The sequence below is a fragment of the Sitophilus oryzae genome, unplaced genomic scaffold, assembly GCF_002938485.1.
Source record: "Sitophilus oryzae breed Bouriz unplaced genomic scaffold, Soryzae_2.0 scaffold_1582_pilon_pilon, whole genome shotgun sequence".
Lineage (NCBI taxonomy): Eukaryota > Metazoa > Arthropoda > Insecta > Coleoptera > Curculionidae > Sitophilus > Sitophilus oryzae.
Window position 1 is genome coordinate 3,283,724 of NW_022146261.1, and position 240,119 is coordinate 3,523,842.

General features: G+C 32.3%; 6 protein-coding genes across 9 annotated transcripts; 4 read left to right on the forward strand and 2 right to left on the reverse strand.

The window, feature by feature from the left end:
- Nucleotides 1-17,766: 17,766 nt before the first annotated feature.
- LOC115879624 (dehydrogenase/reductase SDR family protein 7-like) lies at nt 17,767-19,437 on the forward strand. Its single transcript, XM_030896521.1, has 3 exons — nt 17,767-18,163; nt 18,242-18,605; nt 18,656-19,437. Exons 1-3 carry the CDS (start codon nt 18,026-18,028, stop codon nt 19,102-19,104), a joined length of 951 nt encoding a protein of 316 aa, XP_030752381.1. The 5' UTR covers nt 17,767-18,025; the 3' UTR covers nt 19,105-19,437.
- Nucleotides 19,438-36,989: 17,552 nt separating this feature from the next.
- LOC115879605 (aspartate--tRNA ligase, mitochondrial) lies at nt 36,990-126,604 on the reverse strand. The gene is made up of 10 exons (XM_030896499.1): nt 126,370-126,604; nt 126,022-126,294; nt 95,468-95,590; nt 95,172-95,414; nt 64,138-64,286; nt 46,908-47,115; nt 46,538-46,855; nt 46,266-46,484; nt 37,343-37,490; nt 36,990-37,282 (listed from the first exon to the last, which is right to left on the reverse strand). The coding sequence occupies exons 1-10, from the start codon at nt 126,475-126,477 to the stop codon at nt 37,080-37,082; spliced, it is 1,992 nt and encodes a 663-aa protein (XP_030752359.1). The 5' UTR covers nt 126,478-126,604; the 3' UTR covers nt 36,990-37,079.
- A 12,760-nt stretch (nt 126,605-139,364) lies between these two features.
- LOC115879643 (transmembrane protein 11, mitochondrial) lies at nt 139,365-226,282 on the forward strand. The gene is made up of 3 exons (XM_030896540.1): nt 139,365-139,664; nt 219,172-219,392; nt 225,963-226,282. Exons 1-3 carry the CDS (start codon nt 139,645-139,647, stop codon nt 226,247-226,249), a joined length of 528 nt encoding a protein of 175 aa, XP_030752400.1. The 5' UTR covers nt 139,365-139,644; the 3' UTR covers nt 226,250-226,282.
- On the forward strand, nt 150,267-153,527 carry LOC115879642. 4 transcript variants are annotated; one of them, XM_030896536.1, is made up of 5 exons: nt 150,267-150,591; nt 150,703-150,861; nt 151,095-151,154; nt 151,314-151,382; nt 151,441-153,527. In XM_030896536.1, the coding sequence occupies exons 2-5, from the start codon at nt 150,775-150,777 to the stop codon at nt 153,436-153,438; spliced, it is 2,214 nt and encodes a 737-aa protein (XP_030752396.1). In that variant the 5' UTR covers nt 150,267-150,591; nt 150,703-150,774; the 3' UTR covers nt 153,439-153,527. The 4 variants fall into 4 exon arrangements, with proteins under 4 accessions (XP_030752396.1, XP_030752398.1, XP_030752399.1 ...); XM_030896538.1 differs by lacking the exon at nt 150,703-150,861; XM_030896539.1 differs by lacking the exons at nt 150,703-150,861; nt 151,095-151,154.
- LOC115879644 (deoxyuridine 5'-triphosphate nucleotidohydrolase-like) lies at nt 184,618-185,766 on the reverse strand. Its single transcript, XM_030896542.1, has 2 exons — nt 185,235-185,766; nt 184,618-185,171 (listed from the first exon to the last, which is right to left on the reverse strand). The coding sequence occupies exons 1-2, from the start codon at nt 185,473-185,475 to the stop codon at nt 184,969-184,971; spliced, it is 444 nt and encodes a 147-aa protein (XP_030752402.1). The 5' UTR covers nt 185,476-185,766; the 3' UTR covers nt 184,618-184,968.
- Nucleotides 226,283-228,822: 2,540 nt separating the features above from the next.
- LOC115879633 (jerky protein homolog-like) lies at nt 228,823-229,767 on the forward strand. Its single transcript, XM_030896528.1, has one exon. It carries the CDS (start codon nt 228,823-228,825, stop codon nt 229,765-229,767), a length of 945 nt encoding a protein of 314 aa, XP_030752388.1.
- Nucleotides 229,768-240,119: the final 10,352 nt, after the last annotated feature.

Below are 240,119 nucleotides of genomic sequence, written 5' to 3' on the forward strand. Positions count from 1 at the left end.
GTAAGTGACTATATAATATACATACGTGTAGTAAACCGATCATTTATGAAATTCACTTAAAATTAACTTTAAATTATATATTTTTCTTGCATTTTAGCTTTTTATTTATTACTTGTCAAAGATTAGATGTCAAAGAATTTAGATACGTTAATTTGACTTACCTGCTTCAGTAGCGTATCGGATGTTTGTGGTAATAAATACCTATTATAACTTATCTATTTTTATTAGAATTATATATTTTTATAACAATTTTAATAACTACCAACATTTATTCACAACGTAAAATAAAACAACAAATTATTGAGTCTACCCCACGTCTACCCTACATCATAGTTTTAAATTTTTTAAATAAAATTAGAACGACACTGATAAACCGGAATTTAAGTCGGCCATATTTGAGGCCCATCGCGGTGTACCTAAGATTTTTGATATGCTCCTTCCTTAGTCTTCTTATTCAAAGTTCGGCTGCATAGGATGCAGCCACACTATCCTAAAAACGGCGTATCGGCGTAACGGCGTATCGGCGTAACGGCGTAACGACCTTGAATCGATTTCCAGTAATTCTATTGGCTGAAATATTTGACAGATGAATTTGACAGATAAAATTTCTGACAGATGAATTTTTCAGCCAATAGAATTACTGGAAATCCATTCAAGGTCATTACGCCGTTACGCCGATACGCCGTTTTTAGGATAGTGTGGCTGCACCCTCAGAGCAGCTTCGGGTAAGTAAACTAGCACTCAGCAGGGTTCGGAAGTAGTTAATTAAGACGTAATTTACCTGATTAACTACGTGTAGTTTTTCTTCAAAAACTACGTCTTTTCCTGTTCATTAACTACATGAAAACTACGTTAATAAACTATGTATTGATATTATGAATAATTTTCATTTGTATGAGGTGTAATAGAGATAATATGATGTAAATATTATATTTAAAGCCATATTTTTTCTGTTTTCTTAAATACATTATGTGTTTTTAAAGCTTCAACTTATTATAACCTCACCTCAAACCCCTTTGATATTTGAAAGTTACCTACATAGGTTACATAAACTACACCCTCTACATAAACTACATTAACTATATGTAATGTAGTTTATGTAGTTTTTAAAAGTAACATGTAGTTTTCCGAACCAAAAAAAAACACTCAGTCAGTCTCAATAATGCAATAATTTTGGAACCGTCATGTCATACATGGTCGGTTCTGTCTAGTTCGCTCCAGCACTGTGCAAGTGCAACCCTTTGAGCAGTTGCTCGCCCTGAGAGCATTTCATAGAGCATTTGAGTAGAACCGGTGCAGCCCAGTCGAAATCATCATTATGGCGATTTCGACTGGCTGCACTAAGCCGCACTCAATGCGAACTCGAACAGAATTACAATTTCGACTGGTAGCAAGAGCAATGTAAAATTGTGTTCGTCTCGCGTCGCACTGACCCGGTGCGGATTGTTTTTTTGTTCGGCTGCATATCAGAGCAGCTTCGTAAACTAGCACTAGCACCAGGGTTCGGAAGTAGTTAATTAAGACGTAATTTACCTGATTAACTACGTGTAGTTTTTCTTCAAAAACTACGTCTTTTCCTGTTCATTAACTACATGAAAACTACGTTAATAAACTATGTATTGATATTATGAATAATTTTCATTTGTATGAGGTGTAATAGAGATAATATGATGTAAATATTATATTTAAAGCCATATTTTTTTCTGTTTTCTTAAATACATTATGTGTTTTTAAAGCTTCAACTTATTATAACCTCACCTCAAACCCCTTTGATATTTGAAAGTTACCTACATAGGTTACATAAACTACACCCTCTACATAAACTACATTAACTATATGTAATGTAGTTTATGTAGTTTTTAAAAGTAACATGTAGTTTTCCGAACCAAAAAAAAAACACTCAGTCAGTCTCAATAATGCAATAATTTTGGAACCGTCATGTCATACATGGTCGGTTCTGTCTAGTTCGCTCCAGCACTGTGCAAGTGCAACCCTTTGAGCAGTTGCTCGCCCTGAGAGCATTTCATAGAGCATTTGAGTAGAACCGGTGCAGCCCAGTCGAGAAATCATCATTATGGCGATTTCGACTGGCTGCACTAAGCCGCACTCAATGCGAACTCGAACAGAATTACAATTTCGACTGGTAGCAAGAGCAATGTAAAATTGTGTTCGTCTCGCGTCGCACTGACCCGGTGCGGATTGTTTTTTTGTTCGGCTGCATATCAGAGCAGCTTCGTAAACTAGCACTAGCACTCAGTGCAATAATTTTGGAACCGTCATACATGGTCGGATCCGTCGGATCTGTCCAGTTCGCTCCAGCGGCTCCAGCAACTCTTTGAACATTCGAATAGAACCGGTGCAGCCCAGTCGAAATCGTCATTAGTTTACGTTTTAATATAGTTTTAATAAATATGTTGTATCGTCTAGGTACAAGCTAATTGCTGATGCTACGCCATTGGAGAATTTCGCTTGGTGATAAGTGGCCTCATTTTAGCTGCCGTATTACCTGTCGCCAGCCTGTCGCATAGACAAGGAAAGAGAGGGGACAGGCAGGTATGGAGGGCTTGAGGGGCCTTTTAGACTCCATACAGGCAGGGTTCGGAAAACTACATGTTACTTTTAAAAACTACATAAACTACATTACATGTAGTTAATGTAGTTTATGTAGAGGATGTATGTTTATGTAACCTATGTATGTAACTTTCAAATACCAAAGGTTTGAGGTGAGGTTATCATAAGTTGAAGCTTTAAAAACACATAATGTATTTAAGAAAACAGAAGAAATATGGCTTTAAATATAATATTTACATCATATTATCTCTATTACACCTTATACAAAGGAAAATTATTCATAATATCAATACATAGTTTATTAACGTAGTTTTCATGTAGTTAATGAACGGGAAAAGACGTAGTTTTTGAAGAAAAACTACACGTATTTAATCAGTTAAATTACGTCTTACTTAACTACTTCCAAACCCTTGGACAAGTACGGCAGCTGAAAGTGAGGCCACTTGTCACCACTCGAAATTCTCCAATGGCGTAGCATCAGAAATTAGCTTGTACCTAGACGATAAAAAATATTTATTAAAACGTTAACTAATATATCGTTTATTTTTGATTAATGCATATTCAATTTTGTATTTTATAGTCTCACCTTTATAATAGGTACTAGAATATCTAAGCAGATAATGCAAAATTTATTTAACAGTCACAGTGAACTGATCATCAAGACAATTATTTATTTATTAACGTGTGTATAATGTATAATTAAATAAAAAATAATGTAAATATATATGTTTTAAACGTGTATATACATATATACCGTATGATCGAAAAACAACGGCATCCTGTTTGTTTGGAAATGACGATCGATGACATTCCCCATATAATTCTACATATAAATTGACATAAAAACTATATAAAATGACATCGAAAAAAGACTGAGAGAAATGTCATCGACAGTCATTTACAAGCCAACTGTACGCCGTTTTTTTCCGATCATACGGTATAATAATGAATCTAGCCAATCCCTTCACACTTGCCTACGGATTCAATGAATAATGTAATTCTTAATATTTGTTACCTTCGATCATAAGAATATCCTAATTTTCCGCAAAAAAATAAACAATTATTCTAGAAGCTTTGTGTTATTTTATTTATTTATTTTTAAATTTTTATTAATTACTCATTGAATCTATTGTTATACACCTAAACTAGCAAATTTTTTGAAAGGATATTTAAAAAAATATTGTAACAAGTAGCCCACCACAAGTTTGTCCACCCTCATGGTCCACCCCCAGCAAATCTTGCAGGTAAATTTAAGTTTTATGTAACAACTATACATATAGATTTTTTATAACCACAATTTTTCATGTTTTTTTATAGTTTACAATTATTATTTTACATATTTGATAACAATACTTTATACTATAAAAGGGGGAGCCTTAATTTTTATTGTCTTTACAATAAAAATGACTTCAAATAATTTTCGTTCTTTATTCTCCAATTTTGTTTATTATCAATAATAACAACTGATAACAAGATAACAACCATCTACCCATAATTCTTACATGAGTTGCCCAAAGAGTTGCCCAAGTGTGTTTCCAACTTAATTTTGGGCGCTATATTTAAATAATTCTTACAATACATTTTTTTACCTGTCAAATATATAAAAAAATGTTTATTGCAGAAATTGTATTTCTCTGATTATAATACCCAACGCAACTGGAGAAATCCTGACTGAGTAGCATTATTTATAGTTTCAAACATTAATTATAATATAGGATATTGAAAATACTACTTGGAATTAATAAAAATAGTTTGCTTTGGATGTGGTAAAGACATATTAAAAGCATTTTACATATTTTTACTGCTATAATGAAAAAAATGTACATTTTATGACTACATAGCACAAGTTGTGTATCAACTTTTACCTGTAAAATGTAATTCTAGTCATTTTTTTCTCGCTTCAACTTTTGCAGCCATACGCCGAACATCTCACCATACTAAACAACACAGTTTATAAATTTAAAACAAAATAGTATTCACAAAAAAACATAAAAATTCGATTGGTGTCACCTCTAAATCTTGTCACCAAAGTATGGCTGCCGATCAAATTTTGGCCTCGAAAATTTTTCATTGGAGAATATGCGTGTTAGCTGTCCCCTCTCTTTCCTTGTCTAAAGCCGGAGTCTCAGGGTGCAGCCACACTATCCTAAAAACGGCGTATCGGCGTAACGGCGTAATGACCTTGAATCGAGTTCCAGCAATTCTATTGGCTGAAATTTTTGACAGATGTATTTGACAGATAAAATTTCTGACAGATGAATGTTTCAGCCAATAGAATTACTGGAAATATATTCAAGGTCATTACGCCGTTACGCTATTACGCCGTTTTTAGGATAGTGTGGCTGCACCCTCATGCATCCGAAATTCGATGACACGACGATCCGACGGTGCTCCTATTGGCCGAAATATTTTGACACCAATTTTTATCCGATAATTTTAACTAATCGTCCGACGTCGTATAAAGTTAAATTTTGTTTAACTTTTGTACGATATTGTGTGTTTTTTAACCTCACTTTTTTTGAAAACATTTGTTTTTAAAAACAAGTTTAGTGGGAAGTGGGCAATTTCGGGATATTTGGCGAAGAAGTTATTTTTATAAGTGTTTCTCCAATAAAACATGACATGAATCTCTATTCAGTGCAGCAGAAAAATGTCAAAACTGTCAAATTTCGGAACGAACTTTCGGATAACTTCAAATTTCGGATGTCGTACCATCGGATTTCGGATGCATGAGACTCCGGCTTAAGTTTGTCAAGAACCGTTTAAACATGGTTTAAACCAAATACGTTTAAATTACCTATACGGAGGGTACCGCTTAAATTCCTGTCCCGATGTTAAAGGATGGCTATAGAATTTCAATGCATTTCCTACATAAGTCTATCCTTGTGTGGTAGGAGGTTTGACTAAACAAGGATGAACCTATGTCTTGAACCTTTGCTTGAAACCATTCGACTCGATTTTCTGTCCTCCTTCAATACTGGGACATAAATTCTCTCATTGCTCTTATGGGGAGGCCGCGGTATAGGCAATTTAAACGTATTTGGTTTAAACCAATGACTAAGGGTGCAGCCACACTATCCTAAAAACGGCGTATCGGCGTAATGACCTTGAATAGATTTCCAGTAATTCTATTGGCTGAAACATTCATCTGTCAGAAATTTTATCTGTCAAATTCATCTGTCAAAAATTTCAGCCAATAGAATTACTGGAAATCAATTCAAGGTCGTTACGCCGTTACGCCAGCTACGCATAAACACAGGATAGTGTGGCTGCCTCAAAGATAGACTAAAGCTTAGATAAGGAAAGAGAGGGGACAGCTAACACGCATATTCTCCCGTGATCGGTTAGTGAGGCCAAAATTCGATCGGCGGCCATACTTTGGTGACAAGATTTCGAGGTGACACCGAGAGGAGTTTTTTGTGACAACTGTTTTGTTTTAAATTTATAAACTGTATTGTTTAGTATGGTGAGATGTTCAGCGTATGGCTGCAAAGGCCGAAGCGAGAAAAAAGTGGCCGGAATTACATTTCACAGATAAAAATCGATACACAACTTTTGTTATGTGGTCATAAAATGTACATTTTTTCATTATAGCAGTAAAAATATGTAAAATGCTTTTAATATGATTTGTACCACATCCGAACCAAACTATTTTTAATAATTCCAAGTAGTATTTTCAATATCCTTTATTATAATTAATGTTTGAATCTATAAATAATGCTACTCAGCATGGATTTCTCCAGTGGCGTAGGGAATTATAATCAGAGAAATACAATTTCTGCAATAAACATTTGTTTATATATTTTACATGTAAAAAAATGTATAAAGTATTGTTATCAAATATGTAAAATAATTGTAAACTACAAAAAAAATTAAAAATTCTAGTCATAAAAAATCTATATGTATAGTTGTTATATAAAACTTAAATTTACCTGCCAAGATTTGCTGGGGGTAGACAAACTTGTGGTGGGCTACTTGTTACTACATATATTTTTTTAAATATTCTTTCAAAAAATTTGCTAATTTAGGTGTATAATAATAGTCTCAGTGAGTAATTAATAAAAATGTATAATAAAATAACACAAAGCGTCTAGCTTCTAGAGTTGTTTATTTTCTTGTGGAAAATTAGGATATTCTTATGATTGACGGTAAACAAATATTAAAAATTACATTATTCATTGAATCCGTACGCAAGTGTGAAGGGGAATGGCTAGATTCATTATTATACCGTATGGTCGAAAAAAAAACGACGTCCAGTTGGCTTGTAAATGACGATCGACGACATTCCCCATATAATTTTACATATAAAATGACAGCGATCTTCATTTCATAGCTAGCGATCTTCATTTCATAGCTATCGCTGACGCCGTCTTTTTTCGATGTCGTTTTGTATAGTTTTTATGTCATTTTATATGTAGAATTATATGGGGAATATCATCGATCGTAATTTACAAGCCAACTGGACGTCGCTTTTTTTTCGATTATACGGTATAATAATGAATCTAGTCAATTCCCTTCACACTTGCTTACGGATTCAATGAATAATGCAATTTTTAATACTCATTTGTGAAATTGTCATTTCCAAACAAACAAGACGCCGTTTTTTTCGATCATACAGTATATATGTATAAACACGTTTAAAACATATGTTATTACATTATTTTTTATTTAATTATACATTATACACACGTTAATAAATAAATAATTGTCTTGATAATCAGTCCACTGTGACTGTTAAATAAATTTTGCATTATCGACTTAGATATTCTAATATTATAAAGGTGAGACTATAAAATACAAAATTGTATATGCATTGCTCAAAAATGAACGATATATTAGTTTACGTTTTAATAAATATTTTGTACCGTCTAGGTACAAGCTAATTTCTGATGCTACGCCATTGGAGAATCTCGCGTGGTGACAACTTGCCTCACTTTCAGCTGCCGTGTTACCCGTCCCCTCTCTTTCCTTGTCTAAGGACTAAAGAATATAAGGACATGTAACGCCCCTATACGGGCTGCAGCAGAATTTGTGACCTTAAGCGGCCCTCACACGGTCAATAATATTGCCAATATTTTTTATTGTCAATGTTTTATCAATATTTGAAAGGTGGCCTGACACGGTCAATACTAGTAGTGGGAACTATCGAATGAATACTATCGAAACATTCGATAGTTGCAATTCATTCGAATAATTCGATAGCTAATAAGAAAACATTCGTCGAAAACTATTCGAATAAAAATATCGAATGGATGCGTCATCTGCCTTGAAATATATTAATTCGGCAGCAAAAACCATTCATTTATAAAATTCATTCATTTGTAAAATTCATTTATTCGTCAGGATCGATTATAATAAAATATAAACTGGGTTTTAGTTGTCGCCCGGCGACGTAGGTTTCTTTCCTAAAAACCCGACAGCGGTCGGTGGCAATGGTATGAAAAAAGCCGGCATCTTTGATTTTGAGTCAGATAAAGATAAGGACACATTATTTTTTTTATTGAGGTGCAAGTATTTACACAGAAAATACATTATGAACGGCGCTGTTGCCGTATATTCGTATTAGTTGGTATTAGCAAAGAATATTATTCTTTGGTATTATAGTTAGTTAGGGATAGTATGACCTGTGGTATGACTATATATTTTGCATTTTTTTTATTAATATTCTGTTGTTACACTGCAATAATACTTTTTATTTTGGATGTAGGAAAATGATTTTTAATGTTTTTGGCAAAACTGGTTTAATAAATAATAATAACAGTAATAATTTGTTATACCTATTAACACCAAAATTGAAAATCATTTAATATAAACATTTTTTTAAGCAGTAGCAAAATGTAAACAACAAATTAGAAGTCAAAATTATTTATATTAGATCTATTACCTATTTAAAAATAATATAGTCTCTAAATTTTTTGGCAACGTTGGTTTATTAAATAATAATAATTACAGAACTAATTTGTTATATTAACAACAAATTTTAACATCATGAAATATAAACATTTATTAATTTTCTAAGCATGCAGTGTAATAAAAGAAAAATATAAATAAAAAATTAGAAATCAAAATTATATACGTTTATTACTTTTTATTACTTTGTATTAGTATTTAAAAATAATATTTGGTTTTACTGGCATTTACTTTAAAAAATAAATGAAATATTTCTTCGCAAAAATCTACATGTAAGAGAATTAGCATAAACAAAATACAAATATCGTTAACTTTTTTTTTAAATTGGCAAGTGTAAAACTTTAGTCAATCAATTTAATTTTCTCATCCCAAAATTTGAGTTCGATAACCATTTACTTAACCACATTACCACATCTAAAACATCTAAAATACAAATACATATGTATTTTTAAAATTAATTGTAAGTTCACCTCATCTCTCTTAAAAATTGTTACTTCTCAAAATTTCCCATTAAAAAAATAGACCATATACCGTATAAAATTAAATAATTGAAAGACCGGAAAATCACACAAATTTTCGGAAAAATTTTGACCACCTGCACACGTACACAATCGTCAATTTAAAAAAAACACTACTACTTTAGTATTTTAAATATTTTAATAAACGCAAAAATAGCACAGTATTTAGAAGGCAAGTTATAAAAATTTGGAAGAACTAATAATGCACCGACGCAGACAAAAATCAAACGAATACTAAATTTCATTTATCTAAAGCATCGATAGTCGTGGCTTAACGATAACCATTTAGTCGCACGGCGAGGTTGTCACATATGCTTTAGTATACAAATGAATGAATGATTTTATTCGAATGAAACCATTCGATAGTTGAAATCATTCATTCAGTAACCATTCGATAGTCTAATTCATTCGATAGTTCCCATCGCTAGTCAATACATATATCAACCTTAAGTTTTGTGCAGATATTAAGTGTGAATCATTTTGATATATGTAAGTGAGAAAAAATCGAGGAAAAAATTTATAAAAAGGTGTTGGATAAAAAAATAGATATCAAAAAGAAAAAGGGGTTTGGATAACTAAATCTTCTAGAGTACGTTAAGAAACAGAAGGCTGATGATTGCGATCCCAAAACTGGTGAAAACAACGACGGCGATGTTCCGTCTTCCGCCATGGTTACCAATAAACTAGTCAATTCTTGTCAATCATGCGACATAATGATCAATATATTGTCAACAGGGTTCGGAAAAACTACATGTTATTTTTAAAACTACATAAACTACATTACGCCGCCAGTTATTGTAGTTTATGTAAGAAGAGGTGTAGTTTATGTAACCTATGTATGTAACTTTAAAATATCAAAGATTTGAGGTGAGGTTATAATAAGTTGAAGCTTTAAAAACACATAATGTATTTAAGAATACAGAAGAAATATGGCTTTAAATATAATATTTACATCAAATTATCTCTATTACACCTCATACAAAGGAAAATTATTCATAATATCAATACATAGTTTATTAACGTAGTTTTCATGTAGTTAATGAACGGGAAAAGACGTAGTTTTTTAAGAAAAACTACACGTAGTTAATCAGGTAAATTACGCTTAATTAACTACTTCCGAACCCCGATTGTCAATACGACTAGCTCCGCCTTTATTATTGTCGAGTATTTTCAGGGTCCCGAAAATCCATCAATAAGAGAACAACGGCATATTTGGGTCGAGTCGGCCTACAAACACGTAAACGTTTACGTACGCATGCGCATTTCTTATTTTTTATTTTTATAGCACGTAAAAGATTCTTTACGTCTACGTATACGTGCCAGCAGCGGCCGACTTGACCGTATGCCGTTGTTCTCTAATATATTGAAAGTATTAAAATATGTATTGCTCAAACGCTCAATAATATTGTCAATAATCCAAAATATTGACAATATTATTGATCGTGTGAGGGCCGCTTAGATGCCTTTTTCTTTTGGTGGCAAACAATGAGTCATCAGCTGGTCACCAATAACAATTTTAGAAATGTTTAATAGTTTGTGTAGTGAACTTTGTATAAACTTTATTACAATGCTGATTAGTTGTTCAGCTTTTCAGCTTTCAAATGTAAGCAGCAGTGAAAAAGAAAGAGCCAGGAGTTACGTTCATAGGTAAATAAACAGTCCGCTCCCTTTTTAACGTTTTCTTATTGAATTCGATAATTATTTTCATATTATTAGGTAGCCGTATGATCGAATAAAAACGGCGTCAGTTGTCTTGGAAATGACGATCGATGACATTTCCCATAATTTTACATATAAAATGACAGCGATCTTCATTTCATAGCCATCGTTGACGCCGTTTTTATTCGATCATACGGGTACTTGATGTGTGCTATACGTCTATACTAGTTTTGCATCTTTTGTTAACATTTTAATACGTTTTTTTCTTAATTAATTAGTATGATACCTACACTATAGGGGTAGTCAAAACATCTATCAAAATATAAATATAAATATCTCTTCAACTAGATAAGTTAAGAAAAAAAATATGGTCACGGCAAAGAGTAGATAAGACAAAGAGACGACAGTGAACAAAGAAGTCGAATTTCGCGAGAGAGACGCAGATATATTAAAATTTAAAGGTCCCATGAAGTCCCATTTTGTCTGTTGCCAAGTATATTTCTTTGAAAAATAAACAAGATTATCTGAAAATAAATTAATAATATAAGAAGGATATAAGTAACGTATGTTAATACGGATATGTAAATTTTTAGTTTAGGTTGGTTTAGGTTCTTTTTTCGCAATGTACTGATAATATCAAAGAAACAGAATGACTAAGTTGATCGATTTCAAAGATAAACAGATAAAATCTCAAAATCTGACAACGGCGTATTTTATTTAATCTAACCTATGATTTTAGGACGCTAATCAGCTTTGCTAAACAGGCTTAAACATAAACAAATCTGATTAGTTGTTTTCTTGCATTTCTGCCTTTTTAAAGTGTGTTTTAAGAGTTTTTCGATATATTATCGTTTTGAGAGTTTTTAAGGTTTAATTTTAGTATCGTTTTTGTTGCGTACCAATTTGTAATTATTGTTAAATATGAATACTGAACAGGACACGAGTAGAGCAGGAAAAGACGAGATGGTGGCAATGTGTGTGCTTATAAAGACTGCAAAAATAGGTCTTATTTTTCGACAAACATAATATTTCACTCTTTTCCAAAGGATCCTGAAAAGTATTTTTATAGAAATATACTATATAATTATGTTATTAAACTAAATGTAATCCATAGATCAAAGACATGGTTAGAAGCTTGTAATATATGTTTACAAAAAAATTGAGCAACTCTATTTTTTTGTACATAAACTCCACATTGTGATATTACACTTGTTCAAGTCCATATGTAAAAAAAATACAAGTAAATAAAACATTTTTTACAAATCGACTTGGTCACTTTATCTTGTTTACCAACGATATACAAAATATTACTTTTATTATCTTTATTCCCCGACAAACATGTTTCTAATTATAATGTATTTTATATAATATTTAGAAAACTCATTTTTTTTTCGTTTCTATTTATTTCTTTACCCATACAGTAACTATTTATAAGCTATACAGGCAAGTTTTAATAATAGTCTATTTCAAATTTCCCGCGAAAAAATTACGAAAATTTAAAGGGACAAGCGAGACGAGGTCACTCTCCCCACACTCAAACATGAAAGGTACCGCGCGAACTGTCGTCTCTTGTCTTATCTACTCTTGGTCACGGCACTGTTCGGTGCCATGGTAACAATTTCCTCTCCGGTGTTATTTGTCCTTGAATTCTTTATGGTTTAAACTTGGTTTAAACCACAAAACACATACACAAGGAGAAGTGCGAGCGCCTTGCTAAATATTGGAAAGTGAAATTGACGTTTAAATTTGACACTGTTGACAAGTCTACTGCTACTAGCGCCCCCAATATCGCTTGTAGGAACTACGGACTAGATTGTCACGCATGGCGGGAAGTTTAAAAAAATAAAAAATTTTAATTCTTCATTTATTTTTAATTATGACATAGATAAAAACACAAAAAATACACCATTTTTTAAAAATATGTTTAATATCAATATCAAATATACAACAGAAATTAATTTCACCACAATAAATTAATAAAATTAAAAAATAATGTTACAAGTAGATCAAGAGACAAAATTAATTATAACAAAACTGAAAAAAATGGCGTCATAGATGGCTTAGAAATGACGATATATATCATAATTTTGAAAGTAAAATTATATAGGAAATGTCATCGATCATCATTTTGAAGCCAACTGGACGATTATTTCAAACATACAAGCTGAGTTCGTTCATAGTGCTCTGAGAAATCTAGATAAACAAAGAATAATAAATTAAAAGTATTCCAGGGAAAAAGAGAGGAAAAACCTGTATCGTCTCTGATATCTGTCAGGGTTTTGTTGAAAGTGTCATCTTTTTGCTCGAAGTTTTCAGGTCGATTAAAAAGATGACATTTACAACAATACTTTGCCGTAACTTTCACAAATATCAGAGAGAGAGTACAGGTATTGCCTCTCTTTTCCTCTGGGATGCTTTATATCTGTTGTTCTTTGTTTATCTATATTTCTCAGAGCATAATGCCGAACACGACTACAGTATATAATAATTTCAATATCCTAAGTGGAAAGAAAAAAGATCACCTTTCTGTTTTGTGCTATGATCCCTTTCTTCCGATGGCTCATCTCGTTGATATTTAGGAAGGTATCCATAAAATATATATTTTACTATCGGTCCTGGGATGAAAAAATATAAAATTCAATTTGATTTGATGATCCTTTTCTGTCACCTAAATCAGGAGAATGACAATGAGCATGTTAAGATGAAAAAAATATATTTATCAAGACTTACCTACACGTTAGTCCGAGGAGTTTTCTCAAAAACCTATATTTGCCTAAATAATTTATGTATTAAATTTGCAAAGCAAACTGCAGCGTGTAAACAAAAGAAATAAAATGGCGACAAGTCAACGTCAACGACCCGACAAGGAGAAAAGTGGTGTTCGAATAACAAATTATGGGTCACCAAAAATTGTTTTTGTCTCCTTTCAACGCACACTTTAGAAAGAAAAAGCGATGAACTGTAATACTGAAAGAACGTCAAGGTTTTATCTGTCACCCTTGTCAATAATTTATCGGTAAGTGTGAAGATCTTGTGAAAATCGTTTAGTCAGTTTTCAAAACTTATCAGTTCTCCCATAAGAAGTAAAACATCCAATTCGGTTTAAAACCAGGTTTAAACCAGAAATAGAAGGGATAGAGAATGAGCGTCACCATGCCCAAAAGTGCTCAAACTGCTAAGCCATATTCCAGGCCTCAAAAGCCATTTTGTATATAGTGTAATCTATAATCAAATATCAATTTGCTGTTTCAACCATACGGGGGGCAATTAAATTAAAGAAATTTAATACTTATTAATGCTAGTTAACATTAATATGATTTATTTAATTATCAGTTTCAAAACTGCGTACAATATTGGTATATAATACACTAAATATACGAATATTCTGACAAAAGACGCTACGGACAGATGACCTTTTCGTCGTAAAACACTCGAAATGATATTAAATAAGTATTTACAATATTTCATGTTTACTTGTACTGAATTACGCGTTTCAATTTAAAATTTTTGCAAATTTGGTAAAAATTGTTCTAAACAACTTTTTGTTCAAGTTGTATATTCATAAAAAACATTTGGTTCATAATTATTTTTGATGATTACCTACCTTGTATTTTTAATATAAACCTAGAAAAAATATGTTTTTGTTTTATTTTTTTTATTCGTCCCTTCAAATTATGTTTCAAAAACTGTTACATAACATGTCCTCTAACAAATATTTTCATAATACATAAACATCATTGATTTTATTAAGGGTATTATTATTAGTATTTATCCTGGTTTTTGTCGACAATAAAAACTCAATCTTGTAATAGAACATCAATTTTATATTTCGTAAAATTATTTTGATACAAATTCGATTTGTCAAAATTCAAGTCATTAATATATTGATAAACAACCCAAATTATTCCTAAATATTTTATTATAAACAAAAACTGTTACCGGTAAGTTTGTAAAACACATTATGGTTTGTCGTAATACTAGAAAAAATCATTTATTTTTTGCACAAAAGAAGCTTGTCGATCCTTATTTGTCCATAACAAAATTCTGTATGTACATATACCTAATTTATTATTAAGAAAATTAGATTATATGATCTCAGAATTTTAAGAAATTTTTTTTTAAGATAAAATAGTTTCTTCTCAACTGTAATATTGTCAACTTTGGCCTGTATTTTATCTATTTAAAAACATGGGATTGACAATCCCCTTACTAAAATACATACTGGAAGGTACCGATTAAGTTTCATTGCATCAAATACCTTTACTATAAATCCTGGCTCACAACTCACAATTTAAGGCCATTGCAAAATGCTTTTGAACTTCATCATAGATTTTACAAGAATAAAAGTGTAATATTGAAACAAAGTAACACTGTAAGCTTCATGACTAATAGTCTCATTTTTAACACTCTTTAAATATCATCTCGTTAACAATTATGAATATTATATGATTTTTCTCAGTGATTTGTGGCACAGATACAAATTAATATATGCCCCATAACAGTTTTTAAATAAGAAACTTCTGCTACAGATTTAATTTTCTTATTGGCATAATACCCTTTCTTTCTATATAAATCTTGCCATTTTTCCAGTCCAATGTTCCTTGTTTTTACAGTTGTAGGAATACTAAAAATGTTGACTATAGAACTCGATACTATGTTTGAAAAAGCCTTCATACCTGTAACTGTGCATAAATCTAATTAACTGAATTCTCCTCCTCTTGACACTCTGAACACAGCCGCTGCTAATGTTAGAAATATTTAGCACAAAACTACAACTACCTACAACAAACTTTACAATAAAAATGTTAAATTTTCGCTGTTCGATTAAAATACCCTATCTTATGTTTTCTTTTCCTCCAAATAATCTTCTTGTCAAGTAAGGACCAATCTTATTTGATATATTTCTGGTCACTTGAACTTGTGCTTTCATGGACACTATAAGAGTGCACTGTTTTACAGAACCACGAACATTGATTCCAAGTATCTTCTTCCTCCACACGTAATAAAAACATCCTCTTTAAATGGCCACATCATACACTTATTTTTGACCATTCCCAATTACAATCACGATTTTTACAAATCGCCTTTAGGAAAGTTAAAAATAAACAGTTTTGAATCATCTGTAAACACGATTATGTTGTATAAACTTACACATGAAAACTAATCATTATTCCCGGCGTATTAGCTTTCTAGAATGACTATGAATATACAACAGGCCTTTTTGAATTAGTGTTTAGAATAATTGAGATAATAATAAATTTTACTAGATAACACAAACGAAAAAACAAAAACAAACAGATGTCAATTAAAGAGGGGAAGTGACAGCGAGACCTGGAAGATGTCTGCCATCTTGCCGTCGACAAAATTTGATGCGCACCTGTCGAAGCTCATTCTCCCACTTCCATATCTCTGGTTTAAAACAAACTGCCGGCCTGTGCGCTGTGCGCTGTGCACCATTTTAGAGTTTAGAGGCAGTGTTACCAACCTGGATTTATTCATATACGAGTTATTTTTTACAGGTTTCAGAAGCTCACATAATTTGCATAACATTCACCTGGATATTTAACTGAGATGTCTTCACTCGGAAGAAGCTTGGTCGATGTTTTAGTTGACTTTCTAACCTCATTTTATTTTGCTTTATTATTTATAACACATCATGGAGTTGAGTCAGGTTGGAACACAACCACGCGCATAATAGTAATCCAACAGAATTTGTGCCTGAACACTGCTTGAGAACAAATTGTCCATATCCGGGTGAAAGAGCAGCGTAGCGCATGGAGCAGTTAGCCTTTCTACGGCACAGAAATAGATTGCCGAGCAATAGGGAACCCTGAGTATATTTGTAAAAAGTAATACGTATATGGATTTTATCCCTAAATTTGGGGAGAAAAAATCTATATGGGGATTTTTTTAGGGAGTAAAATTTTTTGGGGATATTTTTCATATACGTATTATTTACAAATATACTCAGGGTTCCCTATTTAACCCATATACGTATTACTTTTTACAAATATACTCAGGGTTCCCTATTTAACCCCGTGTGCAATTTCTGTGCCGTAAGAAAAAGACAACATAACCCAGCTCCATATTAAAACTGCATAAGTCTATTTCACCCGGATATGGATTGAACTGCGATTGCGCCAAACTCCGATTGATTGTTGTTTTAGTTCTGTTTGGATTACTTTATTTTGTGCGCGTAAAAAGAGTGATTTTGTTTAGTTTATTGCTCCAACTATTTTTTTTATTTTTCCAACTCCATGATAATGTGTTATAAATAATAAAAATATAAATAAAATTGAAGGTTAGGGGAAATGTCAGTCAACCACTTCCCTTTAAAAACATCGACCAATGAAAACTTCTTCAGGTGAGGCATGCTCAGTTAAATGAATATCCGGGTGAAATAGACTTATGCAGAATTCCATATTGTTCTTTCACTGTTTGGGCTTCACTTTTCGGAGATTAGATTAGGCTGAGTATATTTGTAAAAAGTAATACGTATATGATATTTTTAGGGATAAAATTTCAATGGAATTTTACCGCTACCAAAGAGGACTTTGAAAGAGGACACCGCTACTGCTATTTTTGAAAACTAATAGGAAAGTATAAATAAAACAAAATAATTTATTTATTTTAATCACCGAATCTTGGATAACAGCTGTGGGGATTTTAGTTGTGGGGATTTTTAGTTGATAGAATTTCAATGCATTTCCTACATAAGTCTATCCTTGGTTTGTAGGAGGTTTGACTAAACAAGGATTGACCTATGTCTTGAAACCATTCGACTCGATTTTCTGTCCTGTTTCAATACTGGGACGTAAATCCTCTCATTGCTCTTATGGGGAGGCCGTCGTATATTTTATTTAAACGTATTTGGTTTGATATTGCTTTCTTTGCTTTCTTTGCTTTAATGGAAAGTTTCGAACAGTTGGCTACGTTGCTGTGATCAGACGTTTCAAGGTCAATCACTTAAAACACAACAAATTGTTTATTTATTCTTATTTATATTTTTAGGGTTTTCTCAGGATATTTTTTTAGGTTTTTAGGGATATTTTGGGGATTTTTGATGCGAGCGTTTTAGATTTTTAGGGAGATAAATTTTTGAATGTTGGGAACACTGTTTAGAGGCCATAAGTGGGCGTGCTTGTGCTTTGTACCTTGTACTCTGCTTGTACCATGTTTTGTTTGTGATGTTTTGTGCTTTGTACTTGGACAAAGCCACCGAAATGCACTTAATCTAGAAAACAAGACACTCTTAATATTTACTCTGCTATTTATAAATAATATAGAGAAAGTATATTATATTATATACTTTGTACTATCTTTCTCTGTGATAAATAACACAAAAAAAGAACAAACTTTAAGATATAATGAATGCCCTTCGCGATATTTTATCAAATTTTAGTATCTTTGCACCTTTAAGTTTAGCTGTAACAATTCCATGGATCGTATTTAAGATACTTGGTAGAACTTGGCTAAAGAAGAGCTACAACACTTTGAATGGGAAGGTAAAAATATTGTATTATAGCATAATAATAAATTGCTCTAAAAAATCTATTTTATTTTTTTTACTTAATATTATATAGGTAATTGTTATAACAGGAGCTAGTTCAGGATTGGGAGAAGCACTGGCCCATGAGTTTTATCGCTATGGTGCACAAGTAGTACTTTGTGCCAGAAGGAGACAAGAGTTAGAAAGAGTTCGATCAGATTTATTACATACACATTGTAAAGATACAACACATCCCCCTATTATTATTCCTTTAAACTTAAATAATTTTGACCAACTTAAAGAATGTGTTGAGAAAATACTTACAATTACTTCTAGGATTGACATTTTAATAAATTGTGGAGGGATATCACATAGAGGTACTGTATGTGATACAACATTAGATGTTTATCAAAGAATTATGTCTGTAAATTATATTGGCACTTTAGCCTTAACCAAAGGTAACATTTGTAATTAAACATTTTGAATGAAATTAATGAAAACATTTTAGCTGTTCTATCAGATATGGTAAGAAAGAAATCTGGACATATAGTATTCATTAGTTCTGTCCAAGGTTTAGTAGCACTGCCAGAAAGATCTGCTTACAGTGCTTCAAAACATGCATTACAGGCATTTGCTGACAGTTTAAGAGCAGAAATAGCTTCAAAAGATATTTCAGTTACTGTCATAAGTCCAGGCTATATTAAGACTAGTCTTTCGTTAAATGCTTTAACAAGCAATGGAGACCCTCATGGAATAATGGATGTTACTACAGAATCTGGATATAGTCCTGAATATGCAGCAAAAAAAATTGTAACAGCAGTAGTTCAAAAGAAAAAGGAAATTATATTGAGCAGTTTGTTGCCTCGCTTAGCAGTTTTTATCAGAAAATATTTACCATTTCTTTACTTTTACATTATGAATAAAAGAGCACAAAAAAAAACAAATTTAACATCTTAGTAATTAGATTTATAAGTAATTGTTTTTGTTTATGGTTTTGTGTTAAAATGGACATTTTTAAAATAGTAATAATACATTATTTAGATGAGAGTTTTAAAAGTTGTATCTAGTTCAAACGGGGTACAGTGTATAGATATTTAATTAGTATTTTTATATTTGGGCCACTTTTCATGTGAGGTGATATGTTCAATGTTGAAGTTCTGATAAATGCTATGTTGTTTAAATATTCTGATCGTTCTGATCTATGTAATATTTTACCTATTTTTTCAATGCTTCTGAGTGAATGAAATACATTGATTCAAATAAATAGAATCAAGATGTTTGTTAAAATAGTAATAGTATATTATTTAGAGTAACATCAAATAGTATAATCAGTAAATGAAAATGGTATTTTTACTAATGTAAATTTAAAAATAATAAATGAAAATTTTTGCATGTTTAGAAAAATGTCTAGAATGAAAAACAGAAGCGCGTTTTGGTGATGGTCCACTTTAGGTACGTCGTCAATCTTGAAGTTATTGATGTGATTTTGATATTAATATATTCTACAATTAATGTTTTAACGTTTTAAGTACGGATCGTACGGATACTCGGCTAAATGTTCGAGATTTCTGCAATAAAATTATTTATTTTTTGAGGTTAGAATATAGCTTTCTTTATTAAGTTTAATAAGAGTGACAAGGAAGACGCAGATATAGGTTTATTCCGTTTATTTGTCTTTTGCTCGCGTCTGGCGGTAGCAATGTTGAAAATCGGGATTTTGTTTTATTCCTATTAATTTTGAAAAATAGCGGTAGCGATATTAAGCTGATAAGAATAGATATTATATTTTGATCTGTGTTAAACGTTGAGAAGAGGATCACAATAGAGAACAATGGCATACGGTCGAGTCGGCCGCTGCTGGCAGGTAGACGTAGACGTAAAGAATCTTTTACGTGTATAAAAAATAAAAATATAAGAAATGCGCATGCGTACGTAAACGTTTACGTGTTTGTAGGCCGACTCAACCGTATGCCGTTGTTCTCTAATGGTAAAAACATCCGCCGTAACTGAATTTTGATTGCATTGGTTACACCATTTTTTTGGGAGGTTGTTTTTGGTGTTATTTATGGACGATCCGCACTTCTTTCTTTAGAAAATGTCATTATAAGTGTTCCTCTTCTCAGTTCTGTATATAGAAAATTTTAAAATTTTGACGTACCTAAAGTCTACCAGACCCCATTGCCACACACTAAAAACACGGTATGTCGCTATTGGTAGGAAAAATAATTTTTAGAGGTTACTAGTTTATTTCGTTGCCTCTTTGGGTTGCCTGTGATATGCATATACAGGGTGTTTCCTAATTAATCTAAAACATAAAAAATCGTTAGAAAACGAATTAAGGCGGGCTCTTAATAAGTATATGGTAATGGCACGGCATATAAATCACACTGCAGGCTAACTGGCTTTGGCGGGAACGCTACGCGCATATCCTCGCGCACGCCGCCATTTGCGTTTCCATCAACAGAAAGTAACCAGTGTCGTAGTTTTTTCAGCGACAACACACAGTTACGGCAGATTCGAGTCAGTAGCGTGCGGCTTAATTTATTTTGATTTTTTTTGAGTGATATATTTTATTTTTGTTGTTTTATTTTTATTTATTATGTGATATATTTGGTTTTTTTAGTTTTATTTTCGTTTCTTATGTAATATAGTTGTCAATAGGGGTTTCCATTGGTGGCGTAGAGGTACAGGCTCTCGTCTACCAATCTCAAGGTAGTGGGTTCGAATCCCATACCCGGCATTTCATCAGCCGACAATTTTTATTAAAATAAAAATAGTTTGGGTACCTAGGTCGACTCAGCCTTAAATGAGTACTTGGGATTCACAATCCTGAGGTAATAATAGGCGGTTGAAGCGTAGTGCTAGCCACATTACCTTCCTTTGTATACCGAACGGCTCTAGTATGTGGCAAGCTGTACCTTGCTACACCCAAGGCGTCAAACGCTATATACGGGAGCTATTATTATTATTATGTAATATAATTTTTTTTTTTTTTTGTTTTGGTAGTTTTATTTTTGTTGTTCAATAAAAGTTTATTTCTGTTTCCTAGAGATCCTATTAGGTATGTATATATGGCATTATGTATATATGTATATATGTGATTAATTATTTTAACATATTTTAGTTGTGAAAAAAAAACAGTAGTATACATATTAGGACAATCAGCTAAATAGGAAGATCTAATTAAAAATCTTAACAAACTTTAATATTAGTAAGATTTAATGTTAAATATTTAGTAAAATAAAATTTAATGTTGTATCTAGAATCTAGACATTAAAAATTAAATTTAAAAATCATTATATTATTCATTTAAATATAATTATAAAAATAAATAAAATGAGTATATCGAAAATAAGTTAACAATACATTTTTAGGGCAAGAACATGGGCAATTGCAGCTAATAGAGAAGACTTGATTGAAGATATAAATAAGGCCCACAAAAGGTACAGGTTGTGTTCTGTTCACTTTGAATTTAAAATGTTTACTAATTCACTTTGTAACCGTATAAAATACAATGGTTTGGTTTCTCAAAAAAAATTGTGGATTTATTAATTTGTGAAATTTGAATATTAATAAAATTTGCTACGCCCATTGATGGGTATAATTTGTACGTAGCCTCTTCATATTGTTCAATAAATATTTTATTGGTATTTCTTTAATTCTTGTTTGTAACTCCTGGCATGTTTTTGTTAGTTGCATGTTTTTTAATTTTAATTGTCTATTCCCTACAGTGAAATATTTAATTGATTTTTCCATTTTTACTTTTCGAGAAGTATGCGCGGTTAACGATTCATTTGTTTGGACAAAAGTATTGTAAATAAAATTCAGTTTCAGTCAATTACAGTTTTTTTTTAATGTAATAAAAAATGTTAGAAAACAAGCTTGTAATCCTGTAATTGACATAATTGTTATGTAATATATTCCATTTAAATGTAATATATTACTTCACAATTAAAAAAATGTAAATTTAAAAAATATATTTAAAATATATACTGGCATTAATTGAATTTTTTTGAGTGCGAACAAACACGAGAGGCGCTTTATTATTTACTTTCATTTCTTAACATGACAGACGAAGTTCTAAAGGGGGATGTTTTGTGGTTACCTTGTTTAATTCTGCTTATACATATATTTCATTCTGTGATTGCAGTTTTCTGCTACCTTAAGATTTCTCTATTCTTACACCTAATTAATATGATAGGATATGCAAAATTAAGATATTTTAACATTTATTTTCCAGACAAAGCATAATATAGTATTAAGATTAAGACATAACAAATATTATAAGAAAGATCTTAATATAAATCACAAACTAACTAAATCTAATTTGGTCTTATATAAACACAGGTATAAAACTAATAACTGTGCTAATAAGATCAGAACTCAACCTTCACCATATTGTCAAGATATGGCATTATAGAAAACAAGAAATTACAGTAGATTAAGAAAAGAATATCAAAGTACACGATATTAAATACTGTAATGTATTCTACGACACAAACCATCTCCCTTCTAAAGAGAAAAAGATAAAACATAAAGATTATATTTTAGTCTTATCACCACACTCTTCGATAAAATATATGTCTAAAATTGCTATAATCCACTAACTTGATATTTTTAAGAAATTTTGATACAAACGTTATAATAAAAGTATATTATATTAGTAACATTATAGGTAAAATCACAGTAAAATGTTACCTCTATCTCCCATTGACGTGTATTGTTCTATAACAGAGTTCTATAAGACTCGTCATGGTAGTACTTCAATTAATATATCAATACATATAATCAAAACTATTGTTGCCTGTAAATAACTAGAAATTAAATAACTTGAAAGAAATAAAATAATTCTAATAAGTTTAAAACCATTAAGAAAATATCCGTAAAAGATAATTTTTAATTCTAATGTAAATATATAAATAAATGTTATTATTATTACAATTTTATATATCATTTCTTAATTTTGGATATCAAGATAAATCTGAAATTATAAAATTAATAAAATTATAGAATTTGTATTATTATTGATTAACACTCAAAAAAAAATTTCAACTGTTAATAATTTGAAAAGAAACTGCAATTTGGCAACAACGACCATGTGCGCTTGCGTAGTATCGATGATCAAATGCAGCAAATATGGGCTTCAAGGTCAGCCACCGGATCCACACCTTTACCAAGTATATTTATTTTTTTCTCGACAACCGTTTGATGAACAAGAAAAACTCAAAAGATCAATTTTGTTGAAAAAGGATGGCCAGTCAAGAAAAAAAAAATGTTTTTTCTTTAATAAGCAGTGGTGTGTCATTTATGTTAAGCAAAAAAATCGATTTTTTTTAATTTTTAACACCCTGTAGATCAGAAAGGAAGTACTTTAGAACCAGTGGTTATATAAAAATTGTTTTAAGAACACATGAGGAATCACACCATAATTTTTTTAGACTAATTCGAAAACACCCTGTATATTGTCAACTTGACAATGACTGCTGAAAAATAAAAAAATACCTTTTCAGTGAAAAAAGCCTGATTTTCGCAGGAAAAATTTTGATTTCTATTCAATTTGGGCCTGCGTTTGCAAATAATTGTTTGTTTTTTAATTTTCTATCTATCTAAATTTTAAATATCATAGTCAGAAATAGTTTTATTATTTATTAACTGTAAAAATGGTGTTTTCTTGTTGTGTTGCATCTTGCAAAGAAACTAACAAAACTGCAAAAATGTACGTGTTTCCAAAAGGCGATAAGGTATGTATCTTGTTTGATTTTTTTTCGTTCGCTTTAAAATCTATATATCTCGGTCTATTCATTAGACAGCCAGTCGACTTACGATCATTTACATGAAACTCTTATGTTTTATTAAAGTTACTCTGATATACTAATATAGCAGTGTAAAAAATAAATCCTTTGAATTCAAATATAAACATAAAAAACATTTGCAGCAGAAAAGGCGAAGGCGCTGGGTTAAACGTAGTCTCCACTAAAAACACGGAGGGGCGCTTTGACCCAAAATTTTGCTATTAAGTTTCATATCTATCGTAATAGTAGATTATTTTCTTTTATCTATGACCAGACCCGCACGTTTTCATGTAACTGAATCAAGAACTGAATACAGTTCACCAGTTCAAAGAGGGTATACAGAGTGTAGATATTTATTAGTACGAGTATTTGCCCCCCAGGGGCTTGGATGGTTCTTTTTAACATCCCAAGTACGGGGGCTGACGGTCCCGGGGTACCCGAGTGATGTTTGTGATGTCCTATTTGTGCTGTCCCAAAGCTTCCTACTGTCCATATATGTATGAAGATTTTATATATATATATTCCATATATATATAAAAGAAGGAATGTTTACAAAAAGCCTATCTATTTTCAGTCACGTTGCAAATAGCCTAATCAGAATTAGGCATATTACACAATGACGATATTTTCTGTACACTTCTGCAAAAAGACTGCCTGTTTTCAGTTATTTTACAAAACGCCAAATCGAGAATCGATACCAGGCAGATTAAAAAATGATTAAAGTTTAGTCAGCTATGAGCATAAGCATATTGAATAATTTACGCTTTAATAATTTTTTTTATTTACCTATACAGAAACAATAATTATTTATGTCAAAATTATATTATGTTTAGACGAAAACAACTTGAATCCTATTTCATAAATCTTAATTATAAATAACATGATTTTAAATACAAAACATATTAAAACCTTAATATTAATATCTCATTTAATTATTATACTCTGTAATGCGATTCTGTGTACAGGGCTGCTTCTTTGTGGAACTTTGCTTTCTTTTAGAAAAAAATAAATTTAGATCTTTATAATAATCATCCTCAACCATACTCTATTTAACAGAATTATCACTTTTTGAGCCATTATTTTCAAATTTTGAAAAAGAAGTTCAAGAAATGTCGTTGGATAAATTTAGGTTAGTTAGCTAGATACCAATCCCGCGTAAAATGATTTGTGCAATCTGACTATAGTCTTCATTAGGCATTTTGCAAAGCGACTGAAAACAGATAGGCTCTTTGTAAAATATTCCTTCCTTTGTTAAAAATGCCGGTGTTTTATAATGTCTAATATGCCTAGTCTTTTTGCAAAATGCCGAGTTATTCGATACGCCTGCGACATATACAGGGTGAGTCTTAAATAAATGGAAATATTTTCAGGGGTGGTATATATTTCGACCTCAGGAACACGTCTATGAGTTTTTTTTCGCTAAAAAAAGATGTTGAAAAGCGTGCATTTCCTTTTAAATTTCCCTGTATATTTTTCGAAAACTTTTTAGAACTGCCTATTCACCGCAAATTTTGCCACGGTATAATTCCAATCTCAGATATTACCATAGTTCCGGCTCCACTCTATGGTTACGACACTAAAAGGGATGCAAATACAGAAATAAAGCCGCTGGTTCTCAAAATTTTTCCAAAAAAAATTTTTTTTTTAAATTTTCAAACTTAAATAACTTGGTTATTTTGGACTTATCTGACAAATGGTAAAGAGAAAATATGTTTCTTTTATCTAAATCTACCAGCCCTGAAAATATTTGCACTTATTTAAAACTCACCCTGTATACAGGGTTGTTCACCACACGACACGGAGTATTGTAGCTAAACGATTAGATTTTTACAAATTGTAAGTTTGGGGTTCGTTGAAGGACTATTAGAGCTACAATTTAAAAATATTTTTACAAAATACAGAGTGTCCCAAATAAATAAAAAATATCAAAGTTGTATTTTTTTAAATGGAACACCCTGTATATTATTACATTTTTAGTTTCTACGATTAAAATAAAGGTAAATTTGATTAAGGTTTATTATACTTAAACCTTACCGTTTTTGAAATATTTTCAATCTTGTGAAATTGCAGTAAAAATTTTAAAGGTTCATTTCTCCAAGGGTATCAATGTTTTTAATACTAAATGTTCTAAATATTTAATGAAGTTTATTTATTGATCAGTTATTGTGTTGCAATAATAAAAATAATACTACCTTATACAGAGTGTCTAAAAATATATTTTAAATAATTATTAGCTTCAAACGGCAATAACTTCTTTAATTTAAATGGAATGCCCTGTATATTTTAGGAGAATCAGATGCACAATTAAATTGTCTATCAAATTGTATTATTTCTTATAATTTAGACCTAATTTATCAATATATCTATGGAATATTGACATTTTAGATTGTTTTTAATTATAATATAACACCATTATTTCCGCCCATATACTAATTAATGGCATACTTAATTGTGTTCGTTAATAAATTATTATAAATAAATGTGGATTTTTGAGTCAGAAATCAATATAATAATAAGTTATCAAATTAAAGTCTTTGTTGTTATAAATAAGCATTTATTAAAAAATGAAATATCATTTTTAAGGTGTTACTTTTATCACACTGTCTAATGCCCATACAAAATTCAGTTTTTAGTATTTGGAGCAATTATTATTAATCAACGCAAACAGACAGTTAATGTAGTTTGAATACTGGAATCATATTAATTGGTCCTCTTTAACAAATATTTAAACAGTTTTTTATTTTTAATGAAATAAACGAATTATATCGACAATATTAGTATCTGTACTCTTTAAAATTTGGTACATCTTTAAAAATAATCTAAAATGTCAATAGTCCATGGGTATATTGATAAATAAGTTCTAAATTACAAGAAAATGCATTTTCTACGGAAACTTAAAGAGATAGGTAAAAAATGGTATAATATAATTTGATAGACAATTAAATTGTGCATCTGATTCTCGTAAAATATACAGGGTGTTCCATTTAAATTAAACAAGTTATTGCCGTTTGAAGCTGATAATTATTTAAAATAAATTTTTAGACACTCTGTATAAGGTAGTATTATTTTTATTATTGCAACACAATAACTGATCAGTAAATAAACTTAAGTGAATATTTAGTATTAAAAACTTTAATACCCTTGGAGAAATGAAGCCTTAAAATTTTTACTGCAATTTCACAAAATTGAAAATATTTCAAAAACGGTAAGGTTTAAGTATAATAAATCTTAATCAAATTTACCTTTATTTTAATCGTAGAAACTAAAAATGTAATAATATACAGGGTGTTCCATTTAAAAAATACAACTTTGACATTTTTTACTTATTTGGGACACTCTGTATCTTGTAAAATTATTTTTAAATTGTACCTCTAATAGTCCTTCATCGAACCCAAGACTTACAATTTGTAAAAATCTCATCGTTTAGCTACAATACTCCGTGTCGTATGTGGTGAACAACCCTGTATATATGTAGGGTTACCAAAACCAGATGTCCGGATTTATACTACGTCCGGGTCTGATTTTTCACAAATATCTGGATTTTAATGTTCCATTAAGAAATAACATAATGCATAATAATAAACTAGTTTCAAAAAATGTACATAGTTATTTAAAAAATCATAGGTAAGTTCAGTAGTGTAAATTCATTGTTTTACTTCACACTCAGCACAAGAATTAATTCTGAAAAGTAATGTATATATAGGGTGTTAATAAGTGAACCCACTACCTTCAGATTGGTAGACGAGAGCCTGTACCTCTACGCCACCGGGCACCTATTCAGAGATATTAATAAATGAATAAAAAATATATATTTTTCAACCTTCCTTAAAAAAATTATTACAAATGCAAGAACTGTCCTGAAATCAAAACTATATTAGGTATTTACTTTAGATGGTCTATACTTAACTTTGCTATAAATAACGTAATCTTAAATAATACAGGGTGTTCAAAATTCTACGCTAAATTTAATAAAATAGAAGATAATTTTTCTGTTTTTTTTTAAATGGAACACCTTGTATATTATTTTTTTATTAGACGGAGAATTAAAAAATGAACATTTTTTGTATTTAAAGTATTTCAAAATTTTTAATTGTTTCGCACGGTAAAATACGAGAGAAAAATCATTGGGTGGCTTTGATAAAAATTTACTGTGGAAAATGCCATATGAAATATAAAACCGCGAATATCTGCAAAACCGTTTAAAATTTTGAAATACTCTAAATACAAGAAAGTTCATTTTTTAATTTTCCATCATGTTCCGTTTAAAAAAAACGAAGAAAAATTATTTTATATTTTAGAAAGTTTGGCGTAGAATTTTGAACATCCTGTATGATTTACGATTACCATATTTATAGCAAAGTAAGTACAGACCATCTAAAGTAAATACCTAATATAGTTTTGATTTCAGGACAGTTCTTGTATTTTTAATATTTTTCCTTTAAAGGCTGAAAAATATATATTTTTTATTTATTTATTAACATCTCTGAAACTATGGAAATATATTTACTCATATCTTAGGATTATGTAAAGGGATCTGAAAGGAAGCCAAACATGCAATAATATACAGGGTGTTCCATTTAAAAAAAAATCATCCCGATCCACTCACTTTTTTGAGCCCATGATGCATCAGCTTAATAATTCAAGTTTTCTTTCTCTTCCTTTAACTGGGTTTAAAAGATCCCGGACTGTGTCTCAAAAAGATATACAAACTATCCCTAAAGATTTCGATAAATACTTTGATTTTGATATAAAATGCACCGATGGTTCCTTATCTTCTGTTTCTCCCTTTGTGATCCATAGACCAATCACTAGTTTTCTTGGCGAAGTAGAGTTTATTAAAAAGATAAAAGACGGTTTCCTTTTAGTTATAGAGTTTCGAGTTATAATCAATCTAACTTAATACCTTGTTTTAAAAAGCTTCATGAATTTGAGATATCCGTTCCACCTCATAATTCTTAAATTTTTGCAAAGGAATTATTTCTAGCATTGATCTACTAAATTCTGGAAAACATTTTTGGAAAATCTTGAGCCAAAAGACTTGTGTCCAAAAAAGACGGCAAACTTACCCCTACACCGAGCCTAAGAGCGCTTTCCCACACACCGGCAAAATCGGTACCGGTGCCGGAGCTGAAATCGATTGCAATATAAATAAATTAGCTCCTTCACATATACTCCGATCCGGTAAAATAGTCGTGGTCAGGCAAATACAATAAGGATTATTTACAACAGTCAACAATTTTGCCGGTGTGTGTGTGTAAGCGCTCTAATTGTTATTTCTAGAAAATCGTCTCTTCCTGACAGAATTAGAGCAGGATATTTATCTCGCCGAGTTAGACCATATATTCGAAACCCTTTACGGTGTTTTAACTGCCAGACGTTCGGGCATATCTCGGCCGAATGTAACTCAAACTATGATATCGTGTGCAATTCAGTGTGAGCTGGATGAAAATTCCACTCTACTCATAAACCTCAAGTTTCTCCACCAAACCATTTTCTCTCTATCTTTTCTTCTCACCTCAATACCGAAACCCTTCATTTAAATCTCGTTCAACTTCCTCTTCAATTTCTCCCCAACTTAGATAAATAACATAACACGTACATAACTGCCCAACGAGTCTCGGACCAATATAGAGTTATCAGAAGAAACAGCTTATTGACCGAAACTGAAATAAATAACATAAAAGAAGAAATAAGACACCTAATTGAAGGAAGCATTGCAAACCTTAACCATGAATTACACATTGAAGTACAGCTCCAAATTGCAAACGCTATGTACGCTAGCCATGAACATTGAAGTACACCTCCAATCACCTGAACCAACAAATGACATCCAAGATAGAGATACAAAGAAAAAATCGCCCGCTAAAAATAATGAACTTGCTCATGACTTCAATACTAACTTACAAAAATATTCTGGTAGAGATCCTTGCCTGAGACCACCATTAACTAAATTAAAATTTAATGTGTAATGTAATGCAAGTGCAATTTAATGTATTGCAGCTAATACAATGAATCTTAATGTCATTAACGACTCTAGTATAATCACAGAACAGATACAAATATAATCATCATTTTTTGGACTTCCACTTATACAGGGTGTTTCAAAAAACATGTGCTATCTTTCGTGGAGAGATTCCTCACGTAAAAATAAAATTTATTTTTCATATCAATATAGGTCCGATTCTGCTTTGTTTCGTAGCTACAGTGTTAAAGTTTTAATATTTTTTCGATTTATTATAATTTTCTTCCAAGTGCTTTTAGCAATTCGAATGAAATTTTGAGGGTAAAGTTACTATAAATGCTGACATATTTTAAAGCTAAAAAAGTGTCGACATATTCACCAGGGACGTGCATATGGGTTATTACTGGAATATTTTTCTAAAAAAAAAACATGTACGCCACTGACTTTTTTTTTCTCTTGTTAGCGAAATAGTGTAAGCAGTTTAATGCCGATTAAAAGTTGTCTCTTGATATTTTGTCGACTTCGGCCTCCTTCATGAGATAAACGCAATTTTATTAATTTGCCTTGATCCAAGTCTAATAGTAACCTTTAAAAAAAATAATATAATTAATTTGCGAAACTTTTAAATAAGTACTCATTTTATTCCTCATCAAAAAATATGGAAAAAAATTCCTATAAACATCCCATATAACACAACACAATCCTATAGATATCTTGAGGATATCCACCAAGGATATAGTAAATATCTTAGGGATATCCAAAAACCAGAGGGGGATATTTATGGGATATCCAGATGGGACAAAAAAAGTAATCTTCAAGACATCCCTAGGCAAACCTTTTACGATTATTTGGGATATTTATAGGATAATACAAGGATGATGTTGGGAGCATTATAGAATATTTTTAGGACATTATATGAGGACTGTTATTTGACAATACTTACTTCATCCTTAGTTTATAGTAAAAACGTTGTCAATTTAGTTTATTCGCCACATTTTGACGTTATTGATTGGATATTTTTATTAACAGCTCTAAAATATACCTACATATTATGTAAATGAATTTTGGGTCAAAATTTAGAAGTTTATTTGTATGAGTTAAGAGCTTTCAATTTATACTGTACCATCGAAAAAAAACGGCGTTTAGTTGGCTTGAAAATTACGATCGATGACATTTCCCATATAATTTTACATACAAAATAACAGCAATCTTTATTTCCAAGCCACCTCTGACGCCGTTTTTTTCGATCGTATGGTATTATACCAGATTATACTACCCTTTATGAAGTCTAGCAGCAACAGTTTACAGCAAAGTTAGCACACAGGGGATACAGGTATAATTTTTAACACCACACCTTCCAGAAACTCACAATTTAAACACAAAAATAGGATTCCCGTTCGAATAGATCAAACACGAAAATGGGTTCAGGGAAAGCAATCGCTTTTCAACAAATTTTCACCTATAATTTTGTTACAAATTTTTCATTGTGAGACCCTGAGTCGTTCGTCGTTTTTCGACATTAGTTGAGGTTTGGTTGAGGTTAGGATAGAACTTCTGCTAGAAAACATATACGTATTACTTTTTACAAATATACTCAGCCTAATCTCCAAAAAGTGAAGTCCAAACAGTGAAAGAACAATATGGAATTCTCCATAAGTCTATTTCACCCGGATATTCATTTAACTGAGCATGCCTCACCTGAAGAAGTTTTCATTGGTCGATGTTTTTAAAGGGAAGTGGTTGACTGACATTTCCCCTAACCTTCAATTTTATTTATATTTTTATTATTTATAACACATTATCATGGAGCTGGAAAAATATCAAAAAATAGTTGGAAACAATAAACTAAACAAAATCACTCTTTTTACGCGCAAAAAAAAAAGTAATCCAAACAGAACTAAAACAACAATCAATCGGAGTTTGGCGCAATCGCAGTTCAATCCATATCCGGGTGAAATAGACTTATGCAGTTTTAATATGGAGCTGGGTTATGTTGTTTTTTTCTTACGGCACAGAAATTGCACACGGGGTTAAATAGGGAACCCTGAGTATATTTGTAAAAAGTAATACGTATATGCTAGAAAAAGGCTAGAACTACGAGTATAAGAAAAAACTAAGTTAAACTCAACCAGTTTTGTTAGTTTCAGTCATTCTTAAGCCCATTCAACATCGACTAACGACCGAATTCACCTCGAATTTCATTAAATCGAAGAACTGAATAATACACGATACAAAAACAAACAACTGTCGAGATGGATTGTGGGAAATTTTTACTGGGAGTGTCCAAGCTCCTAAATATCCAGATTATCCAGAAGATACCAAGTTGCCTTTACGTAATATATACCTATCTGTATGGTTTATTGCATTTTATGTAATATAAAAAGTAGTAAATTATTTATTTTTCCTAAATATCTAGACCATATTGTTAGGATATTTTATTATCATGAGCATGTTTGGATATCTCAGCTGGATCTACATTAGATATACGACAGAGATATCCACAGGATATTCTATTCTGAGACATCTACAGGATTTCAGGATGTCTAGAGGATATCCTATAGATATCTTTATAGGATGATCTTGTAGTGGGACATTCCGACATTCTATGGATATCCTGCAGATATTGTGTATTATATGGGATGGGTATGGAAATGCATAGCTTTAGAGTACAGGATGTTAAAACATTTTAAAATTAGGTTTTTTGTAATTATCTTAAATATCATTATTTTTTTATTTGAAATAGTAATACTATTTAATAATAAATTAGGTAAAATGTATAATTTATTAATTTTAATTTTATTAATTGTGATTAATAAAATTGCGTTTATCTCAATAAGGAGGCCTAATTCGACAAAATATCAAGAGATAACTTTTAATTGACATTAAGCGGCCTACACAATTTTGATATCAAAAGAAAAAAAATCAGTGGCGCACGTTTTTTTTTGAAAAATATTCCGGTGATAACCCATATGCACGTCCCTGATGAATTTATCGACACTTTTTTAGCATTAAAATATGTAGCATTTATAGTAACTTTTACCCTCAAAATTTCATTTGAATCACTAAAATTAATAATAGAAAATTATAATAAATCGAAAGATTATTAAGACTTTAACACCCTGCAGCTACGAAACAAAGCAGAATCGGACCTATGTTCATATGAAAAATAAATCTTATTTTTACGTGAGAAATTTCCCCACGGGAGATGGCACATGTTTTTTGAGACACCCTGTAGACCTAAGCACGAACATGGCGCCCATCATGATAATTTCTGCGCACCTTCAAGCTCATTCTTCTATCTCTACCGGGTACGTTTCAAAACTGGCTCACCCCTATAACTTTTTTATTTTATGAGATAAAAAAAACGAGATTTGCCGTGTTAGCATATGATTTAAATTAGGATTGAGTGACGGTATTCAATTGCTTTTGGTCGCTTCCTATTTCACCGGAAATGACTACAACTTCTGATTTTTAAATAGCACCCTCGGCATATTTTTGCTTTATTCGATAGAAAATGACACTCTAAATAGAATGACATAATATCATATGTCAACTTTTGACGTTTTCACCTATGGTTTATATGAAATTGTAACATACGGTTCAAACGACAATATGACTCCGAAATACCAAGTGTGTGGTACCAAATTATTTGTAAAAAATGCTTTTTCCAAATATGCTAATGACCCACTCTGGTTACATTTGAAAAAATAATATATGATTAAAAATACGATTTGTGCATCTTTTAACCAGCCAGGACAAGACAAGAAGAACATCATCTTTTTTTCCAAGGCTCCTACTATAATAATTAGTGTTTTTAACACAGCTAGATTGAAATTTAAAATTCGATTTTTTAAGCGAAAATGTCAAAAGTCGACTTATGATGTCATTCTAATTCAGAATATAATTTTCTATCGAATAAAGTAAAAATATACCGAGGGTGCCATTTAAAGTTGTAGACATTTCCGGTGAAACAGAAAGTGTTCTAATATATAGTTTCACCATATTGAATTTCAATATGTCAATCAATCCTAATTTATGTCATATATAGTCTGTCCAACGAGAAGATCCTTGACAGTGATAGATGTGTCTGTCATTTTAATTTCAAAGTAGTTTATTTTATTTTACAAAGAAATAAGTTGGTACAACTGGAACGCATAGCAGGAAATTTTGATACAAAATATTGTGAAAAAAACGGTATAAAACTGAAAAAATGTAATCGAGTTATTTAATTTAATAAAAAACGGTATGTGTTAATCAGTGGCGGATTAAGGGGGGCGGGGCGGAAGGGGCGGACCGCCCCGGGCCCCGTCTTTTAGGGGGCCTCCGAATCTAAATAAGTAATTTTTTATTCAACTGGCAAACAAGGCCAATATTGTGTTCAGTAGTTATAAAGCAGTTTGTAAACAGTATAAATGGAAGCAGATATTTACTTAATTATCAATTATCAGGTCCTAATAATTGTGAATGGCATTTTCTATTTAGGAAATTAAATCAAGGGATAATTTTCTTTGTTTAAAATATCGAATAATTATTATTTTTTATATATTTTGAAACTGAATTTATTTATTTTAGCTTTTAAGTTACTTTTCAATGGTTTCATTATTTATTTTTACTGAATAAACATTTTACATTACAACCAATGCACAGCATAACTTATATTCTAGCTTCATTTTCCTATAGTATAACGGGGGCCACGGGCGTGAGACAGCGAAGGGGCCCCTCGGATCTTGCAGGACTTACATAATCGCGATATTTTGTTGCGGTATTTCCCTGGAAGCATTTTAAAGAAAAAAATATTTAAAATTTTTGGACGAAAAAAACTACCTGTCAAAAAAATTTGTACAGCCTAAGTCAAATTTAGTGATTATCACAGCCCCTGTGACATAAAGAAAAGACATGTGGCTATCTATTTCAAAAAAAAAAAAATTGTTCAAATGTCTAATAGGAATAGGAAGCCCACTTTTTTTATTTCACTAGTGAAAAGGTTTTCCAATTCGTTACGTTTTAACTAGACATATTCCGCCTATACCTAAAATAAATCGTTTTTAAGTTATTTAAGATTTAGTTTGAAAACGTATATATTTTGTTTGATTTTATATAGCTTCCTTTGACATTAAGTGTCAAACAGTCAGACAATTCATTTCCATCTGTCAGAAAATGAATTTTTTGAATTTCCTATATTATAACTACTGCCTGCTTAAAAGTTTAAAAAGTGTATTTATATAAATATATTTCGTATTTTTAGCTTGAAAATGATGATCGATAATATACTGTTATAGGCATAAGTATAGTCAAAAAGTAACACATTTTAAAAACGAATTTTTTTTTGATTGCCATTTGAAAAAAAAAATGATTTATGATAATTTTTTAATCGCTCAATTCCATGACACCTGCGGCCATTATTATATGACATTCGGACAATTTAATTTTTGACATAGATAGCCACATGTCTTCTTTTTATGGTTATTATATGACATTCGGACAATTTAATTTTTGACATAGATAGCCACATGTCTTCTTTTTATGGTACAGTGGCTGTGGCAATCACTAAATTTGACGTTTAAGCTATATACATATTTTTGACAGGCAGTTTTTTCCTCCAAAAATTATAAATATTTTTTTTTCTCAAAAACAGTTAACGTTAGGTATAGAGTGTATCAAAATTCATAAAATTTTACAGATAATTTAAGCATGTAATAAAAAATGGAGTCACCCATTTAAAATAAGAAAGTTGCTGTCAACTTCCGGTACTACCGAAAGTGCCGCCATATTGAAAATACTTTTAATCGATAGATCTCATTGTGAAACAATGATATGCACAAAATCTCATATCTAGATATTGTAGTTCTCTAGAAACTTCTAACGCAGGCTTAGCCTGGGACATCCTGTATAAATACTTGAATTTTGTCAACCATTATACATACGTTGTTCAATGTTTACAAAATGTGCATTAGAAGTACATCATTATCTAAACAGACCGGGGGCCACATTTACCTTCGCCGCTCCGGGCCTCCGACAGTCTTAGTCCGCCACTGGTGTTAATACAAAACAAACAAGAACAAGACACCACATACCAAAAAAATATAAAAAAGAACTATTTCTTACTTTCAAGCTTTATGAAACTTTCCGCATTTATGAGAGATTATATTTATCAATATAACTTATGTACAAATACAAATTTGTAATATTCCGCAGCAATAAATAAAACAACATAAATAAAACAAACTATTTTATTATTAATAACACTGACCAAATTTTATAGGTACCTTAAAGGTTGATTAATTAACTTTAATCTTAATTTTTTAAACCAGTATCTTTGGCATTATTTTTCTTGTGCAGTACTAAAATCCATTATTTACGTATCGTGTGATGTCGATATTTTACAGCTACTCCAGTCTTTAGTATGTGTTAAGTATGGTCCTTCTACTATATTCGAGATGCACTTATCTACGACGAGATGGTATACGAACTTTAATGATGGTAACTTTATTGGTGTATAAGACTTTTTGGCCTGGGCAGCGAGTATTAACCATAAACTGTGCTCTGGGTCTACAGTTAATTTTCGTTCGATTTTTCCTCCACTTGACTTCAAAAGACACAAAACACACGTAATAACACGAATCAAAATGCATCATCTTCCAAAACGCAGGGTATTTAACAAAACTGACAAAAGTTGACACAAAATTATAACCTCTAATTTGGCAAGACTTTGACAAGCGTCAAAAATCTAAAGACGAGTTCATACGCATCGGCGTCCGTTTGTCGTTCATCGTTCCGTCAAACCAATAAAATTGAAATACGATCTGTCATTTTTGAAATAAACCAATAAAACTGGTTAAAAACAACAAGAGACGACGTATGACGGATTTATATTTAAACCCATCCATAGTTAACTTAAAAATTATTAGAAACTTTTTTTTAGTAAAATAAATAAACATCATCGTCTGTCGAAATCTTACCTGAGAAAAAAAAACAGAGTATACTAGCATACCAAATCTCGTTTTTTTATCTGAAAAAATAAAAAAGTTATATTGGTAAGCCACTTTTGAATCGCACCCGGTATATTTCTGCGCACTACGAAGTGGGTAGGTTACACTAGTTTATTGATATATGTAAATTTATAATTCTATTTATGTACATCATACACAACATTATAAACAATAAAATAATCATATAAACTACAGTTTTTTAGTGTTGGTTCTAATGTGATACATATTCAAAATTTCATCAGATACTTCAGATGGTGCAAAGCTAACTGGGTCTCTTCCTTCTACTGTCTTAGGAAAAGCAATAACATCTCTAATACTAGGTGTATTTAATAAAATGGACAAAAATCTGTCAAGTCCTAGAGCTATTCCACCGTGTGGAGGGCAGCCAGAACCTATAAAAATTAGTCATCTATTATATAAACCACTTTTTTAGTTATCTATCTCAATTATACCAAGCATTTCAAGAATATGTTGTAGGGATTCTCTTTTAATATGAAGCATATCAAGGATTTCTTCTTGAACCATTGGATCATGAATACGAATAGAACCACCACCAATCTCGTTTCCGTTCAGAATTAAATCATATGCTAGTCCTCTAACCTAATAAAAAATAAAATATTCCAATTAAAAAATGTTTCTAATTTTGAGTAATTTACTTCATCAGTTTTGAATTTACCATCTCTATAATATTTATCGTATTATATAAATTCAAAGTGACTAAACAGCAGTAATTTAGAAAAACTTTTGATAACATACCTACCTAATTAAAAAAAACAATATTAGTAGACATATTGTTGTAAATTTATATAAATTCAAAAAAACTACATATCAGATGGTAAAAATTAGTCAATTGTTTAAAATATTTGTGGCGCAAATGTACTGTTAGGTTAGGTTAGGTTAGGACAGTTTGGTTAGGGCTGTTTAGACTCTCAGATAATTTGCGCAATTTTTTTTATATAACGGATGCAGCTTAAAGCCGGAGTCTCATGCATCCGAAATCCGATGGTACGACATCCGAAATTTGAAGTTATCGTGTGAAATAAAAAAGCCTGTCACATACATCCGAAAGTTCGTTCCGAAATTTGACAGTTTTGCCATTTTTTGCTGCGCTGAATAGAGATTCATGTCATGTTTTATTGGAGAAACACTTATAAAATAACTTCCTCGCCAAATATCCCGAAATGGCCCACTTCCCACTAAACTTGTTTTTAAAAACAAATGTTTTCAAAAAAGTGAAACACACGATATCGTACAAAAGTTAAACAAAATTTAACTTTATACGACGTCGGATGATTAGTTAAAATTATCGGATAAAAATTGTTGTCAAAATATTTCGACCAATAGGAGCACCGTCGGATCGTCGTGTCATCGGATTTCGGATGCATGAGACTCCGGCTTAAAGCTTTATTTTCATCCGTTATCCGACGATACGATATTAATTTTATTGGTTGAATTTAAATATTCCTATTGGTTATAAAATTACGCAGTTTTTAGATTTATTGCCATTTTCATGTCTCCGTTTATCGGATATATATACCTTAGTGTCTTTGTGTGTTTTATATTTTCATTTCCATAACGATTTCGCTGTTTTACTTATATTTTTATTAAGGTTACATTAAATTTGTCAAAAATGTGTCAAAACGTCCGTTATCGTACGAAAACGGAACCGTAAAATAACCATTGAACTTTAAATGAAATTAAAACTTGGCCCAAAAAGTTATACAGGGTGCGACAAAATTAATACTCAACATTGGTCACATTTAAAAGCAAGTTACCCTTTTATTTTAAATGGAACACCCAGTATATTATTCCGATATTCAATGGGGAGTTCAAGTCTCATCAAAATACTAGCAAGGTTGCTTACCTCTCAAACAAAGATTTTCCTAGATATTTTCATTTTTATGAATTAGTATCAGTAGATCTTTATTATTTGGTAAAATCCAGGTGGTTGTGATATGTCTGACGTTACTTCAACATAGATGTCAAATTAGTTCAACTTAAACAACTAGTTATCAATTTGTGTCAGTTAAAACCAAAAAGGGTAGGAACAAGACAAGGATTGGCGTAAAAACCTGGATATCTCACTACAATGCACTATTAATTGAAAGTAGGCCAGAGGACATAAGGCTCAGTCAGGGACGCGCCGTCAATATGGGCAAGGTCGTGCGGCGCACGACGGCGCCAAAGCCCTAAAGGCGCCTGCGGTCACTGACTTTAAAAATTAATAAAACCATTTTTTGGAACTTATCAATAAATTAACATAAAATTTAAGTAAAACTTTGATCTATGAACGCCAGTGGTGAAAATATATTATCCACCAATGTCGAGCGCCGCGCCGCACGGTGGGGTATTAGCATGAAAAAGGTGATCGAAATTCGAAAAAGCAAATGTGTTCAAGATTCCCCAAAAAAAGATAAATGATAAGTTAAATCATCTCTGCCATGAATGGCGTTGCTATGGGTGTGTTTAGTTGCATTCATTTGTTTCAACGAAACGTCAAAGTTGTTACTTCTCACAGATAAGAGGTAAATGGCTAAATTTTATGTTTAAAATTATAAATTGTTGTTGTTCGTGTGCTCTTTTTACGTTTATATTATTGTTTTGATTGAAAATGGCTCAGCAAGCTGCAGGTATGTATTCTACAAAAACGTATTATTTATTTTGATATTCTCTATACTAACGGTTTTTTTTGCAACTAAAAGTTAAGGGTTCAGAAAATTTGATTAAATTTGTGACATTTTTATTATACTTAGAGATTTAGTTGCGCATTTCGAAGAATTTAGCATATTGTCTATATACGTTTTACTTAGTAAACATTGGACTTTCATACAGTAAAATAAAATACTGCGACTTTTTGCGACTTTGCTGATAAAGTAAAACATTCTTGGTTTCCTCTAATTTGCCAATCAGTGATATACTAATGCGAGGTGTAAACCGCGATGGCATTGTTGTGTACAAAGCGATCGCATTAGTGCCATTAGCAGTATAGCACAATTTGGCATTAGTAGCGACTTTAGTGGTATGGGCATTGCTCGCGGATCAGTCGTAGCATTAGTAGTAGTAGTTGCGATATTACTACTGGCACTGACCGTGGAAACACTGGAACAGTGATTTTTCTTTCTTTTTTTAGAATCGACGAATTATCCTTTATTTTGTTCATATTATTTCCTCTTTAATTGAAAATAGCAATAATTTATATAAGGTCTACATAAAAAAATTTCGATCAACTATCAGTGTCAAATACCCCACTGTGCGCCGCGCCGCGCCGCTGGTCGTTGGAAATTTTGGCTTAATATTATAATATTGGAGAAAGGAAAGCCTACCCTTATTTCGCACGACGGCGCGGCGCCGAAAAAACTTGGTGCGTCCCTGGGCTCAGCCAATATAGAAGAACATCTAGAAACAAAACTAAATATATCTCAGTGGAAGGAGTAAAAAAAGAACTTAATAAGATGAAAACTAAAAGATCTCCAGGTACAGGTAATATCCCAGCTGAGCTACTAAAATGCGGGGGTTACGCTATGATCGAACGCTTGGTAGCCCTTATGAATAAATGCCTAGCCAAAGATTGCCAAACCAATCAACAGAATACCCCAAGAACGGAAAATGTCTCATTCAAATCCATATTCAAAAAGCGGAATCGGAGAGACCCTGAATGGTACAGAGGACTAAGTGTCAATTGTACGGTGGGTAGGTTGTTTAGTAACATTCTACAATCCAAACTGTGAGCAAATATTGGCCATAAAATTGGATAGGACCAAAGTGGATTTAGACCGGGCAGATCTTGTGTGGATAACCTTTTCATACTTTAGCAGCTTCTGGAAAAAAACAAATATTCGTAGAAGTAGAAGTTTTATTACAGTTAGGGGTTGGAACCTTTGGTGTTACACAGTAAAATAAAACACTAAATTACCACAATACACCAAAACACTTTTACACTGGACCCACGTTTCGCTAGCCATGTTAGCATCATCAGCTGGATGTTTGAATTCATTGTGGTGGGATCAGCATTTCTCTCTTAGAACCAAAAAAGGCTGGGACAAATCTTGGTTGAATCTGTGGTGTGCTATGGTTGTGAAGTATGGGCTCTAACAGCCAAAATGAAACAGAGGCTTACAGCAGTCGAAATGGACAGAAGGAGCGCAGGCGTATCGAAAATGGACCGGAGTCAAATCAGAGGTCTGAAGTGATTTGGTCATCTTGTAAGAATGCCGGAAGATCGATGGCCGAAACGTCTTTTTGGTTGGAGTCCTCCATAAAGAAGAAGGCGTGGTAGACCAAGTAGGTCGTGGAATAACGCAATTAGGCAAGCGATGGCTTCCAGAGAGCTGAAAGAACAGGATGCATTTGATAGAGAGGTTTGGCGAAGGCGAACGGGAAAGCAGCAGTAGCTGTATTTTTGATTAATAGACAACCAAAGTCTAATCAAATCCCGTATATATACATATACAGGTTTGTTCACCACATACGACACGGAGTATTGTAGCTAAACGATGAGAATTTTACAAATTGTAAGTTTGGGGTTCGTTGAAGGACTATTAGAGCTACAATTTAAACATATTTTTACAAGATACAGAGTGTCCCAAATAAGTTAAAAATATTATAGTTGTATTTTTTAAATGGAACACCCTGTAAATTATTCTATTTTTGGATTCTATGATTAAAATAAAAATAAGGTAAATTTGATTAGGGTTTATCACACTTAAACCTTACCGTTTTTGAAATATTTTCAATTTTATGAAATTGCAGTAAAATTTTAAGGCTTCATTTCTCTAAAGGTATCAAAGTTTTTAATACTAAATATTTACTGAAGATTATTTATTGATCAGATATTGTGTTGCAATAATAAAAATTTTACTACCTTATACAGAGTGTCCAAAAATTTATATTAAATAATTACTAGCTTTAAACGGCAATAACTTGTTTTTAATGGAACACCCTATATATTTTACGTGAATCAGATACACAATGTAATTGTCTATCAAATTGAATTATACCATTTTTTACCCATTTCTTCAAGTTTTCGTAGAAAATGCATTTTCTTATAATTTAGACCTCATTTATCACTATACCCATGAAATATTGATATTTTAGATTATTTTTAAAGTAGTAACAAATTTTCAAAGAGTACAGATACTACTATAGTCGATATAGTTTCATTAAAAATTAAAAAAAAAAAACTGTTTAAATATTGTTTGTTAAAAAGGACCAATTAATATGATCCCAGTATTCAAACTACATTAATTGACTGTTTACGTTGATTAATAAAAATTGCCCCAAATACTAAAAAACTGAATTTTGTGTCTGTATTAGACAGTGTGGTAAAAAGTAACACTTTTTAAATTTTATTTTAATTTTTGACGAATGCTTGTTTATAAAAACAGAGACGTTTATTTTCATAACTTATTTTTATATTGATTTCTGAGCCAAATTCACATTTATTTAAAATACTTTATTAATTAAAACAATTTAAAAGTATGTAAATAACTAATTTTTGGTCGGAAATAATGGTGGTATAGGTATATTTAATTGGTCTCTTTCACAAAGATTTAAATATTTTTTTTTGTATACCAATGGGCTTGCAATACATTTTGTACATATATGTTGCTTTAAAAAAATCTGAAATAACCGATAAATTAGGTCTAAATTATAAGAAAATGCATTTTCTACGAAAACTCGAAGAGATGGGTAAAAAATTGTATAATACAATTTGATAGACAATTACATTGTGCATCTGATTCACGTAAAATATATAGGGTGTTCCATTTAAATTAAACAAGTTATTGCCGTTTAAAGCTAGTAATTATTTAATATAAATTTTTGGACACTCTGTATAAGGTGGTAAAATTTTTATTATTGCAATCGTAGAATCCAAAAATAGAATAATATACAGGGTGTTTCATTTAAAAAATACAACTATAATATTTTTTACTTATTTGGGACACTCTGTATATTGTACAAATATTTTTAAATTGTAGCTCTAATAGTCCTTCAACGAACCCAAAACTTACAATTTGTAAAAATCTAATCGTCTAGCTACAATACTCCGTTTCGTATGTGGCGAACAACCCTGTATATAAAATTAAAAAAAATCCTCAGTAATTTGCCGAAAATGGAAACTTTTCCTACATCAGACAGAATTGATATGAGTCTATTAGTTGGGGCCTGCAGTGTGCATTCACCAATTAACAGAATACTTAAATGCTCCTGATTTATCTAGTCTGGACAGTGTTTTCAAAACTCGACCAACTATTCTCGACAACAAGAAAGAAATTATTGTGGCTGCTTTTCGAAGTAGAATTTCACATACGCCTCTTAACAAGAAAATATCTTTTGAAAAGAGTATCATTTTATGCAGTGAACAGGAATGGAAGCATTTTGAGTCATTTCACTTCATCTAGCTAATTGTCACATAATTATAGGATTATATCTAGTTTTCATTCTGTAATAATTAAAATATGTTTTAAACGTGTATCTTTTTATTACCGTTGAATATTTTACTTTGCATCCATTAATTATTATTATTAATTTTTGTTAAAGATATATCACAGCCACCTATACTTATCTAATAATATAGATCTGTATTATGTGGCAGAGTAACTTGCTTTTAAAAGTTACCAATGATCAATATTAATTTTGTCTCACCCTGTATAACTTTATGGATTAAATTTTAATTTGATTTAAAGTACAATAGTTATTTTAACTACATAATAGGCTATACCGTGTAAATTTAAATTTAGGTAGCGTTTATCGGAATTAAATTTGTTCCTCATTTTTAGAAATTGTTAAATATGTCAAAAACCTTACACATATTTCTCTAATGAAACTCGTCTTAATTTTTCTCCTAGAATCCGAAAATCAATTAATATATAGAGTGTTCCATTACAAAAAACACAACTTTGATGAGTAACTTTTATTGGGGACATTCTGTGTAATTCTCTATATTTTTAGAAAATGCTGTAAATCAACCTACATATGCTCACAACATTTCATTTCAATACAAACTGTATTTCTCCTTACAGCCTCCGCGTCGTATGAGAGACGCGACCTGCATATAAAAAATTGGCGCCGGGAGGCACGTATAGCCGCCCATACTAAAATATGTTAATAAAAAGTTGGTAGGCAGTTCTTTTAGTTTCAAACTAAAGGTATTTTTCTAAGTGTGCGAACACAGTCCGAGTACCTATTCTTGACATCGTTCGCAACTTTCCGTATACGCATCACGTGTATTGTTATAAACAGGGTATCCCAAAAATAAGTGCAAGTATTTTAAGGGGTGGTAGATCTCGAAAATCTCGATAAAAGAAACATATTTTCTCATTATCGTTTTTCAAATAAGTCGAAAATAACGGAGTTACTTTACTTTGAAAATTTCCACAAAAAATTATTTTTTGCTAAAATTTTGAGAACCATTGGATCTTCTTTGGATTTTCTTTCTTGTAACTTTAATCTACTACCTATGTTGCCATATTATCAAGAAATTGTTTTCTTTAAATAAAAACTAAAAAAAATTCCAAAAAAATTTTCAAAAAATTCCGAATTTTCAAAAAAAATTATTTAAAAAAAACTCATTGGCGTGTTTCTGGGGTTGAACTATACTACCAGTTAAATTAAAATACTTGCACTGATTTCTGGGACACCCTGTATATGGGTAAATCGTAGCGCCGCGCCGCCTCACGCTATAACCTTGAAAAATTAAAGCGTGTTATCAAATCGGCTAGTTCACAGTGAAAGCAGGCAGATGGCAGGCAGGCACCGTCAACCAGCGTTCGTCGGCGTTCTCGCTTTTACCGGAACGAAAATTTATTTATTTCTGCTTTTGCACGCGCCGACGGCGCACAGAGGGTATTAAGAACTAAAAGTTGGCCAAAATTATGTTTTATGATTTTTTTGCTTTTTTGCTAGTAATATTAATTATTAATTAGAGGAGAGGTTGCTAATATGGAACCCCATTTTGTTTTTTCTACACAATATTTTTTCCTCTACTCTGAAACCCTTTCCACCGATCAAATAGGGCCATTCTGTGCAAAACCAAGCAATTGGATGAGGATGCTAGAATAAGAAAGTAATTTGTATATTATAGACGATATTTGATCGAGGATGGGTGTTATAGGGTAAAGACTATTTCTTTTAAGAATCTATTTAAATCATTGTTTTTTTTTGGCAGTGGCAAATATTGGCAAGATTTTTGTACATATTCCAAAGCTGGAGACTTTAAGCATTGAACGGATACTAATTTCCATGCGGAATATTGCCGAATAGTCTTACACCTTATAAAAATGCCTCTGATTTTTTAAATATAAAACATTATAAAGAAATAGAATAGAAGAAAACGTTTCAAAATAAAAATATGACATAAAACAGGACTTGTCAGCTGGCTCTGTATCCATGATGACAGTTATTATAAACAATTTGCAAAAAAAGCACTACAAACAATTCCACTATTTTATAATCTTAGAAATATTCAGAATACACTCAAGATAATTCATACTTATAATTGAAATATATTATTTATTTGATAGTCAACTTACGACTTAAAAAAAGCTAATAAATGCGCTTACATTTAGTATTTATAGATTTGTATTCAGTTAAGATAAAAAATGAAAATAAAAATATTTCATTTTTGGCCAGGTTTATAGACCAAATATCCCTATGTGCGGCGCCGGCGCGGCGGGAGCGGCGTTTGAATATGGTTAGGTTAGGTTAGGTTAGTTAATCAGGTAAATTTCCTCTTAAATAACTACTTCCGAACCCTGCTCGCATCTCCGAAAAAGCCATATAACAATACACGGCATATACGCAAAGTTACGCATCACGTGTATTGTTATATGGCTTTTTCGGAGATGCGAGATGTGAGCGATATGTGGTCAAGAATAGGTCCCCAGAGACGGCGCTGGTTGCCGGAAAGCAGAAACCTGCCTCCACTATGTTCGTACCCTAATTTTGGTCCGCGGTTATTTCCCCTATCCGCCACCTGGGATCGCGTCCAATGGGAGTTTGGAGTTCTCCACACGGATTTTCTCAAAAACGGACTACGGAAACACGGAATATCTCAAAAACTGCGACTTTGACTGATTTTGATGTTATTACAAATTTTCTTGCAAATATTATTCCTAATCTTAAATTGAAAACCGCGTTTCGCTAGCTACTGTAATTCTTTTCCAAACCAAACCAAACCAGACCCAAATAACTCATTTTGAGTGAAATTAAAAAAACTTTTTTTTTGCTGATCTTAATAGCCTACCATACCTGTTGGTATGATCGGCTAAAAATATTTTACGATATTGCCTGCGGCAGGCAACGCTTTTTTACCAACATTATATGCACGCCACTGCAGACTATGTACCTTTACTTGTTATTTTTGTAAATACTTACTTTCAGGGGATTATGTTTTAAAAACTGAATATCTTCCGGGTGAGGAGCGGTAAAAGGGTGATGAACGGACTCTAATTGTCCACTTTCTTTATTCAGTTCAAACAGCGGAAAATTCAAAACCCATAAAAAATAAAATCCTTTCTTACGTAAATTTCTGATTTCTAATTCATTCTCCAAAAAATTTATATATTCCAATCTAATTTTTCCTAGTAAAGTTCTCTAAAAGTAAATATATAAGTTAAATGACAAACTAAATATAAAAATATACCAACTGCTTCATTCTTTAGTCCATATGTTACAAATGCTATACAATTGTCATCAATGTTGTATTTATCGATTATTCTAATTGCTTCATAATTTGTAAACAACTTACTCATCTTCTCGGGCCATTCTTTCCTTATTATTTTGCTTTGAATTAGTTTTGCTTCTGAAAACTGACTAGCAATTCTTTTATTATTCTCGACGAGTTGCTTAGGCAAAATATAGGGTTTACTTGAACTATTCTGATTAAATATTAATATATAAGCTCCAAAGTCATGCGTATTATTTAGTTTAGAATTGTCCTTTAAAATATCCGTGCAGTTCTGAAGCTTAAATTATATTTGAAATATTATATTGTGTTTATAATACTGCTAAAAATACTTTATAATCAACTGTAATGTCTGGTTTATCACTTCCATAATTTTCTAAGGCCTCTTCATAATCAATTTTTGGAAATTCTGTTGGAATATTATTACAAAAGCCTGATAGTGAATAAGTCAATAATTCCTCTATAAGTTTAATAACGCCATTAACATCTGTAAATGACAGTTCTATATCTAACTGTGTAAATTCTGGTTGTCTGTCGGGTCTAAAAAATATACATAAATTAATTAAATTTTCGAAATACGAAAAAGAAATACTGTTGTTTGTCGTTATTAAGTGAACCAACGCCTCATAACGACCACTCACACGACCTGTATCTGAGTCTAGAGATCAGCAAGAACTCAATCCGCAAGAAGATTTTAAAATCGCAATTGGCTCTCAGAAAACTACGATTGCGATTCTTCCATTTGCGAGTTTCAATTTAGGCAACCATTACTATAGCTGCGCAGTGGCGGACTAAGGGGGGGCGGAAGGGGCGGTCCGCCCCGGGCCGTCTTTTAGGGGGCCACCAAATCTTAGTAAGTTTTTTTTAATCAACTGGCAAACAAGGCTAATATGTGTTCAGTAGTAATGAAGAGGTTTGTAGGTGGACTATGCAAACCATACGTATACGCCAACTATAAACAGTATAAATGGAAGCAGATATTTACTTAATTATCAATTATCAGGCCCCAGTAATTATTGTCAATGGCATTTTTTATTTAGGAAATGAAATAAAGGGATAATTTTCTTTACAGTTGAGGGTTGGAACCTTTGGTGTTACACAGCAAAATAAAAACACTAAATCACCACAATACACCAAAACGCTTTTTAAAAACAGTTTATAATCATCTGCTGATGATGCTAACATGGTTAGCGAAACGCGCGTCCAGTGTAAAAGTAAAAGTGTTTTGGTGTATTATGGTGATTTATAATTTTCTTTGTTTAAAATATCGAATAATTATTATTTTTTATATATTTTGAGATTGAATTTATTTATTTTAGCTTTTAAGTTATTTTTTAATGGTTTCATTATTTATTTTTACTAAATAGACATTTGAAATTACAATCAATGCACAGCATAACTTGTATTCTAGCTTCTTTACCGATGATGAGCAGTGAAGTTTTTAGTTTAACGGGGGCCACGGGCCTGAGAAAGCGAAGGGGCCCCTCGGATCTTGGAGGACTTACAAAATCGCGATATTTTGTCGCGCTATTTCCCTGGAACGGTAGCGAAAGTAACGCGGTTTATATGTGGAACCGGTATTTTCATCACTTTGTCATTATAAGTTGCCATTAAATACATGCGAACATTCCGCTCGGGGATGGTAGTATATGGCTCGTCAGCAAAATTATGTTCAATACTTTAATACCTCTGATTTATTACAGTTGGGATTGGAACCTTTGGTGTTACAATAGCAAAATAAAACACTAATTCACCACAATACACCAAAACACTTTACTTTTGCACTTACTTGTTTTATTACATCAAATTGCATCATTTTTCAATTTAAAAATATTATTATAAGCTTTAAAAAATTGATGTTATCGTTTTTCTGCAGCCTTTTTAGAGCTGGGGCCCTTAATACTCCTGGGGCCAGGGCCCATCAGGTCATTTAAACTTTTTGGACGAAAAAAACTACCTGTCAAAAAAATTTGTACAGACTAAAAGTCAAAAATTTAGTGATTATCACAGCCACTGTGACATAAAGAAAAGATATGTGGCTATCTATTTCAAAACTTAAATTGTTCAAATGTCATATAATAATGGCGGTAGCTGTGATGGAATTGAGCGATTAAAAAATTATCATAAATATTTCTTTTCAAATGGAAACCCACTTTTTTTATTTCACTGGTGAAAAGGTTTTTCAATTCGTTACGTTTTAACTAGACCTATTCCTATACCTAAAATAAATCGTTTTTAAATTATTTAAGAATTAGTTTGAAAACGTATATTTTTTTGATTTTATCTAGCTTCCTTTGGCATTAAGTGTCAAACAGTCAGACAATTTATTGAAAGTAATAAATTTATTTAGTCATGGGCTCCTGGTTAAAATCAAGAAAAATATACGCTTTAAAGCTAGATATTAAATAACTTAAAAACGATTAATTTTAGGTACGGGAACATGTATAGTCAAAAAGTAACAAATTTTAAAAATGAAAGTAACGAAAGCCTTTTCACGACTGAAATATAAAAAGTGAATTTCCATTTGAAAAAAAAATGATTTATGATAATTTTTTAATCGCTCAATTCCATGACACCTGCGGCCATTATTATATGACATTCGGACAATTTAATTTTTGACATAGATAGCCACATGTCTGCTCTTTATAATACAGTGGCTGTCGCAATCACTAAATTTGACTTTTAGGCTATATAAATATTTTTGTCAGGCAGTTTTTTTCCTCCAAAAATTATAAATATTTTTTTTCTCAAAAACGGTTAACGTTAGGTTAGAGTGTTTAATAACAAAATTCATAAAAATTTACAGAGAATTTAAGTAAGTAATAAAAAATGCGGTCACCCATTTGAAATAAGAAAGTTGCTGTCAACTTTCGGTACTTCCGAAAGTGCCGCCATGTTGAAAATATTTTAATCGATAGATCTCGTTGTGAAACAATGATATGCACAAAATCTCGGATCTAGATATTGTAGTTCTCTAGAAACTTCTAATGCAGGCTCAGCCTGGGACACCCTGTATAAATAGTTCAATTTTGTCACCCATTATACATAAGTCATTCAATTTTTACAAAATGTGCATTAGAAGTATATCATTATCTGAACAGACCGGGGGCTACATTCAGCTTCGCCGCCCCGGGTCCCCGACAGGCTTAGTCCACCCCTGTAGCTGCGATTTGCGATTTTGCTACGATTGTGATTTTGTAAACTGGGACCGTGATTTCTATCTGCGAGTTTGAATTTTTAGGTGTTGCGTTTTGAGATATTATTGCAAATGTAATTTTGTGGTCTATTGAAGCATTTTATAGTAAACTGCGATTGAATTTTCTCTGATATTATTTATTTATAGAGAAGGCATTATTTTTTAGGGCTACGATCATAATGTGTGTTTCTCAAGTTTTCTCAAGCGTTTCCCTATAACTTTTTCATTTTTTCTGATAAAAAAAAAACGAGATTTGGTATGTTAGTATATGATATAAATTAGGATTGATTGACGATTGACGGTATTCAGTTGTTTTTAGTCACTTCCTGTTTCACCAGAAATGACTACAACTTTTGATTTTTAAATGACACCCTCGGTATTTTTTTTGTTTATTCGATAGAAAATGCGTCACTCTGAATAGAATGGCATATCATACGGCGACTTTTGACAATTTGGCTTTGTATTTAAATCATATTCTAAGTTTCAATCTAGAATGTCATAGCTATGTTAAAAACACTAATTTTAATCAAGATGCCTTGGAAAAATAGATTCGATCGTCAATGGGCTCTTTCACAAAAAATAAAATATCCAATTCAAGGACAAAATCTGAAATAGAAGACTATTTTAAGTATATTTATCCAAAAAAAATCGTTCCATGACATTGAATATTTTTTTATAGGCCCTCAAAATTGCTTTAATTTGAAATAATTTTAAAGCGCCAATTGGTGACGTATGAAAAATACGCCGAATCACACTGCAGAACCGTGCTCGTGCGCCAGCCAACAACTGGCAACATTGCGATTTGATTTGACCAGCACCACCTCAACTCAAGGCTAATCAACATGATATGGGAAGGCAAATATGGCGGCGAAGGCAGCGCATTATTAAATTGTTTACCTTTAACCTGAAAAGCCGGTAGTGGTTTCTACCTTTAACCTGAAAAGCCGGTAGTGGTTTCTCGTTCCGATTGCATACCAGAAATAATTAATTATCTCTAGTTTGTTGTGCTTCTGCAACACGTTTGTTTAGTTCTTAGTGTTTAAGCTAAGCCTCTGTTCATAAATAAGCCTCAAAAATAACAGTGTAATAAAAATCCAAACCAGACATTCTATTATTAATTATTTTAAGGTAAGAACTAGAAGTATTTATCAAGAGAACTAGAAGTATTTTAAATGAGTAAAAAGCCTTCACCGCCAGTCTGCATAGTACTTTATAATGGTTACTTACAATAATCAAAAGATAGGTATTAAAGGGTAGGTATTAACATTTTATTGTAGCATACTTTTTACATGCTCTGTTCCAAATTGTCACGAGAATTATAGAAGGGGTCCCAAGGTTTCTGCTTTTATATTCCCCAAAATGACGAGCTTCGTAAAAATGGTTGACAGCTATTAAAAGAGATAATTTCACTCCTACTAGTAGTTCTCGGAGGTAATAAATAAGCTCAAAAAAAGGGCCAAAGGCCAAAGCCTCTGTTACCCTAGTGAGGATGTAGTTATGGCTACTTACACTTACCTCACTTTAAGTAAAATATTGGAAGAATAATCAAGCTTTTTACATCAAAAGATCACAGAAAGATATTGACAACATAGACATTTGAAAATATAAATGGCCTGGATGTAAGTTTTTTAGGTCACAATTGCCCCTCACATACTTCAGAATTTATTATTAAATCCATCTTGTTCAGAATATCCAATATTTTATTGAAGAACTATGCACAAAAAAGGAATGACGTCTTTACCACAAAGACAATGCCCTATGTAAAGAGAAAGAGTAAAGAAAACTAAGCTAAGCGTTAAGTTTTACTTACGAACCCCCAAAAGGGTATTTAGTCTTTTTTCTATATAAAATCTTGAAACACATATTATATTTTTTAGTTATCCTCACCTATTATAGGTTAAATTTATTCCCATTTGTGTAATGCTGCAAAACATAAGAAAAATATTCCATATTTTTTGACTCAAGCCAGTGTAGTTTGTAATTCAAAGAGCATTTACCAAGGCTTTTATTTACCAAGACAAGTAACTTCCTCTACTGTCCACAATAGTATAATATATTTATCAAACGTGCAGTAAATTCTAAAGTATGGTAGGTAAGTGTTTGCAATTGAATATTTAGTTTATATTGCTATTTTCTGTCATATATTTCTTTTTCCGATGATTTTGAACACCCTATATATGCTACCTCAAGTTTGAATATTTTAACACTACCTATCTATTTTCTGAGAAAGCAGACCTTTAACAACTGATGTTTTCATAAAAGTAATAATACAAAAAATTCCATACTTATGTGGAGAGCTTTAGACTCCCTGTATATTAAAAAATTAGTGAAATATTACGTAATCTAACCCGACATTTGTGTGAAAAATGTCTATTTGGAAATAAAACAGGTTTTAAAATACGCGCCAAATAAAGCACTTCTATCTCCGCCATATTGGAAAAGGTTGAATGGCTTTGTGTGGAGGTGGTGGTGGGTCAGCATGGTGGCCCGGCCGTGTTGCCGCTTTTGAACATGCCAGGTGTGACGTATTAAAAATAAAGTGCGGATTTTTATTCTGGGCTTTTTTGTTTTTATTTATTTTCTTAAGAACGACTTCAAATTTTTCGAAAGTGAGATAGCAGAAAATTGTAGAATTAATTGCTTTATTCAATTATGCTAATTCCAAAATATAGTGAAAGAGCCCATTGTTTTTCGCGTCTTGTCCTGGCCAGTTAAAAAGATGCCCAAATCGTATTTTTAATCATATCTCAATTTTTTCAAATGGAACGAGGGTGGCTCATTGGCATATTTTTTTAGAAAGAGCGTTTTTTAAGAATAATTTGGTTTGAAAAATATTAAAATCGCAATCCCAGTTTCAATTGCGATTGGAGAATCGCAGTTTTGCTCATCTTTATCTGGGTCTATCCTTTTATTGGGGGGACTGTCATGCATTGATTCTTCCAAAAACGACAAAGAATACTATGAATATCTTGCGCCAAAACACAAGAGGGGGTGTAAATTTAAACATTTTCAATGCTAATATCTCAAAAATAAAATACTTGGAAAATTGTAACTTGGCTCAAATATTATACAAGTTGAGAGAACTAGAATCACCATACTTTTAGTCAAGGAGTAAGTCACCCACTCCCCATCCCAAGTTTAAATTTTCAAATGACATCGCCCTTTTAGTCATACTTTAAATGAAAACTCTCATTGAGTAGTATCCATCTGAACAAGATTTTTTTATTTAATACAGGGTACTACAAAAATTATAATTCAAGTAAAACAAATTTAATTTATTAAAATGTTACGTTATTTGATTATATGTTTAAAACGCATTCCGTTTTATACTACACAAAAGTATAATCTATTTTCAAATTCCGTTCTGACATAGTAAAAAATAAATTAAGATTTTTTAATTTGGGTTATGATTTTTGTTATCCCCTATATTGGTTTTTATCAAAACCCTGAGACTGTATGATGAGTAATAAATCAAGAAAAGGAGACAATATCGTCTATATTAAATGAAACAAAATATTCTTCTGCAGATGGATAGGACTCAATGAGAGGCTTCATTTGAAGGATCACTAAAAGGGTGATGACCTAGGGGAGGGGCACCTAGGGGGTGACTCGCTCTTTGACTGAAGTATGGAGGTTCTAGTTCTCCATACATTATACAGGGTGGCGCACCTCATTCGCCTCGGTTGATTATACGGAAACGGAAAGATGTAGAAACAAAATATTTTATGGGTATATGTGGGGAGACAATGTGCACAATTTAAAATTAGTTTGAAATATACAGGGTGTTTCAGAACTAAGATCCATACCAAAGTTATATTTTTTCTTATGGAACACCCGGTATTTTATTTCATTTTTGGATTCTTGGGCTCAAAAAAGGCAATTATTATAATGGTTAAATATGTTTAAAATCTTTAGTTTTTGAGATATTTAAATTTGCATGCTACAATAGAACAGACTATTAACACCCTGTACATTGCTTTTCAGAATTAATTCTTATGCTGAGGTTTAAAAGGTGAAATAAACTGCCGAAAAATTGATTGGTTCCTTAAATTTATACAGGGCTATCAAAAGTTACTGATCTATTTTAAGGATATATTTTATAGAAAAACTTCGTTAATTCAAATGCAACACCCTGTATTTTTTTAAATAAATTGAAGCAGATTGAAATGCTCTTTCAAACTATAGTAGGGTTTCCTATACCTATCTAGCTCAGATTTTGAATAAAAAGCGATTTTTAAATAAAATTGCAATCAAGATGGCTGGTGTCACCATGGCAATTTTCTAGTGACAGTTAGTAACTATTTTCAAAGTCGACATTAGTTTATGGACATTATTATTTATAATTTATAACAGTTTACTTAAATTAGTTTACAATAGCCTACAATAGTTTAATAAGTAAGTATTCATTATTTTATCAAGAAAAATAAAGCAGTATCTGCTGGAGGAACGAATAGATATGTTACTAGTGATATTATTTTGTGAGGAAAATTGCTTCTTGGTCTCAAGGGCTTATGCTTAAAGATATCCAAATAGGAATCTTCCTGATAAGCATTTCTTTGAAAAACTACTTGTCCTATTTCGCAGAGCTGGCTGGTGGTTTATAAAAAAACTATTAGGCAGAAATCTGTCATTGGAAGTGAAGAAAATGAATTTTCCGTAATTGGCTCTTTTATAAAAAAAATCCATATATCTCTACAAGTTATCGTAAAATAATTCAAAGAACTGCTTCTTCGTTTTTCTTGATAGAATAATAAACACATATTTAATAAATATTATTTATTAAACTATTGTAGGTATATTAAATAAAAGTAAACTGATACAAATTTAAATAAGTCCATGAACTAATTTCGATTTTGAAAATAACTACTAACTGTCACTAGAAACTTGCCATGGCGGCACTAGCCATCTTGATTACAATTTGATTAAAAAATCGCCTTTTTTTCAAAATCTGGGCCAGATAGGTATAGGAAACCCTAATATAGTTTGAAAGAGCATTTAACTCTGCTTCGACTTATTTAAAAAAATACATAGTGTTGCATTTGAAATAACGAAGTTTTTTTGTAAAAAAAATATTAAAATAGACCAGCAATTTTTGATACCCCTGTATACCTTTAAGGAAGGAATAACATTTTTCTGTAAAGTTTATTTCTCTACTTTTAAACTCAGCACAAAAACTAATTCTGAAAAGTAATGTACAGGGTGTTAATAATCTATTCTATTTAGCATGCAAATTTAAATATCTTTAAATATCTCAAAAACCAAATATTTTAAACATATTTAACCCTTATAATAAATACCTTTTTTTGGACCCAAGAATCCTGGACCCAGACCCTGTATACATAACATTTATGCCAAATTACACTTTTCCAACTATTTTATTTTTTGATATATTTACGCCCTATACAGGGTTGTTCACCACATACGACACGGAGTATTGTAGCTAAACGATTAGATTTTTACAAATTGTAAGTTTTGGGTTCGTTGAAGGACTATTAGAGCTACAATTTAAAAATATTTTACATGATACAGAGTGTCCCAAATAAATAAAAAATATCAAAGTTGTATTTTTTTAAATGGAACATCCTGTATAATATTACATTTTTAGTTTCTACGACTAAAATAAAGGTAAATTTGATAAAGGTTTATTACACTTAAACCTTACCGCCCTTGAAATATTTTCAATTTTGTGAAATTGCAGTCAAAATTTTAAGGCTTCATTTCTCCAAGGGTATCAAAGTTTTTAATATTAAATATTTACTGAAGTTTATTTATTGATCAGTTATTGTGTTGCAATGATAAAAATTATACTACCTTATACAGAGTGTCTAAAATTTTATTTTAAATAATTACTAGCTTTAAACGGCAATAACTTGTTTAATTTAAATGAAACACCCTGTATAAATATACAGGTTGTCTTAAAAAAATTCTCATAAAATTATGAGAATCAGATGCACAATTTAATTGTCTATCAAATTGTTTTATACCATTTTTTCCTATAGCTTCAAGTTTCCGTAGAAAATGCATTTTCTTGTAATTTTAAATTCATTTATCAATATATCCATGGAAGACTGACATTTTAGATTATTTTTAAAGGTGTACCAAATTTTTAAAGAGTACAGATACTAATATTCTCGATATACTTTGTTTATTTCATTAAAAAATAAATAAAACTGTTTAAATATTTGTTAAAAAGGACTAATTAAAATGATTTCAGTATTCAAACTACATTAATTGACTGTTTGCGTTGATTAATAATAATTGCTCCAAAAACTAAAAAACTGAATTTTTTATGTGTATTAGACAGTGTGGTAAAAAGTACACACACCTTAAAAATGATATTTCATTTTTTGACAAATGCTTATTTGTAACAACAAAGACATTCATTTTATAACTTATTATTATATTGATTTCTGATTCAAATCCACATTTATTTTGAATAATTTATTCACGAACATAATTAAGTATATAATTAATTAATATTTGGGTGGAAATAATGGTGGTATATTTAATTAATGGTATACTTTTTTATGAAGATTTAAATAGTTTTCTTTTTGCATACAAATGGGCTAGCAATATTATTATTTTGTTAAAAACAATAATATTACTAGCCTGTACATTTTGTACATTTGTTGCTTTAAAAACAATCTAAAATGTCAATATTCCATGGGTATATTGATAAATGAGATCTAAATTATAAGAAAATGCATTATCTACGAAAACTTGAAGGGATAGGTAAAAAGTGGTATAATACAATTTGATAGACAATTAAATTATGCATCTGATTTTCAATATACAGGGCGTTCTATTAATTAAACAAGTGTACCGTTGCTGAAAGTAATTATTTAAATAAGACACTCTGGGCTATCATTTTATTATTGCAACATCTTTGATTATCGTCATAATATTTAGTATTAAAACTTTGATACCACTGAAGAAGCAATTTTTACTGCAATTTCACAAAATTGAAAATATTTCAAAAACGGTAAGGTTTAAGTGTGATAAACCTTAATAAAATTTACCTTTATTTCAATCGTAGAATCTAAAAATAGAATAATATACAGGGTGTTCCATTTAAAAAATTACAACTATAGCATTTTTTACTTATTTGGGACACTCTGCATCTTCTAAAATTATTTCAAAATTGTAGCTCTAATAGTCCTTCAACGAACCCAAAACTTAAAGTTTATAAAAATCTAATCGTTTAGCTACAATACTCCGTATCGTATGTGGTGAACAACCCTGTATACACTCAGATGCAAAAAAACGCAACGGAATTTTTTTTCATTAAGTTTAAAATGTTTCTTTTTTATTTTTAGCCCTATTTCCTTATTTTTTTAGAAAACTGTATATAAAAATATCAACTTTTATTCGTAAACTCAATTTATTTTACACTTTAGTATTTGACTTATTATACAGGGTTAACCGAAGACCGAAGAGCTGTTTTTTACTCTATCTTTAAAACATCCTGTGCGATAATTTCGTGAGCTAATTTTCTTAAAACATTACTTTTCGGTCAGAATCATGTCTCCTAAATATTTTATTTTTTGACTCATGTTAACACATGCCTTGGTTAATTTTTAGGAACAAAATGAACTTGTCACAAACATTTTGCAATTTTTTCAATTATCGTAACTGTTTGATGTTATTCTTTATAATAACGAGGTGGCTTTGGTGATTATTATTGTGTACGATTGAATAAGGTTCTTAGTGTCGAAGATTGTGCAAAAGTCATTGATCTTGTGGAAATGGCTAAAATTATGAATATTCGCTTGGTTCTTGAAGATGAATTGGAAAACATAACACAATATATTTGCAGCCTCATTAGCAATATGAGCCGACGCGACGTCTACAGAGAGCTATAGTAGCCGGGGGAGGCAATACAAAGTATTAGAGTATCTTTTAAAAATTTTTTGTTTGTACACTTAGTTATTACAGTTATTTTTTTAAGGATGTACTTAAACAGCCGTTAAACGGCAGCCTACTAAAATGCCGTTAATAGATATTGTGACGTCGTTCATGTCGGCCGAAAGTAATGCCTAGCCATAAGCATATTGCAAGAGCAACTGTGGCTCCGTGGCTGAGGCTATCGGTTCGTGAGCGAATGGTCCGGGGTTCAAATCTCACGCTGACCAACACTTTTTTATACTTTTTTTTGCTTATAGCGTGATCTTATTGCAATTGTTTCACTCTTTTTGGTTGGATTGGTTTAGTTATTTGGCGGGTTTGTTAGCGTGGTTATTTGGAGGGTGTTAATTCATTGGTTAGTTGGTTATTTGGTGGGGTTGGTTGGTTTTTACTAATTTATATTTGTTTTCAATTTTTTTTATCAGTGTCAAGGTTAGTTGCGTTGGTTAAGTTGGTTATTTGGTGGGGTGGATAGCTTTGGTTAGTCCTTATATAATTCCTATATTTCATAAAGCCGTCAAGTGCGTCACATCAACGACGTCATACCTACTAACGGCATTTTAGTAAGCTACCGTTTAACGGCAGTTTAAGTACAGCCTTTTTTTAATATCCTTAGTTCTGTTAGTGTTACTAATATTTATTAAAACCAAGCCTGTATCGTTACTTTTTAGCCGTTTTTAAATTTTAATATAGAGTTCTCATATCATATCTCATCTCAATATCAGTGTAGGTGTTACGGGTAATACGCGAAATTAGTTAACTCGCGAATTATCCGGTTAAATCGCGAATTATTTAAATGCAATGGATAAAACCCGAATATGTGTTAGTTTCACATATTATTCACCGCAAACAGGTTAAAATGTGAATTACCCAAGACCAACCATATAAAACGTTTATTGTGTTTAATACTGTATCTTTTGTCAACAAGGGCAGCAATATACCTACATAATCGAAAAAAAACGGTGTTAAAGACGGCTGGAAAATGACAATCGATGATAATTTCGTCGACGTTACTTACTAAAAATTGACATAAAACTTGGCAAAAACTAACACTTAGTACAGGAAGATTAAAAAAGGATACAATGTTTTAAGACGCACGAATCTATTTCGTAAAAATAATTTTTTCTTGAACTTCAAACTACACCATTTAAAAATCATTTTTAATTAATATAAAAATAAATTACAATCTTCTTAAGGCCAACTGGCAGTAACCGCCATTGAAAATTACAGAACAGTACGGGTCAAGTAAATTACGTCTATGGTTTGACCTCGCGAAAATTATTATCGATTGACATTTCACAGCCGTCTTTGACACCGTTGACGTGTTGCCTAGTGCGTACGCATTACATGTAATAAAATGGAAAAACATACGCACAGATCTTCATGACGTGGAGTGGCATGGAGTGACGTGGAGTGGCGTGTCGTGTTGGCTAATGGGGTCCCAGCATAAACAAGATGCGTTTCAATGAATGAAGTCTTTTTTAAAATCGCATTTACAAAAAGTGATAAAATCAGTTATTTAAGCTGTGATGATTATAAGAATATAAGGACATCATTGAATGTGTTAAGCAGGCAAAAAACACAGCCTCTAAAAAATATGTTATGTAATTCAAGCCTATTGTTTTAATAAGCAGTATGTGATTGAAGTAGGTATACATCTGCCTGATTTTTGTTTTATTTTTAAGACAAAAAAATTGCTACACTGAAGACCGACAAAAATTTGTTAGTTGAATGTGATATTAATGCTTGTTTAACATATTATCTGGCTAATTCGCGAAATAGCCAAATGTTAGTAGATATAACCAATCATAATGTATAATTCGCGTTCTAACCGGATAATCTGCGAATATTTTTAAAATATATTTGTTTCTTTAAGCAAGTCCACGGCCACACAGAAAGCATTTTTTTGCGTGTGTTACAACTAAAACAAAATAACAGGGTTATATAGAGTGGCCCCATCAAAACCGTGTAGCATTCGGCGTGTCTCGCAAAAAACGCAAATGAAAACAAATCAGTTTGTTTTCTGTAGCGTCTTTAGCAATTTCTAAGATGAGACCCCATCATAGGGTCATAGGCGGACGGTATATTTAATAATACAATAAAAATGAATTAAATATTATGCATTTTTTTCATTTTAGGGTATTATCTAAAAATATTTTTACAGAGAACATCTACTGTTTAGGAAGATTCTATTAAATTCAAAAATTTGATGGAAATGATTGAAAAAGTGTAGTTTGAAATGTTGAAAAAGTAATAAATTAAAAGAATATTTTCTTACGCGTAAAAAATAGTTTTTATGCGTAAAAAGTGTTTTTTTTGCGTAAAAAAGGTCTTTTAAGAGAGACAAATAGTTTTTGACACGTAAAAAATAGTTTAAGTATAACATAGTTTTTTACACGTAAAAATATATTTTTTAGTAAAAAAGTTTTTTTACCAGAAACAATTTTTTTACACGTATAAAATATTTTTTTTGCGTAAGAAAGGTTTTTTAACAGAAACAATAAGTTTTTGACGCGTAAAAAAATAGCTTTTTACGTGTAACAATTATATTTTTACACGTAACAAATAGTTTTATACGCCTAAAAAGTAGTTTTCGGCCAGTAACAAATAGTTTTATACGCGTAAAAAATTATTTTTTACGTCTAAGTTTTATTCGCGTAAAATTTGTATTAAAATATCAATATTTTGGATAAATACGTGGACTGCGCACAAATACACGTCGCGTCACTACGTCTTTATAAGCCGTTATCACTTTTCGTTACCACTAGTTCGTGTTAGGGCCGTCTCGCTAGCTCGTATGTCACGGCCTTGAATTTTTACTCCCAGCGCGCGTAAATAAGTTTCACTTCAAAAAAACTCATAAATAATGTCCTAAAATTGCGCTAGCAACTAGTTATATTAGTCTATTATATAATTATAATTATTTATTATATTATAATTATAACAAGTAGGTAACCACAAAACTAAAACATAAAAAATCTATACACAAATAAACTAAAATTCGTAGAATAAATGGCAAATAATAATTATTATTTTTACACACTCCACTGGCACTAGCAGTAGTTTGTGTTTGTCGCCGAATATATGCCCCGGCCCGTCCACGATTCAATCCCAGCATATCTTTTATCTTCGTCTCTTCAACGCTAACCGCGCCGATCTCGCCTATCTCTTTCTCATAGGATTGATTGTTGAACGGGCCGGGAATCCATGAGCTTGCGACGTTACTAATTGCTGATCTGCAAATCGCAAAAAACGCTTCAAACGGTAAGATCGCAAAAAGCGCTTGACACGCAAAAAACGCTGTCTGTGTGGCCGTGGGCTTAACCGATTGTGTTGCTTAATTCGCGTTTCAACCGGATAATTCGCGAATTAACTAATTTCGCGTATTACTCGTAACATTGATATGACATTACGACAATAGTCACCAAATGATATTATGATATAGTCACGTCGTGATATTAAAAAATAACATCATAAAGTAATGATAGTTGAAAAAATTGCAAATTGTTGGTGGCAAGTTCATTTCGCTCTAAAAAATTAACCAAGGCATGTGTTGATATGAGTCAAAAAACAAAATGCTTAGGAGACAGGTTTCTGATAGGAAAATAATGTTTTAGGAAAAGTTATTCACGAAATTATTGCACAGGGTGTTTTAAAATTAGGGTAAAAAACAACCCTTGACTTAACCCTGTATAATACGCCAAACACTAAAGTTTATAAAAAACTGATAATAGATATTGAGTGATTTTTAAAATATTTTTTTTGTACATTTAAAGCTTATCAGAAATATAAGACAATATATTGCGGAGTAAATTCAGTAATGAGTAAAATCTAAATGTTGTATTTCTGTTCATTATTTCAAATGAAACACTGTATTTTATGACATAAATGAACATAATTTTTATCTACCTTTATGTTTTGATAAATAATTTTCATATCCAAAATCGATTTTTGTTCAAAATTTTTCATTCTACAGGGTGATTTACGGCGATGGTAGATGGTAGGTTAAGCGTTTATAGAAAACCGGTGATGGTCAAATCTTTCTTATTTTAAATTCAACCCTATATGAATTATAAGTAAAATATTATAAAAAATCAAAGCAATTCGAAAAATTTTGGTTTGGTTACATTATATACCAGAGATATTTGATATGATTATTTTCTCAAATAACTCGAAATCTGTTAGAGATATCGGAAAACGGTTTTCGACAGTCAATTCTACATAAAATGAACTATCTGTGAGCATATTTTAGTTGCGATCTGAGAGATTTCGGTTTTTGACAAAATCGACAGGGAGGTGCCGAGGAATTTTTTCGAAAAATTTTGGAAAATTGATTTTGCTTATTTCGTAATATGTTGTAGCCCTGAATGTGTACTTTACAAAAACGGTATCGTTTTTGAGATTCACACCTTTTGTTCCAGAGATATTTGTTGTTAAAAAAAAGCAATTTGATCCTCTGCGAATTTGAGGTTGGTGATTTTATGCCTATTAATTATTGCTCCCTCTTGTCAATGCTCCAATGCCCTTCGCATGATTTATTCAGTATATATACAGAGTTAAATAAGTGCAAATATTTTCAAGGCTCGATAAAAGGAACATATTTTGCCTTTACCGTTTTTCAAATAACTCCAAAACAACCGAATTATTTTAGTCTGAAAATTAAAAAACAAATGATTTTTTGGTTAAATTTTGAGAACCACTGGATCTTTTTTGAGTTTTCTTTCTTGTAAATTTAATCTACTACTTATGCTACCATATTATCAAGATATTATGTTTCTTAACTTAGAATTAAAAAAAAATTCAAAATTTTTTCGAAAATTCCCAATTTTCAATTTTTTTTTCGCGCAAAAAACTTCATAGACGTATTTCTGGGGACGAAATTTACAACCCCTAAAAATAGTTGCACTTATTTGAGACTCACCCTGTATGTTGAATAATTGAGGAGACAGTATGCACCCCTGCATAACACCACAGGTGGGCTGAAAGTCTTCTGATGGTAATTCTACTTTTGGTATTTATACTGAGAGACTGGATTAATGAAATCAAATGAAGAGGCCCCTTTGTCTAAGAACTATCCATAGTTTTGACCATTCCACTTTGTCAAAACTTTTTCGATAGTCTATGAAAGAAAAATAGAGCGAGCGGATTGTTAAATTCTCAGACTTTTTCGATAATCTGACAGACATTTAACATTTGTTTACGGGTTCCTTCACCTTCGTAAATCCTGCTTGTCCTGGAGTGTACTTGCCCAGCGCATTCATCATATTCAGTAATATAAACGTAATATAATATTTATGATAAATATACAAATCATCCCGTTACAGGAGGAATTTGGGGTTGAATACTTCTTGTTTTCAACAGTTCTTGCATTTGAATTTTAAAAATATTCAATTCGTGATTTCAGCAACACTTATTTAAGATCCTGTATATGTCAATTTTACACGTTTTGCTTTTTGTCTCGAAAACTATTGTAGGTACCTTAGTACAGGGTGTCCCATTTTGGTTGAAATCATACAGTATCTAAAAATATTCTTTTTGTAGAATAACAGACTACGCCACTGTGTTACATTCTACGTAAAAAGTTCTACAATAAACAGTTTTCACTTTCTCGATACCTTTAACAATAACAGAGATACAGGGGGTGTCCCAAATGGCAAAATTTTCAGAGACGCAGTTCGTAAGACCCTGTAGCTCAGAAACGAAGAGGAATATGAAAATTTTGTTTACAGGATCTTTCGTTTGACAAAAAAGTGGCACATGTTTGTGCAAACCGCACCCTACTATCTTCACGAATAACGGAGATACCGTATGATTTCAGTCAAAATGGGACACCCTGTACATATAAAAGAAAACTTATGAGATATGATGAATAATTTCCAAAAATGTAATAACATACCGGGTGTTCCATTTGAAATAACAAACATGCTACCACTTTTCAAAATATGTGGCAACATGTAACGCTGAAAATATTTTAGATATATGGAACAGGTGTCTTATGTAAAAATTCAAAGTTTCAGAAAAATCATCGGTTCTCCATAAACGTCTAACCACCGCACCGACCTAAATGAATGCCATCGTTCCAAGGCCGCAAACTCAACGAGTTTTTAAGTTTTCTTTTTATGTAAATTTCACATGTTGATGTTAATTTTTATTTATAATTATCTATTCTATGATTTGGTAAAGATTAATGTTTGCTGAAGTTAACTGTGTTAATTAGTCGCTCCGTTGTCTAAGTTTCAAAAATTTATAAAAATATTTAACCAAAACGTATGCTGACTTGATTCATCTATAAGGGCAAGCGCAAGTAGGAGAGTATTAACGACATCGCCTTGAACGGCAAATTATTAAAGTTCTTAAGGCTACTGCGAAAGATAAGATTTACACTAATATCTGACGTATGATCCTGCCCGAAGATAATATCATATATTAACCTTAATTAGCTTTATTTTGTGTATACCTACCTAGAACCCTCGTCTCGATAACATTTAGCAATTTGAAAATATCTGTCTAATGCACCTGCCATTAACATTTGTTTGAATTGTTGGGGACTTTGAGTTAATGAATAAAATTTACCTAAAAACCTCGTTGGTACAATAAATTCCTGGGCACCCTAAAATTTCAATTAGTTCCATCTATTACAAGAGCAAATAAATTAATTTTAATATTTCAGATTTAGTAGTTAGTCCAAATATTGGCTCCCGTGTTAGTTTTATAGCTAAGAAGTCGACTCAGTAAACAGAGTACCCAACAAATTTCTTACAGTGTGTAAAAACCTCCTTAACAATAACAAGTCAAGAGTGTCACCATCACGGATCACTGAGCAATCCCCTTCTAACCAATACAGGAGTTAGGCAGGGATGTGTCTTAGCGCCTCTCCTATTCAACATATTCATGGCAGCACTCTCCATTATAGTGGACAGGAAAGAGGAACGGACATTAGATACAGACACGACGGCGCGCGGCGGTCTGTTCAACATAAAAAAACTCAGGGCAAAAACATGTACAAAATTCATCACAGAACTTCAATACTCTGATGACTGTGCTCTAATTGCAAAAACGTTACAGCAATTACAAGAACTGCTGAACACATATACCTGGGCATATAAGGCTTTGGGCCTTAAGCTGAACATCAATAAAACTAAAATCATGGGCACTCACCCACTTGATATTTTGGTTTAAACATAATTTTAATAGAACTGATAGCTGTTTTTCATGTTTTTCCGTTACTTCTGCTGGTTTCATTCCAATTGTTCTATGTTTTTTATTGTTATAAGTGCCCACAATGTTTTTCAAAACATTTAATCATTTGTAGATCTCCTTCATATTGAACACTTTCCACATCATGCCTTTTAACGTTCTATTAACTCGTTCAACGATCGAAGCCTTTTTTCACTATATACCACATAGTGGAAAACTTTATATTTCTGCATTAACTTTTGCACTTCTTTACCAGTAAATTAACCGCCTGAATCAGTACAGATTTTGAAAACATTTTCAAGATTTTCAGCTACTTTTTCTTTTTCTGTATTCCTTTATGTCTACTAAATCAGCTTGCATTAAATCTAATAGATTTTATAATAACTTTTCTACGCTTAAAGTTAACTTTTGTTGGTTTATGAATTTCATTAACAATTTGTCTTTTTGCTTCGCTAGCAAACATTTTATTCAATAATATCCGCTTCTCGTGGTTCTTCAATGATGAAAACAATTTCGTTCCCTGCGATAACCAAATGCGATAAAAATCAGGGTCATCAAAATCGATTCTTTTACTGCCAATTGAAAACTTTTCAATGTATCATATTATTAACTTGAAATTCTCTGCCAGATTTGTCACTGGTTACAACGATCGTTTACAAATTTTTTATACAGGGTTCTAGAGTTTTCTACGATGTTCTCTATGGGTATCTCGGAAACTACTGGAGATAGAGAGTCGGTTAAATGGGGAAAGAATTGCAGTTTTGTGGGGTCAAAAATATGCGTCTTTCAGATTTTTGAAAAAGTTCATGGCTTACTAGATATTGCGAAAAAAAAACAAATTTCGGCTATTTTAAAAATTGTACCTAATTCCATTATAATCTATTTTAGACAAAAAGTGTTCAGATAAAAGTTGTAGATAATCACATCCTTAATGAGATTGTGTACTCCTTTTCTTTCTAAAGCCTGTCATTTTTGACATGACACAAACATATGTTTTTTTAAATGGAAACCATAGTTGGCCATGACTTCATAAAAACCGCATTTTTTTAAGCTTTTCAGCGTTTATAAGCTATATGTTTATTTCGAAAAATTACTGAGTTATAGCCAATTAATATCTTTCTTGACTAATTTCACTTAGTTGGCATGTTATTCTTATTCTCTTATGATTTATAACTTATAAAAAGACAGAATATTTTATTAAACGGTTCTTTACAATTTCCATTACACAAACTAAAACTTAATCTGCCATTATTTTGAGTACATAAATGCATCTTTTTAAAACTGAATTACCTACTAGCTTTTCTCACAGAACGACTGGTTGACTTTATTAATATTTTCCCGTACCGCCTCTTCGAGCGCCTCTCTTAATTTATAAGTTCTTTTGTAAACCTTATTAACCATACCGCATAAAACAAATCTAAAATGGATAGGCCAGGTGATCGAGGAGGCCCATGCAATTCTTCCTATCCCTGAGTTTGCATAATTATGATATAAATAATTTTTAGCATTTCTTTCATTATGGGGGAGGGGTGTCTTAATCAAAATCACTCTATTGATGCGCGAGTCTCTAAATTTAACTTTTCTAACATGTCTTGAAAATCGTTCTCTAAAAAGCGTAAGTAACCACCGGTCAACGTATTCTCGAAAATGTATGGCCAAGAAAAGTTGAACCAATAAACCTACACACTTTTAATGATTTTAAAAATTACAATACATATTTACAATTTTTGTTTATTTTAATTTACAAAGTTTGCATGTGACAGTTTTGACATTTCTGAGGGCAACGACGATTGAACGATTGAAAAAACATAGATTATATCGCTGAGAAGCATAAAAAATGTTGCTTTTTATGTCTTTTTAAGTCATGGCCAACTATGGTTTCCATTTAAAAAAAAACATATGTTTGTGTCATATGTCAAAAATGAGAGGCTTTAGAAAAACACGGAGAACACAATCTCATTAAGGATGTGATTATCTACAACTTTTATCTGAAAACTTTTTGTCTGAAATAGATTATAATGGAATTAGGGACAACTTTTAAAACAACCGAAATTTGTTTATAAGAAACATCTAGTAAGCCATGAACTTTTTTCAAAAATCTAAAAGGCGCATATTTATGACCCTACAAAATTGCAATTCTTTCCCCATTTAACCGACTCTCTATCTCCAGTAATTTCCGATATTCCCATGGAGAACGTCGTAGAAAACTCAATCTGTATATTTAGTGGTAAAGAATGATACTGATTGTCTTATTTAATTCCTTTTCATATTTTTGTTGCTTTCGAATCTCATCTTCGTCCATTTCCTGTTCCACACACTTGACAATTAATTTACGCAAGATGTACGGTTGCTGCTGCACCCTCTCTGAAAAATTTAGTTTTCTCTTCTGTATGCGTGGCACACTTATAGATGCATTTCCTGGTACTACTCCTCTTGAGGTATTTTGTATGGGAGTTGAAGATATAGTAATAATTGGTTCAGAGACTATGGATTTTCCTTCGTCATCATCATCATCAGACACTTCGCTGGAATAATCGTCATTTTCTTGTCTACCAATCTTCCTCTTCTTCGCATTTTCCTGTTTAACATCTACGCGTGCAAATGGAGTCTGTTGCTGTTGTTGTTGATGATGATGCACTAGCCCCGTGGTTGCACTAGGTTCCAATATATTTTCAATTTGTTGTAGATGCTTTGTTATTGGTTGAAATAGATTTTCATGCACTGTTTGTCCATGTTTCAATATAGATATTTAACTTTTTTTAATTTCCCTTCTCTTGTTAATTAACTTTTGCTTAATAGCTTTTCCTTGTGTGGGAGGAGGAGACAGTTTCTAGGCAATGTTTTGTATGAAAATAATGTTTAGTTTTAAATTTGTACGTACGTATATATAACTATCGACACAATATCGATAACGATAACCGCTAAGGAAATCATTGGGATGTTCTAAATGACCTAATCATTGTGTTGGTTTTCCCAGTTGGACGGCCCCGTTATAACATATCTCATAGTTGACGGTAATAAAATACTGTGCTTAACTGGTTCGTCTGTAGTAACATCATGATTCTTCCCCTAGGAGATGCAAGACCTTGTCGTTGGTGGGGAAGCTCCTGGTCAGGTGCCGGGGGGAACCCCCCCTAGCACTTGGCTTGGTCTAAGAAGCATCTCACTCATCGTCTTGTCCCTGACTGTAGTGTCGTGGCCAGGGAATTGCACCAAGACATATAACGATACCGGGCGGGGCTACGGACAGCCTCAACATTGGGGCATTGTATTTTACCCCTTACTTCTACATGCGGGGCTCTGTAGAAGTGGACCGACAGAACACTATGAGATCTGGTAATAATAGTAATAAAAACATCACCGGTGAAGCTGTGGGGAAACCCCCTAGCGACACTGGGAACAGTAACAATGAAAGTTCCAAGGGGCCAAACCCAAAGAGAACTACAGGAGAGGTGGTTGGCACTTGCGTGAGACCATCCTCCGCAAGTCGCATACAAGCTACCACCTCCTCCAAGGGTCGGGAGCCTACCTCCTACCTCTAAACCCAACAGGCGACACAAGCTACCGTTTCGTCTACCCGGCCTGGGTCGTAGCTCCTCGACTGTGAGGGACACGGGTCTCCGTAGGAAGTCCTGGGACTGTATGATGAGTTATAACTCAAGAAAGGGGGACACAATAGATCTCTAAGGTCGCAGAGATTAATCCCCCTCCCACTTATTCTAAATTCTAACATCATGATTATCAACTTTTAACAGTGGCGGCTCGTCAGGGTAGGCGGCGCTTAACCTAAGATTTTGGCAGAATTTAAGCGATTTATTACATTAAATTATTTACTATTAATGTTGCCAATACATAAAAATACTGTTAATACACGGAAGTGTGTTTTAATAATCAATATTATTTTAATATTTGAGGTCTTGTATATTAACGATATTAACAAACATATTCAATATCGCTGGTGTACGCTGACTGTGCCGTTGCGTTAAAAAACAAAATAATTTTGACCGTTGGAGTGCCTTTGTTCGGTGATTTCTACATCGCCTACTATCAAAGTCGATGCACGACGTACGGCAGTCTTCTGTCTCTGGCTAAACCAAACCAAACTCATCGTGCGGTAGCGACGCGACCTAAGTCGGGGTTGTATCATATTAAGGCGGGGCTTAGGTGAAATCTCCGGTCGCCTTCGCATGAAGTCGTGGAGGCTCGGTAGGCTCGGTAGGCTTAGATGTTAAGGGGATATTCCGGATATTTCATAAGGAGATATATCACATTTCGTTAAGGGGATATTTCATATGATTCATTATACGTAGCATTTAAAACTTTTATATGAAAATTCAAAAAAACGTTTAAATCGAATTGGAAACATTTTTCGGGCTTGTCCGAGATTATTAAAAATGACATAACCGGTTCTATTTCAGAACACGCCACAAAAATAAAATAATCCGGAATAAAAAAGCGCGTTATTTTATTCGGTGCAAGAAGACGATACAACATATTATATTACAGAAAAGTATTTGTGCTATTTCAATTCGATTATGTTAATAAAAGCGGCTAAGTCAATTATCTTTGCGAATTTTATTTTATGAAATATTAGATAACATTGTTATGCATTTACAAATAAGGTTTGCAGATGACTCGTATGTCTCAATTATTTTTATTTATCTCTTGCGGATCCGAAATTTAAAGAATCCTATAAAAAATTTCCAACGCTTTTAACAACTGATTTAACAAACTTGTTATAACAATGTGATTTAACAAACTAAAAATGTTATTGATCAACATAAATTAATGAATAAATTGCAGGTATTAATAATAGATATAGTCTATAAAATGAATAACTTTGAATTTTGACCGTTATTTTTTACCAACATGGCAAATATAAAATCCCTCAGTCAAAAAAGTTACTGATATTCTTTAAATTGAGTGCCTGAACGAATCAGATAGGTAACTCTTTTTACTTTCGTGAAATAGAAAAGGAAAATAATAAAACAAGTGACAGTTCTTCCTCTTCTTGCAAAAATCAACACGAAATGGCATAATTGTCAAAAGTAAAATGTCATCAGCTTTTGACATTTCTAAATATCAGACCAATGCCGTCTCTAATAGAACAGCCTCGGAGCGAGATTTATGACGTCACGCTAATTAGATACGGATTAATAAATATGTTGTAGAATACATGGAAAACATAATTATTCCTCGTATTTCTGGTTTGTATTTGAAAAATGATATAGTTTACATGAAATATACATAATATACAGTTAATAAATATAATATATATACCTATTTATAGTAATAAATACTTTGGCAAATAAACTATGAACCATACAAATGCAACAAATGTTTTACAATATACAAATAATGAATAGGTACATAATGGGTAAAATGTAAAATATATTTTAAATTTTGGGGTTTGAAAATCGATCTAATTTAACAAAAAACATTCAATATATACTAATAGTGATGTATTATTATTTGCATTCACAAAATTTATATGTACATATATTTTGCAAGTATCAATGTTCGAAAAATTATATTTGCAAATAATACAATATCATAGAAAAATCTAAAAAGATCTTTTCACAGCTCTTCAACAATCTGATTATTTTACTGATATAATAATAAATAACTTTTCTTTATTAAGAGACCGACTCGTCAATTTAATATATAAAATATAATTATTCTTTCTTTCAATACTACCAATTTTTAAGTTTGCGTAAATAAATAAAAATAAAATAAAATTCTAAAATGATGTACTCCATAGTAAGAGATAAAACAAATAATAGATAAAATAGATTAATAAAAACTATACTTGTACATTATGTCAATCATTATGTCATTACGTTGAATGCTGTTATTTTTGCTTTAGTTTTGTCCTAAATATTTTTGAGCTATGTTTTCTATTTTTGAGCTTGTATCTCTTTAATGTGGTGGCTCGTGGTGTATAGCTTAACGATATAAATAAGCTTTTTGTGTTATTTCCTTGTACCATATCTAAAACAAAACAAAAAAAAACAATAAGAACCGTGGTGGTGGTGGTAGTGGTGCAAAATACGTTTTTCTCCAACTTGTATACTTGAAATCAATAGAAGAAAATGTGTTTTTTAAATCTTGGTTTAATTTTTACGAGATCCTTAACTTATACTTTAAATGTTATTTCTCTAAATACAAAAAAGAAAAATAAATGGTACTTACTGAAATAATTGGTTCATGACCTCTACAGCATATTTCATTGTAAAGTTAATTTTATCTTGAATCAGCACTACTATTGTTGTGGGTGTTGATGCCATGGTTGGTGTTATACACTTTACTGAGGTGTTGAGCTGCAGAGCAGTTTGTTTAAATATTAGTTGTGGAGGCTAATAAATTGCGGAAATAATAAAAATGCGCAAATACGTTTCACCGATAATATTTATAATTATGTTAAAATGGTGCCGTGTGCATCTTGTTGTTCGCCTTTGACGCAAATTATTTTTACCAATAATTGCCTACAATAATATTACATTATCATTATTCCAATTAACAAAATAAAATAGCATTTGATGTAAACAGCTTGTTTTTGATTTGTGGAATTGGAGGCGGAAAAATGCATATACGTTTCATCGCTAATAACTATAATTATATTAAAATGGTGCCGTGTGCATCTTGTTGTTCGCCTTTGACGCAAATTGTGTTTTTATAAATAATTGCATACATTGATATTACATTATCATTATTGGGTTGGTTAGGTTAGGTGACTTAATAAATCAAATATAATTTTACCAAGCGAAAATAAGAATTCTCCGTTTTCAAAATTATTCAAATAAAATATATTTGTAATTTACGCAGACATTGAATGTAATCTTGTCAAATATACAGGGTGACGCCTCTCATACGACGCGGAGGCTTCAAGAAGAATATAATCCGCTCATAATTCTTGTAATTTAAATTATAAAAATTCTTATACAGTATCCGTAATATTTCACAATTTATCTGGTTACGATAGTAATTTCCTGATTATGGCCCTTTATACTGAAATCGCTGGAGTTATTAATTTGTTACCCGTAAATAAAAAAAAAATATATATACTTGTCGTTAAGTAGCGGTAAGATATTAAGTCCCGCATCGCGAGATAGCGGGATGCGTGCAATGGTAGTACTTTCGTACCACCGAGGCACAACTATCGATAGTAAATAAAGGCTTTTTTCGGCTAGCCCAAAATATATAATGGAAAATAAATTTCTTGCAATTTTTAGGTATATAATAAAATTATATAAGAGTTTCTTGCCTTGAACTGCTAATATAGAAACTAATTCCACGCTGTGTTCGTCATAATGTGGATCAGTTTTGTGGAAATACCCAAGCTCACCTGATGATGGGGTAGGGCCCCGAAACCGGTAGTGAGAGCAGGTTGATCCACATTATGACGAACACAGCGTGGAATTAATTTCTCTTGCAGTTTTTAGGTATATAATAAAATTATATAAGAGTTTCTTGCCATGAACTGCTAATATAGAAATTAATTCCAAGCTGTGTTCGTCATAATGTGGATCAACCTGCTCTCACTACCGGTTTCAGGTTGGAGAGCAGGTTGATCCATATATATATATATATATATATATATATATATATATATATATATATATATATATATATATATATATATATATATATATATATATATATATATATATATATATATATATATATATATATATATATATCATTTACAAAATACATAGAGGACAAATATATCAATTTTAGATTTCTGGATTCGTATAGATTTATGGCTAGTAGTTTAGAAAAATTATCCTCTTATTTGAATAATGATCAAAAAGTTGTAACCAGAAAAAATTACACTAACGAAACACAATTTAATTTAGTTATTCGGAAGGGAGTGTTCCCTATGATTATATTGACTGTTGGAAAAAATTACAAGAACAATGTTTCCACCCCTAAAAAAATGTTATAGTAAAAGCAATGAATCGAGTATATCACAAAAGGATTATGAACACGCGTGTAATGTGTGGAAAATTTTAAATATACCTAACATCATGGAACATGCTGAATTATATCTAAAAACGGATGTGTTACTGTTGGTAGATATATTCGAAAACTTTAGAAAAGTATGTTTAGATATTAATAAACTTGATAGTTTACATTATTATACAGCCCCTGGTCTTGCATTTGATAGCATCCTAAAAATTATTGAAGTTGAGTTAGAACGTTTTACTGATGTTGATATTCTTTTATTTATTAAAAAAAGAATAAGAGGTATAATAATAGGCATTTCAGAGTTGTTCTCTACCTACAGAAAATGTTCAATGAATATCGGAAATAGATATATACAATAAAAATATTTTAAATTAACCTGATGATAGTCGGTACGGATATATTTTAAAAGTAGATATTTACCATCCGAAAGAATTGTTTAATCTTCATAAAGATCTACAACTATGTCCTGAACACTTAGTGCCACCAACTTCATCACCTCTTACACCCAATTTATTGACAACGCTCTACGATCAAAAATGTACAGGGTGGGTCAAATTGGACGCTTTTAAAGGGAAACACCCTTTTCTATAGGAGATAGACGAAAACTAATATCGGTTAGGTTGTTAGAACTAGAACATGAAGATAAAAGTTTTATAAAGAAATAAAAGTTTTATAGCTTATATTTTTTCAAAGAACAAATTACACGCTTACCTATTTTTAAAGTGTTTACAAATTTAGTAAATATGCACTTAGGATATTATTATGTTATTTAAATAAAATAAAAATAGGTTAAGTAGTTGTTATTCCTTTTTTTGATAGAGAAAACATTTTTATTTTCCAAAACATATGTTAAAAAATCCCTGAAATGTAACGCCACTGGAAAAAATCTGACTTGGGATAACGGAATGTTGAAATGTCCTTGCCTTAAAAGGAAGTAAACTGCTCGCCCCGCTGTATTTCCCCTACATGCTTGCGTAGAATTTGATTGTAAATCGTAGTAAACTGATTCGCTCTGGCGTGCCCATTGTAACCGAATATAACCGAACGTAATGAATCTCTGAGGTGGCAGTATTTGTCCCAAAAGTCAAAAATACCAAAAACCGAACGTCACTTCGGGTATGTTCGGTAGTCCTCAAAATTCGTATTTTGGGAATTTCGGTCCGACTGGTTAACGTATTAAATCTGTCAACGCCGCATACTTTTCAATCTTGTTTTGTTTTTGAATTTGACAGGATTAACCTCAGAAAAAGTTTAAAATTATAATTTTTATAAACACTGACGAATAATGTTATGAATAATGTAAAAGAACTGATATAAAATAATCCGTAAATCTTTACAAACGAAGCATAAACAAAATGATAGTGATAGCAACACGATTATTTTTGATTTGAATATCGTCTACAAAGGTTGAAATCTCTGGTATATATCTAGATAATAGGTATTCAAACAAAATCTGTAAAACGATTAACAATTTTTAGAAAACATTAAGCCATCCATAAATTCCTGAAAATAAATTAGCAGTGATTTTCAGAAAAAAATGTTCTTTCGGGTATGTGATATTGTTTTAATTTCAAGAACTATATGTAGCTAGCTTACAAAAATTGATTCTTCGGGAAACAGCACGGGCATGTATTAGGCATAATAAGTAATTGTAATAATATTACCAAAAATGAGATGGTTTAAGAGTGAAAACTTTAAGGTTAAAGAAATTTTAAACTTAAAGGAAAACAGGAAAACTGATAACTAAGTACCATTAAACTGACAAAGTAAACTAGTATTTTATTATGAATCTATTCAGTATAACATTGTGTATTTTACGAAATGTATTTCTTTTAAATTACAGCTATACGCATAATACAAAAACAATTTATCATCTTTAAAACCATAAGGCATAGCCATAGGGTATATGATATGAGATAGGTAGGTACATGGTAGGTACAATATGATTAAAAAAAACGGCGTCAGCGATGGCTATGAAATGAAGATCAATGTCTTTTATATGTAAAATTATATAGGGAATGTCATGGATCCTCATTTCCAAGCCAACAGGACGGCGTTTTTTTTGATCATGAGACATAAGTGTCAGTTTTGCTAGACCACAGACCTTTATATTATACTTCTAGCACAAGGACATATCGGCAAGCCTTAGGTTGGTGTTTACATGTCTAGGCGTGAATTGCTATGGTGATCTGGTCGGAGATAGAAAAATATAAAATATTTATTACATAACCACACTTAATCTGATGATTTCCTATGCATTCAATACCAAGTTCAATACATCTTATTGTAATAAGAATATTGACCACACTCTTCATATACATGAAAATCGGCACCAATATACCAATGTTCCTATAAAGGCATTTATTTTTGTTTTGCTATTTATAACCTCGTTAACTCATTTATTTTGTAGATTTATTGAATATTAAGCTCTAGTATAAAAAAAACCTGTTTAGACACAACTTGGGTATTTTCGAATACTTTATTTAGAAGATCTTGTCAGGACAATGATATAAGATTACAGAAAAATATCTGACGTAGGAAAAATGTATAAAGTATTTCATATTTTTATATAAGTGAGTAAAGCTTTGTATAAAATAAATATAATTCATAAACACACTTCTGTAAGGATTCGAAGAATTTAAAAGATGAAAAATATTCAGGATACCCTTCGGGAACAATTTAGAATGATACAGTGTAAACTACAGTAAATCTTGATATAATAAATTTATTGTTTTCAGAAACAAAACCCATTACTTACTTATTCTACCATATATAAATAGTACCTGGTAAAAAAACTTGTGTATTATACTATCAATAACATGTACTTATTCTATGTAATAAATATGTTTTTAAATTTGTATATTTTTGTGTTATTATATTTTTGGATTAAAATTTTGAATCAGTTCTCAATCATTCTTAATATATTTTTAAAAAAGAACATAAATACTTGAAAGGAAATATTATTAAGTTAGTATGTCAAAATAGTAAGTAAACAGATATTTTTAGAAAACATGTATACTTAATTCGAAAAATTGGTAAAATTTCATATATCTTTCAAATTAGAAATTATATCTGAATTAATTTTTACTTCTAATAAAAACAAATAATATTAAAAAATTAATTTATAAAGTGAGTTTAGTTGTCGGTTCAGTTATAAAAAAGTTCTCCAAATTGTAAAGAAAAAAAATGTATTGCTTTTAAATTTAAAAATTATATGCAAATTAGATTAAACTACGAGTTAAACAATATAGATAATCAAAAAGTTCTTTGATAAAATTTGCTTTTTATGATGTCAGATCATTTCTATGAAAACTGCACTAGACAGAATACATTAGATTTTTACTTATAAATTTTTATTAACAACATTGACTAATAAACTTTGTCCATTTTAATATAAGGGGTCACAAAATATCCTCCTTGGAATCTTTTTATTTTATATTTACATAAAATAAATATCATACACTCATTTATCCGATATAGAAAATGTTAATCGCTTCTTGAAAATGCGAAAATATTGACAACCCGACAACGCTGTTTTTAAGTTTAGCACTCTAATTATATTCTGTACACTGCAAAATCCCTAAAACAGTAGGGTACATGTTGAAAGTTGGCATTGTTGCAAATTGCGTTTAGAATGCTCCACATTTATCACGTGATGACTGGGTCACGTTTAAATGTAAATAATGACCCTGTGCAATCAATAAACCAAAATTCAAAATCACGTCACCCTGTAAAACAACCACCTCCACCACCAAGCGGAAGAAAACCCTTACATCATCAGTGCGAACTTTGCGGTAACATAACATAACGTGCTATTTTTGCAAAAAAAACATTCAATTATTGAATGTGAGGATTTTCTACGTTTGAATACAAAAGATCGGTCCATCGAGGCAAGAAAAGGTAATTTATGTACAAATTGTTTAAGGTCAAACCACAAATTCGCTGAATGTGTATCTTCAGGTTGTCGAATTTGTCAGTTATGCCATCATACATTATTACATTTACCTAAATCGCCATCTTAACAAGATCCACCCATCACTATGGCAAATCACTGCGCATCGTTATCAAAAACATAGGTCTTATTATCTACTGCAATCGTGCTAGTTAAAGATGTCTAGAAGATGTTAAGAGCTAGTTAAACGTGTCGTAGCCAATTGCCTTAGGTTTATAAACAATTCACGTAACAAAAATAATAAAATCAAAGGCCTTTTATCAGTTGACGAACTTATCAAGTCTCATAATTTAATCGTCAGATTAATTCAACAAAGCGCATTTCCCGAAGAGTATCAAGCTCTTAAGAATTTGCAAGCCATAAACAAAACGAGCAGGTTGTATAATCTTGACCCATTTATCGACGAAAATGATTTAGTCAGAATAGGCGGCAGATTGCGTTGCAGAATAGGCGGCAGATTCATCGTTGAGTTTTGACCGAAAGTTTCCATTAACACTTCCGTCAAAACACCATGTAACTCGACTCCTTATCGAAAAAGAACACATTTCTTTATTGCATGCCGGCATATCTCAAACGTTAGCTTCACTTCGAACACAATATTGGCCTCTCAGAGCGAAAAATGAGATTAAAAAGGTGATCAATTCTTGTATCATGTGTTTTCGCGCTAGACCAATTTTAGCTGCTCATAAAATGGGTGATTTGCCTAGAGACAGAATTACACCATGTAGACCTTTTTTAAAAGTGGGCTTAGATTATTTGGATCCCATAAATCTGAAACTAGGAGGTAAACGAAGTACCAAAACATCAAAAGCTTGGGTTGCAATTTTTGTTTGCCTAACAACGAAAGCTATATAATACCGTATGATCGAGAAAAAACGGCGTCAAAGGCGGCTGGGGAATGACTATCGATGCTATTTTTGACGAGATAGAACTCTAGACGTCAGTTACTGAGAACTGGCATAAAATTTGTCAAAAATTAATACCTTATATAGAAAAACCAGAAAAGAATAGAAAGTTTCCAGATACACATATCTATTTCCAAAAAATTGTTTTTTCAAATGTTTCGATCTGCACCAGTTCTACTCAATAAAAAATCGATATTAAATCATCCTTAATGCAGTAAACGCCTTTAAAAATATTTACATAAAATAAATATCATACACTCATTTGTCTGATAGAAATGTTAATCGCTTCTTGAAGAAATGCGAAAAATATTGACAACCCGACAACGCTGTTTTTAAGTTTAGAAGCACTAATTATATTCCCAGCCACTGCAAAAATCCCTAAAACAGTAGAGATTTACATGTTGAAAGTTGGCATTGTTACCAAATTGGTGCTTAGAATGCTCCACATTTATCACGTGATGACCGGGTCACGTTTAAATATGTAAATAATGACTTGTGCCATCAATAAAACCAAAATTCAAAATCACGTCACCCTGTAAAACAACCACCTCCACCACCAAGCGGAAGAAAACCCTTACATCATCAGTGCGAACTTTGCGGTAACATAACATAACGTGCTATTTTTGCAAAAAAACATTCAATTATTGAATGTGAGGATTTTCTACGTTTGAATATAAAAAGATCGGTCCATCGAGGCAAGAAAACGTAATTTATGTACAAATTGTTTAAGGACAAACCACAAATTCGCTGAATGTGTATCTTCAGGTTGTCGAATTTGTCAGTTATGCCATCATAGTGTTGCGGGCCGGTGTGGACTCGACCTAACCTCACAATATGGCCCGCCCTCGGATGACCTTAACATCGCATAGACACCGCAATGATTCATTCGTTCGAGAAGAATCGAGTTCCACTGGAATGGACTAGTACATACGAGAACATTCGAAAGCCTTCTCTATGCGCCTAACGATCTATGGACTATTCTAGATTTCTTTTGCTGTAGGTATAAAAGCCGGCGGCAGTGGCCTAGAGAGGGCAGTTATAAATATACCAGTGCAGTTGACGCGCAAAAATTCAAAATAAATTCTTAGTTATAAATCGTTTGTAAATAGTTCTATAAGTCTTTTATCGTTATTGTTTTTGTAAATTAGTGTTAAATAAATAGTGTTTAAATAAATTGTGACTTTCTATCCACACGGAACCGACGAAAAACGTAACAATTGGTGTCAAGTGTGGCGTGTGTGATAGACTAGAAAAATAAAAAGACTGAAAATGGCTTCGAAAAAATTGTTGAAAGACTTGAAGTGTCGGAATTAAAAAGCGTTCTGGAAGAGAGGGAATGCGAAACAGATGGAAAGAAAAGCATTTTGCAAGCTAGACTAAGAGACGTTTTGGTGGAGGAAGGTGAGGATCCTGACACATTTTGCTTTGAGTTGGAAGGTGACCTTGACTCGTGCCTACAAAAATTAGACGACAACTTGAACAATTTGAATAGTAAAATAATTGACTTGGAATTTAATTTAGAAGAGAAAATCAGTGATAAAATTATGGAAAATTCCCAGGATTTAATCAATACATTAGAAGATAAGATCATCGAAAATTCTAAAGATATACAGGCCAGCTTTAATAATAAAATAGTAATTTTGGAAGAAAGTTTTAACAATAAAATAACAGAGATTGAGAGGAAGATGTAAATAGAAAAATCGAAATTTTTAAAACAAGAAATAGCAAAGGCAAATTCACCAAAATGTCAAGAAACATCGGAGGCACCGAAACTAGTCGAAAATAAGTATATCTCAAAGTCAGTTATTAAGCCTCCACAGTTTGACGGAAAGACCGCTTGGGCCAATTATTTTTGCCAGTTTGAGGCCGTTGCGAGAGCGAACGGATGGACAATCGCTGAAAAGGCTACCGCTTTGACTGTCGCACTGCGAGGAGATGCGACTGATATTCTGCAGACATTGTCACCATCGGAACAGGGAGATTATCAGCAATTGGTACGACATTTAGAAATGAGGTACGGCCAAGCTCATTTGGAACATGTCATTCCCAGCTAAAAAATCGCATTCAAAAGTCAAATGAGTCTCTGCAGGAGTTTGAAGCCGACGTAGCCCGCCTCGTTCGCCTTGCGTACCCTGCTACGCCAGAGAATGTTATGGAGCGGTTGGCAGTACAGGCATTCTCCGACGACTTACGTGACAACGAGACAAGACAAGCACTTCTCCTAGCCCACCCAACGCACTTGGTGGATGCTTTAGCACGTGCCCTAGAATTTGAGGCCGCGAAACAAAGTTCTCGGTCTTTAGGAAGAGTACGGGCCATCGACGAATGTTCTGACGAATCCGTGGAAGGGATTATTCGGAAGATAATGGACCAGTACATGGGCAAGAGGCACCGATTCATTTCTGGAACTGCGGACAGGTGGGACACGTGCGAAGCCGTTGTAAGAGAGAAGAACGAAGAACCGGCTTCGTCGAGGTCGGAAAACTACTAAGGGTCGAAATGAAGGGGCACACGTCGACCTGTACCCAACATGCCCCAACGAAAACTGATCAAGTCGCCTCGCTAAAACACAAATTCAACAGCATTTTTTGTGGATGGTTTTGTTGATGGAGAGTTCCGGACCATGCTGTTGGATACAGGTGCGACGAAAACTATCATCAGACCGGACATTCTTAAAACATTGAAGAAGGTTAAAAACAACACAATGGCGACTACGTACAGCTACAGGAAGCTCCGCTCTCATCCATGGAGAGGTAGATCTTAATTTTGTTATCGGAAGCACCTGTTTTAATCATCGAGTGTTAGTAGCAGACATCGAAGATGAACTTATTCTCGGAATGGACATCATGACCACTAGAGGTTTTGAGCTAAACCTCAAACAAGGAATTTTGAAAATAAATGAAGAAGAAGTGGTTCTGCATCGAAAATGTGAGGAGACGCTTCGCGTGGTGGTAGCAGAAGATGTTTCGATCCCTGAGCGCTGTGAGATATTTTTGGATGGTTGCCTAGAAGGTAAAATGAATAATGGGAGTATTATTCTGTTGGAGCCAAGGAACCATGACAGCGAAATAGGACGAGGGATCGCTGTTGGAAAAGCCCTGCTACGAGCGAAGAAAACTGTACCGGTGAGAGTAATGAACACGAATTATTATTCTGTATCCTTGAAGAAGGGAACCCTCTTAGGGTACTGTTGTTCGGTCTCCTCAGTCGTTCGAAGCGTGGAAGCCTCCAAAGTTTCGACTTCAAAAATTCCGGACAAAATGGTGAAGGAGTTAGTAAACGTTAAAGGATTATCTCCCGAAAATAGAAGAAAATTGAGAAACCTGATAATCAAGTATCAAGATGTGTTTGATAAAGGAGAAGCAGGACAGAGAGGTCGTACCAATTTAGTACAACACAAAATTGATACCGGAGATGCACGACCAATCAAACAAAATCCGAGAAGACTTCCGCTCGCCAAACGTGAAGAAGCTGATAAAATCCTTCGAGAAATGAAAGAAGAGGGTGTCATCGAACCATCTAACAGCCCGTGGACATCGCCGGTAGTACTAGTAAAGAAGAAAGACGGTACCACCAGGTTCTGTGTTGATTATCGGCAGCTCAATAATGTTACCAAGAAGGATAGTTATCCCCTGCCGAGGATAGACGATACTCTAGACACGCTGGCGGGGTCAACGATATTCTCTACGTTAGATCTGAAGAGTGGATATTGGCAAGTCGACATGGCGCCGAAAGACAGAGAGAAGACAGCGTTCTCGGTGGGCTCCGGACTGTGGCAATTTACCGTCATGCCTTTTGGATTGTGCAACGCGCCAGCTACCTTTGAGAGACTAATGGAGTCTGTGTTAAAGGGACTATCCTGGACTACCTGTTAGTGTACCTGGATGACATCATAGTGGTTGGGAAATCCTTTGACGATCATTTGAAGAATTTGGAAGAAGTTTTCAAGCGACTAGGGAGCTCTGGTTTGAAACTTAGCCCCAAGAAATGTCATCTGTGTCAAGAAAAGGTACACTACTTGGGCCATGTAGTCTCCTCCCAAGGAGTTGCGGTAGATCCACAGAAGACCAAGACAGTGGAAGAGTGGCCGATACCTAAAGATAAACATGAACTACGAAGCTTTTTGGGACTATGCACATACTATCGCCGCTATGTACAGGGTTTTGCCACCATCGCAAAACCATTGACCAGACTTACCGAAGGCGAGAGGCGTTTCTCTTGGGACTCAGATTCTGACGAGGCATTCCGAAAATTGAAGAAGGCCCTGACTAGTGCGCCCATACTTAGCTACCCTCTTGGCAACGGAAACTTTATATTGGATACCGACGCTAGCAATGTTGCGTTAGGCGCTGTTCTGTCTCAGATCCAGGATGGTCAAGAAAAAGTCATTGGTTATTTTAGTAAGACCTTGTCAAAACCGGAAAGGAACTACTGTGTAACCAGACGAGAATTACTAGCAGTAGTTAAAGCAGTGGAACACTTCTACAAGTATCTCTATGGAAGAAAGTTCTTGTTAAGAACAGACCATGCTGCTTTGAAATGGCTGTTCAATTTAAGAATCCCTGAAGGGCAGGTAGCTAGATGGATTGAACGATTACAAGAATTTGACTTCGACACAGAACATCGAGCTGGGGCAATTCATCGGAATGCCGACGCACTTTCCAGAAGACCTTGCGCTAAGGACTGTAAGCATTGTTCCCGAGCTGAAGAGAAAGAAGTGAAACTCCTAAGAACAACTGTGGTTAATGATAGTTGGCAACCCGAAGATCTTGCAAATGACCAAACCAGTGACCCAGAATTAGGTTTAGTAATTAACTGGAAAAACACAGGCCAAAGACCAACGTGGGAAGAAGTTTGCAGATATTCGCCGAACGTAAAGTCGTACTGGGCCCAGTGGAATTCCTTGGTAATAGATAACGGACTACTTCGCCGTGTGATCGAGAGACCGGAGGGACAAGAAGAGAGAAGGCAGATCGTCATTCCAAAGAAGAGGGTCCCAGAAGTCTTGGAGGAAGTTCACAATGGAACCAGCGGAGGACATCTTGGTGTTACCAAGACACTTGGCAAGCTGCGTGAACGGTTCTACTGGGTGAACTGCAAAGAAGATGTGAGGGCCTGGTGTAAGAAATGTGACATTTGCGCAGCCATTAATGGGCCACAAAAGCGTGGTAAAGCCCCTATGCGCCAGTACAATGTTGGTAGTCCCTTCGAACGAATAGCGATCGACGTGGCTGGTCCTTTCCGGAGACGAACGATGGCAACAAATACATTGTGGTAGTAATGGATTACTTCAGCAAATGGGTCGAGGCCTACGCGTTGCCAAATCAAGAAGCGTCCACGATTGCTGATGCCCTTGTTAAAGAATGGATCTGCAGGTTTGGTGTTCCCATGGAGCTTCATTCAGATCAGGGAAGAAACTTTGAGTCCAATCTGTTCCAAGGCGTCTGTGAAGTCCTGAACATCCGCAAGACCAGGACGACTGCTCTACATCCACAATCCGATGGGATGGTTGAACGCATGAACAGAACTATCAACCGTTATCTGGCCAAAGTAGTCTCTGACCACCAAAGAGACTGGGACAAATTTCTTCACCTGTTCCTGTTGGCCTACCGTTCATCCGTCCAAGAATCTACAGGGCAAACTCCAGCCAGCATCGTTATGGGACGGGAAGTGCGCCTACCCTGTGATCTGAAATTTGGTTGCCGACCGGGAGAAGAAGTCGCCGGAGAAGATTATGTCCACACACTACGTCAAAGGATGGACGACATTCATCAGAGAGTCCGCCTAAATATTCAAAGTGCTAGTGACCGAATGAAGGAACACTACGACATTCAAGCTGAGCATGGAGGATACCAACCAGGGAAGTTGGTGTGGCTATATAACCCGCAGAGACGTCGTGGGTTATCTCCGAAGCTACAATCCTCGTGGGAAGGGCCATACGAAGTCATGGATAGAATTAATGACGTCGTATACCGTATCAGAAAATTGCCAAAAGGAAAACCGAGGGTAGTCCATTTCAACCGTTTGAGCCCCTACCAAGGCGAAATAGAAGATCGTGCTGGGACCGTGAGAACCTGCAGCTTTGATCCCCCTGATTCGGAGATGTCCTTTGACGATTTCATGGCCCGATACAACAGCAGTGAGAAGGCTCGCTATGGTGTAACCAAAGAAGATCAACGAGACCTCTTTTCCGTGCCTCCTGATTATTCGCTCGCTCATTGTGTGGCTCGAGATTTGCGGATGTCCAGAGGAATCGCTGCGACGTTCAATGAGAAGTTTGGGCGTGTCGGAGAACTACGCCGACAGGATCCAGAGGTTGGAAGCGTCTTGAGGCTAACCGACAATGCACATGGTCAAGCAAGGCACATCTTCTACCTGGTCACCAAGGAATGGTCCCCGAGTAAGCCGACTTATCTCAATCTATGGAAGACCCTGATTGAACTGAGAGAAGCCCTGCTAAACAACAACATTGCACGATTAGCCATTCCGAAGCTGGCGTGTGGACTCGATGGTTTGAGTTGGCGTACAATCCGGAACATGATTGAAGTCTTGTTCAGATTTACGGGAATCGAGATCCTCGTTTGCTGCTACAACCCAAAGCTGAGATCGGGAGAGAAAACTGTAGACTGCTATTTCTACCAGACTTCGCAATGTACCAGGGGCCAGCTTTGCAAATACCTTCATTCACCGTATAATCTCGGGACGAGCATGTGCCTAAGAAGGGGCAGTGTTGCGGGCCGGTGTGGACTCGACCTAACCTCACAATATGGCCCGCCCTCGGATGACCTTAACATCGCATAGACACCGCAATGATTCATTCGTTCGAGAAGAATCGAGTTCCACTGGAATGGACTAGTACATACGAGAACATTCGAAAACCTTCTCTACGCACCTAACGATCTATGGACTATTCTAGAGTTCTTTACCTGTCGGTATAAAAGCCGGCGGCGGTGGCCTACAGGGGCAGTTATAAATATACCAGTGCAGTTGACGCGCTAAAATTCAAAATAAATTCTTAGTTATAAATCGTTTGTAAATAGTTCTATAAGTCTTTTATCGTTATTGTTTTTGTTAATTAGTGTTAAATAAATAGTGTTTAAATAAATTGTGACTTTCTATCCACACGGAACCGACGAAAAACGTAACAATACATTATTACATTTACCTAAATCGCCATCTTAACAAGATCCACCCATAACTATGGCAAATCACTGCGCATCGTTATCAAAAACACAGGTCTTATTATCTACTGAAATCGTGCTAGTTAAAGATGCCTTTGGCAATTTTCAGAAGTGTCGCTGTATATTGGATGCCGGCTCTCAAGTAAGCATTTTATTGAAGTCAATGTGTGATCTATTAAATTTAAAACCGAAAAAGGCAAATTTAACTATAACAAGCATAAATGATACGCGCAGTAACACAGTAAAAACGACCAACATAACTTTGCGATCCTTAAACCACCCCTTTGAAACCTCAATCGAATGTTGTATTTTGAGTAACGTGACAGCAACAGACTCCGAGATAAAGATCCTGAAACAGCGGAGCACATAATATGTCGTTGCGAGGCTCTGGATCGCAAGCAACACTTTTTATTTGGAAAAGCTAGGCTAGAACCGGGGGAACTATGCTCCCATCCTATTAAGGACCTGCATAAGCTAGTGCAGGGCACAGGGATAGGAGAATGGGTGCAGATATAGAAAGGGGACAAATACACTAGGCCTCACAGGTCGCAGTGTTTCCGGCAAAGGACGGCCCCTTGTTATAAAAAAAACGCGACATCAAATCTACCAACGGAATCCTTTGATAAAAGTGATCTACAAATCCTAGAAAACATCCCAGAAGTTTAGCGGATCCTAATTTCAACGAGAACGCACCCGTTGACTTTTTATTAAGCGCGGAAATATTTTGGAACCATTTGTGTATTGGAAGAATAAAATTACGTAGCCCTAACTTATACCTACCAAAAACTTTATTGGGTTGGGTAGCTGGTGGTACTTATATCGAAAACGAAAACAGTAAAATTGCAACTTCCAATTTAGCGGTTAAAAATAAAAACGAAATCTTATCTAATTTAATTGGAACGTTTTTGGATTCAAGAAGAAATAGACGCCACCGCACAAAATAACTGGTCGGTGGAAGAATTCGTTTGCGAAGAACATTTTAAAAATACATATCGGCGCGACCAAAATGGACGCTTTATTATCGAACTCCCGTTTAAACAACAGTCGGTTAATCTCGGTGATTCATCACAAACGGCAATGCGTAGGTTCATTTCTCTTGAAAGGAAGTTCAAAGAAGATGACGATTATTAATAAATTTATTGCAGCTATAGACGAGTTATTGATGAAAGATTATCTAGAGGAAGTATCCATTTCAAATATCGGTGATGAAAACGTGTTTTACCTACCGCATTCGGGTGTTTTTAAAAGCGACCGCGAAAATTAAAAAATTCGCATAGTATATGACGGATCGTCAAAATCCAGCAACGGACCAAGTCTTAATGATAACCTAATAACAGGGTCTAACTTACAAAACAATTCATTTGCTATTTATTGATATTCCGAGTCCATCAAATAATAATATCCTGCGATATGGAAATAAAGGAAAATAAAGTATCAACTTATTTTTTGGAGAGTCAATGAAAACGAGCCAATTAAGGTATTTCGTCTTAAAAGACTTGTTTTCGGGTTAACAAATTCCCCCTATTCAGCGATTCGGTGTGCCAAGCAATTGGCATTAGAGGCACAAAACGAATATCCACACGCAGCTCAAGTAATAGAACGCGATCGTTTTACCGATGATATATTAACGGGAGCAGCTAACGTAGAAAAAGTTGTTCAGCTACGCGAACAACTGACAGAGATTTTAAACCGCGGAGGTTTTAGTTTAGTCAAGTGGAACAGTAATATTCCAGAAGCTATAGTGTCCGACCAATCGGTAGTCAACGCATCGGAAAAAAGGTTTGGTTTGGTTTATCCTCGGTCATACAGACAAAGCGAAAGGTCTAGGTCTTTGGTGGGATCCATCAAAAGACTACCTTAGCTACCGTCTTCAAATACAACCGGTTAACGTCACTTTAACTAAGCGCATGATTTTAAGCGCAATCGCAAAAATTTACGACCCACTAGGCCTTATATTTCCTATCGTAACCAAAGCTAAACTCCTAATGCAAGTCATATGGACTTTGAAGCTGGATTGGGATGATCCAGTTCTCCCATTAATATTCAAAATGCATGGACAAAGTTTATCGACGAACTCGAATTTCTAAATAACATAACTATTCCTAGAAAAATAATTCCTGAAATAAATTCAACCATTGATCTTATAGTATTTTGTGACGCATCACTTAATGCTTATGGTGCTACAGTGTACCTTAGAACAAATGTTGGAAACAATAAATTTCATTCAAACTTGCTGACCAGTAAATAACGCGTTAGCCCCATCAAAACCGTCTCTTCCACGATTGGAGCTTTGTGCCGCGTTACTAGGAGCTAAGTTAATGAACGCTGTTAGTCGAGAATTAGACATAAATAATGTTAACAAAACGTCAAAACATTTCTTTACTGATTCGATGATAGTTCTGCATTATTTAAATGCAAACGCCAATGCGTGGCAAGTATACGTCGCAAACCGAGTATCAAAAATTCAAAATATCACTGACATTAAAGACTGGTATCACGTCGAAAGCAAAGATAACCCTGCCGACTTGGTATATCGCGGCGCATACGCTAAACAAATAAATTCGCCCTTATATTGGAACGGCCCAATTTTTTTAGAAAAAGAGGACGCAAATTGGCCAATAAACAAATTTCAACCTACAATTGAAACGTGCTCTCTTCCCAAAAAACGTAAAGTGGTTCTTGCAGCCACACTAATTCCTGAATTTTCTTTGTTGACAAAATATTCGTCATTTTCCAAGTTAAAACGTGTCGTAGCCTATTGCCTTAGGTTTATAAACAATTCACGCAACAAAAATAATAAAATCAAAGGCCTTTTATCAGTTGACGAACTTATCAAGTCTCATAATTTAATCGTCAGATTAATTCAACAAAGCGCATTTCCCGAAGAGTATCAAGCTCTTAAGAATTTGCAAGCCATAAACAAAACGAGCAGGTTGTATAATCTTGACCCATTTATCGACGAAAATGATTTAGTCAGAATAGGCGGCAGGCGGCAGATTGCGTTGCAGAATAGGCGGCAGATTCATCGTTGAGTTTTGACCGAAAGTTTCCATTAACACTTCCGTCAAAACACCATGTAACTCGACTCCTTATCGAAAAAGAACACATTTCTTTATTGCATGCCGGCATATCTCAAACGTTAGCTTCACTTCGAACACAATATTGGCCTCTCAGAGCGAAAAATGAGATTAAAAAGGTGATCAATTCTTGTATCATGTGTTTTCGCCCCAGACCAATTTTAGCTGCTCAAAAATGGGTAGATTTTCTACATTTAGTATACATTTTAATTAAAATTTAATTTTTTTGAAGATCTTTAAAGTGAAAAGAAGAAGAATTTTAATTAACTAAAAAAATCAAAATAAAGTTAATTAACTTTGAACAGAGTTCGACCTCGTCAAAAATAGCATCGATAGTCATTCCCCAGCCGCCTTTGACGCCGTTTTTTCTCGATCATACGGTATATACATTTCGAGATAGTGAGCGATTTAACCTCAGATTGTTTTATAAGATTTATTTCAAGGCGAGGAAAAGTTTTTCATGTTTATTGCGCTAATGCTAAAACTTTTATTGGGAGAAAAAGACAATTAGATAACACCTTTTTAAAATTCGTTAACGAAATTCAAGACGAATTAAATTGTTATTCTTTAGAGGAAAATATAATGTGGAAATTTATCCCATCGCGTTCTCCAAATTTTGGCGGTCTTTGGGAAAAATTAGTTTAATCTGTAAAACATCATTTTAAATGAGCAGTAGTTAACGTTAATTTAATCTTTGAAGAAGCGCTTACACTTCTGTCCCAAATCGAAGCCGTCGTAGATTCTCGCCCGTTGACACCGATCTCCAACGACCCGCTGGATCTAAGGGTACTGACTCCAGCCCATTTCCTTATTGGGGAAAGTTTCAACGATTTTCCGGCACATACGTACACCGATGTTCCAGAAGCCAGACTAAGTCGATGGGAGAGGATCCAGAAGATAAAACAACATTTCTGGAAGCGCTGGAGTTTAGAAGTTTTATCTCAGCTTTAGCCAAAACCAAAATGGTGCCAAGCAGTCCCTGAAATTCACGTTGGTACCTTGGTACTCATTTCGGAGTTGCCTTCTATGATGCGGAAAGCAGGCGGTAACGAAAAGGTTTTTCCTGATCCAGATGGTCTCATCCGAGTAGCCACTATTCGCACCAGTAACGGATTGTATACAAGGTCCATTCGTAAATTAACTGTTCTACCAATCAACAAGTGTGACAGTGAGTAATGTGAAAAAAGCGCTTTCTTGTGAAAGGTGCGCGAAAGAACTAAAAGTGTGTTTGTTTATTGTCATTTTTATATTATTCTTACAAATTCAAATCACATTGTTATCATAGCTTTAAGTTTCTCTGATTTATTTATACTTTTTTGTTTGAAATATTGTTTTTTTTCTTTTACAACTTATATTTTACCCACACGTATTGTATTTGTATAATTATTGATCTTTAATCATTATGGATATGCATCAATTTTTTTTTTAAGATACTGTTTGACCCAATGTGTCGGAAAAGGCGGAGGAAATGTAGAAATGTACATCAAAGCGCGCCACTGTTGACTATGGTTGTTGTTTAGTCTCAAAAAGGATGAAATTTGCATTTTTTTATCGACATGCTCGCACTGTTAATCGAATGACTTTTTAAGAAAGAGAGATCTCGGCAAACCAGCGACGAGAGAACTTCGTCGCCCGGTTTTCTCTTTTTTTTAATAATCATTCTCCTCCCCGTTGTGTATTTTAAAAAATAGTAACATGTAAAGCAGTATGACTTATCATTCAATTAATAAAATCATTCAATTCAAGTCTTGCCAGTTTTTTCTTCGAGTTAAGGAAAGAAGCGCGCATATTATTAATTTAAAAAAATATATACTTAAACCATTAAATTCTACGGAAAAAAGTTGAAAATGTTTTCACACAAATACAAAATTTTCCATAGCAAAAAAGTTACAGCGATTTGTTAAAAATGTACATTATTGAAAAACACCCCGTAACTCATAAACGGTAACAGATATCGATGTGCGGTTTTCACCATCAGGTTTTTGATGAAAATTGAGCTCCAGACACCAATATTAGTTTTCGTCGTATCTTCTGTAGAGAAGGGTGTTTCCCTTAAAAGCGTCGAATTTGATCCTCCTTGTACATAATTCACTATAAAAACTTATTAAAATTGGAAAGAAATCATAGATGTTTAATATTTCAACAGTCATTTTGGTTGAAAAATATATCGATCTAAATACGGAATTAAGAAAGAAAAGTAAAAATGAACATGAAAAGATTTTTTTTCAAACTAATGAATAACGCAGTATTTGGTAAAACTATTGAGAATGTAAAAAAATACCGAGATGTTAAGTTGGTTGGCAAATGGTTGGGAAAATTTGGAGCAAACTATTATATTTCTCAACCTAATTTTCACAGTTGTGTAATGTTTTCCAAAGATATGATTCTACTTGAAAAGACAAGATTAAAAGTAAATTTCAATAAACCCATTTATGTTGGCACGTCTATACTTGATATTTCTAAAACCCTCTTGTATGATTTCCATTATAACTATATTAAACCAAAATTTAATTCAAACGCTCAATTGTCGTATACAGATACAGATAGTCTAATATACCAGTTGATGATATTTATACATATATAAAAGAAGATATATACACTTGTTTGATACCTCAGATTACCCATCCGATAATGTATATAAAATTCCACAAAAAAATAAAAGAAAGTGTTAGGTCTTATGAAAGATGAAAATAGTGGAAAGATAATGAAAGAGTTTATTGGATTACGATAAAGTGTATTGTTTTACTTTACAAACAACAAATAAAGATAAAACAAAATGTTATTATGAATGCGTATTTAACAACAGCATATTTGAAGTCTCAAAAAATTATATCAGATCTGAAAAACATAATGTATTTACCATTGCACACCTAACCTAACTAAAACAGCTCTTTGCCCATACGATGATAAAAGGATTGTTAATTTAAAGGATTGTAAGTGTTTCTTGCCTTGAACTGCTAATATAGAAATTAATACCAAACTGTGTTCGTCATAATGTGGATCAACCTGCTTTCACTACCGGTTTCGTCCCTACCCCATCATCAGGTGAGCCTTGGATCGATTCCACGAAATGACGAACACAACGCAGAGTATGTAAATACGACTTGTCGTTAAGTAGCGGTAAGATATTAAGTTCCGCATCGCGAGATAGCGGCCTGCGTGCAATGGTAGTATTTCGTACCACCGAGGCACAACTATCGATAGTAAATAATTGCTTTTTTCGGCTAGCACAAAATATATAATGGAAAATAAATTTCTTCCAGTTTTTAGGTATACAGGGTTGTTCATCACATACGACACGGAGTTTAGCTACAATACTCCTGATGAGATTTTTACAAATCGTAAGTTTTGGTGTCGTTGAAGGACTATTAGAGCTACAATTTAAAAATATTTTTACAAGATACAGAGTGTCCCAAATAAAAAAAATATCAAAGTTGTATTTTTTAAATGGAACACCCTGTATATCATTACATTTTTAGTTTCTACGATTAAAATAAAGGTAAATTTGAAATATTTTCAATTTTGTGAAATTGCAGTAAAAATTTAAAGGCTTCATTTCTCCAAGGGTATCAAAGTTTTTAATACTAAATATTTACTGAAGTTTATTTATTGATCAGTTATTGTGTTGCAATAATAAAAATAATACTACCTTATACAGAGTGTTTAAAAATTTATTTTAAATAATGATTAGCTTTAAACGGCAATAACTTGTTTAATTTAAACGGAACACCCTGTATATTTTATGAGAATCAGATGCACAATTTAATTGTCTATCAAATTGTATTATGCTATTTTTTACCTACATATCTCTTTAAGTTTCCGTAGAAAATGCATTTTCTTGTAATTTAGTATATTAATTATTTATTATTTTTAGTATATTATCAATATACCTATGGAATACTGACATTTTAGATTATTTTTAAAGATGTACGAAATTTTTAAAGAGTACAGATACTAATATTGTCGATATAATACGTTTATTTCATTAAAATATAAAAAAAGCTATTTAAATATTTGTTAAAGAGGACACCAATTAATATGATTCCAGTATTCAAACTACATTAAGTGCCTGTTTGCGTTGATTAATAACAATTGCCCCAAATACTAAATGTATTAGACAGTGTGGTAAAAAGTAACACCTTAAAAATGATATTTAATTTTTTAATAAATGCTTATTTATAACAGAGACGTTCATTTTCATAACTTATTATTATATTGATTTCTGATTCAAATCCACATTTGTTTAGAATAATTTATTAACGAACACAATTAAGTATGTAATTAATTAGTATTTAGGCGGAAATAATGGTGTTATATTTAATTAATGGTATACTCTTATAAATATTTAAATAGTTTTCTTTTTGCCTACAAATGGGCTAGTAATATTACCGTTTTGCTAAAAGCGATAATATTACTAGCCCGTACATTTTGTACATTTGTTGCTTTAAAACAATTTAAAATGTCAATATTCCATGGGTATATTGATAAATGAGGTCTAAATTATAAGAAAATGCATTTTCTACGAAAACTTGAAGGAATAGGTAAAAAATGGTATAATACAATTTGATAGACAATTAAATTGTGCATCTGATTCGCCTAAAAAAGAGAGAGAGAGATACAAGGCGTTCCATTAAATTAAAGAAGTTATTGGCGTTTCGAGCTAGAAATTATTTAAAATAATTTTTTAGACACTCTGTATGAGGTAGTATTATTTTTATTATTGCAATACAATAACTGATTAATAAATAAATTTCAGTAAATATTTATTATTAAAAACTTTGATACCCTTGGAGAAATGAAGTCGTAAAATTTTTACTGCAATTTCACAAATTTGAAAATATTTCAAAAACGGTAAGGTTTAAGTGTAATAAAACTTAATCAAATTTACCTTTATTTTAGTCGTAGAAACTAAAAATGTAATAATACACAGGGTGTTCCATTTAAAAAATACAACTTTGATATTTTTTATTTATTTGGGACACTCTGTATCTTGTAAAAATATTTTTAAATTGTAGCTCTAATAGTTCTTCAACGAACCCAAAACTTATAATTTGTGAAAATCTAATCGTTTAGCTACAATACTACGTGTCGTATGTGGTGAACAACCCTGTATAATAAAATTATATAAGTGTCTTGCCTTGAACTGCTAATATAGAAATCAATTCCACACTGTGTTCGTCATAATGTGGATCAACCTGCTCTCACTACCGGTTTCGGGGCCCTACCCCCTCATCAGATGAGCTTGGGTCGATTTCACAAAATGACGAACACAGCGCAGAGTATGTAAATACTAGTGATGGGAATAATCGAATTATTTTTACCATCGAATAATTAGTAACAATTCACATTTCACAATCGAATTAATAATTCGAATTATTTAGTAGAATTATAAATTTAACCTAAAAATAAATTCGTCCCAGCTAGTGCTCGTCTAGGGGCTATTTTAAACAAATCTGAATCATTGCCGTACCTATATTCTATCATTGAATAAAGAATAATAAAAAAATATTCTTTATTCAATGTATTCTATTAGCTGTGCCGAAGCCGTTTAATAAATTAAACGATAATTTATAGTTTTAAACTTAAAAGTGCCGAGTTTATGATTGTTATTGTTATGGCCTTTTATAAACATTTAAATTCCTATTGAACACCTCCTCTCCAAAATAAAAGCTTCTTCTAAAACGATATAAGTATGTCCTTGTTTACGTGCGGTTCGTATTTCTTTTTATTTTATCAGTGGCAATCAATAATTATTTAGATAAAAGAAGAAAATTAATTTTACTGTTCGGCAGGTGTTAGGCGAAATTTGGGTGAGATGGAAATGAACCAAATAATAGTAGTATTCTTTCGTTCTGAACGAAATGAAAATTTTCACTTAAACTGATTTATTCCTACGTGGTATAGGAAATAACAATGATTTCTGGATTTTTCTATATCGGGTCGTTCCTTTCTTTGTCGATTCCCTTTATAAATCAGTTTAAGTGAAAATGTTCAGTTCGTTTAGAACGAAAGAATACTACTAATTACTAATATTCGTCATAAGAGGCATATAAGAGGTTATGTTTTATGTTCATTTGTAATTCGGTTACCACAGATATAAAATACTACTAATTTTTATCTCGATTATATCGAAAAAGATAATCGAATTAGTTAGTTTTAATTTACTATCGAATTAGTCGAATTATTTAATTCGAATTTTCCCAACGCAAGTAAATACGACTTGTCGTAAAGTAGCGGTAAGATATTAAGTAAGTAGATATAAGTCATATTTTCTTCTCCCTTACAACTATTTAAAAAATACAGCGTACTACTGCGTTTTTCGTCCCCCTCTAGCATTTCTTGATGATTTTGATTTAAATGAATGATATAATTTGTTTGTTTTAAGTTTTTTTAAGTACTGTGCTATGATGTAATACAATTTGATATTGACAAAATTATAGATTGACAAAAGTATGTAGGAATTTGTCTGGTTTCGCATTACTACCTGTTCAGATAAAATTTAAAAATTGAGGTGAGTTTTCTTAATTAGTTAAAATCGGCTTGTCCAAAATTGTTCAAACTTGACATGTGTATTCGGCATATGCAGACCTTTAAAAAACTATTTACGACCTCGCCATAAAATCAACAAGGGAGCCAATATTTGGACAGTTCAAAATTTGCAGGGGATTTTCTGTTTTCAACGACAATGCACCACCTGGCATAATCTGTGTTGAAAGGAAGTAGGGGCGCTATTCTGTACAATCGTCGGTATCGGCAAGTTACCGACAGCTATCGGTACGTACGGCCAATGAGCGTCGTGTTGATTGTTGTTGTCATAGTTACCGATCGGCCCTATGACAGATATCGCAAATTTGTACCGACGACTCTCGGTATTTCTACCGTGAGGTTGACAAGGGCACGGTAGAGATACCGATTTTCGTCGGTACAAATTTGCGATATCTGCCATAGGACCGATCGGTAACTATGACAACAACAATTAACACATTTTTACTATATACAAATATGTATCGAGAGCTGTCGTAACTTACCGATACCGACGATTGTCGATGCCGTGTACAGAATAGCGCCCCAGGTATTGATTTTTATATTGGATTTAACGACAATAATTCTAAATAAATTAATATTAAAATATTAGTATTTTATTATTGTTTTTGTAAGTTGTTAGTTGTGTTCAATAATTATTATTTAAAATTATTTTATGTTAAAACTTACCCCTGGTGTTGCTTTGAATAATACAGGCGTTTCCACATCAACAAAATGATTATGAATTAGAAATTCTCTCATTCTCATTAGTAACTTAGACCTAACCCTTAAATTCCTTTGCATCTCAGGAAATCTGATATCTAAGTACCTATACTGCATCCTTAATGATTCCTTTGCTTTCTGAAACTCTCTTATATAAAATGGAAGATTATTATTGGCTCTATTTACTAAAACGTAACTTTCGACTTCAACCTAAAATTGTTATACATAATAAAGGTTATATTATAGAAAAATATCAATATTACTTCTATTTCACCAGTTTTTTGATTTTTGTTAATCATGGACAAAGGTCGAGGTACAACTTTACCCTTTACTTGCAATATCGATTCATAAGGTACTTTTTCAAATAACGTGTCATTATTACTTTCCTAAAAAAGAAATACTATGATAGGATACGCAAATGACACTCTGTGTCCGTAGGAAATATAATAACTTGATAATTGCAGTGAGAAATATACAGGGTGTCCCAGAAATAAGTGCAAGTATTTTAACTGGTAGTATACTTCAACCCCAGAAACACGCCTATGAGGTTTTTTTCGCGAAATTTTTTTTTAAATTCGAAATTTTTTGAAAAACTTTTTTGGAATTTTTTTTAGTTTTTAGTTAAAAAGCATAATTTCTAGATAATATGGCAACATAGGTATTAGATTAAATTTACAAGAAAGAAAATCCAGAAAAAATCCAGTGGATCTCAAAATGTTAGCAAAAAATCATTTTTTTGGAAATTTTCAAAGTAAAATAACTCCGTTATTTTGGAGTTCTTTGAAAAACGATAAAGAGAAAATATGTTTCTTTTAACGAGATCTACCACCCCTTAAAATACTTGCACTTATTTCTGGGACGCCCTGTAAATACAAAATACTTAATATCCATATATTTTAAGTATTTTTTATTAACAATTATACAGGATGGACTGAACTGTATTCGGGAAACGTTGGCAGCATAATAATAAGTAAAAAAGTTGGAATAAATATATATGTCCTAAAATGCTTAGTTTTGGAGATACAGGGTGTAGAAGTTTCATTTTTATTACGATTTTTTTCCAAATAATTTCTGAACTAACGTCGACATTTGGATGAAAATTGGCGTCTGGGAGTTTTTTGATACAAGGAATTTGATTTTGATGTTAATATGACTCCTACTTGTAGAGGGCGCCACCTACATATTTATCAAGCGGTTAGAAGATTTTTTTTTTGTCGAGGGTCGAACCCAGTACCACAGATTAGGTATACTATATGTATACAGATAAAAATCTTATCCCTAATTCGTGGTACGAAAATTGTTTTTTATGACGATGTGCAAACGAGTAAAATTTCCTGTGCGCAAAAATAAACTCGCGTAAAATAACAATAAACAGCGTAACAGAGATATATGGCTAAACCGAATAGCGTGCATGGACGTTAATAAGGCCAGGTGTTATTTCCTTTACGTGAGGTGGTATTAACTCTCTTCATTTATAGTTATCGGATCGGAAAGAATCCTAGTTATATATATACCTATTCTGTTCGCGTCCGCTATTTAAACTTAAACTAACTTTGAATTTAAAACTTTGAAATTGTTTTGTTTACTAGGTATTTTAAAACTAAAGGGCTAAAGTGCTTATTTCCAGTGCTTTATTGTTCAACGTCTTCCAGTGGGTTTAGGGCAACAAGCAACAAATTCTCTTAGAAGGGCTAAGTCGTCATCTGCTGTAAACCTAAGCCTCTTTATAGGTTCTTTAATATTGGAAGAGGTGGAATCCATATTTTAGGGCCATATTTATTTAATTAAAACTAATCCCAGCTACTTAAACATCAAATTATCTAATAAAACTAAAGCAATAATTCAAAACAATTCACATAACCTAAAATAAAAGATCTCGCCGGCCGGCCCCGGTTGTCAAATACCCGCACATGCCCATTTAAGCAATTTTTTTAAGCGTTATTTAGAAATAGCGCTTGGTGTAATTCGATCCGCAAATTACGTCAGGCGGTAACGTTATTAGCGGGTGTTGCATTAAAAATTGACTCGCGCATATCGTAACCATGATAAGCTACGCGTAAATACTGCATGACGCTATTCGGTTTTGCGATATCTCTCTAATAACTGTGCCGGTCAGGCGCTGTGCACAATTTTAGAGGCCATAAGTGGGCGTGCTATGTGCGCAAACTAGTAACCTAACTAGTGCCCGATTCCGAAAATTGGAACCACGAAAAACAATAAAAGAAAAAACAAAGTTTATAATCTGTATAATCTGTGCCAGTACGATCCCATCTCTCGCACCGCAGATCGACACACTACTGCTTGCGCTACGGTCGACCACAAAAAGCCGGTCGAAAAGTGCTCTGCAGTTAGACAATTCTATTAAGAAGACGCTCGCTCGTTAGATATGTAAAAACACGCTTTATAAACCGACATTTTTATTGCCCTGTAGCTTCTTAGTTTCAGTTTGATAATAATAAATAAATAAAAACGCTTTATTGTACAAAAAACAAAATAGCTTCATCGACAAAGCATTTACAAAACAAACAAAAGCACAAAAAATATACTGTTACGTTTTTCGTCGGTTCCGTGTGGATAGAAAGTCACAATTTATTTAAACACTATTTATTTAACACTAATTAACAAAAACAATAACGATTAAAAGACTTAAAGAACTATTTATAACTTATTTACAATTTTTCTAATTATTTATCTAACAGAAATTTATTTTCAATTAGTGCGGCGATTGTAACTGTACGCGTCGATCGGTTATTTATCTCTATCTCTCTTAGGCCTCGGCGTCTGCTTATATAGGAGAGAAACAGACAATCCAGATTTGTCTAGTAAATTCTTATTCGTTCTTAGAACGTGGCATTGCTGGGCGTATGAGTCATAGGCGAGTGGCCAGGCCTAAGGCTGAGTTCACACGGCACGGGTCTGCAACACTGCCCCCTTCTTAGGTACATGCTCTAGGTCGCGAGATGTACACGGTGAATGAAGGTATTTGCAAAGCTGACCCCTGGTACATTGAGAAGTCTGGTAGAAAAAACAGTCTACAGTTTTCTCGCCCGATCTCAGCTTTGGGTTATAGCAGCAAACGAGGATCTCGATTCCCGTAAATCTAAACAAGACTTCAATCATGTTCCGGATTGTACGCCAACTCAAACCATCGAGTCCACACGCCAGCTTCGGAATGGCTAATCGTGTAATGTTGTTGTTTAGCAGGGTTCAGGGAGTAATGTTGTTGTTTAGCTTCTCTCAGTTCAATAAGTGTCTTCCATAGATTGAGATATGTCGGCTTACTCGGGGACCATTCCTTGGTGACCAGGTAGAAGATGTGTCTTGCTTGACCATGTGCATTATCGGTTAGCCTCAAGACGCTTCCAACCTCTGGATCCTGTCGGCGTAGTTCTCCGACACGCCCAAACTTCTCATTGAACGTCGCAGCGATTCCTCTGGACATCCGCAAATCTCGGGCCACACAGTGAGCGAGCGAATAATCAGGAGGCACGGAAAAGAGGTCTCGTTGTTCTTCTTTGGTTACACCATAGTGAGTCTTCTCACTGCTGTTGTATCGGGCCATGAAATCGTCAAAGGACATCTCCGAATCAGGGGGATCAAAGCTGCAGGTTCTCGCGGTTCCAGCACGATCTTCTATTTCGCCTTGGTAGGGGCTCAAACGGTTGAAATGGACTACCCTCGGTTTTCCTTTTGGCAATTTTCTGATACGGTATACGACGTCATTAATCCTATCCATGACTTCGTATGGCCCTTCCCACGAGGATTGTAGCTTCGGAGATAACCCACGACGTCTCTGCGGGTTGTATAGCCACACCAAATTCCCTGGTTGGTATCCCCCATGCTCAGCTTGAATGTCGTAGTGCTCCTTCATTCGGTCACTAGCGCTTTGAATATTTAGGCGGACTCGCTGATGGATGTCGTCCATTCTTTGACGTAGTGTATGGACATAATCTTCTCCAGCGACATCTTCTCCCGGTCGGCAACCAAACTTCAGATCACAAGGTAGGCGTACTTCCCGTCCCATAATACCTAAAGATAAACATGAACTACGAAGCTTTTTGGGACTATGCACATACTATCGCCGCTATGTACAGGGTTTCGCCACCATCGCAAAACCATTGACCAGACTTACCGAAGGCGAGAGGCGTTTCTCTTGGGACTCCCTTCCGAAAATCGAAGAAGGCCCTGACTAGTGCGCCCATACTAAGCTATCCTCTTGGCAACGGAAACTTTATATTGGATACCGACGCTAGCAATATTGGGTTAGGCGCTGTTCTGTCTCAGATCCAGGATGGTCAAGAAAAAGTAATTGGTTATTTGTCTTAGACCTTGTCGAAACCGGAAAGGAACTACTGTGTAACCAGACGAGAATTACTAGCAGTAGTTAAAGCAGTGGAACACTTCTACAAGTAAGGGTGATGATTCTGTGGATCTACCGCAACTCCTTGGGAGGAGACTACATGGCCCAAGTAGTGTACCTTTTCTTGACACAGATGACATTTCTTGGGGCTAAGTTTCAAACCAGAGCTCCCTAGACGCTTGAAAACTTCTTCCAAATTCTTCAGATGATCGTCAAAGGATTTCCCAACCACTATGTCATCCAGGTACACTAAACAGGTAGTCCAGGATAGTCCCTTTAACACAGACTCCATTAGTCTCTCAAAGGTAGCTGGCGCGTTGCACAATCCAAAACTGTTAAAACCGACCCTAAAACCGTTAGAATTGCTTTAGCTTATGGACCAAAACGTGATTCACTTTTTAGGTTATGTTGTGGTGAATAGGGACATTAGCAAAATTAGACATGACTCGTTTTTATACGCCAAAAGGGAAAAAACTGTATCACCATTATGACCCCGAAAAAATTAAAAGGGCTCTTAAAGACATAACAGTTCGTAAAATATTTTACCGTCACACAGAAAAGTTGCATGGTATGGTATTCCTAGGTCAGTTTTATGTCGGCACAAGAAAGGAAATGTGAAGAAGAAAGAAGGAGGTCAGACAGTTCTAAATAGTGAAGAAGAGGATTTGCTAATTAGAAACATTAACACATGTTCTGATTGGGGATATCCAATCGATAGTTATGACCTAAGATTGATTGTCAAAAATTATTTAATCTTATGTTTTTAATACAAAAAAAAATCATAATAAATAATTTTTATGATAGAACATAATATATTTTTTTTCTATTATGTTGTCCCTTTTCCCCCAGGCTGTGTCTAAATAAGAATAAAGGTCGTAAAGACAAACTATCAAAAGAAGATCTTATTAAGTTCTATAACTTGGGAAGGCGATATCACAACAATGATGAAGGACCTAAAAGATGCAATACAGTAAAACTTCGATAGTTCGAACACATATCGGAACAGCGACCGCCGAATTAATGAAGTAGGAATATATTTATAATGTTATTGTTTCCAGTTAGTAGCTCTTTTCAAAATCGGAATTAGTTTATGGACTTATTCAAATTTATACCAGTTTACTTTTATTTAATTTACCTAAAATAGTTTAATAAATAATATTTATTAAATATGTATTTATTATTCTATCAAGAAAAACGAAGAAGTACCGTAAAACGATGTGAATTGGGACATACAGGTGAATCGGGACAAAACTTTTTTTTTTAATTCTTTATTAACTTTATTAAAAAAGTCGTTGAAACCGTAACCACTCGTCAAGTTGTGTCTAAAACATGTGCTTTACGTGTGACGCCACTGAATTTGCTGTCAAACTTAAATTTGACGGTTGACATAATCTAAATTCTGTTAGTCGAAAATCAGCTGTTTTCGTGCTCTGAGAGTGTTGGTTGTAACAAGTGGAAAATGTAAGTAAAGTAATACGATATTGGCTTTAATTAGACTTAAAATAGACCTCTGCCGAAATGTAATGTCATTTTCGCTTAACGTTAAACAATTATTTAAAAAATATATTTTAACCAATCAGGCACTTTTTAGGTTATGTTGTGGTGAATAGGGACATTAGCAAAATTAGACATGACTCGTTTTTATACGCCAAAAGGGAAAAAACTGTATCACCATTATGACCCCGAAAAAATTAAAAGGGCTCTTAAAGACATAACAGTTCGTAAAATATTTTACCGTCACACAGAAAAGTTGCATGGTATTCCTAGGTCAGTTTTATGTCGGCACAAGAAAGGAAATGTGAAGAAAGAAGGAGGTCAGACAGTTCTAAATAGTGAAGAAGAGGATTTGCTAATTAGAAACATTAACACATGTTCTGATTGGGGATATCCAATCGATAGTTATGACCTAAGATTGATTGTCAAAAATTATTTAATCTTATGTTTTTAATACAAAAAAAAATCATAATAAATAATTTTTATGATAGAACATAATATATTTTTTTTCTATTATGTTGTCCCTTTTCCCCCAGGCTGTGTCTAAATAAGAATACGTACTGAAAAACAATGTTGTCCCTAATCACCACATTTCCAGGGGTATAGGGACAAGACGGTTTAAAAAAAAAACGCATTTTTTTTTTCTTTTTTTAATTGCGCTATTTGGAAATGAAAAGTACACAACAGGTTCGATATTTTGGCCTCTACAGAAACCAAAAATAAATTAAATAGTAAAGCAGGAATGTCTTCGTAAAGTCCACGGAGTGTCCCGATTCACCTCATTTTACGGTAGTTCTTTGATTTATTTTACGATGACTTGTAGATATATGGATTTTCTATAAAAGAGCCAATTGCGGCAAATTCATTTTCTTCACTTCCAACGATAAGTTTCTGCCTAATAGGTAACGATTTTTAAATAAAATGGCAATCAAGATGGTCGGTGTCGCCATGGCAATTTTCTAGTGACAGACAGTAACTATTTTCAAAATCGACATTAGTTTATGGACATTAATATTTATAATTTATATAAATATATAACAGTTTACTTGAATGTACCTACGTATTATATTTATAACAGTAAATGTATTATGTAAACTAATGTATTATATTTATAACAGTTTACTTAAATGTACCTACAATAGTTTAATAAGTAAGTATTCATTATTTTGTCAAGAAAAATAAAGCAGTATATGCTGGCGGAACGGAATAGTGATTTTATTTTGAGGAAAATTGCTTCTTGGCCTCAAGGGCTTATGCCCAAATATACTCAAATAGGAATCTCCCTGATAAGCGTTCCTTTGAAAAACCACTCGTCCTATTTCGCAAAGCTGGTAGTGTGGTTTCTGGCAATTGGGTCTTTTATAGAAAATCCATATATCTACAAGTCATCGTAAAATAAATCAAAGAACTACTTCTTCGTTTTTCTTGATAGAATAATAAATACATATTTTTTATAAAACTATGTAGGTAAATTAAATAAAAAAAAATAAACTTGTATAAATTTAAATAAGTCCATAAACTAATTTCGATTTTGAAAATAGCTACTAACTGTCACTAGAAACTTGCCATGACGACACTAGCTCTCTTGGTTGCCATTTTACTGAAAAATTGCTTTTTATTCAAAATCTGAGCTGGCTTCCTATACGCCTCAAACCAAATCCTAATATAGTTTGAAAGAGCAGTTGAATCTGCTTTGATTTATTTAAAAAAATACAGGGTGTTGTATTTGAAATAACGAAATTTTTATGTAAAATAAATATTTAAAATAGACCAGCAATTATTGATACCCCTGTATACATTAACGGAAGCAATCAAATTTTTCGGTAAAGTTTATTTATTTCTATGGCTTAAAAGTTAGAACAAGAATTAATTCTAAAAAGTAATATACACGGTACTCGCAATTTTTTTGCTTAAACAACCTAACAGCGCTTTCAGATGGATCCGCGCGGACGGTCCGCTCCATCTGAAAGCACTGTAACCTAACCTAACCAAATTTTTATTTATGCGAATCCTTTCGACTGATAAAGTACCAAATTCGAAGGGAGTTATATCTGACCAGCACCAATCACTGTTGTATACTTTTATAGAATTTTCATATTTATTTGTTAATTCAATTATCTTTTATTAGCTAAAATTTTATCTAATAAACAATTTCTGAATTCATCTCAGAATAAAATTAGAGCTACTTGGCAGCTGGTTGCAAATATTACTAACAAGAATAAAATTAAAAATGCCTTACTTTTGGAGATATTCTTTACTAAATAAACTAATCGAAAAAAGTTAAGGATATTGTGTTTTCGCTAGGAAGATTTTTTTTCAGAAAAAATGTATTATAACTATTAATACCTATGTCGTTTGTGTTTAAAAAAATACTGTTTGTAAACATAAAAAATTGTACCCAAACGAATAAAAAGCATTATCATCAAAAATGTACATTTAATTTTTGTTTAGAATAGAACTTGTTTGTGTGTTGCTAAGAGGCAGTTTGCGATATTGTGATTATTCTGTCATCGACAATATGAACAGACGTCATTTAACAATAGAGGAAGCAAATCAAGCCATTGAGTTGATTCTTGGCGGTGCGCGGCAGATCGTTGTGGCTGGTCGATTTAAAGTCATCTAAAGTGTAGGTAATTTCTAGGCTTAAAAACCGATTTAATGAGACTGCATCTGTCATGGGAGGGTCTACCAAGGTCGACAAAAGCTAGGGAGGACCGAAGCTTACTGAGAGGAGCTAGGATGGATCCTGCAAGAAACTACACATTGCTCAGCCAGAACCTTTTGGCTGCCAGCAGAGTACGTATTACCCCTCGGAGACGGTCTTAAATCGATTAAAAAAGCAGGTTTACATTGCTATATGCCTATACCCTCCGTTGACCGCGAGAGTTGAGGTCATAAAGCTCAACGTTTGCTCTTTATATAAAAATAAAAAAATCGAGAAAGACGATCAGTTTACAAAGGCAAATTATAACTCGAGTTATTGAAGATGGTTGGTCTATAAGAAGAGCCGCAACCCATTTTGGGGTTAAGAAAAATACGATAAATTGCTGGAAGAAACGTTGGATTGATCATAACACTACAAAGAGGAAACATGAACAGGACCAAGAAAAGTAAGTTCGAACGAAGAAGATGAGGCTCTACTCAACGAAGTAGAGCACAATCCATTTTCAATATGTGCAGAAGCTTCTAGCGCAAGCGGGTTTCCAGGATCTCGTCAAACCGCTCAGAGTGATAAAAAAATCAAATTTGAAATGTAGTGTTGCAGTGAAAAAACCTCTATTAACTGATGAGCAAAAACAAGCCAGGGTAATTTTTGCAGTAAATCATCTTTTAAATGAAGAAGATTTTTGGGAGCGGGTTATTTTTTCGGACGAAAAAGTGTTTCAATCAACATCCGATAAGAGAAGAATTTTGGTATACCGTCCACCCAATTCAAGATTTAACCCTGAATACACCCATAACATCAAAAGAGCAGGACATTTTGCAGTAAATATCTGGGGTTGGTTTGGTGCCAGGGGCTTAGATGTTTGTTGGAGGATCGAAGGACGTTTCAACAACGAAAGATACATAGAAATTTTGGAAAATGTTATGCTCCCTTCTGTTAGGACTCTCTATGAAGACAACAATTTTGTCTTTCAACAAGACAACTGTCCGGTCCAATACTGCTATTGCCGTTAACACCTTGTTTAGAAACAACAACAATGAAACATTGCCTTGGCCTTCCAACAGCCCCGACCTAAATCCGATGGAAAATGTTTGGGGTCGTATAACTAAAATTATATACAAACGAAACTGGACACCGAGAAATCCCGAGAAACTAGATGTAGCAATTCATAGAGCTCTGGATGAATTGTCGGAAGATCAACAATATTTTCGAGATTTAAGTTTTTCAATGCCAAGACGACTCCAGAGAGAGCTTGTTTTGGAAACCAATGGGGAACCCATTAAATATTAGGATAAACCTATTTTTTTATTACAGTTTAAGGCATTATTTTATTGATCCTGTTCCTTGTTTCCTCTTTGTAGTGTTATGATCAATCCAACGTTTCTTCCAGCGATTTATCGTATTTTTGTTAACCCAAAAATGAGTTGCGCCTCATCTTATAAACCAACCTTGTATATGATTACATAAAATTTTAGTAGCTTTAATAAAATTAGTTTTAAAATATCATTTTATCTTTTGAAAAAATAAATAAATAAGTAATTAGGGTAACTACATTATGAAAACTACGAAGACAAAATTTTCATGTTGCAGCGACCCTAATATAATGATAAACGTCGAGTGACATCCATAATATCAAGGTAACAAACTTGTAATTAATATAGGGTGTCCTAATTACTTAAAATACATATTACACGTCTATTACACGTCCTACTTTTCTATGAGCAGAACTGTACCCTGCTGGCAGCCAAAAGGTCCTGGCTGAGCAACGTGTAGTTTCTTGCAGGATCCATCCTAGCTCCTCTCATTAAGCTTCGGTCCTCCCTAGTATGTGTCGATCTTGATCCCTCCCTATGCCTCTCCATGACAGATCCAGTCTCATTGAATCGGTTTTTAAGTCTAGAAATTACACTTTAGAAACTTTAAATCGATCAACCACATCGATCTGTCCTGTCGCGCACATCCAAGAAGCGACTCAATGCAATGGCTTGATTTACTTCCTCTACTGTTAAATGACGTCTGTTCATATTATCGATGACAGAATAACCACAATATCGCAAACTGCCGCTATTCTAAACAAAAATTAAATGTATATTTTTGATGATAATGCTTTTTATTTGTTTAGGTACAATTTTTTAGGTTTACAAACAGTATTTTTTTAAACACAAACGACATAGGTATTAATAGCTATATCACATTTTTTCTGAAAATTTTTCTTCCTAGCGAAAACACAATGGGTCTTGTGAATAAAAGTTAAGCAAATGCTTTTACTTAAATTTCTTGAAATAGACTTATACAATTAATTTGTAAACAACCAACAAAGATAGTTCTATAGAAAAAGCAATTGGTTCTCTTTATTCATCAGGCCCAATATCCTTAACTTTTTTCGATTAGTTTATAACAGTCAACACACCATTCTAAATAAAATTATTTACTTTTTTGTAAATACTTATCCAACACTCATTAAAAGTACACAAACAAATATTTTATATCATAAACCTGTTAATTCTTTGTATTTAAAACCAACTAATTGATTTGAAATATATATGTTGGAGGCAGATGCCGAATTCGGCCTATATCCGAAATAATTAGACATATGGCGATTTGTCCATACTAAACTTGCCAGATGCGTGCAACTTCGTGGTTATAAATAGTCTTTATATAACTTCTTTGCGGAGGGGGTTAATCTTTTTTTGGTATAATATAACAACAAAAGATTAACACCCTCCGCATAGAAGTTGAAACCAATGCAATCAAAACTCTTCCGCGTAACTTTGTAGATATAGGTATGTATATTTAATTATAATCGTAATAATTATTTCGGACATAGGCCGAATTCGGCATCTGCCTCCAACATATACAATAATAGGGTTTTTTATGAAAGGCTGAAAAATATATATTTTTTATTTATTTATTAATATCTCTGAAACTATCGAAATTTATCTACTCATATTTGTGACTCATTATCGAAGTGGTCTGAGGGTGCATCCATTATCATCATCCTAGAAAAAGCGGATCGGCGTATCGGCGTATCGGCGTAACGCCCTTGAATCGATTTCCAGCAATTCTATTGGCTGAAAAATTCATCTGTCACTGTCAGAAATTTTATCTGTCAAATTCATCTGTCAAAAATGTCAGCCAATAGAATTACTGGAAATCTATTCAAGGTCGTTACGCCGATACGCCGTTCAGTGCCTTCTATTAAAAGATCAGCCTACGGGCGGACTTTTGTTTACTTCATCAGCTGTACATACTTAGATATTGGGTTAGATTTCGTTTCATATTTTGTCGGTTGATTTTTGGTTTTAACTCTTTGATTTTTGGTATTATTTATTATTGTAGTGCAAAAAACTAATTATTTTGGTGTTGAAGTAACATAAACTACTACCAGATATATGGTCACTCTCGGTTTAGCATAAAAAATAGAAATTTTAAAATTACACGTTGTGCAAGTGATTTAACCTAAAAGTGCCCATACATTTTTACTTACTTATCGTGATTTTTTGTGTGTGTTTTTAAGACTCTAACAATTCATCAATAAAGCTTAAGTGGAGTGTGTTATTGGTGCTATGCCTCATCTTTGTTGTGTTCCTGGTGGAAAGGATAGTTACTAAGGATAGTTATTATACTAGGCAGCCTAAAGTGTCGGAAGAGCAAGAAAACTGGGTACGAGTTATAAATCAAAGAGAATTTTATTGAAAATATCTTTAATAAATTTAAAAATAATATTCTCCCATGATGGTATTAATGAAAAACTGGACAATTATGTTTATTTTATTCATATTGTGGAATCTCCACTCCAAAGTGTTGCTGGTTCAGCTTCGATAGATTCAAACACGTAAGTAGGTATTACGAACTAGGGAAAAATAAAGAATAATATTGTATTAGAGATCATGAAAAAGATTATTATTTTGAGTTCAAATTTTAAAAAGATTTTGTAAAGCCAAGACTGATACAGTTTAAAAAGAAGAATGTGTTTTTGTTTGATAATATATAATGTATGTTAAGCATAACATATATTTGTTCAGTAATTTTAATGAATAGTATTGATTATTTATAATACCAAATTAATATCAAATATTTAAGTGATGGCTGAATACAATATGAATAAAATAACAATAAAATTGGTATATTTGCATAATACAAAATTAAGTTTTAAGAATAAAGGTGTTACTAAAAATACTAAGAAATTCATATTTCTTTGTTTTAATTGGTCTAATGTTATTTACATTTTACGTAAGAAATTATACCGTATCATCGAAAAAAAAATCGGCGTCTAGTTGGCTTGGGGAAATGAACATCGATGACATTCCCTAAATAACTGTACACATAAAATAATTAACTAGAATTTTACAATCTTGGAAAATTTGATATTCTTGAACCTTGATTCTAAATATTCACTAAATTTTTTGATTTTCTTGGAATTTAGGTTCGGGAAAAACGCTGATTGATTTTTTCATTTGGTTTTTCATTATTTTTATTTGGTTTAAAAAAGCGTTTCGGCTAACATTATAGCCTCCATCAGTGTTGTGTCATATGAAAAAATAGTGTCGAATATAATCCAAAAATTGCATATAAAATATTCACACCACGCACATAATGTTTACTGCGTACTCCATAGCCAATGTAGATAATTTTAGTGTTAAGAATAATAATTTTAAAAAATATGTGGTCATCTTTTGATAAGTTTATATTAGTTTATTAATTGCAGTAAACATTATGAGGTGTGAATTATATTGTATATGTAATTTTTGGATTATATTCGACACTATTTTTCTCATATATGACACAACACTGTGAAGGCTATAGTTAGCCGAAAAGTTTTTTTAAACCAAATAAAAATAATGAAAACCCAAATGAAAACTTAATCAGCGTTTTTCCCGAACCTAAAAATCCCAAGAAAATCAAAAATTTTAGAATAATTTAACATATAAAATGCCAGCGATCTTCAGTTCATAGCCATCGCTGACGCCTTTTTTTAGATAATATTGTATTATTTGTAAATATAATTTTTCGAACATTGATACTGCAAAATATACATATAAATTTTGTGAATGCAAATAATAATACATCACTATTAGTAGATATTAAATGTTTTTTGTTAAATTAGATCGATTTTCAAACCCCAAAATTTAAAATATATTTACATTTTACCCATTATCTTATGTACCTATACATTATTTGTACATTGTAAAACATTTGCTGCATTTGTATGGTTCATAGTTTATTTGCCAAAGTATTTATTACTATAAATAGGTATATATGTTGTAGTTATTAACTGGTATATTATGTATATTTCATTTAAACTATATCATTTTTAAAATACAAACCAAAAATCTGAGGAATAATTATGTTTTCCATGTATTCTACAACATATTTATTAATCCGTTATATCTAACTAGCGTGACGTCATAAATCTCGCCCGCAGGCTGATCTTTTAATAGAAGGCACTGCGCCGTTCCGCTGTTTCTAGGACAGTATGGATGCACCCTGAAAGGAAGCCAAAAATGCAATAATATACAGGGTGTTCCATTTAAAAAAAATCATCCCGATCCATTCACCCTTTTTTGAGCCACCCTGTAGAAGTTAAAATATTTTCCTGAAATATATCCTAGTACATACTTTAGGTTAGCACTTAAACAAAATTTCCAAGTTTTTTATTCTAGGAGCTGCAGATGCCCGACGCACTATTGCCGGACCCTGTCTAATTTAAAAAATTAAAGGTCATTTGGAGATAAATATATGTCAGATCCTCTATCACAAATTATAAACATTTGCTTCTCTACTGGAGTCTATGTAGAAATTTTTAAAAAAGCACTTGTTAAAGCTATACATAAAAAAGGAAACATTGATGAAGAATAGAATAATTATAGACCAATATGTATGCTCTGTTAAGCGGGTAAATTTTTGAGGTCTATTTTTGAAAGTCTATTTCATCTAGAATTCTCGAATTTTTAGAACATAATGCATTAATAACAAACTATCAAAATAGTTTTCGAAAAAGCAAATCCACTACAAGGGCAATTTATTAACTCATTCCTTGTATCACAGAATATCTAGCTACGCAACAGAAGCCTCGTTACATGCATAAAATTGTAGGTATCAAAAGGAGACAGGCTTTTAAAGCCTGTCTCCAAATCAGATATTTTGATGCGGTAGTTTCGCTACTACATAATAGAGGGCGATAAATTTTAAAGAAAACAGTTTTCTACAAACAAAATTTAAAAGAATTTTGTGCAGTGTTGCCATTGTGTAATTAATATTGTAATACTTCCTGATAAAGCCTACATTCAAATTTGCTACATCATTTAAACATATTAAAATAGATCAGAGTTCTTTTTTCAAACGTTCAAGTATTTAACTTGCCATGTTAGATGGAGTTAAATCTTACGAGCTGAATTACAATCAGTTCCTGACGTTTGATTGTAATTGAATCCTGAATTTTGATTGTAGTCCGGCGACAATGTAATAAATATTGTTCTACTATTATGATACCACTTCCTGACGTTCAATTGTGTTCATACTTTATACCGCATGATCAGAAAAAAACGGCGTTAGCGATGACTATGAAATGAAGATCGCTGATATTTTATATGTAAATTTATATGGGAAATAGTACACCATAATAAAGTACCATATTACGATACATGGCGTTCGATTAAGCTTAAACTTGGTATTCTACTTATCTTTAGTAACATTGTAATATTATGGTACCATGGAGCATATAAAGTGGTACCTTCTATAGTACCATATTATGTACCACTTTCTGACGTTCGATTGGACTCATATTTGATATATACTTGCTTAATTTTGATGACATTGCAATATTATGGTACCGTGAAGCCATGAAGCATATCAAGTGGTACCATACCAAATATAGCACCATATTAGATACATGGCGGTCGATAGGGCTTAAACTTGGTATACTACGTATCTTCGGTGACATTGTAATTTTATGGTACCATATAGAGTGGTACCTTCTATAGTACCATATTATGTTACCACTTCCTGATGTTCGATTGGGCTCATATTTGATATATACTTGCGTATTTTTGATGACATTGCAATATTATGGTACTATAAAGCATATCAAGTGGTACCATAATATAGTACCATACTACATATGTACATGGCGTTCGATTGGGCTTAAACTTGGAATACTACGTATATTCGGTGACATTGTAATATGATGGTACTATGATGCATGTAAAGTGGTACCTTTTATAGTACCATATTATGATACCACTTCCTGACATTCGATTGAGCTCATACTTGATATATAATTTCGTATTTTTGATGACATTGCAATATTATGATACCATGAACCATATCAAGTGGTACCATAATATAGTACCATATTACGTACATGGCGTTCGATTGGGCTTAAACTTGGTATACTACGTATCTTCGGTGACATTGTAATATGATGGTACTATGATGCATATAAAGTGGTACCTTCTATAGTACTACATTATGATACCACTTCCTGACGTTCCATTGGGCTCGTATTTGATATATACTTGCGTATGTTTGATGACATTGCAATATTATGGTACCATGAAACATATCAATAAGAGGTACCATAATGTAGTACCATATTACGATACCATTTCCTGGCGTTCCGATGGCAATATGGGCTTAAACTTGGTATACTACGGATCTTCAGTGATATTGCAATATTATGGTACCTTGAAGCATATCGAGTGGTACCATAATGTAGTACAATATTATGATATCATTTCCTGGATTGCGATTGGGCCCAAATTTGGTATACTTGCGTTTCTTTATAAAGATTTGTTTAATTAATAATTTTAATTTATTTTACGAATTTTAATTTATTGTACGATGTCGTGACAGCAACTTTTATGCCGAGTATGATATTATTAACTGTACCTTTAAAATCTACCTAGCTATATATAAATAACGTGGCAAACAGAAGAAATTTGTTATTATAGTATTTTTTAGTCAATTAACATTTTTTGTTTTGCATTTTAATAAATTATTTCCATTATTATTAAACTTCTATTTCATTACTAACGTTCCAGCATTAATAAATATCACTATCAATCGCCCTGTACATTTTTAAAGGCAATTAAAGGTATTTTCTTAGTTAAAAATATAAGGTAGTGTATATTAAAAATGTATTTTATGAGTACATGTTTTGTAATAATATACTTAAAACTATTTTAAAAGCCAAACGAATAATTAATATAAGTGTATCTGACAAGAAAAGAAGAATAGAAAGAAACTATTATACAAAAAAGAATGGGATGCCAATTAAAGTCCTTTTTGAATCTGGCAACTGTGCATATTTAGCCGAGCTTCAAGGCAGTCGACGTGCCGTCGACCCGCGTCGATCGAAAACCGAAAGTTCAAAATTTCCAATTATATTCTGATTATGATATTGTCGCGCCATCTAGTATTTTATTTGTGCAATTTTAGGTCTTTCATTTCGAGTACTTTTCTGTTGCGTAGCTAGATATTCTGTGCTTGTATGAATCAAATTTAACTGTTGTCTTATGTATTGATCTTGTTGTATCCCTGCCTAGATTTAATTAGATTTGTTACATTAGTTTTAGTCAAGTTTTATCTGTACTTAAGTAACTTACTTCTGTAAGTTACACCATTGAATTATTTGTACCAGCTGGTGATTTAACCTTATACAACGGCTATTCAATAAAGAATTTAAGCCATTTAAAATAGGTCTAACAGCATTATTCATGCACGAGTTATGAGTCGCCATAAACAGAACCATCGCCCTTAGATTAACTAATCATTAACTAGGTGCGTCGCATTTTAACTTTCCCTTGTTCAGTCCCAAAATCCATTTACGTTCTGTCGGAATATATGATTTCTATTTACTTAAGAAATAATTATCTTTGATCTTTGCCAAGCAAATCATTAATTTTTACTAATAAATGTACCTATTATTTACCCGTGGACTTTCCAAGAGGACATTCGAGCACGGTCACAAAAGGGACCGGGGGACATTTCTAAAGATACTTTAATAGACATAAGTGCTTTTTCATATGGAGCGGACCGTCCGCGTGGACCATGGTGGGCATTTTTAAGGTCCGACGAATTACTTTCACCTGTGTACCGTTCGTTGGTTGAACAAGTACCATGAGTTTATATGAATATTTTCACATGGGCGCGGATGATCCGTCGAAGCAAGGGCTCGACGGATGACCGTCGGACGAAATCATCCGGACGGTTCATCCGCGCCCATGTGAAAATACTCATATAAACTCATGGTACTTGTTTTACGGACGGTACGCGTAAACGGTCCGCTCCATGTGAAACAGCACTAAGTTTGCTAGATTTTTGTTTTTGTACTCTTAAAACTAATTGATAGTTATCCTGATTTATAAAATAAAATATTAAATCAAGAAGAAAGTGTAAATTATTATTAAAAAAGCAACATTAGATGAAAACTTTGATCCTCAGCATTGATAACAGCAACGAATCTCAACATTGGCAGATTGGTTCAACACTGATCCCTCAACAATCTGTCAAAAGCATTTGATAGTGTCAATCACAAAATACTGTGTACAAAATTGGATGACATACACATCAAAAATGATATGTTACAGGTATTTTTATTTTTAATAGTTAAAATTATTTTTTGGTAAATTTTTATGCAGGAAAAATGTTATACCGGGTGGTGCATCGTCGCTGGAAACATAGGAAATTCCATGCAACTTTTGAACTGTTCAAATATTGGCTCCCCTATTGATTTTATAGTAAAGTAAGGTGCGACCGAACCTGGATTTTTAGTCTCGGCCGAGACGGAGATCGAGAGAAAAAAACATTCTCGGCCGAGAACGAGACCGATGCCGAGGCACGATGCAATATGCCTCAATATTCAATAGTTTATTATATGAAAAAACATCTGCTAATAATGTAATAAAAACGTTATTTTCATGCAGAAACGATTTTATTGGGATTTAATACTATAAAATTATTCTAATTCTAATAAAATTACTTTTTTAGTCTATGTTACAGGCTAAAAAAGTAAATTTTCAGCATTGCATCCTTTCAAATTATGCAATGTCTCATCACATTCTCTCTAAATAGTTGTTTGCTAGAGACGATTGGTGGTGCAGACTAGAAATATATAAACTGCTGGTGTCAGAACTCTTTACGGAGATGAATAATTACACACAAAAATTTTACTTATTAGTAGGATATACAAGTAATTCATATAAAAGCACAATTCTGTTAAATTTATAAAATTTACATTAATAAGACACTAACATCTAAAATTTCGTTCATTGTTTGTGCATAGAAATACAAAGCCGACTTTTCGGCCGTCCGAGAAATCCCATTCGAGATTTGATCAGATCATATATTTTTATGGATCAGATATAATCCATGCTTTTTTTTCGACTTCGGACGAGTATTTCATTCATCCATGTATCGATATCGATAGGTGGAGCGATACGCTCAAAAATAAGCTAATTTGACGATCGTGACTACAACAACAACAACAACAAACAACGCTTTATTGTACAAAAAGCCAAAACAGCTTCATCGACAAAGCACTCAAACAACAAAATCACAAAAAAAATACAAACAAAAAATACACATAATACAATTCAAAAAAATTTAAGTCTTTAAAATTACAAAAAGAATATACATGGACAATTTTAGAACAGTACACAGTAAATAGATATGATTTTAGAGTTATAAAATATTAAATACTTGACACGATCAAATTTTGTTGCGCAGCAAGTACCCCAGAATGGAAGAGCATAACGAAGATGTGACTCAAAAAGGGCATAATAGGCTATTCTAGAGGTTGAGAAGTTAAGTTCTTTAGAAACTGATCTTAGCGCAAAACAGGCAGCGCTTAGTTTCTTTGATAGAGCTTCGATGTGAAAGTCCCATTTTAACGTGTTGTCTACAACAAGTCCTAAGAACTTCACAGAGTCCACGACGTCAATAGTGGTGTTATTAAGTACAAAAGGTTGTATAGTACTTTTATATGACAAAACTTTAGTTTTTGATAAGTTGAGGCATAGGAGATTAGAATCGCACCAAGACTTAATGGTGCGTAAGTCACTGGATATAGTATCATATAGTGCCGCAACATCTGGGCCGCTCCAAGTGAAACTAGTATCGTCCTCAAAGAGGCAGATTTTACCGCTAATATCTAGATTTGCAATGTCGTTGATAAACACCAGAAACAAAATAGGGCCAAGTACTGAACCCTGAGGGACACCACATTCTATAGGCTTACAAGAAGACATAGACGTATCAATCCTCACAAGCTGCCTTCTGTTGCCAAGATATGACTTAAGCCATTCGAGCGGCACTCCCCTGAAACCATAGTATTGCAATTTGTTAATTAAGATATTATGATTTACACAATCGAAAGCCTTAGAGAAATCACAGAAAATTGTAGCTGTAGAGTGATGGTTATTCAGGCTAGAGTATACATTATTAAAAAGGTCGAACATAGCATCATTTGTGCAACTGTTACTTAGAAATCCAAATTGATGGGTAGTAAGTATTTTATATTTAAGGAGAAAAGATAGAAACCTTTTTTTAACCAATCTTTCAATGATCTTAGATAATGTGGGCAGGAGTGCAATTGGGCGATAGTTCGAAGCTTCATCTTTATCACCTCCTTTATACAGAGGAATAATTATTGCTGTCTTAAGACAGTTTGGAAAAACTCCTTTTTGGAATGACTCGTTAATTAAAGTAGTAAGATGGTTTAATGTCATTTAGGAAGTTCAGAGAACATTTTGAGAATAAGCCCATCAGTCCCAGATGAGGATTTGTTTTTAATATTATTAATTGTACTGCAGAGCTCATCTAATGCTACGGGCATGAAGAAGAAACTGTGTAAATTCTCATTTGCTTTAGGGAGATATGAAAGTGAATCATGGGAAGGAGTTATGGTGTTCACTAAATTTTTAGCCACATTAACAAAGTAAGTGTTTAAATCTTCAGGTGAATTAAAGACTATGTCGGACGAAGAAGTCTTATTCCTTAAGTCATTTACAATAGCCCAAGTCTTCTTAACTACATTACCGGCTTTGGCTAGCCTCGCATTATAATAATGGTCCTTGGCAGCTTTTATAGTCTCACGATAAACCTTTCTATAAAGTTTCACGTAATTATGAAAGAAGACGCTGTCCGTGAATTTCTTAAGGTGAGCTAATGAGCGCATGTTCTTTGCAGATATACGCAAGCCTGTAGTAGACCAGGGTATACCTTGTTTACTTTTGATAGGCCTAAGAGGAAACGCCTTGTACGCCACATTAGACAAGGTATTCATAAATCTAGAAAATTCGGAATCGACGTCAGCCGAGAGGACAACCCACTCAGTTGTTAGACATAGGTGGTGAAAATTTAGAAAATTTTCATCCGAAAAAATACGGCCCAATTTGCGCGAGGTATTTTTGCATTTGGATTTTGGCAAAAACTTTGACAATACTGCCTCATGATCAGAGAAACCTGAGTGAAGGACTCTACAGTCAACGAATTCCGGGTCAAAAGACGACACGACATAGTCTATAGTACTAGAGCCAGTTTTAGTTATTCTAGTTGGTGAGTTTTGCATGAACATGCATGAGTATACCAAAAGAATGAAAAATGGACTGGAGAGACTCCTTAGCTGCACACACACTGGAAAAGTCAATATTCAGGTCGCCACACAAAATTAATTTACTTTTTATAGGTAGGTATTCAAGCAAGCTTAGCAATTTTTGACTGAAAATATGTACGTCAGCGTCAGGTGTTCTGTAAATACAAATAATATAGAGGTCAAGCTACTAGTCTCGGCCGTGGCCGATTATCTCGGCCTCTTTATGCCGAGATCGAGACCGAGATCTCGGCCTGATTTTTAGCCGAGAATGACTGTAACCGAGACCGAAACCGAGATCTCGGTCGGACCTTATAGCAAAGTCGTAAATAGATTTTTTAAAGGCCTACGATTTGTAAACACACATGCCAAATTTAAACCATTTTGGACAAGCCGATTTTGAGTAATTTGAGAAAAACTGCATCTATTTTTAAATTAAAACTGAACAGGTAACAATCAAACACCAGTCAAAAACCGACATATCTTAAGTTGTCACCGTCATTTTCAAACAACTTAATTTTAATATTCAGTACTAGTAATAATTTATGGCTGTACTTAAACTGCCGTTAAACGGTAGCTTACTAAAATGCCGTTACTAGGAATGACGTCGTTGATGTGACGCACTTGACGGTTTTATGAAATATAGGAATTTTATAAGTAATTTATAAGGACTAACCAACGCTATTCACCCCACCAAATAACCAACGCAATTAACCTCGACACTGATAAAAAAATATAAAAAACAAATATAAATTAGTAAAAACCAACCAACCCCACCAAATAACCAACTAACCAATGAATTAACACCCTCCAAATAAGCACGCTAACCAACCCGCCAAATAACTAGACCAATCCAACCAAAAAGAGTAAAACCAATGCAATAAGATCACGCTATAAGCAAAAAAATATATAAAAAAGTCTTGGTCGGCGTGAGATTTGAACCATGGACCATTTGCTCACGAAGCGATAGCCTCAGCCACGGAGCCACAGGTGCTCATGCAAAATGCTTATAGCCAGGCATTACTTTCCGCCGACATGAACGACATTACAATATCTATTGACGGCATTTTAGTAGGCTACCGTTTAACGGCTGTTTAAGTACATCGATAATTTATTGATATACACCTAAAGAAAAAATAAGCAGGATAAAATGGTACTACGCGGGAAATAGCTTAGACCCAGTGTATGTGACAAGTTTCGGTTAATTTCCTCTGAATATTAAAATTTTATTAAAATTAAATTACATTTGACAAAGACAAAATCATAGTTTGTAAACCTAAGGTATGTCAGTTTTTGACTGATTGTTACCTGTTGATTGTTCAAATTTGGCGTGTGTATTTACCACATACATAAATCTTTACAAAATATATTTACGAGGTTCGGTCGGACCTTACTTTGCTGTAAAATCAACAGGGGAGCCAATATTTGAACAGTTCAAAATTTGCATGGGATTTCCTATGTTTCCAACGACGATGCACCACCCAGTATATGAATAAATATCTTTTTTTTATTAATTGTAGTCATATTATGTAGGGTTTACTGGTTTTCAAGGTTGGCAAATATCATGATATTTACATAAATATCAAATATCGGATATACAATATCGGAAACTTCGGCAGCATATTCTGCACATAAAAATAAGTAAAAATTTTCGTATAGATGTATGTCCAAAAATGCTTAGTTTCGGAGATACAGGGTGTAGAAGTTTCATTTTTATTTCGATTTTTTCCAAATAATTTCTGCAGTAACGTCAATATTTGGATTAAAATTGGTGTCTGGGAGTTTTTTGGTATGAGAAATTTGATTTTGATGTCAATACGACTCCTACTAGTAGAGGGCGCCACCTACATATTTTTTAACTGGTTTGAAGAGTAATAACTTTTCGTCCGTACCTGTATAAAACTACTGAGTAAAAAAACATACATTTACGACGTAAATTTCGAAATGTCCGATTAAATTAATATCTCCGAAACCAAAGTTCCAAAAAAATTCGTAATATATCTAGAAATTCTTTTACCCGCTAGTAGATATAAAAAGCATTTTTGGTAAACTCTGTCTCTAATAGTTTCTGAAAAATAAAATTAATTTTTTTAAAAATGTCCGATTAAATGTATATCTCCGAAACTAAAGTTCCAAAAAAATTCGTAATATATCTAGAAATTCATTTACCCACTAGTAGTTATAAAAAGCATTTTTGGTAAACTCTGTCTCTAATAGTTTCTGAAAAATAAAATTAATTTTTTAAAAAATGTCCGACTAAATGTATATCTCCGAAACTAAAGTTCCAAAAAAATTCGTAATATATCTAGAAATTCATTTACCCACTAGTAGTTATAAAAAGTATTTTTGGTAAACTCTGTCTCTAATAGTTTCTGAAAAATAAAATTAATTTTTTTAAAAATGTCCGATTAAATGTATATCTCCGAAACTAAAGTTCCAAGAATATTCGTAATATATCTACAAATTCATTTACCCGCTAGTAGTTATAAAAAGCATTTTTGGTAAACTCTGTCTCTAATAGTTTCTGAAAAATAAAATTAATTTTTTTAAAAATGTCCGATTAAATGTATATCTCCGAAACTAAAGTTCCAAGAAAATTCGTAATATATCTACAAATTCATTTACCCGCTAGTAGTTATAAAAAGCATTTTTGGTAAACTCTGTCTCTAATAGTTTCTGAAAAATAAAATTATTTTTTTTTTAAAAATGTCCGATTAAATGTATATCTCCGAAACTAAAGTTCCAAAAAAATTCGTAATATATCTAGAAATTCATTTACCCACTAGTAGTTATAAAAAGCATTTTTGGTAAACTCTGTCTCTAATAGTTTCTGAAAAATAAAATTAATTTTTTTTAAAAATGTCCGATTAAATGTATATCTCCGAAACTAAAGTTCCAAGAATATTCGTAATATATCTACAAATTCATTTACCCGCTAGTAGTTATAAAAAGCATTTTTGGTAAACTCTGTCTAATAGTTTCTGAAAAATAAAATTAATTTTTTTAAAAATGTCCGATTAAATGTATATCTCCGAAACTAAAGTTCCAAGAAAATTCGTAATATATCTACAAATTCATTTACCCGCTAGTAGCTATAAAAAGCATTTTTGGTAAACTCTGTCTCTAATAGTTTCTGAAAAATAAAATTAAATTTTTTAAAAATGTCCGATTAAATGTATATCTCCGAAACTAAAGTTCCAAAAAAATTCGTAATATATCTAGAAATTCATTTACCCACTAGTAGTTATAAAAAGCATTTTTGGTAAACTCTGTCTCTAATAGTTTCTGAAAAATAAAATTAATTTTTTTAAAAAGGTCCGATTAAATTTATATCTCCGAAACTAAAGTTCCAAAAAATCGTAATATATCTAGAAATTCATTTACCCACTAGTAGTTATAAAAAGCATTTTTGGTAAACTCTGTCTCTAATAGTTTCTAAAAAATAAAATTAATTTTTTTAAAAATGTCCGATTAAATGTATATCTCCGAAACTAAAGTTCCAAGAATATTCGTAATATATGTATCTACAAATTCATTTACCCGCTAGTAGTTACAAAAAGCATTTTTGGTAAACTCTGTCTCTAATAGTTTCTAAAAAATAAAATTAATTTTTTTAAAAATGTCCGATTAAATGTATATCTCCGAAACTAAAGTTCCAAGAATATTCGTAATATATGTATCTACAAATTTATTTACCCGCTAGTAGTTATAAAAAGCATTTTTGGTAAACTCTGTCTCAAATAGTTTCTGAAAAATAAAATTAATTTTTTTTAAAAATGTCCGATTAAATGTATATCTCCGAAACTAAAGTTCCAAGAATATTCGTAATATATGTATCTACAAATTCATTTACCCGCTAGTAGTTACAAAAAGCATTTTTGGTAAACTCTGTCTCTAATAGTTTCTAAAAAATAAAATTAATTTTTTTAAAAATGTCCGATTAAATGTATATCTCCGAAAGTAAAGTTCCAAGAATATTCGTAATATATCTACAAATTCATTTACCCGCTAGTAGTTATAAAAAGCATTTTTGGTAAACTCTGTCTCTAATAGTTTCTGAAAAATAAAATTAATTTTTTTTAAAAATGTCCGATTAAATGTATATCTCCGAAACTAAAGTTCCAAGAAAATTCGTAATATATCTACAAATTCATTTACCCGCTAGTAGTTATAAAAAGCATTTTTGGTAAACTCTGTCTCTAATAGTTTCTGAAAAAATAAAATTATTTTTTTTAAAAATGTCTGATTAAATGTATATCTCCGAAACTAAAGTTCCAAGAATATTCGTAATATATCTACAAATTCATTTGCCCGCTAGTAGTTATAAAAAGCATTTTTGGTAAACTCTGTCTCAAATAGTTTCTGAAAAATAAAATTAATTTTTTTAAAAATGTCCGATTAAATGTATATCTCCGAAACTAAAGTTCCAAGAATATTCGTAATATATGTATCTACAAATTCATTTACCCGCTAGTAGTTATAAAAAGCATTTTTGGTAAACTCTGTCTCTAATAGTTTTTGAAAAAAAAAATAATTTTTTTAAAAATGTCCGATTAAATGTATATCTCCAAAAGTAAAGTTCCAAGAATATTCGTAATATATCTACAAATTCATTTATCCGCTAGTAGTTACAAAAAGCATTTTTGGTAAACTCTGTCTCTAATAGTTTCTAAAAAATAAAATTAATTTTTTTAAAAATGTCCGATTAAATGTATATCTCCGAAACTAAAGTTCCAAGAATATTCGTAATATATGTATCTACAAATTCATTTACCCGCTAGTAGTTATAAAAAGCATTTTTGGTAAACTCTGTCTCTAATAGTTTCTGAAAAATAAAATTAATTTTTTTAAAAATGTCCGATTAAATGTATATCTCCGAAACTAAAGTTCCAAAAAAATTCGTAATATATCTAGAAATTCATTTACCCACTAGTAGTTATAAAAAGCATTTTTGGTAAACTCTGTCTCTAATAGTTTTTGAAAAAAAAAATTAATTTTTTTAAAAATGTCCGATTAAATGTATATCTCCAAAAGTAAAGTTCCAAGAATATTCGTAATATATCTACAAATTCATTTACCCGCTAGTAGTTATAAAAAGCATTTTTGGTAAACTCTGTCTCTAATAGTTTCTGAAAAATAAAATTAATTTTTTTAAAAATGTCCGCTTAAATGTATATCTCCGAAACTAAAATTCCAAGAAAATTCGTAATATATCTACAAATTCATTTACCCGCTAGTAGTTATAAAAAGCATTTTTGGTAAACTCTGTCTCTAATAGTTTCTGAAAAAATAAAATTATTTTTTTTAAAAATGTCTGATTAAATGTATATCTCCGAAACTAAAGTTCCAAGAATATTCGTAATATATCTACAAATTCATTTACCCGCTAGTAGTTATAAAAAGCATTTTTGGTAAACTCTGTCTCAAATAGTTTCTGAAAAATAAAATTATTTTTTTTTTAAAATGTCCGATTAAATGTATATCTCCGAAACTAAAGTTCCAAGAATATTCGTAATATATGTATCTACAAATTCATTTACCCGCTAGTAGTTATAAAAAGCATTTTTGGTAAACTCTGTCTCTAATAGTTTCTAAAAATAAAATTAATTTTTTTAAAAAATGTCCGATTAAATGTATATCTCCGAAACTAAAGTTCCAAGAATATTCGTAATATATGTATCTACAAATTCATTTACCCGCTAGTAGTTACAAAAAGCATTTTTTGGTAAACTCTGTCTCTAATAGTTTCTAAAAAATAAAATTAATTTTTTAAAATGTCCGATTAAATGTATATCTCCGAAACTAAAGTTCCAAGAATATTCGTAATATATGTATCTACAAATTCATTTACCCGCTAGTAGTTATAAAAAGCATTTTTGGTAAACTCTGTCTCAAATAGTTTCTGAAAAATAAAATTATTTTTTTTAAAAATGTCCGATTAAATGTATATCTCCGAAACTAAAGTTCCAAGAATATTCGTAATATATGTATCTACAAATTCATTTACCCGCTAGTAGTTACAAAAAGCATTTTTGGTAAACTCTGTCTCTAATAGTTTCTAAAAATAAAATTAATTTTTTTTTAAAAATGTCCGATTAAATGTATATCTCCAAAAGTAAAGTTCCAAGAATATTCGTAATATATCTACAAATTCATTTACCCGCTAGTAGTTATAAAAAGCATTTTTGGTAAACTCTGTCTCTAATAGTTTCTGAAAAATAAAATTAATTTTTTTAAAAATGTCCGATTAAATTAATATCTCCGAAACTAAAGTTCCAAGAAAATTCGTAATATATCTAGAAATTAATTTACCCCCTAGTAGTTATAAAAAGCATTTTTGGTAAACTCTGTCCCTAATAGTTTCTGAAAAATAAAATTATTTTTTTTTAAAAATGTCCGATTAAATTAATATCTCCGAAACTAAAGATCCAGGAAAAGTCGTAATATTTCTACAAATTCTTTTACCCGCTAGTAGATATAAAAAGCATTTTTGGTAAACTCTGTCTCTAATAGTTTCTGAAAAATAAAATTAATTTTTTTAAAAATGTCCGATTAAATGTATATCTCCGAAACTAAAGTTCCAAAAAAATTCGTAATATATCTAGAAATCCATTTACCCACTAGTAGATATAAAAAGCATTTTTGGTAAACTCTGTCTCTAATAGTTTCTGAAAAATAAAATTATTTTTTTAAAAATGTCCGATTAAATGTATATCTCGAAACTAAAGTTCCAAGAATATTCGTAATATATGTATCTACAAATTCATTTACCCGCTAGTAGTTATAAAAAGCATTTTTGGTAAACTCTGTCTCTAATAGTTTCTGAAAAATAAAATTAATTTTTTTTAAAAATGTCCGATTAAATGTATATCTCCGAAACTAAAGTTCCAAAAAAAATCGTAATATATCTAGAAATTCATTTACCCACTAGTAGTTATAAAAAGCATTTTTGGTAAACTCTGTCTCTAATAGTTTTTGAAAAAAAAAATTAATTTTTTTTAAAATGTCCGATTAAATGTATATCTCCGAAACTAAAGTTCCAAAAAAATTCGTAATATATCTAGAAATTCATTTACCCACTAGTAGTTATAAAAAGCATTTTTGGTAAACTCTGTCTCTAATAGTTTCTGAAAAATAAAATTATTTTTTTTAAAAATGTCCGATTAAATGTATATCTCCGAAACTAAAGTTCCAAGAATATTCGTAATATATGTATCTACAAATTCATTTACCCGCTAGTAGTTATAAAAAGCATTTTTGGTAAACTCTGTCTCTAATAGTTTCTGAAAAATAAAATTAATTTTTTTTAAAAATGTCCGATTAAATGTATATCTCCGAAACTAAAGTTCCAAAAAATCGTAATATATCTCGAAATTCATTTACCCACTAGTAGTTATAAAAAAGCATTTTTTTTAGTAAACTCTGTCTCTAATAGTTTTTGAAAAAAATTAATTTTTTTAAAAATGTCCGATTAAATGTATATCTCCGAAAGTAAAGTTCCAAGAATATTCGTAATATATCTACAAATTCATTTAGCCGCTAGTAGTTATAAAAAGCATTTTTGGTAAACTCTGTCTCTAATAGTTTCTGAAAAATAAAATTAATTTTTTTAAAAATGTCTGATTAAATGTATATCTCCGAAACTAAAGTTCCAAGAATATTCGTAATATATCTACAAATTCATTTACCCGCTAGTAGTTATAAAAAGCATTTTTGGTAAACTCTGTCTCTTATAGTTTCTGAAAAATAAAATTAATTTTTTTAAAAATGTCCGATTAAATGTATATCTCCGAAACTAAAGTTCCAAAAAAATTCGTAATATATTTAGAAATTCATTTACCCACTAGTAGTTTTAGCTTACCCACTAGAAAATTTCGAAATATTTTTGTACCAAAAGTTCAACAAAAACTGTTTTATCATCATTTTTTTGCAGAAAAAATATGATTAATCTAAAAAAATAAAAATTTCCCAAATTTATTATTTCAATGAAATAACTATCTACTCAACGTGTTTATTTTTCGTTAATAATGTCATGTATTGACTATTTCCATTCTAAATATCTTGAGAACGGTTGCTCGTAGCGATTTTTACAAAGAGATATTTTTTACATAAAAAATCACAGAGATGTATACTCACTATAATCACAGAGAAGTATATTTTTTCCCTCGGTAGTTTTATACAGTTACGGACAAAAAGTTATTATGCTTCAAAACAGTTAAAACACATGTAGGTGGCGCCCTCTACCAGTAGGAGTCATATTGACACCAAAATCAAATTTCTCATGTCAAAAAACTCCAAAACAAAAATTTTCATCTAAATATTGATGTTTCTTCAGAAATTATTTAGAAAAAATCGAAATAAAAATGAATTTCTACACCCTGTATCTCCGAAACTAAGCATTTTAGGACATACATTTATACAAACTTTTTTACCTATTTTTATCTACAGAATATGCTGCCGAAGTTTCCGGAATACAATTCGGACCATCCTGTATATCCGATATACACGATGTTTCAAAACAAATGCGAAAAACTTCAGGGGGTGATTCCTTGTTCAAAATAAAGGGTAGTTTGCTTTATAAACGTTGGGTCAAAAGTCAACCATTAGGGAGATATCGCGGTACAAAGATGGCGAAAAAATGTTTTGATTTTTTATCTTGAAAACGAAAAGCAATAGACTAATAAAATTTTATGGAAGCATTACTGTTATGAAAACACACTTCCTGGTAATTTTCTTACTTTTTTAAAATGAGTATAAGGGGTTGAAATAAACTACCCCTATCATTCTTGTTAACAAAATTTAACGAAAAATCTTATCAAACACATGCAAAAAAATTAATTTGCATAGTTTAGTTCGTTTAGAAACTTTTTTATCTCTTGTGTTTTTTTGTTAAAACTCACTGATTTGAAATAAAAAAATAAAATGTAAAGCATTACATGTCAGGATAAAAAACATTTTTAGATAAAGAATCTAGTAGGCTGTTTGGTTTGGTTTGGTTTGTTTTTTTTAGATAAAGAATCTAGTAGGCTGTTTTAATTTTTTTTAGGAAAAAATCTAGTGGGCCGCTGTCACTTTTTAGGATCTTTCTAATATTATTTTATTTGACATTACTCTACTGCAATACGTTGTTATCTTACTAATACAATTAATTATTCCGAAGCCTTTTTATGATATATTTAATTGCGTAAAAAAAGAGTTTTAATTACGTATTACATAATCAGTAAAACAATAATGGTTAATTTCACTAATACTGAAATGGCAGATACCTATGCATTTTATGTATGGGCGTGCAAATGGAAATTCCTTGGAAGCTTATCGTCTTTATACAGAAACGTATCCGAATCGTAGACCTCCCCATCACAGCACGTTCACTAGGCTTCATCAAAGGCTGCATGAATCTGAAACTTTTGAAAAAAGAAGTTTTGATACCGGCCGACACCGCGAAATTCGAACACCCGAAATGTAACGATATTATTACGAAATAAAACTGTTTGACAGCAGCCCACTAGATTCTTTATCTAAACAACAACTTTACATTTTATTTTTTAATTAAATCAGTGAGTTTTGTCAAAAAAACACAAGAGATAAAAAAGTTTCTAAACAGACTAAACTATCCAAATTATTTTTTTTGCAAGTGTTTGGTTTGGTTTGGTTTTTAATATATCAAGATTATTAATATCAGTATAACACTAATAAGCCTGCCTACCTCATTTGAAAATATAAGTTGAGTTTCTCCATAACTATCTCGTAAAATAATAAATTTATTCAGACGTTTATATTCTAACCAACCATATAAAATAACGTTTTTGCCCACATGATGCCTTCTCAGTTCTCCACAAGTATGAGTTCGATTTGTATAATTATTAATAGAAGGTATAACTGAATAAACATCTTTTATATTATTCTCATCTGTTATGGGGTATTCATTATTCATGGAGAAGTCGTATTTCTGTATTTTCGGAAACTCGAAAGGAGATGTCTGGAATGTTGTAATTATTAATAAACTCTATTATATTTACATATATAAAACATAACAGTTTTAGATCTATCTAACCTTATTATTTCTTCTAAAAAAGTTTGGTACCATAATATTTCTATGTTTAAACAGGAAAATTGACCTACTAAAAAATCTTTTATTTGAAAAGAACTTTTTTATGAACATAATTATGGCTTATTAATAAGATTCTAATCATAAAACATTACACATTACACACAGGACATGAATCTTGTATATTATGTATGTCACAGATGTGTCACAGATTATGTGTTTTGCACTTGCACCTGTGACCAGGGTTCGGAAAACTACATGTTACTTTTAAAAACTACATAAACTACATTACATGTAGTTAATGTAGTTTATGTAGAGGGTGTAGTTTATGTAACTTATGTATGTAACTTTCAAATATCAAAGGTTTGAGGTGAGGTTTTAATAAGTTGAAGCTTTAAAAATTAAAAACACATAATGTATTAAAGAAAACAGAAGAAATATGGCTTTAAATATAATATTTACATCATATTATCTCTACACCTCATACAAAGGAAAATTATTCATAATATCAATACATAGTTTATTAACGTAGTTCTCATGTAGTTAATGAACGGGAAAAGAGGTAGTTTTTGAAGAAAAACTACACGTAGTTAATCAGGTAAATTACGTCTTAATTAACTACTTCCGAACCCTGCCTGTGACTTGCACAGTGTTTTGTTTTGTGATGTGAATGCGAATATCAGTGCTCCCAACTCTCAAAAATTTATCTCCCAAAAAATCTAAAACGCTCGCATCAAAAATCCCCAAAATATCCCTAAAAACCTAAAAAAATATCCCGAAAAAACTCTAAAAATATAAATAATAATAAATAAACAATTTGTTGTGTTTTAGTGGTTGGACTTTGAAACGTCTGATCACAGCCATTGCAAACCATTAAGCCAACTGTTCAGAAAACTTTCCATTAAAGCAATATCAAACCTTCTTAAATCCAAACAACTAAAATACCCACAACTATTATCCAAGATTCGGTGATTAAAATAAATAAATTATTTTGTTTTATTTATACTTTCCTATTAATTTTGAAAAATAACAGTAGCGGTCTTATCTCCTCTTTGGTCGGTAAAATTCCATTGAAATTTTATCCTTGAAAATATCCCCAAAAAATTTTACTCCCTAAAAAAATTCCCATATCAAATACATTTTAATAAAATATACGGAGAGTACCGCTTAAATTCCTGTCCCGATGTTGAAGGATGGCTATAGAATGTCAATGCATTTCCTACATAAGTCTATCCTTGTTCGGGAGGAGGTTTTCTGCGCTTGCTCGATCTGTAAGCACTTTGATTGGACAGTTCCAAATCATATGATATGTTTTGTTTTGGTTTTATTTATTTTAAGTTGAGGTTAAAGACGTTCTCTAAAATCTTTCGAAAAATTGGAAGCTTTTTGTTAAATATTCTGAAATCAAATAAGTTTGATAATGTAACATTATGCGCATATTTATCAAACGAGATATTTTAATCGTATCCAACATGTTATGGCAAAACACTTTTTCGACCAAAAGTTTTCAGATATCTTCGATTTAGTTATTTTCGAATGTTTATTTTGTTTATATCTATTACAAACTCAAGGAGCAACAGTTTTTTACAAGTAGTATTAATTTTGATGCTGGTGCAATACTTCTACTCGTTAAAATAAGTTTATTATAAATATTACAGACATTTAAAAGAATAGGCTATGGAATAGGTATATAAAAATTATTTTATATCTGTCTCACAATGGGGGCTCCTAGTAGCGTAATAGGTATCTGCAGTGCGATTCTGTAAACATTTCCCTGTCTAGTGACACATCAATCGTATACAAATAGCATAGGCTCGATAGGAAATTTCTTGCTACAGAGCTTACAGAATCCCATTGCTGATTTCTAAAATTCATTTTCTAGATAGGCTTCCCGCATCGTAAAAACTCCTATTTTATGGTATGTAATTAGTATTCTGAAGGTATTAAAATATTTTAATATCAATATAGTTTTTTCACTGAAACTCGAGTTAAATCTTAATATACATTATTCATATTGTCGTTTTAGAGATTGTGCTTTTATACTTACTATTATGAAAATTTACTGAATAAAATATATAGTTGCAATCCTTTTACTGAACTCCTTAATTTCTTGTTTTATGAGGGGATAATTTTTGCTTATTTAGGTACTAATTTTAATCAGACCATTTTTTAATGAACTCATTTATATTTATATCATATCGTTCTAAGTAGACTTTGTTGTGTTAGACAATTATTATTAAATAAAACGAATGAAAAAAAGTGACAGGTACGATATTTTTTTTTTAAATTCAAAAAATAATTTAGTAAAACCACAATTATTAAGAAATTGTCTTAAAAACTTCGTAGTACAAATTGCATATCTATTTCACTTTTTTTAAAATTCAAAAAATAATTTAGTAAAACCTCAATTAAGGAACTGTCTTAAGAACTTAGTATTACAAATTGCATATCTATTTCACTCGACTTAAAAATTGCAGCAAAACAAAGTATAACAGTACATTTTTTACTGTCTATTGTTTCTTTTACTGCCCATGTATTTATGATCAATAATCAACATCAGTCCTGGTTTAAAATGAAACAAAAGTAATTCTTTATTATTAACATATTTTTTATTAAACAAATATAACTAAAAGTATGTACATATTAAGTTTATACATAAATCAAGCTAGATACAAAAAATATAATTATTTACATTGTTGCATTGTAAATACTCTTTTATATTATGAAAAATAAACAATAATAATTTACAATAAGACAGTTTGTGTGTAACTGTGTAAGCATTAGAATTAGCCTTATGTAGTCTCTATTTTTAGTCTTTACATTATAATGTCCTTTTTATTTTAAAATAGTAAGACTAAATATAATGCTTTTAACAATTATTGATTTTTGAATAAAATTAGTTTCGTATATTTTTGTCTTATATTAACATCCCTTTCATTTCTGATTTTGCTTTCATGAAACAAACGAACATCGAGAAAAATTTCTATTATTAATTTGGTTAGTTGGCTTCTACCACACAAAAAGCAGTAGCCCATTCGCATTGTTCTATTAATTAAACTACAGCAAAAGTCTTTAAAACTAAATCACAAAATTGTCAATAAACGCACAAAGATTAAAATACAAACGAAAACACAGTACACGTGGAAAACACAGAAAGTTAGAGAAAACACTAATGGCGACTGCCCAAGTCCAAACTGAAAACAAAACGCCGACGACGCGTCCAAAAATAAATCGATAACCCATCTCGACACCATTCGACCAATAGAAAAGTAGCATTTCGGCGCATGTGCATTACATCCATCTACTGAACAAGGATGGACTTATGTCAAACTCGATCTTCTGTCCTTCAATCCTGGGACATAAATTCTCTCATTGCTCTTATGGAGAGGCCGCAGTATATTTTAATTAAAATGTATTTGTCCCATATAGATTTTTTCTCCCCAAATTTAGGGATAAAATCCCGAAGTTGGTGACACTGGTGAATATCACAGCAGTGTTGCCACTGCCAAAATTTTATTATCGGTAGAAATCAAATACGTTTAAAATAAGGTATACGAATTGATACGGAGGGTACCGCTTAAATTCCTGTCCCGATATTGAAGGACGGCTATAGAATTTCAATGCATTTCCTACATAAGTCTATCCTTGTAATGTAGGAGGTGTGACTAAACAAGGAGGGAACCTATGTCACAAGAATAGATATCAACCAGGGCCATGTAAGTGAAATATTAAAAATGGTTCCAGCAAAAGTTTTCCAATTATGACGGATGATGGCGCTGATCGTCAACATTTTTGGACAGGGATTTTGCTTACCGACAATACGACGTGAGCTACGACCGGACCAGCAGGACCAATCAGAATGATCAGTCTTTCTTGGACATTTGCCGCGGAAGTGTGTGTTAATTTCTGTTGTGATAAGTGTGGTTGTGTTTGCAGTTTGATTTTTCGGTTTTGATATTATGTTAAAATTAATTTTGAAGTATTGTATCACCTGTTTTTATGTAATAGTACTTTTTTTAGTTCTATGATCTGATATGTTATGATTTGTTAATGTTTGTTTAACAATGTTATACCAAAGAGGTTATACTTAATATACTTATGAATTTGCATAGCCTATCTTTTTTATCAATAAACTTCAGATTATTTAATTCCTTTTGTTTCCGTTTGTAATTTTATTTTTAAGACATATTATGTGATTGTTTCACATAATATGTTTTAAAAATAAAATTGCAAATAGCGAATAAAAATAATTAAAATAAAAAAGTGTATTTTACAATTCCCCCCGGCCCCGCACCCCTTTGGCTAACCTATAATGTCAGCTATGTCGAGAGATGGCGTTACGAAAATGGAACCGATTTATTACAAGGAACTTGGGCTTCTTTTTCGTTAGTATATTCTGTGATATCAACCAGAAGCCTAACTTAAGGTTGTCGCCCACTAGACCGCTGCGCGGCGCGGCGCTGGGAAGAGAATTTTTTCCGGCTGCGAAGGAACTGCGCCCACTATAGCGCGCTTTTGAAACGCGGCAACGCTATTTATTAGTTATAGTTGAAGTGTTTTTTACTTACTGTAGTTTAGTTTTTAAAGCAATGAGTTCAAGTACGAACGAAAGCGTATTTTTTGTGCTCTTCTAACAGAGGAAGAGGAAGAGGGGGTGAGGAAAAGTTTGGACTCATACGATTAAGAAAAAAAGAAAGAAGTTTGGAGAATTTTACCATCTTTTTCCAGATTTAATAAAAAACAAGATAATTTTTTTCAGCATTACAAAATATAAAGGAAACATTTTACGCACTCCTCAATTGAGGGTTTTAGAAGCAAAACACCGGGTATCTCTACTCATCATATTTTTTCATAAGAGACAAATTACTAATTCTTTTGATAATTCTTATTTATTCTGATGTGTATATTAGTTATGTGGTGAAAAAACCCTGATCTTTTTTATATTTTTAGGTAATTAGAATTTAAAAATTGGAGATTGTCACTTTTGTTAAAAAGTGGAGATTGCCGGTTTTGCCTCTACACCCCTCAATTATATTAAATCTTTGATAGAAAGGCATTTCGTCCATCTGTCTCTAGTGAGGGAAGACTAAAAAAAATATCATATTTCTTTATGAAAAGCGATTTGCCTAATTTACCTTTAAAAATACAATTCTACCAGTGATACGTATCACTAGTTCCTAGTCAAAAAGCCAACTGAAAAGACTCGAATGCAAAATTATTTCCCTTGTGAGTACGCACACTGCAACGCGCCAAACCGCGGGAGACCGAAAAAAGTTGCTAGAGAAGTCTTCCGACTCTTGACGGAAATCCCGCGGTGCGCTTCTGCGCTGCGCGCTCTAATGTGCGTTGGTCCATTTAAATACATGGCAAGCAGACAAAAGAAATTTATTGATGGAAAGGCCAGGCAGCGTGCCGCGCTGCGGTCAGTGGGCGACAACCTTTAAGGTTGTCGCCCACTAGACGCCAGCGGCGCGGCGCTGGGGAGAGAATTTTTTCCGGCTGCGAAGGAACTGCGCCCACTATAGCGCGCTTGGAAACGCGGCAACGCTATTTAGTTATAGTCGAAGTGTTTTTACTTACTGTAGTTTAGGTTTTTAAAGCAATGAGTTCAAGTACGGACGAAAGCGTATTTTTGTGCTCTTCTAACAGAGGAAGAGGAAGAGGGGTTTGGACTCATACGATTAACAAAAAGAAAGAAGTTTGGAGAATTTTACCATCTTTTCAAGATTTAATAAAAGACAAGATCATTTTTTCAGTATTACAAAATATAAAGGAAACATTTTACGCACTCCTCAATTGAGGGTTTTAGAAGCAAAACACCGAGTATCTCTACTCATCATATTTTTTTTTCAGAAGAGACAAATTACTAATTACTTTGATAATTCTTATTTATTCTGATGTGTATATTAGTTATGTGGTGAAAAACCCTGATCTTTTTTTTTTTTATATATTTAGGTAATAAGAATTTAAAAATTGGAGATTGTCACTTTTTTTTAAAAAGTGGAGATTGCCGGTTTTGCCTCTACACCCTCAATTATATTAAATCTTTGATAGAACGGCATTTCGTCCATCTGTCTCTAGTGAGGGAAGACTTAAAAATATCATATTCCCTTTATGAAAATCGATTTGCCTAATTTACCTTTTTAAAAATACAATTCTACCATTGATACGTATCACTAGTTCCTAGTCAAAAAGCCAACTGAAAAGACTCGAATGCAAAATTATTTCCCTTGTGAGTACGCACACTGCAACGCGCCAAAACGCGGGAGACGGAAAAAAGTTGCTAGAGAAGTCTTCCGACTTCTTGACGGAAATCCCGCGGCGCGCTTCTGCGCTGCGCGCTTCTGCGCTGCGCGCTCTAATGTGCGTTGGTCCATTTAAATACATGGCAAGCAGACAAAAGAAATTTCCACATGGCGCCGCGCCGCGTCGCGCCGCGGTCTAGTGGGCGACAACCTTAAAGGTTGTGTTAATATAATTGAGGGGTGTAGAGGCAAAACCGGCAATCTCCACTTTTTAAAAAAAGTGACAATCTCCAATTTTTAAATTCTTATTACCTAAATATATAAAAAAAGATCAGGGTTTTTTCACCACATAACTAATATACACATCAGAATAAATAAGAATTATCAAAAGTATTAGCAAGGGTATTAGTAATTTGTCTCTTCTGAAAAAATATGAGTAGAGATACTCGGTGTTTTGCTTCTAAAACCCTCAATTGAGGAGTGCGTAAAATGTTTCCTTTATATTTTGTAATACTGAAAAAAATGAACTTGTCTTTTATTAAATCTGGAAAAAGATGGTAAAATTCTCCAAACTTCTTTCTTTTTTTGTTAATCGTATGAGTCCAAACTTTTCCTTACCCCCTCTTCCTCTTCCTCTGTTAGAAGAGCACAAAAAATACACTTTCGTCCGTACTTGAACTCATTGCTTTAAAAACTAAACTACAGTAAGTAAAAAACACTTCGACTATAACTAAATAGCGTTGCCGCGTTTCAAAGCGCTATAGTGGGCGCAGTCCCTTCGCAGCCGGAAAAAATCTCTTCCCAGCGCCGCGCCGCGCAGCGGTTCTAGCGGGCGACAACCTTTAGAGTTTGCGCGGGAAACATCGCCTAACCTAAAAATAGCGGTAGAACCTGTCAACGCACTGGCGTTCACAGTTCACTTATGTTTTGCGTTTTGCTGAGAGCAGTAGCTGTTCGTCATTCGTAAATATTGAATATTGTAGTTTGTGTTGTTTTATAACTGAACAGAGCGAATAGTCTGGAATAGTTATTAAATATTTGTTGTGCTAGGTACATTATTTATAATAACTTCAAAGAGTACTGGTTCAGTTTGTGCCTCAAGAATGTGCAAAAGCCGGAGTTATGTTTCGCCAGGACGCAAAATGTTTTACGATACGTCTGTGAATATTTAATAAAAAAATGTTTGAGTATACATTCATGTGATATATGTACCAAATATGCAAAGGCACACAGTGAGTTAGATGATACATCGTTGTTTTGCCATTTACGTGCCTATGAAAATAATAAAGAGTGAAAATAATAATTTAGATATTTTTGGCAATCTTCAGATGTCACAGACAATTTTGTATCTTTTTGTTTCTTCATTAGAACTTGTTTTAGTAAATATTATGAAGAATATGGGACAAGACATTTTATTAAAGAAATATATATAATATGTAAAACAAATTAATTTCAAACATCCATGTACTAGTTTTCCCCTAAAATATGTAACTAAATTATATCTGCTTATGAAATTGTATTATACATTAAAAAAGATAAACCTTAATTTTAAAATAGCCAATAAAAACAAACTAATTATATGGAGGCATGAATAAATACCTTAGTATTCTGGCTAGCGATTCTGTAAACATATTTTCTTTCTAGTGACTCATCAATCGTATACAAATAGCATAGGCTAGACAGGAAATTTCTTGCTACGGAGCTTACAGAATCCCACCGCTGATGTTAGCTTGTTTATTTATTTCGTTTAAAACTTAAATGAACACCTACCCTATCTTTACAGGATGTTTTAAAACGGGCCAATTGAAGGCAAGTATCTCAAGTGTCGTTATAAAGAACCCAAAGTTTTAAATTTCAAGCAAATCTCTTCTTATATTAAAAAATCCGCCATATTGGATCCGCTAATTTGATTTTTTTTCTTCAAAAATATTATAAAAGTGTCACCGGAACTCAATACGTGTGCAACATTTCGGAAAAATTGGGATAATAGAAGTGATCAATAAAGCTGCTGCCAGATTTGCAACAAACAAAGGTATGGTAAAGTTAAATAAAATCGTTTAAAAATATAAACTATTTTTATACCGCGATATCTCTAATGGTTTACTAATGCAGTGTTTTTTATCGCTGGCAATAAGTTTTACATTAAAAATATTACTCCATAAAATATGTTGGGACATTTGTACTAAACCAATATTACAGCATCTTAAACAAATTAGCCTTTACTTTTAACTTTAACAAACTCACCTATTAAAGTTTTAAGCAGTAGTTTTATTAACTGCCGAATGATATTAATTAATTCTATACTTTTCAATTTACAACAAAAAAATAAATACGACTCTGTATACAATCAACGGAAATTTATTAAATACGTCTCTGTGTTCTACCGCTATTAAATGGCGGCCCAATTCGTGAAACGTCACGGATTTCAGCTCCAGTTAGGTTTCTGGTTGATATCTATTCTGCCTATGTCTTGAAACCATTCGACTCGATTTTCTGTCCTCCTTCATTACTGGGACGTAAATCCATAGATAAATGCAACAAGTTTAGATTGGAAAGCGCGTAAAAATTTTAGGTCGCGAAATTATTTTGGGTCGCGACCGTTATACGCGATCTGGCGCTGCTATAGCGGTCGCTAAGAACAACGGCAAACAAAAACAGAAATAATTTTCTCTTGTCAAAGTCAGAATCTTCAAAAATCATAAATCTTTCAAAATCCAAACCGCTCTCATTAAAGAAATTCCGAAAAGTTTTTATAGCGTCCATTTTCAAAGTAATTATTGCTATCTTGTGAGTTTAATTCAAGTTTTATTTACTCCAATCGGTCATAATTGTGAAAAAGTGGCATTAAAACTTAAAAAGCTGTGCTGTGAACTGTGAACTGCAAAAACCAACGTGGATCGTGACATAACGTCGGTTTCCAATGTTTCATAGGTATTTCATACATGCGTCCTTTATAAAATAAAGTTTCTTGTATGCAAACACAATGTTTTTATTTATAAAATTAAACGAAAATAATAATAAATTTGAATAAACAATATTTGGCGATATAATTCCGGAAAAAGCCGAACCGCTCCGAAATTTTCAAAAGTTTTGGGTCGCGACCGTTGCAAGAATAGCGCCAAATAGTGTTTACATTGTCCTTATGGGCACTTTCCAATCTAAACTTGTTTCATTTATCTATGCGTAAATCCTCTCATTGCTCTTATGGGGAGGCCGTCGTATATTTTATTTAAACGTATTTGGTAGAAATCTTGGTCAAAATTCGGTAGAAATCGGTAGGTTGGATATTTAACACGTAGTTTTATTAAGAAGTCCTAAAAGTAAGTCGTTTTGGGAGTATAAAAAGATGCTTGAAAAATACAAACAACACAAAATTGTATATTAAACATGAATACACAGGAGGAAACTCTTAAATAAATTAATAAATATCTTTTCGCAAAAACTGAGAATTTTTTTAATGGACGCTCTTACAAAGCCTCCCCAAGTATATACTGCCTAAAATTATTCAAAAATATGTTTTAATACTTTTGGCAATTTAATTTTTACCTAGGTACTTAATACTCATTTGGCAAAAGTCGAATTCACTAGATAAGTATATAGACAGTTTACTAAGTTTACTACTACTTATACAATTCATTTTTAGAAATTTGAGACTTTTTGATGCCTTCATCCCTAAAAAAACACAAGCTTTGCTTAGTCTGCTTTTAAGTAAATTTTATTCTTGGTTTGAGGTCAGGTGTAAATACATATTTTAGAGATTTTAATCCACTAATTATTATTTCTTGATAAAAGAAAAAAATATATTTCATGACGTTTCGACCATCAATTGACTTTTAAAAATTAGGATAAGTCTTAACAAAAATTAACAAATCTACGTTCAGGATGGAACAAGTAGAAGATTATTACTCATTATGAAAAAGACCAAGTTAATGGTCGAAACGTCATGAAATATTTTTTTTCTTTTGTCAATAAATAATAATTAATGGGTTAAATATTAATTAATGGTTATTTAAATCTCTAAAATATTTATTTACACCTGACCTCACACCAAGAATAAAATGTACTTAAAATATACTTCATAAGATCAAAGAATAATTGAAACTCGATAACGGAATAATTAGGTTTGCCAGGGACATCTATACCAAAATAAGTGTAAAAAGTAAAGAGATTACCCTTGACAAAACAAACAAACTTTTCCTGATAATAGGTGTACTGTAATTTGCGTATTTGTGATTCAAAAAAATATAACTCATTAGAAATTTCGTACAAATTCTATTACAACGTTCTTTTTTAATATCTATGACACTAAAATATTCCGAAAAATGAAAATCGGTAGAAAATATAGACTTTTCGGTAGATCGGTAGATCGGTACCAGAAATATGGAAGTGGATCGGTACATAGATTGCCAAATCGGTAGATCTACCGAAAAATCGGTAGAAGTGGGATCACTGCATAACAGTGAATATTTTGTGATTTGTGATTTGTGACTTGTGACATGACATGACATCACATGACATGAACATGAACCATAAGCAAGGATACTATAGAGATAAGGATTAATGTTGGAAAAATTCGAATTAAATAATACGACTAATTCGATAGTAAATTAAAACGGTAAAGGTGTGGATCCGGTGGCTGACCTTGAAGCCCATATTTGCTGCTTTTGATCATCGATACTACGCAAGCGCACATCGTCGATGTTGCCAAATTGCGGTTTATTTTCGAATTATTTGCAGTTGAAAATTTTTTTTGCGTGTTTTTCAATAATAATACAAATTCTATAATTAACTTTATAATTTCAGATTTATCTTGATATCCAAAATTAAGGTAAGAAGGATAATGAAGATTGTAAAATGAAAGTATTATAATATATAAAATTGTAATAATAATAACATTTATTTATATATTTACATTAGAATTAAAATTTATCATTTACGGATATTTTCTTAATGGTTTTAAACTTATTAGAATTATTTTATTTCTTTCAAGTTATTTAATTTCTAGTTATTTACAGGCAACAATATTTTTGATTATATGTATTGATGTTTTGAAGTACTACCATGACGCATCCATGACGGGTCTTATTATAGAACAATAAACGTCAATCGGAGATAGAGGTAACATTTTACCTATTATATAATGTTACTAATATAATATACTTTGATTATAAATTATAATCATGGATTATAATTAATGTTTGTATCATAATTTCTTAAAAATATCAAGTTAGTGGATTTTATCGAAGAGTGTGTTGATAAGACTAAAATAAGCTTTATGTTTTATCTTTTTCTCTTTAGAAGGGAGATGGTTTGTATCGTAGAATACATTACAGTATTTAATATCGTGTGCTTTGTTATTCTTTTCTTAATTTACTGTAATTTCTTGTTTCCTATAATGCCAAATCTTGACAATATGGTGAAGGTTGAGTTTTGATCTTATTAGTTTTATAAGAAAAATAATAATAATAGAAATACAAGACTAAATTAAGACTTAGTTTGTGATTTATATTAAGATCTTTCTTATAATATTTGTTATGTCTTCATCTTAATACTATATTATGCTTGGTCTGGAAAATAAATGTTAAAATATCTTAATTTTGCATATCCTATTCATCCTTCCATTAGGAAAAATATGGTTTATAAATATATATGCTAAGAAAATCACATAAATTAGGTGTAAGAATAGAGAAATCTTAATGTAGCAGAAAAATTAATGCAATATATGTATAAGCTGAATTAAACAAGGTAACTGTTAATGTTGCTGAAGCTGATTCTACAATTTTAATTACGGAGGCTAAAAGGCCTTTTAAGGCCTCCGTAGTTTTGATGGAATGTTAAAAAAAAATCTATTATGAACATGGAGCTACAGCATTTAAAAGTTAAAAAAAAAGAAAAAACTTGGACACATCCCTTTTAATTTCCCGAATTTTTAATAAAGCACTTTTTAAACGTAGCATAATAATCTAGATAGGAATATAGAGGTTTATTTCTATATAATTTTTTTGACTGAAAATACATAATAAGCGTTCACGTGTTGTGCGAAATATTAAAATAATATACCGCGTACTATGATTGAAAAAAAAATAGCGTCAGCAATGACTGTGAAATGAAGATCGCTGTCATTTTATGGAAATGTCCTCAATCGTCATTTCCCAGACAACTGGACGCCGTTTTTTCGATCATACGGTATATATTGACAAAAAAACACTGAAAAGCACATATTTGTTTTCTACTGAAAATAATTCCAAAATAACTCGCAATCTGGCAACATTGAAGATGTGCGCATGCGTAGTGTCTGTGACTATATGCAGCAAAAACTCGTTTCAAGGTCAGCCACCGGATCCACACCATGGTACAAAGAAAACAAGGTATGATCGATAGCGGCTCCAATTTCGTTAAGTTTGCGCATACCACCTGTGACGTCATACGCCATACAAAAAAATATTCATATTGTCCAATTGCCAGTAATAAAAATAGACCTAAAATAGGGAAGAATTAGGACATAACCCCAAAAGTTATGTCAAATCATTGAATTTGACATTTGAAAAATTATTTTCACATTTATTATGTCATCTGTGTGACAATTTGAAATTGGCGCGCGGAGCTTGCCGACCAATGGTGCCGTTTATCACCTGTGACGTAGTGACCAACCTGCGCAATATCATACCTTGTATTCTTTGTATCATGGATCCACACCATTACCATTAAAACTAACTAATTCGATTATCTTTTTCGATATAATCGAGATAAAAATTAGTAGTATTTTAAATTATATCTGTGGTAACCGAATTACAAATGAACATAAAACATAACCTCGTCTGGACGAATATTAGTAACCATCACAGAATAGTAGTAACCATTAACAGATAACAGTGTACAGAGTACAGAGACAACTACAACCTGTAAAAATACTACTGCCCATAACAAAATAGTTTAGAATATAGTCAAACGAGAAAATTTAATAAATTAACCACAAAGCGGGCCGGTTTTTTACTTGGAGGTTCTTACATTTTACAGTAAATTTGTAACTGTATTAATGGATGGTGGAGGTGACAGGTAGAGTAAAATATAAAATGTATATATATTTTTAGATGTAAGAGAATGCTAAATTCTATTTGTACCCCGTCACAATTCGTCTTCGATGCTTGGGTCGAGCCTTGTCGGGGCAAAATCATATTAAAAAACTCAATCACGATAAAAAGGTTGAAACCAAAGGAATCAAAATTCAATTCTTGTAACTAAAATAGCGGCAAATTTTTTGCCGAAAACGAATTGCAGATGCTGAGCAACAAAGCAATTAGTCGTATGAATGAGTTTTGGCACGGTCTATTATTCATCTGGTCGGGCCCTAAGGCCCAAGCAAAAATTCGGGCCCTCTTTCAAAAATTCAAGAAATTATGAATATTTTACAACCTTTAACGGGTCCCCCAGACCATGGGCCTCATGGTAAAATAGGCCCTGAGTTTTGGTTGGCTTTAGGTTCAACCTTTTTTCGTGATTGTCTTTTAATACGATGTTGCTTTCACATAAGGCAGGCGCAGGAGCATCGAAAACGAATTGTGACAGGTTACAAATAGACACTTGTCTAGAGAATAGACAATTTATTTCATTAAGCTACAAAGAAGGGTAATATACTTGTTCCATCATATTTTATTTGTATGTTTTTAAACGTTTTAGGACACTAGTTATAATAATTGCACTGTTAAAATATGGAAAGAAAATTTCTTAGTATTTTAAAAATATGAGAGCTTAAAGTTGGATTTATAAACTTTACAGTACAGTTGAGGTTCAAAATATTCAACCCTATGAAATTAATGTGCGCATTTATAAAGTCAGTTCGTCTAAAAGTTGGGAGTTCGTTTACATTCAACAGAGTTTAGAGATGGTCAACAGCTGGAGAGAACACAACAGCTATCTTCCAGCAAATATTTTCGCTGACTTGCTTTATGGCATCTCGCGGTATTCCCTAATGGCAAAAAGAAACAGAAACTTTCAGAGGTGTTAAAAAACACATTACTTTTGCACTGAAGGAGCGTTTAGCTAACCATGATAGCTAATTAAATTAGCTCATTGGCGACACGCGCAAAAGTAAAGTGTTTTGGTGTATTGTGGTGAATTAGTGTTTTATTTTGCTATAGGCGTGGTGCATTCTCCGCCGGTGCTGCCACCATCGGAGAATATCATAAACAATTAATATATACAAATACACAAGTTTAAATAGCGAGTATATGAAAAATTTATTATATAGTTATTCTAAAAGTGTTAGGAAGTATAATTTATGAAAATTCTAAAAATAAAAAAGTAAAAAATATTTTTATATTTTCAGAAGGTCTAACTTGTATTATAATCTATTATACCAGCTAAAAAAACTTTTTAAATGAGTTCAACTATGGAAGCGAGCATAGTTTTAATCACCGGTTTTGCTAGTGGGGCATAATTAGGGCTGTTTCGGCTATAACGAAATTTTTTAAAGGTACATACATAATGCGTTGATTGAAAGAATTGGGAAGATGCGCAACCTAATGGGGAAATTCGTGACAAGGCTGATTATATTTCCCCTTACGTCTCAAGTGCTGTATGGTGGCGACACCTTAATCGCTCTGCGGTCAACGTATAAAACACTTATTTTAGACAGTTAAAGTAAGGCACGATACCTAACGCAAAAACCTGCTAAACTGACAAACAAGAAAACTAACTAATTAATTTCGGCACTAGGTTACAGTTGTTGAGAAGTAACGTAGCACAACGCATTAGTAACGATTTAAATTTAACACAAGAACAAAAAATATATATATATATATATATATATATATATATATATATATATATATATATATATATATATATATATATATATATATATATATATATATATATATATATATATATATATATATATATATATATATATATATATATATATATATATATATATATATAGATATATGTATATATATAATATGTAATATACAGGGTTAGTCACCACATACGACACAGATATTGTAGCTAAACGATGAGATTTTACAAATTGTAAGTTTTGGGTCCGATGAGGGACTATTAGAGGTACAATTTAAAAATAATTTTACAAGATACAGAGTGTTCCAAATAAGTAAAAAATATCAAAGTTGTATTTTTTTTTAAATGGGAACACCCTGTATTATTACATTTTGTTTCTACGATTAAAATAAAGGTAAACTTGATTAAGATTTATTATACTTAAACCTTACCGTTTTTGAAATATTTTCAATTTTGTGAAATTGCATTAAAAATTTAGTTAATACTAAATATTTACTGAAGTTTGTTACTGATCAGTTATTGTGTTTGCAATAATAGAATGAAAATAATACTACCTTGCATACAGAGTGTCTAAAATTTATTTGAAATAATTATTAGCTTCAAACGGCACTAACTTGTTTAATCTAAAATGGAACACCCTGTATATTTTACGAGAATCAGATGCACAATTTAATCTATCAAATTAAATTATACCATTTTTACCTATCTCTTTAAGTTTCCGTAGAAAATGCATTTTCTTGTAATGTAGAACTTATTTATCAATATACCCATGGACTATTGACATTTTAGATTATTTTAAAGATGTACCAAATTTTTAAAGAGTACAGATACTAATATTGTCGATATAATTCGTTTATTTCATTAAAAAATAAAAAAAAACTGTTTAAATATTTGTTAAAGAGGTCCAATTAATATGATTCCAGTATTCAAACTACATTAACTGAGTGTTTGCGTTGATTAATAATAATTGCTCCAAATACTAAAATACTGAATTTTGTATGGGCATTAGACAGTGTGATAAAAAGTAACACCTTAAAAATGATATCTCATTTTTTAATAAATGCTTATTTATAACAACAAAGACTTTAATTTGATAACTTATTATTATATTGATTTCTGACTCAAAAATCCACATTTATTTATAATAATTTATTAACGAACACAATTAAGTATGTCATTAATTTACTAATTAATGACATACTTAATTATGGGCGGAAATAATGGTGTTATATTTAATTAATGGTATACTCTTTTATAAAGATTTAAATAGTTTTCTTTTTGCATACAAATGGGCTAGTAATATCATCGTTTCGCTAAAAACGATAATATTACTAGTCTGTACATTTTGTACATTTGTTGCTTTAAAAACAATCTAAAATGTCAGTATTCCATGGATATATTGATAAATGAGGTCTAAATTATAAGAAAATGCATTTTCTACGAAAACTTGAAGGGATAGGTAAAAAATGGTAAAATACAATTTGATAGACAATTTAATTGTGCATCTGATTCTCCTAAAATATACAGGCATTCTATTTAAATTAAAAAGTTATTGCCGTTGAAGTTAATAATTATTTAAAATAAATTACTAGACACTCTGTATAGGCAGTATTATTTTATTGCAACACAACAACTGATCAATAAATAAACTTCATTAAATATATGTATTAAAAATATTGATACCCTTGGAGAAATGAGCTTTAAAATTTTACTGCAATTTCACAAAATTGAAATATTTCAAAAACGGTAAGGTTTAAGTATAATAAATCTTAATCAAATTTACCTTTATTTTAATCGTAGAAACTAAAAATGTAATAATATACAGGGTGTTCCATTTAAAAAAATACAACTTTGATATTCTTTATTTATTTGGGACACTCTGTATCTTGTAAAAATATTTTTAAATTGTAGCTCTAATAGTCCTTCAACGAACCCCAAACTTACAATTTGTAAAAATCTCATCCTTTAGCTACAATACTCCGTGTCGTATGTGGTGAACAACCCTGTATATAAAAGGTCATATTAAATATTACGATAAAACTGCATTGAATACTTTCATTGCTGGATGCACGGGAACTCTTAAAAATAACATGCATCATAAACAACTAAATTCACTCGAAGATGCTATGGCATATGTTGTAGAATTTGAGAATTTTGAGAAATTTTATGGAAACTTAAATAACTCTCAAAATCAAAATAATTTTAGTTCGCTAAATAAACAAAATATTTTTTCCAATATACAAAATTTCTCAGGATTTCCAAATCAATAAATCAATCAAATTTTAATTTCGGAAATAACTTTAAGACTAATCCTTATCAACAAAATAATTTTAATCAAGCTAATCCAAATCGAAACAATTCTCTTTTCGGCAGATCAAATTTTAATAATTTTCAATATTCCAAATTTTAATACACGTAACAATCAATATTTTAATAATTCGGGAAGCCATACTCGTTTTCAAACCTGGCCTTCTCAACCTATTAATCTGCCTCAACCCCGACAACTACCCCCGCAAAGACATTTTATGAACAGAGAAGTTTTTGGTACACGGGGCGATATAATTATTAATAAAACCAATTTAAGTAATCTTGTAATTCCATCTACACTTACTAACTCTGAGAATGGTTTCGCGACAGTCAAAATTCAAAATCCAACTAATAAAATTGTCTCAAATAAATTTTCATAAAACTTTTATTATTTTTAATAGGGAAAATAAATCAATAAATCCATCAAATCAATCAGAAAATATAAACAAAAAGAAATTTTGTGTTTTGTGTGTTGCATCTGAAATAACAAAATTTTTATGCAAGATCAGCATTTTTTGATACCCCATACAGGGTGGCGCCTTTCATATGAGGAGGCTCCAAGGAGAACGATAGTTTGTATTGAAATGAAATTTTGTGAGCATATTATGTTGGTTAATTTAGAGCACTTTTTAAAAAATAGAGACTTCTACAGTGTCCCCAAAAAAAGTTATACATTAAAGTTTTGTTTTTTGTAATAGAACACCCTATATATTAATTGATTTTTGGATTCTAGTAGAAAAATAAAGGTGAGTTTTATTAGAGAAGTATATGACTAAAATGTAAGTTTTTTGGCTTATTTAACATTGTCTAAAAATGAAACACAATTTTTAAATTTCAATAAAAGCTACCTACATTGGAATTTACCCGGTATAGCCTAATATGTAGTTAAAATAACTATTGTACTTTAAATTAAATTAAAACTTGGCACAAAAAGTTATACAGGGTGAGACAAAATTAATATTGAACATCGGTCACCTCTAAAAGCTAGTTACTCTTTTATTTTAAATGAAACACCCAGTATATTATTCCGATATTCAAGGGGGTATTCATGTTTCTTCAAAATTCTATTAGGGTTTGATGAATGCACTGACGGCACACAAAAATCAAACGAATACTAAATTTCATTTATCAAAAGCATTCGATAGTCATGGCTCAACGATAGGTAACCATTTAGTCGCACGGCGAGGTTGTCACATATGCTTTAGTATACAAATGAATGAATGATTTTAGTATTGAAAATACTTCTGGCCGCGTTTATATGGGACCCGTCTTTGAAAAAACGATATGCTAGAGGCGACATGGAGTTCAATAACCTGCCTAATCAACTTGTCAACACGTAAGTCGATAGTTTAGCCAGCGTTGATCATCGAATAGAGCAAGGACGTTCGAGGGCCGAAATGAGGTCTTATCGAAGCCGATATTATTATAAAAAAGAATATGCGTCAAGGCATGGGTTGTTAGGTACAGTTGGGCTATTTTAATCTAACTTTTTCCGTATGAGAAGCAAGAGGCAAATTATACGTTAAAGAGCGGAATAACATAAATAATAAATTTAAACTAATGCAATATTTTTTTTGGCGCGTAAGATAATGCGCACAATCGATGCATTAAGGGGAATAATTAATTAAATTATTAAGTTACAAAACATATAATAACTCGGGTCTCATGGGATCTGCTGATATATTTTGATAAAATTTAGGCTCACAACACGGCGAAATTTCAACAAAATCGGCCAACGGATCTTTGAGATATTAATAAAAAAGGTCTATTAGAGAACACCTTGACGCCCCTGTATCTTTAAAATTATACATTTCCGGACACATGTTTATATGAACTTTTTACCTTAAAAACACTCAAAGAATCACCTCCTGAAGTTTGGCCAGATATTTAATTAACACCCTGTATTTAAAAATGGCTAGCTAGTGATTTAGTAAGCTGTTTATTTTAACAGGAAAAAATACATTTCATAAAAAATGAACAAACCCATAATACAAATACTATACACCAATTAATTAATTTTAATTGTATCTAAATAGACACTTTAATAATTGAAAAATGGACAGGAGCACTTAAAATCACTTCATAGGGTATACAAAATATGCTAAAAATAATAATTCCAATAAAACATGGTACATTAAAATCTGCATTATCTGAAATCAAATTATAGCTAAACGGCTAATAAAATAATAGAGACAAGACACCGACATCTATAACGCGATGAGTAGTTTTTAATAATTATTCCGAGTTATTATTACATACTTGTTTTACAATTGTTGTAATACAGTAGCATTCCTTCAAATAAATTTTGATTTAAGTATTGTTAATATAGTCATATTAATGATTATAGCCCGTATGATTTCTAAAATTAATAATCAGGCGTGTTTTTATCAGAATTATTAAATGATTAAGTAGAAATAGTTAATATTTAGTAACTTCGTAAGTGTTATATTTTAATATAATTATGGATTTAATAATTAAATAATTATCTTAAGTTTAAATTGCAGTAAACTTGTATGAGTTTCAATCATTTATATTTAAAATCTTAGGGAAGGCAATATAGATTTTAGGCAGGAGAACTCAAGGGAAGGACTGTGTAATTAGTAATTAAGACTTTACAATTTTTTTTACTTGCCATTTTTCTTGTCGTTCACGTTGCACGTTGACTCTTCGTTGTGTCACACACAATCTGAATTTCGGATATGATGCAGAACTGATAACTTGGACCAAATATATTAATTGCAAAGTATTCAAAGAAATATTTTTGTTAACTTTGCAAACATTTTAGGCATGCAATAATTTTAAAAAATTTTGACGTGAGATTACTTTATAATTCTTGGAAGTCTTGGATGATAAAGATTTGAATTATTATGGGTCTGTTTTGTTTAAGAAGCTAACAAATAATTTCAAAAACTCAACTATCAAAATATAATGCTAGCAAATTTTTAAAATCATGCATAGGTATAATGTTTTATATTAATTGGACATACTAAATGTAAACTAGGTATAGTTGCTACAATCGATAATATATTTTGTTGCTTTTTCGTATCACACAACATTTTCATCATAACAAAAAACCGTCAATACCGCTACTCATATTATGGGCACCTATGTATACTTAAATCTCATAATGATGTTTAAAAATACATAGGTACATATATATACTATGAGTAGTGGTGGTGATGATTAAGGGTATGATGAAAAGAAGCTGCAAACTAAATTATCGTGGAACTATAATTTAATTTATTTTTATCTACAGTAACGGCGCGGCGTGCGGTGACAATTATAGGCGGGGAAGCGAATCGGTAAAAACCCTAGTTCGAGACATTACTTTTACATTTTCTTAAAAAACTTCTCTTTGAAAATTCCGAGGCCAATTCCATTGTTCGATTAAAATTCAATCGAAAATTGTTAAACAAACAAAAACACATAAAGTTATAATAGTTAAAATACGATATTTTAAATTAATTTTCCGAAGCATTTGACGCGCGATAGGCACCTATTTGTATTTGAGGTCTGTTTCTTCTATCAGCCATTGCAAATTTGTCTATAACATCATCATAGAATTTTGGATTTAATTTATTATAATATTACCTATAAAATCGCAAGCGAACGATAAATTAAAAGTCGAGGAAGGCGGCCGAAAGATCGCTGCCGTGGCTAGCAACTGTGCGCGATTTTCCGGCTTAAATTTGTCGTTTGCGTTCGAGGTCAATAATACCTACATGAAGGAGGGATAGGCGACCGGCGGCGATTTCCAGGCGCGCATCTATGCAGTAAAAGGCTAATTAAACTTACTACGTTTATGTAAGGTTTCAAATAAATAATTTTAACAAATTAAATTAATCTTTTGTTATAAAATAACAGTATTATTAACGTTTAACTATTTATTTTTTTATCTTTAAAAGTTTAGGGAAGCGGTGCTTCCCCCGCTTCCATGGACCGCACGCCGCTGCAGTATTACTTATTTTTTGTACGGCGAATTTAAATTTATGGGCTATACATAAATTTACACCGTAAGTTCGAATATTGGTTAAACCTAGGAATACCCAGGTAATAGCCCGAAATATGCAAAAGAGGGAGGGAGTTTAGGTTAGATTAGAATTAGGTTTTAGTTGGTTAGGTTAGGCAATATATAAAAATATAGACCTAATCTAAACTTAACCTAAACTGACCTTTTTTGTATATTTCGGGCTCCTACGTGGGTAACCCTACGTTTAACCAATATTCGGGCTTTTACGGTAACATCATACTCATTCTGATTGGTTTAATCTGGCTCCATTACGAATCTGTGGGTTCGAGGTGCTATTGTAAATTAATGCCATTAATTCCTATGTATATACCTACATACCTCACATTTCTATAGTGTCGTGACCGTGATCGTGACCATTCATGAATCCGCACACGTTCATCTCCATCATTAATATTTTCCTTACTAAATTCTTCACTTTTATAAAAAGCCATCACGATAAAAATCAAATATCAAAATTATTTAACGTTGCGAACGGTTCACTTGTTCACTATACGTATCTGGAATATATTTGCGAATGGCAATTAGCGATACATTAGACTGCCGGAGTGCTGACGTCACGAATGTCAAATTGCTTTCCAAACAAGGTTTAGTTCTTTTATATTTCTATTGAGCTCTTTCAAAAGACGTCACAAGTTAATATAAAATGTAAAAAAAAACAGGTGATTGCCCACCACCGCCGACTTTTGTGTCTGGTATTTTCAATACGCGTATGATGGTTGCGCATGTTGCAAAATCTGTGAATTTTATTCGAATAAAACCATTCGATAGTTGAAATCATTCATTCAGTTACCATTCGATGGTCTAATTCATTCGATAGTTCCCATCGCTAATGAAAATATCTTTTGAAAAGAGAATAGAGAACAACGGCACAGACTACAAACACGTAAACCGTCATGCCCATTCAAACCCATGCGCATTTCTTATATTTTTATACGTATACTATTCTTTACGTCTAAATATACGCGCAGCAGCGGTTGACTTGGCAGTAGGCCGTTCTCTAATAATTTTATGCAGTGAACAGGAAAGGAAGCAATTTGAGTATTTGATTTCATCTAGCTAATTGTTGTTACTATACGTTTATATCTAGTTTTAATTCTGTAATAATGAAAATATGCCTTAAACGTGTATATTTTTTTATTACCGTTGAGTAGTTTACTCTACTTCCTTTAATTTTTGTGAGATTAACAAAAGCTATATCACAGCCACCCTAGACTTTTTCAGATAATAAAGATCTACTCTCACAAAATTAAAATATCTAGGAAAACCTTTGTCTGAGGGGTAGGCAACCTTAATAATATTTTGAAGATATGTATATGAATTCTCCATTGAACACCGGAATAATACACTGGGCGTTCTATTTAAAATAAAGGACTAACTTGCTTTTAAATGTAACCAATGTTCAATATTAATTTTGTCTCACCCTGTATAACTTTTCGGTCAAATTATAATATGGTTTAATAGTATGCAAAGGTTATTTGGTTAGGTTATTGCTTTGGTTATCGTAATTAAATATCAGGCTATACAGGGTAAATTACAATTTAGGTACCCGTTATCGAAATTTAAAATTTATTCTTCATTTCCACAAAATGTGAAATATGTCAAAATCCTTACGTTTTAGGCATATGCTTCTTTAATAATTAAACTCACCTTTACTTTTTACCTAGAATCCGAAAATCTTTTTGGGGACACCCTGTGGAACTCTATATATTTTTATAAAATGCCTTCAATTAACCTACATATGCGCGCAAAATTTCATTTCGATATTAAACTACCGTTCTTCTTGGAACCTCCGCGTCGTATGAGAGGCGCCACCCTGTACAGGATGTCCCACTTTGGTTGAAATCATACGGTATCTCCGTTATTAGTGAAGATAGAAGGGTGCCGTTTGCATAAACCTGTTCCACTTTTTTTGTCAAATTAAAGATGCAGTAAAAAATTTTCATAGCCCTCTTCGTTTCTGAGCTACGGGGTCTTCTTGAAAATTTTGCAATTTGGGACATCCTCTGTATCTGTGTTATTGTTAAAGGTATCGAGAATGTGAAAACTGTTTATTGTAGAACTTTTTACGAAGAATACAGTGGCGTAGGCTGTTATTCTACGAAAAAAAATATTTTTGAAAGATACGAACTAAAGATATGTTTTCTTAAATGGGATGCCCTGTATATTTATAAATTTTATGGTCTGGCTTGCCATAAGCATCTGAAAAATATATATCATTCTATACTTATTTTCACTATTTACTGCTATATTTAAAAGTTTTTATTAAAATATCATATTTATTAGTAGGCCATGATTGATAATGAACGAAACTAAAGAACAGTGTTGCCAATCTGTGTGGAATTCCACAAAATGTGTGGAATTTCCTCGAATGTGTGTAATTGGTGGGGAATACTCAAATGTGGGCGTTTTGTGGGGAACTTAAATACTCAAAAAGAAGAAAATTGTAAAGCGAAGCAAATAGAGTTTTAAAATCAGTGATAAAAACAAAATATCGATAAATATCGCCCGGCTCTAGTTTAAAAAGCGCGAAACGGGCCGCGTATGAATAGCATGTACTGCCATCTACCGTGCGTGCTATAACTATGTATAACGAAATCGCCTCGTCTCTTTTTAATAACACTACTTAATAAATGATAGAAATATAACTCAGTGCCCAATGCACCCTCTAAAAGAATTTTAAATTTTAAACGTTAGACAAAGACGTATGGTGTTTTGGACGTATGGGATCCACAGGTTAGAGCACTCTTGGTCTGTGGAGCACTCCTGCTGTGCACTCCTGTGGAGCACTCCATAGGTGTTAGGTTCTAGGTTGTACGTGTTTAGCACAGGTGTTTAGCTAAAAATTGTGTGGTAAGTGTTTTACTAGGTCCTTTATTTATAGGTAATTCTAGTTTAAACTACATTATTCCAATCGAAAAGTAAGTGAATCTAGTTTTTGTTTTATTTTTCTATTGCTATAAGGTGACGGCGCGGCGTAGAAAAAAGGGAACGGGTGTAGGCATATACTTTACTTAGCCTTTCTGCATTTTAAACATGGATAACTGGTTAATTAAGAAGCCAAAATTAACAATTAATAGTCTTGAATTAGATGCAGAGAATCAGAATGTAATGGATGTGGAGGTTAGTTTTACCTGGCATTATGGGTTAGCAATATTAGCATTGCATAATAAAGTGGTATTGGTCAATTATAATACAATATGATCGAAAAAATACAGCGTCAACGATGGCTATGAAATGAAGATCGATGTCATTTTATATGTAAATTTCTATGGGAAATATCATCGATCTTCATTACGCAGCCAACTGGACGCCGTTTTTTTCGATCATACGGTATAATAAATTCAATCTTTTAGGATAATGGAAACACTGCAAGTAGGCCTGAATTAGACGATCAAAATCTAATAGATGTAGAGGTTAGTTTAATATGGTTATTAGGTATGACATGGTATTTTATATTTTATAGTTTTGGTGTACCTACTTTTAAAAAAATTATAAACATTTAATTTGCATTGAAAAACCTGTTAACAAGGTATATCCTAAAATCAAAATAAAACAAAATTAACATTTTTTAGATCAGTGACAATGAGAAGATTGCTTCATGTAGCTCAGTAGAATCGACGTTAAAAACAACTCAATTAGAGGTGTCAAAAAATCTCATTTAATATAACAAACTTGGCTTTTACTAAACTTGTGTTTTAGGGCGAATCCCAGAATAAAAAACCTTCAAAAAAGAAATTAAAAACTGGCGAAGCAAAAAGATATTACAAATTTATTAATTCATGGTTGCAGGAGCCAAAGTTCAAAGACTGGCTTATTAAACTAGAAACCACAACCAATAATAAAAACGAGTATGCCTTTTGCAAGGCATGTAACATGTCTTTAGTTGCCCATAAAAAAGACTTATATAGACATGAGTCAACTGAAAGGCATCAAAACAATATTAGACAAATTGCGGGTAATTCCAAAATAACAGATATATTGACAAAGCGGGGAGGAGAGGCCACTAAACGAGCTGAAATAAAATTATGTGGTCTTCTTGCCTCTAACAACCTGCCATTTCTACTTATGGATACTCTTGCGCCATTATGCTCTAATATTTTTCCAGACTCGCAAATCGCTAAAGACCTCAACTTAAAAAGGACCAAAGCAGCGGCGTGTGTGAGGGAAGCATTAGGCAAACAATTTAAGAAACAACTTAGTGCTGAACTTCAGAAACCCGGCTGTTTTTTTTCCATAATTATGGATGAAACTACGGACAAGAGTACTTCTAAACAATGTGCCTTTACCATTATATTTTTTAAAGAGTCAGTTGAAACTAGATTTTTTGATATGGTTGAGGTTCCAAATGGAGATGCAGAAACTCTCTTCAATACATTAAAAGATGTAATCGCTAAAAAAGATATACCGTTTTCAAACTTGGTAGGATATTCCTCCGATACTACTAATGTAATGTTTGGAGAAAATAATTCGGTTGTATCGCGATTAAAAATTGAATTTCCAAATATTTGTTGCATAAAGTGCTCTTGTCATTTAATTCACTTGGCATCATCAAAAGCCTGTCTTAACTTACCGAGGTCTATAGAGGATCTTCTGCGTAACGTGGGGGCTCATTTTAGTAGGAGCGCATGCAGGCAAGAAAAATTTCAGGAGTTTCAAAATTTTTTTAACGTTCAATTCCACAAAATAAAACTCCTTTCTAATACAAGATGGCTTTCAATGCAAGGCTGCGTCGATAGATTCTTAGAACAATTTGATGCTCTAGAAGCCTATCTTACTGATTTAGTATTTACGGATCACTCAAGGACAACTGAGGATATGCTTTCTATCATCAAAAACAAGTTTACCCGTATCTATTTAGAGTTTATGTCCTACGTGCTTGGTATTCTAAATAATTTTAATATTTTATTCCAGACCGAAAGCCCCTTGTTACATAGGCTGAAACCCGAAACAGAGTCCCTTTTAAAAACTTTATGTTCAAATTATATAAAGATGTCAGTGGTGAAAAACACAAAAAATATTTTTCAAATTAATCATGAAAATCCACATTCTTTTGTGGAGCATGAAAACATGTATTTAGGCATACAAGCCACAGAATCTTTAAGTAATGTTAAAGATCATGTTTCTAAAGAGGACCTGTTGCGATTTTATACAAGCTGCCTCAATTTTTATATTAAACTGGTTAGTGAAATTAAAAAAAGGTTTCCTTTTGATGATAGTGTTTTTTCTTTATTAGAAATACTAGATCCGTTAAGAGCACAATCATTTGAAACTAAGAGCTTATATAAGGTCTTGGAAAGGTTTCCCATTTTAAGAGAATATGTGGACCCCCAGGAGCTCGATAGCGAGTGGAAGGCCCATGCATTATTGAATTTTGCAGAACATGGTTTACAATTACCCATTGAAAGTGCCGAAAAATATTGGGTCAAAGTGTTTGATTTAAAAAATACGATCAACGAAATTTTATATCCAAATTTGAAAGTGGTTATATCTTTTTTACTTATTCTTCCATTTTCTAATGCGTCGGTAGAAAGAATATTTAGTTCTTTAAATGACATAAAAACCGATACCAGGGTAAATTTAGATAATTCCACTATGGAAGCCCTACTACATACTAAACAGGGTATCAAATTAAATGGTGGAATTCTTAAATTTGAACCCGATAAAGAAATGTTATCCACTAACATTTGGAAAAAATAAAAATTATAATGTTACCATTTTTTATAACTTTTTTAGGATTAGTTATATATGTTTTATGTTTGTTTTTCCTAAATAAATCTTAAAATTTTTATTGCAATTTTAATACGTTGGTCATATGGTCAATACCTACTCAAGACTGTCAACTGTCATTAGTGTCAATGTTTCAAAATCGACCTAAAAATACATGTGTGGAATTGTGTGGAATCACCCTAGGTTTGTTGGGGATAATCGGTTCAAGCAGTTGGCAACGCTGCTAAAGAATTATTAAAAGTATACTGCTATCTGTCTCTTGTTTTATTTTGGGAGCCACTAATAAATTCTTTTATATTAGGGAAACTTAACTCTCTACCGCTATTTGTAAATCTTGGAAGCTATCGTACCGGAAATTTTAGATATTACTTTGGCTAATTTACGTGAAATATACTTTCAGCAAGGGCTCCTCCTCACAACTTTCAAAATATTAGAATGTTGTTAAATTATTATTTCTCAAGGGTCTTGTGCAGAACAGGTCCCCACGAAATCGTGGTTTTTTTAATTTTTAATGTGGATCCCATAGTTAATGGAATGGTTTAAAAGAAAAAAATTGTTGGATGAAACACTTTTTCTACGAAAAAAAATAATTGAAAATTCCAAATTTTCACTACATTTCAATGCGAAAACTCCCTATTATAACCTTCATAAAGACAGTAAAATACAAGGTTATGCACAGTGTTGCCATACTCACCCTGTGTAAAATCGACGAAAACGTTCTTACTACTTTATATTCATTTTTTTACATTTAGTACGCACTTTAAGAACACGAAAAATTAAAAATATAATAAACGAGGCAAAAAAAAACACTATAAAAAATAAATTGACAATAAAATCATTACACAGTATTTAGCACAATTGTTTAAAAATATATTTTTCCCGGATTTGTTCAGTAAGATTCCGAAATCGATGTGATCTGCGTACTTCCAAACACTCCCCACCAACCTAACCTAACCAATGCATTAACACCCCCAAATAACCAGGCTAACCAATGCATTAACACCCTCCAAATAACCAGGCTAACCAATGCATTAACACCCTCCAAATAATCAGGCTAACCAATGCATTACCACCCTCCAAATAACCAGCCTATCTAACCTAACCTAACCAATGCATTAACACCCCCAAATAACCAGGCTAACCAATGCATTAACACCCTCCAAATAACCATGCTAACCAATGCATTACCACCCTCCAAATAACCAGGCTAACCAATGCATTAACGCCCCCAAATAACCAGGCTAACCAATGCATTAACACCCTCCAAATAACCATGCTAACCAATGCATTACCACCCTCCAAATAACCAGGCTAACCATTGCATTAACACCCTCCAAATAACCAGGCTAACCAATGCATTACCACCTTCCAAATAACCAGGCTAACCTAATTCAGCCTAATGACAAAACTTCATTGATTACGCGTCGAAAAACAGTATATATTAAAAAACTTATATTTTCGTAGAACCTGAAAAAATCCGCAAATTTTATTTCAGAAATTGCTTTTAAAATAATCCACACTAACGAATAAGCTACTAGACAGTTCAATTTTTGTTGCACTAAAGTGATAACTTACCGTTTTAAGTCCCTCCACAACAACTTTATTTCAGAAGATAATCATATAAAGTAATTTTATTGACAACGTCGCAAATTCTATGCGAAGGCCATAGATGACATACCGATGACATACAATCGAAAAAGTCATAAAATTGCTATCTTGAGCTGATGTAAATAAATATATTTTCTTAATTTTTATGCTTACAAAGAAGATTCGTTACATTTTTGTGCTTAAATTAGATCATTCCACGTCTATATAAGGTAATAAAGTACTAATATGTGATGTTTTTACTGAATCCGTGTAGAAAATTTAACATATTTACTGTCCGTCGCCTGTACCTAAAATACGTTTTTTTGCCGCTTTTTAAAGATAAAACACATTCATCCAACAATTTTTATGCTTAAAAATATTCAGTTTAAGATAATTTTGCAAAAAAATCCCAAAAAAGTGTTAAATGCGTGGGGACCTATTGTGCACCAGAGCCATTTCTCAAATCAATGAATTCGAACTAAGGAACCCATATGATGGCCTCCCCGATTCCCGGATTTGTCCGTTCTCGATTTCTGATTTTGGGGATTTTTGAAATACGAAATATATCGTGGCAACTACAACAATGTGGAACACCTGAAAATGCTTTAATAATGCAAGCTTTTAGACATTTGCAAACCCATCCCGTTACAATAAATTCCGTTATAAAAAAAGAAAAATATATTCACAGATTCAGTGGTAACAGTTCAAAAGTAAAATATATCAATCCTAAATAAAATTTTAATATTGTTGCGGACCCGTGTGGCCTCGGCATAACCCAAGAACGGTAAACTAATAGGATTGCTCATCCTTATAAGACGTACGCACAAAACATCCCCCTTTAAAACTTCATCTGTCATGTTAAGAAATGAAAGTAAATAATAAAGCGCCTCTCGTGTTTGTTCGCACTCTAAAAATTTCAATTAATGCCTGTATATATTTTTTACATTTTTTTAATTGTAAAGTAATATATTACATTTAAATGGAATATATTACATAACAATTGTGTCAATTACAGGATTACAAGCTTGTTTTCTAACATTTTTTAAATAAAACGATTTATAAAATTTCAAAATATGTATATTTGTCGTAGGTATAAAAAAAGTAAAATATAAAATGGACAAACGCTTACTTACATTGCAATAAAACTTTCGCTTTTAGTTTTGCAATCCAAACGCAATATTTCTATTTCACAAATAAAAATATCCGACAACACTAAAATAACTGAAACTTCCGCGGCTGACAACGAAAACTGAAAAATATAACGGCACATTTTGTTTTGGACCTGCATATCAACATTACGCTGTACTATTATGTGTTTGTTGTTGAAATAATATAAAATATCTAATTATAACATGTAAATTTTAATATTTTAACATGATTTTAACTACTTTTGACAATAACTAACTTTTTGTTATCAAGATGACATGGCAACTGACATATATGTCATAATATTTGAATCTTAAATATCTATGTAATATAATTTAAATAATTATTATAATGCAAATTTATACTAAGAAAACATTTATACATTCACAAAATACAACAAAGTCTAATAATATAGTTTGAAAACAATGAATATTGAATTAAAATTGAAAAAGTTAAACGCGACCCCTTGTGTCAAAATTAGATGATTAAATTTTCGAATTTTTACACCATTTGATGACCGGTGGCGCCTCTAGTGTTTGTTCGGGCGGTTGGTCGTTTACTCCCGCTTATGGCCATTAAAGAAAAAGTTCTAAAGGGGGATGTTTTGTGGACGTACGTTCGCCTCTTCCCGCGCTTCAGCTGACAGTTGTGACGTCATTGTAGTCCTTGTTATGATAGTGTGTATTATTAGTTGCCTATGGTAAACTTATAAAAATAACAGCTGAGAAATTTTGAGTTAATTATTTTGTCAATTTTAAATGTGAAAAAGGTGTTTTTAACGTTTCTAGAGCTATAGAGTGTATAAATATGTTCATTTTGTGTTGTGGATTGTGGCAAAGTGCTTACTAAGTGCCTACGATATTGTTTATTAATTATTTTAAAGCAAAATATGGAAGTACTCTAAAAAGAATGCCTGCAAAAGGTGATGCTGGGAACTGCTGTTCTTAAAAATGCATTATCCGAGTATTTAATACGATTTATACAGTTAATTTTCTCTACTGCATACATATAAGGTGTTTAAATAAATAAAGTAAATAATGAACGTTTTGTATCCGGCAACCAACAATGCACGTGTGTATATTATTGGTTGCCGGATAAGGACTAATAACCATGACAAAGACTACAATGATGTCACAAAGCGAGGAATTTTCGCATGCACCTGGCTGACACTTTTGGCTGAATGAGCAGTCCTATTAGGTTAACTGCTCTTGGGCATAACCTAACTAAAATGTCCCGCCCCCATATGACCTTAATATCGCCTTAAAGAATAGACACCGTAATGATTCATTCGAACGTTCGAGAACAATCGAGTTCCACTGGAATGGAGTAGTATATACGAGAACATTCTAAACCTTCTCTAGGCACCTAATGATCTAACGTCTAACGGATTATTCGAGAACTGCTTAGCTGTGGGTATATAAGCCGACGTCTGGGGCCTGAGGAGGACATAAATAAATAGACGAGTACATACAGTTGCCGCGCTAAATTCAAAATAAATTCTTTCTAGATAAATAGTTATAAATAGTTTGTATATAGTTCTTTAGTATTTTAATTGTTATTGTTTGTTACTTAGTGTAAATAAATTGTGTTTAAATAAATTGTGACTTTCTATCCAAACGGAACCGACGAAAAACGTAACAATTGGTGTCAAGTGTGGCGTGTGTGATAGACAAGAAAAATAAAAAGACTGACCATGGCTCTGAAAAAATTATTGAAAGACCTGAAAGTGTCGGAATTAAAATGCATACTGGAAGAGAGGGAATGCGAGACAGATGGAAAGAAAAGCATTTTGCAAGCCAGATAGAGACGTTTTGAGGGAGGAAGGTGAGAATCCTGAAATATTTTGCTTTGAGTTGGAAGGTGACCGTGACTCGTGCCTACAAAAATTAGAAGATAAAATGACGGAAAATTCTCAAAAATTGGAAGACAGTTTGAATGATAAAATGAGTGAAAATTCCCAAAAATTAGAAGATAAGATTATGGAAAATATTCCCAGGATTTAATCAATATTTTAGAAGACAAGATAACAGAAAATTCTAAAGACATACAGGCCAGCTTTAATAACAAAATACTTAATTTAGAAGAAAGTTTATATAACAAGATAGAATAATAGAAGATAGTAGAAAATTCCAGGGAATTAGAAGAAAAGATACACAAGACAACATAACAGAGATTGAGGAAGATGAAAATAGAAAAATAGAAATTTTGAAAGAAGAAATAGCAAAGGTTAATTCACCAAAATGTCAAGAATCATCGGAGGACCCGAAACTAGTCGAAAATAAGTATGCCTCAAAGTCAGTTATGAAACCTCCACAGTTTGACGGAAAAACCGCTTGGGCCAACTTTTTTTCCAATTTTTTTTTCCAAAAGCTACCGCTACTAACTATCGCGGGGAGATTGCGGGGAGATGCGACTGACTTCCTGCAGACACTCTCACCATCGGAACAGGGAGATTATCAGTAATTGGTACGACATTTAGAAATGAGGTACTGCCAGGCTCATTTAGAGAGCAAATTTTCACCGTAACTTATTTTACTTATTTTGCTTATTTTTAGGAATAAAACTAAAACTTACTTGAATAACTTGAATAATAACGTTTAATTAGCTTACTTCTTAACTGTATATATAACTTCTAATAATATCTTATCTATTAAATCTCTTCACCACAACAATTTCTTGGGATGGAGTTGTCTCCGATAACTGTAATATAAAACCTCATTAATAAAATATCAATTTGTCTGTTTAAAACCTACCTTTCTTTCTACAGTGGTTACTAATTCTTTATTAAGACTTATGCTTGTGTTAGGATATTTTCTTGGCATATTTCTTCGGAGGATTCTTGAACATAGACTTGATGTGATTATCTTTTGTCTGTTTCAACGCAACAAGTGGGAATGTTGGGTCTACAATATACATATGGGTTAAGGATTTTATTATGTATTTTTCCTGTGTGTAATCAATTGGTTTTACCTGATTATAGTTGATTTTTCCCTAAATTTCATCTTGTTTATATTACGATTTACAGACTGACGTTTCAATTGTTGTCAGCTGATCGTGTGACACCGTCGTTGAAGTTTGACAGATGGATCTTTGTAAATTAGGTTTTCGATCTTTTTAAACGGTTTTTATATATGATCGGAAAATGTATTAATAATTTTCCGAAGATATTATGTTCGTATAGGGATTATTATAATTTTATTATGATGTTATAAAATGTTTCACTCAATCCGTATGCATTAAATAAAATTTTATGTCGAATTTTATTTTGGGTCTTTTGTTTTACTGGTTGCCAGTGTTGGATTTTGGGTTGGTATCTTGGAGTCCAGCGTCTTTTGCGGATATTGCAAACACGCGTCCTTTTTCGACTTTGAACCATCTTGGTGAAAGCAGGGGAAGCCTTCTGATCTCTGCCGAAAATAAAAGAAAGAAATTCTAGTGAAATTTTGGCTGGTCGCCGTTCCATATTGGGATTGCTCAGTAGAATTACGGTCTTGGAATTCATTGAGGGTCAAGAAGACCGATTGGCAAGAAATTGAGCTTGGCCTGTGTAGTTGGAATTCCGGGGAAAACCTTGAAAAGGGATATCTTTGTTGGTTGGAGGACAGGAGCTGTAGATGGGTGCGTGGACGTACTGGGATGAGTACGAGGACAGTTAAGGAACCCATTTCCATGGAGTAACATGCGTTGAGACGCCATCTTGTCTTGGAAGGTCCGCATGGTGGAAAGGGTTCCTTAGTGATGATTACGGTTTAGCTTAAGATTTTTATCAATTTTTTTTTGTACTGGATTTGGTACTGCAACTAATGCCATTGTGACGTGAATGCCACTGTGACGAGGAATGCCACTGGGATACTGAAGACCAGACACCTGGATTTTCTCATGGACTGACTGGAACGACCACTGGATGACAGATAAGACTTTAATCATCTCTTATTTTATTGCGTTTATGATTGATTAAAATTTATTACATTAAATATACGATCGTATGTGAACTTGGTATATCAGGGGATTTTTACATTTAAATTTCATTTTATTCTTTATAGACTTAATCATAATCACAAATACGCATCAGGGTTGTTCACAGTTTAGTCACAACAATATTTTGTGATACTATTCATGATTTAATTTATTTTACGGATAGTTCATTTTACTAGTATATATATATATATACATATATATATATATATATATATATATATATATATATATATATATATATATATATATATATATATATATATATATATATATATATATATATATATATATATATATATATATATATATATATATATATATTTATATATGTTTTCTCTTGGTTTTAGGTCAGTAATAATTTTCCTTTTTATTTCATTAAGTACATTTATTTTTTTTATACACCGTCTTACGTTTCGACCATTTTTTTGGCCTTCATCAGAGTCTACAATTTATACATTAAACGAATTTTTAAAAAATCATTAAATATACAATAAAAATATTTTTGTTTTACTTACCCAAGAACGTAGATCATAGAAAGAAACTTTATAAAAAACAATCACGGAACACATTTAACAAGCAGGACGGTTGCGAATTTTCAAACATATTTTTTAATTTTACTATAGGGCCAACGACCTACATACAATAACTAATATTATAATATAGAAACATATAGTTTGCTCAGCCTATTTACATCTTTTTTGTCGTTTATTGATTTTGCGTTTTTTTGTATTTCTACCATTTCGAGGAATTCTCTTTTGTCATAGATTCAGTTCTCAAAATCTTCGTTTGGCTGTAATTAAATGTATGTTCTTTACTATTTTCATGATTTCTCAGTGCAGTCTGGTTTTTATCATATTTGTGGCCCTTAATCTGATTTTCCAGATATTGACTAGTTTGGCTCGATGTATACTGCATCACAATCATTGCATGGTATTTGATATACGATATTACTTTTTTTTTTTGTTTATAGGCGTTTTTGCTTTTAATTTACTGAAATTTTTATTTAACAGGTTGTAGCCACGGTGACATATGTTAATTTGGTATTTTTAAATGTTTTTGTAGTTGTTGAGATAACCCTTTATGTATGGAACAGATATGAATTTATTGTCTTTTTCTTCTTATTTGCATTTGCAGTGTTTGTGTTGTAAAATTTATGTATTCTGGATTTAAATATTTTATTAACTAAATTTTCGGGGTAGTTGTTTAATTTTAAAGCATCTTTGGCTTTTTTCATAGCTGTTTTTCTAAATTCTGGATTGGATAATTGTATAGCACGATCTGCCAAACCTATAACTACTGATTTTTTCTGCGAAATTGGGTGATTGGATGAAAAATTTAAATATCGCGATGACCATGTCTTTTTGGTATGCCATTCCGTTTTTAATTTTCTTGAATTATGGTGTATGGTGACACCTAAGAAATTTACTTTTGAATTTTCCTCCGTTTCTAAAGTAAATTTAATATTTTAATGAAACTTATTGAATTGCTTATTATACTGTATATATATATATATATATATATATATATATATATATATATATATATATATATATATATATATATATATATATATATATATATATATATATATATATATTTATTAAATCGACGGAGTCAGACCCGGTACGTTGAAGATAGGCCGTCAGACCGGGGTATATCGGACGAAAATGTTCAAGCGATGCCTTCAGGCCCTGATGCTGGACCGTTTAATTTGTCCCATTTATATAAAAAATAGAGGTTTATTCGTTTTCGCCAGACCCACGACGTTGCCGCTTTTAATTCTCAAATATTTATATTAGAATTAGACGAACGGACCTGTTGACGCGGTAATTGATGACAGTGCAGAAGTAAAAACGGTGCATTTCTGCTATAGTGAATATTATTGTACTTATTGTTAGTATTAGATATATTCTGTCTTATAAATGTATCTGTACGAAAGCGTTTTTATCTGAAATTTCTTTAAAAATTAAATTTCTTTGTAATAAGCATAATCAAGTTACAATGCATTATCAATTTCGTTTAGTAGATTTTGTAAGTGTTTACTAAGTGATGATGGAACCCCGTATATTATCTTTATACTTTAAAAGAAAAAAAGTTAAAAGTAAACTGAATATACGTATTACTGTAGTGTGTAGCCACAGTTTAAAGAATACGTGTAGCCGTCAAAATTTTTGTTTCACTTAAATTACTATTTTAGATCTCACTGAACGAAATAATGCAATAAAATTAATTATTGTGAAATAAGTGAATACTATCATATTTATTATCGAAAAAAAAACGGCGTCAGCGATGGCAATGAAATGAAAATTGCTGTCATTTTATATGTAAAATTATATGGGGAATGTCATCGATCGTCATTTCCATGCCAACTGGACGCCGCTTTTTTTCAATCATACGGTACCTTTTTGTGTAAACTTTTTCCTGTGGGGAGAAATATCATACAAAACGGCCTTATCGTACAGTCATTATCATATATACGATGATCGTAATTACTTTGATGTAATTACTTCGACAATGAAATCATACCACCGAAATAAATCTTTAGGTACTCGTACAATTCTTTGACCCGTCGATCGATTTAGATGAAAAAAATCTTTAGGCACTTCTATAACGTAATCATAGCACGAAATAAAGTTTTTTGGTACTCGTACAATTCTTTGAAACGACGATAGATTTAGACGAAAAAAAAATTTAACTACTACAATGAAATCATAGTGCCGAAATAAATTTTTAGGTACTCGTACAATTTTTCGACACGATGATCGATTTAGATGAAAAACTTAGGTACTTCTCTATATGTATAACCTGATGTGAACATGTCAAAATCGACATATTATATGTGTCATTGAGCATTCACCATTCTATTCGTGAGCGTATCGGTGGTAACAGCGTAACGACCTTGAATAGATTTCCAGTAATCTCATTGGCTGGAAAAATTCTATCTGTCACAAATTTTATCTATCAAATTGAGCTGTCAAAATTTCAGCCAATAGAATTACTGGAAATCGATTTGGTTGTCGTTACGCCGTTACGCCGATACACGCCGTTTTAGGATAGTGTGGATGCACCCTCAATAGAATGACATATAATATGTCAATTTTTTGACATTTTCGCATATGGTTATACATATAGAGAAGTACCTAAAGTTTTTTACTCGTACAATTTTTGACCCTTCGCGTCGCGTCGCGTCGCCGCGATCGATTTAGATGAAAAAAATCTTTAGGTACTTTTACAACAAAATCATAGCATCAAAATAAATTTTTAGGAACTCGTACAATTTTTTGACACGGTGATCGATTTAGATAAAAAAAAACTTTAGATACTCGTACAATTTTTTGACACGACGATCGATTCTGACGATTGTCATTTCAAAGGTAATTTGACGCCGTTTTTTGGAATCATATGTATGCCATGTGTATACTTATCTAATAAGTAAAGTGTATTCATTTAGAATATTAAGATATTAACTCAGACGAAAAAAATCAAAATAGGTAGAAAGTATTCTTTAAGATTGTTTCTACCAAGTTTTATTTAAAAAGTGTAACAAACAGAGAACTATTATTATTATAGGGCCCCTCTCGGACCACTTGGACGAGTCCATTATAAAAAAGAGCGAGGGACAGTAGGTAGAAAAAACATATGATTTGATTTGTCACGAAAACGTAAAGTTTATTAATAAAAGTGTTTTGTTGAAATTCTTCGAGTTTTATCATAAAGTTTATGGTTCGACACACAACAAAATAATTATAACGAATCCCCGTCACAAGACATAAATAATTTAAAGTCTAATCTGGCGAGTTGAGTTTGGATGAAACTATAAAGAAAATGTTTAAAAGTGTAATGTAATCATTTAAATTTAAATAAAATTCATATAGCAGTAAAGTAGTAAAAAGTGTAGGTTTAAAAGCATGAACTTGGGAATTCCCTATTTTGTATAGTCTGGGGAACCACCTACTTTTCTGGGAAACACATACTTTCAAGTTCAATTTATTAGAATTGTGATTAAAAGAAAGCACTATTCTCATTCATATTGCGATTAATGAATATTAATATTAATAATATTATACTACCATATAATACTCAAGTTAAGTTTTCGAATACATAGTAAGTAAACATAGATAGAAGATAGAACATATTATAGAGATGCAACCATAGAACGTGTTTGTCATATTTATATAGTGTTGGTAGATAGCATCCAACCGTAAACTGAATATACAACGTAGTACTGTTGCAATCAATATTTTTGTTACACTAAAATTACTATTTTAGATCTTACTGAACGTAGTAATGTAATAAAATTAATTATTGTACTAATTAACCATATAATCGAAAAAAAACGGCGTCAGCTGTGGCATGAAATGAAGATTGCTGTCATTTTATACCGGGTGCGTCTCAAAAGTGGCTCACCGCTATAACTTTTTAATTTTTTTTAGATAAAAAAACGAGATTTGGTATGTAAGTATATGACATAAATTGGGAATGATTGACGTATTCAATTGTTTTTGGTCACTTCCTGTTTCACCGAAAATGACTACAACTTTTGATTTTAAATGACACCCCCGGTATATTTACATTATTTGATAGAAAATGACACTCTGAATCGAATGACATATCATATGTCAACTTTTGACATTCTCGCTTTAAACAAATTGTTTTTTAAATTTCAATCTAGAGTGCCATGGCTGTATTAAAAACGCTAATTTTAATCAAGAAGCCTTTGAAAAAATAGATTTGATAATCTAATGATTTTCGTGTCTTGTCCGGGCCCGTTGTTATAAGATGCCCAAATCGTATTTTTAATCATATCTCAATTTTTCCAAACGGAACAAGGGAGGCTCGTTAGCATATTTGGAAAAAGCATTTTTTACCAATAATTTGGTACCACACACATATGGTATTTCGATTCAAATTGTCATTATAAACCGCATGTTACAATTTCAAATAAACCATATGCGAAAATGTCAAAAATTGACATATTATGATGTCATTCTATTGAGGGTGCATCCACACTATCCTAAAAACGGCGTATCGGCGTAACGGCGTAACGACCTTGAATAGATTTCCAGTAATTCTATTGGCTGAAAAATTCATCTGTCAGAAATTTTATCTGTCAAATTCATCTGTCAAAAATTTCAGCCAATAGAATTACTCGAAATCGATTCAAGGTCGTTACACCGTTACGCCGATACGCTGTTTTTAGGATAGTGTGGATGCACCCTCAATAGAATGACATATAATATGTCAATTTTTTTGACATTTTCGCATATGGTTATACATATAGAGAAGTACCTAAAGTTTTTTACTCGTACAATTTTTGACCCTTCGCGTCGCGTCGCGTCGCCTCGATAGATTTAGGTATCCACACTATCCTACAAACGGCGTATCGGCGTAACGGCGTAACGACCTTGAATAGATTTCCAGTAATTCTATTGGCTGAAAAATTCATCTATCAGAAATTTTATCTGTCAAATTCATCTGTCAAAAATTTCAGCCCATAGAATTACTGGAAATTAGAGTAATAATAACTTTCATATTATAGAGATGCAACCATAGAACGTGTTTGTCATATTTATATGGTGTTGGTAGATAGCATCCAGCTGTAAACTGAATATACAACGTTATTACTTGTAGCAATCAACATTTTTGTTACACTAAAATTACTATTTTAGATCTTAGTGAACGTAGTAATCTAATAAAATTAATTATTGTACTGATTAGCTACCGTATAATCGAAAAAAAAATCAGCGTCAGCGATGGCTATGAAATGAAGGTTGCTGTCATTTTATACTGGGTGCGTCTCAAAAGTGGTCCACCGCTATAACTTTTTTATTTATTTTTTTTGGATAAAAAAAACGAGATTTGGTATGTTAGTATATGACATAAATTGGAATTGATTGACGTATTCAATTGTTTTTGGTCACTTCCAGTTTCACCGGAAACGACTACAACTTTTGATTATTAAATGACACCCCCGGTATGTTTTTACATTATTCGATAGAAAATGACACTCTGAATAGAATAATATATCATAATATGTCAACTTTTGACATTTTTGCTTAAAAAATCTTATTTTAAATTTCTATCTATTATAGAGTGCCATGGATGTGTTAAAAACACTAATTTTTAATCAAGGAGCCTTGGAAAAATAGATTTGATAGTCTAATGATTTTCGTGTCTTGTCCGGGCCCGTTATAAGATATCAAAATCGAATTTTTAATCATATCTCAATTTTTTCAAACGGAACAAAGGTGGCTCGATAGCATATTTGGAAAAAGCATTTTTCTACGAATAATTTGGTACCACAATTTGGTACTCGAGTCAAATTGTCATTATGAACCGCATGTTACAAATAAATCATATGTGAAAATGTCAAAAATTGACATATTATGATATGCCATTCTATTCAGAGTGTGATTTTCTATCGAATAATGTAAAAACATACCGGGGGTGTCATTTAAAAATCAAAAGTTGCAGTCATTTCCGGTGAAACAGGAAGTGACCAAAAACAATTGAATACGTCAATCAATCCTAATTTATGTTATCATTTTAATAACAAAAACATACCAAAACTCGTTTTTTTATCTGACAAAATAAAAAAGTTGTAGGGGTAAGCAACTTTTGAGACGCACCCGGTATACGACGATCGATTTAAATGAAAATAATTTTTAAATACTTCTACAACGAAGTCATAGTATCGAAATAAATTTCTAGGTAATCGTACAATTTTTTGACACGACGATCGATTTAGACGAAAAAATTTTAGGTACTTCTACAGCGAAATCACAGCATCGAAATAAATTTGTAGTTACTCCTACAATTCTTTGACACGACGCGCTGATCGATTTAGATGAAAAAAAATTTAGTTACTTCTACAACGAAATCATAGCATCGAAATAAATTTTTAGGTACTCGTACAATTTTTGACCCGCCGATCGAAATAATTTTGTTTCTAATATTTATTAGCCGAACGACCGGATTTTTTTTGTCTGAATTTCTTAATATTCTAATTAAAGTATGAGCATTTTGTTTTCTACCAAATATAACACGGCTATATCTTCGTTTCCCTTTAATAGTTTGCTTTACCGTGTTGCCGGTTCTTGGGTCTGAATACATCGATTCAACGTAAATCGGCTTATACACTTATACTAATGTCGAAGGTGGCGCCGCCCGTGACAATACCGGTGTACCCCCAATCGTATATAAAAAACGTAAAACCATTTTCAGGCCCAGCTGAAATTTGGTCAGGGGAAGTGGGGAAACCGTTCTAGACGATAACCACTGAATCGTACTCGTGACCCGACCCCGGGCCTGAAATGTCGAAATCGGGTCTGAGCCCAATGAAGCAACGTAGTTTTGGGCTCGTATAAGCGGTTTAATAAATTCTATATATATATATATATATATATATATATATATATATATATATATATATATATATATATATATATATATATATATATATATATATATATATATATATATATATATATATATATATATATTTTTTTTTTTTTTGTTTCTGTTTCTTTGACCTGTATACTATATATTTTTTGTTTTCACTCTTGGCTTTAGGTCGTTGGGGTTAAAAGATGTTTCTAGATTTTGTTCATTATTTTTTTATTTTGTGACGACGTTTCGACAGTATATGTCTTTTTCAAGCCTCTTGAACGTAGATTCTTACAGAGTTAAAATTTGTTAAACTGGACAACACAATAACACATATTAACTATTGTTTTTAATTGTTTTTGGACATTACACTTTACTATAGAGCACGTACGTATTTATCGTTATCACCGATGTCTACTGACGTAGTAGACATCGGGTATTGAAAAAAAATCGCTTATAAGAGAAAAAAAGTCAGTGGCGTACATGCTTTTTTTAGAAAAATATTCCAGCGATAACCCATATGCACGTCCCTGGTGAATATGTCGACATTTTTTTATCTTTAAAATATGTCGCATTTACCCTCAGTAAATTTTACCCTCAAAATTTCATTCAAAACGCTAGAAGTACTTGGAAAAAATTTATAATAAATCGCTAAAATATTAAGACTAACATCCTGTAGCTACTAAACAAAGCAGAATCGGACCTATGTTGATAAGAAAAATAAATCTTATTTTTACGTGAGGAATCTCCTTACGATGACATGTTTTTTGAAACACCCTGCATATTCCACAAAATTTATATTTCAACACGCGTTTATTATATGTATCGTAGATATTTAGGAATAAAACTTTTCACTTAAACTGCAGAAATATAATTACAATATTTTTATGATTTAATTTTATTAATATGAATTAGTATATAAAATTTTATATGACTAGCTTTTTCCCGCGACTTCGTTCGCGTTAGTGATGGGTTGTTTATTTATCTATGTGTTATTTTATAACAATTATTTAGAAATAACATAACGCAACCGTTACTACTTTTAAAAAATAACAGATATAAAATAACGATACGCAGAGATCGACCGTTCGTGAAACGAAGTCGGCGCTCTGCACCGCCACGAAATTCGATGCAGCTCGAAACAATTCCAAAAAACAACTAGTATAAATTATGGATGGAAAACATGTTATTTCGACAACCATCGATACAGGCGGCGAGATACAACAGACAACGGAGTGGGGAATGCGCTACGGCGCGGCGAACGTAGCTGCATCGGTCGATGGTCGTGTGGGGCTTGCAACAGCTTAAAAATAATAGGATATAAAAGAAGCAGCTTTTTTGAAACAGTTACGGGCATAACGCCTGGCGGTCGAGATAACAGGAGTGGGAAAGTAACGCTGCTGCATCGGTCGATTGTCGATGGAGGTTCGAAATAGGTTGGAGAATAACGCATCAGTTGTTTTAGATACATTGTTTTTCAACCTGTTCCGAGCATAACGGGCGGAGGTCGAGATATTATGGCGCTGTATGTTTCAGTACTTATTTATTAAGTTTCAATATTTAGGTATTTATTTATTCTGAAAAATTTTCAGAATAATATTTTAAGATTTTTTAAAAATGTATACAGGGTGTTTTGAAAAATCTGGTCATTGATTAATGACGATCCTGCTTAAAGCCCTTGATTAAAAAGCTGATTTTTGGAAAACGGATTTACTTTAGGGTGTAGAGGTTCGATAAGAAGGGATTTTTCGAAACTCGAATTCTAAGGGGGTGAAAGCACCCTCAAATATTAGAATTTTTATTTTTTATTTAAAAACCGGTGAGTTTTTCGGAAAAACTGTTAAACACGTATATTTTATTTTGTTGTTTTACATATTTTAAGATTTTTTAAAAATATATACAGGGTGTTTCATAAAATATGACCATTGAGTAATCACGATTCTACTTAAACTGCTCGACGTTTAAAGCTTATTTTTGGCAAATGTGAGAAAATTTTATCCAGTTTGTATGGTAATGGAAAACCTTGCTTTACTTTATCATCACCATTACAAATTATTAATTCGACGCGAACGAAGTCGCGGGTACACGCTAGTTTAAGTGTAAAATTAATTCGAACTCTAGTGTGTAGTTGGTTTACTTATGAACAATATACTACACATTTTCTTATATTGCTATTTTTTGACCGCAAATGGTAAAATCATAACTAAGAGCTTCTCGCCCGTCGAGTGAGATGCACCCTGTACACTGCTACGCAATTCAGGATCTACGCGGATCGAGGGGCAGGGCGTAGGTTGATCGGAATGTATAGGTATAGACGAGTGGCGGAATTTTGGCTTTTTTTATATCACAATTTGTAAACAGCGCTTATTTGTAAACAACCACCGTTTTTAGAGAGGTATTTTAGATAACAATCGATATTTAGAAATGTTTTGACACCCTGGAAATACTACCACCGAGCACGTCATTGTTGCAACTTGCTACTGCGTTAATACGCCTGGCGGTGACCGCCTCATACTCTTTCAGATATTTAACAATAAAACAAAGAAACCTGTTATTTTTAAGCTGTTATTTTAAACTGTTTTTTTATAAATAACTATAACAGTTTCAACTGTTATCTAAAAATTACAGTTTTGCCCATCACTAGTTCGCGTTACACCTCGAATCGTTCATGCATTGATTTAAATTATTGTTTACCTCTTTATGGATGGAGCTAGTGAGTCTTACAAAAATGCACTATTTAAACTACGTTTTTAACAGTTTTAGAGCTACTTGTATTTCATATGAAAGTTAGCAATTCTGGGTATTATACAGGGCGAGTCTTGAATAAGTACAAATATTTTCAGGGCTGGTAGATCTCGATTAAAGAAATATATTTTCTCTTTCCCGTTTTTCAAATAACTCTAAAATAACCGAGTTATTTTAGTTTAAAAATTAAAAAAAATGGTTAAATTTTGAGAAGCACTATAGCTTTTCGGATTTTTCTGTCTGGTAAATTTAATCTACTACCTATGTTGCCATGTTATCAAGAAATTATGGTTTTTAACTAAAATTCCAAAAAGTTTTTCAAAAAATTCGAAATTTTCAAAAAAAGAAATTCGCGAAAAAGCTCATAAGCGTGTTTCTGGGGTTAAAATATACTACCGCTAAAAATAATTGCACTTATTTAAGACTCGTCCTGTATATCCTTTCAAAAAATCGATTTTGTTATTTTTGACTTACTAAATATTTTTTACTTAAAATTTATAAAAAGCCGTCAATATGCGAATTTCAAGAGTATTTTAGTATTTTTCAAGAGTATAAAAAATCCGAAAATTTTAAAACCGTTTTTTATTTTTTCATCTCCTTTATGACACACTTTGTATACCAAAAATAAAACCTTGATTCGACCCGTCTGAAATAAATGAATAATTCTAGAAGTTATCGAAATCAAAGTATTTCAATGAAGTTCAGTTCAGTGACCCCAAAATGATTTTGACATCTAGCTTTTTAACTCTTTTTTCCAAATTTTTCTAACTACTTCCATTGACTGAAACTAATTATGTATGGTTGGATAGAGGGTGGATGGCGCTCTTCCGTGGCGGTTTTTTATTTCTTAATTATGTATAGGGTGTTTTAGAACTCGAACCAAAGTCTAAATTTTGCAAAATCTAAAATAAAGTAAATCTCTCGAAAATAATAAATAGTGAATAGTGAGTTGTTGTTTGCTAGCGTGCACACATTAAAGGAGATATATACCTACGTATAGTCGCGTGGAACAAAAGTGAAGCCTGTTTTCGGCTTTTTTTTGGAGTGACCAACAATTTTAATTTTGGTTACGGAGTTATGATTTATTAGGTTAAGATACCAAAAACTAAGTTCAATTCTGTTAAGCTGCAGGTTATTTTATTCTAAGTTTGTCAAGAACTCTGACAGATATCTGTCAAGTCTCTGACAGATATTGAACGTTTTCAATTTTTAGTGTCCTATTTAGAAAAAGATGAGGCATTAGTAATTAAAAATATTCCTATTACTGAGGCTAATTACCTAACTGCATATAATGCTTTAATTAAAAGATATTAAAATGATAGAATTTTAGTGACAAGTTATTGGCATTCTTTATATCAAGCTCCGTTAATTAAATCTAGATCTGCAGTGGAATAGAAAATTATTAGCAATTTTTTATGAAAATTTGGCTGCATTGAACTTATTCAGTGATCTTGATTTATTAGATTTTACGAAATTTAATCTACTTTCTCAAAAACTTGATCAATCTTTAAAAACGTAATTTGAGCTTGAGTATACATGCAAAACTTTTCCTACCTATAATGATTTATTCAATTTCTTAGAGAAACATTGTAAAGCGTTAGAAAATAGTCAGTTGTGCCAAAAGGCAGAATTTAGCAATAGTTATAAAGTAGTTGACAGGTCAAATAAAGATGGTAATTCATATAAACCGAGTGGTCAAAGTAAACGAAATAATACATTTAATTTTATGACAGAAATAGATGTTTCTATGTGTAAATATTGTAAACAAGATTCTCATTCGTTACTTAAATGCGATGCTTTCTTATGTGCTGAAGTGAATGATAGACATTCATTTGTGAAAACTAATAAGGTTTGTTTTAATTGTTTGTCCTCTGGCCATCCTGTGAATAAGTGTGTGAGTACAAAGGCATGTCGTGTATGCCATAAACGTCATTATACTCTGTTACATTTTCCTTCAAAATTATCTTCTCAAACGTGTGATTCATCACCTCTTTCTACCAGTGCTGCTGCAAATAACGTGTGTGTTGAAGAAGGTGTGAAAGCTTTTTCTAGTAGGGTATTGGATGAAGGTAATGTGTGTTCAAGGCAGGTAATGTTGTTTGCTACAGCAGTGGTTCATGTGCATAACAGTCGTGGTGCACCAGTCAAATGTAGAGCGTTTCTGGATTCGGCTAGCCAAGCTAATTTTTGAGTGAGGCTTGTCTCAGAAAATTATCTCTACAGCCAAAAAAATCTTCTACATGTATTCGTGGCATTAATCAGATGTCAATGTGTGCAAAACAGGGCAGTATATCGCTAAATGTGTACCCTTATCAGAGTAGCAACCCTCTTTATTGTGTAGAGGCTGTAGTGTTGCCCCAAATTTCGGAAGCAATTCCCATGTCAAGCTTTTCTGCTAATAAGTGGAATTATCTTAAAAAGTATAAACTAGCTGACCCTGATTTTAATAAAAACTCAGATGTGGATATTCTTTTGGGGGTTGAGATGTTTCCGCAGATCATTCAACCAGGTTTTCGAAAATCTGAAAGTGGTGGACCTTGTGCTGTTAATACCACTCTGGGGTGGAGTCTATTTGGTTCAGTTAATGCAGTTCCAAATTCATCAGTGATAAAGTGTTTTACTACCCTTGATACATCCTTGAATGATTCTATTAAGAAATTCTGGGAAGTAGAAAGTATTCCACAGAAAGTAGTTCTTTCGCCGGAAGAAGCTACTTGTGAACAAATTTTCTCTAAGAATGTGACTCGTGAATCAAGTGGTAGATATGTGGTTCCTCTTCCATTTCATAGTGTTCCGTCTTCGTTGGAAGAGTCTAAAGAACAAGCGTTACGTCGTTTCATGCTTCTGGAGAATCGATTGACAAAAAATGCAGAATTAAAGTCACTTTACAGTGAATTTATGAAAGATTATCTTCAGCACGGTCACATGACATTATCTAGACCTCTAACTTCTACTACTGAAGGGTACTTCATTCCTCATTATTGTGTGATAAAAGACGAGGGTTCTGATAAAAAAATTCGTGTTGTGTTTGATGGTAGTGCAAAGCCATCTAATGGACTTTCTGTGAATGACAATTTATTCGTGGGTCCTAAACTTCAAAGTGAAATTACTGCTATTTTATTGAAGTTCAGGAATTTCAGTGTGGTGTTTACTACTGATATCAGACAGATGTATCGTTAAATTCTTGTGGCCACAGAACATAGACATTTTCAAAGAATTTTGTGGTATTTTTCCCCTTCTGATCCCATTGTAGAATATCAACTAAATACGGTTACTTACGGTTTATCTTCCAGTCCTTACCTTGCTATTCGTACTCTTCTACAATTGGCTAAAGACCATGAAACTGAATATCCCCAAGCAGCCAAAAATATTACGTGAAACGACATATGTGGATGACATAATGGCAGGGGCTTTTAGTATGTCTGAAGCATTGGAAATGCAGCGGCAACTTATTGAATTGTTATCTTTGGGATGTTTTGAGTTGCGTAAATGGTCTAGCAATGAGCCAACTTTGTTAGAATCAGTTCCTTGCTCTCATCAGCGAGTGATATCTTTTAGTGATAAGGAACCAACTGGTATGAAAATTCTAGGATTACAGTTGTCTACATTGACAGATTCTTTTTATATTCTGTGAAACCTGTAAGTAAAGAGTGTACGAAGCGTAATATATTATCTGAAATTGCGAAAATATATGATCCGTTGGGATTTTTGGCTCCCACGATATTGGTTGCCAAGTGTCTAATACAGAAATTGTGGCTTCAGGGGTTGGAATGGGATGCTTTACCTTCTAGGCAAATTGTTGATCAGTGGGAATTGTATCACAAGCAACTTTCTATTTTGTCTATACTCTCTATACCTCGGTGTGTTATACGTGATGAATGTGTGGATGTTGAAGTTCATGGATTTTGTGACGCATCGGAGATTGGTTATAGTGCAGTTGTTTATTTACGGCAAGTGCTTGAATATGAAGTTGTGGTTTCTATGTTGTACTCCAAAAATAGAGTAGTTCCCTTGAAGACGATGTCTATTCCTAGATTAGAATTATGTGCAGATTCTCTTCTTTCAGACTGTATTGCATTCGTTTTGAGTAACATAACAAATGTGCGAGTGAAGCGAGTGTTTTGTTGGTCAGATTCAACTGTAACATTGGCTTGGATCCGGTCGTCTCCCCATCGTTGGAAAACGTTTGTCGTCAACCGTGTCTCCCATATTCAAGAACAGGTTGCCCCGGAATGTTGGAATTATGTAAATGGTAAAGTGAAACCCGCACACTGCGCATCGCGTGGTATGTTTCCAGAACAGTTTGTCTCACATTCGTTGTGGTGGGCGGGTCCTCCCTGGCTTGCAGAATCAAGTTCATCTTGGCCAAACTGTGTTAGTTCCGAGATACCTACAGCTGTAACTTTAGAAGAGAAGAAAGTAGTGTATATGGCTACATTTTCTGACAACTTTCTTTCTAAATTTCTTCAAAAATTTTCGTCATTAAGTAAAATTCAACGCATAATTTCCTATTGCCTTCGTTTTGTGAATAACTTGCGTAATCATAAGTGCGAACAACAAGTAGGGTGTTTGAGTTATGTAGAACTTTATAAGGCGTTGATAGTGATTGTGAGATAGAGATTTGTGCAAAATGAGGTCTTTTCTGCTGATATCCTTAAACTAAAAGAGAAAGTGCCATGTTCGAAACCGCTTAGGAAATTAGCTCCGATTCTAGACGAGGATGGAGTCCTCAGGGTGGGAGGTCGTTTAAAACATGCTATTTTGGAATTTGACGTTAAACATCTGATGTTGCTTCCTAGGGACCATCAACTAACTTATTTAGTTATTCAAGAATTTCATAACAAGCACTTGCATCCTGGACCTAGAACTCTTGAATATTTAATTTTGCAACAATTTTGGTTATTATCAGCTCGACGAGCTATTCGTCATGTCCTTTCAAGGTGTTTATTACTCCAAAATTTTTGCGTCTCGTTAGTAGGAGATGCACCTTGCAATAAGCTGGTCATAAAATGGCAGAATTCGTGAATTTGCGTGCAGAAGCAATACAAAGTGCGAAGGCAAGCTAATTGACGAGATTTTAAATCTCTTTACAGATTTCAAGAAGAAAATGTAAATTGGATGGCAACGTACTTTTTGGGAGAAAATCTTGACAGAAGAGGAGGCGCTCTTTCTTCAAATCAAAAAATGAAGGTTTTTTTGCGATATATGGCCAATCCTGGATTTCAGATGGGTGTAGCAGAAGAATTGGGAATCACTCAGTCGACTGTTTCAAAAACAATTTCATTTGTAATGAACAAAATATTGAAAAGTCCCATTTAAGGATCAAATTTCCGTCAACCCAACCCAAAATAAACGAATCACAGCAAGCGTGGCAAAAAAAATTTCAGTTTCCAAGTGCTATTGGAGTGATTGATTGCACGCACGTTCAGATTTTAAAACCGAATCAACACGGTGATGAATACATGAACAGAAAGGGATTGGCGACTTTAAATGTGCAGGCAACATGTAACTCAGTGGAAATGTTTACTAGTGCTGTGTTAGTTGGCCGGGTTCTGTACATGACGCAAGAATTTGGAGGGACTGCGATATACGTGTAACTATGCAACAGTTTCCTGATGCAGTACTACTGGGTGATGATAGTTATGGCTTAGAACCATGGTTAATGACTCCGTTTAGAAACCCTAATAACGCATTGGAAAGAGCTTACAACAGACTGTTTAAGAAAGAAAGGGTTATAATTGAAAGGTGTTTTGGCCAACTTAAGCGCAGGTTTCCAGTTTGAAATATATGTGCCGAGTTAAATTAGAAAAAGTTCCATCCGTCATTATTTGTTGTATCGTTCTTCACAATATTGCCAAATACTTGGGAGATGCTCATTTTGAATATAATGCCAAACCAAACCAAACCGAACCAGACGACAATTATCATAACGGTGTTGACTAAGAAGTAGAAGATGGGTTTCTACAGCGTGCACGAGAGAGACGGCTTGAAATAGCAAATGTTATTCTTGGTCAAGATCTTAGATAAAAATGGTGGGTTCATGTAAATTAAATTAGAAGTAAACAAAATAAATATTTATCTATAAGAAAGGCGTTTTTTTTGTAAATCGTACCAACTTTAATAGCTCTCATATTTTCGTCACGATTCTTTTGTTGCTTTTAGTTGGTGGCCAGTGGCCATAATTAATATATTTTTTTAAAGCCGCAATGAAATTTTTTATCTATTTTATTTATACTTTCTACTTTTTCATAAAGAAAATATTTATATTTTATTTCGACCTAAGTACGAAGTACAACTCAACATTATACAAATTCAAAGATATACAAAAAATATTTAAAAAAAATATATGTAGGTATATATTTAGTTCAATTCTGTAGGCTTTTTATCAGTTGTCTAGGGGTTGTATTTTTTTAAAAAACGAGTTCATAAAAAAAATCAGTTTAATAGTTAACAACACAATGGAAAAGTAGGTATGTGTTTAAATTTTAACCAAATCTTAACAATGGTTTGGACTTGCCCCCTCACTCTCTCGTTCTCGTCTTCTATCGTCACTCGTTGGTTTTAATTCGTCTTGGTGTAAGGTGTAATCGTCTTATTACAAATTATTCGTCTTAATCGTCTTATTATAAAAAATTCGTCTTAATCGTCTTGCGTCTTTTTTCTGTCAGCTGGCGTCTGCTGTCGTCTGTCTTTTTTCCGCGTCTCCACGCTACGTGAAAGTAGTAAGGAGGAAGTCTCGACTAATTAGGGCTGGGAACACAACAATATCGATATAAAACTATCGAGCACACTCCATTCGGCCATCCGACCCGGAATCCGTCTCGGATTCACTATTGTTTTCGATCCAAGGCTTAAGATATTCCGCGCAAGTGGAAGTCTTCACCGGTCCCTCATGATGACCCACCTTCATAACATCGTATCGCTCATTATCCTTAACTTTTGTAATTTCATAAGGTCCAAAGTATTTTCTGCTTAATTTTAATCCCGGCCCAAACTGGGTACGCTTGATTGCTACTAGGCTTCCTTCTTGGTAAATATTTGCCTTCTTTCTTCTTAAATTGTATCGATGTCTATTTTCCTCTTGTGTCTTAAAAATTTGTTTTTTACTTTCTTCTCGTAACTTCTCTCTGTTTTCACTAAACTCATTGATAACCTCCTTCTCCAATAATTTTTTTATGAGAATGTCTTCTTTGTTTTTCATTCTAACATCTATAAGAACTTCAAAAGGAGTTGTATCGATACTTCGCTGGACTGTACAATTTAATGATCTTTGTACTCTGTCGATGAATTTATACCATTTCGTAGGATCCTCTAAACTCAATTTAGTCAGAACCGGTATAATTATACGATTAATGCGTTCAACTTGGCCGTTGCTTCGCGGAACACCTGTAGTAATCAACACATGTTTAATGTTTTCCTCTTTACAGTAATCTTCAAATTCTTCGGCGGTAAAGGCTGTTCCTCTGTCACTAATAATTCTCGAAGGGTTTCCGAAAACTTTCTGCTGATTTCTCAAACAATTTATGACTTCTTTGGCAGTTGTGGACTTAGTAGCGTAAAGCCACGTAAATTTGGAGAAATCATCAATGACTACTAAGATGTGTCTGTAATTTTTGTTTGTACTAGCCAATGGTCCTAAGTGATCTATGTGGTATGTATGTAATGGTCCTTCCATCTTTGGAATAGGATGTAAGAGTCCTTCTTTTTTCCCTTCTTTTTTACAAACTAGTATGCAAGGAATACAATTCCTGATACATGATTGTATTTTTTCTTTAAGCTTCGGTATAGAAAACTCTCTTCGTACAACTTCTTCTGTCTTAGCAACAACGAAATGTCCTATTTCATGGGCTTTTTTAATGATTTCCATTTGCATATGTTTTGGAACCACTAGAGTCTCTCGGCCATCTTCATATTTATAAAGAATATCATTTTTCACGAAATAATCTTCATAATTGTCTTGCGACTCCAGAATTTTCTTTATAGTCTGTATAGAGTCATCTTTACTCGAGTTATTTGTATGCGTTTTACAAGTCCATCTTCTTTTGTCAAAGTCTCTGTTATTGTCATAATATTCACTGAATTTCTGCTGAGAGCATCAACATGGGCCATTCGCTTTCCACTTCTATGTTCGATTTCGTACAAGTATTCTTCTAGTAATAATGCCCATCGAGCAACTCTGGTTGTTAGGTCTTTTTTGTCCATAGTCTTCTGAAATGCCGAACAATCTGTTATAATCTTAAATTTAATACCCAAAAGGTAGATTCTGAATTTTTTAACAGCCTGTATTACTGCTAACACTTCTAATTCGTAACTTGAATAGCGTTCTTCTGCAGGAGTTGTCTTTCTACTCATATAATAGATAGGATGAAAAAGATTATCTTCTTTTGTTCTGATTTTTGCATAAGACAAACACCGTAACCATATTTGCTTGCATCGGTATGCAATTGCGTTTCACTATCTTGTTGATACAAATATAGAACAGGATACGTGGTGAGTAATATCTTAAGTTTTTCGACTGCTTCTATTTGTTCAATTCCGAAAATAAAAGTGTTATTCTTTTTCAGTATATCACTCAATGGTTTGGCAATCACTGCGTAGGAAGGTATAAATTTGCGGAAATACCCTGTAAGACCTAGAAATGATTGGACTTGTTTGGTCGTCGTAGGTCGAGAAAATCTTTTTATTGCTGCTGTTTTGTGCACTGTAGGCTGAACTGTACCGTTCTCGATTATGAATCCAAGAAATTCTACTCTTCTTTTCAAGAATTGGCATTTGCTCTTCTTGATGTCCAATCCGTACTCACTTGCCAACTTTAATACCATTTTTAAGCGTTCCATTCCTTCTGATATTGTGGAACTAGGGATTATAATATCATCCATATAATAAATTATAAAGTTTTTGCTAGTCAGTTCGCGAAAAATGTGACTTATAAATCTTTGAAATACGGCTGGACTGTTACACAATCCAAACGGACATTTTAAAAATTCACACTGACCACTCGGGGTAACAAATGAAGTATATTTCACACTAGTCTCCTCTACATCGACGTGGAAAAATCCGTTTCGTAAATCTAAGGTGCTGAAAAATACTGCACCCTGCAATCTGTCAATAACATCTTCCATTAATGGTAAAGGAAATCGATCTTTAACTATCTTTTTGTTTATTTTTCGATAGTCACAGCATATTCTGGTTTGGCCGTCTTTCTTTTTCACAAGTACTATAGGGCTTGCAAAGTCCGAACAACTTTGTCTTATTATACCACTATCTAACCATTCCTTCATTTGCTTATCAACTTCTTTTTTTTCTTCTACTGACAATCTTCTGGGGCGTTGATACACTGGTTCTTCATCTTTCATGATTATCTTCATTTTAATATCACAATGCATAATTTTATTTGGGCAATAGCTTTCTATTAGATCATTTACCTCTCTTGTAACTTCTAAGTTCTCTATTGGTCCTATGTCAATTTGGTCTTCATTAACCTCGTCGGCAATACTCATTTCCATTAGAAAGTTCTCTTTTCCTTTTTTGTGTATTATTACACATCCATCCCTAATATTTATATCAGCTGATTCGAGAAGATCATTCCCAATAATAGCTTTAAAATTTGACACGTTTTTGGGTAATACATGTATTGTTAATAAAATTTCTTCATCGTTTACGATATTTTTCTGAAAATTTCCTAAAGTTTCTACCTTATTCATTCCGATTCCATTTATACAGAGTTTATTAGCAGACAAGGGTATATGCTTAAAATAGTGTTCATACACGTCATATCTGATGGCACTTATGTTACTTCCGGTGTCTAAAAGAGCATTTAAAACTACACTGTCTATTATAACCTTTACGGAGTTTTTTGGCACCGCTTCTATTATATTAATCAGACTTGTTGATGGTCCTCTTCTATCAGATGAAGAATTTTCTTGCGACCTCTGTCTTTTAGGGCATTTTGGCGCAATGTGCCCAAAATCATTGGAATGGTAGCATCGAGTACCTTTTGATTTGTTTGGACATTCACGAGATATGTGTCCTTGCTCATTACAATTATAACATTTGCCACTTTTCCCTTTCCTCGCATTGTTGTCCTCTTTCTTGCTGTACGATGTCTTTTCGGAATGTTTCTTTTCTACACACCTTCTTGATGTAAAATTCTTTGCCTTGAGCTGATCATAAATTTTAATTTTTTCTTTGAATTCTGAAAAATTCTTGGCTCCAAACAAAATTATTTTATCTGAGGAATCATCCTGAATGCCGTCTATGATGTATTGGATTATTGTCTCAGACTCAATTGAAACACGACTACCAATTTCACGCATAACTAAAGTGTATTCCTGAACAGTTTGATTATAACCCTTTTTTATTGACATCAAAAGTTTATGAACTTGTGCACTACTAACTTTTACCTCGAATTCCTCTAACAGTCTCATCTTTAATTTAAACCACGACGTAATTGCTCTTTCCGATTGGATAAATAATTTGGCTAGTCCTGTTAGTGACTTCTTAGCAAAAATCAATTTCTGAAGGTCATTCCAGCCAGTTATTTCTGCTATTTCTTCAAAGTCGCTAATCCATTTATCAATAGGATAGTCGTCTTTCCCGTTGAATTGTCTAATACTCTCTTCTACATCTCGAAAAGTTAAAGAAAATAAATCTTTGCTTAATCTGGCTTCTGGGCGGGCCGTCAAATTACGTGGACGTAACGAAACTACGCTTTCGTTGTCATCAGCACCTTCATCTTCTTCCTTATCAATTTCTTCCCTCTCTTCGTCATATTCTTCAGAATCTTGGAGCGTCAAGTCATTAAGGAAAGCACAAATTCTATCTACAAGAATATCCTGATCATCATCGTAATCTTAATTTAAAATATGGCAAATAGCAATTAAATCGCGTAAGTCCAAATTCTCTTTGACTTGAATTTTGTTGCAAATATTTTTCCTAGTTACTCTTGGCTGACCTTCATTACCAAAAATAATCAAGTGCAGTGCCTGTACAGCTCTTAATTTAGCGTTTGTTATGTTTCGTTCAATTTTCTCGAAATCTCCTAAGGTGGTCATTTTAAACTATTTTTTAAAAATAAAAATAACGTCAAATTTAATTAAAAGAATTCGAAATTCTTAAACGCGAACCGGGCAAGAATACGTTTTGTTCCCATTCCTTTACATAATCAAAAAAAAATTACATAAACAAGGTAACAAATTCAAACATGAAAGTAACATAAAATATAAATACCTAAATATCTTATACTAAGTAAAAATGTAAGCAATATCTGCAGAACTCGTTACAGTATAAAATATTACATGAAAGCAATATCTACTTATAAATAATTAATACGTGTCTAAATATATTTTCTTATTTTTCAACAAAATACCAATATTAAAAACGTTCTAAATAATCAAATTTTAACAAAACAAAATGTTAAATGCAAAAGTTAAATTAAAAATTATATCTAAACTTAAAGAAAATATTAACTTTGTCCTTTTTAAATAGTCAAATTGTTCAGTTTCCAATTAAAAGTAAAAAAAATAAGTAACCCTATACATGCATCCTACCTTAACTGTTATTTGTCCTTAAGATTCAGGTATATATCACAAACCTTCAATAAAAAAAAGTTACAAATCACTTAATCTTGATGTAGACCTTGCAATTTGTATTTTCTCTCTGGACAGTTTGTATAGCACACAATTAGTATTTTCTTTTTGGACAGTCTGTATAACACCTTCACAGTGCCTTCATACTTCAAAGTTATTACGGTCGAATCGTTGATTTGGGAAGTTCTATCTGAGTTTGTCTCTTCATAACACAATAAAATTGTTCTTCTTTCGTCTAATTTCGTTTTTCTTAAAATACAGCTGTAGTTGTTATCTTACTTCTTCTGTCTCCAATTCCGTACAACAGTTTATCAATTAGTGTTTCAAATATCATTGATATTCCGGCTGATTTGCGGTTCTATCGGCTAACAATTTGCTAAATCTTGATATTCAGGCTGACTTACTTTTCTATTCTATTGGCCAAATTGGTAAATTCTGATATATCCCGGCTGAGCCCCCAAAATGTAGGCTTTTTATCAGTTGTCTAGGGTTTGTATTTTTTTAAAAAACGAGTTCAGAAAAAAATCAGTTTAATAGTTAACAACACAATGGAAAAGTAGGTATGTGTTTAAATTTTAACCAAATCTTAACAATGGTTTGGACTTGCCCCCTCACTCTCTCGTTCTCGTCTTCTATCGTCACTCGTTGGTTTTAATTCGTCTTGGTGTAAGGTGTAATCGTCTTATTACAAATTATTCGTCTTAATCGTCTTATTACAAAAAATTCGTCTTAATCGTCTCGCGTCTTTTTTCTGTCAGCTGGCGTCTGCTGTCATCTGTCTTTTTTCCGCGTCCCCACGCTACGTGAAAGTAGTAAGGAGCAAGTCTCAACTAATTAGGGCTGGGAACACAACAATATCGATATAAAACTATCGAGCACACTACAATTCTGTTATTATATAAGAATTATCATCATGGCTGGCATTTGGCTGCGCCGATGCTTTCCCTATTGCCTCTTCATAAAACTGCCTCTGGATACGAGTAGTCTTAAATTGTTTGATAAGAACAAGACGTTGTAATTCCTGTGTTGTCAGTTTGGAAGTTTCTTCTGTTTCAAATGACTGCAAGTTCTTGTTTGTTTGCTGCTTTCACGCTTTTTGTGGCCGTTGTATAAGCAAGTCTTCCTTTTCTTTCTCGGACTGGAAAGATAAGGAAGAGTGAGACAATTCTTCGTTGTCTACATTCCTCGTAGCTGTAGAAAGTCCAATACTTTTGGCTCCTAAAATGGATTAATCTATCAAGATTCTAATTTAATGTTTTTCGAAAAACTTTTTATGTATGTATGCAAAAAAGGTCTACTTTATTGACGCAAAACTATTATAAAAACGACATTTTCAGTCAATAGAACAAAAAATGCTCTGTTTAAAAATATAAAAAAGCATATTTTTTAATTATATCCCGTTTTCTAGATGTGTGTTATTATCAACTGTGTACAGGGTGGGTCAAATTCGACGCTTTTAAATTGGAAACATCCTTTTCTATAGGAGATAGACAAAAACTAATATCGGTGTCTGGAGCTCAATTTTTGTCAAAAACATGATGGTGAAAACCGCATATCGATATCTGTTACCGTTTCGGAGTTACGGGGTGTTTTTCAAAAATATGCATTTTTAATAAATCGCTGTAACTTTTTTGCTATGGAAAATTTTGTATTTTTATGAAAACATTTCCAAAGTACCTTTTTACGTAGAATTTAATGGTTTAAGTATAATTTTTTTAAAATTTATAATTTAAGAATTATCAACAGAAAATTTGATTTTTTATATGGGACATCCTGTAAATTTTTAGTTTATTGAAAAGAATTTAAAATTACCTTTCCAAAAATATAACACACTTGCTATTTTGCTCGATTCCTCTTCGATATATAGAGTATATAAAAATTCGCCCGCTTTAAATAAGTAGGCTTTGAACGACACCGGCTATAATGCAAAAAAGTCAAGCTGTGAGCATCAATTAAAACGAAAATAATATTTGTTATGAGAGATGCAGAATTTTATAACAATTTAAAATATATTTAACCAACATCAACACATTTAAACTATATGTAATAACAATAAAAATAAATAGCAAACCAAGACATGAGATTTTGCTACATGTGAGTAGTTATCTTACCCCTATACTGTGACAGGTTCCATCGACTTCCTGAAATTTTCAGGCGTTTCAGTGACTTTCAGGAGTTCTTGTAGATTACCTGCCTGAAGGAAGTGTATTTACCTGTTACAGTATAGGTATTAATTACAAAAATGTAAAAGAAGTGAATGTCAATACCAGAGGCTGTAGAAAGGGCCTTATTTACTCCCCATGACTAAAGGACCATAATTGGGGTAGTTTAGGGGTTGGTTTGGGGTAGTGTTTTTTATGTATAGAAACATATTGATCGGTATATGTTTGGTAACCACATTATTATTAATTGATTGTTAATTGAGTATTTAATTAGAGCTTAAAGGTGTCGATAAGTGTATTTACGTCTGTAAGGTTAAAAGTTAAGATAACAGTGTTTTATTTTAGCAAGCTGTTTACAAAATAGTTGGTGTTGATGAAAATGTTTTACTTATTTAAACGTATTAAATGATATCAACCTAAATTATTGACTAACTTATCCTAATTTTAATATAAAGTATAGTAAAAATATACAGTAAAACAAGAAATAGTTGAACAAAAATATGTTTTATTGTTTTTTAAATTTTACATTTATATTTATATTATCGATTAGATATGTTTCGTCGTATAAATGCTTGTCGTATAAGTGTTTGTCGTAGATCCATTTTTTCTCTGACGACTTGTTTAACAGCTTCTGGTACCTTTGAGTTTTCTGCAAGTCTTTTTAAATCATTACATGTCATTTCCTGAGGATCATTACACACTGCCAACTAATCTTTTATATTCATACTTAAGTAAAGGTCTTCTGTTTAAGTACTCTTCTGTAATCTTTGTTTTTGCTTCAATTTCTGTAATATTTGTTTTTACCATGGTGTTTGTATACATTAATAATAATAAAAACAGATTGATGATCTTTTTACTTATATAGTAAGAAAATGGGGAGGGAGAAAGATAGAGATATGAAATTATTATTATTTCCCCGTAGAACCAAATCCATCTTCACCACGTTCTGTGTTCGAAATGGATTTTTCTTCTTCCTGTAGTAGCGGGCAGAATATTCGTTCACAGATAATTTGTGCTACTCTGTCTCCAATTTGAACATGAAAATCTTCATCTGAATGGTTGAATAAAACCACTTTAATCTCTCCTCTGTAATCTTCGTCAATAACTCCTGCTATAAAAAGAAAAAATATATGTAATTAAAATTACTTTTAATGATATAGATATAAATTTTTACCTCCCACATCAATAAAGTGGTTTACAGCCAAACCAGACCTTGGTGCTATTCTACCATAGCAATTTTTAGGTAATTCCAATTTTATACCAGTTGGAATTGTTGCTTTACCCTTCGCTGGTACAATAGTATTTAGCAGACTTTTCAAATCATACCCTGCTGCTCTTAAACTACCTTTGGTTGGTTCAAAGGCATGTGAAACAATTTTGTTATATTTTAAGATTGGAACTTGTTCTTGTTCCATTGTCTGAGTTACTTCAAAATTGAAAGGTAATTAAAAATAATAATGATAATAATAAGTGGATAAACTCATTGGTTATATCCCCATGGTAATGTATCTGTAAATATATAATTAACAATTCTTTTATCATCATGTGGTGTCAGGGCAATTTTTTTTTGGTTTATTGTATATACTTCATGTTTTTTACTACGAATTAGTTGTTCATTAGTGTAAATTTCAGTTTTATTAAATAAACAGTTATAATAATCATCAAAAGTGATTGTTTTTAGAGAAGTATTAGTTATACCTTTAGCTTTTTTAGTGACACCTAAATCTTGTAACTTTTTTTGTTACTAACTAATATAATACTATAATATATAATACTAGTATAATTACTAATTTTTTTGTTCAGTTGTTAATTTTTCCTTTTCGGCATGCGAATAGAAGAGTTTTAAAGCATACATTTTTGATTTCAATCCAACAAATTCACTTAAGATTCTTCCAGAGCATTCGTCTTTCATTTTTCCTAATACCTTTTTATTTACCAGTGGAATATTATAAATGTTTTCTGATGGATAATCAGACGTATCAAATCTATCAATATCATTTTTAATGTGTTTATATATATCTTCAACTTGAAAATGATAAATTAATGAATCGGTATCTGTATACAAGAGTTTTGCATTTGTATTAAAAGTTGGTTTAATGTAATTGTAATGAAAATCATATAAAATAGTTTTAGAAATGTCTAAAATGCTAAAACCAATATGTATGGGTTTATTAAATTTTATATTAAGTCGTTTCATTTCAATAATAACCATATTTTCATCAAAAATAGTCAAACTGTGAAAATTTGGTTTAGATATATAATTTTTTGCTCCATATCTTCCTAACCAAGTAGTTACTAATTTAATGTCTTTATATTTTCGTACGTTTTCCATGGTTTTTCCGAAAACAGCATTATTCATTAGCTTAAAGAAGTTCTTTTCAAAATCATTTTTACTTTGTTGACGTAAGTTGCTATTTAAATCAATATATCTTTTTAACCATGGAAATTGTTTAAATTTTAAAATTTTATGAATTTTTATAACTGAATAACATAATTTTTTTTATCAAATAGAGTTGTTAATAATTTTTGTTGTTTTGAGGATGATATGAGTGGTCTTAGATGTTCCGGACATAATGGTAAATCTTTATGTAAATTATGAATTTCTTTTGGATATTCTAAATCTATTTCAAGAATATATCCTATATTTGAATTGGCTGGTGTATTAATAATATTTTCCGAGTAATATGCAGAATTTTCAATCCATCTAAATTCACCTATAGGTAATGATTTGCACATTGCAGTTCCATATAAATTATTAATATCAAAATGCATTAAATATGATGTTGAGTTTGTAGGATCATATTCATTCGCCATGTACTTATTATTAGCTTTCCCATATCGATTACTACATTGTGAAATTCCACCCCTTATCCCCTTTTCAATCATCATTATTTGATCTATATCTGTTATTAATTCTAATTCAATTTGTGAAATATAAAGACAAGCTGAATAAGCTAATCCTGGAGAGGTGAAATACTTTAAACAATCTAAATTATGTTTTATAACATATTTGTCTGAAATTTTCAAAAACGTCAGTCAATAATAAAACATCAGTTTTTAGATACAATTCCATGTATTCACGCAAGTTTTTAATTTTAAACGTATTCCAAACATTGATAGCATGATTATAATCTTCTTGTGTTACCCCACATTTTTTTAATTTATTATAGAAATTATCTCTTGAAGGTAATTGAAGGTTTTCCAATATTTCCCAACTGTTTAGGTAATCATATGGAAATATACCTTTTCTAGATAATAAATTAAATTCCTCATTAGTTTTACAGAAACTTCTTGTTATAGTTTTTTCTGTAGAATCTAGGTAAGAACTTAATTTATCTAAACTACTTGGCATGAATCTAAACGAATCTAAAAACCTAAATTGAATGCTTGTGTTTTCTATGTATTTTGTAAATGATATATATTTTTCCTTATTGATTGGTAAAAGTGTTATTAAAGCACCAATTTCAGTGGACAATTTCTTTATGATAAAATGACTATCATAACCAGATAGATTGTGAAATAAAACAGGTATCATATGATCGTCTACATAGTTAAGGTTACATAAAGAATGAGCACTTCCTCTGTATTTACCGGTAAAGTGGCAATGATCTTTAACTTTTAAATCATTTTCAGTAAATGGTTTAGAACAAATGTGACAAGTTGTTGAGTTATGAAATAATGCTTGTTCTGAAATTGTTAATGGAATCTTTGGAACTATTTTATTAAAAATTGGATGTAGTTGTAAAGCTATTTTTTTGAATTCCTGACAGAACCAACTAATACAATTTTTTCCAGTATAAATATTAAATTTGGAAATGGAATTATCAAAATTACACAAGAGATAATACGCAATGCTACATGGTATATGTTTTTGATATTTCTGTATATTACCCACAGTGGAGTCATTAATATTTTCTAATAAACTTTCAATATCTGCATAAATTACAAAAGGAACTTTTTCTTTATTTTTAAACTGATCAAATTTAATATATTTTTCTTTTAAAGTTGGTAGAGTAATTTTAGTTTTATTAATATTTTTACATGACCACATATGTTTAGTTAAAACCTCTCGAGAATAAAAATGATTTAGACAACGATCACAATAAAATTTTGAAGTACTTACATCACCAGTTTGTTGATTTAATAATCTTGATAGATTTTTAATTAATGCAAAATGAAAAATTTGTTTAAAGGAGATAATATTATTAGTAAAATGATTTTCATCACTATCACTATCACTATCATTATTATTATTTACCGATTTTTTGCACTTTCTCAGCCGTAGCTGGAAAACTGTTACCTACCCCTTATCTGTCTCTAGTGTATGGGGTTAGGCTCGGACGTATCGAAGGAGAACTTCATCTCATCTCTCTCCGCCCAAAAACTTTCTCACTATATGGCATGTTTTCAATAGTACTGCTTTCTGCATAGTTGTTATGACTGCATCATGTGTTGTTATGACTGTATCATCTGTTGTTATGACTGCATCATCTGTCTCTGCAGTTTACTTAGGTTGTTTTGAAGGCTCTTTGGAATTATGCCTGTTGCCGAGATGATTATAGGAATAATGCTAACTTCTTTTAATTTCCATACATGTTTTATCTCAATTGCTAGATTCTCATATTTTCTAACTTTTTCAGACTCGGTCTTCTGCAGGTTGTAGCTATTCGGGCAAGCAACATCAATTATCTTTGCTGTTTGGTATCTTTATTTATCAGCACAATGTCGGGCCTATTATAGTCTACTGTTCTTCTGTCGGTGAGAATTGGTCTGTCCCAGTATAGAACATATTCTGAAGATTCAAGGACTGGTTCAGGGTCATATTTGAAATATGGTGGAAGATTCTTCTTAAGTTTAAGGTTGTTGGCCATCTTTGAGTGAATAATTTTGCTACTTGGTTGTGTCTGCCTAAATATGCATTAGCAGAGAGCGCCGAGCAACCTGTTGTTATATGAGCAATTGTTTCTCCTGGTTTATGGCATTTTCTACACACATCCTCAACTCCATTCTTCAGAATATTTCTCTCTGTAGTTTCTAGTTCTTATGGACCTCGTCTTGTATTGCTACAATAAAACCCTCGGTCTCTGGATAAAGAAACCCTCTTCTTAGCCATTCCAGAGACCGCTCTTTGTCCACATTCTGCTGCTCTAGGGATGCAGGATATCTTCCATGGAGAACTTTTTTCCCGCCACTGTCTGTTCCTTAGTTCTATTAGTTGTTGGTTTCAAACTGGTCTCGGCAGTCCTTAAGGTTTAACGCAGAGTAATTGCTATCTGCATCCACTATCATCTGGGTAAGCGGGCTGTTGTTTTGTTGGAAATATGTTCTCATTTTGTGCTCTTGATTTTACACAACTCATACAAATTCAGAAGCCCTTCCATCTTCTATTCTCTTAAGATACATTCTTTCCACAGCAGACTTAGGGTGGTGCATCTCTAAATTTAGTCATTAGTACCCGCGTGAGTCGATCTAGATCACGCAAATCTGTATCAGAATACTTAAGTACGCCAAACGAATATATCAGTACAGGTACAGCCCATGCATTTATTGCTTTTATTAAGTTTCCAGATGATAAATTTGTATTTTAGAGTTTTGTAAGTCTTTTTTTGTACTTTTCTTTAAACTCCCTTTTTAGCTTTGTGTGGTCGATGGACCGGTGTTGTGCCATACCTAAATACTTGTACGTCTGATTTAGCGGTAGTGGATCTATATGTTCATTGACGTTTTCTAATTTAATACATCCTTTGCTAATAGTTACGGTGGCACATTTATTTAAACCAAAAGACATACTTATATCGTCGCTGAATGCTTTTGTTGTTTTGAGTAGCGTTTGTAGTTGCGTTTTACTACGTCATTTACGTCATTATTATTATTATTAAATATTTTATTTGTAGAGAGCATTAATAAATTAACTTTCATCAAATAATTAAACGTACTTAAACATACTGGTAAAACTGTTTTCTTTTCTACAGTAAAAACGTTAATAGAAATATTATTCATTGCTTCAAATTTTTTTATATCCTTTAGTTTTATTGGAAAATTAATATTATCATATTTTAAAACCTCACTAAAATGAGGATAAGAAGATGTTCTTCTTGGATTTTGATTAGAGCTACAAGGATACAATGCTGCTACTATAGACCAGAGAAAACAATAATTATCTTTATTTTCAATATTAAGAACACCTTTAGTATTTTGAATAAATTTTGGTATCGATACATATGTTGAATTGCTTACATTTATTGGTGTATAGTTATTAAAATTAATTTTTAATTGTAATATTTGATAAAGAGCCCATCCAGAATCTCGTTCTTGAAACTCTTCCAGTTTTTTCAATAAATTATTTTTAATATGATCATCATAAAAATCTTTTAAATTTGTATTGCGATCTACTACTCGATTTTTTGTAGAAAAATGTTTAATTTCAGTTTCCCCAGTTTGAGGTTTAATAAAATTTCCTAAAAAGATGACATTTATTTTTAATAATTATTTCTGAACTTCCTTTTTAACTTTACACAAAAAAGATCTATAAGCTTTTTTAAGAAATATGACTGGGTCTTTAATACTAAAATTAATTATTGCTCCTGTTCTAATGCGATTTTTGAAGCAAGAATCAAGTTCAATCCAACATAATTCTTTTTTTTGTTTAATTTTTTTTTATATTTAAATTGTTCTCTGAGATTCTTAAGTAAACTCAAATTAGATTCTAATTTGGAAGAAATATTTTTTTCTGTTTTGTTACTATTTTTTAAATATTTTTTTAAAATTAAAATAGTTTTGTTTAAGTATTTTATCCACTTATTCTATTCATTTATATTTTTAATTAACTTACCAATTTCTTGAAGTTTTCTCACAATTGTTTCACTTAAATTGTTTATTTCTTTACAGTGCAGACATGTTGAGTTGGTTGGCTATATTTGTTTGTTTGATGTGATTTCAATAGCAACTGAAGTCTATTTTCTTTTTAATTGAGTTTATATATTTTTTCATATTAGAATATTAAATATATCAAAGTACATATATCAAAGTTCATTTCTAATAATAACTTAAATAGACATATTTAGGTACTTTACATTAATAAACAAATTTTATTAATATCAATTTTAATAATAATTAAAACAAACATGTTTATTTCAATATTTACTTCAAATGTAAATGGATAATTTTTATCTGTTTATTTTGTTTCGACAAACATATTTACTTCATGTTAATAAGCAATCTTGAATCAAATATTAATAAACAATAATTTTGTTTATTAAAATTATTATCAGAAAATATAATAATAAAATTGATGTAGACATATGTATTTACTTCATGCTCGTGAACAATTTTTATCTGTTTATTTTGTTTAGACAAACATATTTACTTCATGTTAATAATAATATTTTGAAGCAAATATTAATAAACATGTTTACTACTTATGAATAAACAAATTTTGTTTACATCAATTTTATTATTAGATTTTATAGACGGTTTAACATTTATTTTCTGATAATAATTTAAATAAACATATTTACTCCATGTACATGAACAACTTGTATATGTTTATTTTATTTTGATAAACATATTTACTTCATGTTAATAAAAAAAATTGTATCTGTTTATAATAATATTTTGAATCAAATATTGATAAATAATAATTTTAAAAACAAACATGTTTACTACTTATGAATAAACAAATTTTGTTTTTCTGATAATAATTTGAACAAACATGTTTATTTCATATTAATAAACAAATTTTGTTTATGCAATACAACAATGTTTATTTCATATTAATAAACAAATTTTGTTTGTATCATTATATTTTATAGACTAGTTGATACCTATTTTAATTCAAAACAAACATGTTTATTTCATATGAACGAATAATTTTTATCCTTAGGAACATTATAAAAGTTTAATGAGTAGAATATTATTATTATTACCAAACAACTCGTGATACATTTTTTAATTATTTAGTAATATATATATATATATATATATATATATATATATATATATATATATATATATATATATATATATATATATATATATATATATATATATATATATATATATATATATATATTAGGACAGATTCAATCAAGATAAGTATATATATATATATATATGATATATATATATATATATATATATATATATATATATATATATTAAATTTTACGTTAGGACAGATTCAATCAAGAAAAGTCGATTGAAATATTATAATGAATAACCCAAGCATTTTCATTTTCGAAAGTTTGGAAAAGGGCCGTCTGCCCAATAAGTTGTTGCTTGTATTTTTAAAAAACTTATTCAGGTAAGTTTATTATTACATATTGTTTAGTGATTGTTATTTATTTTTCTTTTATTGTTTTCTTAGATATGGGAGAAAAGATATCAAGAACGTTAATGGTAAAGTTCATTTATATCTAACGTCTTCGCCGAGGAACAGTACGTTGGAAAAAAAATTGAAAGGGTTGCCAGTAAAATACATGCGAGTCGTGGCTGACAATGATGAGGAATTACAATTATTCCTCTATGGAATTAAAGAGTTCGGTGAACTAAATTTCTCAACAACAGAAGAAGAAGAGGAAAGAAGATTATCAGATGTGCTGCCACCACCACTACCACCACCACAAGCACTACCTCAACAAGAAGAACAACCAAAACATAAAAAGATTAAAATATTAGAAAATAGGATACTCAAGCCAGCATCGTCAGCAACAGTGTCACCAACAGAGTTCATTACAATATACGATGATGATGCTGACGACTACGAGAGCCAAAAATTTACAGTTTTATAACAATATAATTCAGAATAAAAGATTATATTAAAATTTTAAATGTTTTATTTAATACATTATTATTATTTACAATATACATACTAATATTTTTTACAATAAACATACCAATAGTATAAGAAATAAGCGTTTTCAACTGCACAATATAAATTATTTTCTAAATGTTGTCCACAATGGTAAGATTTAAATATACCCTTTAATTGATCAAATGCTAGACATCTTTCAGTTTGTAAGTCAATGATCTCGTTAGTTAAAAATTTTTGTAACCATTTTTTTTTCTCGATTCCTTTAACTGCAATAATTTCTTCATGTACATTTTCTTTAATAAAATTTGAAATATTTTCACAGGGTAGATAATTTTGCCCAGATGATCCATCGAATTCTAAACCATGTAAATATTTACTTGACCAGCACATATGATTCTGAACTTTTATATTATAGTGTTTCAATTCAACTGGATAAGTGATGAATTTATGGCCAACTAAATTACCATTATCAATGTTAATAATTGCTATTTCCTTACATATAAAATTTCTTTGTCCGTATTGGAAACCTTGTACATCAATTATGAACATTATAAAGATTCTTGCTTTTTAAAATGAGGATACTTCTAGTTGCTCTGTCTGACGGCAACTGACAATTTTAATTGATTCGTATAATATTAAAGGAATTTGAGAGAGATAAAGAAATGAAAACATGTTTACAGTACTTTTACTGTACTTGTTAGTGGGTTGTCTTTTACTAATTTATCATGTAAAATTAAACAATATGCAGTAGTCTTGGCAGGTATCGATTCACCTGTTTCAAATTCAATACGAATATCGACTGCACCACCCTTTAAAATATCCTCTCCTTGACGTGAACAATCTATAACCACCAGAGGAGCATTGTTCTTGAACTGAATGGAATAGTAAGTCAGTTCACTAAATGGTTTATAGTAGTATGATTTTTGGAACTGAGTATACATTTCATATAGAACTGCATATCTATTATTAGTAAAATTTATATTTAAATTGTTATAAGGATATACTTCTGAGTTTAAATACTTGATTTAACAGCCCATGTATGGTTTTTAGTCTGTTGCAATTCTGGATATTCATGCAGTTCCCAACTTCTAAAAGCAATTGGTAAATCTCAAATTATATTATTTCAATTATATAGGTATTGTTTTCAAAATTTTTTAACAATCGCAATTTTTGGCTATCATTAACTGATATATGAGGCATTTTCCACAACACTTTATTCAAAGTGATCTTATAGGTATCCTTAGTTTCTATAGACGATTTAATAGCATTCAAATCAGAATTATTTCGTATGAGAACTAGTTCTTGTTTTACATTCATTACAATTTTATGATAGTTTTCAGCAAAACCCATCAACATTTTCAATGGTAGACAGACGTTAAAATTTCCATTGCTATCGAGTAATGATTCATTCTGTGTATCATGCCATCCGGCGTTATGTAAGCCGTTAGCCTCTGTAGGAGTAAATGAAATATAACCTTTCATAGTTGATGTAACTCCAGGATTTCTAACTCTATCAACAATCACTCCTCCCAATTCATAACGAATTTCATCGAACAGGAAAGCAACACCATTATTCACAAATTGTACATCAGTATTTGCTGTGTTGTCAGATTTTGTTAATTTTCCTTAAATATAGAGATAACTTTGACTAGGTAGAGTATACAGATCTTGAGTTTGTATCGGGATTCTAATTTTATCGTTGTTGTTTAAGGTTGTTGATGAATACGGTTGGTGAGTATGATACTGATAACTCACTATTGAATCATCTTGTGTAACACTTTCATTAACTTTTAAGATGTTATAACTCATCTTTAGTGATACACTTAAATTTACAATTACAATAAACTAAAAAATTAGTTAAACTAGTTCTAAGACGTAGCTTTAAATTCATCCAAAATTTTCGAATTTTCTTAATTTTGAAACGGGGGACACTTCTTCTTTTTCAATTTAAACCCTAATGATTGTAGAAATTCTTGATTGGAATGTGTTAATTCTTTTAACTGATTCTTACTACTGAACAATCTCTGAAAACTCTTTTGTTTTATATATATTTCATTGGATGGTATATAAGAATCATTATTATAGATAAATACCATATTGTTTCTTTAGATGTAAACGTACCGTTACCAGTTCATTTCTAAAATTGATCAGTCTCCCATCTTGATCTGTTATTTTAAGAACAATTTCATCAACATAGCGCATGCTGATTGGTAAATATATTACATTTGATGGTTTTTCAACTATTTTAAATCCTGGAGGGGTGGTGGGATAGAACATATGAATGATATGAACTGGTTTACCATTATTATATGAATTTGTTACAAGATTACATTCTATGGCTATGCAATTTACTTTAAAAATATCAACGGGGTTCTTTGAAACGTGTGTCTTGTCCGCTTCTAATATTTGGTTATTAAAACCCAATAGACTTCCAATAGAGTTTGCCTTTGAAAAATCAACAGTTTTAGTACATTTAAGTTCACACTGTAAAGTATTATGATTTGCCTCTATAGAAATATTCACTTTCTCTTCTTTTGAATGTTGCTTAAACCACTCTTGCAAATAACGATTTATATCTTGAATTTCATAAGATCCTTCCGGTAAAACAATTTTCTTATTATTATCATAATAAAAAATATTATTGGTACTATCAATATTCGGAATGGAATTATAACTTTCAAAATTTATCAGACCTAATACGTATTCATCATTTTCATTGAGAACAATAGGAGGATATATTATTGCAGAAAGTATCGATTCTTTACCCGATAAAGTAAACGTATATGATATTGTTGAAGGTTGATAAAATAATAAAACTTTTAATGTCTAAACATAACTATTTATTAAAAATTTTAAACATCGATGACCACAATTTACAGAATTATAAGTTTGATAAGGTGTATGGTTATAAAATATATTACAAAGTCCATTAGATTTAAAATATTTTACAAGTTCTAACGGAGGAGTTAAATTACCATAGCTATATCAAAATAGTAAATATTCCTATTTACTTTTCGATATGCAGTCCAATGAGTTCCAGTTCCTGACATAATGTCAAGATTAACTATTCCCGATTCAAATTTACGAATTTTTCGTGGCAGGCAATCCTTCATAAACACACTTCGAAAATGTAACACTTTCAATTTTTTAGCATATATTGTTAATTCTAAATCATTAAGAGCATGTTTAGGTAATATTAGGGACAATTTTTTGATTTGAAACCCCGATGTAAAAAAAGTCCCAATCCAGTCTTATATGGTTTTAAATACAATCCTTTTCCCATTGCAATAGCTTCCATAGTTTTGTTGTGACGTTGTGCTTCGTTAAGTTGTTGTTTTGCTGCCTTAGTTTCCTTTACGGCTTTTACAACATTTGCAATTCCACCGCTTAGAGCACCTAATGCACTAAGACCGGCGAAAATAGGTATTAATGGCAGAATACCTCCAGTTTTAGGAATTTTTATAACACGAGGTGTCTTAATAATGTCTCTATTTTTTCTAGTGGTGGCTGTTTTTAATCCTATTTTTAAAGCACTTTCAAGACTTTTAGGTTTTTGTTTCAGTATAGCCTTTTTAATTGCACTCGTTACTGTTTGAAAAGATTTACCTCTTTTGTTTTTCTTCTGCTGTCTTTTCATTTTTATAACCTTCCTACTTTTAGATTTTATAGAATTAACTCTAGGTTTGTCTATTGTATCACTCTTGATTGACTTTGTAATCTTGCTGTTAGTTTTCAATTAAGTTAGTAATGGATTTGTGACACTTTATATATATTTAGGTCTTTTTACATATTGACTTTCATCATTATCATGAAGTACTACATCGTGTGGACGTTTTAAACTTATTTTCTTCGCTTTCTTATTAGTATTTTTATTTATATCATCATCAGCAGCATTTAATTGTCTTTTGAGACCTCGTAATGATTGAGTTGAAAATAAATTATTTTCAATTTCATTTTGAAATTTAGGTTTTTGTTTTATATTTAAATCTATCTCATTAGCATCATCATCATCATCATCGTCAACCTCAAAAACTCTACGTTTTTTTCCTCTTTTCTCATTTTCAGTCAACGATTCTTGATTGTTTTGTTTAATTTTCTTTTCATGATAATTATCATAATTAAACTCTTGGTTTTGTGATTTATTTAAATCATCATTATCATAAGACTTACTCTTTTTTATTTCAAATTTTTGATTTTTATTTCTATCTAATTTCAGTCGAACTATTTTCTCTTTAGAACTTTTATTCTTTGGTTTACTCTGTTTATTTGTAATTTTATTTTTAATATTTTGCTGTAACAATTTTCGAAGTTTATCTTTTAATAATTCCGTTTTTTTCAAATAGACTTGCATAGATTTTATACCTTGCATTATTATCTTTAAACTCTGTTGATGTTCAGATTTGAATGAATATATATTATTTTTACATGCCAATTTATCCAATCCCATACCCAACTTGAACTTGGTATCCATTGCAGCTGAAACACCTAATGCTGCTAGTTTTTCTTTCCATGAAGCATCGTTTGAAGTGGTTCTACTTAAAGCTGCTTTAAGTAATTTTTTATCAGCTTCATGACGATCAGATAAGTCTTTTCTCTCTGAATATGCTATATCATGTTCTTTACACGCCTCGTCTAACATATTAACACCTTCATCACCACGTTCTAAACGTTTACTCAATTTAGTTCCTGGTCCACAGTAATTATATCCGGGTAAATGTAACTCAAATGGTAATTTATTTATTAAAGTGTTTAAAACACCATTACCAGTATGTTGCTGCTGCTTTATATAGTATTTCATGACTGCTTTCTAATCTAAAACTAAGTATAAATTATTTAATGTACAATTTTTATAACCATTTTTTTGTAAACTTTGTCATCATGAAGAAGGTTGTTAAGCAAAAAACTACTTTAAAGATTGATAATCATGATATTATTACAAACGGACCTTTGAAGCATAGCATTCTATTTCCTTCAACTATGCGATGTATTATAACAGGACCATCCAATTGTAGCAAAACCAACACAATGGTTAGTTTATTGGAACATCCTAATGGTTTAAAATTTGAAAATATATATTTGTATTCGAAATCGTTACATCAACCTAAATATATCTACTTGGAAAATCTTTTAAAACCAATTAAAGGAATGGGATACTACGCTTACAACAATAGTGATAATATAATTGCACCGTCTGAAGTGAGACAAAATTCAGTATTTATATTTGATGATGTTGCCTGTGATAATCAGAATATAATAAGAGAGTATTTTAGTATGGGAAGACACAACAACATTGACTGTTTTTACTTATGTCAGACGTATACAAAAATACCAAAACACTTGATAAGGGATAACGCTAATGTATTAATTATTTTCAAACAGATGATTTAAATCTCAAACATATTTATACAGATCACGTAGGTACTGATATGTCTTTTGAAAATTTTAAACATATATGCGGCTACTGTTGGAGGAAACTCTTTGGTTTTCTCTCGATTTTCATAGACAACAACATTAATAGTGGGCGTTACCGTTACTGTTTTGATAATTATATATACATTTAGTTAAGTTTTAAATATTATTATAACATAAATCGTTGAATCAAAATGATGGCTCAGAAACAAGACAAATCTATTAAACATAAATTAATTAATAAAAGAAGAGATATTCGCAAAAAAATAAATATTTTAAAACATGGTCAAACGGTTCATGAGAATCTGTTTCAACCCATAACAAAACATCTACAACAAATTGAAAGTAAACTGGAACCTGTTTCAATTAAAGAGACAGTACCAAAATCCTCACCTGTTAATATTAAACATGAAAATATAACGAAATTTGATAAACCAGAAAGTGATGATGAAGAAGAAGAGTATTCTGCTGGTGAATATGATGTTGATGAAAAATCTATAGTTTCCGAACCAGTCCCTACTGTATCCGCATCAACATCAACAGAATTTACCCCACGACTAGGGATAAGTACATCAATAAGTGTTCCACGTATAAAAAAACGAAAATTAAATTTCTCTGAAAGACTAAAACCGTACAACTTAAGAAAATTAATAGTTAAAGATGTACAAGATTTATATGAAGAAGAGAACCGCAAACAACGAGAATATGAAAAAGAACTAAATAAGTCAATAAGAGATAAATCCTTAACTGATTACTATGATCAGTATCATTCTCTGCCACAAAAATATTTAAAAAAAATGATAAATGATCCAAACAGTGATAAATCTGATGGTAAATTTCGAGTTAAATATGATAGGGATATAGAAAAATTTTCAATTGGTAATAAAAGAATTAATTTTGATGGACTTGATTTAATAATTGCTGGTAAAAAAGAGACTTTACGGCTTGCTTTTTAATCAAAATGTGCCAAAGGTTTACACGATAGAAGATGCCAAAAATTATACTCAAATTCTATTCAAAACGCATGCTATTAAAAAGCACTTTAATCCAAGTTTATCAACTATTACAAGTAATAATAATAAATTTAAAAAAATTATTGAACCTATTATGTACCAATTAAGTAGCAAAAATTATAGTGACAGTGATGATGATGATGATACAGATAAAGTAGTAGGACGTGGAATGAGTATGAGACTTTCAGATAATTCAGTCGATTACATTTATTGGGACGATCCTAACGAATTAGTCGCAAGATTACAATTGTTACTTGCTTCTGAATCAGCAGGCAATACAGCTGTTGGAAACGAAATTGTTTCAATTGTAGAAGAACTACGAGAGGCAGACATTATTGAGTAACATGTTTGCTACTGAAGCAAAAAGACAAATTGTTAATGAAATACATAACCAGCAAGAATTAATTTTAAGCGTAGAAAAGTTATTATTAAATCTTTATTAGATCTAATGCAAGCTGATTTAGTGGATATGAAAGAGTATGAAAAAGGAAATCAAGGATATAAATATATTTTAGTGGTTTGGTATTTAATTGTTTTTCTAAATATGTTTGGGAATTTCCCTTAAAATCAAAAACTGCAAAAGAAGTGACTGAAAATCTTGAAAATGTTTTCAAAATTCAAACACCGATACATCTGTGTACAGATTCGGGTGGAGAATTTATCGGTAAAGAAGTTCAAGCATTAATGAAAAAGTATAATGTTGCTCACTATGTAGTATATAGTGAAAAAAAGGCTTCAATTGTTGAACGAGTTAATAGAACACTGAAAGGTATGATGTGGAAAGAGTTTAATATGCAAGGGACATATAAATGGTTAGACTTGATAAAAAAAGTTGTAAATATATACAGCAATAGAAAACATCGAACAATTGGAATGAAACCTGTAGAAGTAACAAAAAAACATGAAAAAATTCTCTTAAAAACTGTATTCAATAGAATCAAAATGACGACTACACCAAAATATCTACGAATTTCCAAATTTAGAGGAGCTTTTGATAAACAGTATAAACCAAATTGATCAACTGAAATATTTACTATTAAAAAAGTACAACTTACAAATCCAGTAACATACTTGCTACAGTATGTGAATAAAAATATATATATATATATATATATATATATATATATATATATATATATATATATATATATATATATATATATATATATATATATATATATATATATATATATATATATTTCATTTTCATAAATATATCATATTTAAGTTTTACGATAATCAATTTGATCTTTTATTTTAATTTTAAGGTAAACTATTTAGTAAATAACTATATTTTTTTCTTCTGTAAAATTTCATATTAATTTATCGATGTCCAGATATGATGCGTTCATGTTCCGCTTGACGATAGTCAATTTCATCTTTTATTTTAATTTTTATATATGCGGGTACATTAGATTTTTCCGTAAGTCTTTTTAAATCGGTGCCTGTTAATTTTCCGGGATTGTTAAATGCTGCTAGTAGTCTATCACATTCATAATTAAATGATGGGCATCTTTTAAAATCACGCCATTTACGAATCTCATCTGATACCGCTTGTGGAATAGTTGTATTTACCATTCTAATGAATATTTATTGTTGCCTGTTACGTTGTTCTGCGGCGGCTGCAACCTCATCAATTTTTTTTTAATTATTTCTTTAACATAGACAGGTATTTGTGATTTTTCAGTGAGTCTTTTACAATCTGGATAGCTGAGTTCTGTATTACTTTGACAAGCTGATACTATTCTACCAATTTCAAAATTTACCATCGGAATTTTTTAAAAAAAATTGTTTTTATGCTCTCGATCTGACTCTTGTTGTGAAATGTCTGCATTAACCATTTCTTACTGAATATTGGATATTGAAGTAAAATGATATAGTCTTTATATTTTATATGGAATGATTTTGAGAAGAGGGGGTAAATATTATCTTAATATGATTTTTTTATTTAATTGTGTATATAAATGTAAGTTTTGGGTTTTATATTTAGTTAATGTTGAATTGTTTAGTGTAACATAAAAAAAATGTTTTCAAGAGTTTTACCATTTATTATTGCTGCTATCGTTAATTAGTATGAGAAATGTAAAAGAGTCGGAAATGAGAGTGTATGTGTTGCAGAAAATGGAACATTTTATTTATATGAACGATATGAAGACAAAGTTCTATTACAAGAGTATTCCGCTTTCTATACTAATAAGAAAATTGCTCTCAATACACCTATTGAAAATTCTAATGGTGGTTATATAGGCCAGGTTATAGGAGAATATCAAAATTACTATCCAATTACTCCAAGAGAATTTAATAAAATGTATTGTGGAAGATTCAATTTGACTGAATTAGTTGAAGATCGACCTATAGTTTTTCAACAGCGTGAATTTATATCAATTGATGTTCAATGCAAACATTACTCTACATTTGAATCCATTTTGTTTTATCTACATGTAGTTCCCCACCACATTTAAGTTTATATATATTTATGCATATTACCATTATTAAATTATTTAATAAGAAGTACTGAAGCTAGAAAATGTATGCATCGTATATCTGCTCTAGATAGAGTAAAGCAACATATTGACTTTATTCCAGTGTTGGGGATTACTTCACCTCGAAAATCAAAGATGTTATATTGTGAAAGGTGTAGAATTTAGACTATTTGGTTATTAGTAGAAGAATAGGAAATATGAATTATAAGGTTAAAAATATGGATTCAAAGAAGGATTTAATTACATTTTTTTGTTTTTATTGTAACTGTAAAGTTATAAAAATTAGAGATAAACCTAAAATGTTAAAATGTTGTAGAAAATGTTTTGTTTTGTAAAATCGTTATTTTTGGGGCTTACTCAACCGGGTCTCACAATGCAAATTCACCTCAAATATCCATTTAGTTGGTCATTGGCAAGCACTCTCTCATTGTACATGAAAATAACAAAACAAACATTTACTGATCTGGGTAAAATTGATAGTTAAATAGTAAGACTCACCCGGGGGTACTCCGCCCCCTAGCCACTGACATCACTGACATTCTATTCAATATATCCCATTCCATATCTTCCATCTAATTCAAATATTACTCGGATCTATTGGTTAATAATCTTCAACAACTAGCTAGTGTCACCTGAAATAGTATAGGGCTTCCCCGGACGCAAATCTGCCGCTAAACAGATTCGCATCCCAATCGATGGGGCTAATTGGGGTCCACACACAACGCCCCAGCGGTGTCAATCGAGAAGCAAGAGAGACCTCAAACTCTCAAGACCATCCTCGAAGGAACGACGTCACAAGAGGTTTTTAACTCCCATAGTCAAAAGACTCGCTACTTCCAAATGTCAGCTCTGTGACAACACACAACACTACACAGCCGGCCGGCCTATCAACAACTGACTAACCTGCCGCCTGCCGAGCTATGCCTCCTCTTACATCACAATTTTACCTGATCACAAATATTTACATCGCTTGCCAATGAATCATACTGTTTTCTCTAATCGACTTTCAAATAGAGTGTTTTAGCATTACCAAATAAATAAATAGAGAGTTTCCGAAGGAATGCATATTGTTTATTAGAATAGTGAACAAATAAAAGCATTATTATAACGAACTTATTTTCCAAGTTTTACATTCGGCCAACCTGAACTTAGTTGCGCCCACGCAACTCTAATCTGACAGTGTCTCTAGCAACATCTGACATCTGACATCTATCTCTAGCAACCCAAATCTTGTCTCTAACAACTCTAGTCCGTAAAATGAAATAAAACAAACAATTGACAACTACACAAACGTCACAAAATTAAACCCTCAAATAAAAGTGCCCTACACACTTGTTTTCTCACACACAAGTCCTAGAACAGATGTCATGCGAATGCATCCAAAATTAGAAAACTAATTAAACATACACAAAATAAAGGACACAGCGTATAAAACAGTAAAGACAAAAAATTAGTAGTTGACTAAAAACTGCATAGTAGAAAACAACGAACCGCCGACTAACACAAAAGTAGATCGACTGCACACCATATTGTTCAAATAAACTGCGATACAGAAGAATCGCTGCAAAGCTTTACCTAGCAGTAAAAAACCACAATCTCTGATACATATTATGATATTAAAATGCCTCTGAGAAGAAAAAACCCTAAGAGTACAAAACAAGTTAATGCTCAATTGGAGTGCTCTAAACTACCTGTTGATTAGGGATCTGTTACCTTTGAGATGAAATCTAGGATCGACACTGTGCATTCAAGCCTTTCGATTGTCAGACAAAACTTAAAAGATTTTCACTTGAGTGCGACACTTTCTCCGTTTACTAGTATGTAAACGTATTATTTCTTTATATGGTGCAGATACAGCCATATAGCAAACAACTACCGTAGCTCCAGACAAATTTGTCCAAACTGCAGCGGAGATTATTATATTATATAGGTTTGTACAGCCTAGACGAACATGTTCAAATTGTGAATATACAAAAGAGATGTTGAAGATTAGAGATATTGACATGAAACGTACGTATTGAAGAACTGTAAATATATAAAAGATGACAAACACAACAGAGAATTGAATAGTAGTTTCTTTTTATATTACGAAGGGTTCATGTTTGTATTTAAATGCTGCTGGTATAGTAATAAAATGTTTTAATACCCGTAAATGTTAAGATACCCATTTTAATGAAGAAAATCTCTTATTGTATTTCTTACAGAAACGCACATACTTTTGTAAATAGTGAAATAGCAGTTGCTGGTTACAGGCATTCTGTTTGTCAATCGAATGACCGTCACTCAGTTGGTGCAACAATACAGGTGGTGAGCTAAATCCCAGTGACTGTACTAAGAAACGAAGAAAATATGGGACACCACTGTTCTCGATCGCTACACAGCAAAATCAACAATAAAAACACCATTGTCAGCGCCGTACATCGCCAAATAGGAATGTGAAACCACCATCAAATGTTCGAGAGGAAATAATGAATTATCTCTTGATAACACCACACAAATCAACAATTGCAGAATATTTTGATGAATGTTGGAGAACAAACGACACTAATAAAAGATATATATAGACCCTGTCAGACATCAATTACTGATACTCGCACTACCCACAGCAGCTACCAAAAAACATAGTTACCACCAAAACGACATAGATTACGAAACCACAAAAACCTCACAACAGCAGAGAGATGCGGCATATAGAATATCAAAATGAATAGTCGCCAAATCAACAATCTTATATATGCTGACGATGCAATAGTCATGACAGACAGCAACAAAGATCTGCAGAATCTATTTCGAAGAATCAATGTCTCCTGCAAACTTCAAACGATATGATCTGAATACGAATTTTATGAAACAAAATTCCTGTTTACGACAAAACACCAAATTATATTTTTAATATATCCATAGAAAATGTGACAATAGAAAAAGTCCAATACTACAAGCACTTGAGCACAATAATAAATAAAACTGTCGAACAGTTATAAGAAATAATATCGATGATCGAGAAGCCCGAAGCTTTTCTAAAACTCAAGAAATTTCTTTGCCGTAGAAACATTAACTTAACCCAATTAAGAAGTAGAAACATTAACCAATTAAAAACAAAAATGCTCCGATGCTTTATGATGTCAACCTTATTATATGCCACTGAAATATGAACCATTAGAACAACCAAAATTGGTGACTTCCAAAAGATGGTGTTACGAATGTTACGAATTCCTTGGGCTGATAGAGTTACAAATATCATGGTGTTACGCCGTATGCACAAAGAAGAAGAGATTTTTAAAATCCTTAAGAAATTCCTAAGAGATCCCAAGTCTCAGTTACTGCAGAATATTCTGTGGCGGTGGAAAAATCTAGGAAGAACGTAATCAAAGCAGAAGAAGAACATTCTGGCTGAAGAACTTCAAAGAGTGGTGGCCAATGTTGTGAGATGGATTATTTAGAACAGCTACAAATAAAATAAAAACAACCAGTCTGATAGCCAACCTATGTGAATGCATATTTTTTGTCGATATTGTCGAATGATATTTCTCAGTCAGCCTATAGTTACATAAACAACTGAATGTTCCGAGCGAAGTAAGAATTGTTTTTGTCTTTGATTTACGGTTTTATTTTTTTCCATTAATTTTTTTATGATTTTAAAACTATCTGTTTATCTATTTAAGAGTTATATCTTATTAAAAAAATATTTTTGTTGCCATGAAATATCAGTTAGAAATGCCTATCATTCTTTTAATTTATCTTAACAAGAGTAAATATTAATAGAGAACATTTGTTTTAACCAATTTTATTCATAAGTTCAGATTCAAAAAAGACCATCAATCAGAATCCAGTCAAAGAGGATCAGGCCCTTAATCCTCCGCAACCAAGAGTCCTCGACGATCATTATCAAAACCAAACATTAATTAATTTACATGTCTTAAGAACATGCCTTCGAAAACATTTTGATCAGACTTTACTTTCCAGAAACCTTTAAGATTAATTCAAAATTAATACTCTAAACAGGTTTTTATTTTATTTAATACAGTTTTAAATTAGGAAACGATACTCAAAGAAGAGACATATAAAAAAGTTCAGTTGACTAACGATGAGAGAGACTGGGAAGATTATAAAAATAAACAGAATACTATAAAAGCAGAATGATAGAAAAGCGTTCTATGAAAAATAACATCGATGGATATCGTGCTAATTGTACGAAAAAGAAGCAAACAATTTTTAACTCTATGCAAACAATAAAAAATTGGTAGGCAGTAATGAAGTCATACCCTTACAATCCCTTTCCAAAATTGACGTTCAAGTATCCAAGAAAATTTTAACACTTCTTATGCTGAAAACATTATAGATATTTCTAAGAGTATATCAAACTGATAACGTATATCAAACTGATGAACTGATTTTGTCATAGGAATTATACCACAACGCTAAAGTTAGAAAGGTTTAAATTACTCAAATTGAAAGAGCTACTTAGTGTTTATCTTGAAAAATAAATCGACATCTGAAAAAGTTTCCTGCGTAATTTTTGAAATTTGTTTGACGTAGACTATCCTCTATCGAATTTAATAGACACTCCTTTATCTACCGGATAAGTTTCAAAAGAAATGAAAACTAGTCTAATAATTCCAGTTCTTGGACAGCAAGACCATACAAAGACTTTAGACCGATATATTTCTTCCTGTATATTGACAAAATATTAAAGACTCTCATATGCTACCAGGTACGTACTTTCTTTGAAACAGATAGGAGTATTTATAAAATTCAATCCGAATAAATAAGATTTAATTGTAAAAATGTAGATTGTTCTTAGTGACAATCCAACTGAAAATTCTACCTGCGTATTTATAGGCCTAGTCTGTGTCCACCTTTTTCTTTAAGAATTTATTTATCGATTTTTGCGAACCCTGGTATGTTTACTTTAAGTTGACAAAAAACGTCTATGTTTTTGTATTGTTTAGTTTTCGGCCCTTGCCTTGAACAAATATTATCGCCATGGAGTTATTCAGGCGTAGAGAAACAAAATATTCGAACACTGAAATTACGAACAAACTTCCCTTCCTTTAAGAAATGTGATGCAATAGAGTAATAGATTACACAAACACAAGAAATGTTCAAATGACAAATTTTTGAAATTAAGAATAACCTAAAAATCATATTTTGATGATCTCCTAGTTGCGAGACCGGAAAAACACTTTTAGAATATACGTGCTAAAAATAATTTTGAAAACAAAAATTTGAAAAAATGCATATATGTAAAACCTGCTAATCAGTGATGGAACCAGGCTATTTAATGTACTTTCTACTAATTTGACGAACGCTCTAGTAATGCTAAATTATTTCAAAAATTTATGAAAGTCAACCAAACAACAATAATGTTCAATATAAGTAAATAATATTGTTATGCCAAGGATATTTTTAGTGAACCGATTGCTTGACCCCACACCTGAATGTAAAATCGTTATTTTTGGGGCTTACTCAACCGGGTCTCACAATGCAAATTCACCTCAAATATCCATTTAGTTGGTCATTGGCAAGCACTCTCTCATTGTACATGAAAATAACAAAACAAACATTTACTGATCTGGGTAAAATTGATAGTTAAATAGTAAGACTCACCCGGGGGTACTCCGCCCCCTAGCCACTGACATCACTGACATTCTATTCAATATATCCCATTCCATATCTTCCATCTAATTCAAATATTACTCGGATCTATTGGTTAATAATCTTCAACAACTAGCTAGTGTCACCTGAAATAGTATAGGGGCTTCCCCCGGACGCAAATCTGCCGCTAAACAGATTCGCATCCCAATCGATGGGGCTAATTGGGGTCCACACACAACGCCCCAGCGGTGTCAATCGAGAAGCAAGAGAGACCTCAAAAAAACTCTCAAGACCATCCTCGAAGGAACGACGTCACAAGAGGTTTTTAACTCCCCATAGTCAAAAGACTCGCTACTTCCAAATGTCAGCTCTGTGACAACACACAACACTACACAGCCGGCCGGCCTATCAACAACTGACTAACCTGCCGCCTGCCGAGCTATGCCTCCTCTTACATCACAATTTTACCTGATCACAAATATTTACATCGCTTGCCAATGAATCATACTGTTTTCTCTAATCGACTTTCAAATAGAGTGTTTTAGCATTACCAAATAAATAAATAGAGAGTTTCCGAAGGAATGCATATTGTTTATTAGAATAGTGAACAAATAAAAGCATTATTATAACGAACTTATTTTCCAAGTTTTACAGTTTATTATATATGTGGTGTAAATAGTTTTAGAGGAATGCTTCAAGAATGTATAGGTAATAAATAAAAAAAATATTAAGTACTTATAAAATATGTTTTATTTATGCAATAGATATCCAACTATTATGCTTATTATCAAAACCTACAAAAACTTTTTTTCCTTTCCGTTTTAATACTTTTTCAACTAAGTAAATGTCTGAATATTTCACTTTTTGAAGCTGAAGTTCATAAAATCCTCCTTTAATATCTTGATTATTCTTCTTTTCATTTATGAAAAATCTAATGTACCCGCATATATAAAAATTAAAATAAAAGATGAAATTGACTATCGTCAAGCGGAACATGAACGCATCATATCTGGACATCGATAAATTAATATGAAATTTTACAGAAGAAAAAAATATAGTTATTTACTAAATAGTTTACCTTAAAATTAAAATAAAAGATCAAATTGATTATCGTAAAACTTAAATATGATATATTTATGAAAATGAAATATATATATATATATATATATATATATATATATATATATATATATATATATATATATATATATATATATATATATATATATATATATATATATATATATATATATATATATATATATATATATATATATATATATATATATGTTTATAATTTATTTTTGTCTTTTCTTATAAATATATGTAACAAGGCTAGGCTGGAACTATTTTGCAAACAGCTTGCTAAAATTAACCACTGTTATCTTAACATTTAACTTTACAGACGTAAATACACTTTTCGACACCTTTAACCTCTAATTAAATACTCAATTAACAATCAATTAATAATAATGTGGTTACCAAACATATACCGATCAATATGTTTCTATACATAAAAACACTACCCCAAACCAACCCCTAAACTACCCCAATTATGGTCCTTTAGTCATGGGGAGTAAATAAGGCCCTTTTCTACAGCCTCTGGTATTGACATTCACTTCTTTTACATTTTTGTAATTAATACCTATACTGTAACAGGTAAATACACTTCCTTCAGGCAGGTAATCTACAAGAATTCCTGAAAGTCACTGAAACGCCTGAAAATTTCAGGAAGTCGATGGAACCTGTCACAGTATAGGGGTAAGATAACTACTCATGTGTTCGACATATCGACCGTCTTCTGTTATGGACAGACGGGGCAGTTTTTGAACATTTCTCGCGGAATTCATTAACTCAGTGGGGGTGAAAGATACCCTCTCATAACTGCTAAGTATTTCTAATTCTTGCCTAGATTATACTGAATAAGGCACCTTTATTCTTCCGCAAATATATCCATAGGATTAGATCCATGGGCACTAAGTCAGATGCCTCGACGGCCAATGGGTGGGATCTTGGTTAGTTATTCAATTATTCTTGAAATTGGCTGCAAAAATTTGCTGATAACTTCAGCGTTCAGAGGCGGTGCGTCGTCTTGCTGGAAAAATATGTTTTCGAGTTCCATTAAGGGCATATCATCAATAAGGGGTCCAAAGCCTACTAGTTAAAAGTGGCGAACTTTTAAAAATTCTGTATTTCGAAGGGGATTATAACAAAATATCAAGTGTGCTATATTTTTGGAAACGTAATTTTAAATTCTTTACAGTTAATTAAAAATAAAGAAGCGAAAGTAACGCGGCTTATATGTGGAACCGGTATTCCCATCACTTTGTCATCATAAATTGCCATTAAATATATGTAAACATTCGCTCGGGGTTTGTTTTATTAAGTCAAATTGCATTCGTTTTTCAATTTAAATGTATTATTATAAGCTTTAAAAAAATGATGTTATCGTTTTTGATATCTTTTTGAAGCTGGGGCCCTCAAGGGGGCCCTTAATTCTTTGGTCGGGGCTCGTCGCGCGTCGGGTCCCTACGTAAAAACGGCACTGCCGATGAATAACATATTTAGATCTACAGTATGTCCGCGGATTGTCTTCATAAAAATTTTTCCTTGTTCTAAAATGGTAATTCCTGTTTATACTTTTCCAAATTTCCATACCGTTTTAGAGAAAAATAAGGAAAACATGAAAATGTAGTTGAATTTTTGAACTAGTAAAAATAAAACGCCTCTCTATGGTAATATAACTTCGTGATAATTTTTTGATAGAATATTATTGACAGAATTTTAATTAAAGTTATATTTTTTGCTGTTTTAAAATGTTAAAGAAGCACAAAATTTATTTAGTTCAATGCTACGGAAAGGGTGATAATAGTTAGCGGAAAATGTGATACTTTAACATCAAAAAATATGACCTTAATCAAAATAAATTATAAGGATCTATCAAAAAATGAAATCGAAATTATATTACCATAGCGTTTTAATTTTTAGGACTTTTAGTTTTTTTAGTATTTTTTTTGGGGGAAAATTACATTAAAAAACTACATTTTTATGTTTTTTTTAATTTTTCTAAAACGGTATGGATATTTAGAAAATTATAAACGCCATTTTACAACAACCAAAAATTCTTATGAACGCATTTTTTTCAAAAAGAAAAGTTACAAAAAAAATTACTTTTGTAAAGACAATCCGGGGACATACTGACTGTAATATACAGGGTGTCCCAGAAATAAGTACAAGTATTTTATGGTAATATAGTTCAACCCCAGAAACACGCCTATGAGGTTTTTTTCTCGAAAAAATAATTGAAAACTTCGGGAATTTTTTTAGTTTTTAGTTAAAAAACATAATTTCTTGTTAATATGACAACATAGGTATTAGATTAAATTTACAAGAACAAATTTACAAGAGCAAAATTTTTGTATTTGTATATTTTCAAAGTAAAATAACTCCGTTATTTTGGATTTATTTGAAAAACGATAAAGAAAAAATATGGTTCTTTTATCTACCACCCCTTAAAATACTTGCACTTATTTCTGTGACACCCTGTATATATAAATACTTGAAAATTGTCAACCATTATTCATACGTCATTCAATCTTTACAAACTGTGCAGACCGGGGGCCACATTTAGCTTTGCCGCCCCGGGCCCCCGACAAGCTTAGTACGCCACTGGGTAGATGCTTATGCTCCGACCTGTTACTCTGCTCTTTCTTAGAGCGCTTGCTCATACTCATGAGCATTTGCCTTCTTTTTATTCATACGGGCCTCTGTATCGTACTGTAATTCAGTTTGCTTTCAGTCGACGGAGTGGACGAATGGCGTTGGCGTAGAAATTGCTTACGTATACAGGGTGTCCCAGGATGAGCGTGCATTACAAGTTTCTAGAGAACTACGACATCTAGCTCGGAGATTTTTTGTACATCATGGTTTCACGACGAGATCTATCGATTAAAAATATTTTCAATATGGCAGCATTTCCGGAAATACCGGAAGTTGAAAGCAACTTTCTTATTTTAAATGGGTGCCCCCATTTTTTATTACATACTTAAATTCTCTGTAAAATTTTATGAATTTTTATATTAAACACTATATCTAACATTGACCGTTCTTGAGAAAAAAAAAATATTTAAAATTTTTGAACGAAAAAAACTGCCTGTCAAAAATATGTGTATACCCTAAACGTCAAATTGAGTGATTACCACAGCCACTGTGCCATAAAGAGAAAACATGTGGCTATCTATTTCAAAAATTAAATTGTTCGAATGTCATATAATAATGGCCTCAGCTGTCATAGAATTGAGCGATTAAAAATTATCATAAATCATTTTTTTTCAAATGGAAACCCACTTTTTTTATTTCACTAGTGAAAAGGCCTTTCAATTCGTTACTTGTTGACTGTACATGTTCCTATACCTAAAATAAATCGTTTATAAGTTATTTAAGATTTAGTTTTAAAGCGTACATTTTTCTTGATTTTAACCAGTAGCCTATGACTTTAAACGTCAAGTGATGTAAAACAATAGATCTGGCCATGTCATATTCTGACGCTTTGTTCAAAAAGCAGCATCATTTCCGAGCCAACTTTGTGCTGTTTTTTTTCGATCATACGGAATATTGTTAATATTATCAACTTTAGATATCACTAAAGAGCGAAAATACGAGATATATTTTCAGAAATACACTTTTTAAACTCATCAAGGAAATCTCAAAGGTATCAGACCTTCCAAAAGAGGATTCATAGAATTTAACAGAGAATTTAAGTATGTAATAAAAAATGTGGGCACCCATTTAAAATAAGAAAGTTGCTGTCAACTTCCGGTATCTCCGGGAGTGTCGCCATATTGAAAATATTTTTAATCGATAGATCTCGTTGGGAAACTATGATGTGCAAAAAATCTCCGAGCTAGATGTTGTAGTTCTCTAGAAACTTGTAATGCACGCTCAGCCTGGGACACCCTGTATACTGCGTATGCGTGTGTTCGGTGTGATTAATACTGCGGAAAATGAATGTAATGTAATACCCTTGTTTGTTTTGTATTAACATATTTTGTATTGACATATACCCATTTATTATTTTTACTTATAATAAATTAATTTATGTTTTTTAATCTAATGTTTGCTTTATTGCCTCATTAATATTAGTTTTTACTTATTTATTGTTTATTACATATTTAAATACCCCATACAAATTTACGGACTGTGACATTTCTTTTTGAAGTTTCTCAATATGACAAGGCGGCTTTAGAGATTATTGTGAACTATAAATTGCTATGAATTGTTCATCATGTTCGACGTTTGGGAAATGCCTGGCAGGAGGGTTAGAGGGCGCGAAGCGCTACCAGGTTCATTGAGTGAACTTCACTTAGTCCTTAAAGAAGAATGAGAAAACATATCGCAATATGATATATGCACAGGGTTGCCACAAGCTACACAAGTGTGTATTTTGCTTTACATTTGCTACCATGATTGCACAGCTACACCAAATCGCCTGTGCTACACATTTTGAGAATTTACATATTTCTTATAAAAAATAATACCTAAACAGTAAATCAGCTGACAAAAGCTGTTTTTTTTTGCTTTTAAGTTATCTAAGTTACATTAAAAGAGGCCGCAAGTAAACTTTAAATTTTGAACCGACAAATATCATTTTCCGATGTTTTCCGTCATCAGTGTTCAGGTGTTCAGTAAAATGTCAGAGTATGAACTGGATCATGAATCAAGGACCGCCTATTGGTCGAGTCAAAAACGGTAAATAGACAGGATTAAAGAGACAGGATTGTTTAATTCTTTAAATAATACATAACACCTCTGATAACACGTACTTTGGTTAGGTTTGCACAATCATCGTTACGTCACACTTCCACTCGTAGGCAGACGTGAATAATATTCAATTCCTATTTCACTTCCTCCCATATCAGCAAGAACTGCAGTTTATATGGACAAATTTGGCCGATTAAACAGTCCTGAATTGTTTACAATTTTTAAACAGACTAACCGGTCTAATTTGTCCATAAAATCGTTAGTTTCGTTTTCGTGACATCAATTTTGACGTAATTGCGGGGGGGGGGTGAATATATTGACGTATACAAACGAGTGAAAGTGAGACTCGTATTCATGCTTTAAAATTTGGCGAACGTACGTCTTTTTCTTGGTGTTATTGGATAGTTTACAATTATTGGTCATGGATGGCTAGGCTACACAATGCTACACATTTTTCTGGTCAAGTTCTACACAATCAAAAATTTTCTTGTGGCAACCCTGTATATGCAGCCTCAATAACAGTATGAACGGACGTATACAGACAGTTATAACAGCCAAGAGAGGCAATACAATGTACTAGGTTATTTTTTACAATTTTTTTTCTGTTTGTATACTTCATTATTACAAATGTTTTCTTTAATATCGTTAGTTCTGTTATCGTTATTAATGTTTATTAAAACCAGGACTGTATCTTTAGTATTTAACGTTTATTTTTAATTTAGTATACAGCATCCAATGCAGTACATAGTATGACGTTATGACAATAGTCACCAAAACCATCTCGTCATTTTGAAAAATTACATGAAAAAGTAATGGTAATTGAAAAAATTGCAAATTGATTGTAATCAGTTTATTTCGTTCTTAAAAATTAATCAAAGCATGTATTGACATGAATCACAAAACAAAATGCTCAGGAGTCATGGTTCTGATTGTAAAATTATATTTTAGAAAAATTCACACACGAAATTATTGCCCTCGATTAACCCTGTATAATATGGCAAATAGAACAAGTTTATAAAAACTTAGTGTGCGGTAATCTTGCCGCTATACAATTTATGAGAGTGTTGTTGTGGACTGTATTTTTTGGGATTACTGGCACCTGTCAACAGCTCGATTATGTCTATTTTCAGGTTGGTTGGATTCTCGTAAATTTATACACTGACCACTAATATGAATTTTAGAACACTTTTATTAAACAAACAACTTCAACTGGTAACAACAACTTTACACTTAACTTATTATCTAAATAGAGATTAAGAGATAATAGAAATTAATTCGAGCTCAATCGAGTAGTAAATTTTAGCTCTTTCGGTGTTTTTGATAAACCGACCCGAAAGGCATAAGAGAGAGAGTATAACAAAAATTATATTTTTTGGGGCATCTGCACCCTGTGAGCGAATCGTGGGAACTGTCCTTTTAGGAAATTTAGAAAGCGTAGGGTATTGTCCAGTGGGTACCATCTTATGACCACCATCTGGAGCGATAAGATGGTTTACAACACCCTAAACGTATTTTCTAAAGAAATATGTATTTTCTGTTTCAAAGATATTTTGGAACATAGTCCCCCCCTTGAGGCGACTGCCACAATATAAAGAAAACAAATTATTCTAGGTGAGTTTGACAACCTGGAAGTGGGCAAATCTTTGCAGTTGAACGCGTAAATATTCCTTCCTGCGTTTTTACTTTAACCACCCTAACAAGCTTCTCTTTACCGGGAAATACTTCAACTATTCGGGCCAATGGCCATTTAAAGGAGGTGTAAGTTCATCTTTCAACAGTACAAGGTCATTGACTTGAATATTTCTAGATTTATTGAACCATTTTGGTCTGTTTTGCAAGCGGTTAAGGTAGTCAGTGGTCCAGCGCTTCCAAAGTTGTTGCTGAATTTGTGAATATTTTTGGTATAAGGTGAGTCTGTTCTGGGAAATACTGGATAAATCCCTTTCAGGGTAAGATGTCAAACTTGAACCGATGAGGAAATGACCCGGAGTGAGACAGGTAAAATCAGAAGGGTCATTTGACAGTTCACAAATTGGTCTAGAGTTCAGTACTGCCTCAATTTGAGCCAGTACTGTACTAAGTTCTTCAAAGGTAAAGTTTGAGTTACCCAGTACACGTATGAGATGGTATTTAGCGCTCTTAATTGCAGCCTCCCATATTCCACCGTGGTGAGGTGATCGAGCGGGGATAAATTTAAATTGGATCTGATTTGTAGCAGCAAAGGTTTTAATTTGCGACGAGGTGCCTTTTTGTTGAAAAAAATTATGCAATTCTTTAAGTTGATTTCTGGCTCCCAAAAAGTTCGTTGCATTGTCACAAAAAATGGTATGAGGATTTCCCCTACGGGCTATAAATCGTTTGAGGGTGCATAGAAAAGCATCTGAAGTCAGACTAGAAACAAGTTCTATATGTACAGCACGAGTAACCATACACACAAATATTGCCATATAACATTTCATAAGTGGAGCATGTTTCAATTTAGAAGTTTTGATTTGATAAGGTCCACCAAAATCTATACCCACATTTGTGAATGGTCGAGCGACTTGAAGTCTTTCTTTGGGAAGATCTGCCATTAACTGAGAAACTGGTCGAGCTCTAAATCTGTAGCAGATGTGACAATTGTGGATGATTCGTTTTACTTCTCTAAGACCATCTAATGGCCAGAAACGCAGTCTAATGTTAGATAGTGTATTTTGAGGGCCAGCATGTAAAAGCCTTAAGTGTTCTTTTTTAAGCAATAATTGTACTACGTGATTCTTTGATGGCAAAAGGCTTGGAAATTTTTGTTCGTAAGAGACATTTGCATTGGAGAGTCTTCCACCGACTCTTAAGATATGAGAACTATCAATGAATGGATTCAACCTTTGAATTTGCTTGTTAGAGAGTACCTTATTTTGCTTTAGATCAGTAATTTCGCGTTTAAAATATTTTGATTGAAGAATTTGAATTATTTTATGTTCTGAAATTTGCAATTCAGAGGCAGAGAGAGGACCAAAACGTTTTTCTAGATTTTTGTGAGTATTGTTAATGAATCTTAGAATATATGCAATTACTCTTTGCAATTGAGTATAACTTGAAAATCTTTCAAAAACTTCATTAAAACTATTCTGGGGAGTTGGGAAATATGCACTGTTTTTCTTTGTTCTGGAGGGTTCGTAATTTTAAGTCTGAAATCAAAATTCTTTAAATTTATGTTTGAATCTTGGAGAAATGTTGGGCCATGCCACCAGAGAGTAGAGTCCAAAAGAGAAGAGGGAGATACACCTCGAGAGAGAATATCAGCTGGGTTTTCTTTAGTCTTCACATGCCTCCAAGTGAAATTTGAAGTGTGTTCGTGAATTTGAGCTACTCTGTTAGACACGAACGTAGACCAACGCGATGGATGAGACTTTAGCCATGACAGAACTATTTCAGAGTCACTCCATAAATTTATACATTCTATTTGTGGCATAGTTGTTTCTAAAATTGAAATAACCTTGGACGTAAGATTGGAGAGAAGTACTGCGCCCATGAGTTCCAATTTAGGAAGAGTGATTACCTTAAGTGGAGCTACACGGCTCTTAGAAGAGATTAGATTGCAAGAAACTGAATTATCCTGATGAATGACACGCAAATACAAACAAGCTGCATAAGCCTTCGGACTTGCATCGGAAAATCCGTGAAATTCAATTTTTTTTATGTCATGTGGAAAGTACAAAGCTCTGGGAACTTGCAGTTTTGAAAGGGAATGGATGTCTTGAAGAAATGATGTCCATTCTGAGAGAATTTCTGAGTCAATAAATTCGTCCCAATCAATTTTTGATATCCATATTTTTTGCATTATTATCTTAGCCTTAACAACTATAGGATTAACTAAACCAATGGGATCATAAAACGATGCTATTACCGAGAGAACTTCTCTTTTGGTGTATGAATCTTTGAGTGTTAGATTTGGAATACATATAGAAAATTTGTCAGAATGAGAATTCCAACGCAAACCTAGAATTTTATTAGAAGGAATTTCAGGATTAACAATATAGTTTGTTTCTTGAGAAATTTTTGAGATGGTTTTTAACAACTCTGAAGAATTTGAACTCCATTTGTGTAATGAGATACAAGCAGAGTTTAGACATTCAGAAATTTGTTTATGCGCTTCTACAAGAGTTTCATAGTTATTACAACCATAAAGAATATCATCTACATAACATGAGTTTAGAAGAGCATCACTCGCTAGTGGAAATGTATCCTTTGATTGATTGGCTAACTCTGTGAGGCATCTGGTACTCAGAAATGGAGCTGAAGTGGTACCATACGTAACAGTTTGAAGTTCTATACACTTCAGTTCATCTTGTGGTGAATCTCACCAAAGAATGTTCATAAGAAAAGTTTGAGATGGATTTATTCTTATTTGTCGAAACATTTTTTGAATATCAGCTACGAGGACATACTGAAAACTTCTAAATCTCAGAAGTATATTGAAGAGTTCAGATTGAACAGTGTAACCCTTAAGCATTATATCATTTAGAGAGATACCTGTTGTAGTTTTCATCGACCCATCAAATACTACTCTCAGTTTTGTTGTTAGACTTTCTTCTCTGGTGACACAGTGGTGGGGTAGAAAAATTTATTTTCATTCAAATTATTGGTGAGTGAAAGAGGTACATATTTTGCGTGATCTAGAGAAAGATATTCGTAAATAAAATCTCTGTACTGAGATCTAAGACTGCTGCCACGTCTAATGGATGCTGCCACGTCTAACATTTAATCATTATATTATAAATACACCGACATATACATAATATAGAACTACATAATGAGCACCTTTAAATTAATATTTATAAATAAAAATCCATAACAGTTTCCATAGCAGACGATATATTTATAATAATAGAGAAACATGATTAAATCTCATTTTAATCAAGATTTTACATTGCTTTTTGTTTCATCTATTCTTGTACATAAAATAATAGATATTAGATATTATAACAGAGTAAGTAAATCAACAAGTAGCGACAGTCCCATTTTCAATTTTCTTTGCAGCTGCGCGAAATAAGTATAGGGAAATTGGAACAACTTTCGTTGCACGTCATCAATGACACCATGTATCGTCTTATGGAGTTTGCTGGTGGTCGTATTATGATGTGCAACGAAAGTTATTTTAATTTCCCTATTGGTTATCTGTCATATGAAGAAGCGAAGTTGCCACTGTTGCCATTTATCAAATATCTCTATGTACTTTATTTCAAGTATACCTCAGGCAACGAATCGTTTTTTTAATTATTTATTAGCTGTAAGATATTTTATACATTCAAATTTAGAAATAAGGATAAAACAAAACAAAAAAAATATGTATAAAACTTTATAATTAATTCCACTTCAAATTATGAGCAGTGTATACCATGTTTATAGGACCACTTCATAAGTTGAGCAGTTAAATACGTAGTCTATCTGTCAAACACGTCAAAAGAGAGAGAGAGAAAATTTGGTCCCACCACATCAAAAGAGCCGACGGTTTCTGTCGCTACTCGGCGATCTACTTACTCTGATTATAATATCTATTATTTAATATTTATAATAATTAATACTATTTATTTTTGTTGTATATTCTATGTTTAACACGAATAAATTTTCAATACATAAACGCGGATTTTTCATCCAAAGATATTTTCGTCAAACGTATTACTGATATTACACATTTTAATATGGCAACACTGTCGCTTTCAGCTCCGCACGGTCTTTAAAATGCCTTCGCTAGCAGAATTAGAGAAAATAAGTGTTTTATGCGTTGACCGCAGAGCGATTGTGGTGTCGCCACCATACAACACTTGAGACGTAAGGGGAAATCAAATCAGCCTTGTTACGAATTTGCTCATTAGGTTGCGCATCTTCCCAATTCTTTCAATCAACGCTATTATCTATAAATAATTCTTTACAAAAATATATATTTGTTAAGTATAATAAATCAGTTGCCCCTGAAGGCCGTAATAGGCGGCACCGGGGACTAGAGTCCGCGAGGGGACCTTTCTCAAAATGCTTGAGTACAGCTTAATTTTTTTTCAGGCCCACATACTCAAGTAATATTGCAGTGATCAGGGAAGTATATGACGGACATGATTCACATGAGTATTTTGCTATGGAATTGGAAAAATCTTTGGATAATGGATGTGCCATTATAGTAATAGAGCCTTCGCAATTAGGAGATGAAACAGCTCGATGGATTACAGTGGGAAATTGTTTACACAAAATTTCTGTTATTACGGGACTTTCTAGTATAGTGTGTGGTAAGAATTTATGAAACTAGTAGCTGTACTCAGCATGGGTTACAAATTGTGTTGATCTGCAATATTTATTGTTTTTTCTCTCATTTCTGTAGCTAGCTTTTTGATAAACCCTATAACTAAAAAAACAATGTTTAATCCTACAGCGATCTAAAACTATCAATAATTAACTTCAAAATTAGTAAGAAAACCGTAATTTTCATTACAATTTTTTTTCGAAACTACTTTCTTGGAGTTTTCTTAAAATCTTTTCCAGAATAACACAGCCATACAGAAAAATAAAAGTAGCCTATGCTTTTTACCAGACCATCATATCAGAATTACGTTATCACATCTCATTATTTTTCTAACCTGAAAAACTTGGTGAAAATCCGTAAAAATTCAGGAAAATGTAGTAGGAAAAAATTAAAAAAAATTCTATGTATAATACTATAACAATGAGTATAACCCAATGTAAATGGGCCTGATAAACTCAAAACACCCATCAGAATTGGGCTAGCATGTCTCATATTTTTACTAACCTCAAAAAACCTACCACAAGTCATGATTTTTGAAAATCGCACGGATCTTATCCAAAACCGCTATAGGCTATTTTTTGGGTGGCTGATCTGATGTTCCAAGTTTTTGGTTACTTCCTGTTTCACCGGAAATGACTACAACTTTTCATTTTTAAATGGCACCCTCTCTATATTTCTACATTATTCGATAGAAAATGACACATTGAAGAGAATGACTATCATATGTTAACTTTTGACATTTTCGCATATGGTATATTTGAAATTGTAACATGGCGGTTTATAACGACAATTTGATTCGAAATACCAAGTGTGTGGTACCAAATTATTCGTAAAAATATGCTTTTTCCAAATTGCTAATGAGCCACCCTTGTTCCATTTGAAAAAATTATGATATGATAAAAAATACGATTTGAGCATCTTTTAACCGGCCAGGACAAGACACAATAAACATTAGACGATCAAATCTATTTTTCCAAAGCTCCTTGATTAAAAATTAGTGTTTTTAACACAGCCCCGGCACTCTAGATTGAAATTTAAAATACGATTTTTTTATAAGCGAAAATGTCAAAAGTTGACACATGATATGTCATTCTACTCAGAATGTCATTTTCTATCGAATTAAGGTGAAATATACCGAGGGTGCCATTTTTAAAATTAAAAGATGTAGTCATTTCCGGTAAAACACGAAGTGACCAAAAACAATTGAATACGTCATCCTAATTTATGCTATATACTAACATACCAAATACCGTTTTTTTATCTGAAAAAAAAATAAAAAAGTTATAGGGGTGTGAGCCACTTTCGAGACGCACCCGGTATATTGAGTAAAGGCCCGCCTATACGCGCGCTGTCACTATTCTCACTTCCATCAGCTGTTGACCGAGTGATTAATAAATATATTATTTTCACTATTATCTTGCAAAGTTTCAGTGTTCAGAAGTGACTTTCAGTGACATTTTTTTGACAGCGCGTTTGATGTAGCGCTGGAGCTTTGTGTCACCAAACTGTCTGACACATTTTCAGCCTTCAGAAAACAGTTTGCAGGTACCTATTAATTAAAATTACACCTTTGTGCGCTTCTCAGTGCCATGTGTTTCGGGCTGCGCATTTGCTTTTTTCGTACCTAGCATTCACAAAACTCTTGCATGTTTTTGTATCCGGCTCTCCGACTAACAATAAACTGCCCGTCAAATTAAATACCACAGCGATTTTTTTACTCATTTTCAACGAGTTGTAACTTTGAAAAAAATGGACCAATTTTGTTGATTTTTTTAGCATATTAAAGATCGTTTTTCGTAGATTGATCTGATTTTTCTAATTTTTGTATGAGATTTAGTTTTGTATGATATACAGGGTGTGAAAAAAAGGATTGTAATTTTTGTAATTTTTGTGTTGCTGCCATTTTGACAAAAAACAAAATTTAACTAAAATTATATGTCCTGGGTATAGCTAAGACTAATATCTCGGGGCGTATTTGAAATTTTTACGATAACTCATCTGGAATAAAAGATAATCAATTTTTACTCTAACTTGTATTTTTTTTACCTTTCTTAAGAGATATGCTAACAAAACTGAAATTAACTTTATTTTGATTTTAATTTAGTTATGGCAGAAGATGTTGATCTATCGAAGCAATGCAATGGAGTACAACTCAATTTGTAAAGAAAAGGATGTCTCGCCCAAAAATATTCTTTGACGAAATTGGCACTGGCATTTTGTGCCATTGTATCGGTTTTTTAATCGCGGTGCGATCCCTTTAGACACACATTTATTAATACTAATATTATTTTGTAAAACTTAATGGGGTCTAATAAAGAAATTTGAATTTGAATTTGAATTTGAATTTGAATTTGAATTTGAATTTGAATTTGAATTTGAATTTGAATTTGAATTTGAATTTGAATTTGAATTTGAATTTGAATTTGAATTTGAATTTGAATTTGAATTTGATTAAAACGATTGAAAAATGCTGTGTATGCCTGTAATCCTAATATGGCGAAAAAAGAGGCTCTTATAATTTATTTTTTCAGCCTACTCAACTGTAAAAAGTACTTAAAACATTGGGCGTTTTCCTAAAATTAGTTCTAGCAATGACCACTAATATGAATAAATTTAGTTTTCGTCTATTGAAACTTATGGCGGGTTTATACAACATAATCGTAATCATAATCACAATTTTAGTCATAATCATAAAAGTTAAAACCATTATTTTAGATACGACCGTTTATACATCGCAGTCGTAATCATAAGCATAATTTAATAACCTTGAAGTTCGTAAATTTTAGTGATTAAGACAAAAATCGGTTAGGGGGCATTTTTTTTTCATTTTTATGTTTAATAATTATGATAATTTTCGTGTTTAAAAAACCTGAGTAATAAAATTTAAACAAAAATACACTTTTAAAACGATTATGAAATAGAAAAATAAGAAAATTAGGTTACTTTATCAGCTGTATTTACATTCCAAGTTATGAATGCGACTATGTTGTATAAACGCATATTAAAATTGTGATTGTGACTGTGCTTATGCTTAAGACAAAAATTATGATTATGATTACCACTATGTTGTAGCCCATTAAAATTTCTGTGAATTTATAAACATTTAGAATGTGGGTATGGTAGGAAGTGGCAACATTGCATTCTTTCCGAGATTCTCTCTATGCAGGGTAAACGAATTTCCGGAAAGTGAACAGTGGCACTCAAAAGTTTTTCAAAATTTTCCGGAAAATGTCAAGAAAAATGTAAAATTTTCAACATTTTTTTTTTTCAAAAAAAAACCTCATAGGCGTGTTTCTGGGGTTGAACTATACTACCAGTTAAAATATTTGCACTCATTTCTGGGACACCCTGTATATGTAAATCTGGACACCCTGTATATGTCACCCTGTATATGTAAGTCTGATTCATTCATCACTGACTCATCAACGCCCAGACCAGACCCTTAACCCTAGAAAGCTGAAATTTTGCACAGGGGTACCTTTTATGATGTTTACGTGAGATAGGAAAGGATTTTTTAAAATTCATCCCCTAAGGAGGTAAAAAGGGGGGTGGAATATTACAATATTTTTTATTTAAAAAACGGTCAAGTTTCCGAAAAAACGTATATTTTATATTCTTTTTTTACATTTTTTAAAATTTTTTAAAAATGTATACAGGGTGTTTCGAAAAATCTGGTCATTGATTAATCACGATCCTGCTTAAAAGCGCTTGACGTAAAAAGTTGATTTTTGGAAAACGGATTGACTTTAGGGTGTAGAGGTTCGATAAGAAGGGATTTTTCGAAACTCGAATTCTAAGGGGGTGAAACCACCCCTCAAATATTAGAATATTTTTTATTTAAAAACCGGTGAGTTTTTCGGAAAAACTCTTAAGCACGTATATTTTATTTTGTTGTTTTAAATATCATAAATATGGCTGTGTTTCATAAAATATGGCCATTGAGTAATCACGTTTCTGCTTAAACTGCTTGACGTTTAAAGCTGATTTTTGGCAAACGGATTAACTGTGGGATGTAGAGGTTAGCTAAGGAGGGGTTTCTCGAATCTCAAATTCCAAGAGGGCTTCAAATAATATTACAATATTTGTTATTTAAAAAACGGTTAGTTTTTCGGGAAAACGTTTGGACTTCTTTTACATATTGTGAAATTTTTAAAAAAATCATAGAAAGCTGCAAATTGTTGTTTATTTCCATAGAAACGCGTTCTTGACAAACTTAGAATAAAATAGCCCGCAGCTCTCAATCTATACTCATATATTGTTACGTTTTTCGTCGGTTCCGTGTGGATAGAAAGTCACTATTTATTTAACACTAATTAACAAAAACAATAACGATTAAAAGACTTAAAGAACTATTTGTAACTTATTTACAATTTATCTAATTATTTATCTAACAGAAATTTATTTTGAATTAGCGCGGCGATTGTAACTGTACGCGTCGATCGGTTATTTATCTCTATCTCCTTCAGGTTTCGGGCATCGGCTTATATATGAGAGAAACAGACAATCCAGACATATCTATCATAAATATATACTGTCATATTATATCATAAATTCTTAGCGGCGTTCTTCGAACGTCGCCGTCGGTGGGCGTATGAGTCATAGCCGAGTGGCCAAGCCTAAGGCCGAGTTCACACGGTACGGGTCCGCAACATTAGTATAGATTTTTAAATCGAAAAAACGAATGCAATTTGATGTAATAAAACAAGTAATAGTCAACTAAATTAGAGGTGGCAAAATTAAATAATAATTCACCACAATACATAAAACTCTAAGATTTAATCATCTGCTGATGATATTAACATGGTTAGCGAAATGCGCGACTAGTGCAAAAATAAAGTGTTTTGGTGTATTGTGGTAAATTAGTGTTTTATTTTGCTGTTGTAATACCAAAGGTTCCAACCCCAACTGTAATAAATTAGAGGGATTAAATTATTGAACATAATATTGCTAACGAGCCACATACTTCCATTCACGGACCCTGCAGTATTAGATCGGGAAATCCCCGAGCGAATGATGACAAAGTGATGGAAATACCGGTTCCACAAATGAGCCGCGTTACTTTCGCGACCGTTCCAGGGAAATACCGCTACAAAATATCGTGATTTTGTAAGTCCTCCATGATTCGAGGGGCCCCTTCGCTGTCTCAGGCTCGTGGCTCCCGTTATACTAAAGACGGCACCTACTACTCACCATCGGTTAGAAAGCCAGAATACAAGTTATGCTGTGCATTGGTTGTAATTTAAAATGTTTATTCAGTATAAATAAATAATGAAACCATTGAAATAACTAAAACGCTTAAAACGCTAAAATAATAATAATAATAACTTAAAAGCTAAAATAAATAAATTCAGGTTTATATTCATAATTATTGTAATCTTTAAAATTTTAAAAAAATAATAATTATTCGATATTTTAAACAAAGAAAATTACCTCTTGATTTAATTTCCGAAATAGAAAGTGCCATTGAGAATTACTAGTGCCTGATAATTAATAAAATTAAGTAAATATCAGCTTCTATTTATACTGTTTATACTTTGCGTATACGTATGGTTTGCATACTCCACCTACAAATTGCTTCATAACTACTGAACACATATTGGTCTTGTTTGCCAGTTGAATAAAAAAATACTTATTGAGATTTGGAGGCCCCCTAAAAGACGGGGCCCGGGGCGGACAGCCCCTTCCGCCCCCCTTAGTCCGCCACTGATTTTAATTAATATATTTAGATTTAGTAGAGTAGAAACTTACTTGTTTTATTGCATGAATGAGGTTTCATCTTGGCAAATAACATCTTTTTCTAATAACAGTTTTCTGAATCTTTAATGTTATTTAACTATTAGGTAGATTCCGTGGCGCTCATTTGAGCACAAACCTTACTCACCCTATAATGCTTTCCAGGCGAACAGCACCGTCGCCATAATGTATCAATAAAATTATATTTTATTTTATATATTACGTTGCGTTACAACCTAATATTCGGTGGATCCATTGATCCCATATTTGGCAGAGCGTAATAGTGGTGGGGTGCTTGCGCACTGCTAGGTGTAACGTACCACCATATGATTACATGCGTGACTTGTAAGCAATATAACGACATATATGAATGTGCTACAACATCTTGCCAGTCTAAAATTCGAAATAAATGTCATAAAATTTATACAGGGTCCGGCAATAGTGCGTCGGCTCATCTGTAACTCTATAATAAAAAACTTGGAATGTTGTTTAAGTGCAAACCTAAAGTATGTATTAGGAAGTATTTTAGGAAAATATTTTAACTTCTACAGGGCGGCTCTACAGAATCTACTCTATATTATTGCCTTTTTGGCTTTCTTTCTGATCACTTTACAGAATCCTAAGATATTATCAAATATGTGTCTGACTTTTTACTGGTTAAAACAAATATGCATAACCAACAAAAATGCTTTGTCGTCGTCGTCAGAATTAAAAACCCAAAGAAAAATCTATTTAAAAAGTTCTAAATACAACTCAGGGGGAATTAATTTTTATTATTACTACTTGTATATTTAAATACATTAAATCTGACTGTTTTTTTCAGGTTTTGTATGGCCACAAAATGTATTGATACAAGCACCTTTGGCAGTGTCTTCAGCATTATGCATGGGACTGTATACAGTATCTTGGCAATTTGATCATTGTGTTAAATATCAAGTAGAGAGGGATCCTCGCAAATTAGCTAGACTTCCTATACTCAGTGCTCTAACAGCAACATCTCCAGTTGTGCTTGTGCGTAAAGATGACACCCGAAGGAAAACTTTACATTGCACAATTTCTTTAGTCGCCACAATTTTATCTATTTACAGAATATTGTATGCTACAAAATAAATTGAAAAATAATAAATTATGATTTCTATGTTACTGTTTCATTTTATTTTCTTACTTTTTAAAAAGAACAGTTATCAACAGACAAATTCTGAACAGAATCAACTGTTATGTCTCCTTTCACCATTTACCACCACCATTTACTATCTACCAACTATACTCTCCCCAATAACTCACCATCGCTTACTACTAGATACGGTCATTGTCATTGTTTGAACCATAGCCTTAAAATAAAATATAGACTGAGCATCTCATTCATGAATAGCTTGCAAATACGGCCAGACAATGTCTTGTTATTGTTTTAGGTTCTAACGAGTGCGACACGAGCGATAGATTGGTAGGTCTGAGTCGGTAGTCAGTAGGTCTGAGAATAGGTAATAAAAAATAAACTTTATTAACTTTTAAATTAGTACGTAAAATTAACAACCGTTTCTTTAATAAAATGTCAATTATGTCTTGCGTTGTGCCTTGTTTTGAGAGTTACTTTCTTATTAACAGTTAAGAAGTTAAGTTAACATTATAAATATGTAATAAAAGTATACAAGTTACAGGCTATACCGGGTGCGTCTCAAAAGTGGTTAGTACAAGACACAAATTAGGATTGATTGTCGTATTCAATTGTTTTTGGTCACTTCCTGTTTCGCCGGAAATGACTACAACTTTTAATTTTTAAATGGCACCCTCTGTATTTTTTTACTTTATTCGATAGAAAATGACATTCTGAATCTAATGACATATAATATGTCAACTTTTAACATTCTTGCTTAATAAAAAATTGTATTTTAATATTCAATCTAGTGCCATGGCTATGTTATGCCGGGACTACACCAAACTGTGCAAAGTCGGCGGCTCTCGCCAACAAGCCAGCCGCCAACTCGCGCGACTCCTCTCTGCGGGTTCATGGATCCATGTTAATTTCTGTCGTCGGTATTTTTTCCCGGACCACACCAAACTGTGCAGAGCTGGCGGCCTGTGTCTCCGGCCAGAGTCGGCGAGTCAGATTGCTGAAATTATTAAAAAGATGGGATAACCAAAAGTTGGCGGCACGACCCGCGCGACTTTAAATCCTTTCAGCCACATGTCGGTAAAAATCAAAGGAATATCGAGCAACCGGCGATCAGTACTCCTTTTTAATTCAATTGTATAGTGATATTTTTTTAATTAAGCCAACGTACGGTTTCTTTTGAGAAATGGATGAGGAAGAAAAGACCTAAAACGTAAAGAGAGAGTATAGAACCGGAGTGGGAATGAAAAAATTAATATTGTTAGTTGAGCTTTACCATAAACTATGACGAATGTCCATAATCTCCATAATCTAATAACCATTTTAAAACAAGAGATCAGCACTTATACATGACAAAAAACACTGGCGACAGAAAGTTTCGTTTTTATTTTTGTGAAGAAAGGTTAGCGAATTTTGTTAATTTTGATTTTTATGCTAATTCTCTTTCATGTTGTTGTCTGCGAATAAAGATTTAATTTATTTTTTTAAATAAATTCCAGTAGCAAATAATTCAAGGGGATGGCCAAATAGCAGTAGGTAAAGCCATATGAAGAGCTCAGGAGAAAACGTGATAAGCGCCATCTTACTAATTTTACAGGAGAGCACTGGACATTTTTACTAGGCATATATCACAGGATTATTATTGCCCTAAGAAACTTATTGCCCTGCAGAGTTTATACCGAGTCCGGCAATAGTGTGTCGGGCATCTGTAGCTCCTAGAATAAAACACTTAAGAAGTATGTACTAGAATGTTTTTTCAGGAAAATGTTTTAACTTCTACAAGATGGCTCAAGAAAGTGTAAGCGGGTCGGGATAATTTTTTTTAAATGGAACACCCTGTATATTATTGCATTTTTGGCTTCCTTTTAGATCAGTTTACATAACCCTAAGATATGAGTAAATATACCGTAAAACGGGACTACTTTATAACTAGTAGTGTTACTTTATGACGGTAGCTCTCTAACTGCATTTTTTAAATTTACTAAAGTTCTCTGTAATACAAACAAAAACTCTAATATTTTGTTTTACAACTAGATCATATGACTCCATCTAGGAATAATTTTTAGAACTATAAGTTGAAGGTGGGTATTAGTTTGACAATTATTCTCAAACCATTAAAATCAGCTGTTTTCTTAAAACCTTCCAACTTTGTCTTTTGTCCTATTATTGAGTGCATTTATTGCAAAAATTGTTTCTGTGTTATGCCACGTGTGTATAAGCGAAAAATTGGCTCCCGCGCCTACAAAAATTATATAGATGAGAAATTGAAACAGGCCCTTGAAGAAATTAGGAGCAAGAACATATCTTTACGCCTTGCTGCCGAAAAATATGGCATTCATCGAAACACTCTATGGTTAAAGATAAAAGGAAAACATCAAAATAAACACGGTCAACAAAAAGTCTTCTCCGATGAAGAAGAAAATATATTTGCTGTACACATTATTACAATGTCGACATTTGGGTTTCCCATAACTACCTTTGACCTTCGCTGTATTGTAAAATCCTACTTGGATCGCCAGGGAAAAAATGTTAAATGTTTTAAAAAGAACTTTCCGGGACCCGATTGGGTGAAATGTTTTTGAAACGTCACCCACAACTAACCCAGAGAATTGCTCAGAATATATCGCATGCTAGAGCCGCTACTGATGAAGACATTATAAACAACTTCTTTGATCATTTAGAGGTCGAACTTCGTGATATTCCCCCTTCTAATGTGTGGAATTATGATGAGACAAATTTGGTGGATGATCCAGGATTGTCGAAAATCATAACTAAAAGAGGTACAAAGTACCCCGAAAGGATAAGAAACTCGTCCAAGGCCTGTACCTCTTTAATGGTGTGCGGAAACGCTGAGGGTAAATTAGCTCCACTATATATCAATTATAAAGCTAAAAAAATGTGGGATACGTGGACTGAAAATGGCCCTCTTAATGCTCGATACAATCAAACATGCTCAGGGTGGTTCGACTATAAAATTTTTGAAGATTGGTTTTTGAGATTGTTACTGCCAATTCTTAAAGAGCCAGAAGGACCCAAAGTCATCATAGGCGACAATTTAAGTTCACACTTAAATTTACAGGTCATTCAAGAATGTGAAGCCAATAACGTCCGTTTTATTGCGTTGCCGCCTAACACCACCCATCTTCTCCAGCCATTGGATGTGGCATTTTTCCGTCCCATGAAAGAAAAATGGCGAAGAATTCTAAACGAGTGGAAGGAAGGTGCCCACGGTAGTAGGTTTTCTTCGGTGCCAAAGGATGAATTCCCAAGGCTTTTAAAAGAGTTGATGAACAAGCTAGAAGAGCGCGGAACACAAAATTTACAATCCGGTTTTAGGAAAACGGGAATTCATCCCTTAAATCGCCAGGAAGTATTAAACCGCATATGCAGCCGTGTTGTCACTGCTAATAATGAAATAGCGCAAGCTGTGAGTGAAACCTTCATTGAACATCTAAGTAAAACACGAGCGGATGCAACAAAGACAAGTGTAAACAATAGATCTTGTATTTTCAAATAAAACACTGGATTTCCCTCATAACTTCTTTATTACATTTTAGTACTTAGGATTACGACACAAACATGTGTATCGTGCGAGCGCACGGTACCGACTGACTGCGGCGGGCGCCTCACTCACCAACTTATCTCCCGTAACATTCTATCGCCTCTGTCATAAAAACCATGCATTATGAATAATACAATCTGACATATACATAAACCATAATTTGTTAATCATAACAATACACTATATAAACAAGGTACTCATAAAAATCATAACACAAGACAAATAAAAAGAAAAAAACAATTGAACGTACCACCTGGAAAGAGCATCAGCAGTTCTGACTTTAACAGCGATAATGCTGTAGAATCAGTGAACTGTGACTCTCAGCCTTCTTGCTCAGGTACAGCAATGCAACGGAAAATCAGAGTCAATAGTTCATCGTCTGATACCAGTAATGATGAAAGTGAAGTTCAGTACCAAGAGAGTGACGACAGCCCGTGGGATGAAGATTTCCATACCGACGACGAAAATTTCACCAAAAGAATATCAAAAGAATCCGCAGATGTGGACAAACAAATTGGAAAATATGTTGTTGTAGAATTCGAAGGCAAGTATTTTCCGGGAAAAATAACAGAAATCTCTCCGTCGGGGGCAATGGTTAATGTGATGGCTGCCGCGGGAAAACAGTGGAAGTGGCCCCTAAAAAAGGACGAAATATTTTACTCCAACAGTGAAATTGTTATGAGCATTAATCCACCGGTACAGCGAGGAAAAGGGGCGTTATTTGACATCCAAGAACTAAGCAGTTTACTCGAATAATGTTTATATGTCATCATAAGCAGCTAGAGCATAACAGGTTACCTAAAAATGTTTAGTTTTATTTTTCTCTTGTGTTTTGAAGTTATACACCATGGTTGGTATAATAAATGTTCTTTTTGCATTCAACTGGTGAAATTTTCCTGGCCCTATTATCCTACATAGATTTTTTTTTCACTTCTAACGTCATACACGACTTAAATAATGTATAGCACAGGTGTTACTTTGTGCCAGAGTTGAAATATAATTTAGTAAACGGACGAAATCTTGCTGTTACAAAGTAACCCCGACCAAAGGGGTTAGATTGTGACACTTATTTTTCAAAATATCTGGTTTTCTATTAAATCGTTTGCAAAGAAAAAAATAGAGGTTAGTTAGGAATAGTTTAGAAGTTCATTCATACAACTAAAGTTGCGATTACATTAAAAACCTCCGATTAATTTTGAAAAACCCTTTAAAACTGTCACAAAGTAGCCCCACTTTACGGTATTTCAATAGTTTCAGATATATTAATAAATAAATAAAAAATATATACCGGGTGCGTCTCAAAAGAGGCTCATCCCTATAACTTTTTATTTTTTCAGATAAAAAAACGATATTTGGTAGGGGAGATCGGGGCAAGTTGGCGAAGTAAAATACAGAAGGCTCCTGTAGTGTAACAACCCAAATTCGTCAAGAAAGTTGAAGAGGTAATATTTTGACCAACTGTATAACAAACAATTTAAATGAAAGAAAGGAACCTACGTTGTGTTAGATATTTTTTTATTATGATTACCTCGGATGCGCCTCGACAGATGCAATATTTTGGGAAATTTGAGGAGAATAGGTTATGTAAATAAAACGCTAAATTTGTAAATAGCCCTACTTATTTTATTAAATGAAATGAATGGAGTGCCGTACTCTGCCTGGAATTCACATGTAAAAGAGCACGGCAGAGAAAACCATGATCACTATTCCAGAGAATCTAACTATGCTGTTCTAACTTAAATAATAGAGAAATAATAATATAGAAACTGTCCTCATACCTAGGTTTATAGTTTAATACATTCAAAACATGCCACATTTATATCGTTCAAAACTGAAGAGTTTTTTGTTAGTTTAACGGGTTGGTATAATTGGAACGAAGTCCCTTGTTGCGGAATCGACGCTAAAGTTGAAGGTTTGGTGCCAATATCTTATGATTTAATAAATTGTAAGTTATTCTATGAATTATTTTATTTATTGTTTTTGTTTGCCCTTATACGAGCTAAGATATTCGCCCATGCAAGGTCGAAAATTGTTAGTACACTCAATAAGGCTCTTATTCTCACAAACCACAAACATCGGCACGAAGGAACAGTAAACGATTTTATTTAGATTAGGTACTTTTAAACTGAAATTATTTACAGCATAAATAGATTCCATTAAATGCATACACATGTTATATATTGTCTTTGTCAGCTCTAATGAATAATGAAAAAGCTTTAGAACAGAATTACAACAAGAAAACAAAATAATATGATTTAGTTAACATTAGTTAAATAATGAGAAAACATTTACTTTACCTTTAATAACATTCTTTGTCACAGAACTCAAGAACCAAAATAATATCAATGCGTCTCGAATGGTAGTCTAAAAGCTATTATCTAACAACTATCATCTCCGCTCGTCGCCTGATTTCCCTCTCCCTAGTTTGTCAATAATATTTTAAAAATAAATAATTTTGTTTATGTATACAGAGTGTCTTAAAAATGAATGTTTTGAATTTAAATAAATATGTCTATTTTTAAATAGGCGGTTCATCTCACTCCAAAACACGAACTAACGGGTTTAAAAAAAGATCCCATTTCATCTGTTAGTACATTTATTCAGGTACGTAATGAAACATAAAAAACAAAATAAAAGTGTACTCTTGAAAAAATATAAAGAAAAAAATAAAAAAGTGCATTTTCATCAACTTGCCCCAGTACCGGGGTAGGATGACGAGCCTTGTAACGGGAATTATTTGGTATTATTGTTGTTATTATTTTATTTACTATTGTTAAATACGGTAAATGCGATGGGCAAGTGCGAGGGAACCATTAAGGTTTATACCCCGCAAAAAATGTGGTATTCTATTAAAAGATAGGTAGGTTTTTACTGCCGTATGAATATTCGCAGTTTGATGCCGATCAAATAGCCACGAGGGTGTTAGTGAATAATATAATAAATATATTAGTGAGCTGTATCCCGGTATTAGGTGAGATTTTCTGTTTGCTAATCGCAAATTACCTGTTACCATAATTAAGGGATTTTTTGTATTAGATCGAGCCTGAAGCACTAGACTGAATAAAGCTGAGTCTGATAAACCCCCACAATCCATCCCATTACATCTTGGCGCCCAACGTGGGGCAGAGATGGGTATAGAACGATCACCAAAGACAAAAGAAGCAGGGTACCAGTTACGCAATCGAACGGTGTTGTCCGATCAACGAGGGACAACATCCAGCACTGGAGCAATTCCCAAAGTTAGAAGCGTTGAAAAAAACAACTCAACTAGCCCAGAAAGAACGCTGGAGATGGACACCGACAACAACAGAAGGAGATCTATCGCAAGTCTGTATGATACATCAGCGAGACAAGGTAGGAGAGAATTTTTTTCACCTATTCCAACTCCTACGTGTACGACTTTCGAAAATATTATCACCAACAGCCCAGGAGGCTTACAACTTGCCAGTGAGGCCTGTAACTTTTTACCGAACCATCAAAGAGCATCTACAAGTGATTTAGTTCGGGAACAAGAAAAATCTTCATTTTCAAATGAACCGACAAAAAATAAAAATGAACAATTTTTTTCTTTAAGTAAAAATAATAATTACGAAGAGTTAATTAGTTTATTTTCAAATGTATTACAGCGGGTAGAAAATAGAATTATAAGTAATATTACTCAGATAAATCAAAATAATGTAAACTTACCTAATACCGAGACAGTGTCTTTTTAATAGTAGAAACTTGGGTGTTTCTATATATACAATAAAATTCCTATTTTTGACAATCAAATAATTCAACCAATGGAATTTTTAGAACAGCTTGAATATTTTTACAATACCTCTAATATATCTTTCGAAAGTTTTAAATATGGAATTAGGAATAACTTTAAAAACGAACCAGCATTGTGGCAACAAGCTTATTTACATACATTTAACAATTTTGAGGACTTTAAACAAGCTTTTAAAGAGCATTTTTGGTCTGAAACAAGACAATTAGAAATAAGGTTGTCGCTACAATCAGCACTGTATTGCGAGGGATCATTTGTAAATTATTTTATGAGACTAGTATCTCAATCAAAACACCTAGCACCTCCCTATTCGGACGGTTTATTAATTAAAACTATTGCTAGGGGTTTACCACCAAACATTTCGGCAGTTTTGGTAGGTGTAAATACTCTAAACGAAGCAATGGATCGTCTTAGACAGGCCGATTATTATTTCCGAAAAGATAGCGACAAAACAAAAATAAATACATTACCAAATACGGAAAATCCACGGTGGCGGGCGAATTCGTCAAATAGTTCGCAAATTGCAAGTCATCGTTCGTACCACGTCGGCGTCGGCCGAAACGGTACTGGAACAGGCGGCGTCGCGCACGGCGACAAGCGCAGTCAACGCGTCTCGACTGTAAACATTGACCGGAGCGTCGATAGCGTCGAAGGCGTCGCGGTAAATACGAGGGGCGATCGAGGAGAATTTACGGAGCGGACGAGAAGAAATTACGGGGCGATCGAGAAGAAAGACTATCGGGAAACGAAGCGGACACTCACAATTGTTAAGCCCGGTTGGGAGTGAAAATAAAAACAGGGCAGTAGAGTGCTTAAATAACACTAGGGAAGACTTACTGGAGGAATGTGAATTTGCACACGATAAATTTAATTGCAAAACGCCGATAGTTGAAATTAATTTATACGGATTATTTTTTCCAGCTTTGATTGATACCGGTAGTATGATTTGTGCTATTAGTGATGAAGTTTGGGGTCAGCTGGGTATTTCCATAATATTATTCCAACGTTTTCTTGTACCGGTGTAAAAGTAAGCGGTGCTTTTCCATCTAAAGCAAAAAAATAAAATATCAAATACAGCTAACGTTTATCATAGCTAAAGAGCAGTTTAATTTTGAATTTTTAGTCATACCGAATTTAGTGTATCCTGTCATTTTAGGCAGTGATTGGCTAAGGGTGGTTAAAGCCCAAATAAACATGGATAACAACTTGTTCTTATTTAAAACAAATCGAAATTGGATAGAAGTGCCGCAGATTTTTCCAAAACATGAGTTAAAAGTCAATGAATCCGTAGAAATATGTGCTATAGGGTCAAAAAAGTTACTAACAATAACAAGTGATAAAATACCGGATAGTTTAATAGAAATTGTGCTGAATGTAAATTTATCAAATAACGATCGGAATAGGTTTCGAGATCTGCTTTGTAAACATAAAGATATTTTTTCGGAGCGCCCTGGTAGAACAATGGAATATCAACATCAAATTCGATTAAATGATAAAAAAGAATTTTGTCTAAAACAATATCCCATCGCGTTAGCTCATAGAAAAACTATTCAGGACCAGTTAAACACTATGGAAGAGTGGAGAATTATTAAGAAAATGGCAACGCCTTATGTATCGCCGTTAATGGCGACTTTGAAAAAAGATAATTCAGTTCGGTTGTTTTTAGATTCTCGTCATTTGAATAGCGTCATGGAAAAAGAGCATGACACACCGCGACCCGTGGAGGATACTTTAAAATCGCTACGAAATATTGTTATCATGTCATTATTAGATTTTACTTGTGGCTACTATCAAATACCATTGACAGAGGAGTCGATGAAATATACGGGTTTCAGATTTGATGGTACAACTTACTGTTTTTGTGTTTTACCGTTCGGGTTATCGTCGAGTGTTAGTGCGTTTACGAGGTGTCTTTCAAAGTTTTTAATTCAGAATTTGATAGTTTTTTGACTAGGTTTGTCGATGATCTTTTAGTAGTTTCATTTAGCATAGAGGAACATTTAATACATTTAGATAAAATATTCACACGACTAAGTCTGGCCGGACTTACTTTAAAACTTAAGAAATGTTCGTTTTTCAGACAAGAAATGACATTTTTGGGTTACATATTAACGTCAGAAGGTTATCGGCCAGATCCACGACGAATACAAGCGTTAAATGATTTTAAGGTGCCTACAAATAAAAAAGAGATACAAAGTTTTTTAGGTCTGGCAAATTTTGATAGAGCTTTTTGCGAACAATTTTCGAGTATGGCCGCTTCACTATCAGCGTTGCTAAAAAACAAGGTAAAATGGAAATGGAGCGAAGTTCAACAAAGAGCTTTCGAGAATATTAAAAGTAAAATCAGTAAAGCAACACTTTTGTATCATCCTCGTGAAGACGTACCGTTTTGTTTGTATATTGATGCTTGTGATACGGGATTGGGTGCGCAATTATTTCAGATAGTGGATGGTAAACACCACGCTATTGCTTGGGCATCGCAGTTATTGCTTGACCGAGAAACCAGGTATCATATAAATGAGAAAGAAGCGTTGTGTTTAGTTTGGGCAACGACTAGATTTAAAAGTTATTTGCTCGGACGAAAATTTATTGTTTATACGGATAATGCTACGATTACCTATTTGAGAACCTGTCGGTTATTGTCGCCTAGGATTGCTCGATACGCGTTGGTTCTTCAAGAGTTTGATCTGGTGCACATTCCCGGTCGACAAAACATAGTTGCAGATGCATTGTCTCGATTATCCGCCATTAGACCACCTACGCCAGAAGATAAGCATTTTAGGATACTGGCTGTAAACAGATTTTCCACGGAATTCCATGATATTTTAATAAATATTGAACGTTTTCCGAGGGAGGATAAGAAACTTTGCGATATAATGGAAAAATTGCCGCAAAATCAGGAGCTACAAAAGAAATTTGTTGAAACAAACGGAATTTTGTATACACGCCAACAGAACGACGAATTTTTATGTGTGCCTAAAGAGTTGGTTGAGAAGTTTGCCATGGAGTATCACCATGCGCTGGGACATTTTGGCGCGTATAAAATTTGGTGCGCTTTGCGTAATGACGTGTGGTGGACAAATATGTATAAAGTGATTAAGCGAGTAATAAAGTCGTGCGAATTATGTCAGAAGACTAAAGCGAGCAAACTACCAATTCCGAGTTTACAGTCCGTGGTTTCGACGGAAAAAAATGATCTGATTGCCGTGGATTTTTTCGGGCCACCACCGCCCAGTAGGGGAGGCGTGAGATATATTTTGGTGGTACTGGACATATTTACTTAATACGTACCCTTTTATGCCATGAAACGCGCCACCACGACAATAGCTTTGAATCGAATAACAAAAATTTATTTGGAAAAGATGGGAAATGTGAAAAGGATTCTCAGCGATCAAGGAACTCAATTTCTGTCTGCCCGATGGAAAAGTACCTTAGAAAGCTTGGGTATCGAGGTAGTCTATACGTCAGTGCGACATCCGTAAGCAAATCCATCGGAACGGGTTATGCGTGAGCTAGGTCGTTTATGCCGTGCTTTCTGTCAAGATCAGCATACTAGATGGGCGTACGAGCTTCCAAAATTTGCTGATTTTATGAATACTGTGGTTCATGATTCAACGGGTTACACTCCTAAGGAGTTGCAGTTTGGAAGAGAGAGGGAAAGGTTATTGCCTGATTCTTTACAGGGCCCACCTTCCGGACCCGCTGCTACCTATGAACAGAAGTTGATTTTGGCCCGGGAAACTTTCTTGACAAAGGCTGCTCGCCGAAGAGCACAACAGACCAATTTCCGAAATGTTAAGTTTAAGACAGAAGATTTAGTTTTGCTTAGGGCCAATAATGTTTCATCAGCTATTAAAGCTGAAACTAAAAAGTTTTTGTTTTTGTTTGAAGGGCCGTATAGGATTAAAAAATCGGTTAGTACGGATACTTATATCTTAGTGAATGATAAAACGGGTAAGGAACGGGGTATGTTCCATGCATCGCATTTAAAATTATACAATCAACCAGTGTTGAATAAGCCCGATCTAAAGGTTTAGACTTTACATCGTCCTTGTTTAGGAGGGGTGCTGGTGTAACGGGAATTGATTTAGGGTAACTTATTGGTTTGTTATATGTTTTATGTGTACTAGTTGTTAAATCGGTGTGAATGCGCTGGGGAAGTGCTGAGGGACATCCCATTAATAAGCCGACGCACGAAAGAAGTCCCATGCGCCCCACTTGTTTGCCGCTGCAGCGTTCCCCGACTTATAGACTTTGGCAAAATGGTCTTATCCAGGGAGCTTCGAAAATTTAACCGTGTATGTTAGTTCCTTCTTGAATATATTTTAAATAAAAAAACACATTAAAAATAATTGAATTCATAACAAAATTAAAGACTATACACATTACACGAGAGGATGAATATCTCTTTGGTCTCCCTTTGATGTTATCTTCATTTGTGTCCCCTCAGTGCGTTCCAATTCCCGCACAATACACTTTAGGCGCCTACTGGTAAAGGAATTCTACTGACGCAAAATGGTCTCGACAACAAAACTGTGAGTTGAATATATTGAGCTGACATCGTTTTGTATGAAACAAATTGTGTTTTCAATTTGAAGTAACAATTTTTTTTGACAGGCCCGGGAAAGGTACAGCAATGGGGGGAATCCATTGTCTCCATTCTTGGCTAATTTATTCATGAGCAGGTTAGAAGTGGAGGCTAAGAATCCAGTTTTGAGTATTTTCAAAGGAGTATGTTTAGGTATGATGGAAAAACTGACTATTTTTGCCTGTTTTTGACACAGAATTCAGACACCCATAGAGTAAATTTTATTGTCTAAGTTAAATGAACGTTTTCCTCCCATTAATTTACGGCATGAAATTGAGAACAATGACAGATTATCACTTCTAGATGTATTAGTTATTAGAATACTAATAATTGCCTGAATTTGATATCTATAGAAAAAACGACCACAGCCCCGCCAGAATACTCTCTCCTAATGAATCACCAGCCTCATAACGTTTTGCACCCATCAACATGGCCAGTTTAAATTTCTTAGTTCATAGCCTACTTAGTTCCACTTTCCAGAACTGAAAGATCATGAGAATAGAAAGAGATTAAACATTAGAATGTAGCTGTGTGTAATGGATATTCCTCCTTCACTAGTTGTAAATAATTCGAAAACGTAGGTATAAGTTAACGATTTCTCAAAATTCGACTTTTCAAGTGGATAGATTTAATAACAATTTTGTCCCTTGGCTTTGTGGTACCTTAATATAAATCGTGAATTGTACAATGTCTCTATTTGAATACGCGTCACTTTAGAAGCTTGAAGAATTAAACAGTTAATACGCCCCAAATTATATTCACGTTAACTATATGTCTTTTATATAATGAATAATTTACAAAAAAAAAAAAAAAAAAAAAACTTTTTTATTAAATTACTTATAACTGATTGTATTAATTCTGATAACTTTTATATATACTTGTAACCACGTGTTGAACCTCGCTGCTTACTAGGGGTTAAAATCCATTTTGTTGTGTTTACCTAACAATGTTATAATAAAGATACATCAGTTACAAAATTGTTCGTGTTTATTCTAAATGTTTCAGGGTAATTTCAACCTAGATTATTAACTTATTTGTATCAAAATACACATTTATTTTTATTTTGTAAAATGATTTGGTTACAAATAAGTTCATAATCTAGATTGAAAATTACCAAATATAGTAAAACTTATGAACTGGCAGTAAAGGTTCCATTTAAAAAATATGGCGCGAACTTTTAGTTCTGGCAGTAGCCCGCTTGGATCGCGTCGAGCGCGTGTTTCAAGGCTTTAACATAGTAATTTTTATTTCTTTCAGTTAGTTATTCTATGATATCCACCTTCTCCGGAATTGTATACCCCATCGCGATTTGCCTATACCGATACCGATTACAGACACAAAAATGATGCACTAACGAACATTTCACAACACTTTAAACACAATCTCCGATCACTTTCCCGAATTTTAAAAGCTCGATACTACTAGAAATTAGATCGATTTCTAATAGTGTACAAGCTTTGTGTACATGCGATTAATAATGTCGTTAGTCGTTAATATAATACAGGAATCTGTACTTTTCTCCCCACCGCCCATTTCATTGGAAAAACGGCGGCAAGTTTTATGCTTTTGAAATTACGATCGATGGCATTTTATTGTGTAAAAGTGGATGGTAAATGGCATCGATCGTAATTTCTCAGGCAATTTAACGTCTTAGCAGGTATACTTATTTTTTTATCGTGCTTTATAGAAAAAAAAAAATAACTGAACATGTTAGTAGCTTTATTATTAATTAAATTATTCAAACATGTTCTGATATTACTAAAAATTTAAGTAAAAATAAATTTTGTAGTTTGACGACGTTATAACTAATAGCAAATGGAAAATTACCTAACTACATATTAGAGACATAATTCCATACCTAGAAATACCGTATGGTCAAAAAAAAAAAACGGCGTCCAGAATGGCTTGAAAATAACGGTAGCAATACGTAACTGAACGAAGTACACTGAT

What these genes read in the sequence shown, in the direction of transcription:
- LOC115879644 (XM_030896542.1), bottom strand. Translation starts at nt 185,475, where the DNA reads ATGGAACAAGAACAAGTTCCAATCTTAAAATATAACAAAATTGTTTCA. An exon ending in CCACTTTATTGATGTGGGAG is followed by an intron (nt 185,172 to 185,234) that starts GTAAAAATTTAT and finishes TTCTTTTTATAG; the next exon opens with CAGGAGTTATTGACGAAGAT.
- LOC115879605 (XM_030896499.1), bottom strand. Translation starts at nt 126,477, where the DNA reads ATGTTCATAAAAAAGTTCTTTTCAAATAAAAGATTTTTTAGTAGGTCA. An exon ending in AACTTATATTTTCAAATGAG is followed by an intron (nt 95,591 to 126,021) that starts GTAGGCAGGCTT and finishes TTTCTTTTTTAG; the next exon opens with GAAAGTAATAATGACACGTT. An exon ending in ATGGACTAAAGAATGAAGCA is followed by an intron (nt 46,485 to 46,537) that starts GTTGGTATATTT and finishes ATTTACTTTTAG; the next exon opens with AGAACTTTACTAGGAAAAAT.
- LOC115879642 (XM_030896536.1), top strand. Translation starts at nt 150,775, where the DNA reads ATGGATAACTGGTTAATTAAGAAGCCAAAATTAACAATTAATAGTCTT. An exon ending in AGAATGTAATGGATGTGGAG is followed by an intron (nt 150,862 to 151,094) that starts GTTAGTTTTACC and finishes TCAATCTTTTAG; the next exon opens with GATAATGGAAACACTGCAAG. An exon ending in TAAAAACAACTCAATTAGAG is followed by an intron (nt 151,383 to 151,440) that starts GTGTCAAAAAAT and finishes CTTGTGTTTTAG; the next exon opens with GGCGAATCCCAGAATAAAAA.
- LOC115879633 (XM_030896528.1), top strand. Translation starts at nt 228,823, where the DNA reads ATGTTTTTGAAACGTCACCCACAACTAACCCAGAGAATTGCTCAGAAT.
- LOC115879643 (XM_030896540.1), top strand. Translation starts at nt 139,645, where the DNA reads ATGGATGGTGGAGGTGACAG. An exon ending in ATGGATGGTGGAGGTGACAG is followed by an intron (nt 139,665 to 219,171) that starts GTAGAGTAAAAT and finishes ATTTTTTTTCAG; the next exon opens with GCCCACATACTCAAGTAATA. An exon ending in ACTTTCTAGTATAGTGTGTG is followed by an intron (nt 219,393 to 225,962) that starts GTAAGAATTTAT and finishes TGTTTTTTTCAG; the next exon opens with GTTTTGTATGGCCACAAAAT.
- LOC115879624 (XM_030896521.1), top strand. Translation starts at nt 18,026, where the DNA reads ATGAATGCCCTTCGCGATATTTTATCAAATTTTAGTATCTTTGCACCT. An exon ending in ACAACACTTTGAATGGGAAG is followed by an intron (nt 18,164 to 18,241) that starts GTAAAAATATTG and finishes AATATTATATAG; the next exon opens with GTAATTGTTATAACAGGAGC. An exon ending in CACTTTAGCCTTAACCAAAG is followed by an intron (nt 18,606 to 18,655) that starts GTAACATTTGTA and finishes AAAACATTTTAG; the next exon opens with CTGTTCTATCAGATATGGTA.